Source organism: Podarcis tiliguerta, assembly GCF_965153285.1.
Source record: "Podarcis tiliguerta genome assembly, chromosome: 14".
In the NCBI taxonomy this organism is placed as follows: Eukaryota; Metazoa; Chordata; class Lepidosauria; order Squamata; family Lacertidae; genus Podarcis; species Podarcis tiliguerta.
In genome coordinates, this window is record NC_139547.1 from 22843569 (window position 1) to 23131926 (window position 288358).

The 288358-nt window shown below is 44.2% G+C and overlaps 1 long non-coding RNA gene across 1 annotated transcript; it reads right to left on the minus strand.

The window, feature by feature from the left end:
• Window positions 1–161687: 161687 nt before the first annotated feature.
• On the minus strand, window positions 161688–169094 carry LOC310664041. Its single transcript, XR_014504760.1, has 3 exons — window positions 169053–169094; window positions 166257–166303; window positions 161688–161826 (listed from the first exon to the last, which is right to left on the minus strand). It is a non-coding gene; the product is annotated as an uncharacterized lncRNA (long non-coding RNA).
• Window positions 169095–288358: the final 119264 nt, after the last annotated feature.

The following is a 288358-nucleotide window of genomic DNA, read 5'->3' on the forward strand; positions in this document are numbered from 1 at the left end:
TGCGACTGAGTGCCAGTAATTCTGGATGGAATTAGCTTCTTAGACCATGACTAAGTGACGCACGACTTTATGACGCGACACAGTCCCAGGATGCATTTTTCATGTACACATGCAAAAAGAAAACAAAAAAACCCCACCAACACATATATAACACAAGATTTTAAAATAACGGCATCCAAGTTTGCAATGCAGGATTCATGAGCTGATTATGATGGAGTAAGGTCACTCATTATTGAACAAAAATGCAGTCTTGCATGCATGAAATTGGAAGGAGTGCAACCCACTCCTTTCCCACATTCTTCTGCTGTACGTGCAGATCCCACCTAAGATGGCAGGATTCGTGGGTAGAAATGTCTGAGAATTCCAACCAAAATGGAAAATTGCCAGTGTCTCATGTTCAGAATGGAAATCAATCCAGTGAACACGATTTGCATTAGCTGTTCTTGTTGCTTTCAGTCTGCAAACACTACATAACTGAGTCCATTTTGCTCCCCCTTTTCATTGTGTTTTCTTTGCATCGAAATGAATGGGATGGAATAACATAATTACAATGCAATTCACATAATTAATTATGCAAATGACCCCACATTATGTACTTTTGCCACCACAGTTAGACGAATAATGTAGTTTTTGGCAGAAGATGAACTGCATCAGAATGGAAACAGTGTTGAATGAGACAATTGCAGGGCAGAATGGAAACCAATGCCTCCTTCTATCTTTATTTGTGGGTAATACCACTTCAGTCTAAGTAGGAGCAGGAAGGGGTCATATTTTTTAAACAAGTGCACCATGAAGTTGAACCGAATCTTTCAGATAAGCCAGTTTATTACATGCAGGGAAAGAGATTGCCCTTTTTGCCACCTGCAGAACGAAGTGTAGCAACCAGAATGTTACTTTCTCAGCCTGGCGCCTCATTATGCAGATTGTACCTTATTTAGCAAACTTCCAAGAATATATGGATATAAATAAATAAAAGCCTCGCATACAATAAAGATGCCCAGTTAAGATGCCAACATGAAATGTCGGCTCTAAGAACCAAGGGTTAATTATCAGAGACCTGCACGTGGAAGGGAAAATGACTTTATTGAGCTAATGCTCCAAATTTACTGCCTCTTTTCTTCCCCCCGGTCTTAGAAAACACAAAAGATAGCCGTTTGTTCACCATCGTAGTCAGCATACTCCGCGACTCAATTAGTAAACATGTCAAGAGGTGGGTTAGTTATTCATGGTTCAGGGGCCCAGCCCCCTCTCAAAAAGAGGGCTGCTTTTTTTCCACTCTAATGAAATGATGGATAATCTGGAAGTAGGTGCTTTAAGAAGATATTAATCATCCTCGGTGGTATTGTTAATCATGCGTTCTATCATCTCCAGATGCTGAGCATCACCTTCCTTGGAGATAAAGGGCACCCGAGCTACTAGAGTCCTTTTGATCACCTTTCTCGCAAGCTGGGCACGTCGACGGCATTCAAAAAGGGAAGCTTTCAAATCTCAGGGCATCCTTAGAAAGTGACGCAGGGAAAGGTTTTAGGCAGGGCCGCAACATTTAGGACATTAATTGGCAACATTTAAATCCATTCAAAACCTTTTGATCGATTAAAAAGGCTATTCCAATTAGCCAGGAAATGTGCATGTGTGCGCACACACACACACACACACGCACACTTCATACAAAAACCACAGGAGATAGGCAGAATCATAGGAACATAGGAAACTGCTTTGTCCTGAGTCAGACCACTGGTTTACCTAGTTCAGTACCGTTTACAGTGATTGGTACCAGCTCTCCAGACTTTCAGACAGGAGGCTCTCCCAGCCCTGACAGGAGATGCCAAGAATTGAACCCAGTATCTTCTGCATGCAAAGCAGATATTCCACCTCTCAGCTGCAGCACGTCCCCTAAAAGGTACCTTTCAAAAGGTATGACTCATTTTTGCTCACTTTATACAGAATGCCCCTTCTGAGACGGTGCACTGCTACAACATATATGCACACTATTTCTATATAAAAAAGGTGGATTTTTGTTGTTATCAAGAGTTATTTATTTACCCAGTTTGTCAGCTGCCCCATTCCTGTGACTTCAATTTGTTTAAATGTTTTCATATTGAATTTTAAATCATCGTAACTCTCTCTGGGACCTGCTGATGAAGCAGGGGTGATGATGGTGATGATAATGCCACCAATAGAGCAGGGGTAGTCAAGCAGGTGATGCCCTCTGGATATTATGGGCTGCAACTCCCATCAGCCCCACCCAGCATGGCGAGTGGTCTGGGCCGATGGGAGTTGTAGTCCAAAAAATCTAGAAGGCATCATCTTGGATACCCCTGGGCTAGGGATTCTACCACATCACTCTGCTTCATGTGCTTCATGCCTTTCTTAGACAGCTTTCAAAAGGATTAGGCCAGTTCATGGAGTATTGATAGGTATTGGCTAAGAAGGGATTAGGTCAGGGATTGCATATGTTGGCTGGGGTTGATGGAAGTTCACCATCAGGGGGCCACAGGTTCCTCATCCCTGGGTTAGGCAACTCCATGGATGATGATAGGTCAATCAGTGATTTGTCACAATGCTAAAATGGCACATCTATTTTCAGAGTAAGTCTACTTCTCAGGCGTCGGGGCTGTCAAGAGGAAAGTCCTATTGCATTCACACTCTGCATACGTAAGCTTCTCATAAGATTCTGGCTTGCCCAGACTTGGAAACAGAATAGTAGGCTTATGAAACCATTCTTTTGATCTTTCATAGTAGTACTTCTGTTCATAAAAAAAAACAAAAACAAAATATAAAGGGAGGGCGATCTAAACATCTGCAGGGAAAAGAAATGCCTGATGTATTGTCCTCTATTTTCTATTTTCAGAACATGCCAGGAGAAGGCAGGTCAAGTATGTCACTGACTTGGTTCTGGGATGTCCACTCCAGTTAATAAAAACACTCCAAGACTGGAAAGTCTTCTGGCCAATTAGACCAACGTTATGTTCTTTCTTCTCAAATATAGCAAAAAGGAGAAATGCGAATCAGCTCACATCCAGAGCATGCCCTAGATGGCCCAAACATTTTAAATGCAGCATCAACATTTCCAAAGGCCAAAGAAAGGATCTTGAATCTTTCCTGAAGAAAACAACTTACATTCATACCTCGGGTTGAATACGCTTCAGGTTGATTTCTTTCGGGTTGCGCTCCAAGGCGACCCGGAAGTAACGGAATGCGTTACTTCCGGGTTTTGCCGCTCGTGCATGCGCAGACGGTCAAAATGACATCATGCACATGTGCAGAAGTGGCGAATCGCTACCCGCGCACGCGCAGACACGTAGTCGCGAGTTGCGCTCACTTCAGGATGTGAACAGGGCTCTGGAACGGATCCCATTTGCATTCTGAGGTACCACTGTATTTTGTGTCATGAATGATCAGAGCTTGATCTTCTGACGTTCTCACCACCTTGATGCTTGCAGTGAGGTGATGACGTGTCCCACTTTACAGAGGACAATCTTCTATTTGAACAGAATCCTCTATTTCATTACCTTTAAACCAAATTGAGAAGCCCTTCAAATGGAGCAGGGCTGGGGAACATGTGACCTTCTATACATTACTGGACTCCAGCTCCAAGCACCCAATGGTAAAAAAAAATACTGGAATTGTGGCTGGAGAGGGAAGAGTTAAATCCCCCCCCCCCCTGTGCTGCATGTGGAAATTGGATCATGCACACACCCGGGCTTATAATTAAAGTTTTAAAAAATGGAGCTCACACTGCAGAATTAAAATGACAGGCTGTTGGGCTCTAAGTCTTTCAACTGACCACTTGGACAATAGAAGATGCAAGTTTAAATTCATTTTACAGCAACTTTCTAAATATGTTTTGAAAATATGAAGCTGGGGTTGTAGTCTTTATCTCCATCTTTACAAGGACTGTGGCTGGTTGTTTAGGAAATGTTTGATATTTGTAATTGGAGTTTTCAATGGCATTGTGTGTGACTGAAATAGTTATTTTTATATAGTTCATATATGCTGTAAGCTGACTCTGGAGGATTCTGTCCTGATTTTTTATGAATAAATAAAGAATGACAGGAGCTGTAGTCCAGCAAGATCTGGAGGGCAACAGCTTCCCCTTCCCTGCTCTATTCGAAAGGCTCTCTGAGCCAAAGACAAAGAAGTCAAAGGAGAGAGAGAAAAGATAAAGAAGGACTCTCTCTTCACAACAACCTTATGAGGCAGGTTAGGCCGAGAGTCTGTGACTGGTCCAAAGTGACCCAATTAGCTTCATTGATGTGTGGGGATTTGAACTCTGGTCTCTCAGTCCTAGTCCATCTCTCCTCCTGCACCAGACAGCAGGTTGTTTCCAGTGCAGCACTGACTTATAGTCACTTAGTGGTATGCTTGTTCTGCGGGTGAAATGTTTTGTGCAACAGAATGCATAGGCAGGTTGCTGGTAACTTTGCTGCATAATGAGTTTCCACTAGCACAGATATTGCATTGGATTTCTTTGTAGTGCAATTTGTTGTGCAATTTCTGTGTTGTGCAGACAGAGAACAATGGCCATAGCCCTATGAGCTTATGATCTGCATTTTTTGCTTTGTTGTTTCACTTTGTTAAGTTGCCTTGAGGATCCTGTTAAATGTTAAATAAAGCAAAATAGCAAACAACAACAGAGTATATTCAGAGGCAGTGCACCACTCGATACAAGTTGCTATGAGAGGTATAGCCTTTGTGCTCTGCCTCTAGGCATCTGGGAGTCTTCTGGTGGACCACCATGAGATTTAGGAAGTCAAACTTGATGGACCATTAGCCTGACCTTCTGAATAATTTTAGAGGCATCAATGAAGCAATGTGAAACCTAACTGGCACGTCCCCAAGAACCCTCACAGCATCACTCGCAACCCATGAGATAATCAAGAGACCATAGGCAATTCATTCTTTATTATGTGGTTTTCCTTCTTGGGTGGAGGGGGGTTTGCTTTGCATGGCCCTGTTGTGTTCCCTGGAAACTCCACGCTAGAATAATAGATAAATATATTAGTTTCTGACAACCGGGTGTTATGGGGGAACTCACGCAGCCAGGGAGCCATGCTCTCCTAAACATGGTCAAGTGTGTGCATTGGAAAGAGTGAAATGTAATTAAGCTTGGAGTGGTTTTTGCTGGTAACAAAGGACAGCTTTTGCGGATATGATGACTGATGCCAAGGAACACTGAAGAGGACCACTAATTTCAAGGTCATTTGGAAGCACTCAAGAAACACTACAAAAGGGAAAGGGGTTGGGAAGGGAAGCATTTTCGAATTTTTCTTTTAGAAAGCAAATTGCTATCAAGATGGGAAATGGGGGCGGTCAGAATTCAAAACAGTTTTCCATTTACCTTTCAGAGTTTTGTTCACCAGCAAAGAACAAGATTCGCAGGGAACAAGCTTTGACTCTAGTGGCACACAGAGATTATTTCATACACACACAGAGAGAGTCTATTTCTTTCATCATATTTACATCAGCATCTGCTATCATTTTCATTATTGGTGGCCACAGTCCTTCAAGTCTGATCATTCCCCCCAAACACTTTCAGTGAATAAGAATTTTCTGTAAATGTGCATTTCTATACCCTCTCCCTCCAGTCTTATCAGTTTTGGGCATTTTTACTTGCTGTTTATTTACAGGTTTGTGAGCAGGTTTCCTGAGTCTTGGAAGGAACTGGCTCAAACTCTTACTGGAAGAAAAGTTAAAGCACTTAGGCAAATGGAGTGGGGAGAGTTCCCTGCATCCCTTCAGAAGCTCAGGTCCCAAACACTAATTGTTTCTTCCCAATATCTGCCCATCAGTTGCCTAGCAATGGGTGGATCTGAATATTTGAGGGCCATGTCAACTTCACTTGCACTTGCGAATATTTCTTTTCTGTTTCTCAAATTATTCCTCCTTATTTCTCAGTCATTTTATTTCATTTTGATATAAATGCACAAAGAAAGGGCTGCACCCAATGTAGTGCTAAGTTAAAGTCACTGGCGGGATGTTGCACAAGGAAAGCACAAATGCAAATAATCAGGGCTGTCTTTACCTGGGGGTGCAAGGGGTGTGGGGCACCCGGGCCCTGAATTCTGGGGGGCACCAGGTGCCCACTGCTGATGCCGCCTCAGCTCTTAACTATCTACCTGTTATGAAATAATAAATAATCAAGCTAGAAAAACAAAAGACATTTATACCTAGGTATTACCGAAATGTATACTTACTGTTTCACTAAAGGACTTTCGACTTCATGTGCTCATTTACCAAAGACGCGTCGTGCCAGTGTCTTTCACAATGGCACATTTTAATTTCATCACTTACAGTTCAAATTTGTTTAGTGAAATTGTTAAAAATATATATGTTTATTTTTGCTAATTGTCAGCATTTGTCTGCAAAAAGCATAATGAAAGTTAATTTGGGGGTTAAACTAAATTTTGGGGTGCTTGGCAGATCTTTGCACCCTGGTGGCACATATGCTAAAGATGGCCCTGCAAATAATGTCCAACAAGGAGCAGATGTTGCTCAATGTGCTGGTCCCGGGGGTAAGGTACCTTGGGTGTAGCAAAGTCCACACGAAGAGGGGCAAGGTCCGAGGCAGAGTGCCGGGCGGTGAACAGGAACGCTGGAACAGGAGGCTGTGCAGGGAACAGGTACACCGGATGGTCGGGAACAGGAGGCCGAGCAGGGAACAGGAGTACCGGATAGTCAGGAACAGGAGGCCGAGCAGGGATCAAGAACGCAGGAAGGTCCGAAGCCAACAACGACGTTGCTCCCGCAACCTGGGGCCGGGCTGACTGGGCTTTTATCCTCTTCTAAGGCCAGGGGCGGTCCCGGCCCCCAGGAGCCCCGCCTCCTCTGGCCTTAAGGCGAGCACTCCTCCTGGGGGCAACCAGTTCCCTTCGCCTCTCTGCTCTAAACCTCTGCAGATCAGGAGAAGCCGAAGGGTTACTGGGCCCTGGAGGAGGCTCACCTGTGGCCACTGAGTCGTCAAGCCTCTCTGGGGCCAGAAGGGCCTCACCTGGGGCCAGCTCCTGATGCACTGCCACAGGTGCAGGCTCTTCAGCATCTAGGCCTGGCCCCAGTTCAGCCGGCCCTGGAGGCGGGGACTCCTGTGCAGGCCGGGATTCCTCTGTTTCATCCTCCGAATCGGAATCCCAGGCCATCACACCATCCCCCCTCCCAGGCCCCCCCCTCAACCGAGGGTCCGGACCCGGCTTGCCGGGGTACGTCGCATGGAACTCTCGGAGGCAGGCAGGTGCGTGGACGTTGGCCGCTGGTTCCCAGGAACGGTCCTCCGGTCCGTACCCCTTCCAGTCAATGAGATACTGCAGCTTCCCCCTGCGGTATCGGGAGTCCAGGATGCGTTCCACCTCGTACTCAGGCTCTCCCCGAACCAACACTGGCTGCGGTCGGGGACGGTTCGGGTGGAACTCGTCGGGTGGGGCCACCGGACTCAAAAGGGACCTGTGGAAGACCGGGTGAACCTTCAGGGTTGCGGGTAACCGGAGACGAAATGCCACAGGAGAGACTTGGTCTACGATAGGGAACGGGCCGGTGAAGCGGGCGTCCAACTTCCGCGAAGGTCGAGAGGGGTGGAGGTGGCGAGTGGAGAGCCAAACCAGGTCACCGACGCGAAGTTCCGGCCCCACCTGGCGGTGGCGGTCGGCCTGGGCCTTGTACGCTTCCTTGGCCTGGTGCAGTTGCTCCACCAAAAGCTGTTGCTGGGACTGGAGCTCTTGAAGCCACTCCGTCACCGCCGGGACTGCGGATGTCGGCAGCACCTCTGGAAACAGCCGTGGATGATAACCATAACTGGCCTGGAACGGGGTCTGCTGGGTGGACGCATTCACCGCGTTATTGTAGGCGAACTCCGCCAATGCCAGGTGGTCGACCCAGTCATCCTGCTGGTAGCTGCAGTAACACCGGAGGTACTGCTCCAGCACCGCGTTCGCCCGTTCCGTCTGGCCATCGGTCTGTGGGTGGTAGGCTGACGAGAGGCAGACCTCCGTCCCGAGGGTCCGGTGTAGTGCTTGCCAGAACCGGGATGTGAACTGAACGCCCCGGTCGGACACCACGCGCTCAGGTAGGCCATGCAGGCGGAAGACATGCTGAAGGTACAGCTGAGCAGTTTCCTTGGCTGTGGGTACAGATGGACAGGGAGCGCAGTGCACCATCTTGGTGAAATGGTCGGAGAAAACCAGAAGGCAGGTACAGCCACGAGACGAGGGTAAGTCCACTACAAAGTCCAACGAAACCGTGTGCCAAGGGTGCGGTGGAACTGGCAATGGCTGAAGTAGGCCGGGGGGTCGCCCGGTAGGTCCCTTGGCGCGCCGGCAGACATCACAACCAGCAACGTAGCGAGCCACGTCAGCCTTCAGGCGGGGCCACCAAAACTCTCGACTGACCAGATGGGTGGTCCGATACCGTCCAAAGTGCCCCGCTGCTGGGGCATCATGGGCCATCCGGAGAACCTCCAGCCGTAGTGGCCCTGGCGGGATGTACAAACGACCGTGGTGCAGCAGAAGGCCCTGATGCAGGACCAGCCCCGGATACTGTGGGCTGGACCCTTCAGCCAGCTCCCGGAGTCGTTCCTGGGCCCAAGCGTCGACCCGCTGCTGTTCCCGCACCCGAACCTGCAGTGGCTGCGCCTCCTGGGTGGCCAGGAATGCAGCCGGAGGTAGGATCGTGGTGGGTTCTGCTTGCTGTACCGTGTCTGCGTTGTCGTCAGGTTTCCGGGACAGGGCATCCGCCTTCTGATTCTGAGAGCTAGGGATGTAGCGGATCCGGAACTGGAACCGGGAAAAGAACAACGCCCACCGGATCTGTCTTTGGTTCAGCTTGCGGGTGGTCTGGAGGTACTCCAGGTTCCGGTGGTCGGTTCTCACCTCCACCGGATGTCGTGCCCCCTCAAGATGGTGGCGCCAGACCTCAAAGGCTACCTTGATGGCCAGTAGTTCCCGCTCCCACACAGTATAGTTACGCTCCGCTGGTAGGAGCTGGCGGGAATAGAAGGCACAGGGTAAGAGTGGCGCTTCAGGACCAATCTGTTGAGACAAGACGGCACCGAGAGCCGTACTGGAAGCGTCGGTCTCCACCACAAAGGGTCGAGAGGGGTCAGGATGTTGTAAGATTGGTGCCCTCTGGAAACAGGCCTTCAACCCCTGAAACGCCTCCTCTGCCTCCTTGTCCCAGGAAAACGGCGTCTTTGGGCGCAGTAGCCGGGTCAACGGGGTGGTGCGATGAGCATAATCAGCGATGAAGGTCCGGTAGTAATTGGCGAACCCCAGGAAACGCTGTAGGTCCTTGCGGTTCCGGGGTGCCGCCCATTCTTGAACCGCTGTCACCTTCCCCGGGTCCATTTGCACCCCATCTGGAGAGAGCCGGTGACCAAGGAAGTCCACAGTCCGCTGATGGAACTCGCACTTGCTGAGCTTTGCGTACAAACGGTGCTCACGCAAGCGCTGCAGCACGGTCCGGACATGCCCCTCATGGCGAGCCGGGTCACGGGAGTAAATCAGTATGTCATCCAAATACACCACCACGTACTTGTCTAACAGGTCCTGAAACACGTGGTTGATGTAGCGTTGAAACACAGCAGGCGCGTTGCACAAACCGAAAGGCATAACCAAATATTCGAACTGCCCGTACCGGGTCCCAAACGCTGTCTTCCACTCATCCCCGGCTCGGATCCGAATCAAGTTGTAGGCCCCCCGGAGGTCCAGCTTGGTGAACACCTGTGCCCCTTGCACCCGCTCCAGCAGCTCCGAGATAAGGGGCAAGGGGTACCGGTCTGGGACGGTAATTTTGTTCAGGGCTCGGTAATCATGGCAAGGGCGGAGTTCCCCACATTTCTTCTTAACAAAAAGCACCGGCGCCGCGGTGGGCGAGGTGGAAGGCCTAATGAACCCACGCTCCAGGTTCTTGCGCAAGAAGTCCTGCAAAGCCTCGCGCTCTGGCTCTGTTAGGGAATATAAGCGACTCACTGGTAAAGGCGCTCCGGGTTGGAGGTCTATGCCGCAGTCAAAAGGCCGATGCGGCGGCAGCTGGTCTGCCCCCCGTTCCTCGAACACGTCCTGGTAGTCCTGGTACACGGCTGGGAGCGTGGGTGCTGCCTCCTCTGAGGGCGCGGCCGCCAGCGTTCCGGATTGAGCATGGGAACATGGGTCTGGGAAGTGCACGGTCCGTTTGACCCAGTCAATCTGAACGTTGTGGGCCTCCAGCCAGTCCATCCCGAGCACCAGGGGGAAGCGGGGCATAGAGGCAATGTCCAAAGTTCGCAACTCCCGGTGCTGCTGGAGACACAGGACCAGAGGCTGGGTCTCCTGAGTAACGGCACCTGAACGCAGAAGTCGGCCGTCAATCGCTTCCACCTGGACCGGTACTGGCTTGTTCCGAAGTGGCACCTGATGATGGGCGGCAAAAGCAGCGTCCATATAGGAGCGGGTTGCCCCTGAATCTACCAAAGCATGGGTGAGGATCCAGGGCCCACCTGGAGGGTATAAACGCACCGAAACCATAAGATGTTGCAAGTCCATTGGTGCGGGCCCATTCTGTACGGTTTGGGACCCCCGGTAGCTAGGGCCATCAGCTACTGGGGTTGGCGGTTTCCCTGCGGCTGGCGTTTCTCAGGGCAGGACCGAGCGAAGTGTCCACTTCCGCCACAGTAAAGACAGAGATTTCCATCCCGACGCCGCGCCTTCTCTGCGGGGGAAAGGCGTGGCCGCACTGCCCCGAGCTGCATAGGCTCCTCCGTTAAATCAGTTGTGACCGTGGGGCTGCCGGAAAAAGCTGGTGCCGTGAACTGGAAGTGTCGGCGACCCCGGGCCTGACGACGATCCTCCAACCGGTCGCCTATTTGTAGACTCCGTTGAATGAGAGTGTCCAGCGTGGTGGGGCGTTCCATTGTGGCCAACTGGTCCAGTACCTCGTCCGAAAGCCCTTCGAGATACTGGTCCCGCAGTGCCGAGTCATTCCAGGTCAAGTCCTGTGCCAACAGCCGGAACTCCGTGGTATATGTGGCCACCGTGGACTTGCCCTGTTTCAAATGCCGAATCGCCCGGTTGGCTTGACTCTCTTTCTGGGGGTTGCCGAACGCGGCCTCCAAACGATTGCAAAACCCCGTATAGTCTGCCAGCAAGGGGGAGTCTTGCCTGAGTAGCGGCAACGCCCACTTGGCCGCCTGGTCCTTTAACAAGCTAATCAAAAAGTGCACCTTGGTACGGTCGTCAGGAAAGTTCCGGGCTCGCCCCTGAATATACAGTTTGGCCTGGGCCAGGAACATGGGAAAGCTGGCCGGGGCTCCATCAAATTTCTCAGGCAAAGCCACTGGGTACTTGCCCGGAGCCGGGGCGTCGGCCCCAGAAGCCGGTAGGGCTTCCAAGCGTTGCTGAAGTGCCTCAACCGCGTCACTGAGCTGCTGCACGGTGTGAGACAAGGCCTGGTTCTCCTGGGCCAAAGCCACCAGTGCAGCCGCCTGTTCAGCCATGGCCTCTGGCTCTTCCCGAACGCACCCCGACGAAGGGGGAGTGCGGGAGGTGGCGGGAGCAAACTGTGCTGGTCCCGGGGGTAAGGTACCTTGGGTGTAGCAAAGTCCACACGAAGAGGGGCAAGGTCCGAGGCAGAGTGCCGGGCGGTGAACAGGAACGCTGGAACAGGAGGCTGTGCAGGGAACAGGTACACCGGATGGTCGGGAACAGGAGGCCGAGCAGGGAACAGGAGTACCGGATAGTCAGGAACAGGAGGCCGAGCAGGGATCAAGAACGCAGGAAGGTCCGAAGCCAACAACGACGTTGCTCCCGCAACCTGGGGCCGGGCTGACTGGGCTTTTATCCTCTTCTAAGGCCAGGGGCGGTCCCGGCCCCCAGGAGCCCCGCCTCCTCTGGCCTTAAGGCGAGCACTCCTCCTGGGGGCAACCAGTTCCCTTCGCCTCTCTGCTCTAAACCTCTGCAGATCAGGAGAAGCCGAAGGGTTACTGGGCCCTGGAGGAGGCTCACCTGTGGCCACTGAGTCGTCAAGCCTCTCTGGGGCCAGAAGGGCCTCACCTGGGGCCAGCTCCTGATGCACTGCCACAGGTGCAGGCTCTTCAGCATCTAGGCCTGGCCCCAGTTCAGCCGGCCCTGGAGGCGGGGACTCCTGTGCAGGCCGGGATTCCTCTGTTTCATCCTCCGAATCGGAATCCCAGGCCATCACACTCAACAAGCTTCTGCTACCAGAACTATTGTATTGGATTCCTTTGTTGCACAACTTTCAAACTCTGCCACCCACTAGTGCAAGGGCTGTTGTGCTAGCAGACATGTTGGCAATGGCCCAATGGTTGCAATGGCTTGTTGGCTTCTGGGTGTAGAATGGAATAGAAGCACACTCTGACCCCTGTTAGTGGTCAGGGGGAAAAAGCTCCCCTGATTCCCAGGAAGAACATGCTGGCAAGAAGAGCACCAGAGCAATTCAGATGGAATTTGAAAATATAAGAAGATACCTTTCCCCCATCTAGGGATGTCAGAGAATTCAATCAGAAACAGAAATGGGAGTAGAAACTCACCATCTGCATGTTCTGGAGGTCAGGAATCAAAATCAGGCAAGCAAATACAAACGATATTCACTATCTTTGTTTTTCTTAGGTCACAAGATAAACTAATTACATTTTTTTACAGCATTGTTTTGGATATTTCCCATCCACTGAAATTAGTTACTTAATTATGTACTTGACTGCAGTAGGTTTCAGCAACAACAGTTAGATAAATAACTTCGGGTTTTGTGGAAGCTGAAATGCAGCAGAATGGAAACAGCACTGCTTGCAACAAACCAGAGATGGGATGGAAATCTCTGCTTCCTTAGATTGCCAACCCTACCTCGTTTAATAGTAGGCCAACCGTACTTCTCATGCAGCTGGGAGGAGGCCATTAGAAAAAGCACTGTAGTAGGAAGTCAGGAAAAACCATAATGCTTTTTAAAGAGGTGAACTAAATTCTCCTTTGGTGTTCTGCTCTAGGAGGAACTGACATATTCAGGGCAGAGATGTCTGTGCAGGGCTAGAATAAGTTAAAATGCCACTTAAGCAACAAATATTCCAAGATGGAGGCTTAAAGATGGCTGCAACTAAGTTTGGGTGGTTAGCTCCACCCCCTAGTAGGAGCTTCTCTGGTTAAGGGATTATTGTCTCTTTCAGTACCCTTTAGTTTATTCATTTGCTGATTGCATCCTGGTTAATCTTAGGCCCTACTTAAATGCATCAGTACTTGGACCCACAAGATCAACACTCCCAGCCTTCCGTTGTGGATTTGTCCCATTAGGTGCATACACATTTCCTTTCTACAGGCTATATAATTCCCGTTGCTCTGCCGATTTTGGTCTGAAGCTGTTCTGCGCTGCTTTTTAGACAGTTCTGGCTGAAGACAGGACACAGTGACAGGCAGCTCGGCTTTTGTTGATTTCATTTTGGCGTCTCGGCAGCCTTGTCAAAGGACTATGATGAACTTTCGAAAACCCTCTCCCTTGCCTGACCTCTGCCGATTGAAATAGCCCGTGACTGCAGTTGCGCTTGGAATTCTGGGAGGCTTTCATCATCTAAATCAGCTACCTGTGATAAGACAGTCGGAAGGGCTTGTGTGTGTAGAAAGAGGGCTGCATTTCTCCCACAGCAGCCTTTTGTGTCTTGGTACTCTGGATCCACTGTCCAAAATGGGATTTTCTTTTTTCTTTTTCAATACCATCTATCACTGAGAGTCGGCCTCACTAAATAGAAAATCCAGCTACTCACCTTGGCAATAATGGAATGCCCCCCTTACCCAGAAGAGATGACTTGCTGACTTTTCACACAAGAGAAACCTTAGAGGGACTTCACATAGTTGTAAAAACATGATCATGATTGTAATCTGTAAAGCTCTCCTTGTCATTCCCCACTTTTCATCAGGTTCATGATTAAACTGGTTTTGTTTGTATGTTTGTGTGTGTTACTTAGGCATGGACGAATGCATCAATTTAGATTTCTCTCAGTTTTCCAATCTCAAATTGGAGGGGGGGTCTCCATGAAAATTCATATGTATTTTAGTGCAAATTTCTCCTAATATGCACATTTTTGGAAAGCAATTTCTTCTACTATAACATGATATTTTCACTAATATATGCACCTAAATGCACACTTTAGTATATGCCTTTTTTTACAGATTGCTTGGCTGGAGGATTGCATTGCCAAATTTGGGGGGGAAATGTGAATTTTTAAGAATATCTATGTTTTCGTTCACATCTTGTTTTTAAAATTCCAAATCTAATCAAGTTTGTCTTTAAATGCAATCTGAATTGAATCCCTCTACCCCCAGGGATGCTTTCACTGCTGTACTATGTAACTCTTTTTTTTAAAAAAATGCTATTTTACATTTTTGTGTTGGCTGAGGGATTGCATATAAAATTTGAAAATTGGGAAATAGGATTTTGGTTGATAGTTTTCCTATTGAATGGACCCGAAGAAACTGCTATACCGGATCTATCTTCCTGATGTCCTAGTTTTCTACATGCAGGGAGTTTTGTTTTGAAATGGGGAAGCGTTCAAGATTAGGAGGCTGCCCCCTGGAGTTTGGAATGGTCCAGCCAAGTCTAACAATATGCAGGTTGGTTCTTATTTGTAATTTAAACTGGGACAACACAGATCCTGAGTAGATCCTTCCACACATCTTTGAGCATCTGAGTTTAATATCAGGTGTATTGCAATGTCAAGGTCAAGAAAGTAGTATATAAAAGGGCCTCAAATGGCATAATACGATATATATCTCCTCAAAAGTAAGCCCCATTCAGTTCAAAAAGAATTACTCCTGGATAAATAAAGATATGATTGCATGGTAAAATGGCAATCCTATCAGGTACAGAGAAAAGATGGCACCAGGCATATAAAGAGACGAATATTTAATGGTCCACAGACTGTTAAACCCGATGTACCTGAAAGGAAAACCTTCTTTATTAAGCATTATAATTATCACATAGCTGAAAAGGTTTGGCGCTTTAAAAATCCAATTTTAGCAGCACCAAAAGATGTGAAATAGGTTCTTTTAAATACTTTTCTTTATGAGAGAAGACAATGAAAGCTGCTCATTGGCCCTCATTATCTGCACCTCGATTTCACTTGCCTACCTGCTCCACTGCGCTGGTTCAAGACAATTAATCCTAATATTCCACCCTCCTGGTGTAATTTTTCATCTTGGCAGGTCTCTTTCTGTAATGACTAAAGGGGAGTGGCCAGGTTTTCAAAACCTTGGGGGCAAGCCAGCTGCCTTTCCACACACAATCACTCTGTCCTGATTTACTTAATGAAATGTTGTACTTCCTCCCCTTCCAACCAAATTGTGCATTTGGGCAAACCCTGGCCCTTAATGGTGATTCACCATTTGCAGAAGACCCTCCTTGGTGATCTGCATTTGCCTCCCTCCTTATTAACTTTTGGGAAGAACTCAGAAAGAGTCCTGTTCACCTAGGTGTTGAGTAGCTGATCCCAGCATCCTTGGGATTATTAGCTGTCAGGGTATGTCACTGTTTTACATATTTCAAGATATTCTCAATGCTTTTAGATTTTTGAGATTTTTTTAAAAAATGTTCTTCAATATATTTATATTATATTATTTTATTTTAAGTATTGTTTTACAACTTTAGAGTTTGGGCTCCTTTGGAAGAGAGAGTAGGACAGACGTTTAATAAAATAACAACAGCAACTTGCTCATCACAAACCAAAGTGGACAACAGAGTGTACTATTTCAGAGTGTATTATGATAATATACCATGAGCCAGCAGCAGGAATGTGAGAAGGCATTGTTTTCCGTTCTGCCCTGCTTTTGCCACACGCAGCACTGTTTCCACTGCAGTTCGTCTTCTGCCAAAAACTATGTTATTTGTTTTGCGATCCGTTATGGGCAAAATTGCTTAACTTCCATAACTGACGTAATCAGTTTCTTTTTCACTACATTCTTTTATCTCATTCATTTCAATGCAAATGGGGAAAGAAACACAATTAATTATTTGAAATAACTGAAAGCAACAACAGAGAACACCAATAATATTTGCGAGGCTGATTTCATTCTGGATATGGGATAAATCAGCAAATGTGAGCAATTTCCACTTCCTTTTCTGTTTCCTGAAATCTGAACATTGCCTGAAATCCTGGAGAGCTGCTGCCAGTCAATGTAGACATTTCAAGTCAAATAGGCAGCTTTTTGTTGTTATTGTTATTCCTACTAGTTTTTGCCTGTCTGTAGAAGTACCAATACATGCTCCATATTTGGTGCATGCATGTTATCCATCTCCCGACTTACAATTTCCGCTGATAAGAACTGACTGCAAGCCTAATGGAGCCTCATCCTTTGCCATTTCTTAAAAAGGGCTTTGTATCAATGTTCTCTTAGACCGTTGGGGAGAAGAGCACACAAGGCAGATGGGAGATTTGGCATGGAAAACTCTTGTTCGGGATGAGCTGGATGATGATAGCCCCTACCGGACACAGCCCCAGATGGATTTTATAGTGATTTGGTATTTTGCAACCTATTTTATTACAGCCTTGAACTCTGGTTCACAACATCTGGAGTCAGTAAGCACCGAGTTAAGGAAATATGAGGAACACATGGATATATACATATATATCTCCTGAAATGCTCCTGGTTATCACTGCACTTCCTCAAACACAACCTAAACTCTCATTCTTCTGCCCATTTTCTGGTTATTTGTTAAGTATTCTGGGAAGTGACTTAAGTTGCTCCAAGCTTTCCAGAGGCTCAGATGGGGGCATGGAGTTGGAAGTGGCTTCAGGACTAGCACAATCCATGGGAGGCCATGTCTAGATCAAGACCTGGGCTGTGTATCTTCTGAGCCAGCCTCTGAGATCCAAGAACAAATATCCAAGACTTAAATGTTTATATTTTATTGGTGTCTCTGGATGAAATGGATGTTTGGAAGAGTCACACAATAGTCTGCTGAGTGGGTTTTTAAGGAGCCAAGAATGCCTGCCATTAGTAATAAAAATAAGGAATATTTCTTAATGATAGTTAAGTTTCTAGTTAAGCTCCCACAAGATGTAGTGCTGGCCCTGGAGTTGGAATACTTCAAAGGCAGATTGGACAAATACTTATAAGAGAAGACTATCAATGGCTACTAGCCATGACGGTTAACTTCTCCCTACACTGCCTCCTAACACTAATTTCTGGAAATCACAGGATTGCAGCTGAGGTCAGGCTCTGCTTTTCGTCTTACAATGGGGCCCAGAAAAACAATGTAATGTAAGGCTCTTATTATTATTATTATGCATTCCCTGAAAGTGAAAGGTATGTTTTGATCTTCAGAGCAAAGCAAGAGAGCCTTGGGGAATTGTGGCAAATACTCCCACTTTGCACCCATTTTGGCCGATTCCAAGAGGCACTGGAGCCGATTGCCCTTCCCTTGATGCAGCACAATTAAACTTATTAAAATGGGGATAAAAGGCATCATTCTATTTTTGGATGTCCTTCAGACGTAAGTCAGACTTGCATAGCAGACTGCTACAACACTACTCCCTGTTCACTGTCTTTGAATCAAGAGGCTTATGTCTCGGGTTACAAAAAAGAAAACCTTGAATCAGCCTGACTTAATGCGCAGGGAAGCCACTCTTGAAGGAGCATCAGCCATAACCACACAGGATTGGATCCTCCTGCTAAGCATCCATTAAGCAGGGGGATCCAATCCTGCACTGGTGCTGTTTTGCCAGTGAAGCAGCACCTACACCACACAGCAAAAGCTGTTGAGCAGAGGCACTGATCCTGTGGTGCGTCAGGCACAATGGAGAGCAATGGCTGGGGCCTACCTTCTCATGGGAAGTTGCCGGTGCTGGCATGGTGATCCCAGCCTCTGAACACTGCTTGCCTCTTCTTCCTTATTTTCTGCTGCCCTGCTCCTGGACTTCTATGAAGCGCTCTGGGACAATCCAGCTCAGTGATGGCTGGGTATACCTGATTCATTTGAGACCTGATGCCTTCCACATATGCTTGATCTGGTGTGGGTCTTGGCCAGCTCCAATGCACAGCCCTAGTAACTGGTTGTGAAGACTGGGAGCATAGACAAAGATCCATAGAACTACAAAAATTGGGTGCCGTGCTCTTTTTATTGTACACTCGAACCTCCGTTTATGTAAGTTATGTAAACTTTGGGATGCACATGTGGCAAACCTGGAAGTATTTTACCCGGTTTCACCGTGTGCGCATGCGCAGAAGCGGTCCTCAGGTTGCAGAAACCTCAGGATCTGACTGGACCTCCGGAACAGATCGCATCTGCAACTGGAGGTACCACTGTAATTATTGACAATGCTTTAAACGGATTTTATATGTGTGTGTAGTTTTAATAATTCTGTTGATGTTTAACAGTATTTTAATTATTGATTTTTCAATGTTTTATTGGTTCTTGTTTTTATCTGTAAGGTCCCTTGAGTCCCATCAGGGGGGAAAGGTGTGATATAAATAATATATAACAACAACAACAACAACAGACTAAAAACCAATCAAGGTTTAATTAGAGATGTTTGCGGAATTTAGTTTTGCCAATCCTTGCATGAAATGACCTCATTGGCATCTCTTAGACTGCAGTATGGCTCAGTAGTCAGCTGTTGGCTTGATTCTTCTCTTCTTTGAATGTAACGATGTATCTAAGGGGTCTAAAGGGAAGTCTCTGTCCAGAAACCAAGTGAGGTGTTTATGGGCCATGGAGCTTCCAAGACACCTTAGTTGACCAGTGTCTTGAGGTGATCCATTTCCCAGGCCTGACCTTGTTCAAAGGTCTTCCTCCCAGAGGTTGATAATGGATACACAACCAATGTCTGAGCCAAAGCCCACCTACACCTGTAATCAATAAAGGCTGTGGCCAGTTTTCCACCCAAGAAAGTTGCTGTGTCAAGTTTGTTCCACCTAACATTGCTTAACATCTTCATCTGTGGCCATGGGGGGCATTGCTTGTGGGTCTGCAACAAGGGTCTCCTAACAACTCTTAGCAAACTACAGCTCTCAGAATTCTCCGGGAGCAGGGGGGAGCCATGGCTGTTTAAAGTGCTATCATGGTGCTTTAAATGCATGGTGGGGCTGTGGCTTTTGTCAGTTCACAACTTCTGAGAAACCACTTCGCGGCCATCACCACTCCGGCATGCCATTTTGCCCTGTCTGCTCACATCCTTCTCCGTGGTTCACACCATGAAGGGAGGCAGACCCTATCAGTCCTTCTCTCTGCCAGTTTGGATTAGGGACTCCCTGCCCTTCCTCGTTCCAATCTTTCATTCCCAATCAGCAGCACCCTTTTCTCTGATCCAGAGCACCACAGCGCAGGAAGCCTGACATGTCCATGTCTCCATTGCTTAGAGCAGGTCTCCCTCCTTTCACTCCGTGCTCTGCACCTTTAACAAATTGAAGGACGGTCACCCCTCTGCACTTGTTATTTTCTTTTTAAAAAGAACCTTTTCCTCTCTGTCATTGATGGAGCGGGCATATTAATCACACTCAACCCTACTAACGTTAACAATCCGTCAAAGCGGCTTACGTGATGTTTCATCTAGTGTAACTAGGAAATTCACCTGTGGACCTGCTGATTTGTCCTGGCACTTTTGCCTGGAGGACAAAACAAGAGACAGAAACCAGTTCCCTTCTTCCTTTTTTATTTTCTAAAAGAGTTCCTCGCTTTCCTCCCCATTATCCTCTCCCTCCTGCTGTCAGTAGTTTCACAGCTTGTCAAGCCTGAACAATGTTCTTACTTCAAGGAGTAGTTAGAGGCCAGGGATGTGGAAGCTGTGGCCTCCATATGTTGTCGCACTACAACTCCCATCAGCTCCAGTCTGGGATGATGGGAGTTGGAGTCCAACAACTTATAGAGGGCCACAGCTTCCCAATACCTGGTGTAGATGAATGGTAGCCTGATGGAACAATGCACCACTGAGCCTGAAAGCTCTATACTGGCTGTCAGTGAGCTACCAAGCTCAATTCATGATATTAGCATTAGCATACAAAATCCTAAATGGCTTTGGACCCAAGTACCTAATGGAGCACATCCCCTAGTATCAATCAACTTGGGTCCTGTGATCAGCGGGGGAGGCCCTGCAGTTGCTGCCTGTTTGGTATTTACTCATGACAGGGCCTTCTTGGTGGTGGTTCCCCATTTGCAGAAAGCCCTCAGTTGTGACGTGTGTCTGTCTCCCTCATTACTTTCAGGAGAAATTTAGAAACATTCCTCTTGGCCCAGGTAATTTGTTGGTTCTTAGTTACTGGCCATGACAATCATGAAATTGATAACTGTGAGGGTATGTGATTACTTTTAAATGGATTTTGATGGGTTTAAATAGTTTTAAGTGTTTTCAATATGTTTTTATTTTGTTTTAAATTGTATTCTTTTAACATTTTGATGTTTGATGCTCTGAGCTCCTGTGATAGGTAGCTTGGGATACAAACTTAAATAAAATATAGTCCACAGGTCTGAGGGGTCTGAGGGGTCTTGAATAAGATGCCCTCTGGTGTCTCTTTTCTGATGTCAGTAGGCTTCCTCCTAATTACCAGACTAACTTTATCTCATTTACTTATTATACTCTTCTCAGGAACAGGGCCTTACAAAGTGATGTACAAAACAAAAGGATAGAACCTCAAACAGAGGACGAAGCACTGAGTGCATACAAATGCATGGAAGAAGCTGAATTAGGTGACCAAGTTTCTCCTCAGGAAAAGATACATTTTTAAGGCTACTGCAGGGCTACCACCAAGAAGGACCTGCCTAATGTGTTTGCTAATGCATTCCCTTCCGGGCAACTATCTGGGGCCCACATGCCAGTGGTTGGCAAAGTCAGAGGCAGAAGTGGTTGTAGCAATGAATGTCAATTTTACCTTTGTAGAGTAGCCTCAATTCTACACATACTCTCCTCTCCACCATTACTGCTCTCACCCTCCATCCAAGCAAACTAGAGAACTCAATGGCACATTCCAGGCAGGCAAAGCAGGGAGAAACCGGTCCATGGAAGGGTGTGGTCTGGGAAGAGTCCCAGGGGCCAGATAGAGAGGTCTAGGGGGCTGCATTTTACCTAAGACCTGAGGTCCACCACCCCAGATTTGATCATTATGGGATATATCACTGAATTCTGTCTAAAGCAAAAATTGTTGCATATTTAGAGGTACATGTTACTCCTGAAACATACCCTCCAACATTTCTGCAATGAAGTTGTTGTTGTTGTTTAGTCGTTCAGTCGTGTCCGACTCTTCGTGACCCCATGGACCAGAGCACGCCAGGCACTTCTGTCTTCCACTGCCACCCGCAGTTTGGTCAGATTCATGTTTGTAGCTTCGAGAACACTGTCTAACCATCTCGTCCTCTGTCGTCCTCTTCTCCTTGTGCCCTCAATCTTTCCCAACATCAGGGTCTTTTCCAGTGAGTCTTCTCTTCTCATGAGGTGGCCAAAGTATTGGAGCCTCAGCTTCAGGATCTGTCCTTCCAGTGAGCACTCAGGGCTGATTTCCTTCAGAATGGAGAGGTTTGATCTTCTTGCAGTCCATGGGACTCTCAAGAGTCTCCTCCAGCACCATAATTCAAAAGCGTCAATTCTTCGGCGATCAGCCTTCTTTATGGTCCAGCTCTCACTTCCATACATCACTAGCAATGAAGTTAGGGACGTCCTATTCCATAATAATAATAATAATAATAATAATAATTTATACCCCATCTGACAGGATTGCCCCAGGCACTCTGGGCAGCTTCCAACATATATAAAAACCCCTTGAGCACCAGCCTATCTCACAAAGGCCAGGTTTTCAACTTTTAGCCTTTAATGAAAGAAATGAAATTATGGTGATAAGGGGAAAAAACCCCACTCATCTATGTGGTTTGGAAGGCACGACTCACTCCATTAGTTGTCAGAAACAGTCATTCCCTAGTAGAAATACTAAATGCCTTTTGTTGATACCAGGAAGCTGACAAGTGTAATAGTGACAGCGACATCATAGGAAATTATAGCAGGGATCTGCCTTTCCACAGTAGGCCTTGATAAATTGGACACACCAAATCAGGCTATTTGTAGCAAAGTAGTGAGCCATCACTTCTCTCTCCCCCGCCCCCCAGTTCTTTAACAGGCGCTAATTACTGAGCTTCAAATACTGTAAAAAAAATATGCCAGCTGTGAATATTGTTGGTGCTACATGGGCTACTGGGTGTGTCTGTGGTTGCATATGTCAATGTGTAAGCAAGTGGCAGTGGGTGGTTTGGCTATATACTTAATATGTGCTTTGGGAAGGGGAAAAGCACATGGAATTGGCTCCCACAAGACATAGGCTGCATTTACATGGCTGCATCCCTGACATTTCTGTAACTGCTAATCTCTGCATTATATTTCAGCTTTCACATGCCCACTATTTTTTGCAAAACTTATGGAATGTAGCGCATATTTACTGCACATTTTTGTGTTACTTTTTTTCCACACAAAAAAGAAAAATCTGTTTGCAGCTGCCGTAACTCAGAAAATATTGGGAGTAAACTGACAAAATTGGGGGTCGTATACCAGCATACAGGTCCCCCCCAGATGTTTTCATGGGGAATGGGGGGAGGCTGGGGGAGGTGAAGTGCACATGTGCAGAAAGGGCGGAGGAGCCGTGGTGTTGTCTGGTGACATTTGTGGCTATGTCACACCACACCGGTTTGAATGAAAATTAGAGCGAGATGCTGGTGTATCAGTCAATAAGCTGGTTTCACCCCCACTGCAGCCAACCCCAGACAACCAACCACATCCTGGGCTCCCCAAATCCCTCTCACTACCAAGGAAATGGAAAGAGAACCTAGATAAGGTAAAGGTAAAGGATCCCTGGACGGTTAAGTCCTATCAAAGGCAACTATGGGGTTGCTGCACTCATCTCGCTTTTAGGCTGAGGGAGCTGACGTTTGTCCACAGACAGCTTTCTGGATCATGTGGCCAGCATAACTAAACTGCTTCTGGCGCAACGGAACACCGTGATGGAAACCAAAGTGCATGGAAATGCCATTTACCTTCCTGCCACAGCGGTACCTATTTATCTACTTGCACTGGTGTTCTTTTGAACTGTCTGGTAGGCAGAAGCTGGGACACAGCAACAGGAGCTCACCCCGTTGTGCAGATTTGAACCACCAACCTTCTGATTGGCAAGCCCAAGAGGCTCAATGGTTTAGATCACAGCGCCACCCGCATCCCTGTCAACAGCTATAAGGCTATCAGTACTAGCTATGATAAAAGGGACACTCGTGGTGCTGTGGTCAAAACCACAGTGCCTAGGGCTTGCCGATCAGAAGGTCGGCAGTTCGAATCTCCATGACGGGGTGAGCTCCCGTTGCTCGGTGCCCGCTCCTGCCTACCTAGTAGTTCAAAAGAACACCAGTGCAAGTAGATAAATAGGTACCGCTCCAGCGGGGAGGTAAACAGTTTTTCTGTGCACTGCTCTGGTTTCACCAGGAGCGGCTTAGTCATGCTGGCCACATGACCTGGAAGCTGTCTGCGGACCAATGCCAGCTCCCTCAGCCAGTAATGCGAGATGAGCACCGCAACCCCAGAGTTGTCCGTGACTGGACATAATGGTCAGGGGTCCCTTTACCTTTTTACTAGCTATGATGGCTTTGTTCTACCTCTATGTTGGAAGCTGACTACGTCTGAATTCCCCTTGCTGCGAATCACAGGTGAGGAGAGGGCTATCCCATTTGGGCCCCTGCTTGTGGGCTTCTTGTAGGCATCTGGTTGGCCAAGGTGAATGTTGGAACAGATGGACCTCTGGTCTGATCCAACAGGGCTCCTCTTACTTTCTTAATGTTCTTCTGCCTGAAATCGGTGCTGCAGGCTGTCTGCTTAAATAAAGGGCTTTAAAAACTTCCTAAATTTCAGCAAGGAGTTATAGTGCCACAGTGTTGCACTTCCAGAGTTTATTCCAGAGCCAAAGGGGCTACCTCAGAAAAGGCTCTGCTCTTCATCACCCTAATCTCCATACTGGTTTGTATAATGAACAGAATCTTTTCCAATTATGTTAGAGGATAGAGAGTTTCATAGACTGATAAGCAAGCTTATTGAAAGCACTTATGGGTTTTATTAAAAGAAAAAAGATAGTAGCTGGATAGTGGGGATGGGGGTGGGGGAGTAGATGAATAGGGAAAAATTAGGCATCATCCCAAACTACCTGAGCACATATTTTGATAGTGATGAAATAACATAAATTTCTATTTCTTATGTCTATGTTTTCCCAATAACTGGAAGGAAGAAGAAAGTAGCAAATGGCCCTGAAACAGCAGTGAAGAAGGAAAACTTTGACATTGAATAGGATTCAGAAAGATTCATTGTCCTTAGCCAAGTGCTTTGGGGAAAATATTTCTTTCCGTTCTCCACCCTATTGGGTATTTTTTGGCTTTCCAAATTGGAATGTGAGAATCTTCAGCACACCCCTTTAAGAAAAGAAAGAAACTTGTCTCTAGAGAAGCCAAAATCTTGATATTTGAAGGGTATCAAAACATAAGAGCAGTTCAACCAGTAGGTGAAGGTTTGCTATCTAGAACCTTGAAAGGAATGAAAAAGAAAGAAAAGGGAGTTTCTCTTTGTGCTCTAATTAAAAGTAGATATTACACAAATGCTTAATGGTTTTGGTATATCACCAGCAAGCCATGTGGGATTAATAGAACCCCCTACCCCTACCCCCAAAATATTGGTATAACTCTTTTTTAGGGTAGGGTCAGCTTGTTAATCAGTTTCTGGGTTATATCTGTTGAAAAGGGAATGAAAGGCATCTCTGGCTGAATACTCTGCTCTGCTCGGGTTACGGCGAAACAAAATATGTAAAGTTTCCTCCTTCTGAGTGTTGCAGCGACTCTTTCAACTTCCTTTTTAAGTCAGAGAAATGTGGTGAATAGGCCGGCTCTTTTCAACTCAAACTTCTTCATGAAGGGGTTGACTCTCTCTCTTTCTCTTTCTCTTTCTTCCCCTCGGTTGCAGTGGTAGTAACACAGCGGCATTGGTCGACCTTTCCCCAGCATCACATGGAGACTTGGTCCTGATTAAAAGTGGTGCTATACACCGAAGGGGAAGCCCTGTGACACCAATGCGAACAAAACCTCGGCAGGACAAGGTGGAAAAGGATAAAGGAATACACTCCATTCTCCAAAGGGAAGAGGGGGAGAAGGAGCGGGAGGGAGGGAAGAGCCCGAAAGAATCTGAATAGCGGAAGGAGATGAAAACCCACGTTCCGTTTTTGATTAATTCTAGACAGCTCTCCTTTAGGCAAATGACTCCTCCGTCCTCTGACCCAACAGAAGAAATTCTTTTAACTCCGTCCTTCAAGAAACCCCAAAGAACTGCAATGACATTGCACCCTAAGCCTGACCCATCCCGTTCGTCGACTTTTAGCAGACACGTCAAGTTCACATTAGTTTCACATTGCTGGGCCTCACATGTGACCACCATAACTTAATACCGGGCAAGAGATGTATTCATTGCAGATTTTGGCTGGCAAAGCTCTGGCCCCTTGCACCCAGCTACGTATATGCATATGGGCAGAAAGACCTGAGTCAAGGTGCGGGTAAAGATGATTGGTGCATGGAAGGAACGAGAAAGAAAGTGATGGTGGGGAGCAGAAAAGGCAGGGAGAAAATACACACAGAATGGCAAGATCCTGGGTAGATTTATAGTTATGTGATCCTGGCCCAAAGGGCTGCTGAGGCAAGAATGCTCTCTGATCATGAAAGTGCATTAGCTAGTAATGGTTGTTAATAGTGCAGTGTGTTTTTTACAGAGTTGGACATGTGTGGGTATTGGAAGGGATGTTTTGGAAGTGAGACAGTCCTAGGCTAAATGCACATAAGAATTGGAGGTAGAGGATTCAGTGAATTGAAAGGACTTGTGTTTGCCTTGCCCTCCCCCTTTCAGTTAGTTCTCATAAGATTTAAGCTGAAGGATGAATCATAGAATTGTAGAGTTGGAAGGGACAGTGAGGATCATCTAGTCCACCCCCTGCCATGCAGGAATCTTTTGCCCAACGTGGGGCTTAAACCCATGACCTTGAAATTAAGAGCCTTATGATCTACTAACTGAGCTATCCCACCCCAAGGGAGGCTAAATGCTGTAAACATTATGTAGGGTCCAGGTGGTATTCTGCATGGCTTAACTGGTACAATGCATGAGCAAAAATATACTATGGTTGGATCAGAAATTATTGGGAAAATAATATTCTGAGAAATTCCCTTAAGAATTTCCTCTCTCTTTTTTGCCCTCTGCCTCAACAGTTGGAACACTGAAGAAGCCTTCTCCATCTACAAATAGGGTAATAAATTTTGAGCACAATGATGGGTTAACCAAATATATTTTGACCTAACCTAAATTGGTAGGGAAGTCCATCTCCCCCAGAGAGTATTCTATGTTCTGGATTGGGTCACGTGGAAAGTAATGTCAAGGCTCTGGACACTTCACAGACTCCATATGATTTTTTGAGTTCCATTTCGGTATCCAGTGATGGCCCTAGAATTATGCAATTCTCCCTTAAAGGTAAAGGTAAAGGGACCCCTGACCATTAGGTCCAGTCGTGACCGACTTTGGAGTTGCGGCACTCATCTCGCTTTATTGGCCGAGGGAGCAGGTGTACAGCTTCTGGGTCATGTGGCCAGCATGACTAAGCCACTTCTGGCAAACCAGAGCAACGCACAGAAACACCATTTCTCCCTTAGAGGTCTGCTAATACTAGAATCTGAATAACTTTTGGAAGCAGTGTAATATGTTTTGGTTCAGCTGGGAAACTTCCGGTTTAAACAGGCATCTGATTCCTCTAGGTTAATTTAGTATCCCATCTTTTAAAATATCTGTTGTTGTTGATCCCAAATCCTTGAAGATGGATGGGACAGAACTGAAATGAAGTAAATTATTATTCAGTATGCAAGTGAGCACCTAGCACAGTCCAAGAATCTGATAGACAAAGCTTGCTTTTATGACCCAGTTTGCTTTGCATGGGTGTAAATCAAAAAATGTTTAAAGCCATAAATTTGCATGGGTGTAAATCAAATAATGTTCAAAGCCCCAAATATCTGATAGGCTGCCTTCTTCCCTACAGACTCTCCTGGGTGTGAATATCAACTGAGGAAGCCCTCTTGGTAGTTCCTCTGCCCTCAGAAGTTCAGGGATGGTGCTGGCCTGGGAGAGGACATTTTCTGTGGCAGCCGCTAAGTTGTGGAATTCCATCCCACAGAGGTGTATCTGGCAACTTCACAATACAGTGTTTAGTGGATGTTGAAAATGTGCCACTTTGAGCTGGGTGCAGGAGGGACTCAAAGAGCTGATGAACAGTGTATCCTGCCATTTGTCCACCAGAAAGGTATCCTAGGTAGGCAGTTATAGATAAGGATGGAGAAAGAGGAGATGAGTCAGTAAATCCATGCAACAGTCCAGCCAGGAGGCTGCCTTTAGGAGGGGTGTCAGAGAATGCCAATGAAAACAGAAATGCGAGTGGAAATTGCTGACGTTCAATTATTTGTCTCATACCCGGAACAGAAATCAATCCAAAGAATGTGTTTGGTGTTCACTGTTGTTTTCAGTCGGTGAGCGATACAAAATAGATTTCCTTTCCTCCCTCATTTGCACTGCATTTCCTTTGCCACTGGAAATGGGGTGGAATGATATAACCAGTGCTTTTTTCTGGGGCTACTCAAGAGTATGCAATATTGGCACATATATTTTTTTCTAGAAGGAAAACACAGAGTAGAAGTAGGCCACTTACTGGACAACTTCATGATGAGTTCTGGCACCTATTTTTCTAGAAGAAAAGCACTGGAGATAACAAATATGTAATTAAAAATGCAAATCACATTAGTTACTTATTGCATAAGTGGACCTAAGGGCAAATTAATGCAGCTTTGGGTGGCAGGTGATCTGCAGCAGAACAGAAACACTGCTGCAAGCGGCAAATATAGGGCAGAATGCAAAATGATGCCCTTCTTCCACCCCTAGCATTCCGAGGCAGAGGTGGGAAAATGCCCCCCTCCCCAGTCTCACAGCCAGGACCTTTTTCACATTGGTATACTAGAAATGCATCTGTTGTATATGCTGCAAATGTTGTAGCCTTGTGGTTAAAGTGGCCTCTAGTGCTTTGGCCTTTGAGAACTTGAGAAGGGCAAGGAAATTGAAGACTGGGGAGGGTGCGAAACAGTAGAGAAAAGAATGTGAGCAAAAAATAAAAAGGAAAGGAATGAAAAAGAGAAGCAGAATAAATCAAAAGCAGCTTTCTTGGTTACACCAACTTCTCAGAGGCCAAGCTTAAGAGGAACGGCACTCTAATGATATCAATTAGGTTCAATCCACTGTGACATTTCAGATATATTATGCTTAGAGAGTAAGTCTACTTAAGTCCATATGTATAAGGTTATTAACTGGGTCCAGAACATAACAAATTATCAGCAGAAAGGGTTTCCTCCGCCCTTCAACTACTTTTCACTTTCTAAAATAAATTACAGCCTGTAATGGTTCCATGCTAAGAAGCTAATTCCCCTTAATTCCCCCCCCCCTTGCTTGAATATGGGAATAGGCATTATATTATTGGCGCTCCTCTCTCTCTCTCTCTCTCTCTCTCTCTCTCTCTCTCACACACACACACACACACACACACACACCAAACCCCAAACTTTTGGCACAGAAATAAGATCCCTATGCCAATATAGAAGCAGTTAATAGTCAGGGTAGAATGTTTCTCAGGCTGACAAGATGTTTCATTGGCTGGGATAGATGGAGTATGGTTCACCAAACAGGCTGGCATCACACAGGTGCTGTGGTTTAGCCCGAGAAGCATTTTGAAAGCCTCTTGAAAGACAGAGGAGCAGAAGATGGGGAGAGAGCGAAGCCTTCTGAGGAGTGGTGACTGGTGCCCATTGGGAATAGTGGGGCAGAAGGCAGGGAGACAAACAGTAGGTGCAGCCAGAGCCAATGGCAGGTTGAGGCAACTAAATTTTCTCCCCATCTCCCCCCTTGCTAAGTTCTAGCAAGAGTCCACAAGACTAAGGAGGAGGAAGCTGTCAGGCAGGCAATGTGTGAACATGAGGCTTGCTGGATCAGGCCAATGGCTCAGCATCCCATTTTTCCTGTTGCTGCAACAACTCTTTGGAGAAGGCCTGGCTTTCTAGACTCAGGTCTGCTGCAAATCTGTAATTCTGCCTACAGTTATGAAGGAGAGAGAGAGAGAGAGAGTAAAACCACTGTCTCTGTCAATCCCATTTGATACTCCTTTTTTGTTTCTTGCCGGTATCTAAGCTCATAGATATTCAAGTGTGGTGCATCGCTTTACCATCATTTTCTATTGAATAATTAAAACCGTGTCACCTTGACAATGTCTGGCGGATAAAGCTGTGGCAGGTATAGAAGCTTGTGCGCGTGTGTGTATAAACATCCTCATATCGAAGGATGCCCATTTCCCCTCTTAATTAGTCACCCCAAGGATGTCTCATAATCTCTTCAATTCTCCTGGAGGAGTCCTACTGCATCCCTTTGGAAGCTCTGATTATTTTCCACCCTTTTCTCTATTTTATGTCTCTCATTTCTGGAGGGCCTGTATCAGCCTCACCATCCTTCCCATGTAGGAAGGCTAGACGAGAATCCCATTGGAACTCATTCACACTCGTGTTCACGTAATTGGCACAAGAGGTCAGCGTCTGAATACTCTCCTCCCCCCCCCCCGCCCTGCCAGCACTCCCTTCTCATGGTCTGCCTGTATAGCTCTAAGCGTATTATTACCACGAGAAGCTGAACCCCTTAAAGTCCAGAAACAGAGAAGCTGAGACAAAAGGAAACCCCACCGATATTATTGAAAGAGGAGAAATGGAAGCAGCAAAGCAACAAAGGAATGTTTAGAGCATGAGGTTTGTCATAAAAATCCGGCATGTTTCTTTTGCTTTTCAAGACAGGCCTTCGATTCATTATCCTTTGCGTGTGAACCCACGTGATCTAAGATTAGCTTTAATTCAAAGGCCTTGATTATGCGTTTCTGAAGCAATTGTTTATTAATAATCATGGTATAATCAGAAACTGCTTAATTTTATTATCAATGCTCAAATTTATCGCTCAGTGTTTAATTGTACAACTAATTAATGATTAAATTGTCAGCGATCGCACCTCAAGTTGGCAAAGTATCTCACCACTTTAATCTGTTTTATTCTATTAAATAAAACTGCTCACTAATAGATCTTTATTACTCGTGGTTGAGAGGAAGTGATGAGCCCGAAACAACCCCATGGTGCAGCTGGGATTTGAACACATCATGGGTCAGAAACCAGAAGGTTTCATATGAACCAATCTGGACCCTGTGATCATCACGTCAGGTCCTTCTTCATGTGCCTCCTTCGTGAGAAGTCCAGATGGTGGCAACACAAAAAAAATGGGTCTTTTCTTCAGTGGCTCCTGATTTGTGGAATGCTCTCCCTAGGAGGGCTCACCTGGCACCTTCATTACATATCTTTAGGCACACTGGCACTATCTCAAGGGACCCCCGGGGGCCCAGGCACCCATAAAATTGTTGCTGTGGTTGTTCATGGGTGCCCAGTCTCCGAAGTAGCTGAAAAGATTGACGTCTCGTTGCTTAGCAACTGGACATTCCAAGCTTGAACAACAAGCTTCTTATCTCTGCCCTGGTATGCAAAGTATGTGGCTCTTTCTCAGTGCAGTTTCTAATCCAAGAAACAGCTCTTGTGAACCAGAGAATCTTCAATCTGCGTTCACCCTTTTAGCCCATAAAATCAGCATACCTTGGGGGTTCCGTTGCTCGTTTGCTTATCAGCAAAACTGATTGCTCCGGTGCTTTGCCGGTCTTGCAGTTTGCATCCGCCCGCTACCATATCTTCCCTTATGAAGTTACGATCCACCAACCTCTTTCGCTGCTTTCATGGAATGAAACCATCCTCTGCTACCAGATGTTGGATTCCACGCCATTATCAGCAGAAACTGGCAACTCTCCCTTGCACCCGGCTTGGAGTCCTGTTGACCTCCCGGTCTGCTCTCCCGGCAGGGACCTGGCAGAGGTCGCGATAGGCGATCCTTCTCAGCGTGAGAAGAACACACCACTCTTTCCTGCCCCCCCGGCAGGGGAAAGAGATAAGACAGAAACGTATTTACATGGCTTTATTCCTGTCTTTGCAGTGTTACAGAAATCATGTCTGCTCTCACCAAACTCCAGCAGACAACTCCAACAAGCACTTCCTGTGCAGCTCATATTACACTCTGAGCTAATTCCGGTGCTGTCTGTTTCCCACAGACACTCCCAACATCACATGACTTTTCCAAGCAATCAGCTTGCAGCATCATTGCTTCAATATCGTAACATCCACCCCCTCCTCCGCCTCTGGGGCTTACTCCGCACACTGCCTCCATGGCTGCTGGCACTGCACAACCCCCGCTGCCCACCATGCCCACTGAGTGTCGAGGCTCCTTAGCACTGAGGTCACCAGTGGCGAGGCCGCTGAGCACCACCCACCACGGCCACCCACCACCTTAATTCTGGAAAGCCACTTCCGCCCTGCAGAGGAGGTGGGATTGCGGGCGTCACGGCCCCACTACGCATACGGTGGCTGGATCCCACTTGATTGGGGGAATCCCTGGCCGCGTCATCCCCTGGCCAGCCAATCGGCTGGCTCTGGGGGCGTGGCCTGCCCTATTTAACAAAGGCGCGGCCGGGGATCTCCCTCTTTTCCTGCCTATCAGCTGTTCCTGTTTGTTGGAGATCTTATCACCGCATTGCCTGCTCTGGAGCGCTTGCGCCTGCTTGTTCTTTTGCTTTGATTTCCCCCTTTAGCTTTTACTTGCCTTGCCTGCTGCTGCCTGCCTTTCCCGCTAATTATTATTTTTTGTCCATGAATATTTATTGAATTTTGTAACAAATAATGATACAAATCTCATTCATCATGTTGTTTACAATTATTCTCCCTCCCCTCCTCTGGACTTCCCTCAACTACCCCACTACTGAGTTATTTAGTTTTATTTATTGTATATTGTATCCTGCTTTTCCTACACAAAAATAAAATCCCTTATCATTTCTCTGAAATATCTGTTACTCAAATGAAATTGTGAATGCTAATTAAACATTCTATGACCTTTTAAATCGGGGGGGGGGGGGGTCATAGTTTTTGTTTGTTACCATGGTATGTGTTTTATATTGTAGTCTGCCCTGTGATCCTTGGATGAAGTGCGGAATAGAATTTTTATAAATCAATGAATTAAATTATAGTTCCAACTCCGCTAGGGATCAACTCTGGGAGTGAGGGGCATTGCTGCCACCAGCCCATGTGGCTGCATTTCTAACTGCTTAGCACCATCCACAGAAACCCGACACTAGTCCAAAATTAGCAAATCTAAAATTAATCCCTTTTTTTTAGGGGGGGTTGTTGGGTCTTTTTGTGTCCCCTGAATCTTACGGAAATGACTGGTCCCAAAGGACTATGACACCCCATCCCACGAGATCAAGTTCATGGGCAACTGTCTTCTGTAGATAAGGAAAATGCAGCTTACTCAGACTCACTTTGTACCCAAATCCATGGTTGTGCTAATGATGCCCCAGGTAATATATGCAGTTTGTATCATCTTAGCAACACACAGAGAGAGTCTTCCAATGGGGGAGAGATAGAGTTAGTGTTGTTCACAACCACTCTATCCACCTATATCTGCCAAGAAAGTCGGTAAAAAGCAGCATACATTGCTCTGAGTGGGGTTAGCAGGACAGCCACAGGGTGGCGACATTCACACCACTCCACGTCATGTACCAATGAGAGCGAATTAAATGTTTGGCAAGTGTTTTGTGCTTAGTTGTGTTATGTGCGTAAAAACCCTTTGCCACAGCTCTGTACCTTTTAGTCGCCATCTCCTTTCATCCCTAAATAGCCTTGAGATGTTTCCAGAAACCACGCCACAGCCATGGGGATAGCACTCTGTCACATCATTAAGTCCTCTTTTTTTGAATTTCTGAGGCATGTAAGCAATATCACTGGCTTGTTTCTTCATTCTCTCTCTATCAAAGGCACGTCTCTGGCCTCGGAGAAATGCTACAATTCTGTGATATTTCCATTAACCGAAAGAGGAATAACAAAATGTAAAATGAAAGCCTATTGATGATGATTTTCTGATACTTTTAAAGCTTGAAAAGCTCTCCCCCCTCTTTTTTTATATAACCCTCCCCCCCCCAACACAATCTGGTAAATTAATTCTCAGGTGCAAGCTTAAAATAACACACCCTTTAGGAGTTGGGAATTAGCCTAAGAGCGTCAGGGATACAGTGTCAAAGGGCATCCTTTAAGAATACCAGAAAAGATTTTGTAACAAATTAAGCTTGGGATGAAACTGAGCTTGGTGTTTCAGGCCATTATTATGCATAGTTATGAAACACTAGTATGCATTAATAATAAAGATCAGTGTAGCCTTCTAGGGAAAAATGGAGCATTCTTTTAATTAACTTAAATTTTTCATCAAATTGATTGAAAAGCTCTCATCCTTCTGTACTTTCATGTAGCTCTACATTTTTATGCCGCAGGCTCAGAGTGTTTTTATCTCAAATACTTGGTGTTTTTGAAAGAGGCTGTGCGTTTGGAGTTGGGGAGGGTGGGGGAAAGATATCACAGCAACAAGCTAGAAGGAAGCAGAGGCATGAAATGTGGAAGAAGTATAGGAGATGCTTTGAAGTAGATCACTTAAAAAAGAAAAAAAATATTTATTTTCTAGAAACACACGCTCTCACACACATACCATTCCCATCATGTTAGATCTGGACCAAATCTTCAAAATGTGTCCAGATTTCCAGGGTTTCCTGTCAAATTTTGAATAGGAACATAAGAAGGGCCTACTGGATCAGGCCAATGGTCCATCTTGTCCAACATCCTGTTCTCACAGCAACTGAAGAGTTGCTGTGGGCCGGGACAGACTCTGGTACTATGTCTCCCTGAGCTAGCCCAAACTTTGGTGCCTCCTTCAGCCCTAGTAGCATGCCAGGCTTAGGGCAGGAGATAAGGGGGCTCTGGCAAGGTCCCAGAGCCCTCCTATGTCCTTCCCCAAAGCTGGGCAAACACTAACCAAGCTTTGGGAAGGAGGACTCCATGACCCTGTCAGAGTCTTCAAGCTTTCTTCCTGTAGCCAGGCAAGTGCTTATAGCGCTCACTCTTTGCATGGTGCCCAGTACAGGGGAGCCAGTCACACTGCCTTAAAACCACCTCTCCTGTGGGAAATCAGCAAGCAGAATTTGAGCACAGTTCCTGCCCAGTTTCCAGCAACTGGTATTCAGAAGCAGAATTTTGTTTTCAAAATTACATTTTTGATGGGAAATTACATACATACATACATACATACATACATACATGCTGTCAAAGGAGTAGGTGACACATTTCAGATATGGAAAGACACCTTGACATCCAAACTCATATCACCTGTTAAATGTTGTCACATACTAAGTCCCATTGCATGACAGCTAACTTTATTTTAAAAAAGAAAAGAAAAGAATTGAGATCCCTGATCCCATACGGCCCCAAGCTCCTCCCCAGACCAAATCTCTCAGCAAACACACTCCTCAACTGCTTTTTTACCCCACTGAAATATGTCTTTGAACTATGATAATGTCTCTCCCTTGTCTGGATGGAGGATGCACAGAGGTATGTATGTGTGTGGCCCCTTCTGCGTTTTAAAAAAGTATCATATAGCTTTAAGTGGTCATGGTTCCCCCCAAAGAATCCCATCAACAGTAGTCTGTTAAGGGTGAAGAGAGCTGTTAGGAGAGTCCTGCCCCTCTCAAAGAGCTACAGTTCTTGGGATGATTTCACAGTCAATCCCTCTTTGCAGTAAACTCAGAGAACTGTAGCTTTCTGGGGGATAAGTAGGAATGCTGTTATGGAAATGGGGAGAGCTGTAGCTCAGTGGTAGAACATCTGTGTTTCATGCAGAATGTCCCAGATTCAATCCCCAGCATCTCCAGGTAAGGCTGGGAATATCCTCTGTCTGCAAACTCTGCCACCATTATCTGGGCTAATGAGCACTGTAGTTCAAGACAGCTACAAGGGTAGCAGGCTGGCAAAAGCTAGGGTTCTTCAGGCTTGGGTCCTCCGTTGTTGATGGACTGCAACTCCCAATATCTCCAGCCAGCTCAGCCATTGGTCAGTGATGATGGGAATTGTAGCCCAGCAACATTGGTGAACTCAAGGTTGATGAACTTGGGTGTGGGCAATTTTAAGCTAGCTGGACCAATGGGATGACTTGGTATGAGGCAAGTCCTTTATTCCCTTATACCTAGAGCTTGAAACTCCAGCACAGGATTGGTCCTCTAATGCCATCAAATCCCCAGGTGAGATATTCTTAACTTGGCTTGATCTGTTTGTCAATGTACTCCTGTGGATAGCAGCTCCTGTAGAACAAGAAGTAAAGAAATGATGCTTGTCTCACAGTGACCTACTGGTGGGACATTTCTACATGGCTACTGTGTACATTACCAATCATTTTTGGGGGGTACTTATAGAGCCACATACCATGGCTGGCAAAGGTTAGGCTTCCTTGCGTTGATCGGGAATAAAGGTAAATTATACCATTTGGAAGGCAGAAGATAATAAATGAAAGTGTGGAATATTTTGATGAATTATACAGTAGGAATTTTCTGACATTAGCAGTGTAGGGCAGAATACAATGTTTCTGATATATAGATGGAAATTCATCATCTATATATAGAGCATTAAATAAGGATAGTACATAAGATTTCTTGATTTCTCCTCGCCTCTGCTCACCTCTCACACCAGTTTCAGCAGTAACAGGGGAACTGCTATCGCCGCTATTGATAAAGCTTATTTCCTGGAGGTGAAGAAGAACATAGAATAAATGATAAATGATCAGGCAGCTCTGCCAACCACACAAAAGTTGACAATCTCCCACACACTGCTGCAAGCCAGTCCTCACTGAGTTGGCCATACAACCAGGGGTACCAACTTGAATAAAATATTGTGGGGGCCCAGGTAAGCCCAGCCCTGCATAACCGATCACATGATGCAGTCTGCACACACCATTTGAATGGGAATGCCCATCAACTTTGTGAGGGCCCAGCACCTCAAATATTTTATTGTGGGCACCGTAGCCCCCACAGCCCCTAGGAGTTGGCTCCTATGCATACAACTTTGTGGGTACTTTAAAAAGTTGACACTTTGTGCTGACCAAGTCTATCTTGACATTCAAGTCTATCTTGACATTCTTGAGGACTATAAATTTGCTTTCAAAATAAATAAAAATGGAAGTTAACATTCTTAGGATGCCAGGTTTGCTGCCCAGTTACAATTTTTGAAGCCATGGTGGTGGTGGTGGTAAGTTAAGGACCATCAATGTGCATAGTATTAATGATTTTTTTTCAGGTGTTTGTAATCCATACTCCTACCAAGGCTCCCAGAGCACCACACAACAGACATTAAAGACACAATTAACAATAGCAATTGGAGTGATCCTGCTAGCGTAACTCCCCCTTGCCTGCACCAAGCCAGTGGGCTGATAATGGGGTCACTGTGCACAGAGGCCTAGTGTGTGCATGTGTGTGTGTTTGGGTTTGCATGCCTTTGCTGTGTGGGGAGGCAGATGGACAGTGAGACTCGTGGTTGGTGGCAGTGGCACCCAGCCCAAGGAGGCACGCATGCATGTCCTGCCAATGCTTTGCAGTTCTGTTTGGCAGCAAAAGCTGTGCCTTATGAAGGCTCCAGTTAGAGGGCACAATACGTGCCTTAGGGGGCACGATACGTTCCTTGCCCCGGGTGCTTGCAACCCATGCTATGCTACTGACTGTGTAGATGGCCAGTGTAAGCTGGCAGGGTCAAAGGGGGGCAATGATGCCATACAATTCCACCCCACCCCTTTACTGGTGCAAAGTAGGGCTGGGTCGCTCTGTTAATTCCAGTTGCAAGAGGAAGACAAGAGAGGCAACCTTCAGAGCCTCTCAAGCTTGCAACTGGGCAGCATGCAAAAAATGTGCATCTCTCTCTCCTGCCCTCTTCCCATATACTGAAAGCAAAGCTGATTCCCTCTTTGGGATTGCGACTGGGGCTGTTACCGAAGATAATGGCCGAGCATGGGGAAAGCAGGCTCTTGACTGGAGAGATCAGGCACCGCTGTTCACTTTGTAGTAAGGCAGGGGAACATTATTAAAGAAATCGGAAGCTGGGAGTCAAGCCAGCAGCGCCGGGGCTCTCCAAAGCAGAGACAACACCGCAAGGCGGCAAGCCATGGCAACTGAAAGGAGACTAGGATCTTGGATCCCCCATGCTCCTGTTCTTATTATTAGGACACAGCGTGACTAAAAAATATCACATCAAACACAAGAAAATCCTGCCGGCAAGGGGTAAGAGAGGAGGCTGGCCACTGTTGGAAGTGGAACTTATTGTTCACCTATGCTGGGCAGCAGGGAACAGAAATCTGGGGGCAAAAGGGCACCGTAAGCAGCTGGTGCCATGTTTCAGAGCGACAACAATGTTTCTCAAGAGAAGCGGAAAGATTGGACGCAGGCAGGATAAAGGGATGGGAAGAGCAGGAAGCGAACGTCCTCTTCCAAGCAGTCCTCTGAAAATCCACTGATCAAAGTTCCACCAGATTTTGCTGCACACAAGTCATTCTCTGAGCAGTGAGAGGTGTCTGGAATGCTTTCACCTATCCAGAGTTCAGTTTCCCTGGAACGAAATCCAATGGAGACTGTGGTGTCTTTAGGATACATGGTTTTATATATACACATATATACAACCTGAGATAGCATGGAGGTACTCATAGCATTAGCACTTCAACAGATCTTACTTCCCTATTAAGGTTCCCAGGGAGAGTCCCAAGCTATAGCTTTGGGTTCAACACAGGGCGAAACAAGCCTCTGTGTCTCCAGCTTTCAATATCAGCCAAAACTCACACAGACATAGCCTCACTTGGCCTACTGTTCCTAAGATGATGTAGCATCCAGCCAGGTGAGGTAGGAAAACGCCCACCCGTGTCTCTATGGCAGCAGGGCAATCCCTTTGGACATGTAAAGAGCAGTACTTAAATGGCCAGCTAAGGCCATTATCTTACAAAGAAACTGGTCTGAATGTTATAGATTCTAAGCTCAGAGATACAGGATCACGGGGGGAGGTATGATCCAGACTGACCCCCCCCCCAAGCCTAATAACAATATCCTAGAAAATCATTTAATCCCCTCTATACTCAATTGAGGGGACGCGGGTCGTGCTGTGGGTTAAACCACAGAGCCTAGGACATGCTAATCAGAAGGTCGGTGGTTCGAATCCCCGTGACGGGGTGAGCTCCCATTGCTTGGTCCCTGCTCCTGCCAACCTAGCAGTTCGAAAGCACCTCAAAGTGCAAGTAGATAAATAGGTACCGCTCTGGCGGGAAGGTAAATAGCGTTTCCATGCGCTGCTCTGGTTCACCAGAAGCGGCTTAGTCATGCTGGCCACATGACCCAGAAGCTGTACGCCGGCTCTCTCAGCCAATAAAGTGAGATGAGTGCCACAACCCCAGAGTCGGTCATGACTGGACCTAATGGTCAGGGGTCCCTTTACCTTTATACTCAATTGATCACTGAGCTCTGCAGGAGGATAGGACCTTCTGCAGATATCACCTCAATCAGACGCCTGTTTCACATCATGTCAGAATCAGTGCTTTGGTATGGAGCACCTACCATTTGGAATTCCCTTCTAATATATGTATATATATATAAGAAAAACACCTGTTGCCTTTCTGGTGCCTGATAAATAAGTCCCATGGACACTCCCATGTGGCTGCGGAGTTGGGGAAATGACAAGGGAGTCATTCCTAGAGTCTGAGATGGATGGGAGAGTCATGTTCTCAGGCCAGGGCAGCATAGAAGGAAATACCATGTTCCCCCCTTCCCCTGAGTATGACAACTTGTGAGTCATCTGAGTCCCGCAATCATGAAGCACACATGAAACAAACAGGCCCTGAAAATCCACATACCCTATGGCACATTTTCTTTAAGAGGATTTATATGCATGATAATTTGAGTTCGCTTTAAATTGTTTCCAAGTTAATTCTATAATAGCGTATTGCTGGCCTGTGAATTGTTTCAGTCTACTCTTATAAATGATAGTGTGCATGTGTTTTTTTTTAAAATAGAAAAACAGAAGCACAATACTATATTACTTGACTGTTATGGGCTCTATAAGGTGGCCCAACAATATTTAAATAAGCACACACACAAATGTACACTTTCAGATAGGACCTTGCAACTTCAATGTAATTCAGGGCATTTGGTAAAACTGCAAAATCACACCTTCATTTTAGGCATTTGGTGAAGGTGTCAAATGACCTGGAAAGGTAAGATATGGGGGGGGGATTCTTTCTGGGCTTCTTTTCATTTCCTCCTCAAAGGGGTCCATGTCATCAATGTGACCCCTTTAATCAGTCACCAAAGTGACTCTTGGAACGCTGATTTCATAATCAATGCCGATGCCATTTCGTATAGCGGCCTCCAATACCGCTTAGTCATTTTGTTTCAGAAGTATGCGTGGAGGGTCAATACATTTCATTACTTTGTTTCATCTGAAGGACAGTACAGCATCAGGACTTTGATTATATTATAAGAATTGTCTTGATGTGACACCAGATTCCTGATTGCGCAATGCCAGACAGAAGAGCACAGGAGGGCACTCAAATTATCCTTCACCCATGCAGCTCGCCAGCCAACTATAGCAAAAGAGACTGTAAATGAAAAGGAGTGTATGTGTGTAAATTAGAAGACGCCATTTCATTTCCATAGCTCCTGCTGGATCATAAGGGCCTTAAATATATTATGAAACATGGACTGACCGAATTAAACTTTGAAGGAGGGCAACTCTTGGAAACCAAAGACAATGCTCGATGTTCTGTGTGAGGGAACAAAGCTGGCACACTTATGAAAAAACAAACAAACAACTTAGGGGTTCTGAAAAAATTCTGAGCTGTTGTATCACTAAGTAAAAGCCACTTAGCAGCATGCTTCTTGAACTGGTGGAACACTGTTCTGCAAGGGAAAGTACAAGAACATTACTGAAGATTGGGGGGAAGACATGAAAGGGGACCCGGCCCAAGAAATCTGAAAAGTAGCCCAATTTCTGGGCCTACAACTCCCCGATTCAGTTATGGACCAGATTGTGCAGCATATTATGTTTGAGAACATGAAAGTAAACCCAATGACTAACTACAGCTCCATACTGTCTTTGATCTTTGACCAAACATGTGAAAAGGCTCCATAGGAGATTGGAAAGAACACTTCACAGCGGCACAAAGTGAGCGGTTTAATGATTCCTGTCTACGGTTGTTAGGGGGCAGCAGCCTGGTTATAAGAACATAGTAAGAGTTATAAGAACATCCTTCTGCTCCTCATTGAGATTTTCTCCATAACATTCCTGGAGTGGACATTTTGGCTGATTTCAATGAAATAATCAATGAATCAAGGATTAGCTGTTGTACACAGATCGGCTGCTGTGCATCAAGCTTCCACTAGTGCAACTGTTGGATTGGGTTCCTTTTGCTGTGCAACCTTTAAGTTCTGCCATCTCCTAGTGCAAGGACTCTTCTGCTAGTAGAATAGAATATTTGATACAGCCTTCTGTCACCTCAGCTGATTAATTACTTCCTGGGGCAGGGGGCTGACCTGACCAGGACAGAGAAGAGGAGTGGCCAGCAGAAGACCCTGAGGAGGGAACCATTCATCCATCTGGGAAAGCCCATTGAAACAAAAATGTCTCCAACTGCTTCCAGAAAGTACAGATAGTGGGCACTTGTGGTATCTTGGAAGGGATGCTGTTCCATGGAATAGGAGCAGCCGCACTAAAAGCCCTGCTCCAAGTTGCTGTGGAGTGGGCTTCTGAGATCTTTGGAATTTGCAAGGAAAAAATCCTGCAGCTGGCGGTGGTCTGCAGGGTGTAAGAGGGAGTAAGTAATCTGGTCCAGAGTTGTATAAGGACTTAGTACCAACACCTTGAACTTGGCCTAGTAAACATAAAAGGTAAAGGACCCCTAGACCATGAAGTCCAGTCAAAGGTGACTATGGGATTGTGGCACTCATTTTGCTTTCAGGCGAAGGGAGCCGGCGTTTGTCCACAGACAGCTTTCCAGGTCATGTGGCCAGCATGACTAAACCACTTCTGGCACAACAGAACACCATGACAGAAGCCAGAGTGCATGGAAATGCTGTTTACCTTCCTGCTACAGTGGTACCTATTTATCTACTTGCACTGGCATGCTTTCGAACTGCTAGGTTGGCAGGAGCTGGGAAAGGGCAATGGTAGCTCATCCTGTTGCGGGGATTTGAACCGCTGACCTTCTGATCGGCAAGCCCAAGAGGCACAGTGGTTTAGACCACAGTGTCACCTGCATCCCTTACTTGGCCCAGTAGCAGATTGGCAGCCACTGCAAATCCCACATGCAAGATGGTCTATGCTGGTAGTTATTTGCCCCCCCCCAATCAACCTAGCCACCAGCCGCAGCCTCAGGAGTCAACCTTAAGGGTATCCTCACGCAGAGTGCATTGCAGTTAATCCAGCCTCCAGGTTGCCAGTGTTCCCCAGTCACCCCCCTCTGTTGCTACATTATCTTTCCTTGACCCCTGCACAACCTGTCCTGCTGCCACAAGTGCATTGGATGGAGGCCACCATCCTCTCAGCAGAGTTGCAGTAACATAGGCTGCCCCAGTAAGTGGATTAAGGCTTGCATTTTGCGTTAGCTGCAACTTTCAGACCAGTTTCCAGGACAGCCCTACATAGAGGACACTGCAGTAGTCCAGTCTTGATGGTACCAATGCATGGGTCAGACTAGCCGTAGCCTCCTACAGCACACTGACCTTGGGGAACCTGGTCTTCAGGCAAAAAGGGGGGGGGCATTCTCTCTACCTCCTCGGTGCCACTTAATAAACAAGAAAACAAAGAACAAGGAGATCTTAACTGATGTTACCCGCTGAGATAATGAGCACAGCTGTCTAATTACCACTTTGAAAGATCCCCGACTTCTTGAGCTGCAAGAGTGATTAGACCTCTGAAACTGATGAGGAATATAAAACAAAAACAAAAAACACAAACTATGGAAGTGTAAGGACTATACGAGAGCAGTGCTCATTTGGGAGGGAGGGGGTACGAACAAGGAATGATGTTCCTGCTGAGACAAGTAGGATCACAAACACAGACACAAGAGTCATTGAGTTTCTAGTGGCTCCTGGGAACATGATGCTCCTGTGCCACAGTTAGCACTGAGAAGGATCTAATGGTGTGCTGCAAACTAAACATCAGCCAGCATTGTGGGACAATAGCATTTTTTTAAAGGTGATACTAATTTAAAAGGTGATACTAGGGATGCGGGTGGCGCTGTGGGTTAAACCACTGAGCCTAGGACTTGCTGATCAGAAGGTCGGCAGTTCGAATCCCCGTGACAGGGTGAGCTCCCATTGTTCGGTCCCAGCTCCTGCCAACCTAGCAGCTTGAAAGCACGTCAAAGTGCAAGTAGATAAATAGGTACCACTCTGGTGGGAAGGTAAACGTCGTTTCCGTGCACTGCTCTGGTTCGCCAGAAGCGGCTTAGTCATGCTGGCCACATGACCCGGAAGCTGGCTCCCTCGGCCAATGAAGCGAGATGAGCGCCACAATCCCAGAGTCGGTCACAACCGGACCTAATGGTCAGGGGTCCCTTTACCTTTACCTTACTAATTTGGGCTCTGCGATGATTTACACCTGCACTATTGCATCTGTCCATCTCTCCTCCACTTGATCATTCTTCTCTTCAGCTAGGCCACATTAACGCCCACGTTTAAAGCAGTATCATATTGCTTTAAACAGCCATGGTTCCTTCCAAATAATCCTGGGAGCAGTTTGTTAAGGGAGCAGAGCGTTGTTAGGAGACGCCTATTGCCCCCAAGAGCTACAATTCCCAGAGTGGTTTAACGATCAATCCCTCTCCTCAGCGAACTCTGAAAAATGTAGCTCTCTGAAGAGAATAGGGGTCTCCTAACAACTCTCAGCCCCCTTAACAAACTACAGCTCCCAAAATTTCTGAATAATATTGTGCAGGACATGCTACTTATCCAACAATAAAATATAATGGACAAATGAATCTTTCCTGGCTTATATAACTTGGTCCTCAAACACTTATCTCAGGATGGTGTTCACCTCAGTTACGTCAATGCATATCTCTTTATTTACTTACTTACGTACTCAGTTGAAGTATAGTACCTAGTGCAGGCATGGCCAAACTTGGCCCTCTAGATGTTTTGGGACTACAATTCCCATCATCCCTGACCACTGGGAGTTGTAGTCACAAAACATCTGGAGGGTCAAGTTTGGCCATGCCTGACCTAGAGTCATTACCATCACCTTTCTACTCTTTCCCCATTCATAAGAACATAATAAGAACCTGCTGGATCTGACCAAAGTCCCATCTACTCCAGCACTCGGTTCTCACAGTGGCCAACCACTCAAACATGCATTTTATGCACGCTTCTTCCAAATATATGCAGTTTTTGTACAAATTGGTTCATCGGAGAATGGCACTGCAAAATCTGGAGGATGCATTGTGAGGGATAGGTGTGTGTGGTTCAATTTGTGTATTGGTTTGAAAAGTGTAAATTAGATAGTTCATTAAACCACAATCATATCTCAGAACAAAATCAGAAACCTTGTCCATACCTATCCACGAACTCCACCTCCTTCCCTAGTTGAAACATATTGTGTTTGAGATGAAGTGATGTAGAAGATCTAGCTGTGATGATGGTCCCTTCACACATGGAGGCATGGCTTGATATTGCTGCTATCCTGTGTGGGACATGCTTCTGTAAAGCAGTTCTATATTATGCAGTTCTTCGGGGTATAAGCACATCGTATGCGAGTAAACACATCAGGAGGTTGGAAATAAAGTGACAATTGACAAAGTATTAAGGAAAAGCAGCGCAGCTGGAATCCCCCCAAATTTATATTATCCAACTTATTTTCCATGGGTTTCTTAGAAATCCAAAACAGAATTCATATGGGCTTTGCATATCTCCATCTGTATTGAGAAGTACCAACAGCAAGAGGGTGAAAACTGCCTGAATGCAAGGAAGGGAGATGAGGAAAGCAGCCCAATACAGAAATCTACTCACCTAATATGGAGCTACAGCTCTCCTGAATTTCGATAATAGAAATGGATCTCAGTCTCTAAACAGCTTAACACTTGCACCAAGAGAAAACTTGTTATGTTTAAAAATCTTCATGCCGGAAGGATCTCCGGACCATTTCTTATGCATGGCTCCTTACTCTCTCTGCCGAGTCTAATGGGCCTTTTTACAAATTTCACAGCTATCAAGCGTTCTCTTCCCTCCCATCTTCCTCTGAATCCCAAATGGCAGCGAATATAAAATATTATTTTAAGCTGCGAGGATGGCCAACCTTTTGAAGGTGGGTCTCCATCTGGAAGGTGAAGGCCAGGCCTCCTGCTGGGATAATGTCACTCTTCAGCTTGCCGAAAACCATTGTAAGAAGCACTCAGAGGACAGCGTTATCACAGCACGATATGCTGACACCCTGGAGCGTCCAAGTGCTTAAATGACAATCTTGAAAAGTGGAGGAAGGATGGCAGCAATGGACACAGTTTTACCCAAAGATGCTGGCTATTGGAGGGAGAGGGAGGAGGGAGTAAATGGAAGCGGACATGATTCCAACCAAGGACAGACACAACACAGAGGTCTTGCTTTGTTTCCTCTATGAGAACTTCCACAAGCCATGTTGAGTAGACCACACACTCTTTTAGTACAGCAGCGAATGCCAGTAGAGAAACGGTTACGACTTGGTGCAAGATGTCGTTTGCATGTAAGAGATCCCAGGTTCAATTCCTGGAGTCTCCAGGGAGAACTGAGAAAGAATTGTGAATGAAACTCTAGAAAGGCACTGCCAATCTGTGTGGACCAGGGGTAGGGTGTGGAGTTAAAACTCCAACTCCCATCATGACCAATTGTCTGGGATGATGGACAATGGAGCAAAATCTGAGGGGTTGCTGTAGACAATACTGAGCTAGGTGGACAGCTTTCTGTTCCCCTGAGAGTGAGGAGGGAAACAAGTTGTGTTTAGAAAATTATGTATTTCACGTATTCACACAAGCAAAACAAACCCAAACAAACCTCAGGACATCTCAATCCGCATTTATCTTACCATACTATCCCCCTTCTACCAGCATTCTTGTTCACTCTGTGAATAATTGGCCTCACAAGTTCAGAGAGCCAGAAGGCACCTCAAAAGTAATATTGTCTAACCCCTTGCCAGGGGTGCCAACTTGAACAAAATATGGGGGGGGGGAGGACAGGTAAGCCCTTCTCCGCATGATCAATCCCATGACACAGTGTACACATACCATTTGAATGGCAATACCCATTAACTTGTGGGGGGAGTGTGGCCCCTTCAAATATTTTATTGGGGGGAAGCCCCCTTGGCCCCTAGGGGTTGGCTCCTATGCCCCTTGCTGTGGTGGGAAATCTGCCTACAGTATCCATCCAGCCCCTGCTTAAAAGTCTCTGTTGAATGAAGCATTACTTCTCCCCATTATCAGATTTAGACACCACCATGCTTGCCTCCAATACTAAATGCTAGAATTTTATCGGGGACACTGGGGTGATAACGGGGAAGGGATTTGGTCTGCTTTTTGGAAAGGGCTACTCCAGCCTCATGCTCCCAAATTTGCTTAATTCCCAGCTGGATCAAGCACTTCTCCAGATTTTGTCATGCAACTTTGGTGTGCAAAAGGGGACGAAATGTATTTTATGTAAAGTATGCATTCAAAATGCATCCTTGTTAGATAAATAAAACATTGAAAAGTGCATCTTTTATGCGAAAAGCGTACATATTTTATGTAAAAGTGCATTTATTACATAAAAAGTGTGTACTTTGCATAAACATGCCTACAAAATGCATAGAAAATGAACACGGTTGAAATGAACTGTTTGAATTTTCAAATAATCCATGTAAAATGGGATGGAATGGGCCTATGACTGAGAACCAGTGAGGCTGACATAGGATAGAATTAAGCCACATTGACAACATACATTTAAAGAACTAAACTATGATTTCATAGAAACTGACCCGGACCCTGCGATCATCATCTGAGGCCTTCTCCACAGGCGGTTCGGAGAATGGCAAAATGAGAAAGAGCCTTTTCTGTGGTAGCTCCTACTTGTGGAATGCTGTTCCCAGGCAGGCCTCAAGGCCCTCTTCAAAAGCAGAAGTCAACAAGGATGTAAATATTGGCTTTTTTGACTGGCAGGTGGCATCAGTACCTCAATACCTTAAGGACCACCTCTCCCCATGCAAAATGACCTGGACGCCGCACTTGTCATCTGAGGCCCTTCTTCATGTGCTCCTCCACAAGAGGTTCAGAGGGTGTCAACATGAGAACGGGCCTTTTCTGTGGTGGCTCCCTGTGAAATGCTCTCCTTAGAGAGGCTCGCCTGGAGCCATCATTGCATGTCTTTAGGCATCTGGCAAAAACATTGCTCTTGACCCAGGCCTTTGGCCATTAAATAATCTATGGCCTGTAATTATGCTATCTTTGGTTATGCTTTTATTATGCTTTTTATTATGTTTTTATTATTGATGCTCCATAAAATGTGTTCTTAATGTTGTACACTGCCCTGGGATCTTTTGATAAAGGATGGCATATAAATTGAAGGAAGGAAGGAAGGAAGGAAGGAAGGAAGGAAGGAAGGAAAGCAGCCCTCTGCATTCTGTGATTCACATCTCTCCAAGCACGATTTGCAGCCTGAATAATCACTGAATTACTCTAGTGACGTCATAAGGGTTTGGATCCCAAAGAGGTGAAGGGGAAAAACAAAGCAGTGCCTGTCAAGCATGAAAAAGTTTTAAGCGAAGTCTTCTGAGTGCTTCTTGTCTCCCTGTGTGTGTGTTTGTTGATTTGGTTTGTTGAAGGATCAAACAGAAAGGTCACAGAGAGGAAATCGCATTAGTAAGCTAAACAGTGGCAATAATTTTAAGTGCTGGCTTCTCCCCCGAGATTAATTTTATATTCTAATATAACCAGCGGCCAGCCAGGGAAGAAAATGACATTTGACAGGACTCTAAAACCAAACTTAATGACTCTGAAGGGGTGTGAGCGTACTGGAAGTTTTTGAGCAGAAGACGGGAAGGAAAGCAATAGTGGGCAGCTGCTGGAAGGACGTGTGTCCTGTCCTTACAATGGTTCTTGCATGGCATGGTAATTATGTATTTGCACTCCATCCTATTGATGGGCTTTGATTGCATGAAGGAAACATCTTGGGGAAAGGGTCAGAGCTCCATGGTAGAGCATTTACTTTGCATACTTTGCAGGTTCAATCCTCGGTATCTCCAGGTAGGACTTGGAGAGCACCAGGTGTGAAATTCTGGAGAGCTGGTTCCAGTTTTCAGTGGAGAAACCTGACCTACATGGATTTGTATAAGATAGCTTCCTTTATTTCCGTGTTCCTAACTGGAATATCTCTGTTCTGTTGTGTTATTTTGCTGTAGGGTTCATGGGCAATGAGATTAAAGGCTGCTCAGATTCCTTGAATGGCACTGTCATTTATCCTCCCCCATCTTCTAACTTAAGCTGATGGTAGAGTAGCAGGAGCTGTGAGAAAGCTAGGATAGCTCAGAACTCTTTGAGTTCAGAATGCTGCAGGTTCAATCCCTGGTGTCTCCAGGTGCGGCTGGGAAAGACCCAGAGTTGCTGCCAGACAGTCTAGACAGGACTCAGCTGGATCAGTGTTCTTCAACCTTGGGTTCCCAGATGTTGATGGACTACAATGCCCATCATCCTCAGCCTGCTTAGTCCATGGTCAAGGATGATGGGATCTGTAGTCCAACAACATCCGGTGGCCTATGAGCATCCCACCCGTTGTGTAGATCCTTGGAGCTGGAGGTAATATTTGTCATTGAGGATATTTTTGTTGAATCCCTTCCCACCTTTGCTGCTCAAAGGGTTGGCGAACTTTGAGGGAGGAACTCCCATCGATACACTTTCAGTGCTAATGTTCCAGCCCTTGTTCACTGCCCCCAAAGAACTAAGACTGTTTGTGATGCAGGAAGGAGCCTTTTCTGTGGCTGCATCCACACTGTGGAACTCCCTGCCACAAGAGGTCTATTCCCCCACATTCCCTTTCCATTGGCTGTTTAACTTATTTGTATTCTAGTGGCCTACCACAGATGTAGAGAAGCTTTGGCTCTCCAGAGATTGCTGAACTTCAACTCCCAGCCACCTCTGGGATGAAGGGAGCAGTAGATCACCCAAATCTAGAGGACCAATTGTTCCTCACATCTACAGCTGCCATATGTCCGGACATTACAGGGATTTCAAAGGTGGAATTTACATCTGGGGGAATTTCTGAAAGCTGAAAGTTGGTTACTCTCCAGTGTCAGGTTTCTTTTTTTCTTTCACTTGTGCCACTTGCTTAATGCTTTATTAGACCAATGGGACCAAAGGAATGGATTCATTTTATTATTCGCATGTATTCCTTTCACATACATTCATTCATAACTCTGTTGCAACTCATCTTCACATTAATATGTGATAATAAGAACAACAATGATTAAAAATTCCACATGAACATTCGCATCCATTTTTAAAAATCATTTTCTCTAATTAACCATTTCTAGGCCTATTTTTCTCTCTTAACCCCCCCCCCCCAACATTTCTAAAGGATACTTTTTAAACGTCTGTTACACAGGTCGAACCAAGAACTGCATCGCAACATTCAGAGATGAGCAAAAACTGATTGATAGCTGCATTCTAATCTGTGCATCTGGGATGTGCAGTTCAGGTCAGTTTGCATCAGCATTCATGAAATTAAAATTCCTCTAGCATCTGTAATGTCTTGTCTGAATTGAGGCATGGACTTCCCTGGATCCCTAGGGTATGGTTTGAGGGCTCATGAGATCACTACCATGCTGAAGCTAAGCAGATCTGGGTCTGGTCAATACATGAGAACCACATGATGGTTATGCTCCACATTTGGGGCAGGAATGCTTCTGAATACCAGTTGCTGGAAACCACAGGTGGAGAGAATCCTCTTGTGTTCGGGTCCTGTTCGGTTGTGTTCAGTTTCCCACAGGCATCTGCTCAGCTGCTGTGAGAGCAGGGTGCTGGACAAGTTGGGCCTTGGGCCTGATCCAGCACGCTCATCTCATGTTCTTATGTATGCTCTATTGAGTTTGATGATGGAAGAATGGCGTAACATAAATGTTAGAAAATTAAGTACAGTGGTACCTCTGGATGCGAACGGGATCTGTTCCGGAGCCCAGTTCACATCCAGAGCAGAACGCACCCTGCGTCTGCACATGCGTGGGTCACGATTCGTCGCTTCTGCGCATGCGTGTGACGTCATTTTGAGCGTCTGTGCATGCATGAGCAGCAAAACCTGGAAGTAACGCATTCTGTTACTTCCGGGTCACCGTGGAGCGCAACCCGAAAATGCTCAACCTGAAGCAACTTCAACCCAAGGTATGACTGTAATTGTAAGACTTCCAGTGTCTCCGCTGAGCTAAACATGAGAAACTGAGCTGAGCGTCATCAGCTTGCAGATCACCCAAGAGCTCTATTTTCGCATCAAATGCTTCTATTTCTGTCGCGTCGTATTTGGGCTCTGTTCTGGAAAAGCCTACGCTGACTCCAGTGCAGTTAAAACTGCCCAGGAAAGAGCCTGTGTCTGTCCACCACCACCTATAACCCCGGCCTCCACTCCCGATTGCGTGAGAAAAGAGTGACCCCTCGTTAATACCATTCTAACAGGCTGTTTATTGTTTTTACTTGTTTTATTTCCTTGCACTTGGAAATAAAAGCAATAAATTTCCAGGGAAATGAAACCCACTTATCAGATTTCCCAAGCATCAAGTTTCATATTAGGAAAGTAAAGAAATCACTCTAACTGGGTGCAATATAGTTGTAAACCAATATAGGGGAACCTGGATTGGAGATTAAGGCTCTGCGGAGGGCTTTCTCATATGAGCTTCCAGTTTCAGACAGGAAGGGGCTCTGGAAGGCTTGCTCTTTAAGAGCAACCAGTTTATCCCCTCCAGTTTCATTTTCCCAAAGAGGAAAAAAAAAGCAATTAATAAATCTACCATCACAATTGCCCAACCGTTATATTTTGACACACCAGAACTGAATGTTGAAAAAGGAGACATCCTGTACACTGGGGTGACTAAACAGTGACCCTCTGCCTGTTGTTGGACAACAACTCCCATCTTCCTTGGACACTGGCCATACTGGCACGTGATGATGGGAGTTGAAGTCCAACAGCATGTGTAGGCCCCAGATTAGCGACCCCTGCTATATCCGGTTAGTGAGCTCATTCTACGAGCATGGATCCTCATGGAGCCAAAAACCAGCCGCCCACAAGATGACAGGTATCCCCCAAAGGAGAAACCCCAAAGATTTGCAAAAGAACAAAGATCTTGGGGTAGCTTAAAAGGGGTCCCCCCAAAAAAATCCCAATGCTGAGTGACTGTTGGGATAGAATGGAAAATGAAAGCGGAGAGAGAATGAAATGGAGTAGTGTAAAAAGGGGGCATGGCTAATTGTCTAGAATCCTGAGCAAAAACACTTCAACTGCAACATTTTGTTGAAGCAGGGTTTTTTGTTTTTTGTTTACTTTTGTAAAAAAAAATTAATGCTTCTCCTTCCCATTCTTCCCAGCTCCTCATTGAAAGGCCTTGTCCCAAGAGACAAGGAAGTCCTTGGGGAACCAAGAGGTAGGCTTGGGGCTTCTGAACTGTAGCCTTTTGACCACCCTCTGCTACCCATAACAATGGAGTAGAGAAAGGTTTATGAAGACTGTGCCAATCCTCCTGCCCTGGTGCCTTTTCAGTTGTTCTGGACTGCAGCTCTCATCAGCCCCAGGTCAACATCTGGAGCTGATGGGAGTTGTGGTCCAAAACACCTAGAGAGCACCAGGTTGTGGACAGCTGAACGATGGCATGGCATCACTTTGGATCTTGTCACCGGAGTCCAGCCTGCTACAATGGCTACCGGGAAGAATTACCTTGCCATGTGCTTTCAATCCAAAGCTATTTTGAGCCATTAAATAAAGGACATGATTTGGAGTAAAGTCAAATGAAGTGAACTTGGCTTTGAAAAAGGGGGGGGGGGGATCCTTACCCTCAATTTTGCAAAGAAATTCCTGCTTGGGGTTATAGCCTTTGATACACACTTTCTTAGCCCACTGGGTAACAAGCACACATGTTCTTGAATTATGGCATCTGTCGACTCTGCTTTAGGAGAAAGAATTGGACCTGTAATTCATGAAGGATTCCTAGTTAGCCTTAGTGAGCTCTCTCTCTCTCTCTCTCTCTCTCTCTCTCTCTCTCTTTCTCTCTCTCTCTCTGTGTGTGTATGTGTGTGTACCAGTGGTGTAGCGTGGGTTGTCAGCACCCGGGGCAAGGCAAGTAATTTGCACCCCCTAACCCGTGGATTTGCGCCCCCTAACCCGTGGATTTGCGCCCCCTAACCCTACCCCCCAGATGTTGCGCCCGGTGCGGCCGGCCCCCCCTGCACCCCCCACGCTACGCCACTGGTGTGTACACAAATGCATGTTCATGTTGTTTTAACACATTTCCTCTGCTTGTATGCATAATCACAAAATCCCTATTAAAAATCCTTGAAGGATGGGAGAGAGATCAGCTTGGCAAAAAAGGCAGAACACGTCATGCATCCAGGATGCTTGGTTCATCTCCACGAGCAGTTTGCTTCAAGGACTGACATGCAAACTGACAAAGTTCCTGCTGCAGAACAGCCTGATTTTTCTGCAGGACGGGCTTAAATACTACATCAAAGTTTCTGCGAGATTTCTATGAAGAGACACTTCACTGCGTCCCGATCATGCCTTAATCTTTTAAGTGTTTTCTTTCTCTTTCTCCCTCTCTTAAAGCACAGTGCTGGGTGTTTTTTTCAAGAGCTCTAAATTAGCCAAAGAAAAGCATTGCTAACTAAGCTATCAAAACAACTCTTAAAGGGAGGGGGAAACAAAATCCCCCCGTTCCCACTGTGTACCACTAGGAGGCGCTGTAGTCTGCTTTTTGGATTATTGTTTTTTTTAAAATAAAATAAAATAAAATAAAATGCAGGCACACATATGTATACCCACAAACCCCCCAGAAGGCCTGATGAAGTGTCTATTCAATGGCAGTGTGGCTGTGGTGTCATTCCCTATTTAATGGCTGTCAGTGAGGGAGAAAGACAACGCGGTGGGTAATTAAAACCAAATTGCGTGCTGGAGATGACTGCACAAGAATGATATTGTCATTAATACCGATTTAACATGCACCTGGGTAAGGTGAGAGAGCAAAGCTAAGGGAGAGGAGGGGGGAGAAACCCCTGAGGCACTGGGGTTGCCTAATTTCAAGATGTGGTGTTTCCAGTCAAAGCGTGCTTTATAATAATAATAAAAATACACACACAGACACACACAGGATAAAACCGTCATATTATGACAAGAGATATAAAACTGAAACAAATGTGTTACATATGTCTGGGGCTGGGTGGGCTGGAGAAGTACCCTCCGACTGCATTTTTCAGCAAAGCAAAATCTGTGCCTCTGAAGTTAAGAAGAAAGAATTGAAAAGAGAAGAAAAGAGAGGTTGTCTTGTTGTCCCTGTTCACATATTGGGTTTAATACGTTCGTTGCCTCTTCAGCTTTGATAACGCAGACTGACAGGAAAAGATCTTTGTTAGACAATAATAATAATAAAAAACATTCCAGCTAGACCAGGGCAATTTTAGAAAGATAGACAGACAGATAGAATGCAGGCACATGAAGACGCACGCACGCCATTAATATTTCCACAAATAAATATTTTGCACCTGCTATTAAATGGAGATCGGAGGTGCCATTCGTTGGAAAAGAAAGGGTGGTCTGAGGGAGCAAGAGAAGTTGGAGATTAAACAAGGGGGCTTAGTTAATGATGGTCTGTTGCTGCACTGCCTACTCAACATTGCTATACAAAAAAACCGAAAAGAATTTCAATATTAAAAATACAGAGGAGAAACCCCAGCTTTAATGTCGACGAAGAGCTGGTTTCTTGATGATTAGAGGGGAGAATGGACAGGAAAGTCAGCATCTCCTAATTATAAACCCAAACCAGCCATCCTTTCAAAAAGAAACAATGCTTTTAAGCAGCACGTTGTGGAATTTTTATTTTATTTTAAAAGGCACTTTAGAAGCAGGGTGGGGGTGGTGGAACCTGACGTGGAAAAGTTCAATCTATTATTGAAGCCACAGTTGTGATTGATAAATTTCCCTCTTCTGCCTGATTATTATTATTATTATTATTATTATTATTATTATTATTAGTTTAACCTTACCTGAAATGTTTGCCTTTCAGAAAAGGGTTATCATGCTGCCAAGGTCCTGAAAAAATTAATCACTGGAGACCATGGGAAGATTTACAGTTACTTTATATAGAAACCAAATTCAAAGAGGAGATCTGAACAGGAGAGCGAGAAAGAAAGAGATCAAAAAGAAGGATGAGTAAGAGAAAAGGGAAAGAAGTGAGTGTGTTGTGCGAGGGAGGGAGGGAGAGAGAGAGAGAGAGAGAGAGAGGAAATAAGAGCAAAACCAAGCCAGGAAGGAAGGAATATAAGTTAGAACTGGCTTCTTACATATAGACAACTAAATAGGCTAACAGTGCAACCTTATTGAATTAAATGGGGCTTACTCCAAGCGAAGTGGTATTAGCATTGCTTATATACTAGCTAAGCATGCCACAGATGCAAATCCTATAAATGCAGATATATATATGTCTGCAAATATATTTAGACACATATCACACATTTGACCTGTGTTGCTAACATTGCACTAATTCTTATGAATGAATAAGTGACATTCGCAACCAATATAATTGAAGAAATGTGCAGAGCAGATCAATCCTAGGTTCCATGCCTGAGTGTCCTTCCATCTTCTACTCTTGAATTGCATATGAAACATGCTGAGACAATATTACGACAACCAGCATATACCACCTCTTTTGGTGTGGGAAGAATCCTGAGGCTTCAAATACAGCTTGAGGTCCAGTAAGCCAGATGCAGCTGACAGTGTGTTATTGCCTATTTCAACAGCTTGTTTATTTTTTTTACCATAACAGGCAGTAGGGATGGATGGATGGGTCAGTTTTGGTTCTCAAAGTTTCTAATTTTTCCAAAATTCAGTTCTCCACAGTTCCACAGATATTAGCAAATTAATTTTTTTTTAAAAAAAGAATCTTCATGAAAATTCATATCATTTTAGTGAAATTTCTCCCAATAATCACATTTTTGAATGCTGTTTTGATACACTCACAAATGCACTTTTTTTTTTCAGACCATTCCCCCCAATACGAGGCTGTTTGTATACCACGTTCAGAAATACAAGCATTTTGATCCATATTCCCTCTGAATTGATGCATTTTTGTACACATTATTTGCTTATAGTGCAAATTTCGAAGGATTACTGTGTTTCAGTTCATATATTGGTTGGTGAAGTGTGGATTAGGCAGTTTTTCATTAAAATGCAAACAAAACTGCATCCTCGCCAGACAGGCAACCAAAATGAGAGATTTATAGACACAAACAGCCTAGCATGCATGGCTGATCAAATGCATTGGTGTTGGTTGATCATAAGTCAGGCAGTAGGCTTGTTCTTCATCTACCAGAAAAGGCCTTCCAGCAGGCTTGTTCTTCACCAACCTGAACTACAATTCTCATCTGCCCCAGCCAGCATAGCCTGGGGAGTTGCAGCACAAAACAGGTTGGTAAATGCTCTTCTAATGCATTCCTTCCCACAGACACCCCAAAAGGAGACCTCACTTCTAGATGCCAAAGAGTAAGGCACTTTTCCTTTATGCCCAACATGTTATGGCCTTCATTGGGGACTTCTCTGCAAAGTGCAGACAATAAGCCATTCTTTAAAAACATGTAGAAAGCTCAAAGCACATTCTCTCAAGTCACCTTTTTGGAAAACCATTCCCCCCTATCCCCATAGAATTCCCTCGTCAGTAACACTGAACGGTTTTCCTCATTCACTATACAATGTTTATTACTTAACATGCTTCCTTATAGACAGCTCAAAAACCTCCGTTTCGAAATCACTGCAAGACCCTGAGGCTGAGCACTGTGTATTCAAGACCCTTGAGCACTCCTGGGAAACAAAGCTGTGGGACGAAGTGCCATTGCTCCCAAGGGCATTGTGTGGGTGGGTTCACATGAGAAGATGGCTGCCCCACGTACCCATTTGTGTGTGTGTGTGTGTGTGTTACTCATTTTTTATACAGGGTCAAACACACAATAGCTTTTTCTGCTTCCTATAATTCTGTGTTCACAATCACAAGAAAATCTTAGGTACACATGAGCAGACATCTCTATTTAAATTATAGCCATGATTTATAAAACTGAACCTGTGTATCTGAATTAGCACAGTTGCATTTTATGCACATTTGTGTCCACTTCCATCCTCTTCCTTTTTGGGGGGGTGACAAGTTCTTCTTTTGGCAATGCAGTGGCGAAACGTTGGTTGCCAGCGCCCGGGACTGTGCGGAGGGGGCGGGAAACAGACAGAGCATGCATGTGCATTCGACTGCTTAATGGCATCCATGTCACCCAGGAGATCGCGGCCGAAGAGAGAAGAAAAGAAGAGTTGTTCTATTGTTTGGAGAGGTCACTTCCTGTTTTGCATGGAGAAGCCGTTTTCAGTGGAGCCCAGGGCTGGAACTGCACAGCTGTATTGAGGCAGCGCCAGATGTTGAAATTCTGCGCCCCTAACAAGTTTGTGCCTGGGGCAACCACCATTGTGCCCCCCATGCTATGCCACTGTGCATATGTCCACCCTGCACCCTAACTGCAACTGTCCCAGTTTCCCCTTTCTCCCACAATCCTTTGCTTCAAGAGGAGTCCTCCATTTTGAACTTATTCCCAACCCTTCAAGTGAATGTGAAGACCTCTAATGGCAACCATTATGGTTGATTATATATTCGGAGTGCATTTAATCAGTCTAGGATGCTAATATATTGCGAACATAGGATCCCACTTTACACCAGGCTGCATGTGTACTGCTATTGATTCTGAGATGCTTTAAATATGTTTTTATTACTTGTTGTATGCCACCCTGGGCTCCTTTGGAAGGAAGGGTGCAATTTAATAAATAAATACCAAGTCAAACCATTGATCCACCTGCCTCGATATCGTCTGCGCTGGTCGGCAGTGGCTCTCCTTCTGAAAAGCTACTCCTGGGTACGCTAGTAGGACTACAAGATGTTTTGTAAGGAGGAATATATGAAATATTGCAAAGAAGATAAAGAAGAGAGACATTAGTTATGATATTTAAAAGTAATAGTGAAAGTAAGAAATGTAAACTAAGTGGAAAAGATTGGAAAACTTCCAGATGTGATTGACGGAAGTAAAAAAAATTGAATAAGATATAAAAGTATGTTTTATAATTGTTGAAAATGATATGTTAAAACACACACACACACACACACACACACACAGAGAGAGAGAGAGAAGCTGTTCCTGGAAACCACAGGAGGGGAGAGGGCTCTTGTGCTCAGGTCCTTCTTTTGGTTTCCCCCATGGACATCTGGTTGGCCCCTGTGAGAAAAGGATGCTGCACTAGATGGGCCACTGGCCTGATCCAGACACAGGGCTCTTCTTATGTTCTCCAGGGTTCCAGGAAGTGGAGAATCTCAGCCCTACTTGGAGATGAGGGGGCTTAGAACCTGGGACCTTCTGCATGTGGCGCTGATGTCCCACCATAGAGCTATGGCTGTTCTTACTTCTCTTGAACTGGCTCTTGGATTCAGTAGAGTGGGACCTTGTTTTTTTCTTTTCTTGAGGGGTAAGATGGAGGAAATAGGAGCAGCTAACAAGATAACCAGAAAACTCATTATAGTTTCCATTATATATATTTTTCTAGCTTCACAAAACAGAATATCTTCTGGGAGCTGAAAAAGATACTAATAAAAGGAAGCAGAGTAAACTGGGTTCTCAGATGGCACTCAAGCTATTGGGGTCTCCAGTGACTTCGGATACTACGGCCTGAAGGAGCAGGTTAGGATTTGCTAGGGGTGGCAAATCTCATTTATGAAAACTCTCTTAATGTCATGCAACCCCCCCCCCCAAGTATGTGGAAAAATTGTGGGGGGTTGCATGCATTTTGAAACCGCTTATCAAGAACCAGTTTGAGATAATGCTTCCCTGTCTGGATTAATGTAAGTGTGTATTATTTGCAGAGAAGACTATTGGATTTTGGATTTTTTAAAAAATAAAATAAAAAACCCACCTGTGTAAATATTAATGTATTTACAGAGAGGATTGTGAAATTTATCTTGTAATTTGTTACCAGACCCTCTTGTTTTTGTCATTTTCAATCCACATTGTAAATGTCTTCCTGTGTTCCCTAAATGAGAGGGAGGGAGGGAGGGAGGGAGGGAGGGAGAGAGAGAGAGAGAGAGAGAGAGAGAGAGAGTCTGACAGTAGCCATTTCAGACCCAGCTCTTTGAGATCACTGTACCAGCTATGGAGTTGGAACTCTAGTTGGAGTGAAAAGTTCTGTCTGATTCTTAATATTCCATAGTTCAATTCATAGATTTGGATTTATGTTGTGGCCTGCTGGAAGACTATATACAGTACAGTAAGGGTAGCTAATGGGTGCCCTATGGACCTTGTTGGACTTCAGCCCCCATCAGCCTCACCCAGCATGGCCAATGACCAGGGATGATGGAATATGGAGTCCCGCAACTGACTCAGCTCTACAGCTGCAAATAAAACATTTTAAGTATGTTTTAAGCATAATATACAATGTGACACTAGATGACGATGGTGAGAATTACGAAAAATTCAATGCTTTTTTAAAAAAGCATTTTTAAAATGGTTCTTATATGTGTGCATCTAAACTCTAGCCTACTGTAGGCTACAAAGCAATGCTTGATTAATGGCCCCAAGCATAAGGGTGCAATATCTGCGCATGAAGGGATTCCCATAGAGCTACAATTCCCAGAGGTCCTTGCAGGGAGGGATTTATTGTTAAACCACTCTAGAAACTGTAGCTCTGGGAGGAGAATGGGGAACTCCTAACAACCCTCAGCACCCTTTAAAAACTGCATCTCCCAAAATTGGGAGGGGGGAGTCAATACATTTAAAGTGCTATTGTAGTGCTTTAAATGTATAGTGTGATTCAGCTCCAGCCGCTGACCTCTAGGATCCTGAACTGAACAATATATGCCGGCCAGGACAAAATACAAGTACAGCTTTTCATGGTCCCAGTCTTTCTGGTTCAATGATGATTGCATACTGAGTGATTTGATCAGTACATTGACTCTGTTAATGTGATAGAGAACGTGAAGATAGCCATCCTCAAATATCTGAAGGGCTGTCACATGGAAGAGGGAACAAGCTTGTTTTCTTCTGCTCTGGAGGGTAGGACTCGAACCAGTGGCTTCAAGTTACAAGCAAGGAGCAGTGGCATAGCGTGGGTTGTCAGCACCCGGGGCAAGGCAAGTAATTTGCGCCCCCTAACCTGTGGATTTGCGCCCCCTAACCCTAACCCCCAGATGTTGTGCCCGGTGTGGCCGGCCCCCCCTGCACCCCCCACACTACGCCAATGGCAAGGAGATTCCAACTAAACATCAGGAAGAGCTGTTTGGCAGTGGAACAGACTCCTGCGAGAGGTGGTGGACTCTCCTCCCTTTGAGGTTTTTAAGCAGAGGTTGGATGGCCTGCTGTCATGGATGCGTTAGCTGATATTCCTGCATTTCAGAGGGTTGAACTAGATGATCCTTGGGGTCTCTTCCAACTTTAAGATTCTATGATTGATGAATTACATTCTAAGAAAATTGCCAGACAGACTTCCTCCTCTTCCTCCTCCTCCTCCCCACACCTCACCTCCACAGGGAAGGGATCTGTACATTTTCAGAATCTCCCACCCGTATTTCCCATTCTCAATTTGCAGGAGACTTTGCGGGGTTTTTTTGGTGCACCAGCTGCATCAAATGAAAGTAATTATCACCCCAGACACAGTCAGGTATTAAGGATAGGGCCAGTCATCTTGAGCCACGTGTGCGGTATGTTGTGGTGGGGAGAGGAAATCAAGGAAGAAGGAAGGCAGCTGACAGGAGACTGGTATCTGTTAGTCTTTTAGCAGAACGAGAGAGCATAAAAGTAGCAATAAAAGACTATGGGGAATATTTGTGAGTGTGCTAGACAGAGGAGAAATAAAGCATGAAGGAACTTGCATCAGGGAAATTCATCAGAGGGTAGTGGAGAATCATGACAATGCTGACTCGAGGAATTGATTTAAAATTGCCGACAATTCTTCAAAAGTACAGAGCCCAGTGGTGGAGTTAAAAGACATGATCCATGATCCACTCTGATGCACAGTCTGGGGCCACCACATGTCTCTCTGATGTCTCTCCATACTCACACAAACATCTTTCAGAATCTGGCTAAGCATTTTAAAAGTATTATTATTATTATTATTATTATTATTATTATTATTATTATTATTATCTTCATCATCAAGTTTCCTTAAGGCTTGCAGAAATGCATCAAATACATTATGTAACTCAGGCAGGAGATATTCTATTCTGTGTTTGTTTTTTGTTTTTCTGCAGCATCCTTGCTGTGCATGATACTTTTCCAAGAAATGTCAGCAAGAAACACCATGCCCTTGCCCTGGGTGGTATCTCCATTTTGGTAGTGAGAGTGGGTTGCCAACTGAAGAAGGAGAGGTTGGTGGGGAAAGGATTGCAGCAGGAACCAGCATAGCTTGTGCCTTCTTCAGTGGCTTCAGTGCCTTTGTGACATCAGCAGCCGTTACACCAATCCCTGTCATCATCTCAGACCTATTTGCATTCCGAGCAGCTAACACATATCATGCTAAGGCAGGAATGGGCAATTTCAGGCCCAGGGCCCAAATGTAGCCCTCCAAGCATCTCCATTGAGGCTCTTTCCAGGCTCCAGTCACACCTCCTCTCCCCAGGCCAAACCCTTCATTGAACTAGCTTTGCACCACACTTGAGTGTTTCTGCCTGGCCTTGAGAGCCAGTGTGGTGTAGTGGTTAAGAGCGGTGGACTCGTAATCTGGTGAACCGGGTTCAATTCCCCGCTTCTCCACATGCAGCTGCTGGGCGACCTTGGGCTAGTCACACTTCTTTGAAGTCTCTCAGCCCCACTCACCTCACAGAGTGTTTGTTGTGGGGGAGGAAGGGAAAGGAGAATGTTAGCCGTTTTGAGACTCCTTCGGGTAGTGATAAAGCGGGATATCAAATCCAAACTCTTCTTCTTCTTCTTAATGTGTCCTTGAGTCCCAAGAATGCCCCTCTCTTGCCTTGATAGTGGATAGAGAGGGGCGTCTGTAGAAATTCACCTACTATACAATGGTAAAAATTCAAATACCCTCCAACATTTATCTGACGAAAATAGAGGTGACCTGTTCCATAACAACAACAACCCCACCCATTTAACTGGGTTGCCCCAGCCACTCTGGGCAGCTTCCAACACATATAAAAACATAATAAAACAATAAACATTAAAAAAAACTTCCCTGTACAGGGCTGCCTTCAGATATCTTCTAAAGGTTGTATAGTTACTTATCTCCTTGGCTCAGGGGTCACATAACTCCATACCCTCCAACATTTCTCCAATGAAAATGCAAACATCCTAAGGAAAAGCAGGACATTCTGGGTTCAAATCAGAAACCAGGATGGCTTCTATAAATTTGGGATACAGCTGTCGTATGGCCCTCATAAGGCTGCCCAGAAAGGATGAGGCCCCCGGGCTGGAAAGGCTTCCCCAACCCTGCCATCTTTAATAGGGCCATAAACAAAGGATCAGGAAGGAACTATGGGCATAGAGAAGTAAGCAATAACTAGCACAGCTTCTGTATGTGAATTCCCCCCAGCAGTTGGCTGCTGTCCCTTTGGTTAAGTACCACCCTGGTGGTCCAATTATGTCATGCTCTTCCTAGCACTTTACTAAGTGATGGCAAAAAAAATAAAATGGCAACAACTCTTTCTCAGCTGGTAATGATTGTGGATTGCTGGGGAACCATCCAACTTCAGAAGCCTTCCTTTTGCTCGATGTCCTCCCTAGATGGCAGAAGAGACTTTGGGTGCCTGTCTGAGGCAATCAGGTGAAAGCAAGGGTAATTGATCGGCCATCTGAGTGACTCCAGGACCCAGTTGGGATCATTCTGCCAAATTATACATAAAAGCTTTGATCAAGTATCCTGAGAGAGAGGCACAAGCACTCCCTATGATGTTAAGTTGCCAGAATGGCTGGAACAGATGAATCTTGCGTTTCTCCAACAGGTTATAAAGATCACACGAGCAAACATGAATTAGAGGGGAAAGCTCTTTGCTGCAAAGATAGCCAAGACACATTGGGGAAACCACCAGAGTCTTGTTTTACAATCTCAGCGTCTGTGGAAGAGGGGAAAATAAACCTGTGTTAGCCAAGGGCAGATCAGCACCACACATGGCTTCCATCGAATAATCCAAGGAATTGTTAAGTGTACTGGGAATTACAGCTGCAAGTGAAACTGTGGTGCCCAGGATTCTTTGCAAGAAGCCATGCACATTAAATGTGCCTTCAACGTTTGGTGTGGATCTGGCCAATGTCAAGAACAGAAGAAACGGGTCAAAAGCATGCACAGACAAGGAGAGGGCTTCCCTGTTGTTACTAGCAAATGCGATGCACATTTTCTGGAACGATGGAGCTCCATTTGGTACTACAGTTCCCAAAATGCTTTGTGGGGAAGACCGCAACAGTTGGGCTGATGCATACATAGCTGATAAGTCCTGGTAACTGTATAACTAAGCCCAGATAACAGAAGTAGGGAAGCTTTTTCAGCCCACATTTGCTTCTGGGTATGCTTCTGAGGGCCACATGCCAGTGGTGGGCAGGGCAAGAGGCAAAGTTGAGCAGAACAATGAATATAAATCTTGTCTTCTGCATGCAGAGCAAGTGCCCCCCCCCATTAAACTACAGCCCATCATTGGAAGGGCATCTTCACAAGTGTGTATAGTTAATGCAAACCCTATAAACCACTTGGAGCTTTTTGTAGATTAAGTGGCCTATAAATCTTGTCAGATAAAGAATAATTAAAATTATGGAATACATAGCCACAGGATGTGGCAATGGCCTCTTGCTACAGTGATGGTGTAAATCATGAGATAAATCGGTGAAGGCATGTTGGACTACCAGTGGCTGTTAGCAGGGCCAGCCCAAGACATATGGGAAGAAGGGGTGAAGGAAGATCTACATCAGGAACAAGTGGGGAAAGAAATATCTACATCAGGACCTGCTGCCCTGGTGGATCGTGTTGCCTGAGGTGGTCACCTCAATTTGCCTCATACTTGGGCCTCCCCTGGCTGTTAGATATGATCAATAAATAGAGCTTCCATATGCAGTAGCAGCAGCATGCCTCTGAGCAGGAGATGCTGAAATTAAACAACAGTGGAGGGTCATTCCCTCATTTAACCGTGCGGGAACTTTCCAGAAGCATCTGGCAGGCTGCTGTTGAAAGCCAAAAGATGGACTGGGTGGACCTTCAGTACGATCCAGGAAGGCAGCCCTTCTTCTGTTGTTATCGTTGCATGCTGAAAGAAAAAGAAAGAAAAGAAGACAAAAAGAGAGAAGAAAGCATGGAGGGGGATGCTGCTGTTTAGATCAGTGAGAAAGGAGTATAGATTTCTTTCAAAGAGATACTGTCAGTTCTGGCAGGCCTAAAATTAGACCAACCAGGTAGGGATTTTGCACCGTCCCCCGGGTCCACCTGTCAGCTTGTTGGAAACAAGACTTGTACATTTCAATACTCTGCCAGCGCGTGGTGTTCATGCGAACGATGCAGGCAGGAGGAGTGGAGAGGGGTCCCACATGACACACAGTTCGGGCTCTTGGTTTTGTTATTCTAGGTTCACTTATTTCATTTCATTTTCTTAAGGGACTGTATTGCAGGGGAGGGGAAGGAGGGAGAAGGAATCGTTGCCTGTAGTCCTGTGCATGGTTAGGCTGGCAAAATCCTCTTTGTTTGAATCTGACTGGATTTTGTCCCACAGCATATACCTGGAATGGTCTATCTATCCTTGCCGGAAGTGACTCTCCAAGGTTTTATGTGGACAGGGGGCAGTTATCATATCCTGCTTTATGGTAAACTCTTAGAAGTTCTCCATGGTCAAAGGCAGGATGCCCCTGAATCCCAGCTGCTGCGAATCATGAGTGGGGAAGAATGACTTTGTCCTCAGATCCTATTTGCAGGCTTCCCAGGGGGATTTGGTTGGATGCAAGACAAGGTGGACCATTGGCCTGATCCAACAAGGCTCTCCTATTGTTTCTATGTCCTCTGTCTGAAGGTCTAACCTCCTGTCCAAATCCAGCTTAACAATGAAGAAGCCTAAGCAGAGAGAGAAGGAGGCCGAATTCAAAACTGCCCATCAGCAGTGAGCACCTCAGCAGCAGACATGGAAGCCACAGGGGCCACCTGGCCACAGTCTTCCTTATTGTGACTGATGATTTAACTTTGCTTTACTGACCTGGTTCTTTTATTTGTTTGTATTCTGCTTTGGTGTTTGTTTACAGGGAGGTATGCAACAACAGGCGCTGCCACAGCAACAGCAATGAAATAAATCAGCATATGCAAATGTTAGACCTGTGTTCTCCTTTTGGATGATGTTTCCTATTTTGGGGGGAGGGGCAGCATGTAGGTGACCACTTTACCTGAATTTCCCCATACTTGCTCCCTGAGACTCTCTGAGCAAATTTGAAAGAGCAGGCGTGTTTCAGTTTCCATATTTGTTAAGGGAGTGTGAATTATGCAGATTCACGTCAGAAACCAAACAAATTTCTCACATATGCCAACCTGAGTTGGCTTATTTTCTTGTTCTGTCCAATCCATTTTTGGTGCATTTTCCGAAACAGCATGTGAACTGAAATTTCTTCAAAATTCATACATATTTGAATTTTGCTATGTGTTTTTTTCTAACCAATTTGTACAAAAAAAGTGTGTATATATGTATGTGTGTGTGTGTGTGTGTGTGTGTGTGTATACACACACAAACAGTGGTACCTCGGGTTACATACGCTTCAGGTTACAGACTCCGCTAACCCAGAAATAGTACCTTGGGTTAAGAACTTTGCTTCAGGATGAGAACAGAAATCGTGCTCCAGCGGCGCGGCAGCAGCAGGAGGCCCCATTAGCTAAAGTGGTGCTTTAGGTTAAGAACAGTTTCAGGTTAAGAATGGACCTCCGGAACGAATTAAGTACTTAACCCGAGGTACCACTGTACACACACACACACACACACACACACACACACACACATGCACAGTATATGGGGGAAGTGTGCATAAAAATGAAGATATTAGTGAAACTAACATACAAAAATGCATTGTACGAGGGAAAATTGCTTGCAAAATGTGTATATTGTTCAAAACTGAAGAGAAATTGTGTTTATTGGGAGAAATTTGCACTAAAATGCTGGAGATTTTTCATGAGCATTTTTTTACAAACTAAAAAAACCAGTTTTAATGATGATTGGGAAATTGAGAAACTGAGATGACAAAACTGGACAGATACTTCCATCCCTACTTGCAAGACTGCTAACTACTCAACTCTTGCAATGAGTGGATGTGGGAAAGTGTTGGGCATTTAGTGCCTGAGAATGAGGTCCAAGAGCCCTTGTAAAATGAGTGACTGCACCTTCTAAACCCCTCCTTGGAAACCTTTGCAATGCCGGAGGTTCAGTAGAAAATGCACGTGGTTTTGCCTGGAGGCAAAAAGTTTTGACAACCACCATTTTCTGGTGAAATTATTTCAGAATCTCACAACTCCCAGTTCCCTTATAGGCCTTCCAGACCCCCCAAGTCTTCTTCCTCACTTCAGGTTGAAAACTTAAGGTGTTAGACCACCAGAGGTGTTACATGAATACGTAAATAATGTCGGTGCAGCTATTTGAAGATGAAAGGTGTTATATGGCTGCCTGAGCGTTATCCCAGTTTCAGAGCTCTGAAATGTTTGATGTGATTATGTGTGCACATAATATTTAACGGTAATTCAATATGCAAATTCAAAACGTTATTTACATTTCTTCCAGGCAAGCTTAATTTCCAGTTATCGGAGGGAGGGAGAGAGAAATCTTTTGCACAAATAAGGTATCGCTTATTCCAAAGGTCCCTTAAGGCTACTTTGGACCATAATCTCCTGAGAGGTTTTTTCTTTTTCTTTTCTCTAAGCTGCCCATAAGACGACAGGCGGGTCTAGTTGGTGGCGTTATTATGGATTACTGATGAAACAATAACTGCACATAATATGTCCATCAAAACTAGACCCCTGGTGCAGGATTGGTATTTTCGTGCATTTTTTAAAGACGACACACATTCCAAAGAGACCCATCTTCACCCATTTGCAATAAGCAATCCTATTCACAAGCCAACTGAAGCCTAAATCTCTCCAAGTCCTTTTGACTTCTTAGTCAATTTCTGTTGGAATTACAGTCTTGAAGAGTTACCATGTAGAACTGTCACCAGCTTAATTTTGCTGCTATGACCACCGTTGGAAAGAACATTATGGCAATTTGATTGCCCTGACATAGTTCTTTTTTCATATATGAGTGTTTTTATTTGGGGGGGGGCAGCATCTTACATGGCCACACAAGGTCTGAAAACAACCTTCTCCTCCACACGCACCAAACACATTACCCCCTTCACAAATGAAAGCAACGTGGTCAAAAAGGTTGTTACCACCTGATTAGTGCAGGAACAGATATGCCATACTCAAGTCCCCCAAAAAAGACTTACTTGATTTGTCCTGCGGTGGTGGCTTTCTCAACTGTCTTCAGCTGCCAATCAGTGACGGGCAGGGGTGCCAATTTGAATCAAATATTGAATCAAACAATCTATCACAAGACACAGTCTGCACACACAGCATTTGAATAGCCATGCCCACCAACTTTGGGGGCCTAGGCCCCTCAAATATTTTATTGGGGGCGCCAAAGGGACCTTGACTCTTAGGAGTTGGCTCTTAAAGTGAGGGGAGGGGTGCATGCCTTATAAGCTTGTTCAACCCCTAAACATTGCAGTTTTCTCTTTGCTGAACACACCCTCCTTGTGCAGGATGGGCTTTGATACTCACCTACTCAAGGGAACTTTGGGAATTTTAGGAATTTTGAGGAGAGCCCTTTCAATTTGCCTACTCTTTGTTTTTTGTCTACTTCATACTGCTGGGAGTCTTGTTTGGAGTGGCATTCGTTCAGTTGGTGATTAGCCCGGGCGCAATAGTTAAGAGATAAGGGGTAATAAAATGAGGTAGAGTTGAGTTAAGGACAGTCTTTGTCACCTTTCACTTGGGGGGGGGTATCTTCTTTTATTCTTCTTTTATTCTTCTTATTATTTATTCAATTTATACACCGCCCTATACCCGGAGACCTCAGGGCAGTTCACAAACAAGACCACAACATAGAAAATCAAACCAAAAGCAATAACCCAATAAACCTCACCAAAAAAGAGCCACGTTCTAAAAGGATGTTGGATGTCAATAAGATCAACCAAAGGCCTGGGTAAAAAGGAACATTTTTGCCTGGTGCATAAAGGTGTATAATGAAGGTGCCAGACGAACTTCCCTGGGGAGAGCATTCCAAAGACGGGGAGCCACTGCAGAGAAGGCCTGTTCTTGTGTTGCCATCCTCTGGACCTCTTGAGGAGGCGGCACAGGAAGGAGGGCCTCAGAAGATGATCTCAGGGTCTGGGTAGGTTCATATGGGAAGGAGGCAGTCCTTGAGGTATTGTGGTTCTGAGATTTCTTCTTGACATGTGTCCTGGGGTGAATGCCAAGCCAACAGAGCCACAGTGCGCATGCCAAGACCAGATTCTCAGGGTGTATGGAGCAGGGGGCTTCTTTCCTCCAACACCACAGGCAAAGCTGGTCAACCTGCCCACGACTCATTTGGGAATTTAACTCTCAATGAGCAAGAGTCCCTGCCCAGACTACATTTTGATTTGGTTAATGAGGTTGTTGGTTTGCAGATCCTCAGTCTCTCTCTCTCTCTCTCTCTGTATCTCAATAAAAATAACCTTTCTCCAAATTGCTGTTGTGTGAGTCTTTTTCCAGGCGTGTTGGCAAATTCCATTATTACCAGCCAACGTGAGGGGGAAACTCTGTTCATTAATGTTCCGCTAGCAGTAAATGCTAGCCTCCAGAAAATACCTGGTGTTAGGATCCATCTGCTTTCAAGCAATATATGTGCACATCAAACTACGGATCCCAATTTGGGAGTCCTGTTCCTGACCAATTGCTTGCATTTCCACTCAAGGGAGGTCTGAAATGTCAGAATCCTCTGTCATCTTGCCTGTCATATCACATCGCACAAAGGAACATGGAAGTCGTCAACCTGTCTTGCTGTTTATTGTCACAAAACCCCATAAACACTCGTTCTCCATAAATGGTATCAGCCCAATTAAAGCGCTCTTTACTAACCCTGATCATTTTGAGACAGAAAGTATTGATTTATCCACCTATGGGCAGTGCATAGAAACATCTCTTAATGAGAATGATAGCGACCCCTGAACTTTGCTCTTTAACCTCGTAATATACTCTCTCAATTTTCTGTTAAGTGGTCTAGTGGCCCGTCAGCAGAGATGGAAAGACATGCCGATTCTTTAATGTTGACACTGGCATACTCAAAAGGAATCTCAAATCTTCATTTTAATGGGAGGTGAATGGAGGGGTCACTTTTATGCTAGGCTTCCAGCTTGTTTGACAGGGCTTCTCTTAATAAGTGAACCATTGTTGGGGTACATTGTCCATCAAATGCCACAGCCACTTAAACAGGAACTCTGCTTAACTAAAACACAATTGCTGTTGGGTTGCGAAGCTCTAGAATATTGCATCCTATCACATCCTGCCAAATATGCTCTGTGGCATAAATGGGCGCAGTCACAATTTTGAGGGGTGGAGGGTGTTAGAAAATCAGAATTGGAAAGCCAAAACCAACCTTCACTCAAACCTAAGGGAAGGCATGAATTTATTTGACAGGGACAAGATAGCAGTTGCAGGCTTGCAAGAGCATCCATGGCATTTAAATCGAACCAATTCTACGGAGCTGGAACTGTTTCTCTTTAAATGAATACTCCTTTGGAATGTGATAAACGTTAGGAGACTGATAAAGGTGATTTGGAAGACATTTTACAAACCGGGTTGGGAAGGAGATCGACACTGTTCCCACAAATAAATGCCCACCAGAGAATCAAAACAAACGGCTTTTAATTTCCATGCTTTGGGGTTTTATTGTTGTAAATACAACCGTTTGCAGGACTAATAACAACGCCTGGCTCCGTTGAGTCAATTATGCCACCGAGCATTTGGTTGCACTATTTTGTGCAGGTCTCCATTTGCATCGCCCATGTGCCGTACATTTGACAAAATTAAATGGCACTGCTGAATTGCCATATGTTCTATCTCGGAGAGCTTACAAGACTAAGAACAGAAGAATATATATGAGTGTGCGTGCGTGTATTTCAAAGCACACAAGCAAATATGCCAATCATTCTGGATAATATTTAGCAAATAACCAAGATATTTGGATGATAGCTTTATGAAACTGGGGTGGGGGTTTGATGCTAAAATGAATAGGAAGGACAGTATGGTAATATGTGATATGGAGCACCCGAAAGAGGGACATGGGGATCCCCGTTGCTTGCTTGGTTTTATTTGGTATCCAATAATGCTGTCACCAAGATCACCTGAACTTATTGTTTGAGCGGTCCTAGGACTGGAAGCAATTTAAGTCCTGGAACAGAGAAGATAATTTCCAGCTTCTTGAGAGGGTTCACCAGGTTTTATTGTCTGCAGGGTGACTTGCCCTTAGGAGTGATGCTGGGGGTGGGACTTTTTTTAGTTTCCTTATTACTTAATTTTGCTGCCATTGCCATACCCTCCAACAATTCTCCTATGAAAATAGGGGTGTCCTATTTAACAGTAGCAGCGACAACAACAACAACAACAACAACAACAATTTTATTATTTATATCCCGCCCATCTGACTGAGTTGCTCCAGCCACTCTGGGCAGCTTCCAACACATACAAAAACTTCTCTGTACAGGGCTGCCTTCTGATGTCTTCTAAAGGTTGTATAGTTACTTATCTCCTTGGCTCGGGGGCTGCATAACTCCATACCCTCCAACATTTCTCCAATGAAAATAGAGACATCCTACCATAACAGCCAACATTTCTCTGATGACAATAGGGACGTCCTAAGGAAAAGCTAGACATTCCGGGATAAAATCAGAAACTGATGACTTCTGTAAATCTGGGACTGACCCTGGAAAACAGGGATACTTGGAGGGTCTGCCGTTGCATGGAAGGACAGCAGTATGGATCATGGCTCAGTTGTAAAGCATCAGTTTTGCATCTCAGGTTCAATCCCTGGCTTGCCAAACAGAGCTGGGCAGACTCTTGCCTAAAACCCTGGAAAGCCACTGCCAGTCAGTGTAGCCAATAGTGAGTTAGATGGACCAGAGGTCTGATCCAGTATAAGGAATCTCCCTATGTTTATGCTTATGGCCTTCCCAGAAGCATCTGGCTTGACACTGTGAGAACAGGGCCTTTGTCCTAATCCAACAGCCTCTTATTATGTTGATAGGAATTCCAGAGTTGTAACTCTGAAAACTGTGGCTCTGCAAGGGAAACAGGAGTCTCCCAACAATTCTCAGCATGCTTAACAAATTGCAGTTCACAGGATGGTTTGGGGCAGGAAGTGCTATGATACTGCTTTAAAAGTATAGCGCCAATGGGGTCTAATTCAGTCTACAATTTCCATTTTTGAACCGAGAATAAAACTGACCTCTTGACTCCAACATCCAGCCTTGTTGTTTTTTAAAAACAAAACCCTTATTCCCCCTATTCCCTTCTTTATCATCTTGCATGTTTAACAGTTCTAGAGAACTGAAAAGTTTGTCCACAATCTCAGGATATTTGAAGACACGAATCAAGAGTTACTGCCAATATTTCCCCAAAATTCAATGCGCTTTTGGAAATTCAAAGCGCCCGCTCATTGTCAGACATCTGAGGAATTTCCAAGGGAGCCAACAGTGTTTAGATAAGACAAGCAAAATTTATTGGGATGCTTCAGTATTACTTTGTCTCCAAGGGAATTGCTGATAAACATCTTCTCAAAGAAAGATGCAAAGCATAGCTGGGAGAGTGGAAAGGATTCTCCTCCAGCAAATCATCTGACAAGTTCCAAAGGGACCAACAGTATTTCATTGTAGTTTGGCATTCCATTCAAATTTCCTCTCAAGTGACAATGACATGAAGGGTTCAGCCAGAGAAGGCCCATATACCAGACAGGGTGGTGCTGTAGTCTAAACCACTGAGCCTCTAGGGCTTGCTGATCTGAAGGTCAGCGGTTTGAATCCCTGTGATGGAGTGAGCTCCCGTTGCTCAGTCCCAGCTCCTGCCAACCTAGCAGTTCGAAAGAACACCAGTGCAAGTAGATAAATAGGTACTGCTGCGGCAGGAAGGTGAATGGCATTTCTGTGCGCTATGGCTTCAGTCACGGTGTCCCATTGCGCCACAAGCGGTTTAGTCATGCTGGCCACATGACCCTGACATCTGTCTGTGGACAAACGCCAGCTCCCTCTGCCTGAAAGCGAGGTGAATGCTGCAACCCCATACTCACCTTTGACTGGACTTAACTGTCCAGGGGTCATTTGCCATTTATTTATTTTTGCAAGAGGGCATGACAGTGAGGGGCTTGGCACAATGCAGACATAACAGTGGAGGAAATTTGACACTCCTGCTGCAGCCCCTACCCTTCTCAGTAACTGGCAGCAACACATGGCCTTTGGGGCCAAGGTCGGCAAATTCCTGCCCACAGCCTGCCATCAGTTGCTATTGCTCTCAGCTCTCCCAGGGACTGAACTGGGGACTTTTAGCAGGCAAAGCAGATACCCTACCACTGAACTCCAGCCCTTCCCCAAAGCAGGGTGCACTTGCATTGGAGGAGTACCAAGACATGCTGTCCATGAAGACTCAGGACAGGAACAGGGAACGTCTTAGCCAGCTTGAAAGAAGGCGAGGACAGCGTATGTTACAACATAAATGAGGGCATTGCGTGCAGCCAGTTAGGGTGAGGGATTCTTTGAAAATGAAAAGGCACCAGTTTAGAGATTTCCTTTTTCTCCAGCATAATGGAGGTTGCCGAGGCGCTTCTCTTGCACATCACATGATCGACAGCTTTCCTTTGCATCCATTATTATCATCTCCCTTATTTTATCCCTTTTGCCCTTTTCCGTATTTTGAGGAAGCCAGTGTTACAAAGGAGGAGGAGGAGGAGGTGGCAAAGAGAAGATTTGTATAGTGAGGAGGGGGAAAAATGAGGCTGAAAATGAAGGAAATAATGGGGAATCTACCGAACGAGTGAGTTTGGGAGTGACATTTGCCAAGCGCTATCATTCCATCATCTAATTTGGGGGTTTTCTCTGCATGAGAATGCCAGCTAAAGAGTTATGTCACCCAAATGGCATGCAATATTGGTTGGGGTCCGCATTAATGCCGACTCGAATCGAGGATAAGGGGGCTTCAGTGCATCATGTAATAGAGTGTAAAATTAATCAATCCTCTTATGCTCAGTCGGCATCCTTCTCCAGCACAATGGCACCAATTTGTTTGGAACTAGAAGGCGCGGAGCTGTGATAAATTAAGGAGGACCCCTTCAATTTACACAAGGAAGCCACGGCAGAGCGGGCTGAACATTAGAGACTGATGTGCAAGTTCTTAGTCCCATCTGTGCTCTCAGCCTAGAAGAGTGTACAACTCTTTCACCAGGGGACAATTAGAAGTCGGCAGTGATCCACTGGGTGCCCATACATTCAGAGAACTCTCCTTTTGTATATGTCCCCTTAAACTCTTACTATAATTTTTAACATGATGACCTGTAGCAGTTGAATTCAAGGAAGGATAGGAGGTAAGTGGTGTCTGGCTACCCAGTTAACATTATTCCAGGGGCCTGGCATTTAACCTCTTTGCTCCTGGATTTTGACACTTGAGATGTGTGTTTTTAGGACCCACCTTAATTCTGTAACTTTAAGGTGTCTTAAACTGTTTTTCATGTTGTGTTTTAGTTGTTGTAACTCACCCTACGATGGTGGGGCAGAGGCCAGGTAATAAGTAGTAGTAGTAGTAGTAATGATGACGACGATGATGTGGTTCACACAAAGCAAGAGAAGTATTTAGAAAATGAAGTTTCAGTTTAATAAATTTTATAATAATCAAGTTCACGCCCACAAGCACAATCCATTGATAGCAACCTCTCTAGAGGAGGAAGTCTCAAAGGACTTTCTCCTGAAGGGAGGGGGATGAGCAAGACCTTTCATGCACCTGGCCAACCAATCAGAGAGGGACAGCGCTTGTACTGTAAGGCTGGCACCACCCCAATCACTTCCACTGTACAGCATCCTGCCCATCCATATCTGGGGGTAGTGTAAGAATCACTAGCCATTTTTAGAGGGGGAGAAGGGGAAGTAGGGATTTTGGGGCATCCCTCAATTGGCCCTTTAGTTCATCTTTTTAGCCTACCTCACACTACTCCTTATAGGGAGCGCTGTAGTCTGATCCTCTGAGCCTCTTGGGCTTGCTGATTGGAAGGTCGGCAGTTTGGATCCGTACAATGGGGTGAGCTCCTGTTGCTCTGTCCCAGCTTCTGCCAACCTAGCAATTCAAAAGCATACCAGTGTGAGTAGATAAATAGGTACCACTGTGGTGGGAAGGTAAAAGGTATTTCCATGCACTCTGGCTTTTGTCAATATGTTCCGCTGCTCCAGAAGCGGTTTAGTCATGCTGCCCACATGACCTGGAAAGCTGTCTGTGGACAAACGCTGGCTCCCTCTGCCTGAAAGCAGGATGAGCGCCGCACCCCATAATTACTTTTGACTGGACTTAACCATCCAAGGGTCCTTTACCTTTACCTTTTTACTACTCCTTATATGATTGAATTGTTGATTTATTTGTTTCATTGTTGCTTTCAAAAGATCCCAGGGCAGTGTACAACATTAAGAACACATTTTTATGTAGCATCAATAATAAAAACATAATAAAAAGCATAATACAGTGGTACATCAGGTTACAGACGCTTCAGGTTACAGACTCCGCTAACCCAGATATAGTACCTTGGGTTAAGAACTTTGCTTCAGGATGAGAACAGAAATCAGGCGGCGGTGGTGTGGCGGCAGCGGGAGGCCCCATGAGCTAAAGTGGTACCTCAGGTTAAGAACAGTTTCAGGTTAAGAACAGACCTCCACAGCGAATTAAGTTCTTAACCAGGGGTACCACTGTAGTCCTCATCTGCACCATACATTTAAAGCACTATCATACCACTTTAAACAGTCATGGCTTCTCCCAAAGTATCCTGGGGACTGTAGGGGCTTTTTGTTTTTGTTTTGAAGAGTGTCCAGGGGTGTCTGCTCTCGTCAGAGAGATTCAATTCTCGGAGTGGTTTAACAGTTAATCCTTCCTCCCAGGGAACTTTGAGAATTATAGCTCTGTGAGAGGGTCTCCTAGGAACTCTCAGCACCCTTCACAAACTACAGTTCTTGCATTTTTTCAGGGGAACTGTTTAAAGTGGTATGATTCTGCTTCAAATGTATAGTGCAGATGGGGCCTTTTTATGTTCTTCATAATCATAAGCATCACTGGGGCTGAAAGCATTTCTTTCAATGTAGCATTGAAAAATACAGAGCAAACCTAAAAGGGGAAAATTGTGAAGATGTTGAGTCCAGTTTTTCCACAATTCAACATTCATTCAATTTCTTTCCTTCTTTTGTTTCATTGCTGCCACCTCCTGCACCCCCCAAGCTGGTTAACTGGAAGATTTGTTCATTCATCATAAGAATGCAGCAGCCCAATCTGAGCAGAAAATCCACATGGAAGAAGAAATAGTGTAAGAAAGAAAGAATGCATTGTGGTTTATTGGCAGATGGATACAATTAGCTTTTTTGAAAGAGGAGGCCTATATGTAGAAAAAAAATAGTTGAGGTGTGTATGTGTGCGTGCACATACATGATGGAAGATGATCTATTAAATAATTTTGATTTATCTCTGCTTCACATTTTTCCAGTCTTAAATTTGACGTACCTTCAGCAATTGCTTAAAAAAAAGTCATAAGAATGTGCCAGCATTTTGCTTCCAATTTCATGTATAATACATATTTTTTGTATACTGTTTATAATAATGTACACATCTTTGCAAGCAGGTTTCCCCTAATATAATGCATTTTCTGTATATTATTTCCACTCTGGCAGGCATTTTTATTTGTTGCTGTTTAGTCGTTTAGTCGTGTCCTACTCTTCGTGACCCCATGGACCAGAGCATGCCAGGCACTCCTGTCTTCCACTGCCTCCCGCAGTTTGGGCAGACTCATGTTTGTAGCTTTGAGAACACTGTTCAACCATCCCGTCCTCTGTCGTCCCCTTCTCCTTGTGCCCTCCATCTTTCCCAACATCAGGGTCTTTTCCAGGGAGTCTTGTCTTCTCATGAGGTGGCCAAAGTATTGAAGCCTCAGCTTCACGATCTGTCCTTCCAGTGAGCACTCAGGGCTAATTTCCTTAAGAATGGATATGTTTGATCTTCTTGCAGTACATGGGACTCTCAAGAGTCTCCTCCAGCACCATAATTCAAAAGCATCAATTCTTCAGCGATCAGCCTTCTTTATGGTCCAGCTCTCACTCTCATTTTTATACAGAACAGTTATACCTTGCTTTTCAAACAGCTTAGTTCTCGAACATTTTGGCTCCCGAACATCACAAACCCGGAAGTGACTGTTCCAGTTTGCGAACTATTTTTGGAAGCCAAACGTCCGGTGGGGCTTCCACAGCTTCTGATTGGCTGCAGGAGCTTCCTGCAGCCAATCAGAAGCCGCACTTGGGTTTCTGAACATTTTGGAAGTCGAACGGACTCCCAGAACGGATTCCGATCAACTTCCGATCATTCTGTGAACTGCAGTGTGACAGCAGTGAGCAGAGTGAGTGAGCATAGCAGGTTGGCTGGAGGTATGACTGAGCAGTCTGGTAGAGCAAGCAAGTGGACAGATAGGCGAGTGAGCAGACAGGTCCTGTCATGCACCCCCCCCCCCCGTCCTCTATGTTGCTCCAGCTGCCTGCTCACTTGCTATCTCGCTCACATGCATGCACAACAGGGGAAGGGAAGCCCTGGGTCTGATCGAGTGAGCAAACAGGCCAATGAGCCACTGGACCAAGCAAGCAGGCAGCCCAGGGAGGCCTTCACTTACTCCCCATCATTGTCGCTGACACTGCCATTGCCCCATCAGAGGGGGAAGTCCTACTTTCCTTCATCCGCTGCTGCTGTCATCAGACCGTGCAATTCAAAATGCATACAGCGCACCTTGGATCACGAACACCCTGGAACTCAGACATTTTGGCTCCTGAACGCCGCAAACCCAGAAGCAATTGTCCTGGTATGCAAATGTTCTTTTGGAACCCGAATGTCTGATGGGGCTTCCAAGGCTTCTCATTGGCTGTTTCAGTTTTGGGAGTCGAATGGACTTCCAGAACGGATTCCGTTTGACTTCCAAGGTATGACTGTACTTCCTTCTGGCAATGGTGGCATTTTTTTGGGGGGGGGAGGGGGAGACTTTCTCTTCCTCATTCTGCTGCCCTTTGTGAGTGGAAGCAGAGGTGATCTGTGAGGGAGTCAATGGAGCTTTGAAGAAACAAGATGTGAAAACGCTGTGAGAATATGGGGGACTTGAAGGGATGGAAGATTTAGGTGAAGTGTAAAGAGAGGGGTGGGGTTGGCCAGGGGGTGGGGTTAGGAGTGGTTGGCAAGCAATGTGAGCAAGAGTGGCAGCACCAGGTGTGTGTATGTGGAGAGAGAGAGAGAGAGATCTGAATGCCAGAAGGCACAACATACACATACATATATCGCTTACTGGATCTGGAATGATGGGAATACATCTAGGAATGCTTGAGGAATTCGCTTATCGTGACTTCTGATGTGAATGACCTGACTTGCACCACCTCAGGGGGCATGTGTAGATTGGAACTCAGTTATCCACTGGCTGTCGCACTTCCTGAACAATTATATGCAATTCTTGGCTCAAAACAGACGTCAAAATACATTTTTAAGAAATTTGTAAAAACTGAGTAATTTGAGTTAAAAGTACATCTCAAAGCCTGCATTGTATGAGAAAATGGATTTGGAAACACGTATTTAAATGCACATTCCTGTGTTATCCATACTTTCCATGGGATTATGCATCCCTATCTCTGTTCTGGCATAACTGGCCACAAATATCTTTTTAGAGCAGTTATAGAAGTAGACTGGAAGGGATTCATAAAGATATATTTGCACATGTCTCTATCAAACAATAAACCTTGGCATTCTAGCTTTCACTTGTAAAGCCCTCTTCCTGGACCTCAAAGGGTTAAAATACCCTTACCCAGAGAACAATTTATCCTGGTGCTAAATGCAATGACAAATAACCATTATTCTTTCCAAGTGCACAGATAATCGGGACAGCTTAAACATTTTCGCTGGTATAAGTGAAACCATTAATCCTCTTGGATTTCACGATAAGTGGTGACTGCAAAATAATGACTGTGTCATTGCAAGCAAGGAAAAAATGTTAACAATTAAAACAAGTTAGCCATTATCTTTCCGAGTCCTGAATCGCTTTCACATTTCATTAGCAATATTGTAAGTGATATGTACCTTATTAAATAGCTCTTATTATCCGAGAAACCTAATTAGTCAAAAATCTCCCAGTCACCAGTTTAATTTTACGTAGACTTAAAAATATCCAAGCCCAGGGTAATGGCATGTGATGTGAGTTGCTGAGCGTTTGTCCCGGAATAGAGACCCCAGAAAGTAAATGGGTCTGAGCAAAGAAGTCAACTGTATCAGTCAATCCTCCCTTGTCCTCAACCCACTCATGTTTAGGGCTGGATGAATCTGTCAATTTGGATTTCTATCAGTTTTTCATTTTTCCGATCTGCTTGTCCAATTTCCTTCTCTTTGGGATTTTCATTTTTTAAGATCCACGTGTAAAGACATATGCATTGCTCCCAAGGACACATTTTGTATGCAATACAATATTTATTTCTAAAAATATTTATGTACCGCAGTTCACAACAACCATAACTTTAAGCCATACAATAAATGCCAAAAATATTAAAATTAGAAGTAATAATAATAATAATAATAATAATAATAATAATAATAATAAGCCACTCTCGGCAGCTTCCACAAAGACCAAAAATACACTAAGATGTCACACATTAAAAACTTCCATGAACTTCCTTAAGATGTCTTCTGAATGTCAGGTAGTTGTTTATCTCTTTGACATCTGATGGGAGGGCGTTTCACAGGGCGGGTGCCACTACCGAGAAGGCCCTCTGCCTGGTTCCCTGTAGCTTTGCTTCTTGCAATGAGGCAACCGCCAGAAGGCCCTCGGTGCTGGACCTCAGTGTCTGGGCAGAAAGGTGGGGGTGGAGACGTTCCTTCAGGTATACTGGGCCGAGGCCATTTAGGGCTTTAAAGGTCAACACCAACACTTTGAATTGTGGAAAGGTGCATTCTTAATTGCCTGCATAAGCCGGATGGAATAGAAAAGTTTTCAGCAGGTGTTTAAAAGCTGGCACAGAAGGCACTTGCTGAATCCCTGTTGGCAGAGTGTTTCACAGGACTGGGCTCATGGCCCTAAAGGCTCAGTTCCTTGTTATTGTCAGTTGAGCCTCACCAGTAATGACCAGTAATGCTCTGGCAGATGATCTCAGCGATCAAGATGGAATATAGGAGTCCTGAACATGCATTTCAGCAAGCAGTTTGCCCTAATATAATGCATCTTTGTATGTTATTGTCATTAAGTGTCACTAATATGCACATTTTATCTTAGATGCTGCCACATTCCATAATACTGTATATCGTTGCATTAACATTTTCCTTTATATCTGCAACTTTCCAACCATCTCCACTTCAGTGTGTGTATGATTTTTGCTATTATTGTTTAGATCTGAACTATGCCTTCAGGTTGGGTAAAAGGTAGAAGGGTGGGGCTTTCAGCTTGTCATTAAAACAAATGAACAAATGAAAAAAAAAAAGGTAAGAATTGCAAATCCATCTTTTAAACGTTGTTAAGATATGATTTGATCCCAGCTTTCCTTTCCTCATTTTTGGTAATTAATGGTAACCAATTCAAGAGCTGGAGGGACAATCAAGCTCCTTATACCTGTATATTTTTAAAACAATTTTTGAAACCTTTCTCTTAGGATTATGAAACGGGAACCTTTTCTCCCATAAGGAAGAAGATGTAAGTGCCTAACAGCTCTTTCAGAGTTTTTTTTTTAACTATCCCCTGAAGTCTTTCATTAAAGTAAGAAATTATTATTTTGCAATTGTCTGGTTTATTTGCTTGCAAAGGAGGCCTCAAATCCCTCAACTCTCTCATCTGGAGAAATTGCCATTTTCATCCCCTTTTCAGTTTTCTTTGAATCTACAAATTGCCTGTGCAATTACACCTGAAAGAGAAATTTGAAGTGAAATCAGTGGTTCCTCCTCAGGCAAAGCATTTGAGGAATCTCCCAGAAGTCAAAAGTGTTTTGATATGGCCAGGGAGATCTCTCTAAGCAATTCCAAACATCTTGTCATCAGATTTTGCCTAATGCAAAAAGTAAGCTGCACTTGGTGATTTCTCTTCAGATGAAATGTCTGAGGAATTTCAAACAAGGATGAAAAAAGTTTTGACAAGACTGGCCAAAGTTCTTAAGAGCCACTCGATAAATGCTGAGGTTGCCATCAAATTGCCATCTAGCAGGATTAATATGGTCATAGGATCAGACAGTAAAATCACGTTGTGCCAATGAACCCCACCACTGCTACCACAGCTTCCATAGGATTCTTATAGAATATGTAATCCTTATATATTTTGTCGTTTCTATGGCTTGTAAAGTGCCTTGTGTATAGCAACGCAGAAAGACAGCATACAAATGAAAAATAAACCAAACTTTGAAATAAATTGGGCATGCCCTGTCTCCATCTCTCTGTTTGTTGAGGGAACCTGGAGAAAGGCCTTTGATTAAGATCTCAAGGACCTGGCAGTAAACAGACTATATAGATCCTCCATCTTCAGAGGTGTAGTACAAAAGGAAAGCTATTGTCTTTGTACCCTTGTTCCCTTGTTATGGGCTTCTTGGCACATCTGGTTGGCTATGGAGGGAAGTGATCTCCTGTTACTATATGGACCTTTGATCTGATCTAGCAGGGCTCTTTTTATCATCTTTAAGTTTTGTGACATGTCTGTCTTCATCCCCAGCCATACACAACTGCAGCCTGCAGTGGTACCCGCATTTCCCCAGCTCCATCTGCCAGTGTAATAGGTGTTCTGTTTTTCATTTGGTTAGATATAGAGAGTAAGTGTGGTGTTCGTGGTTCAACCACAAGCAGAACCATAAGCAGAACAACACTCTTACTGCTTGTGCACCCTGGCAAACGGTACTCAGTCATACTGAACCTGATACCAGTTTTCTGGGAATGGCTGTTAAAATAACTGGCCTGTAATTTCTCAGATCTGCCCCCAGATTGTTTCCCCTTAAGATAAACTATTACACTGGTTACTTTCTAGTGCTGAACTATTGGAGGCAGATCAACATTTTGATAAATGTTCAGCAAAATGGTTTCTAAAAACTTCCCCAGAACTGTTGGAGAGTTTCACCTTCCTCCATCCCAGAGAATAAGGTGGGAAATTCTGTTCAAAACTATTGATCCAGATTTAATATTGTTTAATACAATGGTGTTTTTTTATGAAATCAATAATATTTTTCTGTATTCCTTCATGTCTTCCTCTCTTATCCTATTGATTTCTTCATTCATCACCATGAAATAATGAAAAACAATAATCAACTGACTGGCAATTTCTTTGAAGAAAATTTTCTGAGAAACTTCCTGGAAAAAAATCCAGGACTCCCTCCACTCTCGATTTCTCCTCTGCATATAAATAATATTCAGCAAAGCCCCCTAGCAGATTACCCTATTTGCAAATTAGGGTGGATAATTTGGGAGGCCATTTTAGCTCAGCCCAAACTGAGGCACAAAAAACTGCAACTTTGCTTCACGAGCGACCGAGTTGCAAATAGTCCTTCTGATGATTCTTCCAACTGTTGTTTGGCTCATAATATCTTTTAGGTCACAAGAAAAAGGTCCCCAGCCTCTTTCCCCCTTAAGCCTGAAGCTTATTAAATTCAATTTACTTTGGCCTTTCTTAGCCGCTAGGATGGAGTGATATGGAGGTCCCCCCCCAACGCCCTCCTTTTTAAACTTCAGGCTGGACTGCTCTTAAACACTAACAAGGTTTCATAGAGAAAAGAGGGGGGAGAAGTGACTGCTATAACAGCAAAAACAATAAGGCCACAGCAGATGCTCCGGGAGACAAAATTTAAATATAGCTGTTTCTTCAGTAAACTGCTGCGTTGCTTCAGGAAGGGTCAAATCAACTAAAACTCAGAGCCCAGCTCTGGCAACGAGGTCCAGCTTTATCAGGTCCTGCCTCTGGTTATTACCGCTGACGCGACCATCTTGTGACTAAGGAAACGCTACCGCGGAGCCAGGCCTGTCGTGTTCTATATAATCTGCAGGCCTCAGCCTCTGTCTGCAGGTGTTTCTCTGTATTGAATCTCCCTGGGGAATCTTTGCCTTCACAGCAAAAGCCGGCTGAAGTGAAAGTGATTTGATTTGGATCCTATTACCAGCACTTTACCTCTTCTATTTCCGTGATAATAGCAGATTGGAGTCGATTATTGTACCGCGAGGGAAGTTAATGCGTTGTCGAGAAACATTGGTAGAAATGGCACAGGGAAAGGGGGCATAAATAAAACTTAGAAGTGGAAGGAAGTCTGAGGAGCAAAGCTGTATAAATAAGGTGTCCTCCTGGGCCTTCAGTCTCTGTGTGCGAGCGCGGGTGTGCTTTCAAAACAGTCCTGGATTGCTTCACTTGCTTCTCCCGGTCGCATAGTGAATTTTCATCTCCAGTTAACTTCAACATCCCAACTAGGGATGGAGGAATCTGCCAGTTTTAGTTTCCCTCACTTTCCCATTCCCCCCCTCCAATTGTAACTTCAGTTCTGCACATTTCCACATCAGTTTGCATTTAAAAAGTCTTCCTGAAAAGGCACCAGCATTTTAGTGTGAATTCCTCCTATTTTGCAGAATTTTTCACGCACAATTTTGTCTCGTGCACATCTTTGCAAGTCCTTCCCCATAACAAGGTCTAGTGTAATGCATGCGTGCTTGTTGTTGTAAAAAATATACACATTTCTATGCACATTTTAACCTCGTAAATGCATTTTTGTAGATGTTACTTGGGTTGGGAGCTGCACTGCAAAATGCAGAAAAGAGCCAGTTTCAAATGATGACCACATCTCAGGTCATATATTCCTCCAGAAAATGTAGATTGGGCAGTTTCACCTTTAAATGTGAATTGAACCCAATTTCCCACCCATCCCTAATCCTGACTGCTTCCTCTGTCCTACTTGCTCCCCCCCCCCTCTACTCTTTGGGTAGAAATCCATCTACCCAAACAGGATTCATACGAGGAGTAAGTTGGCACTCATTATCTTGCCGTGTTTCCCAGCGAGTCTAAAAGTTTGCCAGCTCGTCTAATGCACTCCGGAGAGGGATGTGAGGAAGAATGCACACCCTAGCTGGGTTTGAAAAGAAGCACTTTCTGCCCGTTCACAAAAGAAAAGAAAAACATTGAAACATTTCCAAGAACTCCTGCTAGGTGACAAAGTAGCCTTTCTAAGAAGCCCTTAGGAGCCCCTTCAACTTCAATGCTGAAACCTTTGTGTTCTCTGCGGTGCAGCTTGAGATGGGAATGATGCTGGGTTATGAAAACAGGCTACATCAAACGAGACACGGCTAATAGGATAGAGCAAACTGGTTTGGCTCTGGTTTCCAATGTAGTCGGGGGGGGGGTGGGCGAGCACTGCTCAGCCGCACGTTGGGCAATGTCTTTTTCATGACAATGTGGAAAAGTGAAAGCTAACATCTGACGTTGCACCGGTCATCCAGGGGTGCATTGAAATGGGTTGCAGCTTTCAAAAACACACACAGCTTCACGGTAATGCAAGGGTTCTACGAGATTTATTTCTTTAAAAATACGCTGAGGATTGCAGCTTCTTCTTTTTTTTGCTTGCATACAAAAAGTTAGGCTTGGTGTGGATTATCTTATATTGCCTCGTGTATTGTGGAGCATGCCCTTCTGATGAGGGCATTGACTGGCATTGCCATCAAAGTTATGGAAAGACACATCTTTTAACCCTGGTTTTCCCTGACCAATAAGACTGGACCCTATTATTACGGAATTCCTGTTATTTGACTGGGCAATAAAGGTTTGTTGGTTTTTAATTTTGTATAGGTTTGTTTTTAGGATACTGTTTTTATTGCTTTTGTATATTGTTCAGGTTTTTTAAAAAAGCAAATTAAGTGGCTTAAAATGCCAATAAATAAATAAATAAATTTACCTCGAAGGAAAATTTTCTGAGGAAAATTTGGAGGGTCCTACACCAGCAAAAGCGTTTCCCTAAATGGGGAAGGTTATGTCTGCATTTCACCAAACACAAATCTTGGGATAAAACAGGGGGCTGCTCCTCAAGAGTAAACTAAAAGTATATTTTGAAAGAAAAGAAATGTGGCTGGAATTTCTCAGAGCCAAACACACGACTTTAATTGCTGAAGATGTATGAGTGGCAGAAGTCAGCAATAATATGAAGATCACACCCCTGATCAGCTCTAAAAAAGAGAGGAGAGGAGAGGATTAGGCAAATGCCTAAAGGACAAACTATAATGGACAAACTAACTAAATGGAATTTCCATGTACAGAAGTAGTCTACCTCAGAATAGTGGTTCTAATACAGGGAAAGGATACTTGTAAGCAGAGATAGAGACTGTTTTGTGTTACTTTCATTTATGTTCCCCTATCAGACACTTTAATTGCATTTCCACATGAACCTGTGATGATATTATTATTATTATTATTATTATTATTATTATTATTATTATTATTAAAAATCAGCATGGACATTTTTTGTGAGGAGGAAGTAACCATCTATGTAAATCTTTGCAAGTCTTTTGCATATCTATGTAAATCTTTGCAGTAAGCCACACCAGCAATAAATCAGCTCGGAACTGGAAGCTGTGCCCTTCCTCTCAATGAGCAAAAATAAAGCAGAAATACTGAGAAATAGGCATTGGCTTGATGAGGAATCACAAAGAGGGAAAGCTGAGACAAGCAGGAGACTGGGGAGAAAAAGAGGAGAAGGGGAATTGTTAGGATGCATTCCATCCTGCTTTCAGTGTGAGCAGATTTGGAGAACAGAGACAAGAGAGCAGAGCCCTCTAAAATAGCATCCAAAAAAGGAGATAGGAGGACTGGGCAGCCCTTACACATTGAACAAATACGAAAGTAGCAAAAAACAGAGATATTGGAGTCATGGTCTGGGACAAAAACTCCAAGTTGTGAGCCTATAATATGATTGTTATTTATTTTTTTAAAAAAAGGAAAGTTGGGACAGGAAGCAGGGAAAAGGACAAGCCCAGGGGAGGAGACCAGTGATGAGAAGAGAGTGGGTTCTTGTACCAACAGCCCCACCCAGTATACCACTGAGCCTCTTGGGCTTGCCAATCAGAAGGTCGGCGGTTCAAATCCCTGTGACAAGGTGGGCTCCCATTGCTCTGTCCCAGTTCCTGCCAACCTAGCAGTTTGAAAGCACACCAGTGCAAGTGGATAAATAGGTACCGCTGCGGCAGGAAGGTAAACGGCATTTCTATGCACTCTGGTTTCCGTCGCAGTGTCCCGTTGCACCAGAAGCAGTTTAGCTGGCCACATGACCTGGAAAGCTGCCTGTGGACAAACACAGGCTCCCTCAGCCTGAAAGCGAGATGAGTGCCACAACCCCATAGTCATCTTTGACTGGACTTAACCATCCAGGGGTCCTTTACCTTTTATCTTTACTCTGAAATAAGAATATATTGGTGCTGAAGATCCTCAGGGTGTGGATGTGTGGATAAGTATACAGTGAATATAACTACCAGCATTTAAATATGTATATCTTCTCTCTCCCTCAAATTACACATTTGCAAATATATTTTAATCCCATGGTTTAAGTGTAGAGCTGCAATGCTCAGGAAGGATGAACTAAGGATAGCTAGATTTCAATTCACATGTTAGGATGGTTCGGATCAAAATTTGCAAATTTCGCATGCCCACATAAGTCCCCGATCAGCATCATTCAGGGCACTGCTGAGAAAAGAATGGAAGGTGAGATGTCCTCTTGGCCTGATTTATCCATGCAGTTCTTATATTCCTAAATGGTTTCCCCAGGTCACCAAGTACCCAAAGCCAGCTGCCAGACGTGGAATTAGGGACTCCCGATCAAGCAGTATCCTGAGACCTGGCACATCTCATTTCAGAAACGAACTACTGCCCAGAACTTCTTGTGACCCGGATCCACACTGTAAACCAGCTTCTGATGAAAGCTTCCATGTGCTCCATATATCCTTCTTCTTTGATTGATGACTGTCCTCTGCTAGAAAATTCAGGCTGCAGAAGCTGGTTTTTGAGCAATAAAAGATCCAGCTGCTGCTTCGCCCTTTTCCAATGAATAAATAAAAAATAAAAAATTTCTAGCCTGACATGAAAGGGGGGGAGGGAAAAAGAGAAAATGATAAAGAAAATTGGGCTGTCAAACTGCTAGAAGCAGGGGAAAGCTGTCTTAGTAGTTATTAAAGAATGAGAGTGCATGACAGGACTCCACAACTGTAATCCCAGCTATTAATTCACTGTAGAAGCTTAATTCCTTCCATCTTTCTCTCCCCACACAGCCCACAATTGGTCACCAGTGTTCTTATTACCAACAACGAAGCCAGCAAAATGACCTCTTTCTTCCCCTTTACTGTAAAAAGCTGCAAAGTGGGACATATTTAATTGTGAAATCCTACGAAGAGCTGGGTTAATCTTTATGCTAAACTAGCAAAGTGCCTACCAAGTGGTGGGGAATGTGTGCTGAGCAGCAGCGCAGGTCGTTGTTACTCAGTTCTGTGTGCGAACAGTCAATGTCAAATCTTTGGTTACAAAATTTCAGAGCCTGGTGGTCTCTTAACCACCCCTTAGTGCAAGGGTGGTAAACCTCTGGCTCAGGGGGAGGTGGTCAAATGTGGACCCCAGGCCTCTATATTGGGCCCTTGGCATTCTCCTCATGCCACAACTCTTACCCTGAGAGTTTTTGCCTGGCTGGAATATGTCCTTGAACTCTGATAATGCCTGGAGTGTGTGCAGAAACTAGCTTAGTGTTGAAAGGTAAAAGTTACATTTGTCGCTCTGCCCTCTTTTACCTCTGGCCTTGCCCACCACTATTAGCATGTGGTTCTTAGAAGGTAGGCCAGAAGGTCATGTGACCCTTGGGCTGAAAAAGGTTCCTCACCTCCACCTTGGTGTGAGAAATAACTGATTGCTAAGAAGACAAATAGGCCTGAGGGGAAGGTGGGGATTGGTGTTACAACTGCTGATGTCACAGAAGCACTGATGACCTCTTAAACCATGGGAAGTAGTGTTATTCCCCTCCCCACATATTGGGGAGGGCATTTGGAGATGTCTATCCCAAGTGCAGATCCCTCAAACATGGTTTCTTGCCTTCTCCCCTCTCTTGGCATTCAGGTGGTAACTGGAATTCTGTAAGAAGTTAAAGGATGATTACCAATGAGAAGCAGCAGTTGACACCATTCCTCCCCCCCCCTTGCCTAAGATAATGCCTGCTGTCAGTAGCACTGCATCCTAGAAGCTGACATCCTATGCCTATACCTAATTCTGCACATATGAAATATGGGTGGAAGGGCCATAGGTCATTTTTGGAATACATGCTTTGCATCTAAAACACAGGAGAGACACTGCCAGTCCACGTCAACAATATTGAGCTGGTTGCACCAGTAACCAGGACTCAGTGTAAGGCCTATCTATCTTCCTTACTATTTGGCAAGGGCCATAGACCAGTGGTAATGCCCAGGGCCGCCTTTAGCATATGCACCGCTGGGGTGCAAAGATCCGCCTAGCGCCCCAAATTTAGTTTAGCCCCCAAATTAACTTTTATTATGCCTTATGCAACTATTATCATTTGATAAATAGTGCTCACTCCTGCACAGCTCCAAAAGGAGTTTGTGTGTGCATGTGTGTTTTATTTAAAACCAGCCTTACTAAAGAAGATGAAGAACACATTGGGAGTTGGTGTAAAGACTCCACACGGTCATAGGGGGGTGTCTGAAAGATGAGAAGGCCAGGCATTGTGCGCATGCGTGGGAGAGCCATCTCATTGTGGGAGCAACCTTATTTCTAGAGAAGCTTATTTCTAGAGGGCCTTTGTGATCACGTATATACGAGTTCTTCCGGAGCCTGTGTGCGTACTCCCATCACTAGATAGGCGCACTCTCTTTCTGTCTCTCCCTCTTTCCTGTCACTCCCCCTCCTCCTGGCTTTGGTGAGCGAGACTTTCCAGAGGGATCTCCCTGCAGCAGCAGCAGCAGGCAGGCGGCGCGAGATCAGTCGTGTCAAAGGTACCGCTGACCCTGCTGCCGCATAGCAGCTCAATACAATACGCTTAGGCGGCTTCAGGGGTGGGTGCCTGGTGCCCCCAGAATTCGGCGCTCGGGTGCCCCACACCCCTTGCACCCCCGGATAAAGACGGCCCTGGTAATTCACTTGCTATACACACAAGAGGTTCCAGGTTCAATCCTCAGCATCTCCAAGTAGGACTCGGAGAGATCCCCATCTGAAAAAGTTAGCTAGACCAAAGATCTAGATTCCACACTAGTCAGCTTCCTATTTTCCTGGGAGTTCTGTGGTGGATGAGGCCATGTGTTGGAATATGGTGGCATGATTAATCTGCTCCAGTTTTTAGTGGGTTAAGTGGCTTGCCAGAAGACAAGTTAATGATGTACTGCAATCATTTAATGAAGATTGATTGCCATCGGTACAAACGGGTAAGTGGGCAAGGACAAAGGAGCTCACATTTGAGGGAGGAGGACATGAAGATGGAGTTACTGCTTAAGACAGTCCATGTGCCTGGTTGCTGGCATGACCTCAAGAAACTCTGCATTTCAGGAAGAAGAAAAGCATCCTGGTCATAGCCCAGGTTACTAAAGTGGGGAACAGGAGTGCAGTGTCTCCATATAAGGTTTACCTTGCATTCACCAGTCACTAAATTTACTGCTACATTAAGCACAGATGTAGCTGAAATTAATTCCCATCCCTTCGCTTACTAAGCTATTTTTGAAACTCCAAAGCAAACCATTCCTGCCTCAGTTTAAACTAAATCCAAATAATGATTCAGACCGAGAAAATGTGCACGGGGGGGGGGGGGGATGAAGGATTTTTCTCTTGAATGTCAAGGGGTTTGGTATAAATATGGGTGTGGAATAGGGGTGTGGAAATATCAGGTCCAAGTGCTTAATGTGGACCTCAGGATTTCTCTATCTGCCCCTTGGACTTTGTGAAGATTGTGCCCCATCCCAAAGCCATGCCACATATCATCACTGCCATGCACCCTCCTCAAACACTTGATGTCTGCTTGAACTGTGTGAATGCCTCTTGCTTTCCTGGAGAACGGTGTATTCTGTTTGTGAGAGCGCACAAACATCTCCTTTTTTGTTTTGTTTTTGCATGGCCAGAACTGTACAAAATTGCTTCATCCAATTTTGTCTCTGGTCCTACCTATTTACTGCCTCTGACTTTGTGTCTGTAGCCCCACCCATGACAGGCATGCAGCCCCCAAAAGGTTTCCCATGAGGGAATGCAGCCTTTAGTTTGGGGTGTGGGTGGCAAGTGACCCCAAAATGTCACAAAAACACACAGAAACATGGATGGTGGTGGCCCAAGAGAGGGCATCCTCTCCGGCAGCCGTTGAGTTGTGGAGCTCCCTTTCCACAGAGGTGGCATCTTCATTAGGCATCTTTTTCATCATACGTCAAATAGATAACCATCCGATCAGGAGTTCAATTTCACATTATGTCAGAATTATGCCTTGACTGTGGTAACATGTCTCCTTTGGAACTCTCTCCCACTGCACAGCAGATGGGCACCTCCTCTTTTCAGTTCCTGCTAAAAACATTCCATTTTTCAACAGATTTTCTTGGTTAGTATATGCCTTGGTTTGGAATTGATTTCACCTATTCTACTGTTGTTTTAATCTCTCTCTCTCTCTGTATGTATATTGTCAGGGAATTGCCATCGGAGCCAGAAGGAGAGGGAGGGCTCCAGAGGGATTCTGGAGAGCGTCCCGGGAGGGAGAGAAGCAGCACATCTTCTGGGGAAGGAAATCAGCGTAGCACCAGTGGAGGAGGGGGGCAGATGGGGGAATCGGCAAGGTGGCTCCAAGACTCCTCGCCGGGGACCAGCGGGGAGAGCATGGGTCCTCCGATGCCCACACCCTCCCTGCGCAGAAGGCTTCCGCGCAGGGAGAGTAGGCGGTGACTAGGCGTCAAATAACTTTTATGCTGGAAGAAGTTCTAGAAACGCTCACTGACGGATTCTGCCAGCGATTGAGACAGCCACGGGCGAGTGGCTGTCCAGACAGAAAGGGTTCACTCAGGCAGCCCACCCAGGTGTGGTGCCGATTTACGCACGAGCAACCCCTAGAACCATTACATATATGTATAATTGTTTTTATATATGCAGTTCTTTTAACCGTTTTTATATATGTAACTGTTTTATCTATGATCACATTGTAAATAGCTCATGAGAAGTAATTAATAAATCATCATCATCATCATCTACTGGAGAAGACTGGTCCCCTCTAAATGAAGAGGCACCTCTCAGTGAGGTCAGAGCTCACTGCTGAGGCAGAGCTGCAGCTCCTATATAAGGATTAAATTGAGAGTAACTTCTGATGAGGCAACATCTGCCTTCATGTGGAAGGTGAATGGTGCTGCAGCACACTTACCTCTGAGCAGTGTTAAGCAACAGGGTGCCTCAGAGTTCATGTTCAGCCCAGGAATTTGCAACCAGATTTAGTCATTTGTTGAATATCCTGCCCTTCTTCCCAAAGCAGCCCAGGGTTGCAAACTCATGGCTATTGCAAAAAATAAAACTAAAAACAGTTCCTGTAGATGGGCAGACTGGGGGGGATCTCTGTTTAAAAGGCTTGTAGGAAGAGGAAGGGGCCAAAAAGAAAACAGAGATGCACCAGTCTGATTTTAAAAAAAAATAAAAAATGGAGAGAGGGAATTCCAAAGGATAGGTGCCACTATGTTAAAGGCCCAATTTTTATATTGTGTGAAACGGACCTCCTAATAAGATACTATCTGCAGGAGGTCCTCACCTGCAGAGCACAATGATAGATTGGGTGTGAAAGGGGTGAGGTGAACTTCTTCCAGGTCTTAGAACAAAGCTTGCAAGTTCTTTCACACACACACACACACACACACACCATTATTTTTTTCAGGGACCTAATTTAAAGAGGAGGGGCAGCTTTGTAGTTCTTCCTGTTGTCCCTTCTCCCAGAATGAAGATGGAAGACAACCACTGGGAGATAAAGACAACAGCTTTATTAACCTAACTCCTAACGCTTCTGCAGCGATCACAAACTCATGCTAGCTAACTGTGGGCGTAAGCAACTCGGGGAAACCCAGAACATCTGGTTGGCATAAGGTCAGTCACCTCGCTTGAGAGTGTGCCTGAGTCAGAATCATCCAAACTTAGAGGAGGAGCCTGCCCCCTGTGTCTATTACCCTCTTCTCCTTTAGGCAAATTTAGGTCGCATCCATGCCATACATTTGAAGCACATGACCCCCCCCCCCAAAATGAAAAACCTGGAATTTGTAGTTAATCCTTGACAAAACTGCAATTCCCAGGACCCGACACATTTCCCAGGATTCCTTGAGGAAAGCCAAACACTTTGAATGTATGGTGTGGGTGTGCTTGTCTGGAGGAGAGAAGAGGCAGCATGTTCATGTGACGCTAAATCAAGGGTCTTCCATCTCAAAGCATGCTTCTTCTCAAAAGAAAAACTGGTGAGTTGTCTCCCTTTCCCAAAAGAAAATGGCAACAGGGAAAATGTGTGTGTGAATGCTATTAATAGCTAACAAAACAGCAATGATATATCTAGTGGCACACTTGTGTACACCATAGCAGTTTGAGGATTTATTTTTTTAATCCAATAAACATTCTAAGATACCTTGGAAACCTATTACAGTCTCTTCCCCCCTGAGCCAAACAGTGTAATTCTACACGCACACACACACACACACACACACAGAGAGAGAGAGAGAGAGAGAGAGAAATATCTCAAAAGATAATGGGGGAGGAAGCAACCTGAGATTGACATTCTTTTATTCAATGCGGAGATGGTTTTTGTTTGTTTAAAAATAGCAAACAATGAAAAATAAGTATACAAAGAATATATATATATATATTTATATATATACACACATACATACACACACACTCCAAAAATGGCATTAGAAAGGTTTCCTAAAGAGAAAAGTGTGTGTGTGTGTGTGTGTGTGTGTGTGTGTAGGGGGAAAGACAGGGAAAAACCAAGGCCTGCGATGACAGTTCTTATCAAAGTGTATATAGAGACATTATATGTTCCAGTAATTGTTTAGGCCGGTGAATTAATGAATCCCTGGCTGTAAGTCTCTATTTGAAATGATTTCAGCAGTGTCTGGCTGCTGTTCTGCTCCTTTGGAAGAAATAATAATAAAAAAAGCCTGTGTGAAGCTCTGGAGAAGGGCCTTGAACCTTGCCATTCACTCCTTTTCAGCCTATCAGCTGAGTCTAATTGCCAGAAAGCGCACGAGACCCCGAAACCTGATTGTTCTTCGACCTCCTTTGAGGTTCTGAGGCATGAAAAGCAAAAAGGGTGGTGGTGGTGGGGGAAAGCTCTCTTTTGATCTTCTGTTTCTTTCTCTCTCACTCTCCCCCCACCTCTCGCCACCCCCCCTTCCCCAGCCTACTCCTACTTGAAGAATGACACGATTCTTTATGTGGCCGCTTCTTCGTCTTCTCCACAAAGACAATAATTAATAAGGCCTTTATAATAAAAAAAAGAGGAGAGAGGGGAGGGAGGGAGGCTTGAATCGGTGTCACCTTCAAGGGTGGTCCCAGGCTTGGGAGTGAAAAGCCTGGTGGGCTGAGGGGGGCCATTTGTGGCCTCAAGGAGGGTCAGGTTTAAACACCCTGACCTCAATTTTCACTCTCCTCCACTAATGAGCCAATTCGCACGCCAATGCAAAATTATATGGTGGAAGGGTGGGGACGGGGGGGGGGGGAGAGAAGAAGACAAAAGGAAGAAGATGCTGTCCCCCCGCCTCCAAGAAATGGAATGTATTGTCATATTTGTGGATGTGACATCACAGCTCTGGTGGACAGGCTTAAATCTCTCTCTCTCTTTTATCTCTGCCACAAAATTCTACGTCTCTGGCCATCAAATTACTTTCGCAAACTTAAAATCACACTCAGTGCCTCTTATTTGTTGAGGTGTCAGGAAGTCGCAGTGTGGGGTGGAAAGAGGTGACCAGTGTGTGTCCCCCCCCCCCCGTTCTCTCCCTCTCTCCCTCTCTCTCTCTCTCTCTCATGTGATCACACAAGCAGAACTGGCACTCTTTACCGAAGGTCACACTCAGTTGCCTCTCTGTCAATTGTTAGGGATAAAGTGGCATTATTTGTATCTGTTCTATTTCTTCAGCTTATCAAATTGACACCTAAATAGGGGCTGGCTTGCTTTTCTTTCATTCTTCGTCTATTATTATTATTTAAGATGGTGATTATTGGAAGGCGGGTGGGGGTGGGAATCTACATCCAACACAGCTTGCTTATATCTCTATTTGACTAGTGAGACTGAAAGAGTTCAGACATGAATCGCAAAATCCTTCCCCTTGTATTTTTGGTGTGTTTGTGGGGGTGGGGGAGGAGAGTTAATATAGATGTTTTATAAAAGCAATAAACAGCTTTGAAAGCCATTCTTTGCAAATTAAGCAGGGTCAATGTGTGTTGGTATGGTGACAGAAAAAGACAACACTAGATTAGCAAATTGTTGTTGTTGTTGTTGCTGCTGTTTGGGTTTCTTATCTGCCCTTCACCATAAGGTCCCAGAGCTGATAATAATCATATAAAAATGTTACCATATCTGACCAAATGTGGGTGAATTTTGATTCGAGGGCTGAATCCAGTTAAGTCATTGGACAAGCAGAATAGCTTCTATAAGGACCAGAGAACATTCCACCCCTCTCCTCCCTGCTAGGCACCCCGCACAAGAAGATCAGAGAGTTGTGTATGACAGGGAGGCTCACAGAAGTTGTTTGGCACAATGATTCAGTTGGATAAAACTTTCTAGATCCTAAATTGCATTTTTTTTCCATCCGCGGACACCTTCAAAGGACTGTCCTCTGTAAAGCAGGCCACCCTAGTCCCAGGTCAGGATTCTGCCGCCCAGCACCCTGGTCTGGTCCTGCCCACCACTTGATTTATTGCACAGCTCAGGCAGTTATTTTCCTCTCACTAGAGACACTTTAGCAGCTCTTTCTTTTTTCCAGTGTAGATTTTTCAATTTCCAACTATTCCAAGAGCCACTGATATAACTCAAATAAATGTTAAATGAGCTTCTCTGTTTTACATCAGCTGGATTGAGAAGAGGAGATAAAACTGTGATAAAAATATGTACTTCCATGGTATAATCACTTCTGTAATGAAGAACACATGTGGAGGTCAGATGTTTATTAAAATGCCCCCAGAATGTCTACTTGTGAACAATGTCTCATTTTTTATTGTGTATTTTTGTGCTTCTCTGGGTTTCCTCTCTCTGTCTTGCTCCTCTGTCTTTCTCCTGGACCACCCACAATGAAATGAGTTGAGGTTGGAGAAAACATGGGTTCCCTATTAAGCACCTGCATCGAACCGCTAATACCCAAGAGCTACATATTATTCTCCAGAAGAGTCACTCTGGCGCCTTGCACTCTCATCACTGAATGGTGCAGACAAGATGGGTGAAACCCTAACACTTAACAAAGAAAGGCCTACCAATGACCATTAGCAATTACAGTATGAAACCTCTGTATTCAGACACTGAATTACACTGATTAGATTACCAGCGATCAGGCAGAATCAATGGGAGAAGACAACTGCCTTCATAGGAACATAGGGACCTGCCTAGGTTCAGACCAATGACCCATCTAGTTCAGCACCTTGTTCTCACAATGGTCAAGCAGATGCCTGTGAGAAACCCTCAAGCATGATCTGAGCACCAAAGCACTATCCCCTCCTGTGGTTTCCAGCGTATGTTATTCAGAAGCATGACTTTCTCTAAATGTGGAGGCAGAAGATAGCCATCATGGCTAAAAGCCATTGACAGACGTCTCCATGAATTATTCCTCTTTTAAAGCCATCTAAGTTAGTGGTCATCAGTGCCACCTGTGGGAATGAGTTCCAAAGTTTAAGTGCTGTCATCTACGCTGACTGGGAGTTGTTCTCCAAGGTCTCTCCAGCCCTACTTGGAGAAACTGGGGGTTGAAGCATGCATTCTGGAGGCCTCTGATTGGTCACCATGGAAAGCAAAAAGCTGGACTAGATGGACCGTTTTGGTCTGAATCATCAGGGCTTTTATGTTCTTCTGATTTATCCACAATGCACTGAAGACTGCTTTGTTCAGAGGCCTGGGACTTTTAGGAAAAGAAACCTGGACTCAGACAGCACTTAGTAAATGAACAGGTTGTTTTTAGAGATCCTTGCTTGCTACCAGTTGCATGTAGACTGGTGTTCTTCCTCCCAGAACTCCCTTTCATCTCTGTCCATTGTAAGTCCTGGGGTGGACAATTCTATGCTCAGAGGATTCTGGAATTCTGGTATCGATCAAGGACAGAATCTGCCCCAAACAATACACTGGCTATGCAGTTGGATAAATTTAAAGTAGCGCTGGTGAAGTGTGGGAAAAGACAGTGGCAACAGAAGGACAATATGGGCCAGAATTTTAATAGTGTTAAAGTGTTAAGTGCTTTTATCTCTCATGATAGGGACTGAACTCCCCTGCACTGGCAATTTGTGTAAAAAACTAACAAGCCTGCACAGCATAACATGCAGTTTGATTCCTGATGGACCTATAGTGTGACTTCAGGCAAGGTGGTATTATGTGTCAGTTTGTGCTCTGAAATGACCTCAGGATCTCTTCCTCCTCTTCAATGAAGGACTACTGCTTCCCAAAGAGATGTCTGATCTCCTCTGTCCACAATCACCCTTCCGCTTGACTCACCTTTACACCTACAGCACAATAGGACCCTTAACCTTAATGGGCAGGGGCTGCGAAGTAATGATTTTCTCAGAACACCAGCGTTCAGTGTCTAAAGTGGCGCCGATGCCTCGCCTGTTTAACAACAGTCTATCGGGGCCCAGACAGCATTATCAAGACCACCTGTCTGGGATGCTGCCTTATCTGATCACCCTTGCCTCGACTGTTCCAAGGGTGCCTCTCCATTTACCCCAAACAAGCCACGTAACCCCCTAAATAAAACACTCTTGGGGCTCGGGGGTGGGTGGGGTGGGGGCGGGAAGCAGAGAAAGAACAGAGCGATAAATAAAGTTGAGCTGAAAGGTTTAGAATTTGCAACCGATGCCACCTAGCAAGAGAGATAAGGGGCTCTCAGACAAGTTGGAATGCAGCGATATGCCATTCACACGCGGGAGGACGCAAAAGGGTGGCGGAGGCAGGTTGCTAGCATCGCAACAGGCTATCTCGAGTTTCTCGGATGACATGGACCGATACAGTAATCAGGCGCTTGGCTCATTGTGACAACCTTTTAACAAGGGGTTGGGGAAGGGAGGGGGGAAACCATTGTCCAAGCAGCGGAGCTGGCCAGATCAGATTATTCTCTCCATTATTCCATGGCAGTTTGAGGGAAAAGTTCTCCACGTCTCACACCAGCAGAGAGATGTCAGTTGTGAACTATATTATGGGGTAGGGCTGTAACTTAGTGGTAGAGCATCCCTTTGGCATGCAGGAGGCCATGGGTTCAATCCCTGGCCCTGGGCGTGTCCCCATAAGAAGCTTCCATTTAATGGTCCAAAATATTATATGAGGAGGGGCAATGCCAGGTAGAGCATCTCCAGGTAGGGCTGGGAATATTCCCTGTCTGAAATCCTGCAAAGCCATTGCCAGTCAGCATAGGCAATGCTAAGCTAGAAAGGCTTGACAAAAGGCAGCTTATTATGTGCATACAGTGGTACCTCAGGTTACATACGCTTCAGGTTACATACGCTTCAGGTTACAGACCCCACTAACCCAGAAATAGTGCTTCAGGTTAAGAACTTTGCTTCAGGTTAAGAACAGAAATTGTGCTTCAGCGGCATGGCAGCAGCATTAACTAAAGTGGTGCTTCAGGTTAAGAAAGGACCTCCAGAACGAATTAAGTACTTAACCCGAGGTACCACTATATTTATGCAACCCTACATTCAGAACCATGAGGACTGGAATCTTACTTTCTTTTTATGGGAAGGGACCATTGCTCAAAGGTAGGACACTTGCTTTGCATGTAGAAGGTACCGTACCAGACTCAATCCCTCACATCTCCAGGTGGAGCTGTGAATACCCCCTGTCTGAAATCCTGGAGGCTCACCATGTTGGCAATATTAAAGGTAAAGGTAAAGGTAAAGGTAAAGGGACCCCTGACCATTAAGTCCAGTTGCAGATGACTCTGGGGTTGAGGCGCTCATCTCGCTTTATTGGCCGAGGGAGCAGGCATACAGCTTCCGGATCATGTGGCCAGCATGACTAAGCCACTTCTGGCGAACTAGAGCAGTGCATGGAAACACCATTTACCTTCCCGCTGGAGCAGTACCTATTTATCTACTTGCACTTTGATGTGCTTTCAACCTGCTAGGTTGGCAGGAGCAGGGACCGAACAACGGGAGCTCAGCCTGTCATGGGGATTCGAACCGCTGACTTTCTGATTGGCACACCCTAGGCTCTGTGGTTTAGACCACAGCGCCACCCGTGTCCAGTAGGCAATATTAGGTGGACCAATAATCTGACTCAGTATAAAGCAGTTTCCTGTGACATTTGAATGATACAATGTAACAGGAGCCTGATCCTGAAGGCTTGATGCAGTACTAAGTGTCCGTAGGGCACCTAGGGTCTCGAACTCAGAGCTCCAGCAGCGTGGACCAGGAACTTTACTTTCTGCACTTGCTGGGGAGAGGAGAACGTGCACCTGTTTTCAAGTGTCACAGGAACCTTGATGCCATTTGGGGAATCTAAAACTTTCACCTGGAAGAAAAGAGAGCCAGTGTGTAAGAGCAGTGGACTCATAATCTGGTGAACCGGGTTTGATTCCCCGCTTCTCCACATGCAGCTGCTGGGTGACCTTGGGCCAGTCACACTTCTTTGAAGTCTCTCAGCCTCACTTACCTCACAGAGTGTTTGTTGTGGGGGAGGAAGAGACTCCTTAGGGTAGTGATAAAGCGGAATATCAAATCCAAATCCAAATGCCCCTGGCCCACCTCCCCAATGTCCCCTTGCCTAAGGACTGCATAAGGGGAAAGGATGCCCCCCCTCCACCCCACTTTGGGGAGCGATTTCAGTATGACATCAGCAGCCATTACACCAATACCCAACCTCTTCTCAGGCCTATTTGCGTGCCTGACAACCAACTTCACCCAGTCTCCTATTTAAAGAAATGGGACTTCATTGATTTAACAGGCATACTAGGAAAGGCTTAAGAATGAAAACAGACACACAGTCAGAGTGGCTCTTCCATGTGTATTTTCAAAGTTTCGTTGGATATTTAGCTTACTATCAGATTATTTGATGAGTTGTGGACTGATGGATAACAGTTCAGAGCATCAGGAACTGGGGGGGGGGGGGAGAGAGATAACGATCTGTGTGATCCCTGAGAAAACAGCAACAGTGTTACAGTGATACAGCAAGTGCAAAGCGGATAATGATACACTTCTTTCTCTGAACGGTGCTAAAGTAGTTGCATTTTGAACTGCAAAACCCTATACAGCTTTCCTTTTTTACTTTCCTTTTTTAATTGCTAAATGTAGCAGATAGCTTTCTGTATCTATGTGTGGTTTTTCCACATACACTGCACACAGGGGCCTTTTTCCATCCAAATATACCCCACAGGCTTCTTTGTGTTATCACTTCAAAGCAATGTATCTTTTTTATTTTCTTAAAGTCCTGCTTTGACGACTGGCAGCTCTGATGTGGAAGTTGCAATTGACTGAAACTGAGATGTGATCATCTGGAGTTTTCACTTCCACCACCATTCCAAGCTTGCAGCAATAAAAGCAGTGATTACCTTTGATATGGCTAATGATGTTACCGAGATAGCAGACATTCCAGCTGGTTAATTTAATTTCCAAGCCTGTTGATATCATTTAATGTGTGTGTGTGTGTGTGTGTGTGTGTGTGTGCGCGCGCGCGTGCACACACACACACACACACACACACACACACAGTGTAATGGATTTCCTTTTGTAGTGACCAATGACAAAATCAAAGCATAAAATTTAAAGACATAAGAGGAGCCTGCTGGATCAGGCCAAGGGCCCATCTAGTCCAGCATCCTAGTTTCACAGTGGCCAATGAGAACAGTGGGAAACACACAAGCAGGACATGAGTAGAAGAATACTCTCCTCTCTCCTGTGGTTTCCAGCAACTTGTATTCAGAAGCAATACAGTATTCAGAAGCAATACTGTTCCTGACAGTGGAGGTACAACATAACCATTGGTAGCCTTATCCTCCTCTTTTAAAGCTATTCACATTGGTGGCCATCACTGATTCCTGTGGCAGAGAGTTCCAGAGTTTAACTATGCACCACATGAAGAAGTGCTTTCTTTTATCTGTGCTTCCTGTATGTAAATCCGCCTCGCCACCACGACTTACAAGTAGGTCAAGTGTGTAAGAGGGACCCATAGCTTGCTCTCTGTTGCGCTACTGACCACTATTCTATGATCCCATTTAGCTATTCATTTTGACCATTTATACACTGCTTCATTGCAATCTTCTCTAAGCAGAAACTCACTGCATGGACGCCCACTGTTAGATCATCCTTCACAAACCTGGTGCCTTCCATATGTTTTGGACCACTCAGCTCCCTCAGCTTCAGCCATCATGGAAAGCCAAGGTTGTTTAAAACCTTGCAAACCTTCCATTTTGTCTCTCATGAACTATGGAATGCTCACCTCTGTGTTAGAAAGTCAAACTAGGACTCCCGGTCTCGGGACAGGCAGCCTCTCTCAGTCTAACAAACCTCACAGGGTTGTTGTGAGAATCAAGTTTATGGGATGGGAACAATCCGCAGTATGCTGAGGAGCTTGGAGAATTATCTTGATTATAACAATAACATAGCATCAAGACTAAAGCCATGACATCTGTCTATCTCTCTGGCTACCCAGAAGCCTTTCTCTGAAGCAAGTGGATTCAGGGCTACTACCTTTGATGGCTCATTAGCCTGAACTTTCCCCTTGGCATGTAAGCAACCTGCAGTAGTTAACAGCTTGCTTATTGCTCTCTCCTCAAACCAGTGAAGCCACATGATCCAGCAGCATGTCAAAATGTCAATTTTACCGCCTATCAGGCGGCACCGAGTTACTTTTGATTTGATTGAGTTTTGACCTCTTTATCACTTAAAAAAGAAAGGGAAAGAAAAGAAGCCCTCTTTGTTACTTAGATGTATCCACAAGGCCAGATCAATAGCTCAAGTGGGAACTTTCCGACCTGCAAAGTAATTCAACCAATCATCCTTTCTCCCTTTGTAATGGCAGAAGGAAAGCAACCTTGATCAATCAAACGGGGGTGGGGGGTGGGGAGAGTAACCAACTACCCCTTATTCCATACATCCAGGCAGACTTTCTACTTTTGTAAGAAAACCATAAGCTGAATCCAATGCCTTCTTCCTCATTGGGAAAGGCCAATAAATGTCAGATTTGACTAACAATTCACTGAGTACCAGTAGACCTCAGCCTGTGGTTCAAATCAGCTTTTTCCTGGTCCTCTAAACGGTTTTGTAGCTTCTACTGGTTTGTGGCTCAACATTCTGCTTGTCAATCTTGTGATGGGGGCCAAAAAATCATTCAGTCTGCTTTGTGCTGTGGACTGACTCAATCCACTGCAACCCATACTTGCTTGCATATTCAGCCACAACTCCCAGATGGATTAGGTGCATTTTCTGGATTTTGTGAAACATTTTCAGTGCACAATAAAGCATACTATATGTAGGACAAAATTCATATTTTATGGATGAATGCACTAAAAAGCCTTGAGAAGCATTTATTTGTTTTGTTTCTTATCTAGAGATATAAGAAGACATCATTTTCTGTGCCCTTGTACTTGTGGCATGCAGCACTGTTTCCATTCCACTGTGGTTCATCTTCCACCACAAACTATGCGACTTGTCTTGCTGCTTGCTGCGGTCATTACGTTATTCCACCCCACTCATTTCAGTGTGATGGAAACTCAGTGCAAATGGGGAAAATATAATCCATTATATAACTTTTGCAGGCTGAAAGCAGCAACAGCAACAACCAACTGCACTTACTGGGTTGATTTCTATTCAGAGATGAGATGAAGAAGAGAACACCAGAAATTTCCACTCCCATTTCAGATGGAATTCCCTGGCATACCTAATTTTACATAAAAGTGTGCATTTTATATTAAAAAGTGTGTAGGAAATATGAGTGGGACAACCTGCCTTGTATAACCATGCTTAAGTCTAATTAATGCAGGAAGGGGTTAATACCATAGAGTAAGCTGTCCTGCCAGCCTTAGCTCACCTTGGGAGGTACTAGTTAATCAAGTCTTGGTTCCCTTTCAGTCTACCTGAGAAACTCAGTGTTTGGTGTCAGAGTTTGTCACTCTGCGCTCAGATTGCATGGCACTTCTGAGACCCATTTAATGGGTGATACTGAAACCATATTGTGATGGGCCTTTAACATGATGGTGTAGCACATCTCATCTCCACCACTCATATAGCACCCATATAGTACTTCTTTATGCAGTGTATAGTTGGACTATGGAACTCGCATCCACTGGAGGCAATGATGGCCACCAACCTGGATGACTTTAAAAGAGGACTGGACAAACTCATGGAGGAGAAGGCTATCAATGGCTACTAGCCATGGAGGCTATGCTCTGTCTCCACAGTCAAAGGCAGAAATGCTTCTGGATACCAGTTGCTGGAAACCACAGGAGGGAAGAGGGCTTTTGTGACTGGGTCCTGCTTGCAGGTTTCTCACAGACATGTAATAATAATAATAATTTTTATTTATAACAAGCAATAATAAAAACAAGTTGAATGAATACAACTTAAAAACAAGATTAAAATACAACATTAAAATATTGTAACATTAAAATATTAAAATGCAGCTTCATCACAGGAGGAGAAAGGAAAAAGAAAAAAGAAAGAGGGGGAGGGAATCAAATTGGCTCCAAATCAAAGACCAGGTGGAACAACTCTGTCTTACAGGCCCTATGGAAAGAAATCAGATACTGCAGGGCCCTGATGTCATGAGGCAGAGCGTTCCACCAGGCCGGAGCCAGTGTTGAAAAGGCCCTGGGTGCCAGAACAGGATGCTGGACTTGATGGGTCATTCAGCCTGATCCAGCACACTTTTCTTACATCCTTATGATCCTAAGTTCTCACCACTGTACTACAGACCTTCCCCAAAGATTTCTCACAAAGGACTTGTAGCCTAGGAAGGCTACACTGAATATGCTTCTCATTGGAGGAAAGTGTGTACTCATCAAGGTAAAATAACAACAACAGCAACTCTGACTTTGAAAGAAAGCAATTGATCTATGGGAGGGACAGAGAGAAGCAAAACAACATGAACCTGTAACTGAAATCACATGGATATTAAGTGAAATAAACATCTTGAAGTTGCCTGGCATTCATGTTCCACTCCTCGGAAGCGTTAAACAACAACAAAATAATCTGATTCCATTCATTGTTAGCAGGTAGAGATATGCACTCCAACACCTCTCTGGGAAGCAAGATGGGGCCAAACAGCTCAAGGACTTCAATGGGGTATTGAGTCAGTATGGGTTTTCAGCTAATTTTCTCGCCCTTTGCACCGTTTATATGATATGCCTTTGCCCTGCCAACACACAGATTGGTTTGCGGGTTCCCATTGGTGAACATCATTTCGACTACAGCTTAGCAAACTCGAGCAAATAGGCGCAGAAGCACATTAAAGCTCCGAGTCTATATTAAAGCCAAATCAACACCCTCTTCCTAATAGAGATGTTCAGAAAAGGGGGGGGGGAGAGGTGGGGGGACACGGAGCCTCAAAGCAAAGCGTCTGTGTTTGTGCTGGTTGTTTTTTTTCTTCTTCTCCCCATGTCAAGGCAATTACCGTGATGTTATTAGGAGAGATCAGGGAGGGAGAAGTGTTGTCGTATAGGGAGGAGAGAAAACAAACCTTTAAGCAATCATGTAGAGCATGCAGAACATCTTAAAGCGGGTGGAGGAACAAAGCTGAGCACTGTCAGGCTATCGATCTATTTCGTAAGGTGCAGAGTCCTGCACCGCTGTGATTGCCTTCCCTGCTGGGCTTAGAGCGGTCTGAAAGAATACGATATTGATCTGGCCCAGTTCCCGAGAAGTAACTTGCTGATAAACACCGAGTCGAGGCCACTGGCTCTGAATCAAACTGTGGCAAAAACAGCAGAGCGCTGGCTGGGCCCGGGGGCGGGGGCGATGAGGCAAAAGCTTGCATGGGTATGCATGGCTTACAAAACTGGAGGTAGTTCAGGAAGGGTCATAGCTCAGTGATAGGGCATCTGGTTTGCATGCAGGAGGTCACAGGGTCAATTACCAATGTCATCAGGTATGTCAGGGAGGGTCCCCTTTCTGAAATCCTGGAGAACCACTTCCAGTCAACACAGACAGTACCAAATCTTCCACTTGGTATAATTCCTATGTTCCTAAAAAGCTCCCTCTATCCGTTTATGTATTACAGTGGTACCTCGGGTTAAGAACTTAATTCATTCTGGAGATCCGTTCTTAACCTGAAACTGTTCTTAACCTGAGGCACCACTTTAGCTAATGGGGCCTCCCACTGCCGCCGTGCAATTTCTGTTCTCATCCTGAAGCAAAGTTCTTAACCCGAGGTACTATTTCTGGGTCAACAGAGTCTGTAACCTGAAGCGCCTATAACCCGAGGGCCCACATTATTATTATTATTATTATTATTATTATTATTATTATTATGGCAAGAGGAATCAGGTGCTTGTTAACAGCCTCCTCCCATTTCTGAATAAGGTAGACAACCTGTAGTTATAAGGTCCACAATCTCTGGCTTAGGGTTGTCCTGTATGAGATCTTCCATAAGAAGGAGGTCAGATACTCTATTGCAGTCCTGTACCCTAGATGGGACTATTTATTTTATTTATTTATTGAACGTGCATCCCGCCATTCTTTCAAGGAGCTCAAGGTGGTGTACCTAGTTTTCCTCCTCCTCATTCAATCCCCACAACAACCTTGTGATATAGGGTAGGGTGAAAGGCAGTGACTGGCCCAAGGTTGCCCAGTGAACTTCATAGCCGAGTGGGGATTTGAACCCTGGTCTGCCAGGTTGTACCCTGACACTCTAACCTCTAAACTATGAAGAGGCCTTCTGAAACACATTTCAGCAGAACGAAATGGTTGCTAGGAAATGCCCAAGATCGATGTACTCGACAAGCATAATTTTAACAAGTAATTTGCCCTAGATGCCAATTTAGGCTGTCATGATTTGGGAAGAAAAAGAAGGAAAGGTCAGAGCCCTCTGCGCCCTCATGGATATTATACCAACAGTTTCTTACTTGGCTGATGCCTTTACCGAGAAGTGGGAGAACATCCCTAAATCACATTTTGACACTGTTGTTGACCCTCTGTGGGTTTTGAAGTAGCCACTTTCTCAAACAACAGTAGTAGCTGTGATTCAGCCATCTCAGAAGGCGCCTTATAACCTATTCTACACTGGAAGAAAAATGCACTACTAAGCACTACTAAGAGAGAGAGAAATAGGTGCCGGAATTCACCATGAAGTTGTTGGATTACTCGGGGCAGCTCTGACAGCTGCATTCACTGCCTGCAGAAGTGCTTAAAAATATGGCAATATATTTATCTCCTTTTAAATGGGGGGGGGGTATTGTTTTGTTTATTATTATGTTTTGTATTTTTGTATCTTTATATTGTAAACTGCCCTATGATCCCCAGGCGAAAGACAGTATATAAATAAAAAATAAAAAAAGTATTTGTTTAGATAAGCCTACTTGGATAAGCCTACTTGGGACGCGGGTGGCGCTGTGGGTTAAAGCCTCAGCGCCTAGGGCTTGCTGATCGAAAGGTCGGTGGTTCGAATCCCCGCAGCGGGGTGCGCTCCCGCTGTTTGGTCCCAGCGCCTGTCAACCTAGCAGTTCGAAAGCACTCTCGGGTGCAAGTAGATAAATAGGGACCGCTTACTAGCGGGAAGGTAAACGGCGTTTCCGTGTGCGGCTCTGGCTCGCCAGAGCAGTGATGTCACGCTGGCCACGTGACCTGGAAGTGTCTTCGGACAGCGCTGGCCCCCGGCCTCTTTGAGTGAGATGGGCGCACAACCCTAGAGTCTGTCAAGACTGGCCCGTACGGGCAGGGGTACCTTTACCTTTACCTTTTTACTTGGATAAGTAGAATGCTGACATGTGTTTTAATCACTTTTTAGTTTATGGTTGATCTTAATTATGTTCTGGACGTTTTAAATAGTTCTCCTTAACTGTTTTATTGATAATTTTGTTTTATTCCTTTTGCCCACAACTTTGAGATTTATTTGTTTTTTTAACAATCAAGTGGTATATAAATTTTATGAAAGTAAAACAAAATAAAATAGATAACACTCCCCTAAACCTCTTCCATAGAGAAGGTGGATGGAGGAGCGATACGCCCCTCCATTGTTGAAGAAATGGAGGCAGAATTGCCATGGACTAACTTACATAAAGGTCCTCAATCTGACCAAAAAGGAGTCGTTTGCTTTTAGGTGCTCCCCAAGAGTTTTTGCTTTCTTTTGGTTGCTGGGCCAGGAATGTCAGCTGTATTGGAAGATGGGGCACCCTGGAAAGTGCGTAACCTAAAAGCAGGGGAACAGGTTCCGCATGATTGCTGTTAAGTCTGTCTCTGGATCTCTGCAGAGAGCTGAACTCTTTGACCATGTAGGTGTGAACTGAAGAAGGGATTGGGTCATTCCCTTTCAAAGTTTTTTCTTTGCTGTAACAAAGGGCTTTCAGCTCTCTCTCGCTCTCTCCCCCCTTCCCCTATCTTCTCTTTTCAAAAGCTTGCCTGGGTACAAAACCTTTAATTCTCAAAATGAAAAAGTGAGGTGCGGGGAGGGGTGGGGAAGAGAAGATTTTCTTAATGCTCAGCATATCTGTCTTGGTAAATCAGCTTCAACAAGGAAAACAGCCAGTAAGACATTTTGGGAGTCTATAATCAGAATGGTATTTTGTAGGGTCATGGAGAAGACAGCACAAAACCATTTCCTTACACACACACACACACACACACACACACACACACACACTACCCAGTTTACAGGGCCAAACAGTAGACATCCAATATAGTTTTTTTACAGGAACTTTTTCTCTCTTGATATCTCATGTACAGCTCTGACACAGTGCAAGTCCTGATATTAGGAAAATTAATGGTGGTGGCAGGCCACCATTTCTGTTAGAAAAAAGGCCTGTTGCCTCAGATATAGGGAGGGGTGGATCTGTCGATTTTGGTGCTTCTCATTTTCTCATCCCGCCCCCATCTTCAATTCATTTCTCCACATTTCCACATCAGTTTGGAGATTATTTTTTAAAGTTCTCGTGAACATTCATCATGATCTTAGCAAGAATTTCTCCTATTCTCCTACTAGTCACATTTTAGTATGTGATTTTGCTCAACTTACACATTTTTGCAAAACGTATGTTCTTTAATATTAATATTTGCCCAAATACAATGCATTTTTATAGTTATTATTTACATGGATATATGCATTTTTACACAAACACGTGTGATTTTGTACACATCACTTGGCTTGCAAACCACACTGCAAGTGCAGTTTTAATGTTGCACAACAGAGGAATCTAACACAATTTTTGCTCTAGTGGAAACTCACACGGAATGGGCTGCACAATCTGTTGTGTAACATGATGACCAGCAACCTGTTTTCTCTTGCAACAAAGTTTCCACTAGCACAAAACATTTCAGCGGTGCAACAAGTATACCACTAAGTGACTAACTAAGTTGCTGAAAGGATGATGTTAACAAAATTGCAATGATGATGGAGAAAATGCATGTCAGGTGCTTTGAACAGTCTGAAATGTTATAGAAATATTAACGCTTCTGAAGATGTCCTTCTAACTGGTCCATGGGAAGCTCCTCTGAGCCAACTGACAACCTGGCTGAGTTGCATGTTACTCTTGTATCTCAATGAAGCAAAGCAATCATGGGAGTTCATTCCCTATCCCACCATAGTCATTTCCCCAAAAAGTTTGGACATTCGCTTCATGGGTTTTTGATTTACCACATGGTGGAAAGTGCCAGTTTTGCCTCTTTATGTTCCTCATACAAGATTAAAACTTCCAGCTACTTTTTAAAAAGAAAACATTTAGATCTGTTGTTTGGTAATTGGAATCAACATTCAAATGTGAGCATCAAATTTCTCATTAGTTTCACATCAATACCAGTGCTGAAGGCATGGATCAGTGAACTGAGTTTCTCGCTGCCCAAGTGAATTCATTAATCAATCTTTCCTAAGATGGTTGTAGAAGCAGACAGCTGTTCTAAGCAGCTGTCTTCTGGTAAACCCACTTCAAATAGATGCAGCAAGGGGTATTCCTCTCTCCCTCCTTTGGTTGTAGGTTTAAAAACAACAACCTGCAAAACATCTACCTATTGGTGGGAAGGTCTGTAGCTCTGCTCTGCTCTATAAGAAGGTCCTTGGTTCAGTCCCTGACATCTCCAGCTAGGATTGTGGAAGCCCACGGCCTGAAATCATGGAGAACCACTACCAATCAGTGCTGAGCAGGGATCACCAAACTTTTGTGGCCAGCGGCAAGTTTGGAATTTTGAGAGAATACTGTGGGTTCCAGTCACATAACAGCTGCTGTGGAGCTTATGACATAACACAAAAGGGTTTGGTAATGGTGTGGGAGAACACAAAATGGCCACCACATCTACAAGAGCAGAAAAAGAGACAGAGCCACAAAATGGTACTAGCATGCCCCTATCAGTTACATCATCAATGGGAAAAAGGCAACCACATCAGCCTCTTGTTCACAGAAAGCAGCTCTTGGTACATCTCCTTTGTTCAGGACGGGCAGGTGTCTTATTCTGACATCCAATGAAAGGTGGACATGTTTAAGGGGGTATGTTCCATATAGGAGGTCCTAAGCCAGAGCAAGCCAAGTAACGAGAATCTTTAGTCTCTCATGCACTGTGGATTTTTCAGAGGATATTTACTAAGACCATTCATGAGTGCCATCAGAAGTAGTGGCAGGCATACTGGCACCTTCACATGCCAAACTGGTGTAGGTAGTACTGATCTAGCTGTAGTGGAGGATGCCCCATTAAGGCAAAAGGGGCACTGCCCCTCCAATTTTAGTCTGCCCTCAGCCAGCCCTCACCTGCCTGTCTTCCTACATACAACCAGTCCAGTCACCCCTGACTGCCAGCTTCCTCTTACTTAGTCTCAGTGTTGCCCTAATAGAATTCAGCAGGGAAGAGGGTGGGAACAAAATTAGCCAGCTCTTCCTATCATTGGTTCTGGCTCCAACTGCTGTTTGGGCTCTGTGCCTGCTGCCCTACCAGTCACAATAGGCATCAGCTACCACTGGCTAGACGGACCAATGGTCTAGTTCAGTGCATCGCTCCCTGTGATCCTACTGGCTGGAAGAGGATTGTCATGGAACAATGCAGCCCAATTTGTAAATGGTGGCTTTATTGCTGCCAGCAGAAAATGTTGAAGCCATTAAGGCTTGGTTACCTGTTCTTATCTGGAGTATCAAGAGGAAGACGAAATCCAAAACCGGCTGCTGTGTTTTGATGAATGCATTCAGCAAACAGTGTCTAAATGCTAAAGCAAACCCCAGTGAATACTCTCTCCCCTCTTCCTTGTCCACATTCAGTGGCCTTTGGTCCATTTATTTTGCTCTGATAGTATAATAATAGATATTTAGATTCCCCCCCCCATACACCTTTAACGGATGCAGCGAGCTTGAAAGATTAGAACCACATTAGTATCCTGTTTTACATTACAACGTCAAGCTTAGGTAATCGGAGCTTATCCTCTTTTAATCATATGCAACTGGGTAATTTGAGTCTGCCTTGATGGCCCATATAATATTTCCTTTAGAAGCTTCCTGGTGAAGCCAGAGCCTACAAGTTCAGCCATTCAACAACAGCCTAGTGGCTATCCTTTCCTTAGTAGCCTACCACACTTAGGAGAAATACGAGACTGTAATGATGTACCCTTGTTGGGGAGGGGGCAAATGAGGGGGGTGACAAAATTATAGTAAGAAAAATTATAAGAGCACTCCCCCTAAAGAGAGCAAATGAGTTTACCCAGGCTCCTTTTCATTCTTTACAATTATGATGAATTGCTAACCATTGAGTCTATGGGTTTTGTTGAAAACTAGAGGCACATAGACATTTATGTTCACTGGAAGGTAGATGGGGAATAAAAAGCAGAGAGAATAGGAAGCTGCCTTATAATGAGTCAGAGCATAGTTCAGTATTGCTACTACTGATTGGGTTGTTTTACTCAGAGTTGGTCTTCTGAAATTAATGGGCATGATAAACTTGGAACCATTCCTTCCAATGTTTCTATTCTAAGCAAAGCATAGTTGCATATGACCCAATGAATCCAGGATTTCAGATAGGAGTCTTCCCAAATTCTACTTGGAAATGACAAGGGTTGAACCTGGGACCTTCTCCATGCAAACCCTGTGATACAGCATTGTGATACAGCTTCCCCCAAAATATTACCCTGACCGAGAGTTAATTTCATGCACACATAGAGCTTCTGGCCACCTGGGCTTTGTTTCAATGCAGTAAGTGAATTCATAGATGTATTAAAATGGATGGAGTAACCCTTGGAGGCTGAACATAAGAAATTGCCTTGCATCAAGTCTGTTTATTGGTCCATTTAGTCCAGAACTATCTACTCTGCCTGACCAAAGGCAGAGGCCTTTTAAAAACAATTTCCTACCACCTAAGATTCTTTTAAAAAAACACCTTTATTTTTCAGTTTTTGAAAATACTTATAACCAAGATTCCCTGTATACCACCCTAAGAAACATTTGACACATGTACAATATAAATTATACAGTCAAATATAAAGCAGGTTGGCATAATAGTTTAGAGTTCCTTATACCAGCTAAGTGTCCTCTAATCTCCATCGTATTGTCCCCAAATAAGCCATGGTAGCTGGTGGTAAGGGGATAACATTGTCCTTTCCAATTCATTGAATAAACATGTAACATACAATTTCAAAATCATCTTTGGTCTTTGTGTTTCTTAGTGCTCTAAGATGCTTCATTAGTTTCTCCATAGCAGCTATGTTCCATAGTCTATCCAACCATGCCTCTAGAGTTATGTTGGTAGGTGGTGTCCCCCCCCCCCCATATCGTGTTAATAGATTTCTGGCTGCAGACATGAAACTTCATGTCTTCAACTGGAAGTGAACCTGGAACTGTCAGGATGCATGTGACCACACCTCCCAGAAGACTGCACTTTAAACCTTGCAGGAACAGACCCTGTTCCAAACTGGAAGGGCTTAGGATACCATTATTTAAATTGATGTATGATGTATCTTCAGCAGAAGTGAGGAACTGGTGGCCCTCCAGATATTGAACTTCCCTCTCCCACCAGTCCTAGCTAGCCTGCCCAATGGTCTGGGATGGTGGAAGTTGCAGTCTCGCAACATCTGGAGGGCCACAAGCTCCTCAGCCCTGATCTATGGCTCTTTTTAGTGTCACAAAAAAGATACAGATGATGTACTCCTCATTGCACAAAGGTGCAACTGGTGCCTTGGGTTGATAACCTGACTTTATCATTGAAAACAGATTGTAAAGACCAGCAGTGGCTGGTGCTTATTGGGAATAGCAGGGCAAGAGGGCAGGGAGACCAAGAATAGGTGGAGCCAGACTGAGACAAGTGGCGCCCACTAAGTCTTTTGTCTCACCCACCTCCTTGCTGAGTTCTACAAGGGGCAATGCTGAAGAAGAAGAAGAAGAAGAAGAAGAGGAGGAGGAGGAGGAGGAGGAGTTTGGATTTGATATCCCGCTTTATCACTACCCGAAGGAGTCTCGAAGCGGCTAACATTCTCCTTTCCCTTCCTCCCCCACAACAAACACTCTGTGAGGTGAGTGGGGCTGAGAGACTTCAGAGAAGTGTGACTAGCCCAAGGTCACCCAGCAGCTGCATGTGGAGGAGCAGAGATATGAACCTGGTTCCCCAGATTACGAGTCTACCGCTCTTAACCCTTATACCACACTGGCTGATTCTAAGGAGGAGGAAGCTCTTAGGCACTGGTACTTCCTTTACGGGTTGTAAGCAGGAAGGCAGGCAGGTGGGGGCTGGTTGAGGGCAGACTGAGGTTGCCCTAATGGACTAGCCCTAATGGATCAGCTTCCACTGACAAAGACTCTAACAAGCAAAGTTGTATGTATTTATTTAAAAGAATAACAGGAAATGTATCATGGTACTGGACTTATTCACTGGTACTCCTCTATTCCTTGGAGAAGAAAATAACCTTTTCTCTTGATACAGGAATCAGGTATTGATCTGTCATACTGTTTGTTCTAGCACAGCTCCCAGAGGTATGTTCAGTTTGAAACGTTAAGGCTAGTTCATTAGCTGTCCCTAGCTCATTTCTCGTAGAGAATCAAGATAATACTGTGGTTACTTAATGGCTTTCTCTTGTTTTCCCTTGAGTCTGCCTGTCTGAAGCCTGTAGGCCTAGAAAGCTTTCTTTTACTCTTCTTCTCCTATGTGTGTTTTCAAATCACCATCAGTAAACCAGCAGAGCACCTATATTGTTTGAAAACAGCCAGAAGATGCAATCAGGAGATGGTCTCTCTTGGTGCACAAACAATGCATTTGGAGCCACATTGCTTGCTGGTAAGGAGAAGTGAAAGGGAAGAGATGAGATAGTGGGGAAACAGTTATCATCTCAGGTTAAACCAGTTATTTAGTTGATATTTCTTCAGGACCATGTGAACAATGGAAAGAAATATTTCTCCAGAATCAGCCTCAGGAAAATGTGAACTGCATTTGGAGGTTCCTCCTCCAGAAAAATATCTGGTGACTCATAAAGGTGTCTGAGAAATGTTTCAATAAGACAAGTGAAACTTGCCACCAATAGGTTGTAACTAGATATTGCCTGATGAGTTATTTGCTGAATTTTTGAGCTTCCTTTTTCAGATGCACCATTAAAGAAATTCCAGTGGTTATCAAAAAATGTTTATCTAAGATGAATATGATTTCTCTTGCGTGCATCTTTTAATGCTGTGCATGGATCTGAGTTATAACAAGCCAGATCTCAATTTTTGAGAGGTAGGGAGCAGCCCTTGCTTTTTAAATCCAGGATCCTGGGTGTGTGGCCTGATTAGTTTCAATGCTTGGGAAGGATTTAATCAGCCTGCAGTCTCCATCTTGAAACTTGAGTAAAATTCAGTTCTTCATCCCAAGATTTGTGTAACATTTGCTTGATGGGGAACCCTAGAGAGCTCAAAATTTCCCACACTTTTGTGACATTGTGGTTTGTCCCCATAAATCAAGGGTAGGAAACCTCAGACCCAGGTGCCGAATGTGGTCCTGTATGCCTCTCTGTCTGGTCCTTGTAACTCTCCCCAGGACACACCCCTGACTGGTCTTGGTTCAAACCCTCCTTGAGTGTTTTGCATGGCTGGAATGTGTTTTTGAATTATGATCTTGCCTCTTGCTTGACTGAATGAAAGACAGAGATGGAGTATGCGAATGTGTGCACAAACTAGCCTAGAGTGCAAAGGCAAAATTTGCATCCATTGCTCTGCTCACTTTTACCTCTGGACCTAGCCATTACTGGCTTGTGGGCCTTGGGCAGAAAATTTTTCCTCAGCCTTACAATAAATGTATTGCTGAACCTTGGATTTATGAAAAATCCTCCAATGTCTTTCCTACATCCTTAACTCCAGGTGACTTTATAGTATGCAATTTTATAAGAACATAAGAAGAGTCATGTTGGATCAGGCCAATGGCCCATCAGCATCCTGTTCTCACAGTGGCCAGGCAGATGACTGTCTCAAGCAGGACCCAACTACAACAAAAACAACAACAACATAATTTATTATTTATACCCCACCCATCTGGCTGGGCTCCCCCAGCCACTCTGGGTGGCTTCCAACAAAATATTAAAATACAATAGTCCTTCAAACATTAAAAGCTTCCCTAAACAGGGCTGCCTTCAGATGTCTTCTAACAGTCTGGTAGTTGTTTTTCTCTTTGACATCTGGTGGGAGAGTGTTCCACAGGGCGGATGCCACTACCAAGAAGGCCCTCCGCCTGGTTCCCTGTAACTTGGCTTCTTGCAGTGAGGGAACTTCCAGAAGGCCCTCAGCGCTGGACCTCAGTGTCCAGGCTGAATGATGGGGGTAGAGATGCTCCTTCAGGTAAACTGGACCAAGGCTGTTTAGGGCTTTAAAGGTCAGCACCAACACTTTGACTTGTGCTCGGAAACGTACTGGGAGCCAATGTAGGCATTTCAAGTGTTATATGGTCTCGGCAGCCACTCCCAGTCACCAGTCTAGCTGCCGCATTCTGGATTAATTGCAGTTTCCAGGTCACCTTCAAAGGTAGCCCTACATAGGGCACATTGCAGTAGTATAAATGAGAGATAACTAGAGCATGCACCACTCTGGAGAGACAGTCTGTGGGTAGATAGGGTCTCAGCCTGCGTACCAGATGAAGCTGGTAAACAGCTGCCCTGGTCACAGAATTGACCTGCGTCTCCATGGACAGCTGTGAGTCCAAAATGACTCCCAGGCTGCGCACCTGGTTCTTCAGGGGCACGGTTACCTCATTCAGGACCAGGGAGTTCTCCACACCTGCCCACCTCCTGTCCCCCCAAAACAGTACTTCTCTCTTGTCAGGATTCAACCTGAGCACTTCCCCTTCAGTGGCTTCCAGCAACTGGAATTCAGAAGCATTACTGCCTCTTACCATGGAGGCAAAGCATATCCATCATGACTATTAGCTGTCAATAGTCCCCTCCTCTATAAATGTGTCCAATCCTCTTTTAAAGCCATCCAGGTTGGTGGCCATCACTGCCTCCTGGGGGAGCAAATTTCTTTTGTGTCACTTTTTACTTGCCTTTTCTCTGAACAAAGAAGTCCCTGGAAGACACAAGAACTACCCACCCGGGAAGAATGGCAGATGAAACTGATGGACTACATGGAAATGGCGGAAATGACCGGCAGAATCCGAGACCAGGGAGAAGAGTCGATGGAAGAAGATTGGAAAAAAATTAAAGTATATTTACAGAAATATTGCAAAATTAGTGAATGTTAGAAGAATATTGGAATGAAATTACACGGTTTTAGCAGAAGGGTTATTAAGAACTATATGAAAATTAAGGGTTAATGTGTTAAAGTGGAAAATTTAAAGTTAAATTGTGTTAGGATAAATTATAGAACAAAAATTGAAGAAGAGGGAAAGGATTTGTTGAACCAGCTAATTTGAACTAGAATACAAAAAAGGGAGGTGCGAGGAAGTTGAGGAAATAAGCAAATGAAAGATATAGATATAAAATTTGGATGTGTGTGTAAATGTTTTTGTTTTTTTATGTTGTATTGTTGTATTGTATTTTTTTTCTCATTGTTGATGTATTGTTTGTTGAACTTATATATTGTTTTTCCTTTTTGTTTTTATAATTATAAAATGTTTAATAAAAATTATTTTTTTTTAAAAAAAGAAGAAGTCCCAAACATTGTGTCCTTTCTTTGTAGGGAGTCACCCCAACCAATCCCCCCCCCCCTTACCTGAACCTTTTCCAGCTCTGCAATATCCCTTTTTTCAGGTGAGGTGACCTGAACTATACACAGTTTCCCAAGCAGTCACACCATAGATTTGTATAATGACATTACAATGTCATGGATTTCGTGGGCATGTGGAAGAAACAAATGACAAATTTGGGAAGCGGGGCTTTTAATTTTTTTTTTTTTGCAGAGCCAGGAGCCTTTCTCTGTGTTCAACACTTCATGCTATTGTCAGTCCCCCGATATCTGATTCTGCTGTTCATCCTGGTTAACAGCTGGGCACTCACAGGCAAGTGTCTCTCCCAAGAGTCACCTCTGTTGCCACTCCTAATGGAAGTTGTCACCGTAGTTGGCTTCTGTTTTGAACGCACGTTGTCCTCTCAATTCTCAAGTAATTGCTACAGCAAAACAAAATGGATACAGTCATTCCAACAAGGAGCTGTCATCGCTAATGTCACCTGAAGAAACACATTGTTCAATGGCCTGAAAGGGCTTTCCTCCCAGATCGCTTTGTTTTCACTCTTTAGTATGTGTTAGATGGTCTAAAAAGGAATACTATTTTTTCTCCCCAGTGTGGACACCACTGAACATCAGTTTTCAAGTTACATCCATGACTACTCTTCAAGCAGGCATTGCCTTGTGTCAACCAGAGCTCAGAGAATGCCTTTTCTCCTCGTAACATGTAGCAAGCGTTACTGAATTGCACGTCACCTCAGTCTTGTTCAAAATCTAGTAAACCATAAATAAAGACCATGGAATTGACAATTCCACCCCGATTGTCTCACTGCAGCAGCTTAGAAGCCAACAGAAGTCAATGTCACAAAGATGTCATCCTAAGATGTATAGGGATGGGATCCTAAGTTACATTAATTTTCATAATAATAATAATAATAATAATAATAATAATAATAATAATAATAATTTATTATTTATACCCCGCCCATCTGGCTGGGCTTCCCCGGTCACTCTGGGCATCTTCCAACAAAATATTAAAATACAGTAATGCATCAAACATTAAAAGCCTCCCTAAACAGGGCTGCCTTCAGATGTCTTCTAAAAGTCTGGTAGTTGCTGTTCTCTTTGACATCTGGTGGAAGGGCGTTCCACAGGGCGGGTGCCACTACCAAGAAGGCCCTCTGCCTGGTTCCCTGTAACTTGGCTTCTCACAGTGAGGGCACCACCGGAAGGCCCTCGGCGCTGGACCTCATTGTCTGGGTAGAACGATGGAGGTGGAGACGCTCCTTCAGATAGAGAATATATGAGTTGATAGAGAATATGCTGCTACCGTTTGCAAACCTCTAATTATTTATTTGATGGTAGCAATGTGCCTGCTTACTTCAGAGGGATAGAAAGATGCTTCATCCATCACTTTAGAGAATTGGTGCAAAAAAAGCTTTATTTATAACAGTTTCTGAGTAACTTACTAATTATTGGCACGCCATATAAGGAAAAGTAGAACTAGAAGACATTGCATCATGTGATGGAATTTGATGTTCCACATGAATAATCAACCTTTCCTGTCTCTTATACCCTCTGAATATGAATTTGTTTGTAGAAATTTGTAATAACTTTGTAGATTTGTATATACAGGCGGATTCGGTTTGACTTTGTTATTTGTTTACCCTGACCTTATATTTTCCTCATTTGAATTCAGATACACATGTACTTGTTTTATTGGAGAATTTAATCATAAAATTTGGAGAAGTGAGAATTTCAAAGGATAGTTGTGCTTCAGTTTGCACATTGTTTCAAAAAGAACAGATCATTGCTCACTGAAATGTGAACATAACAGATTTCTCCCCATTCCCACCCACAATCTAATTTGTGCACCTATGCTTCTAGACTAATCGAACTCTACTCTCCTCACAGAAAAAAAAAGGGAACATGTATAGCAGCAACAGTTTTGATCTATCAACAAAGCCAAGATGCTGGCATTTCCTTCAAAAAAAAAAAAAAAAACTGTGATTTGGTAGCAAACAAACATTTGCCTTGCAGCTTATTTGTAAATTAATGGGCATTGATGTTGCTCCCCCTGAGCATATATATCACAATCATTTGCTGAGCCTTTTCTGGAGTTTAAGTCCTGCACTACGCAGACTGGCAGGGGGTTCTTTAGAGATATGCCCTGATAGAAAAAGTAGAATTCACGCCTCATTTTTTGGTTGAAAAGAGGAAAAATGTCAAAACGTGCATTTTGTTTGTTAGTTGAGCAAGTCCCAGAAATTGCCTAAAAGAAGGATTTAGTGCCACACAGCTTTTGTATTTTGTATTGCCATCCTTGGCTCCTTTGGGAGGCAGAACATGCTATAAATTTAAGTAAGTGAGTGAGTAAATAAATAAATAAATAAATAAATAAATAAATAAATACCTGAAGTCCAGGTAGAGTGGGCTCACATTCACACCATACATTTGATACCACTTTAAACAGTCATGGCTCCCTTCACCCCCAGAACTCTGGGAGCTGTAGTTTGTTAAAGGCGCTAGGAGTTGTTACAATGCCTCTATTCCCCCTCCTACAGCTACAATACTTAACGTGGTTTACTAATCAACCCCTCTTCTCAGGAAACTCTGGGAATTGTAGCTCTGTGGCAGATTTGTCTATCTCTATGTGGGCATAAATTTATGCAATAAGTAAATAAATTAGTGTCAGGTGCTGTGTGGTAATTCACTGAGGGAGAGGGATCTGGAGCAACTTCCTATCACTGCCATGATGTGTGACAAAAAAGCACATCACATCATTGTCTCCTCCCCACATTTACAGGTGTCCTGAGCTGCCTCGCTTATGGGCCCCTTGAAGGTACTCCTGGGCTTCTTCCAATGGGTGTGCCCTTGTGGAAGAGCCATAGGTCAGTAGAATAGCATCTGTTTTGTGGAACTGTCAGGGCTCAGCTTGCTATCCAGTTGCTTTCCAAAAGAGGTCCTCTCCATTATTCCACCGCCTATCAGTAGCTGGGGTCCTTCTCCCTTCTGGTCTCTTGCTAACCAAAGTTTAAGCAGCTCCTAGGACTGTTTTGGACCACATAACACACCATGTTCCACAACATTTCCCTCCTGCCTTTGTTTATATCCAGGTGGGCCAGTTGCTTGGGGAGGGTCCATAGCCTACTGGCCGAGCAGATGCTTTGCATATAAAATGTCCCAAGTTCAATCTCTGGTATTTACAAGTAAGAGAGCTGCTGCCATGGGGAAGAGTTATGTATTATTATTATTATTATTATTATTATTATTATTATTATTATTGGGTTTCTTTGTTGTAACAATTTGCAAATACAGTTATCCAAATTTTATATTTTACAATCCCCACCCTCCCATTGACTTCCCTCATATTCCCTTTCTGGTTTATTACATTGCTTGTTATCTTCTGCATGTTAAATCTATACATGTTGTTGCACTGTCTTTCTTCATATTCTACTTAAATAAAGTTGTGAATGTTTGTTCAAAACCTGCCTTTCGGGAAGGGCTATGTCTAAGTGATAGATCATGTGGCTTGCATGCAGAAGGTCCTTACCATTTCTGGGTAGGACTTCTGCCAGACACTGTAGACCAGTAGTCTTCAACTTCTTCATGCATTTACACAAACCAGGCATTTGGGGACCTGTTTCTTGTTTACTGCATACTGATACAGTGGTAGAGCTGCTGTTGCAACCCACCTTAGATACAGGCATGACCTGGGGGTGGATCCTGGCCCAACGATGGAAGACAAGTGCTATCAACAATGTTGAGCTGGATAGACCAATGGTCTGACTTGGTATAAGGCAGAGTCCTGTGTTGCGTGTGATTCTCACCGTGCATAAAATGGGAAAGAACGACAGAGAGAGAGAAAGCAGGTAAATTGCTAAATCCTTTATTCAAATTGGTGCCCAACATTTACTAAACACAGTAGCAGCATGGGGATTGCTCACATTCCCCAGCAAAACAACATGCTTAAGCAGCTGAATGAACTGGGCCCCAGATGCATCCAATACACAGCTCGCTTTCTTGGTTACCTTTTTAGGCTGGGGGAGGAAGTGGGTGTGTTAATGATTCCATGTTTACCATTTTTGTATCATATATTTACACTTGCTTTGGGGGATGAAGATACTGCCGAGTTGTATGCAAACTTATGGCATAAAAACTTGGAGTGCCAGTAAGAACTTCATTTCACATATGACCTTTTACAGTAATTGGATCTGAATCATAATCAGTCACCTGAGTCCTGAAATAGATAAAATAGTTTTTTAATGTTAAAAAGTTTTAGCCCTTCGTTGATTATCTATCAGTGCTTACAATCCTGTGAAAATAAGATAAATGAGAAATTTGGTCTCTAATTAGACTTCACTAGATTTACAGCTTTTAATTTCTACGCCAGTGCAAGTCGGGCTGGGAGTAACACTGATAGAGACGGAGCCACGGTTTTCAATTGATTTAACAATTTAATTGCAGCATTAACATCCATTAACATTTAACTAACCTTTTAAACTAACCTCAGGCACAACCTTAAAGACTAAATGAAGTAAAATTGCATATAAAAAAGTACTAACGTACAGCTGTAAGGAGCTTGAGCAGAATTTTTTTTTAGGGTGATTTAGCATTGCTTCTTCATATCAAGGGAATGGAATCTGTTTTTCTTCTTGCAAAATTCAGGAGCTATGCATAGTCTCCTTTATAGGAAAAGGAAATAGATGCATTTAGTGGCTATTAAGGCTCTGCTAGAGCACCCAGACATATGCACTGTCTGAAAGGCCCTATATTCAGGAAGATACTTTAACGACACAGAAAATCATCAGAGGATATTTGATGTCCAGATCAAGAAGGTTAGGGAATCCATACTGAGGAGTTAGAAATATTAGAGTGACATTAAAGAAAGAAAGAAAAAAACCACAGGAGGATTGTGATACCAAAGAACAAGCAGACATTTAAGCCTTCATTATCTTAAATATTTTTAGAGGATTTTTTTTATTATTATTATTGTGCAGATCAATGCAGAAATAGAACAAAATTGAATTAACGGAATGGTCAAAACATGATCCAGAAGTAGACTTAACCATAGCCTGGGTCTTTATATCACAGCCTGATAAAACAGACCACCCAGAAGAGTGCGGGTGAATATTCCACAAGTATCAGGATATGAATGTATGTATGGAAGTGAAAGCTGGACCATAAAGAAGGCCGATCACTGAAGAATTGATGCTTTTGAACTATGGTGCTGGAGGAGACTCTTGAGAGTCCCATGGACTGCAAGAAGATCAAACCTATCCATTCTGAAGGAAATCAGCCCTGAGTGCTCACTGGAAGGACAGATCGTGAAGCTGAGGCTCCAATACTTTGGCCACCTCATGAGAAAAGAAGACTCCCTGGAAAAGACCCTGATGTTGGGAAAGATGGAGGGCACAAGGAGAAGGGGACGACAGAGGACGAGATGGTTGGATGGTGTTCTCGAAGCTACAGCATGAGTTTGATCAAATTGCGGGAGGCAGTGGAAGACAGAAATGCCTGGCGTGCTCTGGTCCATGGGGTCACAAAGAGTCGGACACGACTAAACAACAACAACAACAAATCAGGATGTGATGGAACATTCTCTCTCTCTACTCTGCCCATTATTCTTGCTGTCTCCTAACCCTCTGGAGCAGATTTGGGAAAAGCATGGGGTGTGCATGGTGGGGCAGGGAATCTTCTTGTGCTAGTGCAAAAAGCAAAACAAAACAAAAAATTACTCCCCTTTCTGTTGCCGTGATGTGGAACACTCTTCCAGCAGGGATTTTGGGCAGACATCTTCACTTTTGACTTTCAGACATAGAATCATAGAATTATAGAGTTGGAGGAGCATCTATTCCAACCTTCTGCAATGCAGCTGTCCCATATGGGGATCAAACCTGCAACCTTGGCATTATCAGCAACACACTCTAACCAACTGAGCTATCCAGACATGCTATTGCTTGAAGACTTTTTCTGCTCGCAGGCCTATGCAGTTCAACATTTTCTTGAGTAGCCAGTCATTTTGAGTATCGTTCTGTATTTGTTTTAAAGGTCTTTCTCATGCTGATGTACACCTCCCTGGTGTTATTTATAAATAAATTAAATAAGAAAGTAAGCAATCCAGCTTGATTAGGAACACACACACTTGGCAACAGAATCACCAAAAAAAGAACGCACGTTATCCTACAAGGGCCATCATTCTCAAATTTCTAAACTCAAGAGTACTGAGATATGAATCCCATTGATGGCTCCAAGAACTGTAGTTGGTCAAGAGTGATTTAAAACCCTGCAGCTGCTGAATGAGAGCCCACAAATCATAGCTGGTTTGCTGTTCTGTGAAAGAAAGGGATCTTTCCAAATTTAGTTATAGCTTGTGGATCCATCGATCAGCTTTTGTAGCCGAAACAATTTCCAGAACCATCAATACAACATTTAGCTGCCTTAATTGACCTTGGAAGCTGAGCAGGTTCAGAGGGGGTCAAACCTAACCTGAGGTTATGCAGCTTTTTCTAAGCGCTAACACTGTTGTTTTGAGTCCTTTCCTTCTGGACTGTAGCTGTACATTGCTCTTAGAAAACTATATCATAGCTGAGTGGTATATTGTTCTTTGTCCATGTGGCCACCAATTCAACATCCAGCTTTCAGGAAGAAGGCTTATAGAGGGTGCTTCGGAACTGTTCACCAGTAAGTTAGAAACACACATTGTTTGTTGCAGATTTTGGTGGGCCCTTGGGCAAGACACCTTCCACGAGGCCATGTCCCTCACTGCAGGCCCATGGGCTCCTGTTACTAGAACCCCTCCTGGGGTTTGGACCTTCGCTTGCCAACTCCTGACACCAGCCCTGGAAATACAATTAGCTTTACATAAGAACATTATGGATAATAAGAATTTAGTGTAATAAATACTTGCATGTATTATCCCTCCCATTTCTTACGAATGAACTAGAGGGGTTACCTCAAGTTGTGAACACATTTCAGTGGCAGGAGATGAGTCATATTTTGTATTTTGCATAATCTTGTTCTTCTTAGAGGTAGCATACCCTTCGCTTTTGTGTTTGTTGCAGCACTTAGAAGGAACTACTTTGGCTGAACTAAGTTAACTGAGCTTGTTCAAAAACCAATTCCTACAATTTTGGGGTGAACAAAAGATGGATTAAGATTATTTTTTGGGGGTAGAACTTTGAACTATTCCTAGTTCATCTTCACACCCATCTTACCCTTCCAGCAGGGGGTTGGCCTCTTAGCTTCCGGTTTTAAAAAAGTTAATCAATCAGACGTCTATAAACTTAGAAAATAAAATGATTGAAATCCTCACCCAAATTCTATGATGAACTTTTTTCCAACAAAAATGCATATGTTAGGGGAAAGATAGTGAAAATAGCATATTAAATTGCATTATATTAGCGGAAGCCACTTTGTAGAAATGTAGAAATGAGAGGAAACTGCATATATGTGGGTTTTTTAAAAGGAGAAATCCATACTAAATTGATGAATGAATTTTCATGAGGATTATTTTGGGGGGGAAATTATAGGGTACCTCCCCCTCCTTATCAGTTACACTTTGGAATCGTTGTTGATTTCCCACACAAGTAACTGAAACATTCAGACTGTCAAAAGAAGCTGTATAATGTGATTAAACAATCAAGATTCCTCTCCCCCTTCTCTCCCCACCGGCTGGTTGTTGCACTCTATTCCATTCATGCAGCAAGAGTGAAAGAGGGTGGAATTTAAACTGTTTAACACCTAGGCCCACAATAAGTGGAGAAAAGACCCCTTAATGTGAATAACAAGTGTCGAGAGGGGTGCCTACTCCACCCTGCCTCCCTTTTGCAACTTTCCATTGGACACAAAGCAGGGAGATTGCCAAAGCAGAGGAGTGGGGTGCGGGGAGAGGAGAGGAGAGCGAGGGATAACTGAGAATTAATAATGGAGAAACCTGATTAGAATATAATTTGTCCTCATTAGCCCCAGCATTCCTGACATGAGCCTGCTCCTTGAATGCTGTTTACTTTGAAATGCCAAAGAAAGAAACCTTATATCGTCGTTAGCACTCGAGGAGAGCAGCCATAATGATGGCGGGATGTTTATGCAGAGCTGACGGCTCCCCTGGCCACGCAGGAACATGGCAGGCACACAGCTGTTTGCTGGAGCACTTAGCAAGTCCTTTCCAACAACCTCTCGGGCCGCTACCCATAAATCTCTCCTTCTGTCATGTTTAACTAAAACCCAATACCCATTCAACATGAAATCCATCAATGTTATATGGGAGGGTGGGGGCGATGGAGAACAGTGACAAAGCACTTGCATTTGTGTTACGGGAGCGGGAGGGGACCAGTGCAAACAATAGTTCTACAGGAAAGAAGGAAAGGAAAAGTCTTTCGGGGAAGTGATCACCAAGGAGTGTCTTCCTTTGAGATAAATGTTGAGCTTCAGATGAGATATTGATGGTCAAAATCCACTAGCCCATATTTTACAAAGGCTGGCACACATATATACCTAGTTCAATATTGTCTACTATGACTAGCATGCTCTTATGTTTGGATCTTGCTTGAGGGTTTTCTGTGCAACCATCTTGAGAAGAGGATGCTGGACTAGGTGGACCATTGGCCTGATCCAGCAGGCTCTTCTTTTGACCATCAGCTCTCCAAAAACCTATAGCAGGGATGGGGAACCATGTTCGAACTGAGGGCCGCATTATCTTCCGAGCACCTTTCCAGGGGCCACCTGCCAGTGGAGGGTGGAGCCAGAGGCAAAATGGTTGGACTGTGTGAGAGAGTTTCATAGAACGTCACTGTGGCACCCAAAATGTACAGGGACCTATTTTCCAACATTTGAGAGCACCACCATAGGCCTAGATCAGGCTTCTCCAGATATTTTCTTCTGCAACTCTACCCCAACTATCAGCCATGCTTGCTGGGGATGATGGGAGTTGTAGTCCAAAATATCTAGAGAACATTATGAAGAGAACCTTACAGTGCAGAAGCACAGATGTAACAGGAATATGACATATTGTGTGAGGAATCAGACCTGAACATGAGATTGGAGTGTGATCCTTCTGTTTCAAGGCACAGATTCCTCTCCCAAAATCACCTGAGGGTCCTTTTGGGATCTAGTGGTTCCTCATTCTGCAGGGAATCTCCAAATTTCTCATGCTAAAGCTCTACCAAAAAGCCCACATCTGATGGACAGCTGGTGGAAATAAGACCAGTTCTAACTGGTGTCAGTGCACTTTGATCACAGGTCTCCTGACAAAGATAAGCTCTCAGAATTTTGCGCTTAAATTGGTCACCCTGGCCTCCTCTTTGGGCAGACAACTTTATTATATACCTAAGCAAGGGCTACTGTATTTGATCTGCTCTAAATCACTGGCCCATTTTCAGTGTCCATTAATGTCAAAATTACAGGAAAACTCTCAAGAAAAATATGTATGTTGGCTCTGTGAACAATGAAAGGATAAATTGTGATTGATTTTATTAATTAAGTTCGGAAGCTAATGTCTTTACAGTAATGGGAAGCTCAAAAGACAGAGTCAGGATTTTTTTAATGAAAAAATTACACCTTGAGGTTAGAGAACCAGGTCCATCATCATGTCGGTCGCCGACTCCTAGATGCAAAGGATTTTGATGTATTAGGCGCTGTTTTATGGTTCAATGGTGATCCCTGCTTAGCAAAATGTTTAGTGGATAGATCTAACCCCACTTATCTGTGTACAACTCATTTAAATGATTTTAAAAGTGTTCTTTGGGTGCTATCCTGAGGGTGCTTTGGCTAGAAAGCTATCTACCTATGGATGAAAGGATTTTCCTCATTCCATTGTCTCCTCTGTCCTCTCATTCCAGAGAGTTTTGATAAAAGAATGTATTGTCTATTGCTGTAAATTTCTCTAGTTTTATCAATATGCCCTTGTTTTTGAAAATAGGAATGTCTCAAACACACAAATATATTCTCATTTTAGGTCATCACTTTTCCCAGAAAATGCAGGGCCCCTTACAGAATTGTCTGAAGGGGGCAGTAGAACTGACGGTAACTCACTGTGACTTTCTTGCAAAGCGATTTGAGGGAGGGAAATCACTTGCATCCACCAGGATCTTGCCTGGACTGGATGAGAGCCAGCAAACTGAAGCTCAGTCTAGATAAGACTGAGGCACTATTAATGGGTGGTTCCATAGACTGGATGGATGGGGAGTGCCTGCTCTTGATGGGATTACATTCCCTCTGAAGGAGTGGGTATGAGCTTGGGGGCACTTCTGAATCCATTGCTGTCCCTTGGACCCCAGGGGGCCTCAGTGGTGAAGATCCTTTCATCAGTTTCAGCTGGTGGCCCAGCTGCACCCCTATCTTGGGAGGGTTAGCCTAACTTATGTTGTCTATGTTCTGGTACCCTCTAGGTTAAGGTAAAGGTAAAGGGACCCCTGACCATTAGGTCCAGTCGTGACCGACTCTGGGGTTGCGGCGCTTATCTCGCTTTATTGGCTGAGGGAGCCGGCGTACAGCTTCTGGGTCATGTGGCCAGCATGACTAAGCCGCTTCTGGCGAACCAGAGCAGCGCACGGAAACACCGTTTACCTTCCCGCCGGAGTGGTACCTATTTATCTACTTGCACTTTGACGTGCTTTCGAACTGCGAGGTTGGCAGGAGCAGGGACCGAGCAACGGGAGCTCACCCCGTCGCGGGGATTCGAACCGCCGACCTTCTGATCAGCAAGTCCTAGGCTCTGTGGTTTAAACCACAGCGCCACCCGCGCCCCAAAACCTCTAGGTTAGATTACTGCAATACATTATATGTAGGACTGCCTCCGAAGACAGTTCAAACATTTCAGCTGGTACAGAATTCGGCAGTTGGGTTGTTCACTGGGGCAAGACGATTTCAGCATATTACATTGATCCTGGCTTGACTACACTGGCTGCCAACTAGTTTCTGGGACCAATCCGAAGTGCTGTTTTTGACCTATAAAGCTCTAAACTTCTCAGGACCGCAACACCTCAAGGACCGCCTCTCCCCATAGGAGCAGACACAGACCCTGCAATCATCATCTGAGGCCTTTTTTCATTTGCTTCCTCCATGAGTGATCTGTAGGTGGGAACATGAGAACAGGCCTTTCCTGGAGTGGCTCCCTGTTTGTGGAATGACTGCTCCCCACATCAAATGGGGGGGGGGCATTTTGTGTGGTCTCACGCACCCCCCCCCCCGGATCCCAGTGCAGCTCCCGGTAGTACGGGCTGGCTTTGCCCTCCCCAGGCTGGATACCTGGAGGTCTCCACCTACCTCAGCCAATCACCCAATTCTGCCTGGGGAGGCATTGCCAGGGGATCGGTCAGGTAGGGGGAGGGATCACCCTGCCCACACAACAGTTTTTCATTGGCTTCCTCCATGGGTGATCTGTCGGTGGCAACATGAGAACAGGCCTTTTCTGGAGTGGCTCACTGTTTGTGGAATGCTCTTCCCACAGGAGGCTCAACTCATTACATATCTTTAGGCACCAGGCAAAAATGTTTCTCTTCAACCAGGCATTTGGCTGATTAGCATTCTATCTGGTGGGCGGGGTATTGGTTTTTTAATGTATTTTGTGTACTCATTTTGCATTTTTCTGTTGTGAACTGCCCTGGGATCATCAGATGAAGGGTGGTATACAAAGAAGAAGAGGAAGAGGAAGAATTCCATGGTGTGGAGGCAAAAAGCTCAGTATTACCCACCTTAACTGGCAGTGACAATTCAAAGTTTCAGACTTACGTAGATATGCTGGGGATTGAATCTGAGACCTTCTGTATGCATAGCAGATGTTCTGCCACTGAGCTACAGCCCTTCTCATGTGTGTGTGTGTGTGTGTGTGTGTGTGTGGCACACACATTTCCATTTAATGGTTGTAGTTTTCTGTCTTCTGGTCAAAATGTCCATGAAGCAACAAACTTGAATAGGCAGCACAATGAGTAGTGGCTCTGATACTCCTTACAAGATTGAGGATGGCATGTGAATGCCACCCGTTCACAGATGTTTCTGCGCTAAAGGCACTGTTAGGGAATAATGTCAATTTGTTTGTCACTTGTCTGTGTCACCCACTCTTTGCAAGTACTTGAAACAATAACATGCAAACAAAACAAGGAGAATATCAGAGCGCAGCTTAAGAACATAAACTGTGTAATATGGTGTGCAAATAAATATTGACTTCCCAAATCATCTGTTCCAGTTGGGCTGAAACAGTTGGGCAACACACCTTCCAGACTTGGGGTTGTATTCAATGTAGCAGGAAGTTAAAGTCACTTAGCAGTGTACTGACTCTGCTTTGCACTAGTGGAACATTGTTGCAGAAGGGAGTGCATAAAGAAGGTTTCTGGTAATTTAGTTGCATGGTAGATTGCTTAATCTGATGCACAATGAGTTTCTGCTAGTGCAGCTGCTGTTTTGGATTCCTCCCTTGCCCAGCATTAAAACCCAAACGTTTTTGTGGTCTTTTTGTGTGCTAGAGGACAGAGAACATTAGATACAGCTCATGTTCAGGGTAATGCTGTGGACTAGCATGTACGAGGCCCATAGTTCCCTTTGCTCAAGACTTTCTCTGGTGGTGCAGAGAGCAAGCTATCTGTCTACTGCTACTGGGTTCCTTGGTTTCAGACCACTGGCATCTTTCAAGGACACAATGGTAGCTTTCACATCCAAACACCATCTCCTCTTGTCCTCCTCTGCCCATTTCTGAGGGACAGGAAAGATATAAAAAGGCTATAAAATGTTATCTCCCCCTTGAGCATCGAGAAATCCCCGTGTAATGGGCTCTATCTGTTTATGGCATAACTCGCCATGTTCAAATGCTGCCTTGATCCCAGCAGCTGTTTCCACTACAACTAATTATTGTGAAGCAAGACCTCCCGAACTCTGTGTTTTACCAGTTGAAGAAGTCTTTGGAGTGCAAACTGCTCTCCACAAGATCTGCCTATTCCCTGGCCTTCGGGCATCCATCAATATAATTCTATAAGAGTTCGGATTTCAATACTAGTTGCATAAGAGACCCACTGCATTAGGTAAACTCAATCACTCCTGGTGATGAAATGATTATTTAATTACTGTCAACTCACTTTCCAATATCACAGAGGGGAAAGCCAAGAACATCAGCAATCAATGGTAATGTGCTAATCAATTGAGAACAGTAGTGCCTGGATAAGCATAATTTGCATGGCAAAATTAAATTATATCCTTAAACTCAGATGTGAGCATTCATGCTTGGAACGGGGGGAAATATAGTGTGATGGTGTGGCGTGAGGAACATTTGAAGGTAAGGCTTGGTTGTAGGGAAAATCTCTTTTGAGAACTCAAAGGAAGAACATGAGAACATTGGAAGTTGCATTATACTGGGCCAGACCAATCCAGCTCAGCATCTCTTACACCAACTGGCAGTGGCTCTCCAGGATTTCAGGGTTTGGGTTCTCTTCCAGCCCTACCTGGAGATGCTAGGGACTGAACCTAGGTTCTTCTGCATGCAAAGCAGACACTCTCCCACTGAACTTCCAGGACTTATCATCAATAAATACTGGTTGGTTGAAAGAAACTCACATTCCAAAGACCTATCTTTTTAAAGAGACTTCTAAAAGGAGGCAGGAATTATTCCTGCTGAACCTCTAGTGACAGGTAGCAGTACACTAAAAGCTGAGTCCCTAGTAAAGGCCAACTGAACCTTTGTGCCCCATCAGAGCATCTCAGTGATCAAGGTGGAACCTAAGGAATCAGATGATCCTTTGGACTCGAGTTGTTAAGGGCTCTGTGAATTAACACAATGGCACATTCTAGACAGACCAAAACATTCAGGATGTAAATCGGGTTCAATGAGGGTGTGTCCTGGAGGTCACTCTTGCTTGGAAGAAAATGGCTACTGAAACAAGTCCACCAGCTCTTGACTGTGGGATGATGCACAGACTCCATTCACACCATATGTTTAAAGCACTATTATACCACTTTCAACAGTCGTGGTTTCCCCAAAAGTATTATGGGAGCTGTAGTTTGTTAAGGGCACTGGGAGTTGTTAGAGACTCCTATTCCCCTCACAGAGCTACAGTTCCCAGGGTTACCTGTGAAGAGGGATTGGCTGTGAAACTACTCTGTAAATTGCAGCTCTGTGAGGGGAATAGGGGCCTACTAACCACTCTCAACAAAGGACAGCTCCCAGAATTCCCTGGGGGAAGCCATGATGGTCATAGCACTTGAAATGTATGGTGCGAATGTGGCCTAGAGCAGCAGATTTCTTGCTTCACAAAAATGCTCAAGCCCCCTTGTGTTCTTGCACTCTTCAGCCTGCCCATTTCATCCCCGCTTCCCAGCCAGCAATCTTCTGAAGAGATGAGAAAGAGTTTATCGGCCAAATGCAGCGAGAGCAGGCATTGGGTTTGCTTCAGCTGAAAGCAAGAGAAGTGGAATGGCTGGTGGCATGGCGGTCTTTACTCTCAAATCAGTGGTGATGCAAGTTCAAAGCAGGCCAGGCTGTTTTAGTGGCCAAAAGGGTAGCGCTTGAAAATTACAGTAAAACATTGGGCTGTTGTTGTGTGCTTGCAGAACACATTTCCCCTTATTAGATTACTGGAAATTCTTTTCAAAGGGAATGGGAAACTTCAAATGAAAGGATAGCTGGGAACCCAGCAAATGATGCTGCTCTTAACTTGTCGAAAAGGGGAGGAGGGCTGCTCCTCCGAAATAAGCAGCGCTGTACTGGGCTCAGATCTAAGAAAGGCACATAGTGTCATCTCATAGCTGAGTGTCTGCTTCTATACCAGAGGAGCATTTTTTAGCCCAGGGGCCACATTCTTTTATGGGTAACCTTCCAAGGGCCACATGCCAGTGGTCAATGGGGCCAGGGGCAAAGGTGGGTGGAACAAGAAATGTACTTTTTTTTTTTTTTACTTTGTACAGCAGGATAGTTTCTACCCACACTCACAAAACACCTCTTCATCCTCCAACCACACAACCAAGAGGTATTAGCAGATTTCAAGGACACATTCCAGCCAGGCAAAACCACGGTGAAAATAGGATGGTGAATTAGATGGGCCTTTGGCCTGATCCAGCAGAGCTCATCTTATGTTCTTATTGCCAAACCAGGCTTCTAAGCAGTTCAGGGAATGTGAATCAGGTAGTTTTGCACTGAACTGTGAACTGAACCAAATGCATCCCTAAAGGTAAAGTGGCCCCTGACCATTAGGTCCAGTCGTGGCCGACTCTGGGGTTGCGGCGCTCATTTCACTTCATTGGCTGAGGGAGCCGGCGTACAGCTTCCAGGTCATGTTGCCAGCATGACTAAGCCGCTTCTGGCAAACCAGAGCAGTGCATGGAAACGCCATTTACCTTCCCGCCGGAGTGGTATCTATTTATTTACTTGCACTTTGATGTGCTTTCGAACTGCTAGGTTGGCAGGAGCAGTGACCAAGCAATGGGAGCTCACCCGTCACGGGGATTCGAACTACCAACCTTCTGATCGGGAAGTCCTAGGCTTTGTGGTTTAACCCACAGCATCACCCGTGTCCCTTAAATGCATCCCTAAGAGTTTATAAATCTTCTGAATTTTCTAAATAAAGCTATCTGTTGGGATAGCTCATTCAGTAGGTAGAGCATGAGGCCCTTAATCTCAGGGTTGTGGGTTTGAGCCCCACGTTGGGCAAAAGATTCCTGCATTGCAGGAAGTTGGACTAGATGACCCTCATGGTCCCTTCAGTTCTATGATCCTATGAAATAACTATTTGTTTTAGAGGGGAGTGTTTTGGCAGGTTCTGTTTGTTGTACAAAGGAATCAAAGGCTGCACCTGCTGATAGCCCACATCTTACCTGCTAGGAATGTAGAAGAAGCCCCTGACAGATTACCAATGAGAGGGGGCAGAAGAGAGATTGGCCAATCCCTGACTAGATAAACCAATAGCTCCAGAGGGGTAGTCATGTTAGTCTGTGTTGCAAAAATAGCGGAGTCTTGTTGCACCTTAAAGCCTAACAAATATATTGTGGTGTAAACTTTTATGAATGAGATATGTGTGGGGGGGAGGGAGAACAGTTATTTCTGTGCCTGTGCAAAATTGGAACAGATGTGGTTCTCCTTTGTCATATCGCACCTGGCCCTGTGAGCTTTCTGTGTCTCTAATGAGACTCAGCTGGATCACCCCATGCGGTGGCCGAGATGGAGGCAGATTTCCGAAAAGGATTTCCACTCACAGAACGAAAGGCTCAGGAGTTGGCTTTTCAGAGACAAGATACCAATGGAGACATGATTAACATCACTGACACAGGCACACAGGAAAGGAGAGGCTCGGTGCTCTGTCTCAGCATGGTTTAAAAAAGTAGGCACTTAGCAGGGAATGAGAATTACATCGGTCCAGGGTATAGGTCTTGTCATATTTAGTCCTGGATAGCTGCCAAAACAACCACTTTGAGTCTGGAAAGGAGGGGGAGAAACGAGGAACAGGTTTACCCTTATATAGCAGTGAAGCTTTTTTTATATTTTGAATGCTTATCATGCTGGAAAGCATGAAGTGTAGTCCAGAATGGTAGGCATATTTTCACTGTAGCTAGGCAGCTGGAAGTTCATAAGAAGTCCTCTTTAGGAGTTCTGTTCATGGTTAAGTAGACACCTGAGGGGGCTGTAGAGACCAGCATGCTAGCTCTGCCCCCTCCATCGCCATTCCCATTGCTTTCAAACTCAAGGAAGCCAAAAGTCAGAATCTCCTGTACGTGGGGAGTACATATTTCAGAATTGTTTCCCCCAGGGTTGTAAAATGCATGCTCCACCAGTACAGGGGAATCCCCACTTCTGAACATCACCTTCCATGAGTTGGGAGGTGAGAGGAATCACAGTGTGGGCAGAGCTAGCACCCTCATCTCTTCTTCCCTCTCAAGTGTTTACTTAAGAGTAATGCTTCAAGAGGGGTACAGTTTACATCGTAACTGGGTGACCCACGGTTACCAAATGCATCTTCATATAAACTTGGCAGCTGAAAAGGTCCTTATAAAAGCTTATCTTAAAATATTTTACCTGATAAATGAGTCTACCTCATAATAGAGGCCAGAATTCCAGAACGGAATAAGTTCAGGGGTTGGAAGTTTGGATATCTGGAAATAACCAGGAATGTGTTTTCATAGGGATGCACACAGGTCACAAGATTTACCTTGTATCTTTAAAAAAAATAAATCCCAATCTGTTTCTGAGCATCTCTATGCTCAGTTCAATCTATATTGTGGGTTTCAAGAAACTGTACAAAATGAAGCTCTTGTGTTCCCCATTTATTATAATGAGGCATTTTAAAAACAGTGATAACACGTTCCTTTTTTAACCAAAGTGGATAAATTTACAGGCACAGGAGCCCTCCAGAGTGGATTAAGACTGCCAAATTGCAGACCAGTAGGTCCAGGGTATCTTTGCTAGAGAAATAAAAGTGATTCATTTTTTTTAGCGGGGGGGGGGGCAGTTACAGCAAAACCATTTTTTAAAAAAATACAGAACTCTTCAGCACTCCACAAGCAACATTTTAGATGGCCTCACCACTTGTGAGGTGCATGGACCTAGAGAAACATAGAGATATTGGGGGGAAATAGAGCTATGCATTATAGAACAGGACAGAGTGACATAAATCTTTATGGGGGTCTCCAATCCAGCTGCATGGGGATTATTGATATTGCTTTTTAATTTGGGAGGGGGAAAGACACTTGAATCACTCAGTATGCTTGGATAGTTGGGTCCCCACAAGACTAATACACAATCCTAGTATCCGTGCGTGCAAAAAGCAAGCTGAATTTACTATATATAACACATATATTTATCCATATTTATCCATCTTCATCCATGTAGACACACAGTGTTCCCTACATGATGAAAAGTATTATTGTTCAGTGGCCCAGCCGACATTTTAATGGCTCTTTCTTACACAGATGTTAAAGGGGGTAAACCATAAGAAATGTTTAATCCATTATACAGAAAGATATATGTTTTTAACAGAGTTTTGCTTTAAAATTACTTCTAATTTATCTACTTCCTAGACATGTATTGAGGTAATATGATCAGCGGTAATGTGCAGAAGGAAGATATATACTTTTTTAATTGTAGCCAAGAGGAAAAAAAGCAGCATGGAATAACTTAATCGTTGCTAATTATAATATCACTGTGGTAATTACAATAGATTTTGATTGTCTCATTTTCACACCAGAGGAGGGAACTGAGCTGGCTTTCCCTTTAATACATATTTGTTTTTAAGAGAGGAGCTGACAATTACACTAATTGTAGTCACAGCGTGAAACTTTGTTTTTAAAGAAAAAATTGTCTACATGTCACACAGCATAAATGCCTCCTCTCTGTTTCGTTAGGTGCAAATTAAAGACATATTAATTGCTTTGTTCAGCGTGACAATGCCGAAATCGACAAAGGCGAGGAGGGATGGAGTCTGTCAGAGTCCCATCACTTGGGAAATCATAGCAGAGTCCCAAAATGAGCCTTGTGGAACTAACAAGGAACCTTCTTTTCGACCGCCCACTGGGGCAAAGCAGTGAAGGAGAACCCCACACATAAGGGGAAGTCAACATTCAGTTTGCTTCAATGAGGAAATTGTAAGATGTGTTTTCATACACCACGGAGCAAGAGCGACAATACAGGGTTTGGGAGAGTTGTGCTTTTTACCTGTGGGGAGCTAAAAATTAAAAACTGCGGTATGTATAAAGGTAAAGGTACCCCTGCGCGTACGGGCCAGTCTTGACAGACTCTAGGGTTGTGTGCCCATCTCACTCAAAGAGGCCAAGGGCCAGCGCTGTCCGAAGACACTTCCGGGTCACGTGGCCAGCGTGACATCGCTGCTCTGGCGAGCCAGAGCCGCACACGGAAACGCCGTTTACCTTCCCGCTAGTAAGCGGTCCCTATTTATCTACTTGCACCCCGGGGTGCTTTCAAACTGCTAGGTTGGCAGGCGCTGGGACCGAACAGCGGGAGCGCACCCCGCCGCAGGGATTCGAACCGCCGACCTTTCGATCGGCAAGCCCTAGGCACTGAGGCTTTAACCCACAGCGCCACCGTACTAAGCCACAAAAAAGCCACAGGTTGCAATATCAGCTTGGGCAAGATTTTCAGGTTCTGGAACTGGCCCTGTCCAATCCAAGTGGATAGTTGGGCTTTCCTGAAAGGAAGGGCTTTCCAAGGCTTTCTTGTTTAGACTGGGTCCTTTCTTGAGTACCTGATGATGGATAGGAAATTTCATGATGTTTCTGCATTAGGACTGGGTGCAGAATTAGGTAGGAACAGGCAAGGCTGGAACACACAGAATTGCAGCAAGCCATCTCTTCTGTGGGTGAATGGTTTGGGCTCCCAGAAGCCACGGGGAACCTCTGACCTAGTAGCCAAATTAGAATCTGCAGGAGTCCTAATTCAGCCCATAAAGCTGTTTCCTCCAAATCAGGCCTACCTGCTTCACACCTAATGATGTGGCTACAAAAGAACTATTAGGAGCTTTAAAATGACATCCTGATTGTTCCTTGACAAGCAGGGCCTGCATTGTGTGCCTTGCAAATTTGCAGTCAAAGGCAAGCCCAGCTTGGATCAGCTGCATATGGTAACACCTGATTGGGAGCTCCCAACTGCAGCTGATTCCTGCCCAATACAGGGCTTGCTATCTGTGATGCAAGCCCTTCTTTTGGCAGGTGTCGCTTCAAAGGCTGCACCTGCTAAGGAAGAAAGGAAAAAGTTAGGAGCAGTGGCATAGCGTGGGGGGTGCAGGGGGGGGCGGCCGCACCGGGCACAACATCTGGGGGTTAGGGTTAGGGGGCGCAAATCCACAGGTTAGGGGGCGCAAATCCACGGGTTAGGGGGTGCAAATTACTTGCCTTGCACCGGGTGCTGACAACCCACGCTACGCCACTGGTTAGGAGCAGGGCCGTCTTTTGCAGATGCAGCACGGGGTGCAAATATCCGCCCAGCGCCCCCAAATTACCATGGATAGTATTGGCGTGGACATAACTTCACACTGCCAGCCATTGGGAGGGAGGGCGCAACTCTCCCCCACGCCGCTGCAGGAGATCAATCCCCGCAGAGGCTTGGGAGTGAAGCTGCACCCCTCCCAAGCCTCCTTGGGAAGAGAACGATCCCCGCAGAAGCGTCGGGGGCTTGGGAGAGAAGCTGCACACCCACCAGCTATATGGTTGGTGGGGTGCAGCTTCCATCCTAAGCCTCTGCGGGGATCGCTCACCTCCTGAGGAGGCTTGGGAGGGAAGCTGCATGCCCGCCAGCCTTATGGTTGGTGGGGAGCAGCTGGCAGGCATGCAGGGAAAGGGGAGGCCGTCGGCAAAGCCACACAGCTCCCCCACTTGCTGGGGCGCCCCTGAGAGGCCAGTGCCCTGGTGCACCTATGGGAAAGACGGCTCTGGTTAGGAGTGCACTTAAGAGTGCATTCACTATTCTTTCTTTCCAATTTGGGTCACCTGACATGGTAGGAGAGCTCAGCATCTGCTCCACCACCTCTCCTCTCCAAGATTTTATGAATTCACTTCTTGCAGCAAGCTAATTCCCCTCCACCCCATACACAGTTTGGATGTTAAGGGCCACCAAAATAGATTGACCAAATGGGTTGTGAGAGGAAAGACTGTGAAATGCAGCACATCAAGCTCAGCCTTCGCTAGTTGTGGCTTCTGTCTCTGACAGCCCCTCTCTCCTCCATGGACTGCTTTAAATTTTCCAGCGGAAGGCAACTAGTCATTTGCCACTTTATCACATCATATCATTACTCTGTCTAATGGCACCTTGCCAAGTGACCTGCTTATATGTCAAAACATCAGGCACCCTTCAAGGAATGTTAAGTGGTATTACCTGTTTTTCTGATGAGGAACTCGCTTGCAGTTAACAAGCCGCTTCAGCTGAATGATCCTGGCAGACTAGGACAAAAAAGAAGCAGGTTTTCCCACTCTCTGCAGGCGTGATCTTTGGGCTGTTTTCAGAGCCGAACAAAGAGAAAAGAATCAGAGGTCAGAACATTTTTTCCCCTTTATTGGCCCAGAACAGAGATGTGTGAAAACTGCTTCTTTGTTTCTGGGGAAATTTCCATCTTGCCAATGTCATACGTCCGGGACACTTTTCTCCAGCAACAGGATACACTGTACCAGAGCATCGCTGTCCATCATGTGTGCATTGTTTATCAGCAACAGGCTTATTTATACATCATGTTCCTCATTAAGAAACACACAAATCTCTCTAAGGCAGAGGTGAACTGAAGGTAGATCAGGATCTATCGATTTTTGCAGCAGGTGTTCAAGGACATCTGTCCTTAATAGCTAACCACTACACCACACTGGCTTCACACAGTGTTGAATTCACTATGCTTGAAAAATTAGGGGAATAGGAAGCTGCTTTGATCATTGATCCATCTAGCTCCATTTTGTCTACACTAAATGGCACTGGTTCTCTTGGGTTTCAGACAAGTCAGGAAGTTATAGTCCTCCGGATGTTGCTGGACTATAATTTCCATCATCCCTGACCATTGGCTATATTGTCTAGAGTTTTTGGGTGTCAGACAACATCTGGAGGACCACAGCTTTCCCATTTTTCTGCTAAAGATTTTTTTAGGGGGGTGGGGACATAGGAACTTTGGCATTCAAAACATGTGGTCTATCAATAAATTACACCCCTCCTTTGAGTTTGTGCACATTCAATGTAGTCCTGGCTTTCACTTTTTAAAAACTTCCATGAGGACTCAATTCATAGCTCTAAAGTGCTATGTTCCATCTCCAGGTTGTTAGGCAGGGGACATTCCCAACCCTACCTGCAGATGCCAACTGCCAAGGATTGAACCTGGGACCTTCCACATGCAAAACAGATTCTCTAGGACTAAGTTCTGTCCTGATCATGTAGACAGAACCCACACCTTCTCAGTTAAGAACACCAGAACAGCCCTGTTGGATCAGGCTAATGGCCCATCTAGTCTAGCTTCATGTTCTCACAGTAGACAACTTGTGGGAAGCCTGCAAGCAGAGCAGAAGCATAAGAGCACTCTCTCATCCCGTGGTTTCCAGAAGCTGATATTCAGAAGCATTGTTGCCTCAGACCATGAAGGCAGAACATAGCCATCATGGCAAAGCTATCTAGGTTCATACCCACCATGAATTTATCCAATGGCTTTAAAGCCTCCAAGGCTTTAAAGCCTCCAAGTTGGTGGTCATCATTACCTTCCATGGGAGCGAATTCCATTGTTTAAATATTTGCTGCGTGGGGTATTTTCTCATTTCTGTCCGGAATCTTTCAACATGCAGCTTCCTTGCCCTGTCCATGAGTTCTCATGTGTGTGTGTGGGGGGGGGGAGAGACAGAGACTTTTCTCTATACAGTTTCTCTATATACCATGTGTGATTTTATAAACTTCTAGTATATCACCTCTTACTTGCCTTTTCTTTAAACTAAAAAGTTTGAAACATACCCTTATTGCTTTAGTACCTGCGATACTTTACTTCTGAGTAGATAAGTCTAGGCTTACTGTGACCATGTAATGTAATATGGGACTTAATCAGCCTGCCTTGGAGACCCACACTTTGCCTGGACTCAGGCCATGATGGACACCCCGAAGCAGCTCCAGGTTTTACATACTTAGTTAATTAGCAATTCTTACCAAACCAAGTGTATCTTTCCTCCTCAGGGTTCAGCCCGGTCTCGATTAGACATATTTACGGGAAAAGTCAATGGATGAGACATTAGGGGCCAACCTCAAAAGTCAGAATACAGAAACCATAGACCTTAGAGAAGTACTTTATTAGCTAAGGATTGGTTGGTTATTGATCTGGGTCTCTTGCCTTTGGTCACAACAGCACTTACCCTCATTTTTTTCCGAGTGTAAATATAAGTAAATTTGAATGGGTGTTGCTGAAAACAATCTGTAAATCTCCATTTTGTGGTTAATGTTGTAATTGCAGTTACGGGAAGGCTCAATATCAGGGGCACGCAGTGAAGGAGACAGGGCTGTGGCGAAGCAACCTCAGCTCTGCAAATAGGTCCTGATGCAGTTTCTCGGAGGTCATTAAAGCGACTCAGAGCCATCAGTCTGCTCAGAAGTAGCAAAACCACAGAGGCAGGCACTCATCAAAAAGGAACCAGGAAGGGGTGGAGAGAAGGAGGGGGGGAAGCATTGGCAAGAGGAGGCTCTTCTGCCTTCAGCTTTTAGCATTTGCTTTTTCACCCTAGGTCAACCAGATGATTAAGGGAAAGGGGGGGGTGATCAGAAGGGAAACATTCTTTACTTTTCTGTAGACAAACCTTTATAAATGATTTGGTCTTAAATTCAGCTCGGACTTCCTCCCCGCCCCCCTTGCTCCCTTACTATGGGAAACGAGGATGCCACTTGAGGTTTCAACATGAGTGATGAGGAGCAAAGGGATTTTGGGAGGTGAAGGATTTGCACCACCGTCCAAAGGTCCCTTCTCGGAGAATGCATTAAATTACTGGGAATGGAAGAAGCAACTATTGTGCTGAGGATCCAATCATTATTTTGGGTGGGGGTGACTGTATCTACATTGCAATTTGCTTTGGGATAGATCATGGAAATTCATTCACAAATGAAATAAATGAGGTGGGGGGGGGACCCCTCTCTTTCCATTGTTTAGTGTTGAGTGTCATTGCTTATGTAACCTAAATGGTATCACTCTGCACAAGAGGGAGGGACTGATTAATGAAAAATATCCCAGAAAACTAGAGGACCACAGAATGGGATGGAGTGGCAGGCATCTTGAATAAAGAGCAATCCACACTGCAACATTCTATTGCAGTTCTTGCTAGCTTGTCTATGCGTGTGTATTTTAAGACTGCCAAATTAAAACTCTCTTTCTGAGTCTGCTTTCCTGGTGATTGCTCAGGGGCTCTGGAATGGGAATAATCACCCTACCTGAATGGGGATAATAAAACCAATAGCGTTCAAACACTGAAACAAAGCCAATCCCCAGAAGGGCAGTGATCTCCTGAACGATTCAAGTATCTCCACAGAAGCCTTTGAATTTCACCTTGACGTTTAAATGAAAAAAGGGAGAGGTGGAGGGAAATGGAGAGGCCAATTTCATTGACTGGAGCAACTTGGGAATCATACTCAAAGTGTTGGGGGTGTTTGGCATATACCTCTCAAAATCCTAATCTTCTGTTCCTCCTTCATCAATATAAAAGAAAACTTACAATTAAAAAAAGCAACAGTAGGTATATTTTTAAAAATCCTATCGATTCTCCCTGACCTTTTCCCTCTGCTTCTCCATCTTAACTTGTAATGTATGGATGTTTGATCTTTTGTAAGAACTAAGATTTCTATAGGCACTCATTTAATAAGCTTGAATCCGCATATTAATCAACTAAAGGTTTAGTTGCCTAAGATGGGGCGAGTTTTAAGAACATAGAAAACTTCCTTATCCTGACGCAGACCACGGGACCAGTATTGGCTCAGTATTGTCTACAATGATTGGCAGTGACTCTCTCCAGGGTTTCAGGCAGGAGACCTGGAGATGCTGGGGATTGAACCAGCAACCTTTTGCATTCAAAGCATATGCTTTATCACTGAATTATAGCCTGTTTCCTAAAACATAGGAACCCAACCTGTGACATCCTGTAAGTGATACAGTTGATCTACTGCTGAATTATGGCTTGTTCCCTAAATGTTAATTGGTGAGGAAACTTTTTAACTGGAGGAGATGCATATCTTCCTGTATACATATATATGTAAGGCTGTCGTCATTGTAAATATAGAATGGTAGGCAAGTTGGCCAAGCATGGGCTGTACCACTGAGGTATGGTCTCTCTCCTGGAACACAGGAACCTGATTTATCCTGAGTCAGACCTTTGGTCCAACCAATCAGTATTGTCTATAATGTATCGCAGCAGCTCTCCTGGATCTTTTCAAGCCTACCAGAAAATGCTTGGGATTGAACCCAACACTTCACAGAGTCCAGCAGCAGTCAAGACTCAGACTCAGAGGCTCCAGACTTCCCAGTTGTGGAGACAGAGCAGGGGCAGGGCTCTGAGCCTGCTTCTGGAAATCAGGAAACAACTGAGCTCTGGGCTACGGAACACAAGTCTCCAGGAGAACTTCCTGTATCTGCAGGACCAGAACCTAGATCATCACTGGCATCTTCTCCTACACCAGAGGAACCAAATGCCTCCTCCAGGCTCTCCCCAGGTCAGCAGTGCAGGGAGCACACCAGGCAAGAAGCTAGGGAACAGAGGATAAGTGCCATGCCCAGGCCAAAGGCCTGGCCCTTTAAGAATCTATAATTAGTCACAAGTGGGTGGAGCCCGAGAGAGGTAGTCTGAGAGCAGGTGCTTTAAAAAGCTCTGCCTGCTCTCAACCTTTGTTGGAGCTGTCCGTGGTCCTGCAGTTTCTGACTAGCCTTGCCGCCTACCCTGTGGGATCCAGGACCAGACAAGAACACAACACCTTTTCAGAATAGCTCACTTTGAAAGTAATACTAAACTTCTTGTACTACAGAAACAAGGCTCTGATGCTTCTTCTGTCCCTCTGCTCCTCAGATGCAATCGTTAGGAGGTGATTGGGAACTTTTAATACAACTAGTGCTGCCCATTTTGTCCAGTCTATGTGGATCCCTGGATAGTTTAAATGACGGCTTGTTAGCAGGGATGGAAGAGAAATTAAATTCAGGATGCACTTAAAGCTAAATCTACCAATTCCACACTTTCTTAAACAATATGGGGACCAAAAACTACAGATGCACACAGTTCTGGATTTAATACCTGTATCTTAGAATGATATTTTAAAAAGTGTGTAATCTGTCTTGAATCACAGCTTGGAAGCAAAATGGAATATAAGTACATAAAATAATATAAAATAATTTTTTTTAATGTTAAAAAACTTGACAAGAAGTGTGGTTAATGAAGCAAAATGCTGTTTTTCTTTTTCCACAAGAAATGACCTGCACAAGACCCAAGGTGTCCATACATTGTGACATTTGATTTCCAGAGACTTTCCTAACATGCAGCGCCGATGCAGGAGGATGCTGTTGGGTGATAGGCCCCCTGGGTGGCTAGTTATGAAGTCTGAACTGGCTGCACTTAAGCAAGCATGTTAGAAAGCTCAGTCTTGTAGACACTTTGGCTCCGATTCAGCCTACAATATTTTTAAGTGCCACTGGCTAAAAGTATAGCGGGGGAGGGGAAGGGAACCATATCCTGCCTTTGTCCTTGCAAAACTACCTTGTTAAGGGTGCCGACTAAGTGTGAGCTGCAAGCCCAGATATAAGCTACAGAAGCAATTGGAAAGCCCGTTTTCCTCTAGCATTTACATTCAGAAGACAGATGGATATTAGAGCCATGCAACTTTTAAAAAAACATTTCCTAAAAAGTGACTTTTGTTTTGTTCTTGTTTTTGAAGCCGTGGTTTGGCTGGGAACTGTTTGCTTGTTTAATGCATAAGCAAGAACTTGCCCGTTAGGTTCCTGCAATTTGGGTGGCTTAACATTTGAGGTTTTTGATTAATACTGTCTGTCTTAGGGCTTGACCACAGCTGTCCATGCACTGGTAACCTCATGGTTGGATTACTACAATGCAATCTATGTGGGGTGACCCTTGGGGTTGGTCCAGAGGCTGCAGCTGAGGCAGAACTCTGTGGCTTGGTTGCATGTGGGAGCAAACTACCACCAACATGTAACACGCTGGCTGCCAGTCTGCTACTCAGCCAAGTTGAAGGTGTTGATACTAATATAGAAGTCCCTATACAGTTCAGGACCAGGTTACATAAGAGACTGCCTTATCCCTTACATACACAGTAGATTGCTGCAGTCTGTGGGAGAGATTCTCCTGCAAGCTCCAAATATCTCAGAAATCCTCTCTGCGGTAACCCAGAACAGGGCTTTCAGTGTGGTTGTCACTTTTCTGTGGAACAGCATTCCTACGACATATACAATCACAGAATTGGAAGGGATCGCAAGGGTCATCAATGCAGCCCATTGGAATGCAGGAATCTTTTTTGCCCAACGTGAGGCTCAAACCCACAACCCTGAGATTAAGAGTCTCTTGCCCTATCATCTGAGCTATCCTGTAGAGTTATGACAGGTTCTCACTACCCACACTTTCCAGAAACAATGGGATACAGATTTAATATGAAAGGCTTTCCCACCAAGAGTGCCCATGTGTTAGGGTTTTAGTCTTGTCTTAAACGTATTTGTTGCGTTTGCATTTTTAACTGTTTTTAATTCTCTTATGGGCCAATCACCCAGATTTAGAAGGTGGTCAATTAATAAATAAATGAGGATGATGATATTTATATAAAAAAACCTTCCAAAACCTTATTTATAAAACCTTTCAGAATCTTTTCTATCTCTCATAGAGCCTGCTTCTAGTTCTTACATCCTCCACCATGCCAGTTACATGGTGATAAAAAAGGAACCTCGCAGGCAACTGGAGGGTGAGAGGGGGAGAGACACAATATGGTTAGACACAATACCCTGCAGGCCATCTGAGGCTGAATTTGCTGTCAAAATGAGTCTGAGCTTCCATAACTATCTATGTTTTGTGTGGACCTGAAACATAAAATCAGATTCATCTTAATCTTCCAAAACAACAATCTCTCTCTCTGAAGATTGAGACAACAGCATATGAAGACTGAAGGGGGGGGGGGGGAGGAAGGAGGGAAGGAAAGAAGGAAGGAAGGAAAGAAAGAAAGAAGACAGAGGGAGTATGAAAATCAAGATGGATAAAGTAAGACATCAGACACCTGTACTTAAATGGAACTAAAATGAAGCAGGTGAGCTTGGTGATGCTGAGTGGCAGAGCAGGTTTTACCTGTTGGGACTGTGCCTCAGTAGACAGTCTATATTTGATAACTGATGCTGATCCACCCCTAAAGCTCAGCAGGTCTCGGTGCAGCCAGTACTCAGGTGCAGAATCTCTTGAAAGTACCACTCTGATATCCTCAGTGGTAAAATGGGTTGCCCAAGGAACAGTTGTTGTCATCACCACCTGCACACCACTTTCCCACAACATTAACACCTGCACCTTTTATCTGCAGGCCACTTTCCCACAACAAATTGTGCCCGAAAGGCAAGAAAATGATGAGAACAGTGATGCATTAGAAAAATGCAATAATCATATATATTTGACTGACAACATTTCTATAGAAAAGGATTGCTTAAGTTCAGATCGATTTTGGTGATATAATGCTGATATCACCTCATACGGCATATGATGCGGTGTTTCCTTTTTGGTCAGAATTTATGTCTTACATCAATTTTGTTTTAGAGTAATCTTTGATATTTGTGGATCTTAAATTTGTGGATCCTGTGATTTTGGGACCCAACAGAATTGGGTTCTGGGATCTCTTATGGTGGTGGAGAGACCACTATTGCTCGACTGGAAGAAGCAATGATAATGAAAATTATTCATCATTTGTTTTTTAACCATCATCATTATTTATTATTTCGTTTTCTTGTTAACAATTGCAAATTTTAAAAATTGCAAAAAGTATATAATCTTCATCATATCAAAACAGTTCAGCAGCAATTTCATATCATAAGGATATCATGTTGCATATCCACCTTACATTAACTAAAACAACAATCATTTAAATCAGTAACATTTAAATCAATAACAAAAGATAATGAGAAGAAGAAATAATATTCAACTAAATAATACTCAGAGTAGACCCAATGAAATTAATGAATAAGTCCATTGCATTCAATGGGCCTACTCTGAGTATGATTAAAATTAGAGATGATGATGATGATAATAATAATATTTATCCTTGTAATCAAATGAAAGTTGTCAACAATTCTAAATTCTGCAGATTTCGAACGTAGAATTCTGGGGTGGTATTCAACCACATTTTACTCTGAGAAGACCCACTGATAATTAATGAATGTGAAGTTTGGTATATTAATTTCAGCGGATCTACCCTGAGAGAAACTTAACTGAATGCCACCCTAAATTCCAAATTCACATTGAGGTTCTGAATGTACAAGGTTGCCTTCAGGATTTAAGTGGTCTACTCTTGCTGATATGCCATGGCTGATATGGCAGGCATCACATATACACTATCAGAAGCTGTTGGATATGAAATAGTATAACATTGCATGTCATCTATCAAATGGCACTAGACAGTTTTCATTTGGCCACAGAAAAACAACAGCATATCAATTAAAACAAATAGCCATACGAAATACTATTTTGTCTCAACTATCACTATTATTAAGCTGGAAACACCATTATTCCCCAGATGTCAAATACTGTTAAACACAAGCCGTTGAATGTCAAATGCCAAAGTAAAATATTGTGTCTCGATTACAGGTATCAAATGCTCAGTGTTTGCCCATTAAGAATCAGAGTTGGCTTATCAACAATACTGGTGATACTAGTGACCGCTATCAAGGTTGTGTAGTGGGTCTGCTATGAAGGTTAGTCCTAGATGAAGATAACTATTGTTAGTGCAAAGGTGTGTGGCCCCTTAGGAATCGTAAGCAATAACTGATTTATTTCCTTACCTTCAGTCACCTAGTCGAGCACCAGCCCAAGAGTGCTATAGAGTTCAAAGCTATAAATTTCCTTGGTCAGTCTGGGAAAAGGCCAGAATGAGTCTCTTGTCTCATTTTTCTATGCAGACAGATTCTGTAGACACACTTGCTTCAAGAGGGAATTTTCATTCTAACATACCTTTTTTTTCTTCCTTTCCCAGAATCATCTCTCTTCCAACTTGGTTCTGACTAGCAGCCTGTCTTATACAAAAGTTAAGAAGTGCTTGTTTGAAATCCCTCTTCAGCCATTAACTAACTCTGGCTATGATCCTATGCAGTCTTACCTGGGAACAGGGCCAGTTCAACCAGTAGCAGAAAGAGGTACCCACTTCAGGCTGCAGATGCTGGAGAGGCAGTGGTGGAATCCCCTTGCTGTTCTTTTTGAACCTTGCCATTATTCCTCTCTGCTTTAAGTTGTATGTATTATGTGTCCTGTTGTATGCTCCCAGAAGTAGCCTGCCACACCCAAGCACAGTGGAGAACACTGTCCTCTCACCATTTGGAAGAATCATATGGTGGTCTGAGTCATAGGAACATGGGATCTGCCTTATTTGGAGTCATTGGTCTATCTACTGTTGTCTACATTGATGGGCAACAGCTATCAAAAGTTTCAGCAAGTCCCTGCCCTACCTAGAGATGCCAAGGATTGAACTGGGGACCTCTTGCATGCAAGGCAGATGCTCTACCACTTAGCCACAGCCCTTCTGTCTGCAAAAATGGGACACAATGGGCATGACTGAGCACCAGTGAAGCTGACATGGAGTGGGCTTAGGTTGCTCCATCCATCCCTGCACCTAACCATCATAACCATATGGGAATGACAATGGGAAAATGAGGATTGGCAGGCAAGTGTTCACTGAAAAACAGTGTGCCCAACCCATACCAAACTCCCCCTGCTTTTGCAGGGAAGGGAAGCTTAGGTGCATTACAGGGCACATTCTCCAGACTCATGTAATGCCATAAGGTATCTGGCTAGCTTCATGCATTGAATTGAGCATGCATCCAAAATTATGTCCCAGAATTCTCCGCAAAACATCCTCAGCAGATCACCAGCTGATGTCAAAAGGGTTCCCTGGAGATAGAAGGTTTGGTTAAAAGAAAAAAATTCATGTGAAAATAGGAATAAAGTTTTCTTGCTTTAAAAAGTGATTAGGAGTTCTCATTCAACCGATACTCACCTTTGTTAAGTTCCAGTGCTAATGGAGCCCATAAGGTGGTACCCTGCCATTATACAATAGCCCGAGAGGAGTTGTTGCACCCCTGGAAAGTGCTTACTGCCTGACAATTGTCTCTCAAAGATCAGTAGGGATGGCATCCTGTGAATCTTAAACAGGCCCCCAGACCACATACCTACCAATCAGCAGTGTAGGTGAGCCAATTGCGCTTAATGCCAAATTCTAGAGAATACACAGGAGAGAAAGGGTGAATCTAGGTTATGCTAAGGGGAGAAAAAGTATTTAATAAGCAAGTTCACCTGGGTTTGAATAGTTTAGAAAAGAGTTTGCAGCTACAGGTAAGAGCAAAGATAGGAAGAGGCTAATTTGCAGGCTTTCGAAAAAGACTTACACAATGATGTAAAATGTAAATGTAAAAAAAAGAGGAATGTTCAGGGTAGCTCAGCCTTTCCCAACTTGGAATCCTGCAGATCTTTTGGAAAACAACTCCCATCATCCCCAGCAAATATAGCCATGATGGTTGGGGCTGATGGGACCTAAAGACCAAAACATCTAGAGAAGACCAGGTTGATGAAGGGCAATGCAACTAGATTATTGCACTGGCCCCTGCCTTCACAGCTTCTAACACTGAATTGAGTTCCTTTTTATAGGTAATTCTCATGTGCATTTGGTTTGATTGGTGGGTTTCCTGAATCAGGTATAGCTAGGGATGAGTGAATCAGTCAATTTCAGTTTCTCCCGGTTTCTCATTTTCCCCCCAATCTGAAATGGGAGATGGAGTCTACAATTTCTGGAGGATACTACATTGGCTCTCCCTGGCATAGAATGATGAAAGCATTCAATATGGTGGCTTAATTTTTTCAAGGCAAATATCATCCTCTCCCCACATGCATTTTTGGGCATAATTTGATTCCCTGGATCTGAGCAAATATTTCTTGCAACACCTCCTCAAAATGCAAAATATTCAGAATCTATTGCTCCAGTGACAATGGTCAAATCCTGTTTTTCAAGTAAGGTTGATTTCACTTTGCCAGCCAAAATTGTCACACCCATTATCCATGCTCCTGGGCATGTTTGCTACAAATCAGCAAGTGGCACATAACACACCAATAAAAGATTACCTATTGCTTCAGAACAATGGGAGGACATGGATCCTTGGACTGAACTTCCCTCCACCCAAAAGCCAAAAGCTGCATTAGTGAGAACCACGTGATTCTGTTGAAACACTGGAATGAAATTCCAAATGAAGCTCGTTAGTATCTATAAACCAAAACACACACATACCCCAAACCTACCAAAAACCCACCTAGCATTTCCTGTGCTTTGCTAGCTTGGAAGAAGATGGGCCCAATTTAGAAGATTGCATATTTAAGGTTCTTTTGAGCCTTGTACTGCTATGTTCTGATTAGCCTTTTGAAATTAAATGCTTTCAACATATGTTCATAAAGGAAGTTAATGATGGCATGTGGGTGAAAGAATGGGGAGATGGTATGTGAAGCATTGACTCAGATCTCTCTCTTTCGTGTGTGTGTGTGTGTGTGTGTGTGTGTTGCTGCCAAACCATCTTGATGACTCCATATTCCTTGTCCACGGCTCAATGACCCGCAAATCTCCTTTGATAATACCAGGCTGCAGAGAAAAGCAAGCTGAACAGATCAGGAGGAGAGTGTGGGGAAGGGAGGCGGGGTGGGGGTGAGAGAGAGAGCCATCACTTTAGCGAGAAGGCCCACAATGAAACTATCATGTGATGAGAATCCTAAGAACATGCAGCAAAAAGGAAAAGAGGGAGGGGAGAGACGGGGGGGGGGGAGAAGGGTATTGTGGTGGCGCAGGCTGATAGAGACGTCAGAGCCGCTTCAGTAATCTTACGAAGCCTGGGCCCAGTGTGGGGGCCAACGAGGCCCATATTGAGCCTGGCGTGACGGGAAGGACCACCAAGAGGAGCCTGCGAGGGGGCAGGCGGCTGGACAAATCAAAGCAGAAGAAAGTAATTTTCGATAAATTAAAGAAATCTCCATGGAAATTAGCATGAAACATTTTCTAATCTCCGGCTTTTCACTGCTGACAAGGGTCACTGGTTTAACTTCTCGCTCTTATTTTATTATTCCACAGCTGCATTCCTCTGGGTTTTTTTTTTTTAAGAGACAGACAGACAGAGAGAGAGAGAGAATATCCTTCAATTTTCACCACCTCTATTTCCCCCCTCTTCTTCTTCTTCTTCTTCTTCTTCTTCTTCTTCTTCTTCCCACAATGTATCTTCATCTTCTGCTTGAGTTTTGCTTACAGCCCCTTGTTAACTCTTTTAGCATTTCCTGTCTCAGCATTATTCCACTTTAATGCAGTTTAGAAGATGTCCCTCTGGAGGGGCTTGTTGGGAGTAGCCCTTACGTCAAATGGGCTGCTCTTTCGACAGGGATCAAAGCCAAACAGCCGCTCACTGCAAAAAGTCGAAAAACCCAGCAGGCTGTATTATTTAATTTCACTCTCCCTTCCCCAATGTAAAGTTGTTCTGCTTAGTCTCATGTTCGCCTCCTGAACATGCAGAGTGAGATGTGGGAACATGGTGGCACAACATGGTTTGCCAGCAGAGCAGTCTGTGATGCATTCAAATCCTTTCCATCGTTGCATTACTTTTTTGAGACAAATATTTTCTTCTTATCGCTTTCCCTTAACATTAGAATAAGGTTACCAGATTTTTTTCAATGAATCTGGGGACGTTTTTCAACTTCCTACTAAAAGATGGATTTTGTCAGGGATTTGTAAATCCGGGGACTGTCCCTGGGAAACGGGGACGTCTGGTAACCTTACATTAGAAGGAACTTTTGTGGAATTTTTTTTACACCTTCGTTCAAGTACCAGTGGCACATGATGTTGGTTGCATGGTGCTTGGAGCCATATCAGGGGAAATTGTAAATGTAAACCTTGGCGCAGGATCCCTGATTTCCACTTGATTAGCAGCATATGGGAAGGGAATTAAATCTAACAGAAATAGCGCCTCCACCAGGCTGGTAGAGCATCCCTCTACCTGTGTATTACGGTTCACATCTAGGATTTAAAAAAATCCCTGATGTGGGGACAAGCCTTACAGTTTATGTGTTAAATTGTAAAATGATAGGGCCAATTATCAGATGGGGGCAAGGTTTACACAGGCAAAGCCACCTTAAGCTAGAACACTCAAGGCTAGCAAATCACACATTCTTTCAGTGGGTGCTCAGTGCAAAGCTTGACTTTTCTACTGTTTTTATTGCAATACAGTGGTACTTCAGGTTAAGAACTTAATTTGTTCGGGAGGTCCATTCTTAACCCAAAACTGTTCTTAACCTGAGGTACCACTTTAGCTAATGGGGCCTCTTGCTGCCACCATGCAATTTCTGTTCTCATCCTGAAGCAAAGTTCTTAACCTGCGGTACTATTTCTGGGTTAGCAGAGTCTGTAACCTGAAGCATCTGTAACCCAAGGTACCACTGTACTGTTCTTTTAGCTTGTATATCACCTTGTGATATTTTATATGAAAGTGTGGTTTGTAAGTCTTTAAATTTGGAAAAGAAAAGAAAAGTAAGAATGCCAAGCCCATTAAAGTGACAGATCCCTTTGATGTTTTTGGGGCTTCTAAACAATTTCTGGCCTTGCCCGCTTGTTTTTCTAGTATGGGTTAGTTGGATGGTGTGGGTGCAGGAAAAAGTTTATCAAGGCATGAATCACCTGAGCTGAATTGAAATACGTCTTTGTGGGTGGAGGGAGAAATTACATGAAAAAGATCCTTTGTATGCTAATAAAATGAAATAAATCACATTGTTATCCCCATGTATTTGTGGTGGGTTCACAGAGATGGCTTAAAGAAGGGTTAGATTGATTCATGAAGGACAGCACTCTCTGTGGTTGAAAGCCAGGATGACCAAACAGCAGGGATGAGGACCCTCTCTATCTGTCCTTCAGGACTTTCGCCAGGTCACACACCCTCTTGGCAGCTCTACCTCCCTCAGAAGTGGACATTTTCTGTGGAATTCCTTGCCGCCACCCCCAGCTGAGCCTTGTTTCTTCACTATATGGCTTTTGCTGAATGCTGAAGATTCACCTTTTTGCCCTGGTCTTTGAAACCTGAGATGTGTATTTTCAAACCCACCCTATTTCTGTGCCTGTAGTCTGTTTGAACTGTTTTTAAATTTTAGATTTAAATTGTTGTAACCCGCTCCGAGACCTGATGTTGGAGGGCAAGTACAGTAGAACCTCGGTTTTCGAATGTAATCCGTTCTGGAAGAGTGTTCGGCTTCCGAAACATTCAGAAACAGAGGATCAAAGGGCTGTCAGCAGTTTCAATGGGGAAAAAATGAGAAATGTACCTCAGAAGCCATTCAAGTTCCAAAAAAAGTTTGAAAACGGAAGCATTCAGTTCCAGGTTTCTGGCGTTCAGCTTCCGAAATGTTCAGCAGCCGAGACATTTGGAAACTGAGGTTCCACTGTAATAAATTCAATGATGATGATAGTAAGAGAGAAATCAGGTCTGGGCTTCCTTTCAAGTGTAATTTTAATTCCTACCAAGTCTGTGGTAGGGTTCTGAAAGTACTTGCACCAGCTAAACAATGGTCCCAATCTGCCATTTGCAATCGCAGAGAGAAAAGCAATCTATTTAGAGTGATCACTGGGATAGTTCCCATCAGTTTCCCTGCTTGTCCGTGCAGTGGGCGTTCACATCTCTCATTTTCCGGAGGAAGACATATGCCCCTGGTGTGAGAAAATACAGATGTTGTGGCATACAGCAGACAACAGTGGTTTATCAAAACTCCACTACTGGCACTGACTGATGTCAGACCAAATCATTCAGGGTTCGGGGGCGAGCGAGGGGATTATTGGGCCATAGTCATGTGCAGTTTGTGTTTTTAAAAGTAATACGTCACCTCGTCTCTTCGTTAGAGGGATTTGGAACCACAGAGAAGACAGCGATGCCTGAGGCTTTTGGTAAAAATCTGAGCAGAACCTAGTCAGTAAGGTACATGACAAGGGAGGTATGAACAGAGACAAATTTCTACACATGTCTGGGAGAAATGTCAACAGGGAAAGGGAGGGAAGGGAAGGGAAGTCTGGCAAAATTGCAGGGAGAACACAGTCTTGCTGGGAAGGGGAGGGGACACTTCTGTGCATGTGATAACAATTTCATTCTGCTTAATTGCAACAAAACATAATTGGCTTCCTGTTGTTGCAACAAGGTCCCAACCCTACCACTACCAGCCACCCCCAACTGCCACCATTTAGCACGTACATATTTGCAGGATATGCCTTCCTGGTCATCGGACATTTGGACCCGGCCATCTGTTTGCGGCCAGAACTAGAGCTGCCACTGACATGTTGGCTACAGCAAAATTCTTAGGAAATGCCACAGTCCTTCCCAAGGCAGAAATGAGTTCTTTCAAGGGAAGTCAAAAGAGTGGCAATAAGACTTGCAACATTTCTTATGGTTGTCCCATGTACAGCCAATGTATGGCATGCCATTTCTTTGGTGTTTCCCCATTCAGCTTGTCCGTCCCCAATGCAAAAGGGGCATATATGGGCATGGCGAAGGCATGGTCCATGAGGCAGTTGCCTGCTCAACTCAGCTGAGCCTTTTGAACAATGCAGGTAGAGTGGTTTATCAATAAATCCCTCTTCACTGGGAACCTTGGAATTGTAGCTCTGTGAGGGGAAGAAGGTGTTTCTCAGCACCCTTAACAGACCACAGTTCCCAGAATTTGGGAGGGAGGAGGAGCCACAAGTGTTTAAAATGATATCAATGTACAGTGGTACCTCAGCTTAAGAACAGTCCTGTTTACGAATGATTCGGTTTATGAACTCCGCAAAACCGAAGTAGTGTCCCGGTTTGTGAAGTTTACCTTGGTCTAAGAACGGAATCCGAATGGTGGAAGGGCACCGGGGGTGGGAGGCCTCATTAGGGAAAGCGCGCCTTGGTTTAAGAATGGTTTTGGTTTAAGAACGGACTTCTGGAATGGATTAAGTTCTTAAACAGAGGTACCACTGTATTTAAAATGTATAGTCAGGTGCCTTTTAGCATGCTCACTAGACCTTGGTGTTTGGTTTACTATGTTATTTTGAAAAAAGCACACCCACCTTTGGAAACATCAATCTGCAACAAAAATGAAGAAGAATTGGGAATAGCTTCCATTTCCCCCTCATGAAATCACAAAGTTGGTGCTTTTTAAATTTGGCACTTTTTCGTTGTTCCTCTGCATGAGCAGCACAAAAGGTGTCAAATACCAAAAGCACTTACAGCTGAGTAGGGGATTTGAACCTTGGTCACCCAGGTCTTAGTCCAAGACCCTAACCACTACACCACACTTAAATTTTGAGTAATGTGGGAAGGAGAACAACAAATGGTCTTAAAAATAAGCTGCCATTTCATCCTTCTTACATCAAAGAACAGAGCTTTAAATCGTGCCAAATATCCCTTCCCCCATGGCTCCTTATCAACATCTCCTTCCCGCCTCTCGACTGAAATGGGGAGTAATAATAATAATAATAATAATAATAATAATAATAATCCCCTTATATTAACACTTCGTATTAATTAGTACATACTTCGAGAAAACCTTCACAGCACGTGATTGACTCTTTAGGATGTAAAAAAAAGAAGAAAGTTTTTCCACTGGAAGGAAATGATCAAGAATTCTTGATTGGTTGCATTAATATGTGTGTGAGTGTGCGCATGCGCATATGTGTGTGCGTGTGTGTATGTTTTTCCCTCCCCAAGAGACTCGTTATCCAATGATTGAAAAGGGTTGTCTTGCCATCAGACGAGCTTTGGAGAGTTCCAGGTACTCTGTTTCTCCTGGGGCAGAAATTTGTATTAGAGGCTGAATAAAGATGTCTTCGGGAGTATGAAAGAGATCTGACTCACATCTTCAGAGATGGCACTTGTCCCTGCAGCCATACAACTCGACCAGGCTTTGTCATTGATCCTGCGTGCAAAACATGGCTCCGCTTTCCCCGCCACAAGCAGGGAAAATGTCTCCTGCTTTCAAGAGAGGTGCAGTGTAAAAGGCCAGATCTTCTATCCAGTCAGGTGGAACCAATTGGTGGCGCAACTGGGGCGATGATGGGGGATGGGGTAGTCTTTTGTATGTGATATCAGTCTCTGAGTTGCCAATTTTTCAGCTGGCCTCTGTAGTTGTCCTTTCAACAGTCCTCTTGTCTGCAGGCATTTACAGGTGATTGCAGTTTCTCTCCAAGCTGCGAAAAGCTTAGCTGCTATGGAGGACAGAAGAGTAGGCCAGGATGTGAGTTTTTCGCCCTTTTTCTTTCTGCTCATTTGGAAATCTAACTGCAATCCAGGATGTCTTAAAGACCACCCCAGAACAGAGGTGGATTTAGGGGAGTGGGACCAGTTCAGTCACAAGGAGTGAAGAGCCTTGGTGGTACCAAAGGGGGCTCCGCAACCATTATGTAGAATGGAAGGCAGGGAGCGAACGTTGGCATCGCACAGGGCACCCTTGAAATCTGAGGCTCCAAGATCCACCACTGACCTGAGCCCTTATATCCCATCACTCAGATAATCCAGAGGAACACTCTTAGTTGTCCCATGTGTTATAGACACCTGAGTAGTCTCATCTAAATGTCTGGCATTTAGTGTCACCAGTCCACACAGTGGAATAATATTTTAGTGAAGATTCAGCAAGTTGCTTTTGGCTTTCAGGCTTCTCTTGAAGATCTTTTTGTGCCAGCAGGCCTTTGCAGCTGCTTAATTTCTACACTATGATTATTATTGTCATTATTTTCTTTTCTTGTGATTAGCCAGTCACTTGAATGATCACGATATATGTATTGTTTTTAATTGTGCTTCATGTCTGAATGTTGTACACTGCCTTGATATTTTATGATAGAGCAGTACAGAGGGAAAGAAGGCATTGTGCAGCTCAGGACACCAATACTTCATGGACTAACCTTCCCCTTATGAACTGCTCCAGAGCCTGCAGTCCCCATCTAAGGCCTTTCTCCATGTGCTGCCTCCACAGGAGGTCCAGAGTGTGCTGGTCCCGGGGGTACGGTACCTTGGGTGTAGCAAAGTCCACACGAAGAGGGGCAAGGTCCGAGGCAGAGTGCCGGGCGGTGAACAGGAACGCTGGAACAGGAGGCTGTGCAGGGAACAGGAACACCGGATGGTCGGGAACAGGAGGCCGAGCAGGGAACAGGAGTACCGGATAGTCAGGAACAGGAGGCCGAGCAGGGATCAAGAACGCAGGAAGGTCCGAAGCCAACAACGACGTTGCTCCCGCAACCTGGGGCCGGGCTGACTGGGCTTTTATCCTCTTCTAAGGCCAGGGGCGGTCCCGGCCCCCAGGAGCCCCGCCTCCTCTGGCCTTAAGGCGAGCACTCCTCCTGGGGGCAACCAGTTCCCTTCGCCTCTCTGCTCTAAACCTCTGCAGATCAGGAGAGGCCGAAGGGTTACTGGGCCCTGGAGGAGGCTCACCTGTGGCCACTGAGTCGTCAAGCCTCTCTGGGGCCAGAAGGGCTTCACCTGGGGCCAGCTCCTGATGCACTGCCACAGGTGCAGGCTCTTCAGCATCTAGGCCTGGCCCCAGTTCAGCCGGCCCTGGAGGCGGGGACTCCTGTGCAGGCCGGGATTCCTCTGTTTCATCCTCCGAATCGGAATCCCAGGCCATCACACCATCCCCCCTCCCAGGCCCCCCCCTCAACCGAGGGTCCGGACCCGGCTTGCCGGGGTACGTCGCATGGAACTCTCGGAGGCAGGCAGGTGCGTGGACGTTGGCCGCTGGTTCCCAGGAACGGTCCTCCGGTCCGTACCCCTTCCAGTCAATGAGATACTGCAGCTTCCCCCTGCGGTATCGGGAGTCCAGGATGCGTTCCACCTCGTACTCAGGCTCTCCCCGAACCAACACTGGCTGCGGTCGGGGACGGTTCGGGTGGAACTCGTCGGGTGGGGCCACCGGACTCAAAAGGGACCTGTGGAAGACCGGGTGAACCTTCAGGGTTGCGGGTAACCGGAGACGAAATGCCACAGGAGAGACTTGGTCTACGATAGGGAACGGGCCGGTGAAGCGGGCGTCCAACTTCCGCGAAGGTCGAGAGGGGTGGAGGTGGCGAGTGGAGAGCCAAACCAGGTCACCGACGCGAAGTTCCGGCCCCACCTGGCGGTGGCGGTCGGCCTGGGCCTTGTACGCTTCCTTGGCCTGGTGCAGTTGCTCCACCAAAAGCTGTTGCTGGGACTGGAGCTCTTGAAGCCACTCCGTCACCGCCGGGACTGCGGATGTCGGCAGCACCTCTGGAAACAGCCGTGGATGATAACCATAACTGGCCTGGAACGGGGTCTGCTGGGTGGACGCATTCACCGCGTTATTGTAGGCGAACTCCGCCAATGCCAGGTGGTCGACCCAGTCATCCTGCTGGTAGCTGCAGTAACACCGGAGGTACTGCTCCAGCACCGCGTTCGCCCGTTCCGTCTGGCCATCGGTCTGTGGGTGGTAGGCTGACGAGAGGCAGACCTCCGTCCCGAGGGTCTGGTGTAGTGCTTGCCAGAACCGGGATGTGAACTGAACGCCCCGGTCGGACACCACGCGCTCAGGTAGGCCATGCAGGCGGAAGACATGCTGAAGGTACAGCTGAGCAGTTTCCTTGGCTGTGGGTACAGATGGACAGGGAGCGCAGTGCACCATCTTGGTGAAATGGTCGGAGAAAACCAGAAGGCAGGTACAGCCACGAGACGAGGGTAAGTCCACTACAAAGTCCAACGAAACCGTGTGCCAAGGGTGCGGTGGAACTGGCAATGGCTGAAGTAGGCCGGGGGGTCGCCCGGTAGGTCCCTTGGCGCGCCGGCAGACATCACAACCAGCGACGTAGCGAGCCACGTCAGCCTTCAGGCGGGGCCACCAAAACTCTCGACTGACCAGATGGGTGGTCCGATACCGTCCAAAGTGCCCCGCTGCTGGGGCATCATGGGCCATCCGGAGAACCTCCAGCCGTAGTGGCCCTGGCGGGATGTACAAACGACCGTGGTGCATCAGAAGGCCCTGATGCAGGACCAGCCCCGGATACTGTGGGCTGGACCCTTCAGCCAGCTCCCGGAGTCGTTCCTGGGCCCAAGCGTCGACCCGCTGCTGTTCCCGCACCCGAACCTGCAGTGGCTGCGCCTCCTGGGTGGCCAGGAATGCAGCCGGAGGTAGGATCGTGGTGGGTTCTGCTTTCTGTACCGTGTCTGCGTTGTCGTCAGGTTTCCGGGACAGGGCATCCGCCTTCTGATTCTGAGAGCTAGGGATGTAGCGGATCCGGAACTGGAACCGGGAAAAGAACAACGCCCACCGGATCTGTCTTTGGTTCAGCTTGCGGGTGGTCTGGAGGTACTCCAGGTTCCGGTGGTCGGTTCTCACCTCCACCGGATGTCGTGCCCCCTCAAGATGGTGGCGCCAGACCTCAAAGGCTACCTTGATGGCCAGTAGTTCCCGCTCCCACACAGTATAGTTACGCTCCGCTGGTAGGAGCTGGCGGGAATAGAAGGCACAGGGCAAGAGTGGCGCTTCAGGACCAATCTGTTGAGACAAGACGGCACCGAGAGCCGTACTGGAAGCGTCGGTCTCCACCACGAAGGGTCGAGAGGGGTCAGGATGTTGTAAGATTGGTGCCCTCTGGAAACAGGCCTTCAACCCCTGAAACGCCTCCTCTGCCTCCTTGTCCCAGGAAAACGGCGTCTTTGGGCGCAGTAGCCGGGTCAACGGGGTGGTGCGATGAGCATAATCAGCGATGAAGGTCCGGTAGTAATTGGCGAACCCCAGGAAACGCTGTAGGTCCTTGCGGTTCCGGGGTGCCGCCCATTCTTGAACCGCTGTCACCTTCCCCGGGTCCATTTGCACCCCATCTGGAGAGAGCCGGTGACCAAGGAAGTCCACAGTCCGCTGATGGAACTCGCACTTGCTGAGCTTTGCGTACAAACGGTGCTCACGCAAGCGCTGCAGCACGGTCCGGACATGTCCCTCATGGCGAGCCGGGTCACGGGAGTAAATCAGTATGTCATCCAAATACACCACCACGTACTTGTCTAACAGGTCCTGAAACACGTGGTTGATGTAGCGTTGAAACACAGCAGGCGCGTTGCACAAACCGAAAGGCATAACCAAATATTCGAACTGTCCGTACCGGGTCCCAAACGCTGTCTTCCACTCATCCCCGGCTCGGATCCGAATCAAGTTGTAGGCCCCCCGGAGGTCCAGCTTGGTGAACACCTGTGCCCCTTGCACCCGCTCCAGCAGCTCCGAGATAAGGGGCAAGGGGTACCGGTCTGGGACGGTAATTTTGTTCAGGGCTCGGTAATCATGGCAAGGGCGGAGTTCCCCACATTTCTTCTTAACAAAAAGCACCGGCGCCGCGGTGGGCGAGGTGGAAGGCCTAATGAACCCACGCTCCAGGTTCTTGCGCAAGAAGTCCTGCAAAGCCTCGCGCTCTGGCTCTGTTAGGGAATATAAGCGACTCACTGGTAAAGGCGCTCCGGGTTGGAGGTCTATGCCGCAGTCAAAAGGCCGATGCGGCGGCAGCTGGTCTGCCCCCCGTTCCTCGAACACGTCCTGGTAGTCCTGGTACACGGCTGGGAGCGTGGGTGCTGCCTCCTCTGAGGGCGCGGCCGCCAGCGTTCCGGATTGAGCATGGGAACATGGGTCTGGGAAGTGCACGGTCCGTTTGACCCAGTCAATCTGAACGTTGTGGGCCTCCAGCCAGTCCATCCCGAGCACCAGGGGGAAGCGGGGCATAGAGGCAATGTCCAAAGTTCGCAACTCCCGGTGCTGCTGGAGACACAGGACCAGAGGCTGGGTCTCCTGAGTAACGGCACCTGAACGCAGAAGTCGTCCGTCAATCGCTTCCACCTGGACCGGTACTGGCTTGTTCCGAAGTGGCACCTGATGATGGGCGGCAAAAGCAGCGTCCATATAGGAGCGGGTTGCCCCTGAATCTACCAAAGCATGGGTGAGGATCCAGGGCCCACCTGGAGGGTATAAACGTACCGAAACCATAAGATGTTGCAAGTCCATTGGTGCGGGCCCATTCTGTACGGTTTGGGACCCCCGGTAGCTAGGGCCATCAGCTACTGGGGTTGGCGGTTTCCCTGCGGCTGGCGTTTCTCAGGGCAGGACCGAGCGAAGTGTCCACTTCCGCCACAGTAAAGACAGAGATTTCCATCCCGACGCCGCGCCTTCTCTGCGGGGGAAAGGCGTGGCCGCACTGCCCCGAGCTGCATAGGCTCCTCCGTTAAATCAGTTGTGACCGTGGGGCTGCCGGAAAAAGCTGGTGCCGTGAACTGGAAGTGTCGGCGACCCCGGGCCTGACGACGATCCTCCAACCGGTCGCCTATTTGTAGACTCCGTTGAATGAGAGTGTCCAGCGTGGTGGGGCGTTCCATTGTGGCCAACTGGTCCAGTACCTCGTCCGAAAGCCCTTCGAGATACTGGTCCCGCAGTGCCGAGTCATTCCAGGTCAAGTCCTGTGCCAACAGCCGGAACTCCGTGGTATATGTGGCCACCGTGGACTTGCCCTGTTTCAAATGCCGAATCGCCCGGTTGGCTTGACTCTCTTTCTGGGGGTTGCCGAACGCGGCCTCCAAACGATTGCAAAACCCCGTATAGTCTGCCAGCAAGGGGGAGTCTTGCCTGAGTAGCGGCAACGCCCACTTGGCCGCCTGGTCCTTTAACAAGCTAATCAAAAAGTGCACCTTGGTACGGTCGTCAGGAAAGTTCCGGGCTCGCCCCTGAATATACAGTTTGGCCTGGGCCAGGAACATGGGAAAGCTGGCCGGGGCTCCATCAAATTTCTCAGGCAAAGCCACTGGGTACTTGCCCGGAGCCGGGGCGTCGGCCCCAGAAGCCGGTAGGGCTTCCAAGCGTTGCTGAAGTGCCTCAACCGCGTCACTGAGCTGCTGCACGGTGTGAGACAAGGCCTGGTTCTCCTGGGCCAAAGCCACCAGTGCAGCCGCCTGTTCCGCCATGGCCTCTGGCTCTTCCCGAACGCACCCCGACGAAGGGGGAGTGCGGGAGGTGGCGGGAGCAAACTGTGCTGGTCCCGGGGGTACGGTACCTTGGGTGTAGCAAAGTCCACACGAAGAGGGGCAAGGTCCGAGGCAGAGTGCCGGGCGGTGAACAGGAACGCTGGAACAGGAGGCTGTGCAGGGAACAGGAACACCGGATGGTCGGGAACAGGAGGCCGAGCAGGGAACAGGAGTACCGGATAGTCAGGAACAGGAGGCCGAGCAGGGATCAAGAACGCAGGAAGGTCCGAAGCCAACAACGACGTTGCTCCCGCAACCTGGGGCCGGGCTGACTGGGCTTTTATCCTCTTCTAAGGCCAGGGGCGGTCCCGGCCCCCAGGAGCCCCGCCTCCTCTGGCCTTAAGGCGAGCACTCCTCCTGGGGGCAACCAGTTCCCTTCGCCTCTCTGCTCTAAACCTCTGCAGATCAGGAGAGGCCGAAGGGTTACTGGGCCCTGGAGGAGGCTCACCTGTGGCCACTGAGTCGTCAAGCCTCTCTGGGGCCAGAAGGGCTTCACCTGGGGCCAGCTCCTGATGCACTGCCACAGGTGCAGGCTCTTCAGCATCTAGGCCTGGCCCCAGTTCAGCCGGCCCTGGAGGCGGGGACTCCTGTGCAGGCCGGGATTCCTCTGTTTCATCCTCCGAATCGGAATCCCAGGCCATCACACAGAGGGTGGCAACACAAAATGAGTCTTTTCAGTGGCGATTTCCTGCTTCTGGAATTCTCTCCCCAGGGAGACTTGCCTGGCACCATCATTACTTATATTTAAGCACCAAATGAAAACATTTCTTCTGTGCCAGGCCTTTGACTTTTAATTATCTGACGTGTCCTCCAGTGCATGGGATGTTTCAATCCTGACTTTTATAACTATGACAGAGTTTTAGATCCCCCCCCCCATGTTTTGTTTTTATGCTGGTTTTAATGTATGTGTTAATTATTTTTGTAAGTTGCTTTAAGCTACTTTTGTAAAGAAAATTACTAATAAGTTTAAGAATAAGAATGCATAATCCTGACAACATCTAGGTACTCAGATGTAAGCTTTAGTTTACTCAATGAGATTTACTTCCGGAATTGCAACTCAAGTTAGTGTTGTAGGCACGTCTGTATTTTTTTTAAACCACACCCAGTCATAGAGCAAAGGGGACTTCTGTTCAGTCTTGTTTCCCAAGCTGTTTAATATCTTCATGAAGATGTCTGGTTGATGATGCGTAAGTGGCCATTTCATTCTGTACAACTCCTGTTTGTTTAGAAACACTTTGCAAAACGTATTGAGCCTCTTCTGCACTGCAAGTTGTTTTATAACCATAATGGCTCCCACCCCCACTTCTCCCCACTAGGAAAGCTAGGTACTGTAACTTTATAAAGCAACAAGGATGAGAATGGTACTCACTGCATTTCCCACTTCTTGGTAATCTTCATTGAGAAGAAAGCTTCATCAAACTCTGAGAGCATTAAGATTGCACTCATGGGAGGCGCTTTAAGTTTCCCATCCAGTCATTTAGAAAGGCCACAGGTTTGTAATTTTGCTTGACTTAAAATAGTAGATGTTTTAAAATACAGATGGAAACAAATAGCCTGGCTTGCTTCACACATAATGCTAAACCATGGTTTATAAAGGTGAGTTAATGTTAAGTATGTTGTTGTTTAGTCGTTTAGTCGGGTCCGACTCTTTGTGACCCCATGGACCAGAGCATGCCAGGCACTCCTGTCTTCCACAATGTTAAGTATAGTTTAGTTTTACTCCTCCTTAGCTGTGATTAAGGAGCTGTGACCACCCAAAACTACAGAGTTGTGGGTGTAGATAGGCAAAAATTACAAACCACTCTCAAGGCTCACCTGCTCTTGTTGGTGCTTTTAACTGCTCTATGATGCGATAAATCAATATTTAAGGGATGGTCTGTCAGACACCTTGGCTTTGATTAACCATGGTTAGTCTTAGCTATGGTTTCATGTCGTGGGTGAACTAGGCCTCTCTCTAGGCTCCCTTCTCAAAAATAACTCTACCAAGATACAAAGTTCTCCAAACTTAAGTGTCCTATGTCTGGCTTTCTTTAGCTGTATTCAAGTACACTGACAAAAGATATAATTCCTTGAGCATTTTTCTGATCATAAATCAGAAAGATAGATGCAGTGAAGGGGAAAAAATACAGAGACAAATGAAATGCCATTGGGAAATAAAAATTAGGCCTCGAGTCTATACATAGCACAGGACTGTATGTGTTTATGAGAAGAATTAATTGAAATTATAATTATATTACTTAGCATAGTAGCAAAGCATTTATTACTATGGTGAAAGGTTAGTAGTCAGATTATTATTGTTTTTTCTTTTTTGCCTGGATTGGTTATTTCAGTGTACGGTGTAGGAATTTAGCACTGAAGCTCAAGAATCTTTTTAGAAATGCCTTTAAAATATGTGACCTCCAAGCAGTCGGCTTCCAACTTCTTAGTGGAACAAGTGGTGTCCAGCCACCTGAGACTGAGCAATAACAGGTCTATGACGCCCTTTGATGTCTAGGGCTTCATGTGTGCTACAGTGACTGATGCTGACAGGTGTGGGTAGCCTATTGAACCTCATTTGTGATAAGAATCAAGAATTGCAATTATTCACCATGAATGGGGAGGGATTTGCGGGATCAGACCATCAAGTCTAAAATCCTGTTCCCAACAATGGCCAGCCTGATGTATCTGAGAATATCACCTCCCCAGTGTCTTGCGTCCACCATTGTACATTCAGAGATATACTACTTCTGTCCATGGGTGTACTCTAGATGAACAAGATTCTGCTTTGCTCAGTTCTTTTTAAAAATTCTAGGGGTAGCCAACATGGTTCCCTCCAAATGCTGTTGGATTACAATTCCCATCAGACCCAGCCAGCATGGCCATCGAGCAGGGACAATGGATTGTATTCTGTTAACATGCTGTTAGCAACTGGCCTCACTGAGTATTTGATTGTCTCATTCTGATGGAGCCTCCCCAATAGTCTTCAAGGGCAGTCCCACATCAAATTCACTACAGTAATCCAAGTCCCATGTTCCTTCTTTGCCAGGTTCAGCAGAAGATTGAGAGGCAAAATGCCCCTGTTGCTGTCCATCTCAGAGATTGCCTGTCTTCAGCCTCAGACTTCCACTTGTCAGCTATGACAGCTGCAGCGTCGTGAGGCAGAATGATAGTGACAGACCACAGGCTTGGACCTGGGGCTGCTGTTGGTGCATACAAATCTCCTTCTGCCTTGGGAAAGTTCCCTAGGTGGACGCCATATTGCCTCAGGCACCCCATCAAGCTTCCACAATGCAGAGGGGCTTGAATGGCTCTAGGCTTCCCTGACAGCAAGACTTCGCTACGGCTGCCAGGGCAAGACTAATGGGGAAGCTGAGGAGCACATGGAAAATATGAGCAGCGCAGCAGAGCTGGAGGGGAGCCTGCTGCCACCTGAATTTCAACTATTGGCAAAGCCATGGGGCAGAGAAAGAAGAAGCTGGGAACATGTTTGCAGGCATACTCTCTCCCCCCATATGATTTGAACCAAGAGAATTGTTTATTTTCAGGCACAGAAACAATGTGTTTAAAGAGCTGAAAGGCAGAGGGAAGTGAATCAAGCTCCAGAACCTCTTCATGATATTCTCCCACTCTTTCAGGACTTCCAGCTTTTGTAGTTAGGGACTCTGAGGAGTCTTCCAGTGGGTTTCACTACACTCCAACAGCAACACGTAAGTACTGGACAACTAAAATGCACGAACCATGCCAGAGATAGAGAATCTGTGGCCTTCTAGATGTTTCTGGAACACAACACAGAAGAATCTAAGAGTAATGTTGGAGTAGGCCACGGGCCCAGCTAGCCCAACAGCCTGTTCCCATGGTGGCTAACCAGAGGCCTATGAGAAGCTGATAAGCAGCACATGAGTGCAACAGCCCTCTCCCCACTTGTGATCCCCAGCAATTGGTATTCAGAGGCAATCTTGTGATAGATAGATAGACTGATGGCCTGATTCAGCACAAGGCAGTTTCCTACATCCTAATTCAGCCTTCCCTTTGGGAGTTGTGGTCCATAAGAACATAGCAAGAGCCTGCTGGATCAGGCCAAAGGCTCAGTATCCTGTTCTCACAACAGCTAACCAGATGCCTGCAAGCAGAACCTGAACACAACAGCACTCTCTATTGAAAGCTAGTGTGATTCTAGGCTGCATCAAGAGAAGACTATTGTCCAGATCAAGGGAAGTAATAGCACCACTCTGTTCTACCTTGATCAGACCCTACCTGGTTTACTGAGTCCTATTCCGGGAACCACGGTTTAAGAAGGATATTGGCAAGCTGGAATGTGTGCAGCCAATCTGATAGAGGGTCTGCAAACCAAGCCTTGTGGGGAACGGTTAAGGAAGCTGAGTATGTTTATCCTGGAAAAGAGGAGACTGGGAGGAAACATAAAGGCCATCTTCAAATATCTGAAGGGCTGTCCAAGGGAACATGGGGTTAGCTTGTTTTCTACTGCTCCAGAAGGAAGAACCCAAACCAATGGATTCAAATAACAAGAAAGGAGATTCCAACTAAACATTAGAAATTATTTTCTAATTCTAAGATCTGTTTGACAGTGGAGCAAACTACCTGAGAAGGTGGTAGGCACTCTTTCATTGGAGGTCTTTAAACAGAAGTTGGGTGGCCGCCTGTCAGGGAGTTCCACATTGCAGGGAGTTGGGCTAGATGACCCATAGGCTCCCTTTCACCACTATAATTCTATGATTTTAATGACTCCCAGGAAAGAATGCTGTACAATTCCAATAAAAACAGAAATGGGAGTGAAAATTATTGATGACCACTTATTCACCCCCATATCTGGAACAGAAATCAATCTAGAAAATGTCAGCTTTTTTTGTTTTCAGACCACCAACACTATGTAACACAAAGTAACGATTTCCCCCCTTTTCAATTGAAATGAATGGTGTGGAATGATATCAGGATAACGTACTTCCATAAAGTTTCACTGTAGCTGACAGTAAGAAGAATAATGTGCCCCCCCCCAAAAAAAGCCAAACTGCAGTGCAACAGAAGCAACGCTGCATGCAAATAATTATGTGGCAGAGTGGAAATGGATGCCTTCTTTCATTCCAGTTATCAGGTCTTCAAAGACTTCTTGCATTGTTTCCCAAAGAGTCCTTTCCATTCTCCAAAATCTCTTCATACCTTCAACATGTGGCTATGTATATGTGTATCTGGGATTCCGCCCTGAAAGTCCTGCTCTGAAAAAAGTCCAGATTTAATTGTGACATCCTCCTCCACACTACTACAACAAAGCAAAATCCTGTGTATGCTTAGAATTTGAGGGGTAATTCCTTTTTATAACTCATAACAACAATGCGGATCATTGACCATAATTAAGAGATTGATTGATTGAACTCCTAATGACTATGACAAATATATATATATATATATATATATATATATATATATATATTCGTTCTCCTTTTATGCAGGCCTGTTTTTATGGGGGTACTTCTATGCCATCTTATGAGTTTTCTTATTTGTAATGAGATTGTTTTTATCGACTGGATTTTATTTGTGCATTTCATTGATATTTGTGAACCACCCAGGGGGCTTTGATTGATGGGAGGGCCAAGGGATTTAATATATAAATGCATGAAGAAGAGGGGAAGTTCTCAGCAAAGAGATCTTTATGTCTGGCCTGCACAACTTGACCCACTGAGCAAAATGCACCCGGCTAGCACTGTGATGTGCCAAGGGTTTGGCAAATTATTCCTGCCTACCAACTTCAAAACCAGACCTGTCTTTGTTTATATATGGCTTAGATTCACGTGAGGAAGTGATTTATAAATGTGGGAACAGAAGAAAAGGAGAGGAATCGTAGCGCTGAGAATGAATTTACACACAGAAATGTTCACATATACACAGGCAAGCAGGCAAACCAGCCTCAGCACCCTTGCAAGTCCGGGGTTAGGGGCTGGCTAATATCGCAATGGCTCCGCAGACCTTAAGAAAATCAGATTAGAAAGATAGAAGAGCTTCAAGGGTCATTTGATGACTTCAAAACTTGTCAGTGACTTTTCTCCCTTTCATTTTTCCTGGGTCTTCATGACTTTTGACATATATATTTTTGTTGTTTTTATTTTATTTTTTGGACCATGACAAAATTACAGGCACTGCATGCACATCTTGTGGGCCCTGCAGGTCAGGATTTATCTTTGTGGATCAGCTGTATCTGTCTGACACTTCTAGGCCTCCGTTCCGCCAACAATCAGGGAAGATTTTCTGCCACAAGGAACAGCTGCTAAATCTCCTCTTTGCTTTCGCTTCGGCTCAGAGGAACCAGCTCAACATGCAGACACCTTTTTGCTTTTTTCTTTCTCTCTCTCTCTCTCCCCCCCCCCCTTCCTTCATTTACCCTGCTAAGATTTTGTGTGGTCTTCTTCATAATCCTGCGACTTTTGATTACCCATCGAAGCTGATTTTGTATCAGGTTTGTGAGAGGCAAAAATAAAAAAGTGCTTTTTCCAGTTCAATATCACAGAATGTGAGAACTGCTGCTAGCCCAGGTGATTTTTTTTTACAATAGATATAAAGCGTTGATCTATTTTCAGTTATTCACTATGCTGATCTTACCAAAATCAGACCCGTCAAGGTTAATGAACATGACTTCCTTTAGGTCATTAATTTCACCGGGTCTACTCTGAGTAAGACAAGCATTGAGTACAACCCCATGAAACCTGAACAATTCCTACAGTATATAAGCATAGGTGGCATACCTTGGAGCAGGTAGATTGGGATCTACTGGGAGATCTCTGAGTAATCTGCCGTGGATCAATAAGTTTGTTAAACAAAAGCAACAAGAAAACAAATTCTCCCAGCTAAATTGGACTGTAGAAAAGAAGAAAGCTAACCTAGAATGGAATTGAGTGTGAATGGAGGATTGTGAACGCAGTGCAATTTTGATACTAAAAGCCCTGGGCACAGAATATGTTCAGAGGAATCCCTGTTCTGACATTCTGAATGTCTGATTTTTATTATTATTATTATTTTTGTAGCTGGCTGTGGCTTGTAGATGTTGGGGTCCTTCAAGTACCCTGACGCTGAGTCCTTCATCTCTTGTTTGTAACCTCATTTCCCTCAATTTCCCTTCCCATTTTCCATAGGTAGACAGGACTCTATCCCCCCCCCCCCCTTGCTGGGTCCCTGTTTGCCTCAAGAGAAATGTACACCTCTCCTTGCTTTAGCAATTGGTGCAAATGAAACTTGGGAACAAGACTGGATGGGGGGGGGGAGAATCAGAGACATTCTCTTATTCTACTAAATTAAGAAGTTTTACAGGACTTCCGTGTGGTTGAGAGGATTCCTCCTCCGCCACCCCCGCCCGCTCCTAGCAACTGACAGTGCACTTAACTCCTTAAAAGAGACTGAAATAGCTCTGAGAAAGAGACAGAGGTGACTTTCATCTTGACAAGCCAGATCTCCATAAGCAGACTGTCAAAAAACTAATAGGACGAGAGGGAGGGGGGAGTGGAAGAACCAGGCTAGGATTTATCTTTGATTCCTCCCCCCACTGCTTGAAGGAAATATTCTCTACCTTAAAATTGTCACATTTTGTCATCCTGATAGATCTTAGAGGGACAGAAATCATTACTAAAAAGGGGGAGAAAATAAAAGAATACATACCAAAATCCCATGAATATTGCTTAGCAGTAATCTGTGCTCTCTGTGCTAGCAGATGGGGGGGCACCAATCCTGCAAGGTGCTCCCAAAATTATCAAGGGGGTAGAGAAGCTCCCCTATGAAGAAAGATTGCAGCATCTGAGACTTTTTAGTTTAGAGAAAAGGAAAGCAAGAGGCGACTTGATAGAAGTTTGTAAAATTATGCATGGCATGGAGAAAGCAGATAGAGAAAAGTTTTTCTCCCTCTCTCCTAACACCAGAACTCATCCATTGAAGGTGAGTGCTGGAAAATTCAGGACAGATAAATGAAAGAAATGATTCATGCAGAGCATAGTTAAACTATGGAACTCATTCCCACAGGAGTTGTGCCATGAGCCTCTGGACTAGATCAGGCATAGGCAAACTCGGCCCTCCAGATGTTTTGGGACTACAACTCCCATGATCCCTAGCTAACAGGACCAGTGGTCAGGGATGATGGGAATTGTAGTCCCAAAACATCTGGAGGGCTGAGTTTGCCTATGCCTGGACTAGATGGACCATTGGCCTGATCCAGAACACTCTTCTGTTTTTATGCTACATTAGTTGAGTGCTTGGAACTGTAAGACCATATAGGCAATAATAATGAGAGACTCGGACTATCGGCCTGGCCTGATATAAGACAGCTTCTTATGATCCTAACTTCCTGCACCATGAAATCAACTTGAGAAATTCTTTCCAGCCAAACAGTGTCAGAAGGAACACGGGACCAAAGAGAAGAAAGAAATAGAGATAAATATTGTCATCTCTAGTAACACACCAAGACTGTTACTTTGCTAAATAGCACATTTGCACCATAACATTTGGATGCCAGGATCCAAAGAAATCTCACTAGACTTGTTGAAACTATTGTTTTTACTTCAAAATCCTTCTTTTCTTGATATCGCTGCCCCCTCATGCAGGAACTCCACACTGGCTGTGAATTTTGCCTTGAAGCAGAATCCAGCACACTGCTACCATAATCACAAACTCAAAGGTGTGTTTTCACGATTGATGCCCAATTTACCTAATATAAATTACCACCATCTCCCCCTACCCCTTCTTGGTAGTCTGATTTCTGTGGTCTAGCCTCTAGTATTTTCTTTCCCATTGACCAGATGCTGAGTCTACCTGTAAGCAGCTTACACAAAATATAACCCTATTGGGATGGTGGTGGTGGTTTTGTACCAGCTCTGGCTAGCTCTCTGCACTGAGGTGCAAATAGCCACATCATTGTTTTCCTTTCAGACATAGCTGGAGGTGCACCTCTCTCAGAAGACTTTTGGATGCAGCTATCGATGACTGAAGTCATTTACGAATGATTTGACATGGCTGCTTATTGTGAATATAACAGTTTTTTCAAATGACTATTTTGTTATGTGTATATGTTGCTTATTATGTTACTGTGCTGTAAACTGCCCTGTGTGCATTTGGCAAAGGGTGGTATATCAATATCTCAAATAAATCAATATTAGAGAGAAAGAGAGAGAAAGGGAGAATCTCAGGTGGAAATGCAAGAAGGGATATTTAAGAATGTCTGATGTTTTTTAAAAAACACCTTTTTGTGTTTGCATCTGAGACATTACCTCTATATCTTTCTTTCCATCAATGCATATGCTTGTATACAACACATATGCATATTCAGGCAACTGGAAGGACAAATGCCTCTTGAAGAGAGCCCCTATTTATTTTAAGTGATCCGGTATGGGAGGCCTTCAGGTGCCACATTTCAAATCACATGAAATTATAACTTTGCAAGAGCTTTCTCCCATGGGCTCAACTACTATTTCTTAAAGGCTTAAAATAGGACACCGGCCAGAGGGGAATTTTAGACTCTCTGAAAGGGATTTTTCCCCCCAGTTATGATGACATATTTGATCTTTTTCCCCCCCTTCCCTCAAAACATTCCTGGAAAATTTTTATAATTGAAGCAATGTCCATTAAATCTGCAGCCCTTTTCCTCTCATCCCCGCCCCCCGCTTCCTGATACCGTGTTCAGCATTTGAGATTTCTTCATCTTTCAATCTCGGCCAGTCTCTAGAAAACAGAGAAAATGTATTGATTCTGAATAACTTACTCTGTTCTGGTAAAGGCACACACGCACATTTATGTAATTCATACAGAGATGATTTCTCCTCAGGACACTTTCCTAAAAGCTGGCTCGCTGATTCTGCATTATCACTGTTTTCAACGTTAATTAATCTGCTTTTCAGCTCATCCCAGTTTCGAAGAAGATTTTTGGCATCCTTCTTAGTTTGTTTAAAAAATTGCCCAAAGTGCCCAACAAAATGTAAAAAAAGAAAAAACAACAAAAATGGTACATTATTTTTTTTTACAAATACTAAGGATCTGTGTTTTTCTCTTGTGACCCAAATCCTATTAAAATGTTGGCTTCTGTAAATATTCCTCAGTATTAATATTCTGTCAATATTAACCTGAAGTGAAATCTAGCAGGATGTAGATTTCACCCTGAGAAGTGGGTTCTCTCCAATCAAAACCCCTTTTGAGTCTCTTGAAATTCATCAAGTGCTTCTCTGATAATTATGTTTAAGTGAATATTTTGGAGAGGCGGTGAAGGTTAACACAAACAAAACAAAATTCAAACAAAAGCAGGTGAAACTGTTAAGAGATCAAAACAGTCAGTTTTATAGATATTAAAGGGGCTGTGAGAATCACAAAATCTGTTCATATTTATAAAGAAAATCTAGGTCAGTGTCCTGATTCAATTTACTTGGAAAGACTAGTCTGCAGTTGTGGTCCTACCACCAAAAAGTCCCCGTTTCAGAAAATTGGTGGCACCTGGCCTCTAATATTAGCCCCACCCATGCATTTCCCTCTTTGAAAAAAGTCCTTTTTCAGGTGTTATAAAACAATAACCATGTTGAAGTTGTTAGACCCATACTTTTGCCATGGTCCAAGTTACCAGCTATGGGAATGCTTGTATATATATTAAAGTGAACATGTTCACAAGTCACTTTCAGATCTTCAACCCCCAGCAAGCACAACTCCATATATCTAGCGCATTTACAGTTTTACCACATCAGAAGGAGGCTGAAATGCCCATTTCCACAGACCAAGGACATCAGTCATACTTCCCAATGCACACAACAGAGCCCTCTTTTTCTTTCAAGAAAAAATGCAGTACAGAGTCTTACCTGAATTCAGCAATGATTGTAGATAAAAATGCACACAACAGAAAAAAAAATGTGGCATTAAATTACAGGGACTATAATGTATACTTGATGTCCTGCGTACTAAGAGATGCCTAAACACACACACACACACCTGAAACTGTTCACAATGGTGAGAAGCAGCGGCAATCCTCAAAAGAGGGATTAGAAAGAACATCAAAAGGCAAGATCTCCAAGCCTCATTCACACACACATGTACACAAATTTAACTTCTGAGGTACATGTGTGAACTGACCCCATTCAAACGCAAGTGGTCGGAGTGACACAGAGAGACATGAACCATTCTGACTTAGATCTGAGAGAGACCGCTGGTGTTTGCAAGTCATTCTTTGGCTGCTTTTTTTAAAAAAAAAAAAGGAGGAAAGAATTAGAAGTTTACAAAATTTGTGAAGATTCTTTGTGAACTGTAGCAATAAAAAACATAGCCATAAAGGAGAAAAATTGCAACTAGTATATAAACAAAAGCACAATGTTTCGAAAACAGATATCTTGTCCTAAGTGGCAGAAAGAAAAGGGGTGTCTAATAACTAAATGACATTCCTGTTGTGGCTGGATAGAAGTTTCTGTGGAATGAATGAAAACCCAGCTATCATTTGATGATGGGGTAACCTCTCAAGAGCCATGGTGGCTGAATTGAGCTCCCTTGTTCAGAAGTAGGAAAGCACTGGATTACAAGTCCTGGAAGCACATATAACTTTCCATTGCTCTTTATGCTCTGGGTGCATCTGTAAGCATGGTGATGGTCACATGTGATCCAGGAAAACAACCCCATGAAGTGATATTATTATTATTATTATTATTATTATTATTATTATTATTATCTGATCAGGCACACACTTTCTCCTCATCTCAGTTATGAAATCACCAAAACAGAGATTAAAACGACTGCCGAATTTTTAGCTCAGCCGAAAATGGGAAGTACAGTATTGCAAAAAAAAATCAGGGAAGTTTTGAGACTCTTCGTCTTTTGTTACTCGTTCCCTTCTTCTGCCGTTGTTGGTTCTGAATACATTCTGCACAAACTCCCGTGTTAATCAGTAGGGAGGAATGACACTTTGCACCTGCTTAGCAGCATTTTTTTCTTTATCATTGCTTACACATTCCTAGGTTGAGGTGCTGGGGCTAAGCATCCATTGGCCCCGGCTGAAATTATGCCAAGAAAACGCAATTTAAAATAAATCTCTCTGTGCTTGCAAAACGTGGTGTGTGGATTTCACCCCTTCTTTCTGGGAATGATGTGAGGAGATTTCTCTCTCTCTCTCTCTCTCTCTCTCTCTCTCTGTGTGTGTGTGTGTGTGTGTGCTGGTGAAGGAAATGGCCCTTTTTTCCCCCGAAGCCCTAAACCGATTTGCCACGTTTGGATTGTGGGAGGTAAACAGTTAAGGCTTCATGAATAAAAGCCTATGTTTCAGATTCTTAGTCAATATATATATATATATATATATATATATATATATATATATATAAAGTAGGGGGTAAGAAGTTTATTCTTTTAAAGAGCCAACTTTTCAGGGTTAAAACCTTAGGAAGTTATGCTGAGGTCGTTGGATATTATTCCCCCCCCCCCCAACTCTGAATCATTTCTAAACACATACTTGTAAAATCTTCCTGTGCTCCAGAGGCTAATTTGCAGAAATTCATCCCATTTCATGGCATCAGAAAGAGAGATTTTTGATGACTGCTGAGGCATCGGGGTAAAATAATAATAAAAAAAGGCTGTTCACAGAGCTAGGGGGAGGGTCAGAAGGCCAAACCTTGTGGAGAGGGTGTTGAGGGGGCACCGCAGGGTGCTGTTCGAGGGACGCGAGTGTGGAAGGTGGAGGCCAGGGCCTCGCTTGCTATGCAGAGCCCCCAGTGATTCACCCTTGTGACAGAGCCGCAGACAAGGAGGCGGGTTCTGCAGCTCCGAGGCGAGAGCGGTGACCAGAAATCTGGTCTGTGGTCTGAGAGGAGGGCTGGATTGCTCTGCCTGATCCCTTCCAACTCTCGGCATAAAAGCTTTCTCGACAATTAGGCTGAGGATGCAAGGAGAGGATTTTAACTTGGAATGCCTGACACAGCTTCATTACTGAATGCTATGACTCATTTTAGTTTGGGAAAGGACAGCCGTATTGATTTGTTAGTTTGTGCTTAGCAGGGGGCAGCCGGCAAAACCTCAGGGATAAGGTCTCGATCCAGGGTGGGCTATTGACATGACGGTTGTTTTGCTGTTGCTGGTTCTTGTTGTTTAAATGAAAAGGAACATAAAGAATAGCCAGATAGCTTGAAATTCCGAGTTAGGTGGATTTCTCTCTCTCTGTGGTTCTTTCAGCCGGAGATGTATAGATTTTGCTTGGCAAAACCTTTAGTCTTTTGGTTTGGGGTGGATTTAAAAAAAATGTTTTAAAAGCACTGGTTTTAAAACAGGAAAATCACACCCACAAGCTGATTTTTAAAGAAAATGGAAAAAGCACAAGACTTGGAGCACATAAAACCCAAACCTCTCCGCTAACTTAATACCAAAACTATTCTTTTTTAAAAGGCTCTTTTTGGCATGTAAACAGCTGTTAATTTTTATTTGTATTTTTTAAAAAATACGTATTACAACATATTTTTACTTGTGCTTTTCCCTTTGTGATTCTGAAGATCTCTTGATGTAACATTTTGGAAGCCTAATTTTGACAAAGCTTTTTTTAAAAGAGAGAAGAAAAAAATCATTCTCCATAGAATAGCACTGATTGCAACAAAAAATGAAGTGAGAGGTGCACCCCAGTTTATTTTTCAAGATTAAATTATCAGAACATTAGCGTATATATTTGTAATGCCTCTCCAAATGTGAAAGGCACTTACTTACCACATATGTGGAAAGAAAAATGTGCACCCCCCCAATATTTATAATTTGAAATGAAAGCAAGAGAATCCTGTTATTTTGAACAACTCTTGAGCTACGTTTCGTGCAACACTGCTTTAATTTTGAGGAGTAAGAGTGAAAGTTATTAACTTCAAAGTCTCTGAGCTGCAAATGTTCTTTGATCTCAAATTCCATCAAATTGCAGGTCAGCTCGAGAAAGGTGCTGTCCAATTTCATTACATTCTCAACCACCGAAAAAAGAGAGAAGCTTTTGCAGGTTTTCATAAACTAACTGGGAATTTAAGGAACCCCTCCCCCCCAAAAAAAGAGTTTCAAATTGCACAACCTTCTAAGGAGTACAAAGTGTTAGAATAAAGACAGGATTCCCATCAACAGCATCCGTAAGGATAAAATGGAGAATATTTAGGAGCCTCCGTTAGCAGCGATTAGAACTTGTTTAATTTTAGAAGCGGTTGGTTTCAGAATACATAAATATTATATGGGGAAGCCAATATTATTTTCACATTGTTACTGCAACTGTCACAGTGGTGCACAATTTATTATAGTTAAAAACCCACAAAGATCTTCCCTCTTCCCTCTTCCAAAGAAGAAGCAAAAATGAAGGGAGGGGGGAAGAGAAAGAAATGAAAACCGAAAAGCTAGAAGCATTCGTCTTTCATTTTATGAGACAAAGAACCTTTACATTTCCCTTGTTACGGACGGTATCAGAAGGTGGGAGGTCCACACTGTGAACTGTGTCAATGCAGAGAAGAAATTAAACTGCAGTAAATTGGGGAGGGGGAGCTTTTGTCTCTAACTTAGAGGGGGAAAGTGTCTCTGTGTGCGCATTTGATCTTGACTCAAAAGAGTTGCTCTTGCAGATTTGCCTGTGCAAGACAGATGGCAGTGTAACCCAGCTAGTGGGCGAAGCTGCCTTCTCTCCCTCTGGGTCTAACTCCTATTATCCACTTGTAAATTAACCTGTCAATTTATCAATCAACACCATCTTGATTCTCCCCCTGTTCCACTGCCCAGCATTGCAAGTGAATTTGCCTCGTAAATAACTGGGAGCTGCATGTTTGTTAGTCTTGTGAATGAGTTTATTATCACATTGATGACTGCTATGAATCACAAATGCTGCCCGTTGCCTGATAAGCTGGGGGGTGGGGGTGGTGGGTGGAAGGAGTTACATACAAACATATTAGTTGAAACTAGTTGGAAGATAAAAGATATGGTGTGGGGGGGGGGGGTAAAGCATTGTAGCATGTGGGGTGGGGGCAACAAAGGGAAATAAACAGATTCCACCCCCACCCACTCCAAAAAGTTTTGGCTATGATCACTATTTAGCTGTAGAAGCTTGCTTCTGGAAAATTGGAAATGAACATTCGATTTTATTAGACTGGTGGTGTGTTTTCTAAAACCAAACTTTAGAGAACCTGCATACTTTCTGATAATGCAACAAGTCTTTCTTTCTTTCTTTCTTTCTTTCTTTCTTTCTTTCTTTCTTTCTTTCTTTCTTTCTGAGTGGATAAGTAATGCCATCAAAACAGCCTAATAATGGAAAGAAAAAAGCCAGCTGCTCAGTAGTACCTTTCACATAAAAATGAATATTAACACTCCAGTTTTGTTATTGGATCAGTTTACATTTCTTAAAGCTCATTTGATAAATGAAGTTCTTCAGACGGGCTTAACTTCATTCTGAGTTGAGAAATTTGAAACACACGGCTGCAACTTAACAAATATCTACAGAAGCATAACGCTTTGTTAGAATATTTGAAAACCTGGTACTGTATAAGACTTGCTCTTTCTTTTCTCTTTCTCATCAATCAAAGCGTGCAGATATTTTGTATGACAGAGGTGGGGGAAAATTCATAATATTATCTTAATTATAACAAAAGTGAAACATCTGGCTTAAATTATTGGTGTTATAGGCTATATACAATCTGTCTCTCAATCTTTATTCTAACCATTATTTGTGCTTTTGATTTGCAATGTAATATATATCATTTGAACATATAGCAGGCAGTAACCCCCCAAATATCATCCTCCTATAGCAGAAGTTCTCAGTGAGATAGAAGACACCATTCAGATTGAATATGAAATCCACATGCATTTTATTTCTTAGGTTTAGCCTACAGGAAGAAGCTGGAGAATATATCAAAACTGTTTTATTTGTGCAAGGAGCAACACATGAAGGACTATAGGCAGAAACTTGTGTTAGGGTTCTGTTCTAGAATGTTAAACTGAATTATACACACTAATTTGCTGTTATTTTGCTTATTCCTTTTCACTCAAATGCTATATATTTTCTAAATATATTTATCCTCTGGCAGTTTTCACTCAAATTTACTCCAAAATGTACTGTTGAAATTGATAGATTTATTTTCTTTTCTTTTTTAAAGAGAAAAATAGAAAGACTTCCGCAAGCCTTTTTCTAGTATACATACTTTTTCAACAACAACACACACTCTTCTTTGCTGAAAAGGAATTTATATGCATTTGCAAATCTCTCTACTCGTTAGTAGGTTTCTTCTGCAGAATAATGCAAATAAAATCTTCATGTTGATGCCTTTCCCAGTTAATTTGGGAACTTAATGCTTTTGTAACTAGGTTTCCTTGGGCTTTAAACAAATCCAGAGCAATGTCTTAAGTGCTCTAGAAAATGTTGTGTCATTGTTTTTAAAGTAATGCGAGATTACCCGCCACACACACACACTTTAACTATTTTGGCAGTTTTGTTTCCTCTCTCCTGCTAAGTCCACACAATTTTCTCCACTGTTTACATGCTCAGGCAACAGCTATAGAAGCAGGTGTGGGGATTTGTCGCGCTGTAGAATCTCCAGCACAATTAAGGTAACAGAACGGGATTACGCTGGACATTGTTGTGGCCTATATATCATTGGTGGGAAAGTAATGGGAAATGAAATTATTTGTTAGAATGCAATTTAGGGAACCTGATAGGTTGTCCATTTTATTCAATTTATAATTAAGATAGTGTTTAAATTTGAAATGAATTCTATATATGCATGTTCAATAGGGGAGAGCCCAACAATAAGAGTGGATTCACATCTCATTTTATCATAAATTGTGTAATAAGCGATAAGGTAAAAACCAGGGCGACTATCCTTCCAGCAAAAATGAAAGAGAGCGACCTCAATTGCCCTAATTCATTCTGCTTTTTCTTTCTGCTTTTTTTTTTAAAGGTCTCTTCATTTTCCCTCTGTTCACATTATTAGCTTACACATGAGTGCATTATTAGCAAGTAACAAAGCCAAACGGGCCCGACATGGAAGGAGTTGGAGATAGGGTTCCCCCACTACAGCTGAAAGGTATTCGTGTTTCGTTTCTTGGGAGTTGCAAAAAAAAAAAGGGGGGGGGGAGAAATAGTTTTATTGCCAATAAGGGACAATGACCTCTCTCTTTCAACGTGCTTGGTGGTTGGTCTTTTGAGGGGAAAGGAGAGAGAGAAAATACTGGGGGGGGGGGATGCAACATCTGGTAATTTGTGTTACTGAGCTTAGCCAGGGTCTTAACGATGTAAGCAGATTATTTCTTTAAAAAGAGAAAGAATGAACAAAAAACAACAACAAAAAAATCCGGAAGACTCAATGAACTATTTAAAGTTATTAGCCGGTGAATTCGAAAGCTTCAGAAAACTTTCGAGATTGGTTGCGGTTGGAAAGGCCTTCTTTTGGGGGAGCTATTCACTTTGCTAAAAAGGGGGTTCGAGCATCTTTTAAATCTGGTCCTCATAGTGATCTGTTCCCGTCCCTTTGTAGCCCCCCTCCATTGGAGCGCGGTTGATTTTTATACCATCTCCCAATATTTCATGGAGGAAATTGCAGGCACTCTAGGCTGCAATTATAACACCCCTCCTTCCCACCCAGCAGTCCCATCTCAGAGGCCTCCCCTCCAAAATGCAAGTATGAATTGCAGAAGGATCTTTATGTAGAGTTTATTTACTTGGTATAAGCCTGCCATGCACAGGCTTAAAAGCAAAGAAGATACTCCTTCATTTGGGTCCAAGATATGCCCAAAAAGTATCATTGTCCTTCAAGAAGTTCTCAACAGTTCAAAATGATCCACGCCAGCTTTAGTGTGCAAAGGGGGCTGTGTGTGTTGCCTTAATGTTCATGCGCACTCAACGACAAGCACAGGTGCTACGGACACAGTGTATACAGGGAGGAAGTGTATTTTGTTTGCATTTTAACATAAACCTACCCAATTTCCCAAACCAATAGTGAGCCAAAACGCAATTCTTCTCTGAAATGATCACTTTTCCAGGTGATGTGATGCCCTTCTCCAACCAAAAAATAAAAATGTGTACAAAAAAAGCATAGATTAGGGGAAGGGGTAGGCAACAATGTGTATATGAATGAAAGCAATATACAAAAATGCACTATGTTTAGAGAAATTGATTGGGGGCAATGCCATACAGTAAGATAAAATGCACCCACAAATGTGTTTTTGTAAAGAAAAGGAAGTTTGGAAATGGATTGAACTTAAGACTGAGAAGCAGGAAACCCTGAGAGAAACTGAAACTGACAGAGTTATATATCTATATCTATACACACACTCAGAGAGAAAGAGAGAGATGAGAAAAAGGGAGTAAATCTCTTTAGATTTGGTCATACTAAATCCCAGATACAGTGTTGCTTGCTTGCTTAAAGAGTGGTAGAATTGATGAGTGAAGAAGGGAGCACTTTTGTATCTTTTAAAGGAATTTCACTCAGTAGAAATATTTCAAGGAAAACTACTTCAGTGTTTTTTTATATATATGTTGACTCCTGGGGGGGTGTGTGTGCAAAAATTCAGATTCACTCTCTCTCCTTCTCTCTCCCCCACCCCTCTTCCTTTAATCAGATCTGCATGAAATGCAGTGCCTGAAGTATCCACTAGGCTTCATTGTTCAAATAATTAGGGAACAGATGAGGCATTTTTCTCATGCAATATGAACTGTCAAAATAATGGACAGGGTTAAGGGTACCAACCTGTAAGAGATGCAGAAGAATATATGCTTTTCTTTCATGTGGAAGTCTTCATCATAGGAACTGAAATTAGGTGACTTATGACAGCCGTGTGGAGAGTTGAGAAACAGGAGGGAGATATCAGCATGTTTGGTGGAAATCTAAAGTTTAAAGCAGTAGAAAAAATACTGAGAACCTAAGAAGGAACACCCAGCCAGCCAGCAGCTCAGTGAGGACTGCATGTTTTCTGGCTACAGAATACAATGCACGCTGGGGAGATGGGCCCAAGACAGTTTTGTGTCCCCCCCCCCCCCCAGCTCTGGCCCCTGACTCTTTGCGACATCATGCGTGTGACATCAGGCTGTTGCGTTGGGCTCCCTCAATCAGCTTGAGAAGATGGTGCCTCTCACCCCTGGCATCTCCAGGTACACCTGTGAGCATCCCTGGTCTGAAACTCTTAAGGGTTTTAGAGCAAACAATACTGAACTCGCTGGACCAATGGTCTGACTTTTAATGGGTAGCATCTTAGGTTTCAAAATATGTTAAATAGATACTATCAGGTTTTGTTTTTCTCATGTACCTCAGTGTCTGGCCATGTTTATGAGAGCTGCTGACTATGGTGCACAAGAAAACAAGATGTATAATGAGTTCTGTCCTATTAGACTTTGAAACTGAAAACTCTTGATAGTTGGCTAAGAAAACACAGCTGTTGTTTTCAATGGTCAGGAAGAGACTGGAAAGAACATCACACAAGTGGGTGGACTAGAGAAATGGCAAAGCTATATTATTGAGTAACCTCTGGAAATGATGGATAGCTTCAAGCTAATTCTACTTACACTTGTTCTTGCCTACTTAGGAGATGATAAAATGTGGGTGGTAGGTGGTAACTAGGTAGAAATCATTGCATCCTATAGAAAGCAACCAGGAACTAGGCCCACTGTACCAGGAAGGCTGTGCACTTTATTGTGGCATAAACCATTGCAGGCTGGAGCCCATCTCATAAGAAGAGTAACAACGTTGACCCAAGCCTAAGGCAGCTGCTTCAGATTGCCTCATGGGTGGGCCAGCCCTGCTGAGTAGTACTAACACTGGATGTGACACAGTTTTTAATGAAACTAAGGGAATATTCACAAATATTTGAAATTTCCAATCTTGCCATACCTAAAGCACAAAGCCCTGGGTGCTCACTGGAAGAACAGATCATGAAGCTAAGGCTCCAATACTTTGGCCACCTCATGAGAAGAGAAGACTCCCTGGAAAAGACCCTGATGTTGGGAAAGATTGAGAGCACAAGGAGAAGGAGACGACAGAGGACGAGATGGTTGGACAGTGTTCTTGAAGCTACCAGCATGAGTTTGACCAAACTGCAGGAGGCAGTGGAAGACAGGAGTGCCTGGCGTGCTCTGGTCCATGGGGTCACGAAGAGTCAGACACAACTAAATGACTAAACAACAAAAACAAAGCACAAAGACTCTTGTAGCACATTAAAGGCAAGTGAGTCCATCATGGCATAAGCTTTCATGGACTCATGTCCACCTCATCCCTTCTAGAAGCTTTTTTGACCATGACATTTTGAACTTGCATTCAGAATGTGAAATTCTTCCATAGGTTTTGAAGTTTGAGTGCTTAGACTTGTTGCCACGTTATGACGGTTGTGACATCTCTTTAGCCATATGGAATCTCATCAACTGTTCCTTTCCAAAAGCCAACAAATTCTAGAGGGGTACCGATGCTACCCTGCTCCAGAACCCATCCTCTGTACCCATGTACAGCCTGCTTGTTGGCAGCACCCATGCTCCAAGATGCTGCTTGACTTAATGGGGCCCAGCCTTCTCCAGCAGTCTCCTCCTGCTATGGAACAGGGGAGGCTCAGGTCATCCAGGGTCTTCGAGTCCTCAGAGTGAGAAGATGACAGCGCCACATTCACATATCCCAAAGATTCCTCTGCTAGCAGCATCACTGGGGCTGGGCTTGCATGTCATTCCTCTTCCTCACCACCACCTGATGAAGAGGAATCTGACTCCTGGTCCCTGACTCCCACAGGAAGTCATGTATCTATTTAGATCAATTGTGCGGGAGCTTTGGTCCTCCAGATGTTGCTGAACTACATTTTCTATCATCCCTGGCCATTGGCTACGATATTGGGGCTGATGGGAGTTGTAGCTCAGCAACATTTGGAAGGTCAAAGGTCGAATTGAATTGAAATGCTCTCTGTTAACACATAGGCCTTCCTTCCGTCAACATCCTTGCCCATCACAATGATGGACATTTCACTAGTTTCGAAATAAATTGAAGCACATGGCTGGCAGGAGCTTGCCATATATTTAACCCACATGGAAATAATAATAATAATAATAATAATAATAATAATAATAATAATAGTAATACGATTCATTTGTATCCTGTAAATTCTGAGACAAAATCCTGCACAGCAGTCCTAGAATTATATGCACTGATTCTGAACTGCTTCAGTTTGGAGAATGACTCTCATCACCAGTTATCACAGCTGATGAATGTGACAGCTATGAATAATCAAACTGCAGGCTCTCCCTTTTTCACACCACAGCAACCTCCGCTTCCTGAAGTCACTACAGAAGGAATCTGCTTGCGTTGAGAAGGATCTTATTCACTGGAGTTTTAGACTGCAGCAACACCGACTTAACTAAGAGCTGATGCATGCACACATATGCATGGTTAAAGGTATTTGATGTTATCCCCCCCCCCCCGGGTCTGCCCAGCTGCATGGGAAAATGACTTTGCAGCTTTTGCACCAGGCCCTGGGTGAGCTCTCTAGAGAAGAGTTCTTTTTGCATTGAGGTCAGGCTGGCACTGGCAAAGTCTCATCAGTGAGTAGGCAATTGCAGACAGTGAACATAAGGACACATAAGTCTAAAACTGCTGCACCAGGTCAAAAGCCCATCCAGTCCAGCATCCTTTTCTCACAATGGCCAACCAGATGCCTCTGAGAAACCCCCAGACAGGACCTGAGTACAACAGCCTTGCCTCGCTTGTGGTTCCCAGCAACTGGTGTGATGAGGCCCTCCCGACACTTGGGTCACTGTAGTTTATCTGGATGGTGCAGCTGTGAGGCAGCACAATGGCTTGGTCAGGACTGTGTGGCTGCATCAGCAGAGCCAACATAACACTCCTGCCAGTGCATCCACACAGCTCCAAGCTTGCCACTGCCCTACCCTACTCCACCTAGCAATTTCCAGAAAAAACTGTGCAATGGATGTGTTGGGAGGGTGACTCCATAGTTCTGTCAGACCACACTGGCTGCTATGTCTGCCAGGGCTTGCTTGCACATGCTGCCAACTTTTATGGAAGAACTCAAACTTGGTAATTTCCTACGTCAACAGACTCATTCCACGCCCCTTAAAGATATATGCATATCTGAACATAGGCTTTCAAGAGTTGAGGGCTACAACTCGGTTCTTATCGGTTTAACAGTATCAAAAATATGTGCTTAATTCTGTATTTTGAGAGGAAATATAATATATATTTTGAGACAAAATGCACATTGCAATATACAGGGTGTCGCAAAAGTAGGCAAACTGCTTTAGAACCCACTTTCTTTGTTCTTGACTCAAGTTCGCTGTCATCATTCACAATATCAATAAAGAAAAACAATCCTTTTATCTGACTCCACTATTCTTTCCAACTGCCAGCCTGAAATTTAACTACCACTTTGTTGTGTGTCAGTTATGTGTGCCCATATAATCTGTTGTGATGAATTTCATTGGTTCAACCATATACCTACTTTTGTAGGTGATGCATATTTATTGCATATATTGAGATTCTTTTTGAATGTGCAAAATAATGCTGAGATGAATCAGAACAGAAAGATGGAATTGAACATGTGGAAATGACATGGACTAGGGAGGAAACAGACTAAGAGATCTACAGCAAACCTTTTTGAAACTAAAATATCCACCTGATGAAGATCAATAAAGCCAGAGAGAACTTACTGCAGGACATACCAAAAGGGATAATAACAGAACACCACTAGTAATCACATACAGCTCCCAAGTTAAAACAGTTCAGCGCATAATCAGAGATTTACAACCTCTTCTAGACAACAACAGTTCTCGTTCTCAAGCTCTGGGAGGAAGACCTTTCATTGCGTACAGACAGCCACCCAACCTCAAACAACTCCTCATGCACAATAATACAGCAACTAGACTCTGGACACTGGTACCAGAGCCTGCAAGAAACCCAGATGCCAACTTTGCTGCCACATACACCCAGACAACACCATCACTGGACCCAACAACATCAAACATACTATCTCAAGCCTATTTAATTGCTCATCTTCTAACATTGTGTATGCCATCAAATGCCAGCAGTGCCCTTCAGCTCTCTATATTGGACAAACAGGCCAAACCCTACAACAAAGGATAAATGGACATAAATCTGACATCAGGAATCACAAGACAGAGAAGCCAATAGGAGAACACTTCAGTCTCCCAGGACATTCAATACAGGATCTCAAAGCAGCTGTCTTATTACAAAAGAATTTCAGAAATAGACTTGAAAGAGAAGTTGCTGAATTACAACTTATTACTAAACTGAAAACTATGGAGAGACCTGGTCTGAATAGAGATATTGGATTCTTGTCTCATTACACATGCTAAAGCTATTTTTGGTCATCTGCATACCATCCCTTGCTTTTTCCTGTAGGACTAATTGCAGTCGTTAACAGTCGTCAACAGGTTTACCATACCCATTGAGTCAATCACCCAACTCCTACTACCCTTCTGAGAAAACCCCCACCCTCCCACTATATATAAGGGTCTGGTGACTTCTGTTTCAGTGTATCTGAAGAAGTGTGCATGCACACGAAAGCTTATACCCAGAACAAACTTAGTTGGTCTCTAAGGTGCTACTGGACAATTTTTTAATTTTTTTATTTATTTCGACTACTTCAGACCAACACGGCTACCTACCTGAATCTATGTTTACATATTGTAATTGTTGATTTTATTATTATTATTATGGTAAATTGCTCCAGGACTTTCATTGTGAGAAGTGATGTTCATGTTCAATAAACCAAACCTGGCATCTCTGTATTCCAGGGGAACTTCTGACAATGAAGCTGGTCTGGCAAGCCTGCACCAGCGCAGCACACGGAAACACCATTTACCTTCCCGCTATAAAGCGGTACCTATTTATCTACTTGCACTTAAGAGTGCTTTCAAACTGCTAGGTGGGCAGGAGCTGGGACCGAACGACAGGAGCTCACCCCGCTGTGGGGATTCGAACCGCCGACCATACAATCGGCAAGTCCTAGGTGCTGAGGTTTTACCCACAGCGCCACCCGCATCCCGTGAATTAAGTAGGTTCTCTTTAAAAACGTGGACGACTCAAAACTCTCCTCCATCCCTACTGGTGGTGGGTTTAAAAAATACCCAAGATTATTCATAGCCTTGACTTTCAAACTTGCTAATAATAATAATAATAATAATAATAATAATAATAATAATAATTGTTTATTATTTTTATCCTGCCCATCTGGCTGGGTTTCCCCATCCACTCTGGGCGGCTTCCAACTGAATATTAAAAACAATACAGCATTAGACATTAAAAACTTCCCTAAAGAGGGCTGCCTTCAGTTGTCTTTTAAAAGTAAAATAGTTGTTTATTGCCTTGACATCTGCTGGGAGGGCGATCCACAGGTCAGGCACCACTACCGAGAAGGCCCTCTGCCTGGTTCCCTGTAACCTTACTTCTTGCAATGAGGGAACCGCCAGAAGGCCCACAGCGCTGGATCTCAGTGTCTGGGCTGAACAATGGGGGTGGAGACGCTCCTTCAGGTATACAGGACTGCGTACTTTTTTTTGTTTAGTTTCCCTCCTCAAAACCATCTAATTTCTTGGGATTAATTTACACATTTCTACTAGACCTGAAATGGAAACCCTTGGTTTCCCAACACCATGGAAGATGGGGCATGCCTCCAAAGCAGGAGATATTAGGGTGAGGCCCTGTTGGACCTGAGTAGCATATGCTCTCATAAAATCCCCAGAGCTTTTTTCTTCCTTTTGTCAATGTTTCTACCTTAACAGAAAGAAATACCATTCCCACTGTTCTTCCACTTAAACAATGAAAAGTCTATGAGCATGATACAGAGTTGAATATAGAGATATTTTCTTTCTGTGCATCTTCTACATGTTTATCCTTCTTAGTCTTCCTTTGTGTACACATACTGGGTCACACATGCATGTGCTTGTGAAAAGACAAAATGGAAATTACATCTTTTTTTTTAAAGAAAGGGGGTGAGGGGACAGTGATTGCCTGCTAATAACAAGCAAGGCAGTGATCTGTATTTCTTTTCTCTCTGCCCACCCTCCTCCTCCTCCTCCCTTCTCCTCTTCTTCTTTTTAATGCTGCATTGGCCCTGGAAGAAGGACTCTTTCATTTCCCACATACTTTTGTCGTTCGCCATAGAGCTGCCTGACATAATGGACTCCCCCCCTCCTTTTTTTTAAAAAAAAAACACAAGCTCTGAAGCAATTGGCAATTAAACGGTTTGAAGGGGGTCCTTCTGGGCCAGTGAGAAAAGCTTCAGGTGTGAAACGCTTGTTTTCAAGAGCACTAAGCAAAATGTATAGTTGCTTTCAGGGCCTCCCTTACGTGCCAAAGCCCCGTGACCTGCAGTTCCCTAGTGATTAATAAACACACGGACATGAGTATTTAGGTTTATGGGTTCAAATAGGCCCCAACTTTATTGGCTACAGATGTGAGTGGTTTGGCTTAGGGATTGGGTGAAGCCAGGCTATATCTCAACTCCCATCCGTCTGCAGGGAGTCCATCTAAGGGTAAACCACCAATAGGGAGAGCCCTATGACTTACATCAAATAGGGGCACCCAGAGGCATTACCGTTGGGGTCGTGGCATGGCCCTAGCCCATGTCTGGGCATCGGATAAGATCCACACCCCTGGATCCCTTTAACAGGATACCCTTGCAGCGGTCTCCAAACTTTTTTCAAAGAGGGCCAGATTTGATGAAGTGAAGGGCTGTGGGGGCCAACCAAAGTTGTTGACCAAAGTTGTTGAAGTTGTTGAGGGATTTTTTTTTACCCCAGGAGGATTTTACCCCAGGAAATAAACTGCCACAGGGACCGGATTAAACCGACTGGCAGGCCGGATTAGGCCTCTGAAACGGGCTTTGGACACACCTGCCTTAATGAGAAGGGGCAGGCAAAGTCTACAACCTCCCCTCCATCCAAACAAAGGCTTACCCGATGCCTAACTGCCACTCAGGCCCAAACAGCTTGCCGCCAACACCCTCGCACCTGCAACCAATCTCTGGTGCCCTCTGTCATGTTATCCATGTCATTCATTGCCAACATCGGAAATGTGTGCCCCATCATTACGGCATAAGGCCTCCTGGTTGAAGGTGATTGCAAGGTGACGTACCACACAGCCTTCCAAGTGTTACACCTTTTGTACAACTGCACGGTTTGCTTTCTTTCTATCTTTATTAATGGCAACCGGGTCAGGGCAATCACACCAACAATGCGTTTCCAGCAGCTGGGACCAAATTATGGTTAAGTCCAGGTACAGGGCAGCAAGCTTCTCAAAATCCTCTTTAGTGCTCCAGGTTAGGTCAATGCCCTTCCTTAGAACCAAGTCATTGTCGCCCAGCTGAATGACCAACACATGAGGGGTGCCGTTCAAGGCACTTCTCATTGTCACGATGGGCATGAATTCATGCCATTTCATGCCACGTCTTCTCAGCCAGGAGACCCTGACATTCTGTGGAAGCCTGGATGTAAATTTGGGGTATCTAATAGTGTCGGGCTGCTTCTTATTGATGTTAGACCCTACCACCTTTATCCACACAGGGTGATTCACCAAGTCCCACCTAGTGCTAGGTGAACTTGAGGCTAGCTTAGCCGGGAAGGCACAAGGGGGAGTGTGAACTTCCCAGCCCTACATCAGATCACTGCAGGGGCACAGATGCCTGGCTGCAACACTGCCCACCAAAAAAGGTGAGTGGACTTGTCCTTCCAAATGGGGAGGGGGGAAACAGGAGGGGGGAGCAAGAACACTCAAGAGCAATTTGCTATTCAGCATCTGAATACTGTGTTCCTTTCTTCTGCCTCGCTTTTTCTCTTCCTCCCCCCCCCCCCCATCCTCCTGTGGTTGGTAAGAAGGGCAGGATAGGGTGGCGCAAACAGCTTTGGGTACAATGGCAGATCAAGAGAGATGCAAGCCAAATGAGGCAAGGAGTGAATGACGGGCTGAATGGAGTAAGAGCTGCTTGATTGTTAATTGTGGGTAAATGTGTTGGGAGACGAAAAAGGGGTTATAGGATACTTTAAAACTACACACAAGCAAGAGAGAGAGAGAGAGAAGGGAGGGGTGGGCACGAGGGGTGGGGTGGGGGTTTCGGGGAAAAGATAAGGGCAGGGAACAAGGAACAAGGAGATGCTCCTGACCTTTTTTGAGTGGTGAGAAGAGAACGGCTCTGCCCTCCTCAAGAAGCAAATGGAGGGCCGCTCGAAAAAGAGAGGCCAATACATTCTGCGAGCAGCGTTTGCTCATCCTGCCCAGACAGGCCTTGGCTAGGGGTGCCGCCCCCTACAGTGGCACTTGGGGTTGGCAAGCCCAGAACAAGGGCGAGGGACAGAGAAAGAGAGATTATAGGGGGGGGGGGGAGAGAGAAAAATGTCCATTTCAAAGAAGGTAGGAAGCAATGGGAAGACAGAGCTTCCATCCCAGAAGGAAATATATGTGTTCTCAGGCTCACCCACAAGGGTAAAGGAACTTCAAAAGAGACGAAGGGAACAATATCCTTCACGAAGCGCTGTTTCATGTCACTTTCCCCACTCTGACCTTTTCTTCTAAGATATTGATTTTCTTTTTCTCCCTTACACAGGCAGCCCTTGCTTGGCATATATATATATATATATATATATATATATATATATATATACACACACACACACACACACACACACACCTCGCATGACTTTGAGCTGCTTACATATCACTATTGTACGTGTACTCCTAAAGGTGAAGAAGGATTTGGTTTCAGAAGATGAGTATCAGACTGACAAAATGATTGGAAACAGCCTGCAGACGTTTCGTTTTTAAATGGAGTGAGACTGAGAAGATCACTAGAGGGGAAGGGGGAGCAGCCGTGGGGCAGGCAGGAAGGGCATCTGTTGATTTCATTACCTTTGCAAAGGTGCTCCTGGAACAGACCTGCTTGATTTTCATTTTCTCTTTTTTGGCGGTTTGTCTCCTTGCTCACCTCCCGCAAAATAGACCAGCGCTGATCCTTGACTACTGGAATCCTGCACTCTTGGGGAAAGTGCTGAAGAACACATGTGGGTTCTGGGAATGTCTTGTCCTGGCAGAAACATCATGATTGATGTCTTTGACAATCCCAGTGTGCGAAAAGAAAATGCAAGCATGGTGAACGCATGGACCATGCAAGCCTTTGGACTGTTGTTTTCCAGTTCTCAGCAGCATTTGAATTTTGAAATCTTTTTTAAAAGCAAAGAAACCAGAGAGTAATTCAGAAACGGAATGGAAGATCATTGGTGGGGAGGATGGGGTGCGGAGAACATGCAGAAGTTACAGGAAATCTTGATTTGCCTCTCCCCGTCTAGTCGAAATCAAAGCACAGGTAATGTAACTGGCAAATGAAACGTTACCTCAGGAAAAAGTGACCACTCTGTTTGTTGGCTGTTGTTTGCATTATTATAGCATCCAATTGTAATGGCTCAAGGAATCTTACAATACAAACACAAATCATTTAATAATTTTTTAAATACCATAAAATTTACTAAGACAAAATAACCAAGTATTGTTTTAAAAAAACCTGTGCTGGAACCTCCATGTGGACCTATCACACCACCTAGAAATCTAAAATTTGGTGATCAGATATAGGCATGTCAGAGAATTCAATTGGAAAATGGAGTGGAAATTGATGCATTTTGTATGTTCACCATCTTTCTTTCTTTTTATCTTTAAACTGGACGGTGAATTGACAGCCCTTTAAATAATGGACTCTGTCAAACAGAGAACTATCCTTTGATAACCGAAGAAGAAGAAGAAGAAGAAGAAGAAGAAGAAGATTTAGTAGTCACTTCACATATAAGGAGTCTCCATGCGACTGACAAAATTATAAAGCATGGTATAGAATGTTTTGCCGGAACTCACCATAAACACCACCCTTCTTCTCTTAGAATAGCAGTGGCACCCACCTGAGAGGTGCCAGAACTGAGTTCCAGAGAGTTCCTGCTGAAAAAAGCCCTGTGTGCCACCATCTAAAGCAGGGGGTCCATTTTCAGCCTTGGGGCCACATTCCTTTCTGGGCAACCTTTTGAGGGCCACGTGGCAGTGGTAGGCATGGGCAAAAGTGGGCAGAACAACAGATGTACATGTTACGTTCATACAGTAGCCAAGTTTCTGCATACATGCATTAACCTCTGTCCTTGAATCTAGATTAGCAAGAGGCACAAACCTTCCAAGTGTCCCTATTTTCCAGAGACAGCCCTGGATTTACAGAAGCCTTCCCAGTTTCTGATTTGATCCCTGAATGTCCCGCTTTACCTTAAGATCCTCTTATTTTCATTGGAGAAATGTTGGATGGTATGGAGTTATGCAACTCCCAAGTCAAGGAGATACATAACTATACAGCCTCTAAAAGACATCTGAAGGGAGCCTTGTATAGGGAAGCGGTTTTTTTTTTAACATCTAATGTTTTATTATGCTTTCATATATGTTAGAAGCTGCCCAGAGTGGTCAGGGCAGCCCACTTAGATGGGCATGGTATAAATAATAAAGTTATTGTTGTTGTTGAATAGGACGTCCCTATTTTCCTTGGAGAAATGTTGGAGGGTATGGAGGCATTGTCAGAATGCAAAGGCACATTCCAGCCAGGCAAAAACTGCTGGGACATGAAGTGGGGACAGTGAGAGGGTGTGACCTGGGGAAAGTTCTGAGGGCCAGACAGAAATACTTGAAGGGCCACATTTGACCCCCAGGCCTGATATACAACACTCCTGATATAAAGACTGCTCATTAAGTCTTGAATCTAAAATTACCTAATTCCACCACCGATTACAGGGAAAGGAAATATGGAAATGGAACATTTATTTTTGTAAGAAGGATGTGATTTAATTTTTTTTAAAGACTCTTACCACCATCTTTACCACAAGACAACTTCAGACAGTGACCAGTACTGGGATAGACACAAGCCTGTATGCTGGATGTAATTTTTGTAAAGCGGGGGAGGGGGAAGAGATTAATCTTATTAGGATCGTATATCATGAAGGTGTCAGGTGTGAAAGCAAACGAATGGCCTCTGTTTATCTGAGTTAAACTGTGAAGCTCACCAAAAGACTCAGTCCAACGAAGGCTTCTCTGTGTCTTCTTTTTTTCCTACCCTTAATAAATTGGCTACGTCAGTGTGGTGTGTTGATAATGGAACGTGAGAGAGTGAGTTCTTAGCTTCCTTCCTAGTGTTTAGATGCACCCTCCCTCCCTCCTTCCCTCCCTCTCTTTTTTATCACAGCCGATTCCGAAACCCCTTTAGAAAGATGAAGTAGGTAGAAATCAAAATAAATGGATTCTATTAAAACCAGCAATGCATCAACCGCTTGATAAAGTGATTAATAAGCAGCTTGGGATGGTGATTGATTAAGCTCTTTAATCAAAGTGCTAAACTGACTTAATATGGATAGTTTGAACACATTCAAAGCATACATTTTCTCTGCCTGGGGTTCGTGGTTGTTTATGTAACTTTTTTTTTCTGAAGAGCATCCTGGGGGTCTAGTCTTCAGATATTGTGTGCTGTCAAATGGGAGAGAATTATAAAGAGTTTTAATAGCCTGCAATGAGGAGAGAAGGGTTCCCATTGTTATTATTTGAGCTATTTTGATGGGATGCCATTCAAACCCAATTGAGGACCCTGAGTTTGAATAGATGTGCACCTAGGAACATTAGACTGAGTCAGCTATGTGCACCCTACCTCCCCACCCAATGTGGGATGGAAGAAGTTGTTAATTTCAGGATATCTCAGTTTCTCGTTTTTCCAGTCTCAAATTCGGTTCTCTACATTTGCACATCAGCTTGTGATTTTTATTCTTTAAAAAAAACACCCTCTCATAAGAGTTCATCATCATTTGGATGTGCATTTCTCTTAATATACACATTTTCCAAGCATTTCTCCTTAACATGCATTTCTAAGAACATAAGAGCCTTCTGGATCAGGCCAATGGCCCATCTAGTCCAGCATTGTGTTCTCACAGTGGCCAACCAGATGCCTATGCGAAACCCACAAGCAGGACCCAAGCACAAGAGCAACTGCCTCCTCCTATGGCTTCCAGCAGGGATGCGGGTGGCGCTGTGGGTTAAACCACAGAGCCTAGGACTTACCAATCAGAAGGTTGGTGGTTCGAATCCCCGGAATGGGGTGAGCTCCCATTGCTTGGTCCCAGCTCCTGCCAACCTAGCAGTTTGAAAGCATGTCAGATTGCAAGTAGATAAATAGTTACCGCTCTGGCGGGAAGGTAAACAGTGTTTCCGTGTGCTGCTCTGATTCGCGAGAAGCAGTTTAGTCATGCTGGCCACATGACCCGGAAGCTGTACGCCAGCTCCCTCGGCCAATAAAGCGAGATGAGTACCGCAACACCAGAGTTGGTCACGACTGGTCAGGGGTCGCTTTACCTTACTATGGCTTCCAGCAAACATTACTGCCTCTGGCCATGGAGGCAGAGGATAGTCATTATTGCTAATCACCATTGATGGTCTTGTGAATTTGGGGTTGTTGTTTTTTAACCATTCAGTATCTCAATTTCACTTTTTTATGCACACTTTACACATGTTTCTGAACTGTATGGGGGGGTCTGACACAACTAGTACAGGCACAACATTTCAGAAGTTACTCCTTTAACATAGGAGGTAAAGGTAAAGGTACCCCTGCCCATACGGGCCAGTCTTGACAGACTCTAGGGTTGTGCGCCCATCTCACTCAAAGAGGCCGGGGGCCAGCGCTGTCCGAAGACACTTCTGGGTCACGTGGCCAGCGTGACATCGCTGCTCTGGTGAGCCAGCGCAGCACACGGGACGCCGTTTACCTTCCCGCTGGTAAGCGGTCCCTATTTATCTACTTGCACCCGAGGGTGCTTTCGAACTGCTAGGTTGGCAGGCGCTGGGACTGAACGACGGGAGCGCACCCCGCCGCGGGGATTCAAACCACCGACCTTTCGATCGGCAAGTCCTAGGCGCTGAGGCTTTAACCCACAGCGCCACCCGCGTCCCATTTAACATAGGAAGGAAGGCCTTATTCCAAGTCAGACCTTTATAGCTCACTGTCATCTGCACTGACTGGCAGCAGCTCTCCAGGGTTTCAGGCAGGAGTTTTCCTCCAGCCCTTGCTGGAGATGAATGGCCAACCAGATGCCAGTGGGGAAACCCACAAGCACATACCCATCAGCATTTCTCTGGTGAAATCAGGAATATCTTATTCCATAATAATAAGAATGTTATTATTAATACTGCACCCATCTGACTGGGTTGCCCCAGCCACTCTGGGCGGCTTTCAGCACCTATAAAAGTATAATAATATATTAAACATTTTTTAAAAAACTTCCCAATACAGGGATGCCTTTAGGTGTCTTCTCATTTTTCCAATGTGGTGTAGTGGTTAAGAGTGGTAGTCTCGTAATCTGGGGAACTGGGTTCGCGTCTCCGCTCCTCCACATGCAGCTGCTGGGTGACCTTGGGCCAGTCACACTTCTTTGAAGTCTCTCAGCCCCACTCACCTCACAGAGTGTATGTTGTGGGGGAGGAAGGGAAAGGAGAATGTGAGCCGCTTTGAGACTCCTTAAAGGGAGTGAAAGGTGGGATATCAAATCCAAACTCTTCTTCTTCTTCTTCTTCTGAAGGTTGTATAGTTACTTATCTCCTTGGCTCGGGGGGTCACAGAACTCCATACCCTCCAATATTTCTCCAATGAAAATAGGGACATTCTAAGGAAAAGTGATGGGACGCGGGTGGCGCTGTGGGTAAAACCTCAGTGCCTAGGACTTGCTGATTGCATTGTCGGCGGTTTGAATCCCTGCGGCGGGGTGAGCTCCCGTCTTTCGGTCCCAGCTCCTGCCCACCTAGCAGTTCGAATGCACCCTTAAGTGCAAGTAAATAAATAGGTACCACTTAATAGCGGGAAGGTAAACGGTGTTTCCGTGTTCTGCGCTGGTGCTGGCTCGCCAGAGCAGCTTCGTCACGCTGGCCACGTGACCCGGAAGTGTCTCCGGACAGCGCTGGCCCCTGGCCTCTTAAGTGAGATGGGCGCACATCCCTAGAGTCGGACACGACTGGCCCGTACAGGCAGGGGTACCTTTAAGGAAAAGTGGGACATTCCAGGATCATATTAAAAACTGGGACGGCTTCTGTAAATCTGAGACTGTCCCTGGAAAATAGGGACACTTTTGGGTTTGCAAGGAGGGCCTGAGTGGAACAACAGCCTGTCCACCTACAATTCCCAACTACTGTTATTCAGAAGCCTACTGGTTGTGACAGCAGAGGTAGAATATATCCATCATGGTTAGCAACCCGGGTTAAAATTTGTCTAATGCCACTTTAAAGGCATTCAACTTGGTGGCTATCACTGCCTTTTTCTGGGACCAGTTTCCATAATTTAATTATGCACTGCATGAAGAAGTGCTTTCTTTTGTCTCTCCTGAATCTTCCAACATTCAGCTTCATTCAGCTTTGGATATCCATAATACTTACCAGGGAGAGAGAGAGAGAGAGAGAGAGAGAGAGAGAGAGATCACTGCACTTTCTCTACACCACTTTCAGATTGTAAGAAACTTAATGGGGGTACCATGGTGTGGTGTAGATTTCAAGGTAGGTTCCAGGTACTGAAAAAGTTGTAGTTGACCTCTCTGATATTCCAGCACTGGGGTAGAGAACCTGAGGCCTGAGGTGAGGTTGAACCTGCAGGCCTCTCTATTTTGCTGTTAGAACTCTCCAAAGGCCACACCCCATCTCCTCAGACAGCACTGACCCTACTTCACACCCTGAATGATTTTGCCTGGCCTCCCTTGAACTTTTACTTCCCTAGATTGAGGACAGAAAGAGGCGAGTGTGTGTATAAACAAGCTTGATGCACCAAGATAAAAATTTACATCCGTTGTTCCATCCACTTTTGCCTTTGCACACCACTGGCATGCGGCCCAGAAATGAATGTGGACTTCAGGCTGGAGGAAAAAGTGGTTTCCCACATATGCATATGCAGTTGGGCTCAGTTTTCAGTGGCTGCCACTGAGTTCTGTAAAACAAAGCAATCCTAGTTGCTTTGGGGGCTAAACCTACCCCTTATCACAGTCAAACTGGGTCGAATTACACACCATAAAGGGTCCTACAACTGTAAAGTACTTCTTCACGCAGCACATAGTTAAACAATGGAACTCGTTCCCATAGGAGGCAGCGATGGCCACTAATTTGGATGGCTTTAAAAGAGGATTAGACACATTCATGGAGGTCAGAGGCAGGAGAACTTCTGGATACCATTTGCTGGAAATCACAAGAGAAGAGAGTGCTTCTGCACATGGGTCCCCCTTGCAGGCTTCTCTTGGGCACCTTGTTGGCCACTGTGAGATCAGAATGCTGGACTAGATGGGCCATTGCATGCCTGATCCAGCACGCTCTACCTATGTAATAATAATAAGAAGAAAGCATTCTATCCCATGCTTAATACTGTATTTACTCAAATGTAATGCACACCTTTTTTGGCCGAATTATTTTGCTAAAATTAGTGTGTGCATTAGATTTGATTGCAACCTTGAAAAACACCACTGACGTAGCAAATGATTTTTGGTTTCAAGATTTTGAAAATTGAGGTGGGCATTGGATTCAATGGCGTATTAAAGGTAAAGGTAAAGGGTCCCTGACCATTAGGTCCAGTTGCGGACGACCTTGGGGTTGCGGCGCACATCTCGCTTTACTGGCCAAGGGAGCCGGCATTTATCCACAAACAGCTTCCGGGTCATGTGGCCAGCATGACTAAGCCGCTTCTGGTGAACCAGAGCAGTGCATGGAAACGCCGTTTACCTTCCCGGCAGAGTAGTACCTATATATCTACTTGCACTTTGACATGCTTTTGAACTGCTAGGTTGGCAGGAGCTGGGACCGAGCAACAGGAGCTCACCCCACCGTTGGGATTCGAAACCGCTGACCTTCTGATCGGCAAGCCCTACGCTCTATGGTTTAGACCACAGCGCCACCCGCGTCCCTCTAATGGCACATTAGAGTCTGGTAAATATGGTAGGTTGCATGTAACTACATCTATTTTTATATATATATATAAAATACAGCCACATGGGCATTGTTATCAAGATTGTGATTAGTAGCATGTGTGGGGTTTTGTCATGCTCTCTCCAACAATCACACACACAGCTTATGCTCTGACAGCCCCACCCCGCTATTCAGCTGATCCAGGCCACAGCTTTCAGATTCATGCCAACTTAATATAGAGGCCTAACTTAAAAGACTATAAGGGGAGGTGTGCATGGCTGTGGGGAAAGTTAAAGTTCTTCACTAAAGGAAGGCCAAGGAACAACAGTTTTATTTTGGGTAGCATATTCAGTTGAGCCCTCCTAAATAAATAAAGAGTTGGGCAATGGGCAATGTTGTCCAAGGGGGGGGGGGATAGTTATTTCCCCCCTGCATATTTTCAGGAGGAAATTGGATTGGGTTCCTTTCTCTCCGTGATAATTTAAATCTGCTATAGAATAACATTATGCTAGATGGCTGCTGACTTTTAAAGTTGGACTTTATGATTTCATAATAAACGACCTTTGGGCCGCGTGCTCCACGATCGGTGCAGCTGTATGCGTGCAACTGGCCCCCAAAAGGACCTTTCTCACATGGTGGCAAAGTAATCTCATTTCAAGTCCACCATTAGCTTTGTGCCTATTAAGAAAGAAAAGAAAAAGAACAGATCTTTTTTGACAAGCCCATCACAAGCCTTTTGGAGGCACCGTCGTGAAGGGGAACAATTTCCTTTCTCAAAACATGAAACCTCTCAGCTCTTCCACATTCAAAGAAAAAAGAAAAGAAAACTCTGTCCTCTTTGATTCTCTTTCAAGAATGACTAATTATTCCAGCCCAACCAAACCGTGAATTCACTTCTATTAATAGATTGGAGGACGCATGCGTGAATGTGTGTGTGTTTCTCTCTCTCTCTCTCCATTAAGAGTCAAAACAATGCTTCCACGTGTATCTATGTTCAGGACTAACAAGCCACGCCATCTGTAAGGCCTGTATATATTTTCACACTCTTTCCCTATTCTACGAAACAATGAAACCAGCCCAGCTGATTTCGCTCCTGCTTGAATGCAAATTGCCTCGATAGGACCTTGGAGTGTGAGAAGACACTTATCAAACAGATACTGCACAGGCGTTGGTCCCAAATACGCGATACAATTTCCAAATGCACAAAGGACAAAAAAGCCTATTGGGAAAGAGCCATTCCTTTTGTGCAGCCTGTGTGCATGGGGGTAATTTTGATCTGAACTCCTCAGGCTGTTAAGCTATTTTTCAGTAGGACACTGATTTACCTTTTTGCATTCGATCCCCTCTGTAACCGTCTCATACTAAGCCAAGTAGCGGGTCTTAAATAAAAGATCTGAGAGAGGAATATAAACGAAGCTCATTCCTTTCATTGCTTTACATGCACGGGTGGCAAAAGCCAACTCCTCTGCGTGATTAAGATAGCATCACACTGTGCTGAGCAACTGCATCTTACAGCTCCTCGTTGTAGATATGATATAATGTTGTTGAAACTTTGTTCACTCACCCCGTCGATGAAAGGAATCAGCTTAACCCCCGTATCTAATTCACTGTTGGCGAATGACAGCTGGAGCCCCACAGAGCATGCTGATTTGAAAGCAAGAGGCTATTTGGATTATGTCGAGCTAAATAATTTTACCTTTAACTTCAAGCTGAGACAGATGTGCGGCAAGCCAGGTGTGCTTCGTAAGGAACAATATCTGCTTACGTCTGTTGCAGCCTCGTGGGCCTTCCGAGGCAGGTGTCAGGACACAATCTCCGTGAGTAGAGCCAATTTGCATAGTCATTCAAAGCGCCGCGTGCAGCACAGCTGCAGAGTAGTGTCTCCCCAGTTGTGCCAAGGTTGCGCAACACATGGGATTGGAGTTGCCAACTGGATGAAGGGACACAAACACAGCCTGGCCTGCTACCCTGTCGTCATGTGAGGTTCAGGGATCAGCCGGCAAAGCTTTTCACAGCACTGAGACAAACATGGTTTCCTGTGCATCTTGCTGCAGTGGCTCATTGAAGAGTTGGCAACCCTACACACTGTCACTCAACCAACTTTCAGGATCAATGTTGGACTGTACACTATGGGGCTGTGCACTGGATTTGGCCAAGCCAAAGTCAGGTATATTTGCAGGGCCTTGGATGAGTCAGGTGCACAAAGACATGGATCGCGGTGGGTGGGGTTGGGTTGGCCCAGAGCATTCTGTGCTGGTCAGGGGGTGGGGCATCAGGCAGGAAGAGGTTGGCAGAGCAGGAAAACCACAGGAAAAGGCCAAGACCTACTGCCCAGTGTCTTCCCAGGAGAAGGTATTCCCAATGCTGCAACTCTCCTTCCTGCCTGACACCCTGCCTCACAGGATCAGTGTGTGCTAAGTAGAGGCATCGATCCTGTGTGTTGTGAGTGTTGCTTTGCCAGCACCCTTCAGCAGGGAAGGCGCTTGCAAAGCAACACTACACATGATCAGATTCTCATGCTTACCAGCTATTAGTCGTAGTGATCTGATCCTGTGTGGTATCTTAAAATTGGATTTCAAAAACCTTAGTCCTTCTCCCCTAAATTGTTTGGGGGATGGATCTGGGGTGTAGTGGTTGGCCCCTGGGGTTGCAAAGGGCAAACTAGGCTGATCCAGTGTGGCATTGATCAAAGCCATAGGGCAGATTGTGGGGTTCTTGCTCAGCTCTAGAATGCAGATGAGGGCATGGGGACCTGGAGTCAGGAGTGGGTTTTGGTGGAGTTCCAGGGCAAGTCATTCAAGTTTCTGATTTGATCCCAGAATGTCCCACTTTTCCTTCGGATGACCCTATTTCATCAGAGAAATATTGGGGGGTATGAAGCTGTATGACCCCCGAGCCAAGGAGATAAGTAATTATACAACCTTTAGAAGACATCTGAAGGCAGTCCTGTACAGGGAAGTTTTTATGTTTAATATATTGTTGTGTTTTTGTAGGTGTTGGAAGCTGTCCAGCGTGGCTGGGGCAACACAGTCAAATGTGTGGGGTATTATTATTATTACTACTACTACTGAATAGGACGTCCCTATTTTCATCAGATAAATATTGGAGGGTATGTTATCTCTCATTCTGCTTAAAAACAAAACCCTTGCTTGCTTATGTCTAGGAACCTAGGGAAGCTGAATTATACTGTGTCAGACCACTGGCCCATCTAACTCAATGTTGTCTGCACTGGGCATGAACAAATCTGCCAATTTCAGTGCCTCTCAGTTTATCACTGTTTGTGAAAGAGCACCATTCTGTGCATTGCAGAGACAGCAACGGGGTTATTATTTCTTTGTTTTACTTGAAGTTTTTCCTTATTTCATGCTGACAGCCATTTTAGGCTCTCTTCTCCAGGTTCAAAAGCAGTTAGCCAAGGGAAAGTGGAACATTGTCATTTCAGAAGCACTGGCCTACTAGCTCAGAACTGCAATGTCCTCATAGCACTGCTGGTTGGCTTCTTAGCTTGACTTCCAGAATAGGTAAACGAACCAAGATAATTTCAGTGGGGCAGTCTCTCTGTGATGCTGAGGGGGGTGGAGTGAAATTTGATTCAATTCACATTTCGAGGCTAACTACTTAATTCGTACTTTCTGAAATAGCCCATGAAAACAGCCATCATTCAACAGTCACACGTCTGTGAATTTTGCATAGCAGTTCTCCAGTCAACTAATATGTACAAGAATGCATGTGCTAGGGTGCAGTATGCATTTAAATAATTATATTAATGAAAACAATATAGAAATATGCATTATATCAGGGAGATTTGCACTGCAAAAACTATTTGACATCATGGTTTGATTTTCATTCAAAGGGCTTTGTTTTGTTTGCTTGTTTTTAAAAAGAAGCGTCAATAAAAATAATGCACAGAGATTGGAGCGCAGGGCATTCTCCCCAGCCTCACCCTGAAATCCAACTTCCATGTTCCTACAGAGAAGCAATTAAGGTCCAGTCATTTTTAATGCATCATAAACAATCTCCACACACACTGTTAAGTTAATTAATATAATCAGTAAAACCCAGGGCATCCAAAATGGAGCTTATTTTGCAAACATGCCAGATATTATGCGTCATTGGCTCTCATTCAAAAATGAAATGGTATTTTTGCGAAGGGGGATAAAAACATATCCTTTTGTTTGGGGTGTGTGTGTTCTGTCCCTTTCTTTTTTAAAAAGAAATCACAAATCTCACATTTTCAGATCAAGAGATTTCATCATAGTGCCTTATCTTTATATGAAACATCTTATCACATTTGTAGCGCAGGGGGTGAGGAATCTTTTACAGCCTCAGGACTACAGTGTTTTGTGGGCATCTCTCTGGGGACCACATGCTGGTGGTGGGCGGGACCAGAAGCAGAAGGGGCAGGGGCATCAGCAACAGTGGGTGGAGCAACAAGTGTGACTCAGCCACTCCAAAAGCACATTTACTCACACACCATCCAGCGAAAAACACTTGGGGGGGGGCATGGCATGGAAGTACAACCAATGAGAGGTGTACCTGTGGAATGTCCTGGGGGATCAGGGAGTGCTTTCTCCTACTTTGGAGGGTAAGACTGGAACCAATGGCTTCAAGTCACAAGAAAGGAGATTCTGACCAAACATCAGGAAGAATCTCTGACAGTAGGAGCAGTGGAATGGGCTTGGGAGGTGGTGGACTCTCTTTCCTTGGAGGTTTTTGAGGAGATGTTGGATGGCCATCTGTCAAGGGTGCTTTAGCAGAGATTCCTGCATTGCAGGGGGTTGGACTAGATGATCCAGGGGGTCCCTTCCAACTCTACAATTCTATGATTCTACGATTCCATATGTGCATCTGTCTATTTCGAGTCAATTTCATTCTCACATACATTCACCCATAAGTATTCTGTCCCATTTCTGCATTGATGCTTAAGCCTTTCCTCTTTACTTGGACATTTTGATGGAATTTGAAAAGCTCTAAACCTTGATCGAAGGTTGCCTAGAGGCTGCCCTGTGTTAGGCAGTTCAATTAAGCCATCCTCATTGTTCGTGATTTTTAAAATCTGCATGAAAATTCACATTTAAATATTGCTTTAAATACATTTTTTTTTAAAAAAAAATATTTCAAGAATATGCATTTCTAACACAACAATCCTAGACATATTTACACTGAAGTAAATCCTATTTGTTCAATGGGGCTTATTTCTAGGCAAGTGGACATAGGATTGACTGTAATCCTGCATTTGCTTACCTGGGAGTAAACCCCATAAGTGGAACTAAGTGGAATTTACCATCAAAGAGACATGTCTAGATTTTCACTGTGAATTTATTTTATCTCAATTTACTCAATTTAAAGATATATAACATATATTTAGCCAAGAGCGACATTTGGGACATTTGGGAAACAGGAAAGCTGATAGATAACAAACTCAATTTACTAAGGACCCACTGAATTCAGTTGGGCTTACTTGTGAGTAGACATTGTTAGGACTGCAGCCTACGCTCCCATCTACAACATTAGTCTGGGAAGTGTTGAGCAGATAGTTTCATAGTGGAATTCACAAAAATCAAATTACTCAAATAGCCCCACACTGCAGTTACCACAATGTACATCCAAATTCTCGATTAACCTGTAATCTGTATTTGCCAGTCAAATGGTGCAGGATAATCGAGAAATTATAACTGAAATTTTCCTCTTGCAGATTCCTATGGGGTTTTTTTTGGAGTTCTGAATGCCCATATAATAGAGGCCTTGGGACATTGTTTAGTCTGCATTTTTAAGCAAACCAAACAGATTTGCACATTTGGATTGGGGGGGGTATCCTTCAGTTTTCACACTTCTCCAATTATTGCAATACAGATTTGACTTCAAAACAAAACTGAAATGCATATAAATTAATTTGGGATATGATGCACTAAAATGTGGAATTGGGGGCAGAATCCTGTATCTTGTTGGGTTTTTTTTGGTTTTTTTTTAAAGTACAAAAGTCATGTGAATTTTTATGCTTTTCCTTTCTTTATTTTTAGTTCTGGCACAGGCCAGAAATAGACTGATCAATCCACCCCTAGACAATGCAGATGATTACATCAAAGTCCTTCATGTGTGAAGTTTTACCCATGATTAATGTGAGTTGGCCAGTGGGGGAGGAGTGAGCCCAAGAGCTGAAAATACTACAAGATGGGATAAGCAACGCATGATCCTCTTCCGGAATTAATTTCACAAGTGTAAAATGAATTGTAGAGTATAAGTGTAGAATTCAGGACAGAGTGCTCATGACCTCAGTTCAACAGTGATCAGGACCAGAATTTGTCTGGATTAGGTTAAGGCAGCCCTGTATCTCTCCTGGTTGGATCAGATCAACATAGAGTGATCCAAGGGTAGGGTGAAGGGTCATGCCAGCAAGAAGATGGGTTAGGAGACAGCCCAGGAAGCCCGTATGTGTCTCAGGAGTTCCTTAGAACCAAAGTCATCCATTTAACCGCCCCATAAATTTAGTAAGAAAAGTTGCCATGAAGCTTGAATATGGTGTTTAAGTATGTTAGATATCTCCTGTCTGGTATCATTCTTAAAGAAAGTATTCTTACCTTTAAAGAAATTAGCGGGGAAGTTTTCTTTTTTAATAAGGTAGGAAGGGCTTCCCTCAAAATCAAAACCACCGAGTGCACTGACTTTGAGCGCTCAGCAGCCAGGCTCCCTTTCTTCCTCTGCTTCAGCTAAAGCTCAGAGGAAGATGTCATGAAGTATCTCCTCTCCTGGGCCTTTTCCAGATCTGGAAGTGCAGGCGGCTGGTGAAATGTTTAATGTAAAGAAACACATGCACACATGGCCACTTTGCAACAATAAATCAAGCTCAATCCTGCACCCATCAAAATTAAAGAGTCATTCTACAGAAGTTCTAAAGTGCCTTGAGAAAGAGGCAGAAAAGGGGGAGCCTCTTTAGCAGGAGAAGAAAACGTTTGAGAAATTGGAGAACCAGTTTCTATGCAACACTAGATGCAACTCACTAGTGACAATACTTGGGATGTTCTCACACAGACCTCATTTTTAGCTTTGATCAACATTCAGTTCCTCTATCCATTCTGGATATATATTGAAAGTGAAATCCATCTTTGTTTTGAAATGCACAGAGGACAGAAGCCTACTGACTTTCATGATCTCAGCTATCTGAATAAAAATAATAAAAATTCAAAAGAGACCTTGACTCAAAAAGGAGATCAGATGAATTCCCCCCTCCCCCCCCCAAAAAAAAATTGGATCCAGGGCATTACCAGACAATCTTGCTGGCTGTCAGATCGTCAGTGTAATGACATGTCAATTTGATTCCTTTTAATGCATGAATCCAGGGCTTGTCCTCAGGCCTGAATTCTTCTGTACTTCAGTTTTTCTTTTGTTCTGATGACACTTCTCTCAACATTACTTGACAATGAGTGATGCTCCCAAACTCTGATCTTTCACACCCTCTTGGTGACCTATAACTTTTCATGCATAACCTCTGATCTGGGTCCTGACAGTTTGATTTATTGTCCGGTGTTATGATTTATGAGTATCTTCTCAGAATAATTAACAGACAACAGGTGGCGGCATAATAATTTTGATTACCCAGCGGTTCATGAAAACCACTACAAAGGTGACTTCATTTACTGAATGAGAAAAAAAGGACAACAATCAGAAATTTCACAAAGCCTTCCTTTTATGCTGGTATCCACCCCACCCCTCAATATCCCTGGCCTTTGTCAGCCTCACAGAAGACTTTATTTAAACTTACTGTTTCCCATATGAAACCCATGGAAATTAAATTCTCTGTGGTGGGAGGCTGTTGGCATCCCTGGGTGGGGAGCTGTTAATGAAAAAGAAGGCAAGATTACATTGGCAGTTGCATAAAAATGATGACCACTGTGAAATTCTCCTACTGTGAAAGACTCACTAAAAGTCTTCTTCCTTTAATGGAGCATTGAGAAGGATCCACTATTTTGTTGATATATGTGCAATCACATCTGTCTTCTACTCACAAAGTAGAAGGGGTGTTTCTTGCGTTGTTTCATGACTCCACGAAGCATAAAACCAAAATGTTTGAGAATGCATTTTGACATAGTTAAACTAAGGAACTCAGTCCCAGAGGAGGCAGTGATGGCTACCAACTCTGATGGCTTTAAAAGAGGATTGGACAAATTCATGGAGAAGACTATCAGTGGCTACTAGCCACAATGGCTTTGCTCCACGGTTGGAGGTAGTAATGCTTATGAATATCAGTTGTAGGAGGGGAGAGGGCTCTTGTGCTTGAGTTCTGCTTGCAGGTTTCCCACAAGCATCTTGTTGGCCACCGTGAGAGCAGGATGCTGGAGTAGAAACACCATTTGCTTGATCCAGAAGGCTCTGGTTATGCTCTTATGACATCATTTGGACATAAAGAAGGGTTGTAATGTAAGTAGGCTGGGGTCATAATTGGGCATGCGTGAATCGAAGAGCTCTTTCCATTTGTGAACGGGTCTAAGAACCAGTAGAGGATCCCAATGGCAGAGGAGGGGAGGGGGCTGCTCAGAATAGGCTTGCATGGAGGATCACTGAAAGTCACCTCCCTGCTTCCTCAAGTGGAAGCATCCTGTAAGTGGGACTCTGCTTATGGGATACTCCTAGCACTGGAAGCCTACTTAGTATCAAAGTCAGAAGAATGAACTTTGCTGGACAGAAGCACACAGCTGTCTTCTTCCAAGTCAGATCCATTCGTCCATCTACCTGAGTATTGTCTATATTGAGTGCCAGTGGCTCTGGGGAGCCAGGGTTTTGGGCAGTACTCTCTCCCAGCCCTGCTTGGAAATCTCAGGGATTGAACCTGGGACCTTCTGCACACAAAGGTCTACCTCTGAGCTACAGTCCTTCCCCTAGAAAATATCCAGGATTCTGCTTCTCATGGTAGCTAGCCTGATGTTCCTGGAAGCTCAGAAAATGTGTGCCGGTGGTTTGTTGCTTGTCTCCAACACCTGATATCTGGAGGTATGCGGCCTCTGTATTTGGAAGTTGAATTTAGCTATAGCCAAGGACACATGAATTTGTCTTAACTTTTAAAAAAATGGTATCTGAAGTAGGGAACATTGCTAGAAAGTCCTGAAGTGAATATAACAAACAACTCTCATATGCTAGTTGTTGTTTTTGGGGGGAGATGTTGTTGCTGTTGTATTTTTAAGGAGTGAGCTTTCAGATCACCAATCTCTGCCTTAAATGTCGATACAACATGATCCTGAAAAAGCTTTACCACTTGATTCTAGTAATTGTATATCTTGGCTCCTCGTGACATCATGTTGGGTGCCCTCAACCATCTTGACAAGATGGCGCCTCTGTACTAGGCCAAGTTTAAGGTTTTCCTATTGGCATATATAACCCTGGACAACTTGAGGCCCGGTTATCTCCAGGAATGCCTTACCTTGTATACCCCTGCCCAGACACTTCAATGGTCAGGAGAAGAATTCTCAATGGTACCATATGCTCCCAAGGTTCATCTTATGCCCACTATGACCAGGGCCTTCAGCGTGGTGGCACCTACCCTTTGAAATGCACTCAGAATAAACACCAGGCAAGAACCTGGAGTACTCACATTTAGGAAGTTGCTTAAAACTCCCCCCAAGCTTTTCCCAAGGGGTGAACCAGGCTTGGATGTGTTAAGCTAATCTACTGTCTTGTACTTGTTTTAAAAATGTCATGTTAGTCTTGATTTTATGTTGCTTACCACGGTGTTTTGCTTTTCAATGTTGGCGGTATAGGATTTTTTGCAACTAAATAAATAAAATTGATGGGGAAATGACATAGTATTCAGGGTTGCTTCGTCTCCCCTCCAATTCATTACCCAGCAATTACAGGTGAGGAAATGAGCGATCTGATGACAGCATGACACACACTTGGTTCCCCCCCTAAATGTTACTGGGGAGATGTACGGTAGGGGTGATGGAGGTTGGCAACAGCCCCATTTACCCCATAAATGTTTCATTCCAGCCTTAATCTATGTCGAATGGGTTGAAATGAGGAAGGAGGGATCTGGTTCCCATGTACCTTTCCAGCAATTACGTGGATTTCCATAGCCTAAAAATAGATTTACAAATTATTAATAAGATAGGAAGCTGCAGCTGCGTCAGTGCCTTTTCGCAATCCTTCTCTGTACCCAAGATAGCAAAAATCATCCTGCACACGTGGAATGAATTTTACAGCTCCACAATAGTGATATTACAGGCTTATCGCTTTTTAATTGACTTTTTGACTTCTAAAAATATGCCTACAATACCGCTTTCCATTGCAGTTTAATAACAGCTTAACACACGCCTGTGAAATATTCGTCCCTGCTACAATTCAAATTTTAAAATATCTGATGGAGAGTCCGGTTAATAGATAAAACGGAATCCCTGGAATATTAAAAGCTCTCGGGCTACAGTGATGTTCCTTAATAGGAGGTAGAAAGAAATGACATCCATTGATGATCAGAGGTGCTTTCTGTTTTCCCCAACCTTTGGAGAACTCATAAAAGTCTCCCGTCAATAAAACACCATTACAATGAAGTCAATTTTGTCCAAAGGTAGTCTTATCAAGTCTCGGTATTTGGTTTGGTGTTTTTTTAATACCACCACGTTTGCTGCTTAATATGCAGTAACAATGGCAATACAGTGGTGTTCTGTTCACATCATTTTCTTGATAAAGATGAAGCAAGACTTTGTATCGTATCATTTATCAGATTAACTTCGCCTCCTTTCCAGCTTGCAAGATAACCATGCAAAGAAGGCCTGTGCTATTTTATCCACATTCCATAAAAAAAAATATTGGTTTGATCACAATTTTACTTGACTGTGAGCAATTAGTCAATCAAATGAAATCAGTTTTCCATTGTTTTGATCAATTGAGCGTGTCACATGATACATTTACTATGGATTGATTGGTTAGTGCTGGTAGGAAATAAATCCGTAACAAACACTGGAAATGAGTGCCAAAACCTGCAGGTAGGACATTTAGTTAGCTTCAAATTTTTGCATGCTGATGTACCAGTTTAGGCAAAAATGCACACGCACACTCAAAACAATTTTACTTTTTAAATGAAAAAAAAATGCTTCCGTGTTTTATAGTGCGATATTTATGTTTTTTGCATAATTATGTTTTTCTCCCTAATTTGCCATCCCCTCCATCCCTTTGATCCTGTCATAAAGACCATTACATCACTTTACATATGTTCGTCTGTGTATAATGCATGCGTGTAGAAGGAGAGCAATATTGCAACAGCGCAGTCCACCAACAAGTGGAATTGTTGTAGCTCAGCAGTAGACCACGTGTTTTGCATGCAGAAGGTCTCTGGTTTGATCCCTGGTGTCTCCAAGTAGGGCTTGGAGAGACCTTTACCTGAAACCACAGACAGCCACCACCAGTCAGTGTAGACAAGGCTGAGTTCAATGGGTCAACAGCCTGATGCAGTAAAAGGCAGCTCCCTCCATTCCTGTGTGTATTCATTATAACATCTGTAGTGAGCACTCAGGTGTGCATCTTTATGCTTGGAGAATAGGGGTCTCCTAACAACTTTCAGCCCTCTTAACAAATGACAGCTCCCAGGACTCTTTGGGGGAAGCCATGACTGTTTGAAGGAGTATGACACTGCTTTAAATGTATAGCGCAGATGGGACTTCAGTCACTACAGACAATTAACACACCCTGCTGAATGTACCTATGAGGTTGAGGGTGGATTTACCACATGTATGCTGGTTCTATTTATATATTACAGTTTTAGGTGTCCTTTTCAGAAGCTGGGTGTTATCAGATGTCTTCAAACAGCACGGTCCAATTTGTAATTCTGAGGCAGTAAGGCTGCCATTCTGAACTTCTCTTGCCTGAGAGTAAACCCTCTGGGATTCAATAGGACTTGCCTCTGAGCAGACATGGCTTGGCAAAGTTCCTCTGTGTTCAGTGTAGTGTTTTCCCTTATATTTTTATTTTATGCTTATTTTTTAAAATTTTGAAGCAGCCGTAGTTAGAATATGCTTGGGCCCAAACTAAGTACTTTTCCTTTTACATTGTTTTCAGCTGGAGGAATTTACGTCTGTGCTCAGTTTTCTGATTGAAATCGATATGGAAATCAAAGTGCTCAACTTTGGGTGAGTCATGTCCTTCATGTGTTTCTTTCCTACAATTTCTTTTTTCTTAAGAGTGTTTAAATGATTGCATCACACACGAGGCAAGATGGGCACCTTTCTGGCAGCTAAGGACGGGGGAGAACTTTGATTCAGTTCTTATTTAAAGGCAAACCAACCTAATTCTCAGTTTCCATAACAATCTGCAAACTGAAACACAACCATCCTTTAAAATTCTAACTTCTTTGGCTTTTGTAATGCAATTTTCCAATCGAGTAATGTGTACAAAGATGCCTACGCTAAAGTGTGCATAAAAATCCATATATCGCTGCATTATATTAGAGGAAATTGCTTTGCAAGAATGTGTGCATTGGGCCAAATGGCGCACAAAGTTATGCATATCAGGAGAAATTTGCACTAAAATGCAGGTAGCTTTACATGAAGACTTTAAAAATAAATAAATCCCAAACTGCTGTGGAATTGTGGAAAGCTGAACTCAAGGGTGGAAAGAGAAGAAAGGGAGAGGAACTGAAATTGACAGATTCACCCATCCCAACTGGCAGCCCACGTGTGCATGAGCAGAGAGCTGGCATTTTCCAAGGGCTTTGTTTCCCATCAATTTTTAAATGAATTATCTGGGAGCAAGCAGCGGTTAATTTTGGGCCATGGGCTTTTTGATTAAAAGCCATGACCCCCTTTTGCCTGTTTGGCATACTCTATACAACACCAGTGACATGCAACGTGACCCTTGACACTCGATTCAGCACAAAGTAACTCCTCAACGGATCTCTCGGATTCAGCATCCTCTTTGTTACAACTTGGGACCCCTTTACTCCTGTCCTTGCAAATCAACCACCTCCCCTTTTCGTTTTTCATTTGTGTGTGTGTGTGTGTGTGAGAGAGAGAGAGAGAGAGAGAGAGCTTCCCTCTCTCAGATCCAAGTTTCTGTTGCAATATATATATATAATGTCCGCCCTCCCCCAATTTTTAACCCACCCATTTGTGCCTCTCCTTCTGTTTTGACAAAACTTTCCACCATACCACCCGCCCATATGCCGGCGTAGTGTGCAAGGAAGGTTTCTTTAGAAAGCGCTGGTGCTAATTATAAATTTAATTTGCATTTTAATTAGAACGGTAGCAAATTAAAAGCGTGGCAGCTGGAGAATTTTGAACGCTTTGCAGAGATTTGGTGTCAGTATCTCTCTGCTTCTGTCTTCACTCTCTTTTCTTTTTTGTCCCCTTCCACTATCTTTCATTCACACAAACATATTGGCAATTCTCTCTCTCTCTTTCTTTCTTTCCTTCCTTTTTTTTTTTTTTTTTTGTGTGGGTTTTCTATTTCTCAGTCCCCCTTCTCTTCCCTCATGGATCAAGTTATAAATTATTTCTTTCTGTACTGATAAACAGGATACTCTTGTCTTGTGCCAGGGACACCGTGTAACACAGTGATAGCGAACCTTTAAAGTCAGCTTTTCTGTCTGTCCCCCTTTCAGTTCTGCTTGAATATGCTATTTATATCTGCCATAGATTTGCAGGTATTAATCTCAGCACATATGCAGTTTTCCCCTCCCTCTCTTTTTCTGTCTTCCAAATTCATAGAGTGTTCAGCTTTACCTTTGGCCAACACATTTGTTTGCTTGCTATTCCTTTAAAATACACGATCGTGTCTTTAGCCCTGGATATCCTGAATGCACAGAGGGGAGACTAGGGCCACACCCACTCTTGCCCATCAGTACAACTTGTGAAAGAACCAACAAGCATGCAGACTGAATATCAGTTGCTGGAAACCAGAGGAGGTGAGAGTGCTGTTGTGCTCAGGTCCTGTTTGCCAGTTTCCCACAGGCATCTGACTGGCCACTTTGAGAACAGGATCCTGGCCTAGGTGGGCCTTGGGCCTGACCCCACAGACTTACCATATGTTCTTACCTAGGCTGGTGTGTGCTCTCTTCACATGATCAGGACAGAAGCAGCAAAGGCCCAGAAGAGGAAAAGACAGCGCCTGGTGATAGAAAATCTGTTTTGTTTGCAGGTCCCAGGTCCAGTCCTTGGTGTCTCCAGATAAGAATGTTCCCTGCCTGAAACCATGGAGAGGAAATGCCAACAGGGATAGGCAAAATGTGACCCACCAGACCTCTCTGATAGGTCCACAAGGCTTCCCATCCAAGCCATGCCTCCCCCAGACCTCTCCTCTCTCCCCAGATCAAACATCACTTCAACCCTACTATAAGCCCTCTGGAAGTGCTTTTTGCCCAGCTGGAATGTGTCCTTGAATTGGGACAATGACTGTTGCTTTCCTGGATGGATGCTAGAGATATTTGTGTGTGTGTGGTTCTGGGTACAGAAGTACCTGCATTTGGTGTAGCTGTGGTACATCACACAAATGAAAAGGTTCCATCCATTGCTCCAGCTACTTTTACCATCCCCTAAATGGGTTGCAAGTAGGTAGGTGATGCGTTAGCTAAGGGCAAACTGAGACCCATTCATCCTAATAGACCAGCCTCCACTGCTAAAACAACATTTCCTCTCTGCTCTTATGGAACCTCCACCCTGAGCTTGTACGGAGCTGTCCATGGTCCTATGAAAGCCTTGCCTCACCTCTGTACTGCTGAGGCTATGGCTGAAAAAGAACAGGACCTCCTCGAGCCTGCACACAGCTGCACACAGCAGCCCAAGCAATGTAATAGGGAGAGGGGAAATGTCTGTGCTAATACACTATGTCACATATTTTGCTTTACTAAATATTATGAAGGACAACAGGTGGAAATGCAGACTTTCAATTACCGAAGTCATGGCAAATTAGAATCATACCCTAAACCAGTAACCTGTATTTCTTATCAGGTTCTGTTCTAGTCTAGGTTTAACCATTTTTTCCAATAGTGGCTCGGGTTCTAGTTAATCCTAATCCTAATGCTTAATTTTTAGATTTTGCTTCCGTTTCCGTTGCCATCATAATGGCATTGGGATGTTTTTTGAACTACAATTCCCATCAGCCCCAGGCAGCGTGGCCCATGGGCAAACAAGTTATCTATCCAGGTGATGTCCAGGTGACAACCAGGTGACATCAGGCTGGCCATCTTGACAGATTTGGATGAATAAAAGGTAAAGGTAAAGGTACCCCTACCCGTACGGGCCAGTCTTGCCAGACTCTAGGGTTGTGCGCTCATCTCACTCTAAAGGCCGGGAGCCAGCGCTGTCCGCAGACACTTCCGGATCATGTGGCCAGCGTGACAAGCTGCATCTGGCGAGCCAGCGCAGCACACGGAACGCCGTTTACCTTCCCACTGGTAAGTGGTCCCTATTTATCTACTTGCACCCGAGGGTGCTTTTGAACTGCTAGGTTGGCAGGCGCTGGGACCGAACGACGGGAGCGCACCCCGCCGCGGGGATTCGAACCACTGACCTTTCGATCGGCAAGTCCTAGGTGCTGAGGCTTTAACCCACGGTGCCACATGTGTCCCTATTTGGATGAATAGAGCCCTGTAAAAATGCCACTTAATTATTTGCATTTATAAGTGATGTACATAAAAACAAACAACAGAAAATGGAACAATAAAGATTTGCTATAATACTGAACATTATCTTCAAATGCCTGCTAGAACAGTAAAGGCTCCTGACATTCAGCAATAAGTCTGCCTGTCTAATCTCAGGTGGGAGGGAGTTCCACAGGCTTGAAGACACTACATTGACTGCACAATTACTAATAGTTTAGAGCTGTGCATCTGAGCCACAGGGAACCACCAACAGAGACTTCCCCAAAGATCTGTTGCTTTCCCTACAGCATCTCATCACCATCATTTTCATTCCCTCTGTTCGCTTCCTCCCCCACCCCACTCCATTGTGTCCTTGTTCAATAATTTTCATTAATTGATTGACAGATCTGATAGACCCAACTAACCTCTATCTCACTCTCATGTAAGTTTTCAAATAAGTACTTGTACGCCCAGTGACCTTGTCGCCTCATCAGGTATCAGAAAACGAGCATGCAGATATTGGAGGAAGCTGATTAGCAAAATACGGAAGAACTCATTCTCAGTGTAAGACCCTAACAAGCCCTGACAGCTAACTTGGCAATCATAGTTCGAAACAACAACAGGCGGGGGGAGGCTCAGCAATTGTTGAAGGCACATCACATCACCGTTTTCGCTTCCAAGAAGGCAGTGGTGGAAAAGGTACTTAGAAGTAATATGTAGGCATTCAAATTGTATCTGTATGGAATGTATAAGACTTAGGCCAAAACCTGTTACTGTAGAAAAGGGCTAGCCAATGTCGTACCCTTCAGATGTTGTTGGACTCCAACTCCCTTCAGTCAGTACGACTAATAGAATTTGCAGCCCACAACATCTGGAGGAGACACACCATTGGCTAGATGTTAGTGGAAGCTTGAACTATACAGAATTTCATCAAGCTTCAAAAAAGCACAACCAGAATAATGAAGGGGAGAAAGTTTGGGACTTTTTAGTTTAGGGCAGGGTTTCCCAAACATAGGTCTCCAGTTGTTGTCGGACTACAACTCCCATCATCCCTGACCACTGGTCCTGCTATCTAGGGATGATGGGAACTGTAGTCCAACAACAACTGGAGACCCAAGTATGAGAAACCCTGGTTTAGGGGGAAGGTGTGTAAGAGGTGACACAATAGAAGTTTATGGAATTATGTGTTGTGCGGAGAAAGTAAATACATAAAAGTTTTTGTCATGCCATATGGTGTTGAACTACAGCTCCCATCATCCCTGAACATTGGTCATGCTTTCTGGGGCTGATGGGAGTTGTAGTTTAGTGACTTCCGGATGCCCAAAGGTTCCCCACACTTGGTATATATAGAGGACAGTGCTGGCTGAGGTCGATGGGAATTGTAGTCCAAAAAATCTGGAGGGCAGTAGATGGGGCCAGGCAGGCATGAACACACCTGTCCCTGCCCATGATCTCAGCACCTGCATGTTCAGATGAGTGCCTGAACATTAGAGCTGTGGACTGGATTTGGCCAAGGCCGAAATCTCACTCCAAATCAAGCCTGCTTCAAGGGATCCTGACCTCATTCAATTCAGGTTCAGACAGCATTCTGTTTTGCATGCAGAAGGCCCCAAGTTCTATCCCAGACATCTCCAGGTAGGGAAAAGACTTATTGTCTATAATCCTGGAAAACTGCTGCTGGTCAGTGCAGACAGCGGTAATCTAGATGGATCAGTGGTCTAGCTCTGTCTAAAGCAAATCTATGCCTTAGAAGAGAGGATCGTAGATAATAATAATAATAACAACAACAATATATTATTATTTATACCCTGTCCATCCGGTTGGGTCTCCCCAGCCATTCTAGGCAGCTCCCAAAAGAATCTTAAAAATGCAATGAAACATCAAACATTAAAAGCTTCCCTAAACAGGGTTGCCTTCAGATGTCTTCTAAAAGTCAGATAGTTGTTTATCTCCTTGACATCTGGTGGAAGGGCATTCCACAGGGCAGGCGCCACTACTGAGAAGGCCTGGTTCCCTATAACCTCACTTATCAAAGGGAGGGAACCGCCAGAAGGCCCTTGGCACTGGACCTCAGTGTTTGGGCTGAGTGATGGGGGTGGAGATGCTCCTTCAGGTATACTGGGCCGAGGCCGTTAAGCTAGAGAATGAGCCTTGGATGCAGAAGGTCCCAGGTTCAATCCTTGGTATCTCCAAATAGGAATGGAAGAAGAATCATGTCTGAAATCCTGGAGAGCTACTGTAAATCAGTGTAGATCAGGGGTAGTCAACCTGACCCCTACCACCCACTAGTGGGCATTTCAGGATTCCAGGTGGGCAGTAGGGGGTTCTATGGCACATGTTACTGCAGCACTGGCGGGCAGTACGGAAATTTTACCATCAAGAAAAATGCATTAGTGGGTGGTAAGTATAAAAAGGTTGATTACCCCTGATGTAGATAATACTGACCTAAATGAACCAATGATCTGATTCAGTATAAAGCAGCTTCCTAAGCGCTGACCAGCTACAGGTGAGATTTTTCAGTGACTGACAGCAAACAGATCCTCCCTCAAAATGCAAATCTACTTCAGCTCATGGGGCCCTTGGCTCCCCGCCCACACCGCCTTGATGCAAGTTTTCTCAGCTGTACAAAATACTTTCATTAACCCATGAATGGATTATTTGGAGAGCTAATTAATTGATTCTTCAAAATGCCAATTGACGTGCTCTTGGGGAAATCCTGATCTAAGCTACTGTGTTAATCAGGCCACCGTGCTTCTAGTTTCTGCCCGGATATCACGCCATCTGAAATGAGGAGAACTTTGCTGTTGCTCTCTCAGACCTCATGTGGGCAGCTAATTAATATGAGTAGGATATGACAGTTGTGCTTGTACAGTCTTTGCACTGCCTGACAATAACTCTATAAAATTACATTTCAGCTAAAGAATGGAAACAGTGTTAAATACCATTATTTGCCTCCCTTTGATGTCTGAGAGTCATTATGAAGGCAATTACAGCAGTTTCTCTGTCTGTGTGTCTACAGGGTATTTATCTGGAGTTGTCTGAGTCGTTTGCCAGGTGGAGAATATATGGCATTTTAAAGACAATGGATTTCTGCCTCAATTATCAGGCTACGAATATGAGAAGAAACAAAAACAAAATATATATCAGTGCCTTGCAGATGATCCTGTCAGTAAGCCGTGCTTTAGCATTAAAAGCTGAGGGGAGGTGGGGGAACCACACCTGACAAGGCACCAAAGCTTTCTTTACCATTGCTCTTCCTCATGTATCTTCTTCTGTTAGGTGGTTCTCAAGTTTTCCTTCTGGCTAGCGCCAAGGGGCTCAAGTAAGAACAAACTATAGGAAGAGCCTGTCTACCCAAAAACTCATCTAGCCCAGTATCCAGTGTTCACACTGACCAATCTGAGGCCCATGGGAAGCCTGCAAGTAGGACCTGAGGCAATACTGCTCTTCTCACTTGTGATTCCCAGTACCTGGTATTCAGAGGCACTCCTGAGCTGGATATACTAGTGGCCTGATTTTGCATATGGCAGATTCATATCTTCTAAGTCAGCCTTTTCCATGAGAGCTGTCATAATCCATAAGGAGAACCTTTCAGGGTCAGGTCAAAGGCTGCTAGTCACACATCCTGTTCTTGGGAGGAATCTGGAAAGCAGGACCTGAGCACAATAGCTCTTTCCCCTCCTGTGACTTCCAGAAACTGGTATTCAGAACCATTACCATCTCTAACCATGGAAGCAGAGCCAAACCATCATGGCTAGTAGCCATTGAAAGCCCTCAACCCCATAATTTGTCCAGTCCTCTTTTAAAGCCATCCAAGCTGGAGGCCATCACTGTCTCTTGTGTGCGGGAGTTCCTTTTACCATTTCCTGTTGTCAAGTCTTCATTTCAAGTTTGGGGCAGTGATCTCCGTCTCTGCAATTTTGACTGCTGGCTGCTTTAAACAACTTTATACTAAAAGCTTTCTAAACAGCACAATAATATTATGTGAGAAACATCAAGATTCAGAACAAGGACTAGAATGGTGCATCGGCATTAAATTGCTTTGCAATTTCTTCTAATGAAAAAAGGGTAAAGCCAATTATTTGTTTTCAATTCATCAGACCTGACAAAAACACTGAAATCTACTTTATTCTTTGATTTAGAGTGGAACAGCAGAACTTGCAAGGGGAACACACTTATTTCTTCAAAAAGGCTGATTAATACAGGTTAAAAAGCATTTTCTAGTTTTACAAAATTAATACCATGTTTAATTATATGAGATTACTTAATTGGTGCAGATGGAGGGGCAGAGGTTAAAACCTCTGCACAAGTTACCTTTTGTGTTGTTTCAATATCTAATAACAGAGCAGTTTTAAATTATAAGCCCTGACAATATTGAACAAGTTCCTTACATGCTTTAATTTTACCTTAGTAATCTTTTATGTCAGAGCTCACTGGAGTTCCCAAGGTCATAATCCGAAGCGATGAAATAAACCGAAACAGGAGTTATTGTAAAAATCCCAGGCACCAGGCATTATTGAATTATGGGGAAGATGTTATCGGAATGAAAACTGTGTGTTGTAAGTTCAGGCCTAATTAGCTTAGGGCAGCTGAATTGTCTTGCCTATTAAAACATGGTCGCTGCTGGCCTTGGTATCTTGTTCATTCTCAGGGAGCACATAGGCTTCTTTCTGAAACTCCGCTGTAGGTGAATTCAGGGCCAGATTATATATTTAGCAGAATCATGAAGTAAAGCACTTCTGGTGTTCCTTGACTTTTGCAGGTGATGTGTGAGTGGGTGTGGTTTTGTGCTTCCCATGGGTTGTTTTCAGGCTAAGAATTTGCTAATTTGTGCATTTCATTTCTCCGTTTCCTTTTTTTCAGATCTTAAGTTCAGTTCTCCACAATTCCACATCAGTTTGCTTTTTAAAAAATAAAATAAAGAAGTTCTCATTAAGATTCACCAGCATTTTATAGGGCACATTTTTTTAAAAAAAACTCCCCCTGCCTCCTGAAAACTAACCGTTTCACTTTCCAAAATTTACCAAGTGGGGAGGGGGGCAAATGACAGTCAAGATGGTTACCTAACGTTGAGAGCTCCTTCTTACCTTACAACACTTGGCAATGAAGGTTTCTGAGCATGACATTTCATGGTGGAGAGCCCATGTCCTGGCCCATGTGTGGATTAGGCTTTGCTTGTAATGGCCTGAATCCTTCTGAACTAGGAAGATATGCTTTCAGAGAAGATGAATATTGGAAGATTCAGGACGGATGAAAGAAATAGTTTTTCATGCAGTGTATAGTTAAATTATAGAACTAACTTCCACTGGAGGCAGTGATGGCCACCAGCTTTCAAAGAGAAATGGACAAATTAATGGAAGATAAGACTATCAGTGACTGCTAGCCATGGTGACTTCGCTCTGTCTTCACAGCACAAGGCAGTAGTGTTTCTCAATACCAGTTGCTGGAAACCACAGGAGGAGAGAGTGCTGTTGTGCTTTGATCATGTTTTTCCCACAGACATCTGGGTGGCCACTTTGAGAACAGGATGCTGGACTAGATGGGCTATTGGATGGAACTAGCAGGGCTCTTCTTGTGTTCTTATGTTCTTAAAATGTTCAAACCTACACATTTCAATTCTGAAGTTCTTCTCCATCTAGACAGTGTTGGCTGGTGTCTACTGGGACTGGGAGGTGAACAGTGGGTCCAGCCAAAGCTAATGACCATGGAGGCAAGTAGTTCTAGGTTTGTTCCCATCTTCTTCCCTGATGAGTTCTACAAGGGCAGCACTGAGATGAAGGAGGAAGGAGGTGATAGCCAGTGTCAGCCCCTTGACTGGTTGTAAGTAAGGAGGCAGGCAGGTGTAGGTTAGCTGAGGAGAGGTTGAGTTTGGTGGAGTATTGCTCTGTTTGCCCTAATTGACCAGTGTCCACTGAGTCAAAGATCTTCACAATGTCCAGTTCAAAGAGACATTTCATCAGCCCTTTGTAACCTCTGCAGCTTTCCTGTGCTCCATTGTTTCGTTTTGTTTCATGCCAACAGGTTGGTGTCAGTCATTTTCTAATTGTCAGTTTGTAAGCTTTTGTTTGAGAGATTCTCTTAAGTAGCGGATTCCAAGGGAGCTGTGAATCAGAACAGACAACTGACATATGGTAACACCATTGCAAGGCAAAAGGAAAAAGAAAAGTTTTTTTTTTTTTTAAGAAATCAGAATTAGTTTTAAAGCAGGGAGGGGTGCTAATGATTTTTTACAAGATCTTGGTCAACTGCGGAATAGTATTTCTAAATTGAGAAATTTTCTTGGAGAGCTCCAAAATTGAGGTGTCCAATAAAATCTCATCTCTGGGAGTCTCTTTTCAAATGGCAACAGAAATAATTGGGTGAAAAGAGAGTAAAATACCAGGAAATGCTAAAGAAAGTCAAGAGAACATATGAAATATTTAGCTGACATGGATCACAAAGGCAGTAATCTATCACTGCTAAAGAGAAGTAATGTTTTTTTTTGCAGTGAAGGGTGGGGAGGGTATCTACACATCCTCACCTGGAAACCAAAGAAAATATAATACAGTCAAGCTATGCTGTGGGTTTCATCTGCCTCAGCTTAACACTGGGCTTCCTTTAGGAAGTCCAGGGCTGGTAAAGAAAACCTCCACATGAGACAATGTTGGCTGTGGCATGGAGAAAGGGGATGTGGGGAGAGAAATCTCCCTTTCTCATAACACTAGAATTATGGACATCCAATAAAGCTGAATGCTGGAATATTCAGGACAGTACATAGGTTTTAAAAATTGTTTTCTATTAGAGATTTTCTGGGGTTACAAAAGTACATACATTGTCTCTACATTGGTACCTTGGTTCTCAAACTTAATCCCTTCCGGAAGTCCATTCCAAAACCAAAGCGTTCCAAAACTAAGGCATGCTTACCCATAGAAAGTAATGCAAAATGGATTAATCCATTCCAGACTTTTAAAAACAACCCCTAAAACAGCAACTTAACATGAATTTTACTATCCAACGAGACCATTGATCCATAAAATGGAAGCAATAATCAATGTACTGCAGTCACACAATCAGTACTGGACTAGGTTCCACACAGCCATAAAAACAAAACGAAAAAGAGCTGCAAAAACAGAAACTCAAAATAAATAGCAAAAACAGACAGACCTCAGCATAACACTCAAAACGGAAGTGTGGTACTCAAAACGGACGCATAACCCTCAAAATGGAGCACATTTGGCTTCTGAAAAAGCTTTGCTAACCAGAACACTTACTTCCGGGTTTGCAGTGTTTGGGTTCCAAGTTGTCTGAGTACCAAGGCATTTGAGAACCAAGGTACCACTGTATTTTCAGATTGCAAAGTCCTTTCTACAGATCAGTTATATTCGAAGCGAGACTTTGATGCTGTATACATCAAAGGTTGAGGGAGAAGAGGGTTGGGAAGAGAGAGTGGGGGCAGGAGAGAAGGGGGGTAGTGAACTTTCACTCTTTTACATGGTTTATGTTTACATGGTTTAGTGTCAACATCATGTGGGTAGGTTCTCTTTCTAGTCATTTATTAGTTATCACTGGCATTGAGAGAGGTTGGGAGGTTCAGGTACATGGTTGGTTGCCTACAGTTGACAACACATACTTAGGCTATGGAACCCATTCCTACAGGAGGTAGTAATGGCCATCAACTTGGATCACATTAAAATAAGGTTGGACAGATTTGTGGAGGAGAAGGCTATCAGAGACTCCTAGCCATGATTATGCTCTGCCTCTACAGAGGACAGAGGACGCGGGTGGCGCTGTGGGTAAAACCTCAGTGCCTAGGACTTGCTGATCGTAAGGTCGGCGGTTCGAATCCCCGCGGCGGGGTGAGCTCCCGTCGTTCGGTCCCAGCTCCTGCCCACCTAGCAGTTCGAAAGCACCCCTAAGTGCAAGTAGATAAATAGGTACCGCTTTATAGCGGGAAGATAAACGGCGTTTCCATGTGCGGTGCTAGTGCTGGCTCGCGAGCTGCAGCTTCGTCACACTGGCCACGTGACCTGGAAGTGTCTTCGGACGGCGCCGGCTCCCGGCCTCTTGAGCGAGATGAGCGCGCAACCCTAGAGTCGGTCACGACTGGCCCGTACGGGCAGGGGTACCTTTACCTTACCTTTACCTTTACTATGGCAGAGGCAGAAATACTTCTGAATATGCGTTTCAGGAAACCACAGGAAGAGGACGTAATCTTTTGGCCAGGTTCTGCTTCTGGGTTTCCCATTGTTTCTGGTTGGCCACTGTGAAAACAGGGTGCTGGACTGGATGGACCACTGGCCTGATCCAGCAGCCTCTTCTTACATTCATCCTGTCCACCAAAAAGAGTCTACTCAAACACAGTTTGGGGTGCTTGCTCGACTGTAAGATCACAACCCAAAATCTTATGACACACTTTCTTCCCCCTTTAAAAAGTGCACACTTCATTTTAAAAGAAACCAACTTTTGCAGCTAGGAAAATGAAATTTAGTAATTAAAGTCTGTTTGCTTAAAAAAAATACTTCAGTCGAAGTCCCGGACAGTGAAATAATATCCTTTAGATTAAAGTTTAATTGAAAACAGTATTTACTGCTCTAGTGCATTTGATAGAGTCCTTTGCGGCATTTCTTTATGTATAATTGTGTTTTGCAATCAATTTAAAATAACAAGATGAGTGCAGTCCTTGTAGGAGGTGAACACGAGTCCTTAGGAGGAGAGTGGCATCTACAGGGGTTTCTGCCAAACCAATATGGAAAAAAGTAATTTTCATTCTGCCAGTTTGGAGTGATCCCTTTGCATATGAAATGAATTTGCAAAAAAAGAGGAGGAAAAGATCCCCTCTGCTTGATGAGATAAATATTTTCCTCCAAATAAGCATATATCTTTTTTTTTTTTTACATGTTTATCTCTGTGAGCAATAAAGCCAGTATTTATGTTAACTTTTAGTTTCTTAGAATAGCCTGTTAAGTAACAGCTCCTTTGCAATACTGAACTGTCACTTGGGGGTTGAAGAGAGGAAAGAACTATCAATGCCCAGGCATAACTCTTCCATTCTTTGGCAAGGTGTTTGAGCATGTCGTGATTACGCAACTCCAGACATTGTTGGATATTACGGATTATTTCAGTCTGCTCCAATATAACTTCAGGCCCAGTTTTGGAAAGGAATGGCATTGGCTATTCGTTCTCATTGATTTCTTACAGCATGGGTAGGCAAACTAAGGCCCGGGGGCCGGATCTGGCCCAATCACCTTCTAAATCTGGCCCGTAGATGGTCCAGGAATCAGAGTGTTTTTACATGAGCAGAATGTGTCCTTTCATTTTAAATGCATCTCTGGGTTATTTGTGGGGCATAGGAATTTGTTCATTTTTATATTTTTTCAAAATATAGTCTGCCCCCCCACAAGATCTGAGGGACAGTGGACTGGCCCCCTGCTGAAAAAGTTTGCTGACCCCTGTGTTAGGGACTTTCAACACCATCAACCGTTGTATCATTGGTAGTTTATTATTATTCCTGTACTGTTATTCTGTCTCATTGTACAGTGGTACCTCTGGTTGCGAACAGGATCCATTCCGGAGGCCCGTTCACAACATGAAAAGAACACAACCCACAGCGGCATGTCTGCACACACGTGGGTTGCGATTCGCCGCTTCTGAGCATGCGTGTGATGTCATTTTGCGTGTCTGCGCATGCGCGAGCGGCAAAACCCAGAAGTAACCGTTTCCGGTACTTCCGGGTCACCACAGGACGTAACCTGAAAGAACGTAACATGAAGCGGATGTAACATGAGGTATGACTGTACTTTGGTAAGAACTGTATACTGATAAAGGGGAAGGACATTTTAGATCCCGTGTGAGAGATGGGTGAGGGGAGATATCACAGTGTGAGAGGCTGTGAGTAGAGATGGATGAGCGCAGGTGAGAGCTGGGAGGACACACCTTCCTCTGTAGGGGGTGAAAGTTAAGATATAGTGATGAGAGAGGATCTTGTAGTTTCTTTTTCTGTTTCTTCTTTCCTCAGTTTCTTTCTTCTCCTTCTTTCCTGTAGATTAGTTTGCTTCTTTTATTGTATAGGACAAAACTTAATTTTCAAAATTTCAAAAGACAAAACGAAACCATGATATCATTCTGGATGTGTTTTTCCATGCTAGGCCTGGGAGGTCATGGAGGTTTAGTGCTCCCTGGAGAACCAGCCTATGGGATAACCCAGGGTTCTATTCTGCCTTTCATCTCCCCCACCTCACTTTTTAATGTCTATATGATACTATTGGAAGAATTTATCCAAAGGTTTGCAGTATTAATATCCAGATGACAGCTACAGATGGAGGATAAATTTGATTCTGCTCACATTAAAATGTGAACTGGCCAAATCTGAACTTTCTGAAACAATGAGTGACGTGAATTCACATAGATCTGAATTTTGTTATCCAACCAAACAATGCTTACAAAAATGCACATATCAGGAGAAAGTGCGAGTAAAAATGAATATATTAGTGAACACAGCATACAAAAACGTTTTGTATGCTAGGGGAAATTGCTTGCAAAAATGTTCGCATTAGTGTTTACAAAACTGCATACAGAAAGGTAGAAGAAACCCACACTAAAATGATGGTGAATTTTCATGAGGATTTTTTTAACAAAATTGCAATTTGCTGGAGAAATGTGGAGAACTGAATTTAATATTGTGGAAATCAGAACCTGAGAGAACTGAAATTAACAGCTCCATTCATCCCTATACTCAGACCTACCACACTTTTGCAGTTGATCATCCTCAAAAGGCTGTTGAACTTCTGAACTGATACCTGGATGCTGCGTTGGGTGGAAGGAAGGCAAATAAAATGAAATCTAGACAAGACGGAGGTGGATGAAGATTTGCAACTGGTACTATGTGGGATTGTTCTGTACCTGAAGGTTCCTCACCCCAAATTAGAAACAGGGAGAAATTCAATTCAGTTTGCATTTAAAGATGGTCGTACTAACATAGCAATCATTCAAAGTTCATACTTATCCAAATTTTCTACTGCAGTTCTGCAGCCCAGTAATGCATATAAAGATGTAACCACTAGGGCAAAGTGTCTATAAAAATCCATAAACTGTATTATTGAAAATAACATGGGTGCTACTTTAGATATCCACTTCCTTCCCTGGATTCCATAATCCATTCAGCTCTGTACAGTCTTCTGGTTGTGCCATTAATGAGGTAAGGGAGGCTGAACAGTAAAGGCACTTTGAGAGACATTATTGTTGCATTCTTTTCCAGTTTCTGGATTATTTTCTTCCATAAGTACTTACTAGGAAGCAGGCTTATATTGAGCTAGACCAGGCTTCCTCAACCTCAGCCCTCCAGATGTTTTTGGCCTACAACTCCCATGATCCCTAGCTAGCATGACCAGTGGTCAAGGATGATGGGAATTGTAGTCTCAAAACATCTGGAGAGCCGAGGTTGAGGAAGCCTGTGCTAGACCACTGCTCCATCTTGTTCAGTATTGCCAATGCTGACTTGCAGAAGCTCTCCAGGGTTTCAGGCAGGGAGTCTTTCCCAGTCCAACCTGGAGATGCCCAGTATTGAACCAGGGACAAAGCAGATGCTCTACCACTGAGATACTGACCTACGGTTCTTAGGTCTGAGCAAATGGGATATGAACAAGCTTCATTGTGTTCATGTGTTTTTTAAATCTGACTTGCAGATCTAGCATTATATTTTTTTAAATTGCTGCTGAACTTTTAGCTGCTTATTGCTGTGTTAGATTTTATTTGAAGGACTAGCACCATTGTTTTAAAACAACGCAGTCAAGGAGTGTGGGAATACGTAGGATGCATTAGTAAAGAAACACATTTGCAGGGCGGCAGTTTGTCCTCTCCTATCCACTTCAGTATGGAACTCGGGACAAATGTTCCACTTATCCAATAAAGGGAAGAGCCTTGTTGGAACTGCCTGGTGCTTCCGGCCATCCACTTCTCTCAACCTGCCACATTCAGTGTGCTGGGCTATTGTTGTAGACAAGACAATGTCTACCTCTCTCAAGGTTAATTGACTACTGTTCTTTGAAATATACATGAGAAACTTTATTGACTAGCCTAGAGCTCGACCTCACCTGTCAAGTAAGAGGAGGATGATAATAACAGCGAGAAGGACTCCTGCAAAAAGAAACCTGACAAGAGGTGAAAGATTGCAGAATGCAATACATTTTTGCCAACATCACTTACCTCCTCATTCGCTGACGTCCAATGTATCTCTCACCCTCCCTGGTTCTCCCAACGTCAAGGCCTATGTAGATTACTTGTGTAGAGCGAATGTCAAACTGATTGTCAAATACCAATCTAATAATTCAAGAGCCGCATTGATCTCGTGAAACCTGGGAAGCTTGTTTCTTTAGAATATAAGAAGAGCCCTGCTGGATCAGGCCAAAAGTCCATCTAGCCCAGCATTTTATATCCAGAAGTAGTCAGCAAAATACCTGTGGGGAAATGGCAAGCATGGGTGGCAGGCAACAGCTCTCCCCGGTGCTTCCTCCCAGCAACTGATGCTCAGGTGAGCATTGCCTCTGAATGCTGGCTGCTGGCACATTTCTCAATAGTTATATTTCAGCCTAGTGGGAGATGTGGTTCAGGGCTGAGCTACTTCTTTAGCACCTTGGACAGGGCCAGAGATGCATCACCAGGAGCAGGGGGTATTGGATTCAAACAACTAAATGTCCACAAGCCAGATGCACTGAGAAACTCCTAGGCATGGTATTGTGACATGATGTCCATCCCCTGTCCCCAGTTATCTAGCAATCAGAACTGAATGACCGTAGTATATGTAGGGACCATTTTTGGTTATGAATAATAATGATTGATAGCCATAGTCATTGGCTTGAGTGTGTTTCTCCCTTTCTTCAGGGGATGGGATTGGAGTGAGAGAAGGAATTGCCCCCAGGGCCAGCCCCTGATATACCTATTTGACCAGAACCACTTGTGCAAGAGGAGCCCATTTCGCTTGTACCTCTCTCAAGGACATTGTGTTGCCCTCTGAATCAGAGGACTGCATCACAGAAACCCTAGTGCAGAGCTTTCCAAACTGAATTACTGTGTGGTGAAATGATGCACGTCTAAAAAGCATGTCACCAACCTGAAAAGTTTGGAAAGCTCTGCCCTAGTGGAACCTTCAGAGTCAATGACTACTAAAGTAGGCTGAGCCCCTTTCCATGCAGAGTCTCCTCTAACTGAAGGCAGCTCCTACTGAAGACTCAGTATAAAGAAGGCTACTGCTGAAGCAACATCTGAGCTCTGCTCTTGTGAAGGCTCAAATCTAAAACTTATTTGGAGTTCTCCATGGTACCACTGGAGCACTGTTTCTCTACTTCTGCGGCCATTGCTCAAAATAGAAGAGGGGCGATCCACCTGGCCCCATCTTGTAGGCAAAGAAAGATTCCTTCCCTTTCTCCATGAGAAAGAACAAACACTTCTAAGAGCTTTGCAACAAAGAGCTAGTGCTTAAGTTCGTTTGTTTTTCCATTTTCTTTCCAATCCCTTTGTCTTTTGTGCTTTGTCTTTTTTAACTGGAAAAATGTGGGCTGGGGTAGTCTTCTTACCAATGCTTGCATGCCACTCTGGGAGCCTTTTGCAGAGAGGAGGCAGAAGAGCATGGCTAAAATACTTAAAATAAATATTTGCCCCACTTACCCCATTGAATTCAACAGGACCTACTTCTGCATGGACGGAACTTTAATTCACCCACAGATCTATACAATGGGGCATTTCATTTTGGACAAATGTAAAGGACAGGCAGCCAAACATAGCACCTCCGCCCTCTGTTGAAACGCTGCCTTGGGGAACGGCAATGAGGGCGGTAAGAGACAAAGTAGCAGCAGCAGAAGAAAAATGTGCAGCTGCATTGAGGGTTGTTGGGGAGCGTTGGTGGTCTTTTTCCAAGGGCCCTGAAATCTGGCACTGACCCTGGTATCATAATAACATAAGAAGAGCCTGCTAGATCAGGCCAGTCTAGCCCAGCATCCTGCTCTCATAGTGGCCATCTGAATGCCGTTAGAAAGACCTTATGCACGACCTGAGCACAAGGGCACTCTCCCCTCCTATGGTTTCCAGCAGCTGGTATTCAGAAGCATTATTGCCTCCCACAATGGGTGCCGAGTATAGTCATTGTGGCGCTGGTAGCCCTCTCCTCCATGAATTTGTCCAATCCACTCTTAAATCCATCCAAGCTGGTAGCCATCACTGCTTCTTGTGGGAGTGAGTCCCATTGTTTAACGATGTGCTGTGTAAAGAAGGACTTTCTTTGTCCTAAATCTCCCAACATTCAGACTCATTGGATGTCCATGGGCATTATCAGCTCTCTCCATAATGTGCATAAGAGTATGGAGAATTTGCAGGAGCCATTCTTGTTCAGCCCTTCTGGCTGCAGTGGGGGAGAAGGAGATGGCAGGCAGATAGAGAAGTGAGGAAGGAACTGGAAGTGAGAGGGTACAGAATAAGGGCTTATGAGAAATGCTATCTTCAGTGCCATATTTTTCTCTCTAGGAATCTGCACACCTCCTCCTTGGGCCTTTTATTTATTCTGCAGTATCTTATGTAGTTTACCAAATTATCTGCTGTCTCAATTAGCTTCTCCCCCCCCCCCATCCATTTTTGAATGGAAATAACTATCCTCTGACACAAAGCACCAAACTTCAGATAAGACCTGCTCCTAGCAGAACACAGCTAGATTTCCCTTCCATTTTGATCCTCAGCAATTTCACTGCCTAATTTTGACAAGCCTCATCCTTGATTTAGCAAACCCCAGTTTTGTTTGACCCTAAATACCATGTAAGCTTCTAGGGGTTCCTCCCCCCCCCCTCGTTGCCTAAAGTGTGCTGAAGTATCTTTCCTGCTTTCCTGCAGTTTTTTTAAGTAGATAATAAGTCCCCCAAATTCGCCAGCCTTGCTCTGAAAGAAGCTTGTCACGGTGGTTGGTAGCTAATGAAGATCCCTTTAGTTTATCTTCATCAATTGTCAAATATTTGAGTCCATGAAGTGGTGTGATGAGGTACAAAGACAGATATTTGAAGGGATTTTAACTCATTTGAGCAATTACATGCTTAACTGCCCTGTGATAATCTGTCAGTCTGAGCTTTTTTTCTCCACTGCAGAAGTGGGTAGTATTAGAATAGCTGGATTTGCTGCATAAAGGCCTGGTCTGAATGGAAGAAAGGCTCGAAAGAAATTAATTGCCAGTAACAAACAGCAGGACTGCTTACAAGTTACATATCACATAGTTACCTACCAGCAGCAAAGGGAGGCAGCTGTTAAATAATGTGCTGGATTGTGGTGAAATAAGCAGAGCTAGGAAATGGGTGAGTGCTGTGAAGAATTCAACCAATGTCGGCTAATTAAGTCTAGAAAGCAAACCCACCTCCATGCATGTATATTAGAAAGGAGCGTCATTTACTAACATTACTTAGATAATCCACTATGGATATATATAGATATATATTTGCTGACTAATCAACTGATTTTTAATTGATTAAAGGAATTGATAAATTTAAAACACATCCACATATTTTCAAAACCTCAGAAAGGGTAAAATGCAAGATAATGTATAGGTCAATAAGCAGAAGTGTTAGCTGAGTGCTCTGCAAATGAAATTTGTTAATGAATGGAACCCTAATATATAAGTTAAGAGAAAAGCTAGGGACTCAGTGAACTTAGATATTTGGCTAGGCTGTATACAGACCCCCTGATCTGCCCTGTGACCCCCATCCATGGCCCCCAGAAGTGGCATATTTACCTGGTGCTCATCAACCCTCCTTGTATCCATCCCCAAATCAATTTAAGGAGGTGTGAGAGTTTTTGAAGGAGGGAGTTAACCCCCCTAAAGTTTAAAAGGTGTGGGGTGCAGTGGCACTGTGCAGGGTTGCCTCCTGTGCAGTGCTCTTCCTTTGCAAATAGCTTTCCTACAGGGAACACCTGTTGCTCAGGGGCATCGATCCTGCAGGGCAGGAAGACAGGCAGGAAGGAGCACTGAGGCACCAGGTGCACCGTTGATCAGGTAGGTCTCAGCCCCTTTCCCATGCTTTTCTCACCCTGCCTCTCTTTCCTGCCTGATGCCCTGGCTCCTGACAGCCACGGATCATTCTGGGTCCATCCAACCCAACTCACAGCAATCCGTGGCTGCATGTTGGCGAATTGTCCGAGGCCTGAGGCCCTCCAAATATGCTTAATTTGGATCAGGATTTAGGCCTTGGATAATCTGGTGCACAGTCCTAATATTTAGCATAAATTCTTAGTTGTCCAAGCATTCGGGAGATAGGTGCCTTTAGCCAATGGCCAACGGCCCCTTTCCTTTTCATCCCTTCCTGTTAAATTTCAGCAATATCCAAGACATGTCAGTCACAGCTGAAAACAAGTCTCAAGGTACAAATTTCTGTAAATTTCCAAAATTACAGCCTACAGGAAGAGCCCTATTTCTGCTTATGTTCCTTTCCTTTACTGGTCACTGTTGTCCATTACTAGGACACTGCTTAGGGCCTTAAAAGTCTTAATCCAGCCTTGCCTTGTACTGAAAAGATCACAGTGCAAGAACTAGGCAAGCATTTCTGGGGAAGGCATTCAGTAAGAGGACTGCCACCACTGTGAAGACCTGCTCCCAACTGCTCCAGTTTTTTAATGCAGGTGAACCTGGAGACAGGCCTCCAGAGAGGTTCTAAAAGAGAGGTTTGAATGGAAGATCCTTCAACTAAGCCAGCCCTTTGAAGTGGGCCTGGAAATGGTCCATGTTGCCGATAATGAAAAACTGGGATGGTATCATCATATTTACCAATCTCCACCCATAACTTGAAGTCTGTGGGCCATTTTCACATGGCAGCCCCTGTGTAAGACATTGCAGTGTTGCAGCCAGGAGGTTACCAGAGCATGGGTAATGTAGCAAGGCTTTCTTTGTCCAAATAGGGCCAGAGTTGGTACATGTGTCTTCTCCATTCAGTGTGTGTTTATATCCTAATATTTATGTAAACTGCCCTGGGATCTTTTGTGAAGCAAGAGGGTACCTTCATCTTTCTGGGCAAAGGAAGCCTCTTCCTGTTTGCAGGGCTGGCCCAGGGCCTCCACTTCCAGTCAAATTACAGTACTAGAAAATCAGTGCCATCTGTAATGGTACCATTTCATACTGTAAATGGGATGGGGTTTTGAACTACATCCACATTAAACAAAAGATGCTCGTTGCACATGGAAAGCAAGTATGGGCAGGGAGAATGCGCAACTGGAACCTTCTGCTCAACCTTCTTGTTTTCCAAACCCGGGGAACTGAGTGTTGTTGTTTTCCTTTTGAGCATGGGAGCTTTAAAATGCTCCATCCCACCTGCAGTCTGCAATGGTATCATCTAGCAACCGATACATTACATCAGGTGTTTGCAGTGTGTTTCTGCTTAAAAGTCCACTTGAGAGCAGCTGGGTTTTACTGAATACCCCAAAGCAAATTCATTCCCCATAAAGACTTGCCTGTTATTTTCTTTCTGGTCTTTTCAGTCCCAGGCTTAACGTTGTGAACATTTGAATTTTAGCTGCATTTTAGCTCTGTTGTATGTCTTTGACAATGCTGTGTTTGCCTCTTTGCTGTTTCACCCTCTGTGGCCAAAAATTTTATGCTGAATTTTTAAGCTCAAATTTGCTTACTGGTTTATTTTTACTGTTCTGAAACTGTTACTGTTTTTCTTTGTAAGCACTCAAAGAACACTATTATTAGGCAGCATATACATCATGAATAAACCAACTTCATTCACACTTCCCAGAGGAAGACACAGATTGGAACGTAATTATGCCTCAGATTTCGCCCTTCACCGAATTTTGCAATACAGTTCTCTGCTAAAACAAAACATACCAAATGGCATTAAAAATGTGTTGTTATAGGATAGAGCGTGCTTAGAAATGCATATGTTGAGATAAAATACATATTTAAATAGGTATTTCATTATAAAATAAGTATTGTTAAATACCAATGTTCACATGGATGCGGAAATGAGGACCTCATTATGAGGTTGAACAGACTTAGGATGCAAATTTGACATAGGCCACAAGCAGATTTATCTGTTCCTATCCCTAATAATCAAGACTGTTAATAAATATGACATTTCAAATGGCTGACATTTCTCCTTGGGAATGGCAGCTTTGGAAAGTTTTTGCGCCATCCTTAATTCACACCAGATTTCTTTCTCTCTCTCCCCCTCGCAACCCCCGTCCCACTCCAATTTCTTTAAGGAAGCTGCTTTAGTTTAAGTACAAAGGCAAGGGCAATTCAGCTGTGGGACCGACCGTAGTTCTGACCTGAAGGTCGTGGAGGAAATAAGGTAGGTAATCTCAGTTCCATCCTTAGTAACCTGGATTGCGCACTGCAGGCCTCCGCATGGGGCTGTCAGCCTCCACCTCCAAGGGGCCCAAGATGCCACCAGCATGGAGAACTAATTATCCCTCACTCCTGGCAGTGCAGCTGAGCAGCCGGAGAGCCCTGGCATGTTACTCTGAGCGGGCTAATAAAGAAAGGGAGCATTTCAAGCATCACAGTGCTACACAGCATGCCTGAATTTTATTAATGAGGGTTTTATTTTAGGTTCACTGTGCCGTATTAACATAAAAGAGAAGGAGCGGGGAGGGGGGAGGGGGGAAGGTGCACTCGACAAGGCTATTAGCTACTATGGTTTTACCCACAAGCTTCAAGGAGTGAGGAATAGAATTCAGTGCATTTATGCCAGATGCAAAAAGTAACTTTCCCAAAGCAGCTTCTGCTGCCCTCCCAAGTCTCATCAAATGTCATAAGGAGTGATCTTCTGCATGGGCTTCAAAGTCCAACTAGGCCAACCAGATGTTTGCAGCCAAGGCCTGAACGCAGCAGCTGACCTCCTGCTGTGCTTGTCCCCAGCATTCCTAAGCATCAGCGCTCCATTTATCGGGAACCATTGGGGCCAAGTTAACTGGTCCCAGGACAATTTGGGTCACCTGGGGTCAGGAACACTTGGTAGCTACCTGTTCAGGAAGTCCACCACCGACCACTCCCAGTTATCAATAATCTCAAGGCCTAGAATACCCCCTGTTAGTATTGCTGCCACTGAGGTTGGTTGTGACCCATTACAAGGTCTTCCTGGTGGTGGTTCCCCATTAGCAGAATGCTCTCCATAATGAGGTGGATCAGTCTTCTCTTCTCTTCTCTTGACTTTTTGGAAAGAACTACAAAATATTCCTGTTCACCCAGGCATTTGTTGGCTGAAAAATATTGTCCCTTACAACCCTGAAATTATTAGTTTGAGAATAAGTGGTATCTTTTAGGAGTTTTTAACTGGTTTTAGAATGTTGTTTTTAAAGGTTTTAATATTATTGTTTTGGTATTGATGTGGTTGCCACCCAGGGCACTTTTGGAGGAAGTGTGTGATATAAATTTAATAAATAAAAATAGAATAATACATGAAGAGCCTGTGGCACCCAAGCTGTGTATTCGAGGAAGCATCACAGAAACAGAGACCCCCATAGCAAATGTCTCACAAAGAAGAGGCAAATGAGAAATGTACAGCATGCAGGATTGACAGACAGTTCCCCAGTGAGGCAGCATCAAAGTCACTTCATATTTTATGCAAAGCATTCCCCATAAACACATGGAAATTATTCAAATTGTCTTATAAAGTTTCCATGCCAAAGACGTGAAACCTGAATACATTAGTTTCGTTAAGAAAAAATTGCTCACTATTCTGCACAATTAAACTCAAGCCCACCCGCCATTTTTACGCTAAGTGCTAAGCAACAACTTTTACATGGAATAAAAAATAAAAATAAATGGGAAGCTGCTCTACAGAGCACTGGCCTATCTAGTTTAGTAGTTCCTACACTGACTGGCAGCAGCTTTCCACAGTTCAGACAGAAGTCTTTTGCAGCCCCACCTGGAAGACCTGGTGTCCTGGCCTTTGTTGCTGGAAGAAGAACTCAAAACTCGGGTTTCTGTTTTTGCCAAACAATTACATGTAATATACAGTTGCATGAAAGGGTTAACCTGAGCCCAGAGCTCAAGTTGCCAGTGGTTGTGGCTTAACAGGCTCCCAGAAGGCTTTGCTTCTCCCCTCTCTCTGCTGCTTCCTGGAAGAAAGGAGCCAAGCAAAGCAAGGGCTAAATGCACTGTAGGTGAATTGCATGGCTAAGGATGAAAAGAGACATTGTTCCAACAAGCTCCATACACCCTGCCTCTTCCTTTTGAAAAGTGGGGTGGGCAGAGAACCCTTGACATATCAAGTGGGAGGCATTTCTGCTCTGGGCAAGGAAATGGGCAGCTCTATGAGTAGGTGGGGCCTGTGAGGTTAGTTCACGTCAACGCTGGTATCTCGGTGTCCTTAGTGATGAAGGCATTTGCTCAATATCTAACTCTCAGACTTGAGAGAGGCTGTTTACTAGCAGAGGTGACAAAGGGACCAGTGGCCCTTCAGGAAGGGCCTGCCTAGAGTTGTCTGATATCTCAGGGGCGGGGCACCTCTCTGACAATCCTCTTGAGGCTTCCCCAGGAACCAGACTCTGGTCCTCCTTTTTTCTGGCCCCCTCTACCAATTCCAGTATTTCTTGAGGTGCCTCCCTCTGAGGCCTTCCTCTGGGCCATCAAGTTCCAACTCCCTGATCTCTGCCCACACTTCTCCAGAGTCCTTCCACCACCTGCAAGGCAGCTCCATGGGGCTCATAACATCTGAATCTTCTTCATGCAAGGCCTGTGCTCTAATCCTCTGTGGAATCCTGACATGGTTGCACTGAAGGTTCAGAGGCCGGGGTGAGTTCCTCTCCCCTTTCCCACCCTACTTGTGTGCTCAATGCATGCATGCAAAGTGAGATTAGGGGGTTGTAGTGAAGCTTATAATACTGGCTCCTTTGCAGGGGTGTTATAAGGATGAATGAGACAATGTAGGTGAACTTAGGAAACTGTCTGCATAAATTCCTTCTCCTCCTCCAATGATGCGATGCAAATTGACACTGTTAGTTCTGTGGCAGTTTGAGAACATACTAAAAAGAAAAGAAAAGGAATGACCTCTGGTTTCTTCCTCGTCTTCAAAGGTTACGTCTAATCAGTATCCAGAAATTTCATATGGCACTATAGATGCTTCTTTAAAAGCTATCAGAGTGCTAACGAACGAACCCACAACACTGTATCTATCAAAGTCTCGTGGCGCCTTCAGTTCTGACAAAAGGCACTCCAAAGATCTGGCACGTTTCCCCTCATTTGCATTTGTGCATCTCATTATGCACATAATTGCATACCAATGGAGGCATGCGTTCCCTGCTATCTCAGAAGCCATTATCAAGGAACGTCAGAATTAAATACCGAAATGTCAGCAATTGATGAACAAGGTAGACTGACCTTTGAGGGATCTCATTCTTTCAAGTGCTGCCCTGAGATGACTCTCTTCTTAACTTACTGTTGCTATTTGATAATACCCTGAAGAACATACTTCTAGAGTGGGTTATGTGACTCTATTAAAAAAAGAAAGAGAAGTTTTCATACACACACTCACACCATAGACATTGGCTGGCATTCCGATGGGACCGGCAAAAAATTTGCAAGCACATTTCTTAATGTCACCCAAACATTAAAATTGGTGGACATTAACACTGAGACTCAGTGGGATTTCTGTGGAATTATATATATATATTACATTCATATTGGAAAGCCAATGAGTTTATCTGTGATTAATGTTATGACACCAAACAAAACAACCTTTCTTCTGTAGATGGGGTAACCATTTTGCACATTGTAACGAGCGTATTCTCAGCATTTGACAAGTACAAATAGCTAATCTTAAAAAGGAGGGGGGAAATAGGAGGAAGGGTGGGGGGAAGGGGGAGGGGAGGGAAAACCCACAAAGGAAACTCATAACACGTATGCTGCAATATTGACTGCTCTGTGCCGATCTGACATCAGTCTCCTTTCCTGACATAATATCAGGCTCTTGGTCATGTTAGGGGCAAGGAAGGAGGAGAGGACAAAATAACATAGCGATGTAAGAAGAACCTGTTGGCCCATCTAGTCCACCATCCTGTTCTCAAGGTGGCCTACCACCTGCCTGTGGGGAAGCTGCAAGCAGGATTTGAGCACAAGAGCAATCTCCCCTCCTGTGGGTCTCAGCAATGGGTACTCAGAACCACTGCTGCCTCTGGCTGAAGAGGCAGAGCATTGTCATCACAGCTAGTAGCCATTGGTAACCTTATCCTCCATGCATTTGTCAAATCTTATATGAAAGCCATACAAGTTGGTGGTCCTCACTGCCTCCTGTGAAGCTAATTCCATGGTTTAATTATGTGTTGCATGAAGAAGTACTTTATTATATCTGTCCTGAATCTTCAAACATTAGCTTCATTGAGTGTCCCCAGTGTGAACACACTGTTGTCCAGTTCCAACTTTGTTGTTTAGTCATTTAGTCGTGTCCGACTCTTTGTGACCCCATGGACCAGAGCACGCCAGGCACTTCTGTCTACCACTGCCTCCCGCAGCTTGGTCTAACTCATGCTGGTAGCTTCGAGAACACTGTCCAACCATCTCATCCTCTGTCGTCCCCTTCTCCTTGTGCCCTCAGTCTTTCCCAACATCAGGGTCTTTTCCAGGGAGTCTTCTCTTCTCATGAGGTGGCCAAAGTATTGGAGCCTCAGCTTCAGGATCTGTCCTTCCAGTGAGCACTCAGGGCTGATTTCCTTAAGAATGGAGAGGTTTGAGCTTCTTGCTCTCCATGGGACTATCAAGAGTCTCCTCCAGCACCATAATTCAAAAGCATCAATTCTTCCGCGATCAGCCTTCTTTATGGTCCAGCTCTTACTACCGTACATTAAAATGTTGGATTTAGTCATTTCTGTGGGCAGCTCTCGGGTTTCTCCCCAAGGACATTTGAAAATAGAGAATGACCTATCCAGACAAGGAGATGGTTCTTCCTACCATTTCCCCTCCTTCTGTGTCTTCCTCTCATCTCCTTTTCCAACTTCTGTATTCCATTCACCCTCCCATCTGGATTTCTTTTTCTCCTGCAGTCAATTAGCATTCCACATCCACCAAGTATTCTCTGTCCTCATTATACCGCTATTTTGAGGTGATTCCTTCCCTTAGCATTACCCCCCTATGCCGATTGTTGTGCTTTTTGCAAAGTCACAGTTCCCCAAAATCTGCCAGTAGCTCTCGAGTGTGGGTGGGTGCTGCTGTTTTTAGTTACATAGTAGCTGGCATGCTCCTCTTGAAGTTTGGAAATTGAATCTGCTAAGAAGACTTTATATTTCCATTGCAGCCTAGGATGTATTTCATAGACTCTTCCCTTTGTACGCAGCACTGGGAAATAAATCTCTTCCTGCTGTTTATATGCTCAAAATACATTTGCCACTGCTGTTCATCAAAAGATAAAATGCTGAAGATGTACAGTGCTCTTATTGGGCGATTAAACATGTTGGGGTCAGATGTAGCCTCAACGTACAAGCAATGCAATATGGCCAGAAACCAGAGCTCCTTAAAATCCAGATTATGTTTCCTGCCCCAGAAGATACGACGTAGGTTGAAAGCAGACGTATGTTTCTGTTCCTTAATCTTGGCTCAAGGAACTGCGTGCTACCATGTTAACAGTTTGGGGTGCCCATTCCTGCCCTGTTTTGGGATTTAAATAAAAACAAATTACAGGTCTTAACAGTGATAGATGGACTTCGCGTCTATTGGTGTGGAGTATTTTTCTTTTTTTTTACTTTAAGATTAAAGTCTTACGCATTTATCTGCATAAACTAACCCCTGGAGTCGAGGAGAGCTGACATTTTCCCAAGAAAAATGAATATCCTAACTTATTCCAAAGAGAAGACTTTGTGTTTGTGTGCCCAGCGTGACCTTTGCAAGTGCCCTTTCAGATTAGGTGCACTACATGGAAAATTGTGCTCCTACAGTACTCCATAAATCATACCTACCAATTTTCTTTAAAGGGGTATGTAAATATCAGTGTACCAGGTGGGTAAACAACACTAACCTCGTACAAATGGCTTGAAAATTGAAGAAAAGCACCTTATTTTGCAGCCGAAATTGCTTTTGAAGCCCAGGCATAGGGGCTCAGGTTATGGAATGCATGAAATGATTCGTAGAGGGGGAATAGAAAATGGGTTGATGATAAGCACACTCGACACAGTTTCTGTGTTTCTCAGTTCTTGCAGTGATCAAAGATATCATTGCCATATATTACTTTTTCTTGGCTGGCCCTAAATGCATGTGAATTTCAAGTGACATACACATTATCTACATGTTTCCGAAATGGTCAGGCAGCTTCTGCTGACGTGCTTTTCTCATTTGAGCTGGTTAATGCTGCCAATGTGTCCTTGGGGGAGAGCCTGGTGTTCCTACAGGGGCTTTGGGTCCCCCTGAATTTTGTGGCTAATGTCCCCAAATGGAGTAAAATAGCAGAGGGGTTTTGAAGAAAGGGACAGGGGGAATTTGGAAAGGATGTGCATGAAAAAATGGTGTTGGTTGTCAGGAGGTGACTCCAGAACAACCACTCACAAAGAGACACAGCAGTCACCTCCTCTGCTGATGGATGCTTTGGGGAAATTTGATTTATTTCTCATGGTACCACCCTCGTTGTTCTCTTGCAGCAGGCAGCGTGGGGATCCCTGCCCTCGAGTTGGTGACATTAAAGAGCAGTTGCCCTCCATTATCTCCACGGCAACCTTTTGAGCATGACATGCAACATCTCTAAGAGGGGACAAGTTTAGAATGAGGTCTGCAGAAAAGCACAAGGGGCTAATTTATTTCCCCCCTCTGCTCAGCGCTGGAGAGGGAAGGCAGTAATTGCGGCTAAAGCATCTCATTTCACTCCTGTTAAGATGGCTCTCCTCAAAAATATTGTCAGAGACGTCCTGAAGATAATACATATTTGAAGAGACAAAGAGGCAAAGCTTCCAGGAGGGAACGGAAACCTTGAGAAAACGTGAGAAGCAAATTAGCCCTCATGTGTGTGTTGGGGGTGAAATGCTTATTCAGTTATGCTCTAGCATGAAAATATGAAGAGGAGGACATTGAGGGCATCCTAAGAGATGGAGAAGGTTGTCATGTTTCTAACCAGCTGTGCTCCTGTATATTTTACAGCAGTCCAACCTACAGAAGTCAAGCAAGCACTCAGCTTCTGAGTGCACAAGGCACAAGGGCCAGTAAAAAAGAAAGTTGGCAATCCTAGGCCATATTTATCTAAAGTAATATGATACCACTTTAAACAGGCATTGCTTCACCCAAAGAATTCTGGGAGTTGCAGTTTGTCCAAGGTACTAGAAGCTGTTAAGAAGCCCCTACTTCCCTCAAAAACGTACCGTTTCCAGAGTTCCCTGGGAAGAAGGAATGGTTGCCAAATTACTCTGGGAATTGTAGTTCTGAGGGCAGAATGGGCTTGGTTGCCAACCTCTGCTGCCTCAGAACAGAGTAAAGGTGATATGCTAGTGGAGACGGGTTTTCCAGATTCCTTCTGCTTCCTTCTGCTTCTTTACACACGAGGAATCTGAATTTCTCCACTAGGGCTTTCCCTATACAAGTTTCTCATGTTTGTTTCTGGAGAGTCTGACAACACTGACATTGGGCTCTCCTGCCCATCCCAACCCTTGATAGTCAAAAGCATTAAATAAAATAAATAAAAATATTTTGGCCCAGCACAAAAGAGGGTGGGGGGTACAAGTACAAGGAAGGCCATATTCTGCAGTTGGTGCGCTCAGCTTAGCCTGGTGGGTCCTAAGGCCTACGATGGCAGTTATGACATAAAAATGCAATCACTACCATGTATAGATGTTCTCTGTCACTTTTATGGGGGGATGGCGACACATATATTAGATGTGGCTATATTAGCTTTGCCTTAATTGGGAATGGGGGAGAAATTCAATTCAGCTTGTACTGAAAGGTGGATCTGCCAAATTTTCACTTTGTGGAATGCAGCTACCCCTCGGAATTCACACATCTGAATTTCACGATGCAGTCCTCCCACCAAAAAGGTTCATAGAAGTGCATAATATATTGGGAGAAAATGTGCATTAAAATGACTATATTAGTGAAAGTAATATACAAAAATTCATTAAGTTCAGGATAATTGCTTGCTAAAAATGCGCATCACGGTCAAAACTGCATGCAAATATGTGTTTATGAGAAGAAATTTGCAGAAAATACTGATGAATTTTCGTGAGGATTTAAATAAAAAAATCATCACAAACTGCTGCAGAAATGTGGAGAATTGAATTTAAGATTGGAAAGATGAGAAACTGACATGTCCGACCATTGCTGTTTGGTGTGTTTGTGTGTGTATAATCTTCTGATTATAAGAAACTTTGTATTGCATTTTACCTACCCAGGGTAGGTTTGCTCTACCCAGGGACCTTATGGTATAGGACAGGTAATAAATCTAATAGGTCAATAAATTAAAATAGATTAATAAATTAAAATCATTATTCCTATTATTGAGTTGTAACTAAGTTTTACTCAGAGTAAACCCATGGAAAATAACGGACCAAAGTTAGCATAGCTATTAATTGCAATGGGTTTACTCTGTGTATAACTTGGTTGGCAACAACTAACCACCCTTTATTTTGGGTACTGCAATATGAACATACCTTTTAAATGCACTGTGGGGGCTTTGTTGTTTGACTTTGCAGCTTAGTTTTGAGTATATCCAACAGCGAGCCTTGAAACTTTGCTGGGAATCTTCTCTTCCTAACCAAAATGAAAACCCTGCCCCAAGGTACTGAGATCTGAAACAATACCCCTAACATAGACATATTCTGCATGTTTGATTTTCATTCTCTCTCTCTCTCTCTCTCTCTCAACATTAGCATGACATTGGCGTGGTGGCAGTGATGCTATTAGGCCAATGAGGGAGTCCTTCCCCAGCTGGACACATTAATTGAGAAGCCAAGTTTGAGAGGCAAAGTTCATGACTGTGCAGATGGCGGGAAAAAGCCAGGGTGGCAGACAGAGGTCAGTGTCAATCTCGCGCTGTACCTTAATGGTTCACTTTTCTGCTCTTTCAACGTCAGCCGGTCCCTGTGGGGTGGAGATGTGGGGAAGTCTGTCTCCAAGGTTTCCTCCTTTCTGCACTTGACTCTGGTGTAGTATTTTCCTGTAAAGAAGAAGCTCTCCTTATGGCATTGTTATAAATCCTATTAGAAACACCAGCTCCATCTCAGCTGTAGCATTGACTGGTCTCATCTCATGTTTCTCTTTCGTATTATTTATTTACTTGAAGACTTTTTTGAACACCCCCCCTTACTAAAACCTCTGGTTCAGATCTAGGCAAAACGCTGGCCTCCTTCTCACATCGCCTTCCCCGAGCCAGCCCCACTTTTTGTGAGGCTGGGATCATTCCTCACCTCAGGGCTAATGTTGCTTCAGTGGCAGTGGCAAAGCAATAACAAACAAACCTATGGTCACATAAAGCATACTCAATAAACACGTGAGATGTAACTGGCTGTGTTCTTAGATAAGTAAGATATACTATTCATAGTATCAAATTGCAAATTTCAACAGAAGTAACTCATAAAGTTCAACAAACGAATAAAGCAGAAGACCCAGTGGATCAGATCATTCTTATACATTAATGTATAAGGTCCATCCGTATAATGGTGTCCATTCCACCTGTCTGTTCATAAAGTCCAAGCCATCCACATGAAAAGTTGTTACAGTTCCACAATATCCTTTCACAAAGTCTAAGACAAGGATTTCCAGAATATTGGCCTTGTGGCAGTGGCCGCAAGAGTTCGCTCTTCACATTTTGCCTCTTGGGCATGTGCCCCGGGCACCATCGGTACACGCTACACTGCTGGTCAGGATGTGGAATAAATTTTGTTTGTTTTGCATTCTAGTGCGAACCTACCTAATTCACACTTCCGAAAACAACATGTGAGTGGAAATGGAGCTAACCTGTGTGGTTAGAGTCCCAGTGTCAGATTTTTTGCCAGAGTCCTAGCGTTGGACTAGAACCTCAAAGACCAGGGCTCAAATCCCCACTTGGCCATGAAGCTCACTGTCTCTCAGTCTAACCTACCTCACAGAGTTGTTGTGAGCATAAAATGTAATGATGGATAACTATGTACACCACATTGAGCTCCTCGGAGGAAAAGTGGAGTCTGAATGCAATAAACAAATGAATCAATAACCTTCAAAATTCACCTAATTATATGTATCTGAATTTGGCAATACAGTTATCCGAACAACAACAGAATGCATACATTATGCAAAAGCATGCATGGAAATGAATATATTAGTGACAATAACATACAAAAATGTGTTGTATTAGGGGAAATTGCATGCACAAATGTGTGTTAGGAGAAATGCAAATTAAAATGTTGATGCATTCTCATGAGGACTTTTTTTAAAATTGCAAACTATTGCAGAAATTGAACTTAAAACTGGAAAAGTGAAAGCTGAGATGTAAATGTAAAGATTTGTTGCAAGGTAATGAGCAAAACAGCTTTCTTTGCAACTGGTTTTTTTTAAGGGAATGAAGAAGGAGTGGTCATTGCCCTAATAATGTTAATACCAAATTGAGCTGAATGTGTGGTTTACATACAAACATGCCTCAGCAATGCAGCTCACTGACTCTACGCTTCAACATCCTGAAGAAACCTTAATAGTTTCAGTTTCTTAAGTCATATAATTATTTACAATCTCTAATTAAAATGCAGGGTTTGGCTTTCTGCATCTGCCAAGATGAAAAGACGGGTTTAATGAAAAGAGCAAGTGTGAGCTTCGAATTTCCTCATGACTTAGATAGCTTATGTAATCACTCGTAACCTTTTTCAAGAATATTATCTCGCTATTTATAAAACAATGACTCCTTTTTTGTTAAGAACTCCCTATTTACATATGAAAAAAGAGCTTTATTTATTGATGCGCTTGACTGATGTATATATAATATTTTATCCTCACATGGGGGGTGTCACTCTTTGCCAACGCTCATGTGGAGGTCTTTTTGTTTAAAATTAGCAGGCTGTCCCTTCCATCCCCACCAGGCATAAACAGGTATTAAATTTAAGTACTTTTTAAATGCATTCATTTCAAAATGAAACAAAAGTGAACCTCTCCATTATTTGATTATTAGACCAAAAAGGGTTTTTAAAAAATAAGTTTCTACCATATTTATGGGTTGAAAGGTCTTCTTTTGGATTTCCCCAACCTACAGCTGTGTTTGCAGACAACCAAATGGACCCTTGCTTTTGGTGTTGTTGTTTTTTGGGGGGGGCTTCAAAAAAGGCTGTGGTTTTACCTATGTTATCAATAGCAGCAGCTAGAGAAGCTTCTGCAGTGCCTCAGTGATGGTAGCTGCCCGAGTGGTTTTGACAGTCCATCCTCCTTCCTTGCTATCCACCACAGTCCATCCAAAGTAAGGGCAATTTGATATAGGAAACCCTGCCATCACTCTGAATTTGCTATGTTTCTCCTCTGTAACATTGCTACAATGACAAATCTATTTGCCATTGCAGTGTCAACACATACCTGATACCTGCTCAAAGCAAATCACATTATGAGGATGGAGAAACCTCACTGGGGAAAGAGGTGGTACTGCCTCACCTGTCTCGAGATGCAACCAACTGTAGGCATATTTTCAGCGAATCTTCCTTCTCTCCCAAAGCATCCCTTTGTTTTACAAATGCAGTGTGTTTATAAACATTTGGCTTAGCCATACTATTCAGATAAAACTGAATTAAAAGGTCAGCAGTTGAGTTATCATGGCTAATAACTCTACTTCTGTATTTAGTTGTCTACTTCCAACAGCCTTCCTCTGTTGTCTGCCAGATGTTTCAGACTATGCAATCTTGAGGTCAACAGGTAAGGGAAGGTTGATCTGCAGTTGAGCACCACAGTTTACAGTGGTAAATCCCAGAAATCAGCTTTCCCTAATATAATCCATTTTTAATTAGATTTTTTGCCAGAATATGCATTGTATGCATCCTTTCAGTAGGATATGCATTTTTGTAACACTTTTTTGTTGTAGAAGAAGCACATCACACAATTTGGAGGAGTGTCAAAAGTTAGCCTGGTTTTAGTTTGGATATTGCTTCAAGATTGACTCATTAATGTGGAGACTGGAAGTCTTCCCCATCCTTTGCAAACATCTCGGTTTAAGAAGAATTGCAGATCAAATTATTTGGTCCAGGTATGACTTTTTGCTCTGACATTCTGATGCACAAAGTTCAAAATAAATGGTTGAATTAGTCCTCCTGATCACCTTCTAGTCTCCATTAGCAGCATAGAAATTGGGTCTGGTGGCTAATTGCCAAAGAGAGATGGGAACAGGCTCTGTGCTACCTTCTTCTTTGGTGTAGTGGTTAGTGTGTCAAACTAAGACCTTAATTGGCAGTGATGCTCACTTAGGTGACTTTGGACCAATTATGATCTCTCAGTCAAGCCTAACTTAATAGGGTTGCTGTGTGCAGATCAAGTGGGAGGGAGGTTAATAAAAGCTGCTCTAAGCGCTTGGAAGAAGGGGTAAGATGCAAAATTGTGACTGATTTACACTTCTGGGACAATACATTATGCATAATCTTATATATGTATACTTGGAAACAGATATCACTGAGCTCAACAGGGTTTTACTCCCAAGTAAGCACGCCTAGGATTGTATCCTAAATCCACCTATATGTTCTGGAATTGAGTGGCACAAGCATACATAGTTTTTCCCCCACAAAAAATGAAGCAGCAATCCAACCAGGGTCCCACCTGCCCTTCATAGTCCATCAGATCTATATAAACATAGTTAGGCTTGACTAAAATGCCTGAATAGCAATGCAGGCAGGGAAACAGGGTTATCGATCAAGCAGCCATTTAATAATTAAATTATAAGTGGCAACAGGGGGGGCGCTTCCTTTTGTACTAAATGCTTGTTGATTTCATTCTCACTACTGTTGGGTAGCTGTTATCTTCCTAATGAAAAGACAGGCTTGTTGACGTCAGTTGTTGTAGGAGCAACAGCAATTCCTGGTGGGCTTGATCTGCACCCTGCAGCAGAATGAACTGGCAGAGGCCTGGGATCACAGAATGGACTCTACCATTTCAGGTTCCAGGTGAGAAGTCACATTTTTTGAACACTCAGGCATGTTTCTTTAAAAAAAACCCAAATGCCCTGCTAAATGGAAACCCAGTACAGTCAACAAAGGACAGAGCTAGAACTTTTCACCTAGAGGCGCTAGGTTTCTCTCTCTTCACAGGTGCCCAAATCAAAGAACCATTTGGCCATTTTTTAATGTGTAACCATGGTCACCATTAATAACCGCAGTGGCACGACTTATTTCTTTTTTAAACCCTTTACATAGAATAGTTCTTGTATTGCCTGCTTGACTGCCATTTTGTATCCACCACTATTTTGTATCTCCCCACAATGCCCCAGATATAAGATTGTTGTGGAGCATTTTGGGGTTGCGGTGATACAGAATATTAGGAGGCTGTGTGATAAAATGGCTTCTCTTTTACAATGCAAAAAAAGGGCAGTTTCAGGAAATGTCCTGCCCCAGCACTCATTTTGCCATGAGGTAGTCACAGCCTGGGTCAATTTATCCCTTTGGAGATCAGGTGGAGGGAGGTTCACATTTCTGAATTCTCAGAAATGTCTTTAAAGCTAAAAATAACCACCCCAAAACTCTCCCTGCCAGTAGAAATCCAGCTAGCCAGGTAAGGTAGAGAAGCCTTGACAAACAAACGCCCTGCATTTGTGGATTTTTATCTGTTTTTGCTGCATTCCCTTCTTGCTATTTACTTCTGTTCTGCACTGATAAAAAAATATATGAAGCTGCGATTATCACAGCAAATCCTTAGCATCAAAGGATTAATTTGAGTCTTTGTCTTCACTGCAGTGATGAGAAATAAATATTACCTAATTGGCATTTCAACCACCTGAAAGGCAAGGTTGGGGGGAAGAGAACCCTTTTATTTGCTGGTAAGGCAATATTACCCCCTTCAGCTAGGTTAACATTGTTGTACTGAAAGGTAAAGAGGGTTGCTGAATGGCAGTTGTGTGGAGGTCTCCTAGCCAGCATGCTTATTTACTGTAAACTTATCCTCTGATAGTCTCCCTCGAAGCCAGCATTGCTATGATTACAGCTAATTCACATGAAATTATGGTAGCTCTCCAGGTCTAGAGCCCTTGGTCAAAGCCCTAAGCAGGTGTTTGCTTAATAATTTGGTCAAAGATCAGTGAGTTAAAGGTTAGGCCATGGAGATGGAGAATGAAAGGGTCACAGACACACAGCACTTTCAGAAAGGGTTGAGACTTGATCTTTCTGAGTCTGGAATGGTCGAACCTCAAGGTCACCCATTAGTGATCCTGCTGTAACAGACTGAGATATGTCAGCCATAAATTCACCGTGGCGGCACCTTTAACCCTATTAATACAGGGAACGCTAGAGGTAAAAGCAAGGACCCAGAAGGATCCTGTCTGCCCAGGGAGAATTATTCGCACACTGTCCATGGTACTAAATTTATATGATAATGCTTGCAGCTGTTATTGCAGTTTCTCAAGGAAAGGGTCTCTTTACTGGTTTCTTTGGGGGCAAGATAAGCAAACCAGGCAGATGTATAGGGTTGAGACCCACCCACCCCTTTCCTTGTGTGCGAGCACATGTTGAATCCCAAACCCAGAATTAACCTCTCCCTCCCCGCCCCCCACAATCTGCTGAAATTGGACCTTGGGATAGGGGCTCTGGGTTCCAATCCCAAATCAACTATGAAGCTCACTGAATGGCCTTGGGCCAATCTGAAAGTTAGAATAATAGAATTGTAGAGTGGGAAGTGACTATGAGTGTCATCTAGTCCAACCCCCTGCAATGCAGGAATAATAATAATAATAATAATAATAATAATAATAATTTTATTATTTATAGCCCACCCATGGGTGCCACTCTGGGTGGCTTACAGCATAGATAACAACATAGTAAAAATGTTTTGTCCAGTGTGGGGCTCAAACCCACAACTTTGAGATTAAAAGGCTAGTGCTCTAATGACTGAGCTATTCCAGCTAGAATTGTAGAGTTGGAAGGGACCATGAGGGTCTTCTAGTCCAACCCCCTGAAATGCAGGGATCTTTTCCCCAATCTGGGCTCGAACTCACAACCCTGAGATTAAGAGTGGCATGCTCTAATGATTGAGCTATCTCAGGAATGCATTGGGTTCCAGCTTGCAGGTTTCCTACAGACATCTGGTTGGCCTTTATGAGAACAAGATTCTGGATTGGATGGGTTAGTGATCTGATCCAGCAGGCTCCTGTGTTCTTGAACCAACCTGACAAGGCTGTTGTGATTATAACATGGCATAATCCTGAGTGCCACCTTCAGCTCCTCGGAGGAATGGTGGGATACAAATGTGATAAAGTTATTTTTTAAAAAGGGATTGCTGAGTACCCCTTCGAAAAGACCCCTTTTGCAACTCCAGTTTTTGATTGCTTGAACTTTTATTGTACAAATGGGCACATGATGTTTGCACAAAACTCTCTGCTCATTTTCTATGGCATATCATGTGGGAAGCTGTGTGCACCTGTTTGTTTTGATATCCTGCACAATGGGGTGTTTTTTTGGGTTGGGAGAATCAATTGTAACAAGCTGAGTCCTTTTCCTCCCTAATTAAAAATAATTCCATGGAACAAGGAGGACAATGAGAAGACGAGCACGAGATAGCCCTTTGAATGCATCTGAAAGCAAAATAAATTGTCAAAATATTTTTAGAACCCCAAGATGTATTTTGGTGACAACCTCAAACAGCTTTTTCCCCTCATCCTCATTCCCATCAATAGGCACAAAACTTGTATTTGCAGAAACAGGGGGGTGGAACCCAAGGCCTCCTCAATATTCTGACTACCAGGCCTTCAGAAATGTTCTCTGGTTGAACATAATTGCAAAACATGGATGACAACAAGTAATCTTTAACCTACCTAGTGTCTAGAATTTTGGGAGATAACCTTTAGCATTGTTTGTTTGAGTCTGATTTGGGAAATACAAACTCTGAGCAAAATGGAAGACATGCAGCCCTGAATCTCAGTTTATGTAGCTCCCAGGGCTTCTTGAAGTGACCCTATTCTTCTGTTCTTTCAACACCCCTTCCTGTTAAATTCCTCCTTATATTTCCTGGGTTTTAAAAATGCCCCTCTCTTTCTACATAGTTTCAAAACTGAAAGGAACCGTATTTTATTTCATTGAAATAAATCGTTGTTTTTCACACACACACACACATACACAGAGAGAGAGAGAGAGAGAGAGAGAGAGAGAGAGAGGGTTGTCTGTCCTGTGGAAATGACATACCCAGCTGCATGAGAACAAATCAGCAAGCTGCTGCTGTGCATGTGTAACACACAAAAGTAAGAAAGGAATTACTTTCACTTGCTTGCCTGAATATTGACTGTACTAGTCTCTTGTACTTTTTAAAAAAGTACTTCCTTATGCACTGGAGAGTTTCTGGAAACCACCACCAATCAGTGCTCCACAGCATGTGGCTGAACATGCTTAGAATTGTGTGCATGCCCTCTGCACATGTTTAGAACTGTGTGTTTGCACAACATGATATGGCTGCATCCAAGATGGCTGCAGCTGAAAAGGTGGAACAGCTCTTCAGGGCCGATTCAGACATCTCCGTTTGGCTGTGCGTGCAAGAATAACAGGTGTAGAGAAGGGTCATTCTGTCATTTAGTCACTAGATGGCAATATAGTTTGCTGGTGCAGTTTGGAAAGAGCTGAGGCTTGCTCTGGGTTTCCAGTTCCTCAAAAGCAACAAAGGACAGAGGTGCCATCTTGACTGGAGTTCACCAAATTCCATGACCCAGAATACAGCAGTGACCTGGACACAAATTCAGAGGCTGAGAGACCAGTGGTGCCAATGTGAGAAGCACTAGGCCAAAATACCACCACTGAACTAGAGACACCCCCCCCCCCGCCCCCAAACCAAAGATTCCAGGGACCCCCAAGGCACCTAAACCAGAGTCCCCTGAGCTTGGACCAGAGTCTGGTCCCTGTTGCTCTCAGGGCAAGTTGCTCAGCCAGAGCTCCTTGGTTTTGCGATGACTGATCTGCTTAGACCCACTGTGCTCCATGAGCTCCTCTTCAGGACTGGAACTTGACCCAAAGACATTTCCTACATTTCAGAGGCAACGTGCATGTCAAGGGACACCAGTGGTGAATGACCCGTGACTCAGATTTTGTGGAAATATGGAAGCTGAGGACTGTGCCTTTTCCAATTATTGTAGGAGACAAAATGGAAGCCTAAGACTTGAAAGCAGGGGTGAGGGTCAGTTTCAGCCTAGGGGGCTGCATTCCCTTCCAGGTAATATCACAAAGGCCACATGGATGGGTAGGGCCAGAGGTAAAGGTGGGTGGAGCAATGGACGTAAATTTTACCTTCTAAACACATTCACCTTTCTATCCTTCATCCAGGCAAGCAAAGGGCATGGTCAAAGTTCAAGGACACAATGCAGCTGGGCAAAAACCCCCAAGGAGGGTCCAAAGCTGGAACAGTGAAGGACATGGCTTGGAGATGCAGAGATGGAGTACGGCAGGGGAGGAAGTGTGTTGTGGGGAGAGTCCCAAGCAGGGCTGGATCTAGACACATTAAAAACCCATTTCAGGAAAACCCATGGTAAACCTCATAATGGGAAATCATGTTGCCGAAAGACCAAGCTCTACATCGCCATCTGGTGTCACAGTGTTATAACACATTTAAAACACACTTTTCTTTCCTTTTTTTTTTTTTTTTTTTGCTAATGTAGCTGAGTCCCAGGAGTGTTACACCCATGGGGCAAGGTGGGAAGACCTTCTCAGGTGGCAGAATCCATGGGGCAGCAGCTGCAGCCTCCAAAGAATGCATTGCTCACCGCCACCGCCATTGCCACAGTGGCAGCAACAGCTGCAGCATCCTCCTTAGAGGTTGAATCTGCTTCCTCTTCAGCAATAGGAACCCCCCCCCCATGCATCTCTGCAGCAGCTTCTTGTGGAATAGCAGGCAGTACTGATCTCCTCTCACCTTGTCCCTATTTTCATCGGAGAAGTGTTGGAGGGTATGTTGTTCCGGATGTAGATCTTTATTCTCCTCTTGTACCTGATGCAGATTTCCACTCACCCCTTCTTCTCTGGTCGAGAAGGGATGCCTTTTGTGGTTCAGCTCAGGTGCCAAAAGTCTTGGGCCAGCCCTGGTCTCAAGAGTCAGTTACAGCAGCCTGGAGGGACTTAATTTATCCGCCAAGCCCAAAGTTTCTGTTTTAAGCATAGGAACAGTCATTTAACATGGGCAATGTGCCATGTGCATATTCTGCCAGAACCACCAAAACGAGAAGCTAAAGGGAGAGGCTGCTTTTGCTTGGCTGCTCTACATCAGCACCAGGCTCCTCCCATGTGGGTGGAGCCTGCGTTGAATGAATGAAAGGCAGAGTATGAGAACATAGAATGCACTGCTTTCCTTCCTTCCTTCGTCTCTTCTCCCACAGTGGGAGACAAGAATGAGAGGAGGGCTGGGCTGGGCTCCTGCTGAGAACCTGGCAGGATGAGGCTTTTCCTCCTCCAGCTCTTGCCTTCTCCAAGTACCTGGCTTGATACACTCCCCCTCCCAACCTTATGCTACTTCATGGAAGTTGTCTATGCAATGGGATGATTAGCACTCATTTTTGTTCAGTGCTAGGCAGATGGCTTGATGTCCTACTTTAAAAGTTCCAGGTTTGGGGTTTACGTACGTCTCTGTGTGTGTGTGTGTGTGTGTGTGTGTGTGAAGTGACTGACCTGAGAAGGAATTAGTAAATTCCTTATCATCCCCACCACCAGGTGCTCTCTTAATTATCAGCCATCACTCAACTCTGGAGCAATAAACAAGAGGAAGAAATGCAATTGTGAAATGCTCCTGTCATCGGTTCAAGCACTGCCGGGTTCAGCTCTGAAATGTTAGCAGTTCAAACGCTGATTAATACCGGGAACTGGCATTCAGTGATAGTGCTTGTCCCGAGATCCATGTTATTAAAAGCAACAGATGAAACTCTGAGTGGAGCGGGAGGCAGATCCTTCTTGAGGCAGAATTTGTGTCTTCCTCACCACAGGAGTTGCAGGAGGTATTGGAGCCCTCAAGTAGTTGCACACAGTTCTATCAAAGTGGGATCCATCTTGCAAGATAAGGAATGAACTTGCTGCATTGGGAAGTATTCTCTCTCTTTTTTTAAAAGTTCTGGCAGCTTGTTTTGCTAGAGGGCAATTTTGGAATATACAGGGAGCTGCTTCTAGCTCAGAATTGTCTATGCTGATTGGCAATGGCTCTCCAGGATTTCAGGCAGGATTCTCTCCCAGGCCAACCTGGAGACGCTGGGGATTGAACCTGAGACCTTGTTGTTTATACAAAACAGATGTCCTACCACTGAGCTACAGCCCTTCATGTAGCTTTTCAACTTGGCAAATGCTGAAAACCCAGGAACCTGTTGCTCTCACAGGCAAGTCCTGTTGCCACTGCTATAACATCTCTCTCCATCTCCCTCGTTCATTCCAGTATTGGCCCCTATAGAGGGAAAAGGAACCATCTAATATCTTTTGCCAACCTGGTACTCTTCAGCTGTTTTTGACTACAGCTCCCATCATCCTCAGCCAGCACAGTTTTCAACAGTAAAATGGAGCAGCTGGGAGTTATAATCCAAAGCAGCCAAGGGCACCAGGTCGATGCAGACTCCTATAAAGCAAACTCAAAGGACAGATCTGGGCAGCTGTTGACCCCCTCTTGTCTGACGCAGCTCTCAGGGTTGGGCAGAGCTACTGTGCTAGCAGGTGGGTTGCCTTTGCTTATCCAGAAGGAGAGTGGGCAGAGCAAGACAGCAAGAAGGTTGTCATGGTGCCAATGCACCAGCAGAGCCAATCTGCTTCTCCCTAAAATGTTGCCGGACTACAACTCCCATCAGCTCCAGCAAGTATAGCCAAAGGCAGGGATGGTGGGAAATGTAGTTCAGCAATGTCTGGCGGGCCAAAGGTTCCCCATGCTTGATCTGTGGGTCAGTGGTGGAGGTTCATGCTCCGGCACCAGGGGGGTGGAGAGCAGACAGGGAGGGCTGGCGTGCATCCCAGGGGCATGGCGCACCACCCATAGTGACGTGGCGCACATCCTGGGGGCGTGGTGCGCGTCTTGGGGGCATGGCACACCACCTGCTAATTCAGTTCCTCCCATTTGTTTATCTGTTTGTTTCATATTCTGCCCAGTGTTTTAATTTTTCTCTGCATTTCGCCTTGTTAGAGCTTGGCCCTGGAAAGTAACTAATAAATAATTGGAACATTTTCTTAAAATGGCATCTCTGTCTGTACCTTCACATACACTGGAGCCTGTGTCGCCTCAAGCACATAAGAAAGTGTGCTCGCACCCTGCAGCCCACCAATTAAAATTGCTCTCCCCCTCCTGGTGGATTAATCAACTGAAGCTTGAGTTGATTCACCTACCTGCGAAAGCTCCCAGCCCTACCAATTGATTGCTGCTTCGAAGAAAGCCATTCCCATGATGCTTCACCCTCTGCTCCGCCGCCCTGTCCTCCAGACAGACAATAAGGCACCGTGTCAAAGGAATTAAGATGAAAGCGTGCTGACAGGAGCAAGATGACTCCACTTTGTGCCCCGTAGACAACAGAAGTGACATCACATCTCCTTGAGTTGACACATTAATGAATTTAGCAACACCTGAACTTTTCTGGAAGAGGAAACCTTTTGACACCAGCAAGTTAGTTGGTGTCAGTAATAATAGGATTATGTATCATACTCTTCTCCTCCATATCTGATGGCAGAAATACCTTTTGGGGGTGTCCTAACAAGTTGACAGGGGTTCATTTAGCTTCCGCTTTTAATGACATCTTCTTTGCAGGTGAACTGCGGATGTAATGACTGCCTCTTTCCTTGCCCCCCCCTCCTTTTTTTCTTTTTGCCTGGGAGTACTCCTGAAATGTCATTACGATCCAAGATGTCTCAATTGAGCTTAATGTAAGGAAAAAAGCAGGGTGGGGAGGGAGGAGAGTGTGTGGGCGAGACAGCAAGAGCAGTTTAAAGGTGAAACGGATCTTGTTAATGAAGAAATAGCGTCCTTCATCTGGACAAGTCTTGTTAGATGGAGATAGGTGAATGTCAAAGGTGAAAGGGCAGGCATAACATAGCCATGTGATGAACGGTTTTATCTTTTATTGATATAAATGTTCCAGTCAAAACCTAGGTAGAGTGGATTTGTCTAAATTGAAGTATTTGGGAGGGTCAGAATGACAATAAAGGCCCCCCCCCCCCCAATTTTTATTTTTATTTTAAACTATTACTTTAAAGTCAAAATTGCAATGTGGTTACTTTGGGGGGGATATGCATTTTGTTTTGTTTTATCTTAATTACAGCTATCACAATGAAACTGAAAAAAATCACTCTACGGCTCAAATTCAAATTCAAAATTTGATTTCACCAGGCAGATTTCAGGAGAAAAGACATCTCACCTCTCAAAATTGAAATTTTGCTCCTAACATTTTCAGCACAGAAATATTATATTTGCAACCTCCCCCTTCCTGCCCCCCCAATCAGATCAAATTGATTGCCTGTTGAGTTATAACAGGAAGATGATTATAAAGGAACTAGAAAAGCTTACAGTAAATTTGGGCTGCAAGCTAAACTACTGAATAGCTATTGATCATTCTGGATTTGCTGATAGATCCTTACCATGTTGACTCAGAAGTTAGCACACTGTGACCATTAAACTGATGTGCGCTTTTGGCCTGTGGTTTTGTACAGAGCCTGCAGCTGACTTTAAATGCATCAGGAGAACTACTGATGGAGCCAAAATATGTCAAGCAGGAAGCTATTCAGTCTTTAATTTTGATGTTTTACTTCCAGAATTCTGTAAAGACCATAAGGAGACCAGAGGTCATTTTATTTCAGGCCCATAAATGGTTCCCTAAAGCAATTAGCAGCCTAAGAATATAACCATAAATAAAAATATCTAGACATTAAGGTTTGCCTCTTGCTGTTGAAGAGTTCATCCTGACCTGTACTTATTGGCTGTCCTTGATCCTTTGGGAGAGAAGAGGGTGCCATCATTTTCAGAAGCCTGATCTGTTCAGATCTACACTTCATTGTAAAGTAGTATTGAAAGAGAAGAATGAAATAAGGCAAGGCATAACGTGGTCACATGCAGATGTTTCCTGTGCGTTTAAATCATTCAAATTTTTTTTGTTTACAGTCTAGTTCCTGGCAAGACACTTCTATTTAAAATAGCCCACTATTTTAGGTAATGTTGGGTGCTCAGTATAAACAAATGCATGAATGAATCCAGCTTTAAGCACATTTAAGTAAAACAAAACACGCACACAAACACACACACACATTCAGTGACTCACCAAATAGAATTCATAAAAGCTGTCTTTAAATTTAGGTGCTTAAACTGAATCGGGGAGTGTGTTAAGAGGATGCCATGAAACAGAAATGTAACTTTATCTTTTCAGAACAAGTGTTCTGGGTTTTGCAGTTTTGAAGAACTCAGATGGAATGAACACTAGCAACACTTTAGCTCCAACTCAAAGGAAAACCTTGCTAAGTTCAATAGAGCTTATTTAATAGAACTACCACTGAAGTTAAGCACACTTTTGTTCTGGTTATGTCCCAACCTTAAAAGAGGCTTTTGTTTCGTTGTCAAACATTTTTTTGCATACAGCTTTGAGACCACCTGAGCATGTATAGAATTCCTGACAAAGTGACTTTTCAAAGTGACAGCCCCAAGACAAGGTATCCCTGAACATGTGCAGAGTGAGTACAGTGTGTTAAGGATACGATTTGTTGTTAGGGGACCCTTGGTCCCCTCACAGACTGACAATTTCCTGAGTTCCCTGAGAAGAGGGGTTCACTTTTAAACCATTCTGAAAATTGTAGTTCTGTGAGGGGAAATACGGGTCTCCTTTCAGCAACCTTAAGAAGATACACTTCCCAGAATTCTTTGGGGGAACCCATGCTGGCTTAAAGTGGTTTGATACTGTTTTAAATGTATAATGCAGACAGGGCCTTGGATTGGTGTTGAAGCCCTCAGACTGCTCTGGAAGAGTAAAAAGCAGAATTCCCAACCACCCCATTCAAGCCAGGGAAGACTGGAAAGTGTGTGTGTTTACACACACATGCACACACATGCACACACACACATACACACATGTTGACATCTGCAAGTGTGTTTTGTTAGTTAGAGTGTATGTGTGAGTTTATGAATGAGTTATTATTTATTAGAATATTAATAAACCACATTTTTATATAGCAAGGCGATATTCAGCATCCACCATTACAATGATAAATAAAAACATCAAGGGGCATGCAAAATACGGGGAGGTAAAAAGAAATTCACATTGCAAAGGCCTGTCTGAATAGCACCATTTTTATGAGATGGGATGCTATGGGAAACAATGATGTCTGGCAGGCCTCTAGTGGCAGGGAGTTCTACAGGACAGGGCCTGCCCTGTTCAAGGTTCAGTCCCTAGGAAAGGGCAAGCGAATGTCAGGGCTGCATGGGAACCACCACAAGTGCCCCATCAGATGCTATCACTGATCTAAGTGGAGCCTAAGGGTGATTGTATGTGTGTGCATGAGAGTGAGGTCACATGATACATTTAAAGCGCTATGATACCACTTTAAACAGCCATGGCTTCCCCCAAAGAATTCTGGGAGGTATAGTTTGTTAAGGGTACTGAGAGTTGCAAGGAGACACCTATTCCCCTTCCAGAGCTACAATTCCTGGACTGGTTTATCAGTCATTTCCTCTTCACAGTGAACTCTGTGAGGGGAATAGGGATCTCTTAACAACTCTAAGCTCTCTTAACAAACTACAGCTCCCAGAGTTCTTGGGGGGGGGGGAGCCATGACAGTTGGAAGTGCATCATGGTGCTTTAATTGTATGGTGTGAATGTGGCCACAGCAGACCCTCCAAGTGTCCCTATTTTCTAGGGACATCCCTGATTTAGAGTAGCCATCCCAGTTTCTGATTGATCCCAGAATGTCCCACTCTTCCTTATTGTTGTTTAGTCATTTAGTCGTGTCTGACTCTTCGTGAGCCCATGGACCAGAGCATGCCAGGCACTCCTGTCTTCCACTGCCTCCCGCAGTTTGGTCAAACTCATGTTCGTAGCTTCGAGAACACTGTCCAACCATCTCGTCCTCTGTCGTCCCCTTCTCCTTGTGCCTTCCATCTTTCCCCCTATTTTCATTGGAGAAATGTTGGAGGGTATGGAGTCACCCAACCCTGAGCTGTCTGAAGGCAATCCTGTATAGGGAAGTTTTTTTAAAAAAATTAATGCTTTATTATGTTTATATATGTGTGTGTGTGTGTGTATATATATATATATGTTGTTGTTGTTTAGTTGTTTAGTTGTGTCTGACTCTTCATGACTCCATAGACCAGAGCACACCAGACACTCCTGTCTTCGTGTATGTGTGTGTGTTTGTGTGTGTGTGTCTCTGTGTGTGTGTGTGTGTGTGTGTGTATATATATATATATATATATATATATATATATATATATAATGTTGGAAGCTGCCCAGAGTGGCTGGGGCAACCCAGTAAGATGTGTGGGGTTTAAATAGTGAAATTATCGTTATGGAATGGGATGTCGCCATTTTCATTGGAGAACTGTTGGAGGGTGTGCCAGAGAGGGAGTGATTTCTGTGTGCCAGTTCTGGTGAATGTGTGTATTGTAAGTTTGTGTTGTGTTTGTATGCCCTATATTTGTATGTGTGTGGCAAGTGTATATGTGTGTGGTCTACATGTGTAGGTATGCACACTCACACACAATGATCTCACCCGCCACCAGTATGTGGTCCACAGGTCAGAAACTGTAAGCTGCCCTTGCATCAATGCATGCAAAGAAGGCAGTACACTTTCACATATCAAAATGTCAGGATTTGGTTTTTCTGCTCAAATTTAATCCCAAAGGCTCTGAGATGCTTTCCCCCTACTTCGTTGAAATTTTCCAAACTGATGTCCTAAAGAGGAGCTTTGCAAGAGCTGAGTTGTCAGGACAAACCAGAGTTCATTGCAAACAACTGCACTCTTCTTTAATTTTAGATTGGTCACTGAAAGCCTTGGCAAGGCTTCAGCTGCCAATCAACTTAAGAACCATTCACAGGCAAAGTTTATGGGAGGTGGCATGTCCCCGTCTTTTCCTGTGCTGTCTTAATAGAGTATAAAACTCCAACCAACCTAGGTTGTTTGCTGCTGCTGTTTTTTGTTATCTCGAAAGCAAGGTAGGCTATTTATACCCAATCACATTTGGGATGCATCCTCAATTAAAATCCTCTTTAAGCCACTGTCTCCATGTTGTTTCAGCCAAAACAAACAATTACATTTGGGTCTAGCAGGTAGAATAATGACTTTTTTCCCCTTGTCAGCTGTGAGCTTAAAAATTCCCACGCACTCCCCATTTTCCCTTCCCTTTGAATTTCAGCTGCATTTGCTTTTCAATGTGGACGCTTGGCTGGTGCTGCCTTTGTGTCTGAAACCCTCACACTGAGCTCCACTGCTTTGGTGCTGGGCTTTCCCTTTCACTGTGACATTTCAACATAAACAGTCAATATTCATGGGCTCAAAGGAGGCTCCCCTCCTACGGCTGACCAATTAAATACCAGCTGAGTTGGGCAGACAATGGCGAAGAAGCTGTTACACGCAGCTGTCTTTGGATAGAACTTCTGGCTTCTTGCAAAGGAGAAAATATCTTAATCGAAGGGGGGAAATACAAATAAAATTGGGGATATCCTGCAGAGGGAGGGACCTTTTCTTTTGGCAGTTCTGTTTTTTCTTCCTTTCTTGGATTTACTCCATTGGCAAAAACGAGATGGTCTATTTGTGCCTCAATTCAAGGTCCTTCTGCAACTGCACAATCAAAATATAGTATGGAGATTCCATTTAAGTGCTAGCCATTTGAGTTTTCCTTTTAAAAAGTGGGAGAAGCACACCAGAAGGACCAAAGTGCCTTCAACGTACTGATCTGGCATTAGCTAACCTTTCAATGCATCTCTTTGTCAGGTTTGCTGCGATGTTGCTTAGAATGCAGACATCATTTTGTGCCTTCAACCAATGCAATCGTATTTCTAACCTCTCTTTCTCATATGCCTTAAATATTAATTCTGGCTGCAGCAATGAAGTGGAAGACTTTAGGACTCGGTATAAACTGCAAGTCTCAGCTTCCTTCTCCTCCCACAAGTTCAGTAAATATAGGAACTTAGGAAGCTGTCTTATACTGCCAGACCCTTTGTCCATCTGGCTATATGTGGTCTACAATAACTGGCAACAGCTCTGCAGCATTTCCAAGCAGGAAGTCCCTCCTAGCCCTGGAAGTACCGGGGTTGAGCCTGGGACCTTCTGCAGGCAAACCATGTGACCAACCACTGAGCTACATCCCATCCTTAAAGGTGGGGTAGCTGCTGTATACACTCTCCAAAACCAAGAAGGGTTCCAGTGGTGGTGGTGGTGAATTCATTGCCTCTCCTAATAACAGGCTGAAGCAGCATGAATAATTCAGGCTAAACAAATACATTTCTTCACTTGCATTGCCCCAAAGTGGGTAGCTTCTGCTCGCCCTTCTTCAGAAAGGAAGAGAGAACCATTCTGATGGAAAGATCTTTCAAACAGAGGACTATCCTCTGTAAGATAGGACACCATAGGAGCCAACTTCAGGAGGCTGTGGGTGCTTGGGCACCCACAATAATATACCGTATTTTTTGCTCTATAAGACTTACTTTCCCCCTCCTAAAAAGTAAGGGGAAATGTGTGTGCGTCTTATGGAGCGAATGCAGGCTGCGCAGCTATCCCAGAAGCCAGAACAGGAAGAGGGATCACTGCTTTCGCAGCGCAGCGATCCCGCTTGCTGTCCTGGCTTCTGAGATTCAGATTTTTTTCCCCTTGTTTTCCTCCTCCAAAAACTAGGTGTGTCTTATGGTCTGGTGCGTCTTATAGAGTGCGAGATTGTGGGGGCCGGGCACCCACAAAGTTATTGAAAAAAGCCTGCAGATGGCAGTGGCACTGCCTCTGAGAAAGAAGCAGTTCAGCTCCATCCTCCATAGCCAGCTAGCAAGGCCCCCTTTTCCAGGGGGTAGGGCTTGGATGCGGAGTCTCTCTGCTTCCAGGTCTGAGCCCCTTCCCACAGAAAAGTGTGCCTTGCTGGCTGCAGATAGGAGGAGGGATAGGAGTTGCTGCCGCCGGCCACTGCAACATGGACATGCGATATCACACATCTACAACTGAGTGTGATGTCACATGCATGTAGTGGGTGTGACATCACACGCACTGTGATGTCGCACGTCTGCATGCGGCAGAAGGCACCCACAATCCTGACAGTGAGATGGCGCCCTTGTATGGGGTTGTAGCCGATGTTAGTCCTACTCATAAGAGACCCACAGGAGAGGTGTATTGCCATGTTACTCCAGACAATATGTTCTACATGGGGCTGCTCTTGAAGGCAACTCAGAAATGGCAACTGGTCCAAACTAGGGTTGCCTTTAGAACTGATACTAAGTCTTCATTCTGTAACAGCTGCATTGGCTGCCAGTTCCTTTTCAGGCTGACTTCAAGGTGCTCGCATGAATGTTTAGAGCCCTAAATGACTCGACCCAAATATTGAAAAGGCTGCCTCCTTCTCTTCAGACCATCCCCGATGTTAAAATCAGCAGAAGGGCCCAAAGAAATTCAGCAGGTGGTAGCCTTGGAAACAGCATTTTCTGTGGCAGCCCCCAAGATGTTGCATCTCATCCTCACTATACAGCTTTTGGAGAACGCTGAGCACACACCTCTTTTCCCTAGCCTTAGGACCTGCAGATTTTGTATGGGATAATTGTTACACAGAAGAGAAATTATACACACGGTCCATTCTGGCAGAGATCTACCTGAAGCTGAAACTGCCTCAGAGTGGGGAATCACATTCATATTTGTGGAACAACCATGTAGGTCAGTGGTTCCAAATGAGCTAAGTACTACAGACCCCCTGTTTTTCCAAAAACACCTACTTTTGAAAATCTTGGTATCCCTGTGATAGTTTTGTTATGTGAATGGTGCCACCCTCCAACATGTTACAACATTCCCACACGAGTCATGTGACCCGTGCAAGAGCACAGAGCTCCAAAACACGCCTTTCTGGGCACTGCAATCTCACGCGAGGCATTCATCTGGCCACATTCTCATGTGAGAGCACAGACTCCCAAAACGGGATGCCCTGAGTAAGTTCAGCAATAAAAGTTATTTTAAGTTGGGGAAAATATAGAAGAACCACAATAAAAAGGTAAAGGGAGCCCTGACCATTAGGTCCAGTCGTGGCCGACTCTGGGGTTGCGGCGCTCATCTTGCTTTATTGGCCGAGGGAGCCGGCGTACAGTTTCCGAGTCATGTGGCCAGCATGACTAAGCTGCTTCTGGTGAACTAGAGCAGAGCACGGAAATGCCGTTTACCTTCCCGCCAGAGCAGTACCTATTTATCTACTTGCACTTTGACATGCTTTCGAACTGCTAGGTTGGCACAATATGCAGCAGTAAAATATAGCTATGAGGAAACCGTGGAAGGGTCGAAGTCGGCTATTGAGTGAATGTGTATTGGAAAATGCTTGACAAATTGTATTTTATTTGTGGAAAATTTATAAATAAAATTTGAAAACAACAACAACAGGATGTCCAGGAGAGTTGATGGGTATGTGCCACAGGCCCCCTGAGTGGGTTATGCAGACCCTCTGAGGTCCAGAGACCACCAGTTGGGAACCACCACTAAATTATTCTCAGTGCAAATAAATATATCACCGTTTGGCCCCTCTGCTTTATTGTTCTGTCAACTTTCTCCCTGTCCAAACACACACTTTTTATAGCTCTCCTTCCCCCGCACCTTCCCTTCTCCACAAATTGAGAGATTAATCCGGTCCCCAATTGAAGTGGCAACCCATATCATACCTTCCCTTGATCTCACAGCCCGGCTGTTCACAGCTAAGGCCTATGACCAAGCTCTCCTCTCTGGGTTGAAAGTCTCCCTCCTTCTTCTCTGCCCCCACCCCCTTCATTGTTCCGGGCCACACATCCGTGAACCTTTTGGCATGTTATGTACTTAAGCATGGTCAGGTTGATGTCATTATTTTTGTATTGTCGCACAGCCGCTCCCTGGCTGTTTTGCCCATATTCACAGAGAACACCCTGTGGGCTCTTTGTAGGTTAACCTTTCAGAAAAGGAGATTCCGGACCACCTGCAAATATAGCCCAGGGCTGCAGGACTTGCACTAGGCCGCTTTGCATGCTTCAAAACACACATTAACACCACTTGGGTTATTTCGTCTCTCTCATTTCATTTTATTTTCAAATTTTCGCTCCAGTCATCTTAAGGGAAATTCTTATTTGCACTCAGGTTTGATAGAGCACTTTATTTTTTAAAAAGGCTTTTGAAAGTATAAGGAATAAAATATAGTAAGTCTAGGTCACTGTGTGCTTTGTCAGGCTGTACGCAGAGACCAGTTTCCCAATTTATCTGTCTGTTTGTCTCCCGCTCTCTTCTCTGGCTGCATTGCCACTGAGAAGCCACTAAACATTAGCTATGGGTTGTGAGAGCCACGGGGGCAGGAGGGGGGAATGCGTCTCTGCGTGAGACACCTCCACATTTAGCTTTTACAATCCTATAAAAACGGCCTGCTTGTTATCAGCTGGAGCTGGGAAGCAAGCAACAGCTTCAGACTGCCGTCGGGCTTTGATGTACGTGCCCTGGAACAGTTCAGTTTAAATGACAGTGGAGAGAGGACACCTATAAAAATATTAATTAGCTCCAGTTGACACCACATGCAGTTAACATAACGGCGTGCTGGTTCAGAACCACCAAGGGTTTTCTCTCTTCCCTTTTATTAGTGGTAGATAAGCTAATGTTTATTGCCGCAGTTAAATCTGGGTCATAAAATGAAAAGCTTAGTCATATTCAAGGTATTTCCTTTGCATACATCAGGTGGGGCGTTATGCAGATTTCAGTCCATTTAATTATCCTCCAGGGCATATATTTGCAACAGGCAATATCTGCTTTCTTGGGTTACCTGAAACAAAGGGGAAATAATCCATGGGTATTTGGGGGGGGGACAAGGGGGAGCGAATGGTTTGGGATAGGTGACAATAAAGCAAAAACGAACAAACCCTGCCTAACCTCATATAATGCAATGAAAAGAGGTGTTCTGTCCTGCCAAAGTTCTCTCTCTAGCCTCATTCACTGGTTCTGTGGTGATTTAGGACAGGAGTGGGGATGGAAACTCTAGGCCCAGTGGCCCTCTGTGGCCCCTGGACCTCTCTGTCTGGCCCTGAAAAATCTCCCCGTGTGACATGCTTGCTTCATACCCCAGGCATTTTAGTCCAGCTGGAATGTGCCTTTGAATTCTGACAATGCCTCTTACACCCCTGGATGAGGGTTGGAGTGCCACTGTGTGTAGAAACTAGCCTTCTTCACAAAAGTAAATTGTATATTTGTTGCTCCACCCACTTTTGCCCCTGGTCCTCCCACCAATGGAATGCAGGGATTTGGTTTCCACTCTTCATTTCCCCTACTCCCCAGTTAAAGTCAGTGGAGGCCTGGTTCATGAAGGCAGGGAGCACCAACCTGGTTCCTGTGAAGATGTTCATTGACATCTCAATATCTCAATACTGTACCTTAAGGATCGCCTCTCCCATATGAACTGACCCAAACCCTGTGGTGGTCATCTGAAGCCCTTCTCCACTTCCCCCTTCCCAGAGAGTTTCAGAGGGTAGCAACAAGAGAAGGGGCCTTTTCTGCTGTGGCTCCCTGACTGTGGAATGTTCTCGCCAGAGAGGCACGCCTGGCACCTTCATTACACGCCTCTAGGTGTCAGGCAAAATCATTGCTCTTTTCCCAGACATATGGCTCTTAAATAATCTATAGCCTGTGAAAATGTGGCCGAGAGGACTGTTACTATGATGACTATTTTATTATTAGGTTGTCAGTCAGTTTTCCTTTTATTATGTTTTTACCATTGATGTTCTGTAATGTGTTTTTAATGCTGTACACTTCCCCGAGATCTTTTGATAAAGAGTGGTATGTAAATGGAATAAATGAGAATCATCCTCATCCTCATGATCTCCAAACAGGACACTATACTCTGTGTCTTCATTTTATTATTAAAAGTAAGTTTCTAGACCTTCTAGAAAGAAAGTTATGAAGCATAATCGGCAATTTCTAAGCAATTTCTGATAAATGAGCCAGTCTGGCTGCTCTCATCTGCCAGTGTTCTTAGCCAATGAGTGATGTCATAGCTGTGATTGATAAGCGAGTTGTCTAGACACCAGCCAATAGAGATCCCTGGGATCTTAACAGGGGGAGATGGCACTGGGGCCCATGCCAGCAGACTCTGAGCTTTCGTTTTTGGGAAAGTACCGTATTTTTCGCTCTATAAGACGCACCAGACCACAAGACACACCTAGTTTTTGGAGGACGAAAACAAGAAAAAAAATATTCTGAATCCCAGAAGCCAGAACAGCAAGAGGGATCGCTGTGCTGCGAAAGCAGAGAGAGCCAGTGTGGTGTAGTGGTTAAGAGCGGTAGTCACGTAATCTGGGGAACCGGGTTCGCGTCTCCGCTCCTCCACATGCAGCTGCTGGGTGACCTTGGGCCAGTCACACTTCTCTGAAGTCTCTCAGCCCCACTCACCTCACAGAGTGTTTGTTGTGGGGGAGGAAGGGAAAGAAGATTGTTAGCCGCTTTGAGACTCCTGAAGGGGAGTGAAAGGCGGGATATCAAATCCAAACTCTTCTTCTTCTTCTTCCCTCTTCCTGTTCTGGCTTCTGGGATAGCTGCGCAGCCTGCATTTGCTCCATAAGACGCACACACATTTCCCCTTACTTTTTAGGAGGGAAAAAGTGAGTCTTATAGAGCAAAAAATACGGTAAGTCTCTAGCCCTTTGATGATGATGGTTCAATTTCTCTGCCACTTAATATATTAAAAATATCTCTAAGTGGGGTACAGAAAACTGAAGCAACAACAGACAACTTAAACTTCTTCTTTTTTACAAAAATAGACAGTTACATATAAACATGTTACATCTAAAAAGTTACTAATATATAAAAATCAATATCAATTCATTTTCCTTCTAACACACCCTCCCTCTCAATCTCCGGGTTCTCACCCAAGGTCCATATAAACTTTCAGCTCACTCACAAAAGTCTCACAACAAGAAGAACTTCCGGAAAGGCCCCAATTTCAGAGGCACCCTTATTAGCATCACCTTTTCCTCCTGCCTGCCCCACAACAGGAATTGTTCCCAAGTTGTTTGGGGGGCAGGGAACACAATGGAAAGGCAAAAATATATATTATTGTAATGATCTCCTCATACTCTCCTGATTTTGACATAGTCACATTTATTAAGGTGAATGAATAGGCCCCACCCCCCACCCAGAGGGCTGTACACAAGGCCCCACAGACCATAAATTTGCCACTGATTGCAAGGGGAAGAAAAGTTTCAAGATTTTGGCACAGCACTATTTCAAACTAATAAATCACCCCTCTCTTGGACGATAATATCACCTTGCATATGATTATTCCTTCCATTTTTGTGTGAAAGATACAGTTCTCCCTTGCACTTTCTCTTTCTCCAGCCTGATAGGCTTTGCTAGTTATTCTCAAGATAACATCACAGCTTGGATTATCTTTCCCTTTCCACTGCGTTTGTACATTTCCCTCCAGCAAGATGGAACAGGAGGTTTCGAGGCGTCTGTCCTGATAAATGACTTATTTTGCTTGGCCTGCATTTTGCTAGATCTGGTTAGGATTCCCCTGGAAACAGAGAGAGAGAGAGAGAGAGAGAGAGAGAGAGAGAGAGAGAGAGAGAATAATTCCCATTGCCAATGTCCTCACTTAAAAGCAAAACTGAATTGCCTTTATTCAGGGCTTTTTTTCAGCTGGAGCTCAATGGAGCTCAGCTCTGCCACCTCACAGGTGGGCACCATTGCCATTCTAGGAGAACAAGGGAGAAGTTCGTTGTGAGCACCTTTTTCTAGAAAAATAGCACTGCCTTTATCCATCAGCTCTCGATTAGGGTTATTTGGTTAAGTGGTCTAATGCAGTCCTTAGTTTTATGTAGGCAAAGTAGTTAATGATGGAGTAGGAAGTTTGCCTGGAATACAACTCCCAAATGCAGGGCTTTTGAGTAAGGGCACCCAGCTCAAGAGAACATTTCAGCCTAAAGGTTGTTGTTGTTGTTGTTGTTTAGTCGTTCAGTCGTGTCCAACTCTTCGTGACCCCATGGACCAGAGCACGCCAGGCACTCCTGTCTTCCACTGCCACCCGCAGTTTGGTCAGATTCATGTTTGTAGCTTCGAGAACACTGTCTAACCATCTCGTCCTCTGTCGTCCCCTTCTCCTTGTGCCCTCCATCTTTCCCAACATCAGGGTCTTTTCCAGTGAGTCTTCTCTTCTCATGAGGTGGCCAAAGTATTGGAGCCTCAGCTTCATGATATGTCCTTCCAGTGAGCACTCAGGGCTGATTTCCTTAAGAATGGATGCGTTTGATCTTCTTGCAGTCCATGGGACTCTCAAGAGTCTCCTCCAGCACCATAATTCAAAAGCGTCAATTCTTCGGCGATCAGCCTTCTTTATGGTCCATCTCTCACTTCCATACATCACTACTGGGAAAACCATAGTTTTTACTATACGGACCTTTGTTGGCAAGGTGATGTCTCTACTTTTTAAAATGCTGTCTAGGTTTGTCATTGCTTTCCTCCCAAGAAGCAGGCGTCTCTTAATTTCGTGGCTGCTGTCACCATCTACAGTGATCATGGAGCCCAAGAAAGTAAAATCTCTCACTGCCTCCATTTCCTCCCCTTCTATTTGCCAGGAGGTGATGGGACCAGTGGCCATGATCTTCGTTGGTTGGCATCTATCTGTCTCGGGAGACCTTTGGGGGTGAAGTCAAACCATTGGAGAGTTATAGCACCTGCTGTTACTGTAGAGGCTCTCTGTGCTGGCTTCCCACAACACAGAGACTCTGACTTCTCAGGTAATAATTTCCTACAGATGATAGTTGTTTGGGTTTACCATATGAGCTACAGTAAAAGCTCCTTGCCTAACGCAAACCTCTCTTTACAAGCATCTTAAGTACAGTCATACCTTGGTTCTCAATCACATTGGTACTTGTATGTTTTGGCTCCCAAACGCTGAAAACTCGGAAGTAAGTATTCTGGTTTTCAAATGTTCTTTGGTATCCAAACGTCCGAGGCGGCTTCCATGGCTTCCGATTGAGTGCAGGAAGCTCCTGCAGCCAATTGGAAGCCTTGCCTTGGCTTTTGAATGTTTTTGGAAGTTGAACAGACTTCCGGAATGGATTACGTTCGAGAACCAAGGAACGACTGTATAAAGCATTCAAACACACATTTTATGTACGTTAAACTTTTATATATTTTATACATTATAGCTCATGGTCCAGGGCTCCTAGACTTCACCCAGTGCTACATTCTGGAATCATTCCTCAAGATATGACCAAAACCACTACATAATTGTGCCCCCCCGCCAACCCATATCCCATAGATGGTCCGGGAGGTTAACAAAAGCCAATAAGAGATTGAGCAGAAACAGAATGGTCTCATCACCCTACCCATCTCCCAATAAAGTCATCAATAACAGCAACCAAGGTCAATTCACTCCCAAATCTAGGTCTGAACCTAGATTGGAATGGAAGTAAGCAATCAGTTTTCTCCAAGAACATCTGCAGTCATGCCACCATGACTTTCTCACATACCTAGTCCAATAGAGGGGTATTTAAGAACTTCTGCCTAGTTACAGGCAGGTCCATCACGTACTGAAATGACAAACTCCAAGAAAATATCCAATATTTCTGCATTATTACACTTATGCCATCATAGTTTGGGTATATGAAGAAGGTATAAATCTGTTTCTTTGGAATTATTATTATTATTATTATTATTATTATTATTATAGCTGCTGTTGGACTACAGCTCCCATCTTCCCTGACCATTGGCTATACTGGCTGGCACTGATGGGAGTTGTAGTTCAACATTGGGTACCCCACATTGACTAATCTGCTTGAAGAATTAATCAGAAGAACTCTATTGGTGATTTCTTCTCCATGCCAGTTGTTCTGTTAATGGAATGGAAGGCATGTTGAGTTCCTTTCTCCAACTTTCATCAGGAATGGGGAACTTTTTTTCAACCTTAGGGAAACCTTATGAGAACCACATGCCAGTCACGGGCAGAGCTGGAGACATGATTTTAGTTGTATAGTTAGAACCATGCTCAAAGTAACTTAAAAATGCATAATTATGAATACAGTGGTACCTCAGTTTATGAACTTAATCCATTCCAGAAGTCTGTTCTTAAACCGAAACCATTGTTAAACCAAGGCACACTTTCTTCCTACCACCAGTGCCCTTCCACCATTTGGATTCTGTTCTTAGACCGAGGTAAAGTTCGCAAACTGGGACACTACTTCTGGTTTTGCAGAGTTCTTAAACCGAATCATTTGTAAACAGGACTGTTCTTAAACCAAGGTACCACTGTATAACCAAAGTAGTCATAAACAATAAATAAAACACATTAAAATGTGCACAACCAAATGGAACAATTTCCACCTAAATCATAATAAGATCTAAAAATGAAGAGCCAAAAGATTAATATCAACAACAGCAACAAAAACTCCCTAACCAATACCCCAGCTGTTCAGCAGCCTCTGCTTTTGTAGCTGGAGACAAAAGTGGGCAGGGGAACAAATGTGAAACCCACCTTTGCGCAGTAGACTGATTTCAACACACACTCACACAACCTTCTGTATCCTCCATCTGGACAAGCAGAAGGCATTGTTAGTTTCCAGCCAGGCAAAAACACTTGGGGTGTGAAGCAAGGCCAAGAAGGGTTGTGGCCTCGAGAGATAAGGGATGTGGCTTCAAGGAAGTTCTGAGGGCCAGACAGGGAGTTTTGGAGGGCCGCATTCAGCCTCCGGGCCTGAAGTACCTCACCCTGCTTTAAGTCTTATGTCTTGCTGTCTTTTCCATGCAATTACAGCATTTGGTTTATGATTGTGTAAGATATCCCTGCCTTTTAAAAAGAAATCCAGGAAGATGTGTTTGCATTCCTCCCCCCCTTAGGGGGGTGGACAACAACAACAAAATAAAAAAAATCTTATTTTCTCATCTGAACTCTTTTAACAAAGGTATTACGCTGTGTAGAAAAGCCGTCCAATTTTTTCTCCCCCTCCCCATTCCAACCTTCTGCTTCGTTCTAAACCACAGTCATTTTGTTAGACATTGGAAATGTCTTGATTTAGTTGTCTAGCTATTTTGGGCTTGTCCTGCCCCCTGCAGTGGTAATAAGGATGGGGTTTCCCGCTGCGCCCTGAAGAATACCATTTCACGGCAGCCACATAGCTGGCGGCTTTTATTTATGGAGCCAAGAAAATGAATGGGTATTAGTGTCCAAACATTTCAGCATGCTTCTGCAGCCATGCACAAAAGGGGCTGATTTGCAGCAAATTTCCACTTATTTCCCGAGAGTTATTTACCTTGCAAGAAGCTTCGCTGAACGCTATGATGGCAGAGCTGAAGGGAAGAAATGACCGTTTCCAAAGCCAATTTTTTATATATGTGTTTCCGAACCCTTAAAAAGTGTTGCACTTCTTCAGAATAAAGATAATGCCCCCTCTTGCTTGGGCTTGAAGGCTTTATATGGATCTGTAGATAAGGCCAATCTCCTTTTATTTCTCCCTGGTTTTCCCCCCGCCCCCTGTCTCCAGCAGAGAGGGAGAACCAGGCATTTCTTCATAGCTGGAGCTTTATTCTGCTACATAATGATGACTCTGCAAGAGATATTTGAGGGTTTTTGGACAACAGCTGAAGCATCCTTGATGAAAGAGGAGCAATACCAACCAGTGGCAGCAGATAAAAGCATGTGACTGTCACCAGTACCAGTACCTAACCTACTGGGGGCAGTACATTGTTTGTTTCTGTTGCATCCAAGAGAGACCACAATTTTGAGAGATTGCTCTAGCATCCTAAGTTTGCAGAACTGAACCAGGCCTTTACATCTTCAGGTATGCTGAGCACCATACAAGTCACCAGTTTCCATGTCTCTATCTTCCTATATAGTAGAATGAACCAGTAAGGTAAAGGTAAAGGGACCCCTGACCATTAAGTCCAGTCATGACTCTGGGGTTGTGGTGTTTATCTCACTCTATAGGCTGAGGGAGCCAGCGTTTGTCCGCAGACAGCTTCCGGGTCATGTGGCCAGCTTGACAAAGCCATTTCTGGCGAACCAGAGCAGCGCATGGAAACACCATTTACCTTCCTGCCAGAGTGGTACCTATTTATCTACTTGCACTTTGATGTGCTTTTGAACTGCTAGGTTGGCAGGAGCAGGGACTGAGCAACGGGAGCTCAACCCGTCGTGGGGATTCGAACCGCCAACCTTCTGATCGGCGAAGCAGTACCAAGCCTAAAATGGTAGAGTGGACTAAACCACTTTGGATTGCAAGTGGGGGGGGGGGACGCTTCCCTGCATAAACAAAAATAAAATCTTGTTAAGTAAAAAATTCCCCACAACTGGTACTTCAAGGGGGAAAGCTCTAGCTCAACTTTGTTTCCTCCTGTGCTACTTCTATACTGGTGACAATTTTTTTCACATAAAAGAGGATTTAAAATGTGATACCCAACTTGCAGTTCTAGTGGAGTCTGATCTGTTTGTCTGGTTTCAGGATCGGGATTGGCAGAGAGACTGATTTGATTGCTCTGATGGATGACCTATGTTTGCAAAACCTCACCCTGCTCATTCTCCTGAGCCTCTCAGTAACCTTAAACACCATTGCCTAGGTGTGGACAACTTGCCGCTCTGGGATAACTTACAGCTACAGTGGTACCTCTGGTTACATATGCTTCAGGTTACATATGCTTCAGGTTACATACTCTGCTAATTCAGAAATAGTACCTCGGGTTAAGAACTTTGCTTCAGGATGAGAACAGAAATTGTGTTCCGGCAGCACAGCGGCAGCAGGAGGCCCCATTAGCTAAAGTGGTGCTTCAGGTTAAGAACAGTTTCAGGTTAAGAATGGACCTCCAGAACGAATTAAGTACTTAACCCGAGGTACCACTGTATCAGCCTTTCCTCCAAGAAGCTCATGCTTCTCTCAATTTTACCCTCAAAGTAACCTTGGGAGGTATATTAGGCTGAGAGACAAGAACTGGTCCAAGGGCACCCAGTCAGCTTCCTGACTAGTGGAGATTTGAATTCTGGTCTCCCAGGTCACAGCCCAGTACTGTAACCACTATTACAACACTGACTCTTCATGACGCCCATTGCCTGATTTCAAATAGGTGGCAATAACGAAGAAAGGAGTTGGTAGAAAGAAAGCTACCTCTTTCGGCTTTCTTGCTTTTCTCAATCCAAGAGCAGAGCAATACAAGGCCACATCCAGCATTTTGCATCTACTAACTCAACAACTCTTGTACTGGCTGATGGGGGATCTTTAATGCTACACAACAAGAGGAATCCGGTGCAGCAGCTGAAATAGCAGAAACTTGCTGCATAACAAATTGCACAATCTGTTGCCCAACAAAGTTACCAGCAATCTACTTTTGCATTGCCTTGTGAAACAATGTTCCAGTGGTGAAAAACATTTCTCCAGCACGACAATGATACTGCTACATGATTTTAACTTAGTGCTACATTGGATCCAGCCCAATATATTATTTTGACACAAAACTCCACAATTCCATTCCATTGAGGCTGGATCCCAGAGAGGACCAGTTAAGAGTGTTGTTTCCGAACAAGGATGACATGCGCTCCCATATCTCCACCACACTATGAGGTGACATTGCACGCTTCCTCAAAATCATCTCCTTCCCTATATACACTCCCAGTTGTTAAGGTCAGCAGAGAGGAGTCCCTTAGCAGTTCCTCATCTTCCAAACTTCAAGGTGGTGGTGGCCCAGGAGAGGACATTCTCTGTGGCAGCCCCTAAGCTGTGGAATTCCCTCCCCACAGAGGTGCATCTAGGTTCTTCACTATGTTGGCTTTCAGGGAATGCTGAAGACTTGTTTCTTTACCCTGACCTTTGACACCTGCTTTCAGTGCCCACCCTATTCCTGTGATTGTGATATAACTATTTTTGGTTTTTAATTGTAACTTGCCCTGGAACCTGCCAGTGAAGGATAGGTAGTCAATTTGGTGGTGGTGGTGGTGGTCATGATGGTGGTGATGGTGATGGTAGAGAACCACTGTGGCTTAGATTCTCCTGCCTCAGGGCTGGAGATCCCATACCAGCTTCCTAAGTTCCAGACCAACTCTCAGAACCCTGATGTGACTGAGAATTCTCCCCCATATGAAACCCTGGAGAGACACTGCCAGTCAGTGCAGGCAGGGCTGAGCTAGATTATGTCTAAGCAAAAGTTATGAACTGTGTCTGAGCAGAAGAAGGATTGGTGAGCGTGCCAAAACTCTGGGAGAAAGACAGAGGCAAGTGAAGACCAAAATCTGCTTCTTGCTTCAGCTGGAGTGTCCTGCCTTTCTCCACAAGGCCAACAACTACCAACTGCCCTGTGGGAAGGAATCCAGGAGAAGAAAGGAAGGAAGTGGGCAAAGACAACACCAGACACCTGCCCCTGTTTTAACTAGTAAGACGTCAGTAGTATTATACATATTTAAGCAATTAAGAAAGGGCAATATATATTGAGGCAATTAAGAAAAGTGTGACATGTATTTATCTGAGCAATTAGAAAATATATTTAAGCAATTAGGAAAAGTACAATATATATTTGCTTGTTTATGTGTTATATATATATATATCTCAGTCTGAAACATTTCTATTTAACAAGATTCTCCTTTACTATTTTTGTTGTTTTAACATATCTGTGTTGTTGGTGTTTTGCTATGTATTTATTGCTCTGTTCCTGGGTTTCAGTGTTTTGGAATGGAGTGGGGAGGTGTAGATCTGTCATTCTGAAGGACAGGACTATATTTTAATCCCAGGGAATTGTTTTCCCAGAGCACTCCAATCACAAGAACAGGTGAATCATACTTCTCCTCTGAACTTTGCCTGGGAGAGCAGGGTATAAGCAATGGAGTTAGACTATTGGGAGTGGTTTTCCCCTCCCAATCGTTCTTTGGAATACAAACAATTAAAAATGACAGTAAAAGGGGGGGGGGGGTTTGCAACAAATGAGTGACTTTTCGAGTTTGTTATAATGACAGTAAAATCACCTCGCATGCTGGCTCCCCATCTATGGAATGCTCTCCTTACTGATGACTTTGTAACTTATAAAGTAGCACTATATGCGTCGACAGCTAAGAAGATCAGGAGAAAAGAACTAAATAAAATAGTGTTCAATTGCAAAGGTGATTCAGACATTTAAGCTGGCATATTCTACCTGAGAACCCCCTGCTATTCTATCACACACAACAAATAATTTTCAGGAGACGTGATCATGGTTTATTGTATCTGCAGTGCCTGATGTTTTTTATGGTTTTTATGCTTATTGTTGCTTTTCTTTTTGTTCCCTTTGTGAATGATGCCATGGCCTTTGGCTAGTGCAATAAAGTTGATGATGATGATGAATGCTCTCCTCAGTAATGTCTGCCTGGCACCATCACTGACATCTTTTTGGAAGGAAGGGACTTACCTTACCTCCAACCAGGCTTTTGAAGGACTGAGATGGTGCTGTTTTGTGGTTAGTGGGCTTACAAGTTTCCTATGTGGTGGGTGGGTGGGTGCTTGCATGAATAAATATATCGCTCCTGCTTGTTCCACTCATCCCAAGAGATTGATTTTCTGAATCACCTTCCACATCATGTTAAATCTTGCTGCAGCCACATTTAACCGATGGGGGAAGAGCTTCACATTTTTCAATGTCTTGTAACTCACCCAGGAAATTTTGTTCTAATAAATAATAACAATAATGCTATTGATAACAATAATTGCTTCTGAATTAAGAAGTTTGTGGCCATTTAAGCCTCCTTCCATTCCCTTCAAAGAGGAAATCAATAAAATTGGAGGCCGTGACTGAATAAGGTACAATCCAAACGCCATGATCTCTCCTCCTCAAGTAACCAGCTTAGCATCATTCACTTGCCATGAATCAAGAGATGAAGAGAGAGGAAGAATGCCAACCTTCCCCATTGCTGTCACATTTAATACAACTTAGCATAGTTAATCACTCAAGGAAACTCTATCAAGATCTGCTCAAGTTCTTTTTTACAAAATAAAGAATCTTTCCAAGTGAATCATCTTTGCAAAGCTCACTTCTTAAAAGGTTTTAATGTTGTCAGGTTACCAACTACAACAAAAGGAGTCAAGTTAGCTTTCTTTTTCTCCCCCGGGTTAACAATGGCTTTTTATTTGACAATGGCTTTGGATGTTAAGGCATTAATTTTGCAATAAATTACAGCACCAGGTACGGAGAAGGCCTCCGTGGCTTGACCAAAGTGTCTGACCTGGGCACAGCTCCAGCTGATGAATCGCATTTCATTTTGTTCTACCAGACAAAATTGAGTGGGGGTGGAGGGAGGAAACCCACCCTCTGCTACTGAGTGAGAAATATCCTATTTCGTGTAATAGCATTTGGTTATATATCATTAGCACTTAATTTTGTCACTGATGCTAACCCAATGTTAATTATGCTTTTCAGATCCAGGGTTTTGTGACACAGTAAAACATCCATTGTGGTCCCTTGATATACTAGAACCATCAGCCCAAGGAGACAAAGGAAGCAGAGGCAATTATTGAAGCACTAGCAACCCATCCTCTGAGCTTGTTAGTGCTGGGTTTCCTTCTGGTTTTTGGAACTGGTGGCCCAGAGTGAGGAAGAAGAGCAGTGTTATTAGGGGTAATATCTCATGTCCATACACTCTCACAAAAATTGACATCAGAAGGGGCATTCACATATTTACAATGAGTGTACAATCTGTATACCTGTATGTGGTGCACAGGTTGTGTCCCTGTTAGGAATGGGTGAATTTGTATTTCTCATTTTTTCCATTATTCATTTCCCCATGATTCCACAACAGTTTGCATTTTTAAAAGACCTATGAAAGTTCATCAGCATTTTAAAAGACATTTCTCCGAATACGTGTGCAATTTTGCCCAATATACACATTTTTGCAATGCAATTTCTCCTAATATAATGTATTTTGAGATGTTATTTCCTCTAATACATGCATTTGAATGCATGCTTCCCCCCAGTATATGCATTTTTGTACACATTACTTGCCCAGAGAACTGCATTGCAAAATTCAGAGAAGTGAGAATTTCAAAGAATTGTTCTGTTTTGGTTCACATATAGTTATAGAAAGTGCAAATTAGGTAAGTTGGCCTCTAATTGTGAACTGAATTAAGGTCCTGCCTTATCTCTAGTGTCTGTGTACACAGTAGTTTGGCTGTACAAATCACGAAGTGTACAATCTTTCATACTCTGTACATGCATAACTTGTAATCAAGCCAAGGGGGAGTAAAGAATGGGTGTAGACTAGGAATGGGAGAGAAATTGAGTTTGGTATTCATTTTTTTGTGAATGTCCCTAATTCACACTTTCCCCAAAACATGCGAAACCATCCTTAGAAATCCATGCATCTCCAATTTTTGCAATGTGTTTCTCCAGCCAAAACAATTGTACATCTAGGGGAAATTGTGCACAGAAATGCCTTTGTTAGTGATAACAACATGCAAAAATGCATTATATTAAGCTGTGTTTTTTTTCTGGGGGTCCTCAAGGGTACCCAGTTCTGGCACCTCTTTTGTTGTTGCTAAAAAGTGTGGCACTTACTGTAACAACTTCATGCTGAGTACTGGCACTTATTTTTCTAGAAAAGAAGCACAGGCTTTATGGGAAATTGCTTTTAAAAAATGCATATTTTGCAAAATTGTATTAGAACATGTAGATTAGGATAAATATGGCCTAAAACTATTACAAATTTTCATGAGATTCAAAAAGCAAAAAGCTAAAACACAAACTGATGTGGAAATGTGGCAGAACAAGACCAGAAGAATTTGTAACAAATTAAACAACAAGAACCAGCTGCTGCACAAAAAGAATCTGCTGTTGCGAAAGGGAAAACACTAGTATATTACTGAAGATTGTTGTGCAACAGATTGCACAACAAGATTCAAATGTTGCTCAACACACCCACATTAGCACATCTGTTGCATTGGATTTCTTTGTTGTGCGACACTTAAACTGTGTCATCCACTAATGGATGTACGAAAGGGTCAAGAAAGTTAGTTGCAGCCCACAGACTGATCCTGTTCAGAGATTACTGAACAGTGCCAAAAACTGTCTAGCTGTTTCTTTCCATTGACATCTCTCTGGTTTTTCCTACTTCTCTTATAGCAGTTTTCACTGGCTCAAAGTTCCGTGCCACCTTTTCCCAAGTGAAGTCCTCCAGATATTTTTGATTATGGGATGGGAACGAAATTCAGTTCAGTGTGAACCTGCTGAATTTGCATTCCCATAACCAATACTAGAACCAAAAAGCCGCCCTTTGAAGATTGTACATCACCAATTTTATGAAGTTCTTTCAAAAAGTGCATTCAAGAGGTATGTTATAAGGGAAAGTGCACATAAAGGGCATGTATCAATGAAAATAACATATAAAATGCATTGTATTAGGGGAAGTTGCTTAAAACAATGCATGTGTTGGACAAAATGACATATAAAGTGTGTATATTACAAGAAATGCACATGAGAATATGTGTGAATTTTCATGATGACATATCCATATCTATCTATACCTAAATATTCACACTTGGGGCTTATTATTAATTATTATTTAATAGTCTTCCATATAGCTATCTCAAGGCAAATATAAAATATAATAAAACAATTATAAATAAAAACAACAAGCAGAATACAATATTTAAAAAACCATAGAAAATGGGCATCCATTTCAGAGACTTGTTCATCTAATTGGGAAATATCGTCTGTGTTTCCAGAAAGTGCACCTATTGTATTTTTTTAACTTTTTATTTTTCACACATACCAATAGCTTGTAAAACAAATGCAGTACATAGAAGCCATATTTGGTTTTGTTCCTTTGGTATACCTTTTGTGTCATCATTCTTATTTTCATTATACAGAGGGAGGATGTGTAGAGCAGTACCCTGTTTTATCTCAGCCTATCAAGTCTCTCCATGAAAGTCCCTGTGAAGCTGGTATTGAGGTCCCACTTTCGATATTTCTTGACCACAGAATGTACCTGGACCACTGTCCTACGAAATCACCTTCCATGTTGGTTTAGCTCATTGCTTATACTTGCTTTGTCAATTCTTTCATTCAGACATATTGCCATATTACAGTTTTTCATTCTTGAAATGTTCCTCAGCCTTCAGTTTTCCAATTCCTCACAATTACCTGTCTAACGGTAACTAACAGCATTGATAAAAAAATCTCTTTATATTGTACATCTGAATTTTGGTCATCAAATATCATCAGTGATACTATGGAAGAATCTATGTGTGGCTTATTGCAATGATACAGTGGTACCTCAGTTTTCGAACGTCTCAATTGATGAACATTTCAGTTTTTGAACGCCGTAAACCCAAAAGTAAACGCTTTGGTTTTTGAACATGCCTCGGAAGTTGAACATGCCATGCAGCTTTCGCTGAGTGCAAGATCCTGAGGCCTAGCTGTCGGCTATTGAGTTTTTGGTTTTCAAGCGTTTCAGAACTTGAACGGTCTTCTGGAATGGATTACGTTCGAAAACTGAGGTACCACTGTATTCCACAGAACAGGAGCAGCCACATTGAAAACCCTATCAAAGTTTCTGCAGAGGTGGTTTCTGAGGTTTCCAGAATGTGTAGAAGAAACCCTTCCACAGACCACTGCAGTGTATAAGGGATAAGGGAGTCTTTCAATTAACCTGACCCTGAGTTGTATAGGGCCTTATATGTTAGAACCATAACCTTGAACTTGGCCCAATAGCAGGTTGGCAGCCAGCAGCCAGTGCAAATCCCATAATCAAGGTATTATATGCTGTCTGTAGTTTGTCCCCAAAAGCAGTTATATCCTTTTTGTTTTATTTGCATGATGAGGAATAGTCAAGACGTAGCAAAGCCATTTGCCTTTTCATGTGGAACAAAACAAAACTACATCAAAGCCATATATGTACCCTTTTTGTATGGAAATGACTAAGAAGACTGGCTGGTTAATAACTTTGGGTCTTGGCAAAAAAAATGAAGATGCAAATACACTCAAAGTTGAAAGGCCCCTAAGTTTTTTTTCCAAATGTAGATGAGCCCAGATTAAGAAAGCAGTAATTAATTTCCTTTGACCTCCAGCTGAAATTCTTTTCTAAAGCTGTCATAAAGAGAAAGAGGCCAGAGAGAAGAAGTGAAACAGTGTAACAATGCAATTAAACCCTTGTAATGAGGTCAGGCGTTGGACTTGTTGCAACTGATATCATTATAGCAATGAAGAGACATTGCAGATGGCCTGGTTCCCCCCACCCCTTGATTCGTTCCTCCCCGCCTTTTAACTCTTTAACAGTGTTCTTTTTTATGTCGCTCCTTGACATCGGAGCAATGAGGTGCAATCTTCCACTGCTCTGGTAACGTGTGAACCCACAACATTTGCAAATGAGAAAATAAGAGGAGGCCATGACTCAAAATCGAATTGGTTGCGCAAGGCCACCGTCACCTTATCAGTTGCCTTATGTTGGTGGTGTCATCACTGAGTTCTGCCTGCTTGACGTTGATCCCTCTGATGGGGCCTTCTCAGTGGCCTTTCCCTATTTGTAGAATGCCCTCACTGGTGAGGCACATTCGTCTCCCTCACTATGAACATTCAGATGGAATTTTGAAATTTCTGCTCACTCAAATGTTTGATGGCTGAAAGATACTGTACCTGGCAACCATGACATTTTATTAACTGTGAGGATATCTGACTGTTTTTAAATGCATGTTGGTGTTCTTCGTGTTTTTAAATGTTATTTTATTGTAAACTGGTGTTTTCTGCTACTTTGATACTTGTCACTCTTTGCTCCTTTGGGAGGAAAAGTGGGATAGAATTATCAGTACTCAAGGGTTGCATCCACCAAAGTTGGTTGGTGGTATTCTTATTCCGCTGATGAAATGTTTGGCACCAGCACAACATTGTTAGAAGGAAGATGCATAAGTATGTCACTGTTAACTGTGTTTCACAACAGTTTGCGCAATCTGTCGCATGACGAGTTTCCACTAGTGCCTTGCATTGGATCCCTCTGCTGTGCAACATTAAAACTCACTCATCTACTAGTGCAAGAATCTTTGCACTAGTGGACAAAGAATGCAAAAATGGCCACCATGTGTGAACAAAAGTGGGAGTCAGAACCTTGCCAAATTGCTGCGTTTGGGGGTGATATTTCAAGAGGTTTTTGAACACAAAGAGGGGGAGAAAACAGACAAAGCATTTTCCAAAATAGATAGACAAGCAAGAGGCCAATGAAGCAAGAGGTCAGTAGGGTGTGTGGCTAGGGAGGGGTGTGCTCTGTGGAGAGTCTAGAGGGCCAGACAGAGAGATTTGGAGGGCCACATTCAACCCCAACATACTCAATGTGTTTGCTTGTTTGCAATGCTGCAGATTTTGAGCTTTGGGGTGGGAAGGAACTGTGGTCCTATTCCCTAGCTGTTGTCTCAACGCCATTTGTGTGTGTGTGTAAAAGTGTTGTCTCTTCCTTTGTGTTGCAAACAAAGAAACTTAATAAAAAAAATTAAATAGCAGAAGTCTCCAGGAAGGCGATTCTCGACTATCTGCACCGAAGCAGGCTTAGATCATATTGGGTATTTTAATTAAAGCTTTCCCTTAAAAATTAGATGTGAATGGCAAGGCTTTCTGATTCTATAAAGGGCAAAACCACATTCTTGCAATTTCGAAGGAAGTCATTAGAAGCCTGGGAGGGTCAAACGCAGTTCAAGCCGGCAGTGAAGTGAGACTTTCTGCTTCCACTCGGCTGTCACCGCACCTGACCCCGAACCTGGTAAAAGCAGCCCCGGTGGAGAACCAAGCAAGCATCTTCATTCTGGCTTTCCTGGTCTTCCGCGTCGCAAGCTGCCAGATAAATGTCAAATTGCGATGGTCTTATGATGGTTAATGGGAATCAAGCTGAGAATGCTTAAGCTTGTTTCGCTTTAGAGAAGTTCTTGTCACTCATTCTTAGATGGGGGGGGGGGGAGGGAAAGGTCTCCAATCAATAATATACATAAAATGAAAGAAATTCAACAAAGCTGAGATGGTTAGGCTTTTAGTGGGGTTGGCGAGGAGAGAGAAGGGAAGAGAGGAAAAACAGTTACGTAACCTATCTCGCACAGGGATTTAGCAGTGTACAAGGCAAAACAGAGGACACGGGTGGCGCTGTGGGTTAAACCACAGAGGCTAGGGCTTGCCGATCAGAAGGTCGGTGGTTCGAATCCCCGTGATGGGGTGGGTGAGCTCCCGTTACTCAGTCCCTGCTCCTGCCAACCTAGCAGTTCGAAAGCACATCAAAGTGCAAGCAGATAAATAGGTACCGCTCCGGCGGGAAGGTAAACAGCGTCCATGGGACTCTCAAGAGTCTCCTCCAGCACCATAAATCCAAATCATCAATTCTTTGGCGATCAGCCTTCTTGGTGGTCCAGCTCTCATTTCCATACATCACCACTGGGAAAACCATAGCTTTAACTATACGGACCTTTGTTGGCAAGGTGACGTCTCTGCTTCTTAAGATGCCGTCTAGGTTTGTCATTGCTTTTCTCCCAAGAAGCAGGCATCTTTTAATTTCGTGGCTGCTGTCACCATCTGCAGTGATCATGGAGCCCAAGAAAGTAAAATCTCTCACTGCCTCTTGTCCTGCTGTGAGAACAGGACAAGAGGGGCCACTGGCAGTGATGCTTCTGAATATCAGTTGCTGGAGACCGCAGGAAGGGAGAGTAGTTGCCCTTGTGCTCGGCCTAAAAAGACAAACCAAAACCAATGTCTGTATTTCTCTCTCTCATTTCTTAATCATCTCCTTTTGCTGACTGTTCTGCGCTCGGCTGTTTTGTGAAAAGTGTTGGCCTTTTCTCCCCTTTTCCCACTGACAGGGACACTGCGGTGGCATTCTGTATTAACAAGCGTTCTTCCGTTCAAATTTATTTCAATTAGCTTGGGACAGTAATTCAATCGGGCGGCCCACTGGATCTTTGAAAGACTTGCAATCATGTCAGAGTGGCGACCTCTTTAAAACAAAAACAAGAAGCAAAACTTTGCTTAGCCAAAAGCCACCCCCACCTTTTTGCCCCCCCCAAAAAAAAAAGAAGGCACACTTGAAAAGGAATGCCACTTTGATAATTAGTTATTGATCACGGACAATACATGCGATGAATGCCATTGGATTAACCAGACGCCAGTGGGTCGCGACACAGAGGTTTCCTTATCGCAATAATCTACAGAAAAAGAAACGTACAAGAAAGGTCGCTAAGGTCAGGCCTGGTGGAGCTGGGATTTTGGGAAATAGTTTCCTGCTTCTGCTTGGTGTGCATGTGTTTTAAAGCAACAATGAAGCTGCCAAAGGCTGATCCATACAATCAGATTCTGATACCAAGCTGATTGCCAGGTAAGGAGCATTCGAGAAAGAGAACATTTGTACCATGAAGTTATTTTGATAAATTAACCTCCCTTCAGCCAGCATTTTTACCTCACTGCTGTGCCATTAACCTTTCTGCCCTTCTAACGTCCATTAGAAACAATTTGAGAATCCGAGCCCAAGAAGACTGTAACAAATATAGACTTTAAAAGTATAATTGACTTCTTTTTTCCCCTTTTCTTTCTTTCATTCTTTTTTTTTATTTTGGAAGGGGCAATTTAAAGGCTGCATAAAAATCACTGCAGATGTGGCCATTTAATGGATAGAGAAATCTGCAAAGAAAGAAAAAATTGATTGCACACTTTAAAAGCTGGGGGGTGGGGGGGTTGTATTTCTTTTTTCTCCACTCTTTGGAAGACTTACCACTCCAGAATGTTGCATGGAAGTGCACTTTGGATTATTTCCAGGGCTCATAAGATCCAGGAGCTTCAGCATCCACTCAGTTGATGGTCACAGCTTTCAAAGTGGACAGAAGGTCAGCGCCCTGGAAGTCTGGAGAAGGACAGAAGCTCAGGGCCAGAGCACATGCTTTGCTTAGGAAAGGTCCCAGGTTCAATCCCTGGGCAGTCCTGGGAAATAGTTCTTCCTGAAACCCCAGAGAGAACTGGTGCCAGTATATAATACCTGAAGTCATGAACATCCAATGAAGCTGAATGGTGGAGGATTGAGTGAAGAGAATAAAAAAAAAAAAAGGTAAAGGACCCCTGGACTGTTCAGTCCAGTCAAAGGCAACAATGGGGTTGCAGTGCCCATCTCACTTTCAGGCCGAGGGAGCTGGCGTTTGTCCACAGACAGCTTTCTGGGTCATGTGTCCAGCATGACTAAACCGCTTCAGGTGCAATGGGACACTGTGACAGAAACCAGAGCACACAGAAACACCCTTTACCTTCCCACCGCAGCGGTACCTATTTATCTACTTTCACTGGCGTGCTTTTGAAGTGCTAGATTGGCAGGAGCTGGGACAGAGCAATAGGAGCTCACCCCGTTGTGGGGATTCGAACCACTGACCTTCTGATTGGCAAGCCCAAGAGGCCCAAGAGGTTCACTTCACACAGTGAACAGTTAAGCAATGGAATTCTTTCCCATTGGAGGTGGTAATGGCCACCAAGCTGGGTGCCTTTTTTTAAAAAGAGGGTTAGGCAAAGCCCTGGAAGTGTCCCTGGTCAGAGACTGTGAGCTTTTGAATAGCAGCTGTTGGAAATCACAGGAGAGGAAAGTGGTAGTTATATACAAAATTGCTGAAGAAATGTGGAGAACTGAATTTAAGACTGGAATGATGAGAAATGGAGAGAAGCTGAAAACTGAGAGAAAACCAGTTTGACCAGCCCTACATTTAAAAGTGCATTTCAGCAGGCATAGTTTGTCGTGCGAGCTACACCTGCTGGAACTCCTTCTCCTAGTAAATTTCCCAATGTAGAAGGACCTTGTACTCTTTTACAATCTGGCCACTCTAGAGCCCAGAGTTCATATGATACAGCCTGCTGCTGTGGTGGCTGTTGGCCATTGGGAATGGTAGGGCAGAAGGCACAAAGGCCAACAGGTCATGGCTCAGAACCAATGACAGGCAGTGCCAAACTAATTCTCACTTTGCCCCCATCCTCCTCCCTGCTGAGTGGCAACACTGAGACTGAGGAGGAGAAAACTGACAGCCAGTGCTACCCCCTGGACTGGCACTGTGTAAGAAAACAGACAAGCGGGGGCTGGCTGAGATTGGTGGAAGAGTGCTCCATTCACCCTAATGGGTCAGCCTCCACAGGCTTGTTTTGCTCAATGACTGTCTGCATGAGTTGGATTCAATGCTTTAGGGTTGGCAGTGGAGTCTTGACCCAAATCCCTGCTCCATGCATTGACTGCATACACTTAAGTACCACCTGCACAGCTCTCCCTCCCTCCCTCTCCTCTTTCTCTCTCTCATTGTTCCAGTGACAAACATATCTGCCTTTCCAACCAAACCCAAAGCCCAAACCCAAAGCAATCAGATCTGTCACAGGGTTTGTTTTTAAATTTCTCTGGGCCAAAATGACAGCTCTTCCTCCTCCTCCTCCTCATTCCCCTTGCACATCTGTATGAGCCAGGACAAGCTCCCCACCAAACTGAGGAGACTCGCTTACATTAAATGGCAAGATGGAAGGCAGCGAGGAAACAATAGATGGCTGTCAAGCTCGACAGCAGGCCATGGATCTCTGAGCACAGAGCTGACAGAAAGGCCTCAGAGGGTAAACCTTTTTTGCTGGAACTAATTAAACAGATGAAATTATTACATGGATATGCAGATGTTGTTTACATTTTACCATATGGTATTATTTCAGGTAATGACTCGCAGGAGGATCCCCTTCCTCTCATCAAGAGGAAATGGGATGAAAAGGAGACTTTCGGCATGTCACCTCTTGGTTGCTAGGCAGGCAGTGATAGCAAGTGGCTGTTCGTGGCTTCCTGGAAACCAGCTGGTAGAGCCCATGTGTGGATCTGGGGATGATCAACTCAGAAGAAAGGAGATGAAAGGAGCAGAGTGGTGGGGGAAGTGATCACAAATATACAAAAAGGGTGTCAGGAGAAGAGTGGAATGCTACTTCAACAAATACTCTTGAAGAGCATAACACAAAATCGTTGGTTGAAGTTACACAGGCGCGGACGTCTGCCAATCGTTAGGGGGGAGAAGTTCCTGACTTTCAGCTTGCTGTGATGTCTCCATTGTTGGAGGCAGTGTGCTTCTGAATACCAGTGACTAGAAACTGAAGGAGAGGAGACTCTTGTGCTCAGGTCTTGTTTGCTGGTTTCATATTGAGGCATCTGGTTGGTCACTGTGGTTGGGCTAGATGGACTGCTGACCTGATCCAGCAGAGCTCGTCTTGTGATGCGGAAGCTGGTGGAATGTGCTTACTTAGAAGTATTCAAAGGAAGCTTGGACTTCTGGCTTGGAAATTTTCATATCTAATTCCTTTATTTCTTTCAACATTTAAAAAAAATTAAATACATAATAAAACATAAACAAAATCATCCCAGAAACAGGTTAGAAATACCTATCTCATGCGCAAACCACACTGTTGTGGTCTTGCTCAGTTCCCATTGCCCTGAAGCTTGTGCAGAAGCCAGTGATGGAAGGAATGGCAAATTAATGAGAGACAAATTCCTATCCTCATGGAGTGGAATTATACAACAAAGTGGCCATCGCTAGAAACATGCCATAAGAAATCGTAGCTGTATCACAGATAGGCAACTGAACAGGATCTCACTTTGTGATCTTAAGGAAGAAGAGGATTTGTTCAGGAAGACGCCCTCTCTCAAAAATGCTGGGGTTCTGCAGATCATGTAGGGTTTCAAAGCTAACCAACGCCTCACATTTGCCCCACAATTCAATAGACAAGGTATGGCAGGTGCTTCTTTCAATCTGGGGACCACAGTCCCTTATGGACAACCTTTCAAGAGCTGCATACGAGTGATGAGCAGGACCAAAGCCAGAAAGTGGGTGGGGTGAAAGTCAAAAGTGGGTGGGACAACCAAGGTGACTCTTACTTTTGTAGGGTAGGCTACATGCAAAAGAAAGAAGTTTCTACACCCACATAGTTTTTGCCATCCAGGCAAAGAAGGTATATCACAGTTCAGGGACTCATTTCAATCACATGTGGAGCAGAGCTGTTGAGAAAGACTTTGAGGGCTGCATAGAGAGCCCTGGAGGGCCACTTTTGGCCCCCAGGACTGAAGTTCTCCACCCCACCAACAGGCAGACATGGAGATAAAACAAAAACAGTCAAAGAAGGTGTTAGATGTTCCCACTGGCCACCTTCAACAAGCATCACAAGGATAAGCCTTTGCCGAGTTCAAATGTTCATAAAAGCTAATCTAAAATTTAAAAAACACATATATTAAATTAGCCGTGCTCAGATCAACCACTTTCCTGAGAGTGACCCTCAGCATACGCTTTATAATTGAGATCTTGCCAATTTGGCTCCAGAAGGTAAGAATTGACAGTTCTGTCCAAACACGAAGGAGCTGTAATGCTGACATTTCCATGGAGAGCTTGACATGCCGTCGAGCCGGTTAGCATTTACAGCGGCGTGCCAACGTGAAATGTTGATAACGGGAGCTCTCCTTTTCAATAAATTTCCATTCATCATGCTGAAAAGGTTGCTCTCTAGAATTAGAGAGGCATAGGATTATCACAGACAACAATGTGGAAAAAAATCATTAATAACAGGCATTTAAGGGTGGTCAGTCAGTTAGACTCTGACACTACACAATTACCGCCAGGGAATGATCAACGATGCAAATATTAATGGGTGTTTACACTCAAAGCAGAATACAGTGACAGGCTATAGAGCGGCCCCATAGCAGCCTAGTTCTCCCTGAGGTAGTCAGCCTGCGGCTGGGCTCCACAGCTTCAAAGTGGCTTTACCACAAGGGTAGCAGGTTAAGCATCAGCAAGAAGAAATGCATCACCCCAAAGAAGGTAAAAGGTGACGCTAATTTGCATAAAATCTACATATGTAGATGTTTATGCAAATTTAACACTAACAATGCCTGTACAATGGAGGTGGCAGAGAGTGACTTTGCATAGTGAAGGGGGGGCATTAATGCAACCATACCCTTTTTGAAGCGCTCCTTCATATTTTGTGATGTTCTCCTACCAGAACGTGTGCAAGGAAAGCGTATTATTATTGTTGTTCGTATTAGTTTTATGAGTTCTATGAGTTCTATGGAATTGTACTGTTAACAACCAAGAGATCTCCCAACGTGGGACAGGATATAAATGGTCCAAAACCAACAAATGAACAAATACAATACTGTGATGAGATGTTCCATGTGTCTGCTCAGTCTACTGTACCAGGTGATGGTTGATGGTGGGGCAAGCTTTGGTAATATGGCACCCTGACTGAGAAAATCATCTCTCCCCCACCCCCCACAGAATATTTATTTTCACAATAATCCCATTGGGTACAGTTGCTGTTTCGTGCCTCCTCAGGTTGTCACCCTCTACAGGTGAACCGCCTGCACCACCCTAAATCTGCACCACCCTCTCCAGATGTGGTTGGACTCCAGCTCCCATCAGCCCCAGCCAGCATGCTTGGTGGTCAGGGATAATGGGAGTTGGAGCCCAGCAACAACCCAAGGTCCTCCGAGTCCATACTTAAGATTCCCAGCAACTGATATTCAGAAGCATACAGATATTCAGAACGGGTTTGTGTGTGTCTTATTTCAGAATGTGGTTCAGTTTGGCTTGTCTGGAGAAGTCAATGGCAACTTGGGAAAGGAATCTTGGACAAAGTATCCAAACCGAGCCTTGAAGGCATTTACAACTTCACATTCAAAGGAAAAAGCCCTAAAGGAGCTGACAGCGTTCTCAACACCAGCAGTCCAGAAACGGGTAATGTTATGCTAGTCCAAATTATGTAACGATTTGTGCTAAAGAGGGAAAATGTGTGCCAGCCCTGGAACACTGCCATCCTGGAAATCCACTGCAATGAATCCTCTCCGGCAGAGCAGCTACGTATGGCTTGTCAGATTTTATTTTCCGCCCCCAGATGTCTTGATAGACAGACACTTTCTTGACTGGAAACTGTGGGAGCAGTCCAGACCCATTAAAATCAAATGTGTTGTTTTGTCTTGGACTTTTGGGGCTGGAATGTAGCTTTCTCCTTGGATGTCACTGTTGGACTGAAATACAGACAGAGAGCTGAAACATTTCAGATACAGTTGGTGCAAAATGATGGGGAGGGAGGCTCCTTTCACACTGCACCACTGGATCAGAAAAAAGAAGAATCTGGATCAGCCTTTGCCAACCTGGTGCCCTCCAGATGTTTTGGACTACTTATTTACAGTGTTTATTGAATTTACTTCATTCCCTTCCTCCCCAGGGCAGCAAACAGATATGTAATTTAAAAGCAAAAACATTCTCAAACAGATTGAAACGTTCTGAGAACAATTACAATTAAAATCACCTAAGAGCAGTTACAGTTAAAAAGCATCCTGAAAGCAATTATAATTAAAAACATACTTCCCTCCAATGATATTGAGATTGCCAGGAAAGGTATATTTCAGCCACCCAATGTCTGGGTAAAAAAGAATGTTTACAAATTCTTTCTGAGAGTTGTTAATGATGGAGACAGACACACCTCACTAGGGATGGCATTGCAGAACCAGGGAACCACCACTGAAAAGGCCCTGTCATGGATCACTGCCAATCAGGTAGCTCTTGGGGGTGGCACCACCAAGACTGAAGCTCCCATTAGCCCAAACTTGTAGCCCAAAACATTTGAAAGACACCAGATTGGCGAAGAGTGATTTGGAGGTACATGGAGCCAACAATGGACCTCTCTTGGACACAGGGTCATCTGAAATCTTGCTTAAGGTGGTGTCTCAAGTACATTCAAGGAGTTCTCCCTTATGCAAGACACCTGGGTGACTTTGAGGGAAGCCGGAATAATTTTGATAAGACTTGTGAGAGTTATTGAAAGAGGCTTTGCACATCTCTGGAAATAATCAAACAAGACAGGACAAGGCAAGCGTGCTTTAAACCTTCTGATTCAACAGTCCATCCGATGGCACAGGAAGCCACTGAGATGATGTCTTCCAAAATGATGAGCCGATTGTTGTGCCACTTTTCATCAATGGAATTGTAATGATAAATTTTGCTTTTTGATATTCAACAATTAGATTTTGGTATAAAATCTGGGCCCCTGATCTTTGTTGGTGTATCGCTATTAGAACTCAACATGATATTTAATGTTCGGTCTCTTTAGTCAACAAGCCTTAGGACCTGCTGTTGATGATGGACTAGGTTATGCAGCATCCTATATCAGTACAAGGTGAGGTCTCTTTAAACTGAACACATGAATCTACCTTTAAGAAAAGCATTCTTTTCTGAGTTGTAAGCTGGTATTGATGTGCTGGGCCCTCTAAATGCCTCAAGTTGATCACTGCCTTGTCTTAATTGGTAAAAGACTTTGATGTGCTTCTGCCCTGCTTTGTACATACTGTACAAAATTAGCTCTGCAAACGCTGACCCATGTAACTGGACTGTGGTGGCCCCTCCAGCTTGGACTCAGAGTCCAGTCCCAGACCAGAATAAACCAAAAATCCACCCACCCCATTTGATCTCCTCCACAACAAAGCCTTGTTTCTTCCTGTCTTAACCTTGACAGGCCACAGGGGAAATAGATGGAAATGGAAGAAAAATTGATTACAGTCTAATGAAACATAAGTTAGCTCATTCTACTCCGGGAGTTAACATTAACAGTGCAAACACTGTCCTTTTGGTTTTCCTAGGTGCAACCTTGAAAGGTCAAGTGCACACGAAAATTAATATCTGCAAGACACTCGATAGATTTTTTTTATTGGAGGGGGGAACCAAAGCTTTTAATTTTAGCATCAGGAGTTTTGCACACATAGTGATGTGTTGTTGAGTCAATGAGTGTACTGTACGTGTGTGAAGAATATTGCTGTAAACCAGACTAGAAAGGTCTGGGAGAGGATTGGAAGCAATATCTTTCTGGGCAAAAACTGCTTTATTACTGCCGTTCCCCTCCTTCGCTCTCTTGGGCCTGCATTCAGCAGAGACCAGGCCAAATTGTTAGTCATTTTCAAAGCGTTTGGCAGCCCCCTGCTTCCTGGGAGTTTTTCAGCTGACATCTTTGCTGAAGCGCTGTGCGCAAGGGTCATTGCAAGCTCTGACTCTTAGGCCTAGTTTACTCGGCCTATGTTACAAGTCAAGACCAATATAAATTAAAATCCACAAGCCATACTGTGAAGGCATTCTTTGCTCTCTTGAGGTGCCGCGTGTAGCCTTCCCTACGCACGCGCGCTCAGTTTCCTTTCAGCAGCTCTCATAATTTTATCTCCGCAAAAAGTAACACATTGTATGCCTGAGCTAAAGGAGAATGAGGAAGCGGGTGAAGTCATCTTCCTTTCTTTCCCTCCTTCCCCATAATTTTTAATACTTTTTAAAGGTAAAATTTGTTGACAGTTGAGAAGCTCTGGTGAAATGATAATAATACTAGGGGCTGCTTATCACCTGCAAACAATAGTCCAATGACAGGGTTTGCACTGACTGGAAAAAATGGGAGCCAGAATGGATAGTGACAGTCGTGGAGAAAACACGGCTGAAATTGGATCCTAACTTATAAAATCCAGGCTAACCCAATAGGCCCATGCCACTATTATGATATTAATATTGTTCAAAAGTATCAAAGATGGGTTTTAAAAAATAGGATTGTGAACAGAAGAGAGAGCGAGTGTGTGTGTGTGTGTAGGTGGTGGAATCATTTCTTGTTTGGTTTAGACTCGGCATTGTAGCAATATATTGCTCCCAGCTAGGAATTTGAGATATGAGAAAATAAGAGATATGCTGTGTTTGCACAGCACGTTCCCTCTTGGCTGATTTAATACAATGGTGCTCTAACAGGTATCGGAGAGGAAGAGAAAATAGTACAGGGAAGAGCAGCGCAGGTTGGTCTATTAGAGCAAATGGGGCATTGTTCCACCAACTTCAGTCTACCCTCATCCAACCCCACCTGCCTTGCCTTCTTACTTGTGACTAGTCCACTGCCTGCCAGCTCCCTCCTTCTTAGGCTACATTCATACAGTTTATTCCATTTAACCAACATGGGGTATTATTTTGTTTTGTTTTGTTTTTTATTTCTTGGTCACATTTTCTACAAAAAGTTCCCCAAATGCCCTGCAAGTTTAAAACAGAAAAATCAATAAATGCAACTGCAGCCTCAATTGGGGGACAATAAAATTTGGGGACAATAAAAAAAATACCTAGCATAACAAAAAATTATAGCACTGGCCTTTAAAGCAGAGAGCAACAATGATCAGTTTCAGGCTCACTCTGACGCGTACCATCTTAAAATGTAGCAGGATGAAGGGTGGTACACACACATGCACACACAAGCACACATTTAAACACTCACAACATAGAAGGCCCTTCTTTTTAGATTGCAACTTCCTCTGCGCCAGTGCAATTTTTCTAGAAAAAAGAGGTGCTGGAACTCACTATGAATGCCTCCCTTTTTCTTTTATAAAGTCGTACCTTGGTTCTCGAACCAAGTCTGTTCAACTTCCGAAACGTTTGAAAACCAAGGTGCAGCTTCCAATTGGCTGCAGGAGCTTCCTGAACTCAAGCGGAAGCCACGTTGTACGTTCGGCTTCCAAAAAAATTTGGAAAACCAGAACACTTACTTCCAGGTTTTCAGAGTTCAGGAGCACAAAACGTGCAAGGTACCAAGGCATTCGAGAACCAAGGTACAACTGTAATGGCAATGACGCCCACCTGAGAGGTGCCAGAACTGAGTTCCATATGGGGGGAAAGCCCAGCTACCTGTCTTTTTGCTTGTGAAGTGAAATTATTATTATTATTATTATTATTATTATTATTATTAATAATAATAATTTATTTGTACCCCGCCCATCTGGCTGGGTTTCCCCAGCCACTCTGGGCGGCTTCCACAGAAACCAAAAATACACTAAAATCATACATTAAAAACTTCCCTGAACAGGGCTGCCTTAAGATGTCTTCTGAATGTCAGGTAGTTGTTTATCTCTTTGACATCTCATGGGAGGGCGTTCCACAGGGCGGGCGCCACTACCGAGAAGGCCCTCTGCCTGGTTCCCTGTAGCTTTGCTTCTCGCAATGAGGGAACCGCCAGAAGGCCCTCGGCGCTGGATCTCAGCGTCCGGGCAGAACGATGGGGGGTCCAGCTCCAAGGGTCTTCTGGCAGTTCCCTCACTGCGAGAAGTGAGGTTACAGGAAACCTGAAATCGGTTGTGGCACCCGCCCTTTGGAATGCCCTCCCTTCAGATGTCAAGGAAATAAACAACTACCTGACTTTTGGAAGACATCTGAAGGCAACCCATTTTAGGGAAGTTTTTAATGTTTGATGCTTTATCGTGTTTTTAATATTCTGTTGGGAGCCACCCAGAATGGCTAAGGAAATCCAATCAGATGGGCTGGGTATAAATAAATTATTTTTATTTTTAATTATTATTATTATTATTATTATTATTTTACCCTAGATGCAGAAACCAACAACAGAACTTTTGAATATAACATGACTCTGTCTGCGCTTGGTATATTTTAATTTGGTTCAGCTTAGCTCCAACTGCTTATTGAGTTTCTCTTGAGGCCATTGTATATCCCAAGACAGGCAAGCACTGCAGCAAGATTCCAGAAAACAAAATTAATGTAGGACGCATGACCACTCTCTGACACACACATGCACTCACTTCTCCCACACAAACCACCCACACTTGCTGTGGTTGACTCACTCCTACCCACAATGTATGAACTGAACATGAGTTCAATTCTTCCATTATTAACACACAAGAGGAACTTTCAAACTTTCCTCTTCACCCAGGTATTTGATGAGTGAACAACACTCGTTGTATTGTTTACATTTTTGGGTGCTTGCCACCCTAGGCTTCTTTGGGAGGATGAGTGGGATACAATTTTTAATAATAATAGTAATAATTCTAGTGCTTTTGGGAATGCTGAGCCACTCCTGTACCCTTCATGGTAGAATTAGGAGAAGTTTGATTTCAAGGTTGGAATGTTAAGAGAAAACAGAAAAGGGAACAGAAATTGCTAATGTTCTCTTATCTGTTCCATGTCGAGAATGGAAACCAATCCAGCAAATATGACTGTTGTAGTTTTCACTCCATGAACGATGTGTAACTCCTTGCACCCCACCATCCATTTGCATTGAAATGAATGGGGTGGAATAGCACAATGACAACATAACTTGTGTAATTTATGTAATTAATCACATGCACAAGTTATGTAATTTTGCCACAGTGGAAAGTAAGCCAAATGGCGTAATTCTTGGTGGAAGATGAACTGTAGTGGAACAGCAACAGTGCTGCAAGCGATGAATGCAGGGTGGAACAAAAAATGATGCCTACCTCAAGTCATATTTTAGAAGTAGAAATAGCCAACAAGCCTAGATGAGAAGCCACTAACATTTCTGCCGCTGTTTCGGGATCTACCTTGCAGCCTTGACGACAGGCCTTCATTTTGTCAGAGACCTTGAGGTTTGACTTAAGGAGAAGTATGAGCTCAGCTTTTTCATACAAGGGACACCCTCCCGAAAAACATACACGCTCGCTTCATTCTCAAAACGTGATAAAGTAATCTACAGCCGGAGCCGGCTTCCAAGTCGAGGCCTAAAGGGATTTGATTCAGTGTCAAAACCTTTGCCTTGCGAGGTCACTCTTTCTTCTGGCTTGCCTGAGAACAAAAGCAGGAGTGTTTGCATTGTTGTTGTTGTTATTGTTGTTGTTGCTGCTGCTGCTGTTCTCCTCCCTCTCTCCTTTTCTCTCTCTCTCCCCCCCCCCCCGTCTTTGCAATAAAAGGCTCCTGAAATATTTTTTCACTAGACAGAGAAGCCTCTGAAGTAAGCCACGCCTATGCAAGGAAAGGGGAAAAGAAAAGGGGAGAAAAGGGGAGAAGGAAGTGGGGGGGGGGGAGAGACCCGCTGAGGCTCTCTCCAGAAAGTTGCCTGATTGAAATCAGCCCTATGTCTGGGGCTGTCATATCTCGGAAAAGACATAAAACACGCAGAAACATCAATAAGCAACAAGACTCTGACAGCTCGGAGACATTCCAGATGACAAGAAGAGAAAGGGGGTAAGGTTAAGGCTCTAGGGGAATATTTAAAATGCCTAACAGCCCGTTGAAGTGTTGGCAGGCATCAGGGAGACCCAGAAAAGACAAGATAAAGTCTATCAGGTTATCACCTGGTTCAAGACAGATCCCTCACAGCACGACCATGAGAATGAGACAATGGACATAACGGCCTTCCCACACACACCACACACCACATTCGCCTCCTTTTCCCCATCACACACACACACACAAATACAGTATTTCTTTCGAAATGTAGCTAAGAAACAGGTTTGCATTTTACACGAAGGTTACCCAGACAACGTTTTACATGGTAGCTTTTTTTTTTGTTAGGGAAAAAAAAATTAAAAAGAGGGAGAAGGAAAAGCGGGGGGGGACACAAACAAAATGTAAGACAGAAGGAGCCGGAAAAAGGGGAGGGAGAATTCTGTGAGAATTCTGCTTCCAGCTAACATGTACAGAAATCAAAAAGGATTAACAAGGTTTTTTCCCCCTTCATTTAATTTCCTGTACACCAGCAGCTTTTGTTAAAAGATCAGAGATATTGCTATTTATTGAATTTTTAATATGATCTTTATTAAAAGGCGGCTCACATGTTTGGGTTTCTCCCCCCCTCCCCCCTCTCTCTTTTTTTAAAAAAACATGCATAGATATAACAATCAAAGCTGAGGAATGAACTATGCCTGTTTGATTTCATTCCCTTTATATTGTTATGGTGATTTGGATACTTATTTAATTCTTTTTTAAAATATATATATATATGCAAAAATAAAAGCAGCCTACAGATAAACGATCTTGAGATCGAGCCGCCTTTATTTTGCTGAGTAAACAATGGCCGCTGAGCTTAACCTTGGAATATGGCAGTACAACTGGGGATCGACCGGGCCAAAGAAAACCCGCCCGCCACAGAATATCACCTGCTGGGTGCTAATGAAAACCCACCCAGGCAGGCTACTTATTATGCCCATGCTGGGCAGCCTGCCTGTGTCTGGTGGGTTGTGGGTTGTGTCACTGGTGTGATGGCGCAAGAGGGATGGCCATAGCTCAATTGGCTGAGCATCTGCTTTGCATGCAGGAAGTCCTGGGTTCAATCCTCAGCAGGGTTCAATCCTGGCACTCCAGAGAATATCCCCCAGCCTGAAACCACAGAGAGCCACTACTAGTCGGCGTAGAGAACAAAGAGGTCAGTCAGTGTTCTGACATGGCGTACACACAGTTTTCCTATGTTCCTATGTATTGCCCAGGACTGCTTTAAAGGGACCAGCTCACTACTTAGTCCCCAGTACAGTGGCAGCTCGTGCCTAAGGGGACTGGTAGGGTGAAAGGTGGGGAGGCCAGCAGTAGGGGGAGCCAGAGACAATGACAGGCAGAGCCAACTAATTTTGTCCTCCCTGCTGAGTTCTATACTGAGACTAATGAAGGGGAAGCTGACAACCAGGGCCAGCCCCTAGACTGGTAATAAGTAATAAGTCAGGCAAATGAGGGTACCTGCGGCAGACTGAGGTTGGTGGGGCAGTGCCCCATTTGCCCTAATGGTCATTTGCCTCCACTGGGTTTAGGTCCAGCTTTCAGATGTCAGGTGGCTATGGAAACAGGAATTGCAGGCCCATAAGGACAAAAAGGTAGCTACCCATCAAAAGTACCTCCAGAAGCCCCCAGTACTCTCTTAAACCCAGAGCTTTCACCCACTGTCCTCCCCCTTATAATCAATCATTCTGAGCCTGCCTTTTTGCAGAGTCTGCACTGCAAGAGTCTTCTTTGCAGCCCAAATTTTTCAAGCGATTTCCCAAAAGGAAACACTCTTCATTGTTTCTCGCTTCTAGATATCACCAGACCATGACCCCATGCCTCAATGATAATGTGTGAATTGGACCATAATTACTATCTTATTCCCTTCTGCCAAAGAGCTCAGGAATTATTATTATTATTAGTAGTAGTAGTAGTAGTAGTAGTAGTAGTAGTAGTAGTATTAAATTTATAGCTCGCCCATCTGGTTGGGTTTCCCCAACCACTCTAGGCCACTTCCAGAACATATAAAAGCATAATAAAACATCAAACATTAAAAACTTCCTGATACAGGGCTGCCTTCAGGTTGTCTTCTATAAGTTGGTGGGGGGAAACCCTTTTTTAAAATCGGGATGTCAAAAGGTTTAACTCATTTTGTTCCCATATAACAACAGCCCTGCGAGGTAGGCCAGGTTAAGAAATCATAACTGGGTCAGAATTGCTCAGTGAGCTTGAACAATATAACCATGATGCTACCATTGAGCCTGGCTGGGGGTACAGCCTAATTTATTTATTTCATAAAATTTATATAATGTTTGATTCTAAACAAAACCTCAAAGGGGTTATAAAAAGAATAAAAGAAAAATACAGTGGTACCTCTGGTTACGTACTTAATTCGTTCCAGAGGTCCATTCTTAACCTGAAACTGTTCTTAACCTGAAGCACCACTTTAGCTAATGGGGCCTCCTGCTGCTGCCACACGATTTCTGTTCTCATCCCGAAGCAAAGTTCTTAACCCGAGGTAATATTTCTGGGTTAGCGGAGTCTGTAACCTGAAGTGTATGTAACCTGAAGCGTATGAAACCTGAAGCGTATGTAACCCGAGGTACCACTGTAGCTAAGTCTAGCTCTTTGAAACGTTAAAAAAAAATTAAATGCAACAACTGACTGAAAGCGCATGTCACTGGATAGGCTTGTCTAAACAGAAATATTTTCAGCAGGTGTTCAAAAGAGTACAGTGAAGGTTCACTGCCTGCTGTCAATTGGCAGGGAGTTCCAAAGGGTAGGTACGGTCACATTAAAAGATTTATTTCTTACAAATGCGGAACAAGTATTATGTGACACCTGTAACAGTTCCAGTTCCACAAATCAAAGCGGTCTAGTGGGCCTATTTGGGCTAAGGCGATTTCACAGGTAAAATTATCCCGAGCTATTAAGGGCTTAATATACTAATAGTGACACCTTGCACTTGGCATGGTAACAAATCAACAACCGGTGGAGGTTTCTGAGCACAGGTGCTATATGTTGATAAGGTCTCTCTCCTGCCAGCAATCGTGCTGCAGCATTCCGCACACCACAGCTTCCGGATCAAGTGCAAGAAGAGAAGCCCCATGTAGACGCAGGCGCCAGGGTTGGAGGTTCCCACAGGGGTAAGGGAAAATAGGCACGG